Source organism: Pseudonaja textilis, chromosome 1 (assembly GCF_049901715.1).
Source record: "Pseudonaja textilis isolate UNSWEBS1 chromosome 1, rPseTex1.2, whole genome shotgun sequence".
Lineage (NCBI taxonomy): Eukaryota > Metazoa > Chordata > Lepidosauria > Squamata > Elapidae > Pseudonaja > Pseudonaja textilis.
Genome location: NC_141990.1, coordinates 173,721,065 through 173,945,125, shown reverse-complemented (window position 1 = coordinate 173,945,125; position 224,061 = coordinate 173,721,065). Strand labels below are relative to the sequence as shown.

Sequence of the window (224,061 nt, the reverse complement as noted above, 5' to 3'; positions counted from 1 at the left end):
ATGAAAATGTGCAAAAGACCTCCTGGCTGCAGCTGCTACCTCCAAAGGAAAGCCATGAGTCCAGGAGGTTCCCTAGATTTACACCAGTTCTGAGTAGTGCAACCCCATCCAAAACTAAAGGTGGAAAAATACTTATTTTAGTGGGCCCAAAAACTCACAGCCAATCTTTCTATGGTTGAGCTGAAGACTGTTCTTCTCCATCCAGAATGTCACAGCCTCCAAACATTGAGACAGAATCCCCCTGGCATCCTTTGATTGGCCTGGGATAGAGGTGTAGGTCTCAGTATAATCAGCATATTAATGATATCATCACTGGTGCCAATGGATGACCTTACCCAGCAGCTTCATGTACATGTTAAAAGTGGGAGAAAGATGGGAGCCCCCAAGGAATCCCAAGCAGAGGTCATGGAGTAGATTCCTCCTCTCATCACTGATTGCAACTGGCCCTGGACAAAGGAAGAGAACCAAAGCAGAAATGTGCCTCTTATTCTTAGTCCCCAGAGCTGATCTAGAAAGATAATATGATCAAAAAGGTCAAGGAGAGTCAGGATGAATGCACCACCCCTTTCCACTTTTGCTAAAAAAATAATAAAGTGTGATAGATGCCATTGCAGTCCTGCACCCAAGTCTAAAACCCAATTGAAAAGATTCAAATAATCTTCCTTAAGAAAGAATTGGAGATGTAGAACAAAAGTTATTGAAAAGGTCAGATCCAGTATGGCTTCTTGAGGAGGCGGGTAAACCATAGCTTCTTTAAGCAATGATAGGACTACCCCTTTCTTCAAAAACAAATTCATGACAAAGCTACATCGGCTAGATGGACTTAATTTTTTTAATTCAAGCCTCATTTTGGTGGCTTCTTCTGCCTCACAAAATATAGTCCTTTTCTGCTCTGGTTTTGGAAAGTTATTCTATTGCAGTGGTTGCCAACTGGTGGGCCATGGCCCACTGGTGATCCGTGAGAAAATTTTGGTGGGCTGCAGCACACCCATGTGTGCAACAGGGGTGATACTGGCAGCAAATGGACTGATGCACGCTGGGAGGAAGGGTAGTGTGTGGAAGATCGCGGCATCGGAGCCCTTCCCGGGTGTTCCCTGGCCTGTGAGGGGGTGGGGGCGAAAGGAACCTCTGAACTGGTGCTGGATGGTGGGAATCTGATGTCTGGAGGCTGACGAGCCACATGCTGAAGACAATGGCTGGCAGAGAGGTGGGGCAATGCTGCAAACCCTAGCAAACCCGTGTTATGGCTGCTGCCTCCTGCCTCAGCGCATTGAGGAGGCTGAGCAGCAGCGGGAAGTGCATGGACCTCCTGAGTTGCAGAAAACAGCTGTCAGCGACGCCCTCAGGTGAAGATGTTGCGAGGGGGAGGCTCAACCCCTCCCCTCAGAAGCTTCTCTTCTCCCTTGCCAGAAGTGCTCACACGTCCAGCGGGAAAGAGGCTTGGCAGGTGCCAGTGGGGCAGTGAGTGCTTTGTGTGTGAGCGCTTCTGGAGAGGAGGAAGAGAAGCTCCCGAGGGGAGGGGTTGAGCCTCTCTCTTACAACATCTTCACCTGAAGGCATCACTGGTAGCCACTCGACCTCCTTGATCTGTGGAGGCAGGAGGCAACACAGTTCAAAGGTTTCTTTCCCCCCAACCCCAACCCCCTTGCAGGCCAGAGAACACTTGGGAAGGGCTTCGATGCCATGATCTCCCGCGCATCAGTCCCATCTGCTGCCGGTATCACCCGTTGCCCCACCTCCCCACCCTCCATCTGGTCTTCGGCACGTGGCTCGTTAGCCTCTGGACATCAGGATTCTCACCACCAGCACCAGTTCAGAGGTTCCTTTCCCCTCACCCCCACCCCTGGGGACAGAGAGAGGAGGATAGGGAGACAGAGAAAAAGAGAAAGAAAAAGAGGGAGAGAAAGGAGAGATGGAGGGAAAGAGAAAGAGGGAGGGAAAGGGGGGAAAGGGAGAGGGGGAGAAGAGAAAGAGGGAGAGAGGGAGAGAAAGAAAGAGAAACAGAGAAAGGGAGAGTGGGGGAGTGAAAGAGAGAGAGAGAGATGAGAAATCCCAGTATTTTTTTGTGGGAAATGGGTCCAAATGACTCTTTTGAGTATTTAAGGTTGCAGAAATAGGCAGCCAAGCTAAGTGCCTGAAAGACCCCATCTCGTCAGTGGGGGTCCAGGTGCATCAGTGAGTGGTGCGCTGGATTCATATTAGTGGTCTGCAGGATTTAAAATTATTTGTTTGGTCGTCCCTGAGGTCCAAAAGATTGGCAACCCCTGTTCTATTGGGTTGAAAATAATTGACAATAAAAAACCATAAGACATTTCAAAAGCCAAAGAGTTGTAGCTTTGATGAAGGATTGCATTCAAAAAAATACTACATTCTTTCTCAAGCCTAGCGACCCCCACCCAAAAATATTGTCATTGGGATTGGAGGCCCCAAAACAATTCATTAGTGTTGGATTCAAATCTCTCCATTTGTTTCCCAGCAGAAATAATTTAAAACACATTTTTCCTTCCCAAATAAGGATGGAGAACAAACTGATATGATTTTCTGAACTAGGATAACTGGTGGAACCCAGAATTGGTGAGCTGCAAGTCTGAAGCTATCTTTGGACACAAGAACTGATTTCACCATACAAAAAGAAAATAAACGTAGAATAGTAATTGTATGATCACTTCTATAACAAAGCAGTGCCACAACTTTACTTGGAAACCAGCATATTTGGGAAGAAGCCATAAATAGGGTTTAAATCTCAATTTTCACGTTTGTCAGTCATCAAATAGAGGGGAGTTAGGATATAAACTATTAAAACATAAAAATACTATGATTACAAATATTCCACGCTATTCATTATAGAGCTGCTGCTGTTAGACTCCAGATTAGTCCCCACTTCCAGCTTTAATCCTCTTTTGATACTCGTATAAAAAAGAACATAGCTAAGTAGATAATTGGCTGCCTTGGGACATTGGTGAAGGTCCAACCTCATGTCTGAAAAAGCTTTTGAGCAGTAAGTAGAGATTGTATTAACTTGAACCTACTTTTGCTACTCTAAAGTAATTAGTTTGTCACTGTAAAGTGCAGTTTGGTATAGTGATTAAGTTATTAGACTAAAACTGGATAATTCAATAAAATCAGATTTTCAAAAAGTTAGTATTTTTTCAGAATTAATTACAGTAACTCTAACATTAGTAAAAAGTTTCAGGAAATCAACGTATTTCATATAAGTCCAAAAAGAGAATCTCAGAAACCATGGTAACATCTGTTGCAACATTAAGATGACCTGGATGACATCTGCAATAAATAACCTACAGTTATTTATAGTTGCTTTACAAACAGCTATAGTTGTTTGGAGATGTCAGAGCATAAACAAAAAGATACAATTCTCAATGTTAAAAAGTAAATTTCTGGAAGCACGAGAGAAATCACAGAATTTATTCCCACAGCTTAAAAAAGCGAGCAAAATGCCAACCTGATATTCTCTGCCAACTTTATGACCTGCCAGAAACTTTTCTTCAGAAGCTCTGCCAGATGCTATTGCTGGATTTCCAACTTCCCTTGGAGATAATATGTTGAGCCTATTTATGTATTCAGTGAACAAAGACTTTATCTTAGGCTGTACATAGGCTGGTCTTTTGATCAGAATTGAATTTCACTTTAAATGTTTTCCTAATCTAATCAGGAGTGATAGGATTGTACATATTACGCCCTGGATTTGTGTATAATAGGATCATTTTGTTCAAAATAATAAAAAAAAGGATAATATATCACATCTTACAACATCCAGATTTGTGTAGCGGTTAATGTATCGGGCTATAAACTGAGAGACCACGAGTTCTAGTTCCACCTAAGGTACAAAGCCAGCTGGGTAACCTTGGGCCAGTTCCTCTCTCTCAGCCCTAGGAAGTCAACATTGCATGTAACTCTGCAGTTAATAGTTACATATTTGATATGGAAGAAATTGTGTGTGCAGTTCTGGTATAATTAATATAACATTATTTTTAGTCTTAATAAAACCAGACCTTGAACATGCCATTTTTCCATGTCAAATAAGTAACTTGTTCCATTTTTTTCTGGAGTAATAAGTAAAAGAATATAGAATATAGATTATGAGTACACAAAGTGACTCTGTAAATAGAAGTAGGACACCAGCTTGGAAAAGGTTCCCCTGTATATAAGCAGAATTTTCCTGCTCACAGGACAACAGGATCCCTTCACATATAATCCACATATGGATTATAAATTCTGTTTTCAGTTTGTTAGCAAACATAATACAAAACCTATGGGCATTTTTATACTTTTTAAAATCTAAAATGATGTGACTAAATTCTTGAAACATGAATCATTCTGAGATTTGTTCAATTGTTTTTTTTTATCAATTTTAAAAAAGCAGAACCTGAGGTGACATACCAGCGTAGCTAAACTAGATTTCAGGTGAATGAAATCTAGCTTTTTTCATAGCAATGACTGATTTAAAATGCATTTATCCCAGTCTGTTTCTAAGAGACAGGAAATGCAATGGCCTGAACAATCATCCATGTTCATCAAGAGTAAAGAAGTAAATTATGTGCATTGTATTCATTCTTAGTGATCACAAGTACCAGGATAAAAGACTAGACACCCCTTTCTCCTCTGCCATATAGGAAACTGGTCTTTCAGCACAGGAGATCTTTATAAACAAGTTCAATCCCTTTTAATATTTCTAAAATTAAAAGCTTATTTGACATGGCGAATTCATGCTTTTGGATAAACCATAGAAAAGTACTTCATTTTAAGAAACATTTATAAGAAAACTAATCAGTGAAAATGTGGGTTTAGAAAGACACTACAAACAATTTACATCTTGGAGACAGTTTGCTGCTAAATGTGAGAGTGACACAAAGTGGTTCATCCATTTAGGTGCTAGTCCTCTTGTTTTTCCAGATCCATTATGCTTATAATAGTGCTGTACAAAAGTAAAAAAGCAGCAAATTCTGAAACATATGTACTCAGCTGTATCTGTATTCAGCTCTAATGAAATTAGTTAATGGAGGAAAAATAAGTGGAATTGAAATAAAATGCATATTACACATTACATGTAGCAAGCTTTAAACATTATTATTTAACTGCAGAATCCTGACATTAACTAGAATGTAACTGGGAAATAAAAATCATGTTCTTTAAAGTAGCTACCTCCGATAGATTTTGTATGAAGTGATACATATTTTTTGTTATTTAATTCACAATATCCCTTTGACTTTGGTACATTCGGTGAAAAAAATAGTTTCAGGAATACCTTACCTTTATAAAAAATAAAGGTGTGTGTGTGTGTGTGTGTGTGTGTACACACACACACACCTTAATTGTGTAAATAATTGAACACAAGAACTATTTAAGCATGGAAAAGTGAAAAGAACAAAAAAGGTCTATTTTCTTATTTACACCCTAAGAAAATCAATATTATGAACTTATAAAAATAAACAAAAGTCACCGTGTAAGAGGCTTTCTTTTTCCTGATATGCTGTGATAAACTCACATTATTTTTAAAAAAGCCTTCATGCAGTATAAAGAATAAAGTTAACCATTAATCTCTTACAATAGCTCTCCTTCTGCTAAACATGATTTGCATATACAATTGTACAGGTTCTCCTAATTAACAGTTTTTCTGTTCACACCATTTTTTGCTGCCAACTTTTCTTCATACCCTTGTTAAGCTGCAGAAAATAACTGTTCTTTGTGCTGTATCTTTGAAATGCAATAGATGTCATGCAGGCACACATAGATTTAGGTATAGCATATATAGCATATTCTTGTATTGTGTAAGACATATAGTAGTGTACCATTGGGAAATAACTCCTATTTGATTTTTTAAAAAGCATTTTTTACTTATCCTCTTACAATTTAGCAGCAAGCTAACAATCTTTGTATTTCACTGAACTCCATTCAAATATTTTGATGAAATCCATTTTTGAGATGTATTAGATTTTGCAGCGGTCTAATTGTTGCTAATCTCTTGTCATTTTTAAAAATCCAACTAAGTTTTAAACATTTGGTGCTCATGAGAACAAGGCCACAACCCTACTCATGCAGCTGTTAGGTTTTCTCATTCATCAAGTCCCATTCTTCCAATTGCATTGTACAATAGTTTTTATCTTTGCAACTTGCTGTAAGCATTTGTGTATTTTGGGGGAGTGATCCACCAAAGTCCCAGATACTGGGTTAGACAATTTGCGTCTTATTCAAGACCAAATGTGCTCGTCTCTTCAACAGCTGTCAACAGCTTCTCATAGAGCATGGAGAACGATGGGTAAGGAGGAAGGTCAAGACGATTGAAACAAGTGTGAGCTCTGGGGAAAAATGGAGAGAAAGTTTTTATGACACCAAAAATCAAGTGTGGAAAAACTAAGAACAAGAACTTGTTCCCAAACATACTCTAATTTAGAAGTTAATTTATTCCTAGATTAAAAGATGAATTGTAAACACATTTATTGTTATTTTTCTATACCTTGCTAACTAATTGTTTGCTTCAAAACAGTAGCCAGTATGTAGTATATTTTTAATTTATATTTTTAGTAACCTTCTATAATGTTTTTACTTTTCAAAATTACTGCAATGGGTGAGGGGGGAAATGATCTTTAAATCTTTAAAGAAATTAAAGTAAGATTTAAAAGTAAAGCAGTCCCGTGTGGATTTTATTCACTAGTTGTTGCCGACTTGGCGGGGGGGGTGCTTATCTCCAGTTGCCTTTGAGACAGGATTGCCATTGTGTCAGCACTGTCCACAGTCATGTGGCCAGCATGATGTCATGGAGGGCTGTTACCTTCCCACCAAAGTGTTCCTATTTATCTACTTGCATTTGCATGCTTTTGAACTGCTAGGTTATGTGGAGCTGGGATGAGGACAGGAGCTCACTCTGTCATATGGCACCTGGGTTTCAAATCTGGGCTGTCGGCTTTCAAGGCGACAAGCCAAGCATCTTAACCTCTGAGCCACTGCACAGCCCCAGTTAAAATATTTTGCAATATTTTCAAGGTTACAAATCATAGCTTTTCAGCAGCATTCCAAAAGTCACTTTCAAACAGTGGAAGTTAACAGAATGAAAATAAAATTAGACTTAATTTAATAGAGTTGCTATTACTTTATACATTGAAAATTATTCATTTGGTGGATTTTATAACAGAGGCAATATTGTTCTAGCCAGTTCATTACTCTCCTTTTTATTATATTTCAGAACACTAAATCTGCAAATAAATTATCATTATTACAACTTTGATAAAGTACTTGCCTTCAGGAAGGAAAACCATAGTAAGAATTTTCCTGGGTTACATTACATTTATTGATAATTCTCATTTTCCAATATGCTAACATACTTAGATAATAGAATTTTTATGACCATGTCCATTAACTTTCCTTTTAAAAGAATTCATTCTTAGTTTTACCATAAAATGAAATTACTGTGGATCCAAAACCCAATATAACTTGGCAACAAGTTTCATAAACGGAGGTTCAAACTAATTACCTACAAACAAAAAAGGGACTAATCTGGATGAGATAAAGCAGCCTCACTGCTTGGTCTCACACCTGTCCATCATCATCCTTATGAGTAATGCCCATTCACCTACATATGCCCTGCCCCATTTTATCACCCTACATATTTCAACATGGCTGCAACATTTACCATCATGGCTCCAGTGAACTCAAAGTGCAGGAAGATAAGGAGAAGGATCTATCTCAATTCTGTTTTCCTTTATATCTCAACTATAATAAGTTGAAAGTGGATAGTGCACATAAGAGCAAAACTGGTTTTCCACGACAATAAAGCTTGAGCTTTATTGACCTAAGAAATGTTCAAGGAAGACTATAATCTTAATGTGTCTCAGCAGATCATAAACTAAGAATATATTTGCAACTGAAAACTCAGACAGGTTAGACAGTATTTTAAATCAGTCTCCAGTAACACAGCAGCAAATTCTTCAAGGGAAAGCTCCATGCCTCCAAAAAATGGGAAGTCAGTCAGCGAGTACTAGGCAGCATCTGGAACTTTTACTATTGAGTGCTTAAATAATTCTGTATGCAAGTGCTGTAGAACTGAAGAAAACTTTTTTCATCCAAAGCTGAGATGGTGGATCAAAGTACGATTTCTTAAATATTTATGATTAATCTTATGTTTTATTTAAACATGTTTACATCCATACATATACTTAAATGTGCTTACATGCTTTTAAATGTTGTTTAATCATGCTAAAATTATGAGTCCAGGTCAACAGCAACGTAAGGACACGCCAGAATTAAAAATTAAGTCTATTTTCAGGCATTCAATGTGTTAACATTTATCGTCATCTTCATGGGGAAAAAACCAGGCTGTTTTATTTCACCTATTCTCAGAGGTATTATTATTTCTCAATCTGAGTGGTAATGGGTATAAGCACAAGAGATTTTCCAGCAGACTTTAAATTAACCACAGTTTATATGTCAGGATATGACAAGCTGCTGTTAAGGAAAAATAGAAGCAAAAGTTTAGAGGCATGCCACAGGAAAGGGAATGAGAGAAAGAATCAGCCAAAGACTTGCTGCTATTTGTTAAAAAGAAAAAAAAATCAAGTGCTGCCTCAGAAGCTCACTGTTGCCTTCTGCTCAACACATTACAGCATTTTGCAGAGCAGAACAATAGGATCTTTTTGGCTATACCCTGACAGATTTTCAAATTAGTAGCTTGGAGTTAGCAGAGATTTAAGGACACGACTCTTGATAAACTAGTTTTTACAGATATCAAAAAAGCAGTAACTAGAGCAGAAAAGCAGCAACTATAAATGTAAGACTGCAGCCATCTCTCTCTCTCTTCCAAATCTTCTGCCTCTTTCTCCTTGCTTATGCATCCTGAGAGACTGAGCGCCAGTTACTACTCTGAAGAAGGAGCAGCTGATACTATGCAGTCATATTGTAATTTAAGGCCATCATAATCGTGGATATGACTAGGCAATTGAAGCTCCACACCTTTTTAACATGTGCCGTCACTGTGGACACTCCTGATTAGAGACATTTCTGCTTCTGATTTTGGTTCTTCTAACTCACCAGATCTATCAACTAAAAGTAGCATCTTCTGTTAGTCTTATGGATATTTTCCCCATATCATTAGGTTTTCAATACTTGCTCAAAGAGTCTGCTTTCCACCTCTTTTAACAAACATTCATTCCTTGACACAGATATATAATGCTATATTCTACCCAGGACCATAATCAGGGCAATCAGCTGAGATTACAGTCAGATGTTATACATCAATGGGAAAAGAGAAAGATAGAAAAAGTGGGGCAGAAAGGAATAGTTTCAGAACAATGTTACTATGTATTTCATGTAGAAATTTGCTGAAAAGAAAGAGTGTTTTTTAGAGACAAAAATAAAGTAAGAGTGGTTTAAGCTTCACAGTAAGCAAATCTAAGGAACAGGAAACAAATTATGCTGAATCCCCCCAATTCTCTTTTATTTAAAGAAACCCAAAATCATCTGCTCCCAGTGGATTTATTTTCAATATTCTTAGAGTTACTTTACCTGGGCAGAGCAGTGATTTTGCCCCATTTTTCTACACAGAATCTTCTTGGTCCATTGCTTCCTCTCAAAGAAGCAAAACCTTCATAAGGTATACTGGATGTACCTGTAACAAACTGGAAAATAACATAAAACACTGTGACTATTATTGAAAAGGATGATCTAATGCATAGTTCTATTTTTATTTTCTATTTGTAAATACATAGATGACCTCTTATCTGGAAAACAATAAAATTTATTTTACGATTGTGTTAATTGTACAGAAAGAGCAATCAAGGCAATGTATACAGGAAAAAAATGGGGTTTCAGCTTTTGAAAGGATATATAATGTTCCAAATGCCTCGAACTACAATCTTTTCAAGACTTTATTGAACCTGGTATGGAAGTATGTTGGTAGAATATAGAGTACTTCTGAACAAGCATACTGAGTACTGTATGGATCTGGCTACGAGAGCTTTTGGGATTGTCCCTACACCTGCCTTGTCCTGCGGCAAAGACAGTCCACTTACTGCTTTCTGAAGATATATCAATGAGGTAAGATGAAGGCAAACCAAAGTGATGCAGTAGGAAACTAGTCTTTTCAATTAGAGCATGTAGTTAGTTTCTTTGCTATGCAAACATTTGATGTCAAATGGAGCAGGACCCCAGGATACAGGTGAAACTCAAAAAATTAGAATATTGTGCAAAAGTTCATTTATTTCAGTAATGCAACTTAAAAGGTGAACCTAATATGTGAGACAGACTAATTACATGCAAAGCAAGATAGTTCAAGCTGTGATGTGTCACAATTGAGATGATTATGGCTTATAGCTCATGAAAACCCCAAATCCACAATCTCAGAAAATTAGAATATTGTGAAAAGGTTCAATATTCTAGGCTCAAAGTATCCCACTCTAATCAGCTAATGAAACCATAACAACTGCAAAGGGTTCCTGAGCCTTTAAATGGTCTCTCAGTCTGGTTCAGTAGGAATCACAATCATGGGAAAGACTGCTGACTTGACAGTTGTGCAGAAAACCATCACTGACACCCTCCATAAGGAGGGAAAGCCTCAAAAGATAATTGCAAAAGAAGTTGGATGTTCCCAAAGTGCTTTATCTAAGCACATTAATAGAAAGTTATGTGGAAGGGAAAAGTGTGGAAGAAAAAGGTGCACAAGCAGCAGGGATGACCGCAGCCTGGAGAGGATTGTCAGGAAAAGACCATTCAAAAGTGTTGGGGACTTTCACGAGGAGTGGACTGAGGCTGGAGTCAGTGCATCAAGAGCCACCACACACAGACGGATCCTGGACATGGGCTTCAAATGTCGTATTCCTCTTGTCAAGCCGCTCCTGAACAGCAACGTCAGAAGCGTCTTACCTGGGCAAAAGAAAAACAGAACTGGTCTATTGCTCAGTGGTCCAAAGTCCTCTTTTCTGATGAGAGCAACTTTTGCTCTCCAAGGACCCAGAGTCTGGAGGAAGAATGGAGAGACACACACTGCAAGATACGTGAAGTCCAGTGTGAAGTTTCCACAGTCTGTGTTGATTTGGGGAGCCATGTCATCTGCTGGTGTTGGTCCACTGTGCTTCATTAAGTCCAGGGTCAACGCAGCCGTCTACCAGGAGATTTTGGAGCACTTCATGCTTCCTTCTGCAGATGAGCTTTATGGAGATGCTGACTTCATTTTCCAGCAGGACTTGGCACCTGCCCACACTGCCAAAAGCACCAAAACCTGGTTCAATGACTGTGGGATTACTGTGCTTGATTGGCCAGCAAACTCATCTAACCTGAACCCCATAGAGAATCTATGGGGCATTGCCAAGAGAAAGATGAGAGACACGAGACCAAACAATGCAGAAGAGCTGAAGGCCACTATTGAAGCATCCTGGTCTTCTATAACACCTCAGCAGTGCCACAGGCTGATAGCTTCCATGTCAAGTCGCATTGAGGCAGTAATTGTTGAAAAAGGGGCCCAAACCAAGTACTGAGTACATATGCATGCTTATGCTTTTCAGAGGTCCGATATTGTTCTATGTACAATGCTTGTTTTATTGATTGCATGTAATATTCTAATTTTCTGAGATTGTGGATTTGGGGTTTTCATGAGCTGTAAGCCATAATCATCAAAATTACGACCAATCACGGCTTGAACTATCTTGCTTTGCATGTAATGAGTCTATCTCATATATTAGTTTCACCTTTTAAGTTGCATTACTGAAATAAATGAACTTTTGCATGATATTCTAATTTTTCGAGTTTCACCTGTAGATTTGTGATCAATAGAGCCTCAACTGGCCTCCTGGAGGGCTGCCTTTTCCCATTTGGCTGCCAGAAAACTCAGTGTATTCTTGGTAATTCAAGTATTTCTTTTTTTAAAAGAGGAATGAACTAACTTTTATGAGGTCACTATTTCCATTGGTAATCCTATACAGTCAACTTTCTCCATACATGGTGATTTCCCCACTGGTAACTTCCCTTAAAATCTTTGTCTCATTCCTTTTCTTCCTGACTACCCTGTCTCTCCTATCCTACCAAGCACAGATTCTTTGACCTCCCTGTAAACAGGCCGGAACAGGGAAAATGGAGTATCTGCACTTGGCTGGTGAGATGGGCTAGGGTCAAGTGGTAGGAGACAGGCAGGTATTCCTGTCTGCGTAGGCATCACCAGTATTCCCAATCACCTTCTTTGTGCCTACTATATAGGTTTCTTGCAATTGACTGTAGTAATACATAAGACTTTGAGGTCACAATATTAGCAAATAATCTGTATTTAATACAAAGCTGTTTTTTAAAAAATATCTTAATGTATATTTCCTATTTTTTTCAGTCCAGAAAAATAGAATTGGAAGAGGAAGGAAAAAAATTAAAATAAAATCAGGTTTGATCCTCCCTTTCTGACCCCATTTGGTATAAATCAATCAGTAATTTTCTTTGTGAATTAAAGAGATTGCAAAGATAGATTTTTAGTCACAGCATAAAATACAGAAAACAGAAGAATATTTCTCTTTCATTCCATTTTGTTCTGACAGGGTGGGGGTTCTGTTTGGAACTCTGTTTGCAGACATTTTTCCTTTTTTTTTCCTTACTAGTTTAAAGAATCTATAATCAAGCAGAAAACGTTATGCAAATCTAAATATTTTGAGCAGGTCCTGAAATAGTGAAAGAATTTTTCTTAATGTTTATGAGATAGGGCAGCAAGATAAAGCATGTAGACTTGTTTCATCCAGGAATTATAAATGGAAAAAAGGCAACAATGAATTTACACTGACTTACTCCCACTACTGCAACCTATTAAATATTTAAGACAGAAATCCCTGCTCCCCCAAAACCTATAATTGCTGCTTTCATATGGATGAATCAGGAAAGGAGTGAAAAGTATTTATCAAGCCATTTAACAGTTTTGAAATTCCAACTCTTCATAGTTTTTAACAGTGTTTTATTATGCTGATATCAACTACAGTGATGCTAACTGCAACCTTACTTGTAAAAGCCGTAACCGTTGCTCATTGTTGAATCTTTCCACAGCAGCCCAAAACCATCGAATTACAATGTGATTATCATGGTATCCTGTTTAATAACAATTAATAATATATTATTCAGGGCAATCTTGCTTTTAAAAAATCATGAGAAAGTGCTAAAAACTGAGCAATATTGCAGATGTAGGCCCTAACATTTGCTAAATTAATCTATCCAATTTTATATCATATATATGGGATTAATTCTTGTTCCCTTGGTAGACTTTCAGGGTGTAATGTCATGTTTGGACATGAAACTTCACAAAAATGTACACGGGTTAAAACATGAGTTAAAAATTACTGATGATAGAAAAGTTGGAGGAATGATGGATATACTATCTAAGGAGAATAAGATAAAGATGCAGAAAAACAGCCTCAGGAAATAATGGGGAATTGAATTCAAGGATTTAAACAACCTAAGATAAAAGTAAGGTAAAGTAGTTTGGATAATTCCTATTATAGATAGTATCACATCTATTTTTTATTAACCAAAATGTTTGAGAGCCTATTTTAATATAAATTAGTAAAGAGTTGAACAGAACATGGGAGATTACTGAAGGAACCCTCACTTCAGAAGGAATCTCTTGAGTATATGAGTTCTCAGCTAGAACTGTAGAACAGAGTAACCACATGAAATGATGAGTTCTTTGCTGGAAGACCTCAAATATAGGCTGGGTGGTTATCTATCAGAGATACTGTGATAGATAACCACTGGGTTAGGAGTATTTATTGTTGATGACTTTAATTTTTTTATGCTGTAAGATGTCCTGAGTCACTTCATAGTGAGATGGATAGAAAATAAATTTAATAATAAATCTATTTTAAGAATAGTCTAGGGCCGGGGTTCCCAACTCCGAGGCATGGCCTGTTTTAATTATTTTATTTCCATTTATTTTCTTTAAATTAATGTCTATCTGCACAAACAACAGACTTTTTACAAAAGACCTCAGTACTTTGTATAAGTATGTTTCAATTCGCTTCCAGAAATAAAGTCCAAGTACCAATTAAGTCAATTCTTAACTGTCACAGAAACATCTGTGAAGGTAAGAGTCTCATTTCATTGAAAAGCCTCTTTTTCCCCAACTTTTGCCATTTTTACTATTTGTTACAAATTAAATACCAGTGTAACTTCTTAGATTAACTCATTTGATCTCACATATTGCTAGTCATGCTGTTTTGGATTTTACCTCTTTTATCAAATTAAAGGATTGCTTATTCCAAAATGGGAAAATCCAAAGACATGTGAAAACTTAAAAGAAGACCATATGTTTGTGAAATTACACTGCAAATTAAAATAGTTTTTGGGATAAAATAAAAACACACTAAACAATCACACTTTTATTTAATTCAATTTATGATCATTCAGGTTAACTACAACCAACAACATATGTATATATGTATGTGTATTTTAGAAGTTGTCACCTCCTCTATATTCAGTGTTATTTCTCCAGTCACTTAAGTCAATTTCTGCAGTGCCAGCAATAACCAATTCTAGTTCTCTTGCATCAAATACAGACACCAGTCTAGCATCAACCACCTAGGAGAGAATATATATTCAATATGTATCTTTTGCTTTTATTTCCACCAACTATTATATAGGGTCCACAGTTCATAATACTGTAATTTTTGGTGCAACATTTAGATATAACCATTAAATTTGAAAGAAAAGCACTTCCCTCATTTTCTAGTATATATTTAAAATATAAGCAGAGAATTAGAAGGTATATTCATACCACAAATAATATGTGGAAATATCTCCAAGCTGTGCATTCTCAACATCAAATTTTAGATGCTCCAGCAGAATTTGTTCCACTGAAGTTAGACAGAGACCCAGAAATCACTATCAATATACTGTATACTAGAAGGGATTGTGATTCTTGAGCCTAAGGCTGATTTACTACCAGGAATATTCAATAGCTTTTTCTTGTAGTAATATCCCCTGTGATGACAACCATCTAGAACAGGGGTCACCAATCTTTTGGACCTCAGAGACCACTAAATTCATAATTTTAAACCCCACAGACCACTAATATGATCTGCCTAATGACCAGCTGGGTGGGCGTGGCCAATTCAATTTCACTCATGTCAAAGGGCGCCTCGCCAGACTCTACTCACCCCTCCCAGCCACTCCTTGCCTGCCCGCCCAGGCTTCTTAGGGCCCCAACAGGAAGCAGTTGTTGGAGCTAAGCAGCCACCATGAGAAACAGTTGGCAAAACAGCTGGCTCAGTTCAAATTGGATCTGACTGAGAAGGAGGCGCAGCAGAAGCACCTCACCGAGGACTATGAGCATTGGCTTTCCAAGCAGAGGGAACACCTGAGGGAGTGCAAGGCCAGGTACCGGCACCTGGAGGCTCAGCAGGCTGAGAAGGTCAGCCAGTTCCAGGCCCTGATGCATTCCCACTAGAACAAAGCCCTTGAGCTCTTCCGTCCAGCCTTCGCCCAAAGCCCCACACCAGGAGGCTGAAGCAGACTGCAAGTTGGAATTTCTACTCCCCTCCGACTTGCACAAAAAGACTCTGAGGAAAGAGACTCTTTGCAGCAAAACAAATGTTCATTGCACGTGTCTGGCCCAGGGGCCATAGTTTGAGGATCCCTGATTTGTGCAATATAAAAAATGCAAATAATTTTTCTGCAGACCACCAAAATTTTCTCGTGGACCACCAGTGATCTAGAAAGTCACACCAATGGTATAATTAGTTCACTACTTTTAACATTGATTGGTGATAATTCTTTAGGCTTAAGCCAGACATTTTTCAAGACCTATTTGAAATGCAAGAATGAATGATGGGAACCCACTGTATGAAAAGCATTTGCTCTGCACTTAAGAAGTAGGTTCTCCCATCATGCAACTTATGCCCCATCTGAATGACTTTGGGGGCAGGAGTTGAACTTGAGAACAACTGAAAATCTAGGTAAAATTATGCAATTTCAAAATGCAACATAATTGTGCTCTGTCAATCCCTAACTGGTTACCATCTTCATATGTAGGGTTTATTAAATTATTACAAGCAAGTCTAGTTTGCCTGACGTTAGTGACATTAATGACAAAGCCTGAGTGGAACAACTTCAGAGGCAATACAGTAGTTCCCAACACGATTTAAACAGTTGCAGGATAGGAAATAATTATGAATCATAGATAATCCTAACATGTGACAAATGCTCTAGGCACTTAATGCATGCAGTATATGAAAACATATTTATATTTTACCTCGTAAAAACCACGTACTAAACTTTCTGTCTGCTGCACCACACCTCTCTCAATTCTCCATTTCACCATTCTTTCTATATATTCCTTCTTGTTCTTTTCTGTGACAGGAATGTTGGCACCTCCAGGTTTTAATTCCCTTTCAGTAATCTTAAAAGCAAATTACCACCAATACGTTATAAAGCAGGATCTATTGCAAAGAGAAATGTTAATTTATCAAAGTGATGCTAATTCCCCAAATGGCTGATAAAACCTGGCTGATTTGATCTTCTGAAGTGGTCAAATTTGGTCAATATATAAAGAGCTAAAAATTTAACTTTGGAGTTAATGGTATCAAGTACAAAACTTGAACGCATCAAAAATGTACATATTAGAACAAGAATTCATGTACAATGAAGAATTCTTATCCAGGAGTATAACATCTGGATGCTTGCCAGCTCTGCTATCTACGGGAAACAACTGCCACCCACCACGCACCCCATACTCCAAATTGTCTCTGTTTTGGAATGACCTCATTACAACACTGAAGTCTCCTTATCCTGGAGGACTTCTGGATCTACACTGAACTGGCCCAGTCAGGAGCACTTCAGGATTATTTATCCCAATTACTGTTTGATTTCATACATGGAGGAGGACACATTTGGATTTGGGATTTGATTAGGTAATAATTATGGTCATAAATTTACCTTTATTCTAGTTTCAAATATTGGCTTTTAGGCAAAATAAGCAATGTACCAAATGTACCATGTCCAAAATATGTAAATGACAACTTATCTGGAAGTTTTGGTGTTCTCTGAGCTTAGTTGTATCCTTGTAGATGTTTTCAAACAGTCAAGCTCAAAGAACACCAGGAACAATGCAGTTCAACCCTAAGCTACATATATTCTCTTCTACCGAAATATTATCTTATATTGGAAGCAAGATGATCCATGGAAGAGAATTAGAAGCATTGTAAAAATAAGTACCAAAAGACTGCCCTTGAAAGAAAAAAAAGATTGCCCACACCTGTCCAAAAACTTCTTCATTTACAGTGAATGTGAGATCGAGGATATCATGTATATCATTGTCTTTCATCCATTGTAGACTTTGGTGAAATTCTTCATCAAGATATTCCAGATCACTTAGGTCACACAATCTATAATAAACAAGAAGTAATTAGAGGATTAAAAATGACCTAGATTATGTTGATGTGAACAAATGAAGAGTAGATGATTATGTGCTACCAAGTCAACTCTTAATAACCACATATGGATTTCTTCAAGATGGTCTATCCACCGCGGGTTTTTTGATAAAATATAGGAGTTGTTTATCACTGCTTTCTTCTGTGTAGTATGAAATGAAACCTTTGCACTTCAACAACTTCCTATGTTACTGCTGCCTAATATTGGAGCCTTCTTGCTTTGGCTAGACAGTGAAGATGATTCATACCTTGAATGACTATGCTGGGACTGCATACTGTTTGCATACTCCCAGCATTGTTTATTCATCCCTCTTAGGAAGAATCACCTTAGAGGCAGCATAGCAAGACTATAGCAGGGTAGATATGTTATTCATTCAATAATAAGGAGAACAAAGAAGGAAATCTGTACGATTATTACTGCTAGAGTTCTTTATGCTAAGTCTTCTTTCATACATATAGATACACGTTCATTCATTCATTGGCACATCTTAAAATCTGAAATAAAAACTTACTAATAAAAAACTTCATTGCCATTTTACTAGGAAAATGTTATTTCATTTTTTTTTCACTTTTGAGCATCAATTAAATTCAATTAAATGATTAGATTCAAACCAATAATTAATCAGCAACTGGAATACCCTAGAACTACAGTTATATGATGCTAAATGTGGATACCTTGCAAACTTTCTGTTCAATATTCATACTGTATCAGAACAACATGTATCTTTGAATTTAGTTCATCCCCTAATAAATGATTCCTGAAGCAAAAAGGACAAAGTATTCTATCAAAAATAGGAAAATAGAAAGATATTTATTTCTGCCTCCAAAATAGTTTCCTTGATCACTACATTAAGTGTAAAGGCAGTCTGTGATTTAAAAAAACTTATAATATGATTTAATAGATATAAAGCAGTTTATTACAGATATGACTTGCATCCAGATATGTCTTCTGTAAATAAAGAATAACCTGGTCAAATTTCTCTACTTACATTCTGAGAAGGGCTTTATAAAATGGTCGGGTAAAAAAGGCATCTAACAAATATTGATGAATCAGAGCAAGACCAAGGATTCGACCACTAAATCTGAACCTACAAAGAAATTAGAGTACAGTTTAGATTTATTATTTATCTATTTAAATTTGGTATATATGCTAATTCAATAAGTAAATCTGACACTGTTATCCATGTCCAAAATGTAATTTTGCATTACATTTCCATAAAATCATCATTTAAACAAGATATTGTCATTATTTCATATTTAAAGGATTTATCATTAAATATTTAATATCAAAAATATTTGCCCTTTGAAATATAAATACCATGAAGGTGGTTATTATTTCACGTGGAAGACAAATACTATATTTTTTTTGGTAAATGTTTTTCTTGTTTCCTTAATTACTGTGAGTCAATAAAAAGTATAGGCAACATAAAATTGACACAGTAACGAATTGGGAATCAATGCAATTCCTTGAGAACATTAACAACCTATGTGTTGGAACTGTAACGCCCAAAATGCCTAGGTTGCAAGGCAGCTGCAATCCTAACTTATCCAGAGAACACTTGATTGAGGAAAACTGATGTATAATTTATTTGTAGGTAAGCTGCCCCCCTCAACAAGCTACCAGCAGCATTTTGCCCAAATAGAAACTTGAGAGTGAATCTCAAGGACAGTCCCATGTAAATACGTTGCAATAATGGAACCTGATTTTAGCAGGATATATACCATTATGAAGGCCCAATAAAGAATAGTTTTACTGGAGAACCAGGCAAAGCTAAGAAAGATATGGAAATCCTTGTTATGGAGGCCACCTATGTTCCATTCATAATATAACAGGAAGAACATACCCAAATTAACCAGCTGTTCCTTCAGAGGGTATGCAAGACTATTCTTCAGAACAGGCAACCTGCCTAATTCCCAGACAAGAAAATTGTCCTAATCACAGACCCTCCATATTATTAGAATTCAGCTACTGTTTACTGGCTCTCATCCAGCTCATTGTAGCATCCAGACATGAGATTCATCATCTCTCCTGATTCGGAGAGCTAGAGCTGAGTGTGTTTGTGAACTGATGAAAACCAATCAAAAACTTCATTCCCTCCAATGGCTCTATAAAGACAACAACCTACAGACATGAAGTACATGGTGAAAAATACATCAATGATAAATTTTCTTGACATATATTATGTTGTGCGGTCCTTGAAAACAGCAATGTTTTGTCACATAAGAAATTGGGCCACTGTTTTGTGCCCCCTTTCATTCACTTTTTTTTGTATTCACATAAAGAACTCAGACTAATGAGATGCAGTAAACACTGTTTTCAATCTCTTTCTGGCTGACTTGACTCTGCCTTTAATGCTATTTTGCATTTTATCCTCCAAGAGTTGACAGATTAGGTAACTGTTTTCCTTTCTTATAGAAACATGGATACTCCAAGAGATGGTACAAAACACAGAGCCACAAAGTAGCTTTACTATGTGAGAAAACTTAACATGAGAGAAGTGGAAGAAAGATTATTGCACATCTTACTGATTCAGACAGATTTTTTTTAAAAAAAGCAGACTCCAAAACAAAAAGACTAGAATAGTAATTGATTTTATGCCTTGGCAACTTGAACTCTTGATACTTAGGAGGCAGCAGAGCTCTGTAGGAGTTCACTCACGCCTAGCTTAAGTGTTAGTCGCTTAAGTTGGCAGATCATTGGGTATACCATGAAAGAGTCAAGGATTCTATTCCAACACCTTGCAGTCTATTATTTGAAAAAAGAGATGTACCTGATTTACCTTATTTGGATTTTTCATAGTAAATGAGCAAGCAGAGCACAACCTATGCTCTTTAAAAATAACAGTATTTCTATGATCCAGCGTTCTTACCATTCATGGTGATTGTCGACAAAAGCAGACATTGGACTAATTTGGACAGTGTATGTGTCGTTGGCTGAATATTCAAATAAACCATAGTATGGGTTGAAGAGTTCTCTTGATACCAGGAAAAAAAACTCCCTTGAAGGTCCACTGTAGTCCAGTCTTAAAAAACAACAAAACATAAAGGGATACTATACAAATGTACTTTTTAAAAAGAAAATTAAAAACAAAGAAATATTTGCCTCAGATAATTAATGATTCATTCCCTCCCACACACACACTCAATATTTTTGGATCCTTTCAATCATCTCTGTGTAGCTTCTGAACATTTCATTTAATGACCGTTTATACTGCTTTGAATGTCACTAAGCTAGTTAGTGGTACACTACCTTAGCAACATTCAAAGCACTGATTTCTATTTCAGAACATATGAAAATGTAGATTTATTATTTTGCATTCAACCAGACATAATTGTATCTCTGATTTAAAGGCACAGATTATGCAAAATTTCCTATTAAATAGGTTGCAATGCATAGGTTTGGGTTGGTACTTCATTCAAATCCTGAAATGAGTGAATCTGTATTCTTTATTCTACATTTATTCTACATAGAAGCTTACTGTTCTTTAGTTCAGGTGCTGTTTAGAATACAAGCTAGTATCTTCAGTTTATTAAATATAGGAATAACAGATGATAGGAAAACTGAGCAAATTAAAGCTCACTTGTTTTTTCTAAATAAAATATTTCTCTGTTTTGCTTTAACTTTCTCACACACACCCAACCCTGTTTAAATCATTATGTAATATAAGAGATCTTTTATAAAAGTCAAATTTACCCATCAGATAGGAAATGTGTTGTAATAAAAGACAGAATTTTCTCCATCTATCGGCTAAGATATTCAGCTATTCAGTCTCTTTGTAGATTTATTCTTGTGCAATGATATGCAAGCAATTATAAGCAAGCCATTACCTTAGAGAGCAAGTGATGGACAAGCATGTATGATAACATATTTAATGTGTCCTGCTCTTACAGTAGGGACATCTTTAGGTGAGATAATACTCTGGATATAATGTTTTAAGTAGAGATTTTACCAAAATTTTAAAACACTTTTTAATTCGAAAAATAAAAAGTTTGATTGTCTCTTACGAAGAAAGAGTGATATCCCCTGCCTAAAAGTGGCGAGGGGAAGCACAACTTATCTAAATGCCATGTATTTTTGGTATTTCAAAACCAATATCTTATCATTACGTCTTTTTTCATTGGGAATAAACCAAATTTACTTTGAGCTCTTACTTTTCTGTTTTATATTTTTCTTTCTTTGGAGTGTTGTATTTTATTAAAAGAATTATAGTTCATTTAATATGTTTGCTTATAATGGCCAATCACTGTGAATGGTTAGAAATTAAATGAAATTCGTTTTTCAGATGAGAATTAAGTAGATATATATTGAAGAAATTATCTATCATTGTTTGAGCAGCAGGGAATGAAGCCATTCTTTATAGACTTGCATTTAAACAAGATTCAATGAATACTTTCAAATAAGCCATATTCTGCATATAGTTTGGTCCTTGCTTAATTTTTTTTTACTGCAATCATCAAGGAGAGTCCCAATTCATGTAAATATGATGCAATTTTTCCCTCCTGTCAAAAGAGAATTACTGGCCTTCAGAAGTTGAAAAATAGAAATTCCACATAGCAATTCTATTAGCAACAAGAAGTCTATGACACCATGAATTACGGCATCCACAAAAACTCAATAGTTCATAATATCCGTGATTTATACTCATTGCATTTCCAGTTAGAAAAACATACAATAATATTTAAAGTCCAAATTTTACTAAGGTATTTTCTACACTACACAAAATGATACATCGCCAAAATAATTAACACATTTAACAAAATATGTTAAAATTTGTATTTATTAATATTCTTCTATTATTATATTCTTCTATATATGTAGCTATGTAACTGCTTTACTATTGCAACAATTATCTTAAAATAGCTATGTACTTTCAGACTTTTCTTTCATATTTTATATGTTCAAAGTCAAAACAATCCTATTTATTGTTAAAACTATTCAGGAAAGAAGACACAATTTTGGCAACAGAATTATTTCTTTATTTTCTAATTTTCCCCCTGCACTAGTTCTTTTTTAAACCATGTGCAATTAGATTGACCCAGACTTAAGAGACACAAAAAAACATTGGAACCTAGACCAGACAGTTCTTTTATATTAGGGTTCCCCAATGTGGACAGTACTGACTCTCCCCTCAAGGATCTTTTTTGATGTTGTTGTTATTATTATTTGTAGTACTGTTATTTAAAGAAATAATTATTAAATTATTTTCATATAATAAATGTTTGGGAAATTGTCAGGCACAAGAAATCAGGAACCCAGGTGATTCAAATGAGTACAAATTTAATCCATGCTAACTCACTGAAGAATATAAACTACTAATAGTCAACCCAAATTGATGTGGACAAGAGTCAATAGAATTCAAGGAGGGCTGTGCTCTTATGTGCACAAAGGGGCTCCAAACTAATGATTTGCTTGACCCCTCCCTCAGGCTCAAACTGGTTATCTCCTACAGTTGATGAACAATTTGAAATTTTATGAAGAGGTCAATGAGCTGAAGAGTTTGGGGTCCCCTGCTTTATGTTATACACAGCTATTTATGTGGAAATAGCTGCATATTTTCTAGATCGCAGCTATAAATTCTGTAAAAATATTGAAGGGAGAGGGAAATCCTATTCTTACAAGAGTTTCTTGACAATGTTTTCAAAAGGTTTGTTGCAATTCAGCCTGTTCTAACATTTTGCTTACATTGTTTATGGATATATATATCTTGTAATCAACCACCTCAAGCACAAAAGTATTAGAGCAGAAACACTACATAAAAACAATTATATTTTCATGGGGGAAATATTGGTTGCTTTGTACAAATTTTTAGTGTCACGGCACAGAAATATAATATTACCTCCCTTCCTGAACTACACTATGCTCGTGTTACCTATCATGAAACAGAGCAATGAAGAAATATGAACATCAGATAACCATAATTAGAGTTAAATTGACCATTACTTTGATTGGTGACAACTTACACCAACATGCTAAGCATCAAACCCAATTATTATGAAGGTCACCTGATGCCCAGCATCCTCTTTGATTATACATTGAGGACATGGCACCAATCTTGAACCTTTCAATTTGAGATGGTGCACAGATTATCCTGTCTCTCAGGCTATGAAGATGGACTGACCTTTAAGACCCACCAAGACCCCCTTTCTTTTTTTAGTAAAGTGGGATGCCTACCTACACCTGAAATGGATCCTGCCCATTAGTTGGTTGGGATGCAGACTCTGCCCCTCCCCCCAAAAGGACCAAACAGTATAGAGAAAGTAAAATCTCTCCAACCTGTTTAATCTAAGATTCCTTTTAGGTTTGACCCTAATTGAAAGTGCTGATAGGGACAGTGTTAAATTCCTGCACTCTCTCACCCAAAGACCACACAAAATAACATCCTGGATAAGCAGGACCCCAAGTTGATAAATGAAATCACCTGCACCAAGGGGGGAAAATCCAGACAAAGCTATCATTATTAGAGGTTCTATGTATTCCTCATTACCATGTTCCTCAACGTATACATTTTAATTCTAGCATCTAGCAACTTTCATACAACTGTTTAATTAGTTGCCTGGTGAATCGTTTATGTGTTACAAGAGATTCTGACACCTAAGTATATCCAAAGGCTTTGCATTGAGAATGATTACAAGCAACGTTTGCAACAACAGCTGCAAGGGCATATGTTTACTATTCAAGAACACTAATACCACACCTCACAAATTACTTCTTAGTAATACACAGTTTGATTACTAAAACATACACATGTCACCTAAACATAATCTCACTCCAGCAAAGAGATGTTCTGCATGTTTTGAATCCACATTGTTTCTAAACATTTGGTGATGAAGAAATTAGTGATCGCTTGGATATTTCAAGCTTGGATATTCAAACAGTTCAACAAACCAAACCAACAAACTAAAGTTGAAATGTGGTGGAAACCCTTTAAGAGTTCTGTGATTTGTTTACTAGTTTTTTAAACAAATTGAACTACTTTATGTTCAGAGGCTTTATCATTAACACCTCTTTTGAAAAATAGTAAATATAGGGATAGTTAATGTATAAAAATGCTAATAGCAAAATTAAGGTTTGTTGTCTGTAACTGCTTGAGTACATTTACTGAAATCAAGACAAGAATGGTAGTACTTTTCCCAAGTAACAAACTTAGGATGAGATGGGGGTGGAAGGGAGGAGTTAGACCAACCTGTCCTATATTCTATATCAGGTTAGCCACTCCACACCCATATGAATTTAGGATTTTTAATAAAATGTATTAGCTGGGAGAGATGTTCCCAGATTAATTCATATGGTTCCCCTCCTATAGTCATCACATTCATGGGAATTGTTAATACGCTATTTCAGAGTTTAGCCATTTTACACATAGTGTTGTCATTTCTGGATGTTTCCTAACATTTTCATATTTTTTAATTATCTTGGGATTCATCTTGCCTTTCTTGTACATAAAACACTGCAGGCACGAGTCACAGTAACCTCTACTTTATGTTTCCAAGAACACTTTCTTTTAAGTATTATTTTCTACATAAATACCTGGACTAATTGGTACATTCTAAAATAAGATTCAGTTCTAAAAGCTTTTTATTAAATAATATCAAAATGGCGCAATTCTTATTTCCTATAAAGGACAAGATTTTGGACAGAACTAGTAGAATCTGTTTAAAATAAGTTGGCGCCAACATAATAAAGTAATGTAAAAATGGTTTTATTTATTTGTCCTTATCTCTATGCTACCACTTTGTAAGACTCCAAGCAACTCACAAAATAGAAGAGTTATCAAAACATCACATCTACAGAGTCATAAAACATCATTAAAAAAAAAATAATAAAAGCAAATTTATTGCCTCTAAACATGGAAGGTTGATATTTCTAAGTATAGAAGGATGATGAAGTATGAACAGACCTTCACTTAAAACTTTTACACTGCATGATGGGAGGGTGGTAAAAAAAGGAGGTAAAACCTGTGAAGAGATGGTGCCCATATAATTTAGAAGTTTCATGATTATTAAACACAAATGCATGAAAGTTAGCAGTGCCAATAAATATAGTTGTGTGATGGAGGGATCTTCATCCCTCCCTTAGATGTTTGCAATTATGTGAGACTGTATGCTGAAAAACTTCAATTTTACCCAAATTATCTAAGGAGTTAATATCATCTATCATATATCTAAAACAGCTAGTAAATCCAGTCCAGTCCTTCAAAGCAATCACCTTTTTTTAAAAAAATGCAGAGAGTTGGCAGTACAACATGCAGGACTAAAATCTTATCAGAGCAGATTTAATAGAAACTCAATATGTGCCAATGTGATGCTTTCTAAAGAACTCACATGTCAGGAAATCAGCACTATCTGAACAGCTGTAGGTTCTAGGCTTATAACAGGCATTTCCTGGCAGTAATTCTTCCTCATTTCTGCTCTAGACCACAAAGAGCGCACTAAAATATCTGCACACAGCTGCAAAACAAATCATGTATTAAGTATACTTTATATTGGTAGTCATTTACTTCTACTCACCCTTCCTCTCCAACAAATGTGACATACAATTTATTCCTCTGTAGATCCTTTCTTGAATAACCCATAATTTGATTGAAGGCATCTTCCAGCAAGTGGTCTCTTCTGATAATTAATCTTTACCATGAAACAAATCAGATTACATAAATCCATGACGATATTTATCTTTTCTGCTTGGTTATATATTTATATTCAGTTTATAATGACTCTCCCTTCAGCTACTGTATATGCATCAGCAAGATACAGTAGAGGCAGAACTACTAGACTACTTATAAAGATTCATGAAATTTCAATGTCTTGAAATATTCCTAATATGCATATTCTATTGCATCAATAAAATATTACCGAATGGACAAGGCAAAATTAAATTCAAATATTAAAGAGAGATGCAATAAAGAGGACTAAATATTTGGTAAGCCACATGAGCAAAAATAATCATCAGATTTACCCATTAATGCAATTATCATATTCATGTTTCTTAGAAATTCTCTTTTGACATATTTATACATAATTGGACAATCTATAATCAAAATGAGTATATAATGTGGACTAAGCTGAGAAGTGAAAATATAAATTGTTCCAAGTTTTTATAAATTTATATTTCATAAATTTATATTTTAACTTCTGAGCTTAATCCACATTATATACGCATTTTGATTATAGATTGTCCAATTATGTATAAATATGTCAGAAGAGAATTTCTAAGAAACATGAATATGATAATTTCATTAATGGGTAAATCTGATGATTATTTTTGCTCAAGACATGGCTTACCAAATATTTAGTCCTCTTTATTGCATCTCTCTTTAATATTTGAATTTAATTTTGCCTTGTCCATTCGGTAATATTTTATTGATGCAATAAAATATGCATATTAGGAATATTTCAAGACATTGAAATTTCATGAATCTTTGTCTGTAGTCTAGTTCCAAGTTTTTATAAATTTCTGGCATTTGACTCTGTGGTAATATATTCATCATATTCTGCAAGTCCTTGTACAGCTTTGTAAGATCTGGGGGTATCACAAACGCTCCTCATGGGGGCAGTAGTGCTTTTATGATGGGTGATTTGATCCTGTTGGGGTCTGCAAAGCTCAGAGACCAGGAATGTGCGTGGGGGTTCACAGTACCTAGCCGAGCCATTCCCATGAGACCTTTGGTGCCTGGATATTCTCACGGGAACTTTATCATCTTTGCTGAGGCCTGGCTGAGATAATGCTGCTGAGGTAATTGTTTTGATTTTGTACTTGCATTTTCTTAATAAATACTGCTACCCGAGTGCTCTCGGGGCTGGCAATTGCTCAGACGTTTCCCTGCGTCTCCCATTTTTCAATTGTCAGACCACCACAAGTGGTGACCCCGACGTGATAGTTTGGAAGGCTATACGTTTCGGCGTGATAGCTTGAAAGCTATACGTTTCCCGCATCCTATACTCATCGTCGCGGACGTCGACTGGGCCCTCATCTTCTTCGCTGGACGGAGATAGATTCTTTTCGTGAGTATGGGGGGAGGTCTCTCGAAAGCTCAGACAAAGCATCTCAGGGAAATGAGAGAGATCACTGGGAATAGTTTTAAGTTTGGAGTTCATAGTAGAGGACATGAAGTAGGAAAGAAAGAAATTGAGGACTTATTACAGTATGTTTGGAAACATATTCCGTGTTATCCAGAGGGAGGTAGTATTAAAGTAGAGTGCTGGAGAAAGATAGGGAAATTTTTGCACGAGGAGCCTCGTGCCCCTTCTTCAATTTTGTTAACCTGGAGGGTGGTTATGGATGCATTAGCTACGCATGAACAACCGCTCCTAGCACCCCCCGAAGAAGGTTTGCCGCCTTACCATGCGGTACGTATATTGCCACCGACAGCACCTCCAGATAAATCCAGAGGACTGTCAGGCACTGAAAATACTTTGTCAGAAGAGAAGAGTTTGCCTTTAAGAGTTCAAGTAGATGCAGTTACTGCAGCTATTCAAGAAGCAACAGATAGAGGGGAATTATCAGGAGATGATTTGGTAGATTTTGGAGTGGAGATTCAACTTAATCCAGTAGAAATTGGTGTGGATGTTGCTTTAAATCCGCAGAGAGTGTGGAAGCCTTTACCTCTCAAGATTTTAAAGGAAGTTAAGCAAGCAGCAAAAGAGTATGGTGTTAGATCGCCATACACTCAGGCATTGTTAGAAGCAGTTGGCTATGGAAATAAAATGATTCCGGCTGACTGGAGAGCTTTATTTAATATGATTCTAACTCCAGCTCAATATTTGGTGTTAGATCAGAAATGGAGACAGCTGGCAGTTCAAAGGGGAACAGCAAATGTTACTCCAGATCAGCTTTATGGAGCTGGTAATTTTACAACAGTGGAACTACAGCGAGATGGAATGCCGGAGGAGGGATTCATTCTTCTCCCACAGTTAATTTTCCAAGCCGTACGGGCTCTCCCTGACGGCGAAGGTGGTGAGAAGACCTTTACTAACATCAAACAAGGAAACAATGAACCCTATGAAAATTTCATTAGCAGATTGAAAGTGGCTATTGAAAGGCAAATTGACAATCAATTCGCCCGGAATGAATTGCTTTTGAAGTTAGCAGTAGATCAGGCTAACGCAGATTGCAAAAAGGTGGGGAGTCAGACTTTTAACATGGAGACTTTAGCTCTGGCTCTCCAGGCAGGAAATGCTAATAAAGGCACTTGTTTCAATTGTGGGAAGCCTGGACATTTTAAAGCGCAATGTCGGGCTCCTGGGGGGGGTCAAAGTCAGCAAAATGAGAGATCAATGGGACAGGGTGTGACCTAAATCAGTAAATCAGTATATCAGATGCTCCTACAGTTTTTACTGATGGAGAAAAAATTTTTTTTTGGTGCTTGTGTTTGGAAAGATAAATCTGGAATTTGGCATACAAAAGTGACATCAGAGCAGAAGTCTGCCCAGCAGGCAGAACTTGCTGCTGTAGTTTTGGCTTTTCAAAATTTTCAAAATCAGGATTTTAATCTAATAGTGGATTCTTTGTATGTATATAATTTGTTACCCTTTGTAGCAGGTTCTTATTTGTCTCCTGGAATATCACCTAATATTCTACGTTTGCTTTTGTTGTTGCAAGGATGTTTGGAGCAGCGTGTGAATGTGTGTTTTGTTGCCCATATCCGTAGCCATAGTAATTTACCTGGAATTTTATCACAAGGCAATGCCAAAGCTGACAGTGCTGTAACTTCAGTTCTCACTGTCCAGCCATGGGACAGCCACAGTTATTTTCATCAAAATGCTAAAGCGTTGGCACATCAATTTAAGCTTACTGCTGCAGAAGCTGCTGCCATAATTCAACAATGTCCAACTTGTTCAAAGCAAGGCACGGTTATCCCTATGGGAGTCAACCCCAGGGGGTTGAAACCCTCAATGATTTGGCAAATGGATGTTACTCAATATCCATCATTTGCACCTTGGAAGTATATACATGTGACTGTGGATACTTATTCAGGATTTCTAATGGCTACTCCTCAAAGAAGTGAAGCGGTTAAACATGTCATCAATCATTGCATTAAGACATTTTCAGTTGCTGGTACGCCTCAAACTTTAAAAACAGACAATGGTGCGGCTTATCGGAGCACAGTCTTTGATCAGTTTTGCAAACAGTGGTCCGTGGAACATAAATTTGGAATTCCATACAATTCCACAGGACAAGCTATTGTGGAGTGTTATAATGGCACGCTCAAGAACATGTTAGCTAAATTAAATAAAAAAGGAGGGAAGCTCCTGGGGCTTCCGGCAATTCAAGATCATTTAAATCTTGCTTTGTATACTTTAAATTTTTTAAATTTGTCTGGTAACCCCCTGCGGCGCGGCCAGCAGGCATTTTTCTTCCCTTCTACAGATGCAGTGAGGCCTCGAGTGTTGGTGCGATTCCTTCCGGATCCGGCATGGGTTCCCGCTGAGCTGATTACGTGGGGACGTGGTTATGCAGCAGTAGAACATCTTGGTCAAATTCGTTGGGTTCCTGGTCGTTGCATTCGGCCTGATCATTCACAAGCGCCTTCGCAGGTGCCAGTGAGGGAGGTTCCTGATTCTCAGGATGGCGTTTCCGTGGTTCCTGATTCTCTTGATGCCGGCAATCCAGGTGTGGCGCTGTGAAGGCTGGGAAAAGATGACTGCTTATCTGAGGTTATCAACTTGTATGCAGCAGGTTCCTTTGGGGAATCGGACTAAATTAATCTGCAAACAGCGGCATCTTTTGATTTTTCCAGCATATTGGTCCTGGCATAAGGGTCAAGACATTCTTTACTCGGGACCTGATAAGGATATTATATCTTCAGCCTGTGCTACAACTCTGATCCTGTTTAATGTTTCTGTTTCAGACTATGGACAATATTGGTGTCAATTGGAGTTGCCTAAGTTACTTTACACAACTTCTCTTTCCATTCGTCTTATGCCTCCACGGACTCTAATACGGAGGCGGAGAGCTGCTATTATCTCAGAAACTAGAGACCTTGGTGATAATTTAAGGAAGGAAAATTCCTACATCAAGGACGTTCGGATTGCAGCAAAGAGTTTAAATGTAACTAATTGTTGGCTTTGTATGCATGTACCCACCTTTTGGAATAGCTATGAACTATAGAGATATTCATATTTTAAATAATTTTACTGTTGCTATGTTTAATGATACTGTTAAGAATATTAAGATGTTAAATGAAGAAGTGTCTGAAATTCACCAAGTTACTTTACAAAATCGTTATGCTTTAGATATAATGTTAGCTGCTAAAGGAGGAGTTTGTGCTTTAATTCATTCATATTGTTGTGTTTTTATACATAATTATGAGTCTAACATTACAAGAACTGTTCATGATATGGAAGACCGCATAGCTGAACACGAAGCAGGAAAAGATGGCTTCAATAAGTCACTTTGGGCTTTGCTATGGGATTGGCTTCCTGACAGCTCATGGTTACGTTTATTGTTTCAATTAGTTGTAATAATTGTTATTATACTTATTATGTTATGTTGCTGTATTCAATGTATTCCTAATCTATTTCAAATGTGTGCCTCAGCTTTAAGTGTACAAAACCAAGTTGCGAGGGAACTGTGTATTATGCCACTAAAACACCCCCTATCTTTGAATAAATAAAAAAGGAGGGAATGTGGTAATATATTCATCATATTCTGCAAGTCCTCGTACAGCTTTGTAAGATCTGGGGGTATCACAAACGCTCCTCATGGGGGCAGTAGTGCTTTTATGATGGGTGATTTGATCCTGTTGGGGTCTGCAAAGCTCAGAGACCAGGAATGTGCGTGGGGGTTCACAGTACCTAGCCGAGCCATTCCCATGAGACCTTTGGTGCCTGGATATTCTCACGGGAACTTTATCATCTTTGCTGAGGCCTGGCTGAGATAATGCTGCTGAGGTAATTGTTTTGATTTTGTACTTGCATTTTCTTAATAAATACTGCTACCCGAGTGCTCTCGGGGCTGGCAATTGCTCAGACGTTTCCCTGCGTCTCCCATTTTTCAATTGTCAGACCACCACAGACTCACTTTTTTACTTTAGCCTTTTAGCTAAAGCACATACTTGTGAGGAGAGCCAAGAGACAAACAAATATGAGTTAATGGAGAGCAGCTTGGAATGGAACATTATTTTGGTTATAAAACAGTGGAAGGAAGTAAAGTTAAGCAATCCTAAGTTATTGCAATTTATTTTATCCAAGTTCAGTTTTCCATAGTGGATCTTTGTTTTAAAGAAGATATATCAAAAGTCCTCCAGTATGCATGGGAGTTAATAGCTAAATTAATCCCAAACATGAAGCACATATAGTTTTCCTGCATTCTGTCCCAAATGTTAACCATTACAATATACTGGTTTCATTTATGTTCTTCTTTTCAAATGTTTTATTTATAATAGATATATATGGGAATCCTTTCATTCTAGATGGCAATAAGTACCACATGCTTCTATTAGACACTAAGGCTACATAGGGATCTGGACTCAAAAGCAAATTGTGATAGGCAGCAGACATAGCACATTCAGCACTTGTCAGGAACAACTTAAACCAGCCATGCAAGTTCAGGAAAATACCAGCTGCCTTAAAATCTTTCCAACAGGTGCTGTATAAGCTCTTTTACTTTTAAATAGCAAAACAAATTATCCAGTATCTACGTACTTCAATTTCCCTGGGCCTTGTCCATATCCTTTAGTCTCCAACTTCCTGTAGAAATTCCTCAGCTTGGCTTCAAAGTCTCTTTTATAAGGAGCAGGAGCACGGGCATTAGCACGCTGGGTACCTGCACCACATAGAGAAAAAAAAAAGAATTTTATTAAAATATTACCCCAAAAAGTAAATAAATGTTCCATAATGATGTAAACCTGCATAATGATATCACATTGCATCATACACAAGGAGAAAAGATAAATCATGACATAGAGGTAAGCTACATAGTGACTTATTTTTTACAAATGTATTTTATTCGGGGGTGGGGGCTATAAGATGATTAGGTAGAACTTTTAAATATTGTTCATTAACTATCAATTAGTTCTTGAAAACAAACCCCACAAAAATTAATTCAACTCACTGCAATTCTAATGTGTGGGTGATTTTAAATATTTATAAGTTACTAAAAGAACCAGAATGACAAAGAACATAAAGGAACTGTTTTTGTTTTGAGTAGATCTATCATGTCATTAAATTTAATTTAGCTGAAAAACAGATGAAAATAACTTATTCCTTAACCATCATGTGGAAAAATGAAAGTCACGTGTCTTGAATTCAACCAGTTACTAACAAGAAAAATCTTGATTTAAGCTAAAAGCACAGAAATCTCTGAATTAAAGAAAAAAAGCATATGAACATCAGAAACTTTCACACTTGCTGTGCAATCTGAAAGTGGTTTATTGAGAAGCCCCAGATTACCAAACAAGTAGGAATAGGATTTGTACCCTTTACATGCAAAAAAATTGCTATAAAATGACTATGCTGCAATATGCTTCCTAACTTGAAATTACAGGAATGTACTTTTGAATTCATTGCTTGAAAAACAGTATGGCTGCTTCTTTAAAAATTCAAACCTAGATTTATTTCTAGTCAACTATTGAAATGATTAACTCAAATGAAACACAGTAATGGCTTAATTGTTTCTGCTCTCAGAAATCTGCTGTTCGCTTCTGATATAAGTGGTACATAGCAAAACTTACGTTTAACTTTGAAAGCTAACTTTCAAATCTGGCGTTTATAAATTGAGATGTCAGTAGAAAAAAATTCCCCTACATTTATCGTATACAACCACATTTGCAGTTCCCGAAACTTGTAAGCAAAGCAGGTAAATAAATTCACAACTGGTATTTTTAGATGAAACTTTAGTAAACCCACTTCCTATTTCAGTCTTTTGTCAACTTAAAGATTTAAAGCATTGAAATGACTGACATGATGAACAAGCTGATCTGAAAAAATCAAATATATTTTACTTTCAAAAAGTCTCCTGGATGTCTTCATTTCAGCTTCTTTGTATAATTCCTTTGCCTCTTGGCTTTCTAAGATTTTGAAGCATGCTATCACACCTCAGAAATTGAAATAGTTCTATAGCCAAAGTGAAATATCACAGCTAACAAACTCCTTTGTTTATAACCCAAAATGGAAAAGTCAAATTTTGGGCAGAAACACGTATTCTGTATAAGGTCATAATAGGAAAGCACTTCAAAATGACATTGATAATGCTTCATCCACTGACATTTATTGGGAAAGAATATTCAGACAATGCTGTCATCCATTTATAATCCACCTGTGTTTTCCCACTATTTCTCCTTCACCACCACACAGAGAAAGAGAGAATTGCCGTACAATTATTTTTCACAGGTCACACTAGGGAGGGAGGGAAAGATGTTATAACATGAAATCTGACTTTTCAGTAGTGCCTCCAAAGTTTAACTCTGTAACTCTATTGGTATTAAATAAGCCTAGCTACCAGTACTTCTAATTTGTTAAAAAGAAAAGACACATCACTGCCAAAAGGGCATAGGATAGCTGTAAGGGAAAGAGCATTAGTGATTTCAGACTTGTAATAATGTTGGGTGCGGAGGAGTGAAGAAACAGGAATATTAACAAGAGGTAGAAGCAGATCTTAGGATACACATTTATCCACGCTTCCTAAAACAGCTTTTTCCAGTCTGATGCGCTCCATGTAAGTAGAACTACAACTCCCAATTGCCTAAGTTGATAGTTGGAAAAACTGTTTTAAGGGATAATTTGCAATGAAATCAATGAGACTTACTTCTCAGCAGATATCCATATGATAGCACTGTAAAAATTTAGACAATGGTTCTTCAGAGAGCTTAAAGTGGTTTTGAAGAGACACCACTTTTCTCAAGAGATATAGATTTCTTTAACCTTGGTATCATTTCTAATTTATACTACCAAGGGCTCTTGAACAGCAGTCACAGGATTAGAAGAGAGGTGATTTCCTGGAATGGAAACTGGCTAAGGGACAGAAATCAGATACAATTTTCAGATTGGTGGTATGTTCAAAGCCAGGTTCAAAGGCATCAGTACTGAGAAAGGTAGTCCATAATTAGTTAGGAATAACTAGTAATGTGGCTAATTTTATTTATGACACTGTTCATTTATTAAAATCAAATCAGAATTGTGAACAGTTCTCAAAATAGCCAAAGCTGTCCAATTTAAGCCAATGCAAAATGATGTACATTGGCAAAAATATACATACTTAATGAATTATATGACTTGAGATCATTTGCTACTACAAAAATTGAATTCTGAAGTGATAAAATAAGTTCTTTGTACTGTGAAACTTATATCTAATGATGTTATATCTGATGATGGCCATCTATCCAAAAAAGAATTGATTCGTAGAGGCTTGGATTAACAAGGACTACATATCCTAAAATCCCACGCAGCATGCCCAAACACCAGCTGCTATTATGGAGCAATAATGAAGGGTTGCTATGGTCCATATTTGTGAACTTCTTTAAAGCATCTGCTTGGGAAGTATGAAACAGAATTAGGCCTGTTGACCTAATTAGCAGGATCTTATATTCAAGGCTGAAAAGGTTTGTAAACTATAGGAACAAAATGTACTGCATAGATAGTTATGAGAAAATTTGCACACTACAAGCAACGATATTTTTAAAATAGTGATCTTATCTTGCCTCAAGAAAAGAAAGCTGTTATATTACATTCATTAAATGCTAAAGTAAGATGCAAAATTGCAGGCAACACACTCAAATTTGCAATAATTTATGATGAAAGATATACATAAAGAGATTAATTCCATGTGCACTTTTGAATGCGTTAACTAAAATGCATGCATGATGCCCCACGACAGACAATTCTATGGGTAGCATACAGTAAATATAAAAACAAAGGGACAATCATATTTTCCCAAATATAATGGGTATTGTCTAAGCATCTCTTAAGGGTATAAACATTCCTAAAGATCTTTAAAAGACTTTTCTAGGTAGATTGGGACTGTAACTAAGAACAATTCTCCATGGCTGGCTGAGGAATTTGGGTAGTTTCAGTCCCAATATACCTGGAAATACCAGGTAAAGAACACTATTCTAGGTGTATCAGTCCCTAGGTTGTAGACAGCTTGCTTAAACATATAGGGATACCCCAAGCAGACACAACCTGCACTTTTATTTGAAGAGAATGACAAGGGTCATTGTAGAGTTGTAATTGCAGGAATGTCTTTATCTTGGATGGCAAACCTCAGAGAAAAGAATGTTTCCAAGCAAATACAACTCAGGCAAACAAAGTCATTAATGTAAAGGAGGATTAGAGAGAGGAAGTAAACATATGTTGGACTTTGACTAGAGATCATTAATTGTGTTAGTTACTATGCTGAACAATAATGAAAATCAAGCAGAAACCAAAGTTAACCAATGTTGGAGGATAACTAAAAATGTGTATAAATGCAAGACTAGATTCCAATAAAGTTCATCATGAATCAGTTGATCATGATCAAACACCTCGACTGCCTTGTCATTACAACAGGTAATTTAGTTGATATAATAACAATAGCAGTAAGCACTTAGACTTATATACCACTTCACAGTGCTTTACAGCCCTCTCTAAATGGTTTTACAGAGTCAGCATATTGCCCCCAAAAATCTGGGTCCTCATTTTACCAACCTCAGAAGGATGGAAGTCTGAGTCAATCTTGAGCCTGATGAGATTCGAACTGCCAAATTACAGGCAGCCGGCATTCAACAGAAGTACCCTGCAGTACTGCGTTCTAACCACTGCGGCATTGTGGCTCTGTTGATATATGATATATAATTGTGGCAGTAAGATATTCCATATGACATCTGGTTTGCTTACCTTACTTAATGACACATAATAGTACACGTGCAGTCTCCTGTGAAAAACTGCATTTCTAGCCAGTTACATCTCGTGATTATTGCACAATTATAATTGTGTTTCAAAGGATGCTACTGTATGTGCATAATTACCTGATTTTCCACCATCCTCCCTAAACTGTACCCCTAACTGGGCTCAACATTTGGTAACCTCAATACTTTGGGAAAGCCAGAAGAATCAAGATGCTGGTGGCAGCAGGCAGCTTATTCTTATAGTGAAGCTGGTACCCTTATGCACTAAAAGGTAAGCAGATAGGTCTGGTTGGCTGGCAAGGGACCCCAGTTTGGCCGAAAAATGGGTTGCCTTCAGATTCCTTTTGGAAGTAGTTGGGAATAAACAACATTTAGGTGACCCAAGACTGACATTTCCAAACAAGCTGCATAGCTATCAAAAGTGTGCATACATCCTTTCCACACCTACTCATTTGTGCTGTTAATTGCTGCATCTTGGTAACAATAGCAGAGTTAGCAGTATGATATCAACATCAGTGATGTCATTTTGACAATCAGGGAAGTAAGCAAATATAATTTCATTATCAATCTTTGTTCCTGCCAGAAGAAAGGTCATTAACCAGTCAGCTACGGAATTCTACAATGTATATCCTCAAGGATTTAATTGATGCTTCTTTCTCATTTTCCCCCATAGCAAAAGCTACTTAGAAGAGAAGAATTCAGAACTGCAGCAGTATTAGGAGTTGACCAGGCTGATCAAGTAATGAATCCATCACAAAAACAGCTATTGATTCATTTCAGAATGTATTACTTGGTTGGAGTTGATATTGCCCACAGACTTTCTTTTGTACTTGATATCGTTCACCACCACCCTCCAAAGTCAGATTAGTTCCAAAAATATCATTTTGAAAGTCTCTCAGAACCCAAGTATGTCACCAAACCTGGGGGGAGGGTGTCCCAGGAAACTGGAGGCATTCTTAAATAGCTTCATTGTGATTGATATTTTTACTCTCTATGTGTGGTTTATATATTTTAAACATTTGATAGTTCTTCATTTTTATATTTTGTTGTATTTTTATATACTGCTGTAATTAATAAATGTGATTAATAAATGAATAAAGAAACAAATGATATCCGATTGTACATCTATACATAAACATACAGGGACTCAAAATTCTTACATTTGTCTTATATTGAAGAAAGTATCACCTTCAGAGGTTGAATGTGAAAGAAAGAAACTAATTTGGGGACATTGTTTGTTTGACCAGGAATTTGACATAAAAAGTTATGTCAAACTAACCTAATTTCTTTCTTCTTCTTTATGGCTTAACAGAGTGCACTGAGCAAGGTGTTGGACTAAATGAGTTACCTTGTACACTATATCAGAATATCCATTATACAAGATTATCAGATCCTGCGGATGTTGCCAAATCCGGTCACTTAAAATAAAGCCTTTTGGTTATGCTAATAATTGAGAGATTCTGTCTTGATTATTATGCTAAAGAAATTTATTTTTTTGTCTTTTCCTTATCCAGAAAGGAAAAGAGAAAGCAGATTTCCCCTTTCATTCTTTCTATTTTACATTTTATTGATGATTTCCCAAACCCTGAGGTGAATGCTTGATTTTGTTTTCTTTTAATTTGCTAATCTCCCCAAGTATATGGCCTTCCTCAAAATAAGGACTCCTGCTTGACTAAGCAACTCATCCCTCTTTTTCTCTTCGTTTTTATTCCAAAGGTACTCAGCTCTCTCATCTCCTTCAAACCAGTAGACAAGGAGAGGTAACTCCTTTTTCTCATGAACTCAACCTCCATAAAACTGAAATTCTTTTGAGAAATGCATTTATAACATACATTTGCTACTTTGTAGAATGACTGCAACTATCTTTTTTTAATTGTTTACTTTTATTGGCATTATTCAGGACCTATTTAAATTCTTAGTTTGAGAACTGACTTGGGAACATTCATTTTACATTAGATGAAATACTCCTAAATTATCTTTTCAGCACATGATAAGTTCTTACGACAAATCAGCTGGCACTGTCAAGAATTTCCTGGGCAATTAAAGCAATTATTTCCATCGTAAGAATAACAAAAGAATGGAGCTGTTATTAAAATAAATTACCCATATTATATATGTCTCTCTTTCTCTCATTGTAAGTACTGCATGCACATGCTTTTGCATGCTGATAAGTTAGCATTTTATAAATAATCAAGTAATTTTATGGTTATTTGTGTAATCTAAATTGGAGCATTAAACTGTTTGACTGTGAAAAGAGCTCTGTGATGAACTTCTTTCCTTTATGAAGTGAATTAAGAGATTAATCATTCATATTAAAATATGTAATAAATCATAAGTAATTAACAGAAGGTGCTGAGTTTCCCCCACAGAAAAATAATACAAATTGTTTTAACCTGCATAAAAGCTACAATATAAATTATCAAATTTTTAATAAAATGATCCTTATCAGGTTAATATATATTCATTCAAGAAATTATGTTAGACTGAAAACTGTTTATTAAAATTAGTATTATTAATATTTCCAGCAAAAGCATGGGCACATAAATATTTAAAAATGAATGAATTCTATTCCATATTTTAGTGCTTTCTTACTGTATAAAGATTTGCTAATACAGCATCCTTAGGAAAAGATGCCTAAGAAACCATCCTTAAGAGTCGACATGTATATATACATATGCATCAGATAGAATGTCAAAATACATTTTACAAAGCCTAATAGTTTAATTAATTTATGCCTCAATGTGTTCTTTTGGATTGTCCTTATCCAGGATATCGTATTCAACTGATGGAAGATACCCCAGTCATTGTTTACATTCTTCTGTGTACAAGAGAGATCTAAAAATAATTAATATTAAGTTTTTCCCTTAATTTTTTTTAATATTAGTGGCAGAAAACTGCTACTTCCACAATATAGAATATGTTTTCTTCGTTCTTCAAAACCATTTTTCTGAGAAATGTTACGTAAATGTCTGAAGTAAACAGCAAAGAATTCATTTAATCTTAAGATCAAAACATTCATCTCCTACATTTCATAAGGAAGGCCGTGAAACCAGCGAGAACAAACCTTAACTGGTTCACCGTCTAAAAACACTGCAAGCAGTTGCGATAGAGCTCACCTGGAGAGTTCTGAGGAGAGGACACAGGGGACCCACGTGGTGACTGACAATAACTGGGATGAAGTAAGGCATGTGGTGGTACATATGACATAATTTCCTCTTCAAATAAACTAGGCAGAAAATAAGCAAAAATAAAGCAGGTATGCAAATTGATTTGACTATGCCACATGTGATATTTTGTAGGAATATTATATATTCCTATATACACCAAACAACACCATATTGAGTTCTTAGAAAGACTGCACATTTGCATCTGAAAATGTCAAAAGCTACAAGTGAAAAAAATAAAGATTTAAGGTAAATTCCCTGTTCTAGGTGTTCCACTAGAAATCTTTTTATTTGATTTAAAGTGCTACCAGGTCACCGCTGTCTATAGCTACATGCAATGTGAATGACTGACCTAAAGCATTCATGCTTTGCCACTCAGATCACACACACAAAGAATACTTCTGTATGTCCCACCAGAAATATGTAAAACCAACAGCTAATTCTGCTTTTTGTGCAGAATTGTAAAATAAGTTGCTCCTCATTATTTTTTAGGTAAAGGAGACTTCTTTAAATATACCTTTTTCTCTAGGCTTTTTAAGAATTCATTTCAAGATTTAATTTTAATGTTTTATAATTTTTAAGATTTGTAGAATGTTATGTTACATTTATACACTGATAACTCATTTGCAGCTGTTAAAATGAGCAGTATACACACTCATTAGGAAGTAAATAAAATTACATTACGCCATTTTTTTACATATGGAACCCACAAGCAATGTTTTATGTATCTTTCCTCTTCTGTGCTAAATGCATGTAGCTTTCAGCCCACTAAATGTCTTCCATATGTCTTCTTAAGGGAGGGTGAAGGTGAGGAAAAAATAATCCAGTCCTAAAAAACAAGGCTCTCTCTTACTTTGTATGTAGCACAAGTTTCCCCCACTCTTTTGCTAAGTTCCTTTGATCGCTTACTGCAAATGTTTTCCACTAGAACTGAACATTCCAATGGAACAGTTTCTATCTTGCAAGATTTTCCAAAAGCTTTACTTCAGTTGCATTTCTAATGTGAAATATGGCATTCAGACTTTGTTGCTTGGATGCTAAATTACCCTGCTTTGAATGGAAGGCCATTCTCATTCACAGAAAGTCTTTGATCCAGCTGAGGTATCTGTTGGGAGAAAACTATTTTGTCCACTTCTCCCCAAGAGTGCCCTGAACTGGAGCTATAATCTTACAGTAGAGATTTCAAAACATTTTGGAGCAGATGGGAGAGCATAAGGTTGCTGAAAAGAAAGGAAACAATGAAAACCACCACACTGCTTTTTTTGGCCAGTGGAAATGTGTCGTGTATAGAGTTCTCACAGGTTCCCAGATTGTCACTTTGTTTAATGTTAATAAAAACAATGGGCTATTATGATAGAATGTAAACAAAAAACTTTGAGAGGCATTGCCTTCTTTCTATGAGACAAATCGTTATACAATTTAACCTGAAGGAAAATAGTTAATGAAGTAGGGGAGAATATATTTTCTCCATTTGTGAATACACATAGAAATAACACTGCAAAAGTCCGGAAGGAATTGATATTTTAAAAAATGTTAATCATAATATTTTTTTAAAGATGTAAAACACTTTGAGCGATCTATCAAATCAGCCCTGGTTTATCTTGGTAATATATATTATTCATAAGCCTTCAAGATAGTATGTTAAAATAGTATAATTAATGCTTCTGACATAGTCGTCCTTCATAGCCATAAAAATGACAGGTCCATTGAGGAATGTGTTTCCTGACAGATGAATATTCCCAGAATTGCTATAAAAAGAATAACTTTCAAAACAAAGCAAATGTCTTGTTTGAAATGAACACAGAAAAAAAAAACCTAAAGAACAGTATTATGCAAGAGCTTGAATACAAGCAACACACTGTGTTATAGCATGAAGTTCTGCAAGGGCACCCCCACAATATATCAGAGGCAACATTACACAGTGGGTGTGTTTTCATGGCAGAGTAAGTCTAAGACCCTGAGAGTTATGAATGAGCAAGTGTGCTTGGATATGCTCCAGCTTGGCTCCAATTAATATTCAAGGGACAAAAGGTCCCTGTTGCTCAAAACAGCATCTACACATCACTCCTCTCCTTTTTTAAAAGCACAAATTATAAATAATAACAATATGCTACAAGTTAAAACACACACAGGAGAGCTGCAGGGCAGAAAAATATGTAGACCAGCAATGTAATACTCCAGTTGATAATACTGTATACTACACAGAGTGATGGAAGGGATGGGGGGAGGCTCCTCTAAAGCAGGAGTCGCCAAACTTTTGGACCTCAGGGACCACCAAACTCAGTTTTAAATCCCGCAGACCACTAATATGAATTTTGACTGATGGTGGCTTGCTGACGTTTTCCCAGGGTCTCTGCAGAAAGCAGCAGAGACCCTGGGAAAATCTCCAAAAAAGTCTGCAGGAAAATCCCCCACCCCATTTTACTACCAATCGATCATTCTTTATTTGGGATTGCAGGATACCGTCTCCAGCTCTGTTCTCAGGGGGAGAGAGACAAGGAGAGCGAGAGAGAGGGAGGGAGAGAGAGAGAGACTTTTGGCTTCATGCAAGGAAAGCAACAGAAGTCTTTCTTTCTCTCCCCCCAACTCTGCCAGAAATGAGTCTTTGTGAGACTTTCACACCAGTGCAGCCTCTTGGAGCAGGATGCCTTGCAGGGTCCCAAAGGCTCATTTCTGGCGGAGTTTGGGGGAGAGAAATAAAGACTTTTGCTGCTTTCCTTGCATGCAGCCAAAAGCAGAAAAAGAAAGAAGCAGAAAAAAGCAGCCCAGTGGGCCAGGCCAGACGCGTGGGTTGAGTGGAGCAAGCTCCCCCTCCCTCTATCCCCCCTCCCCTCACTACTTTGTGTTGTTTGCAATGCCAAGTTATGCAAGCCTTGTGTTGGCCTGCGGGCCATGTGGGCAGCGCAGCCTTATGTTCCTGCGCAACCTGGACTAATTGCTTTGTGGGGGGTACTTTGGAGGTGACATTTTTCTGCAAACTACCAAAATTTTCTCATGGAACACCAGTGGTCCCTGGCCCACTGGTTGGTGACCACTGCTCTAAAGCATTATTCTGGGAAAAATCCATGGACGACAGAAATGACAGTAACATCTTAGGGAATTGGGAATAAATTCTATTTGAGCCCTCTGATGATAAGAACTGTACAAGTATAGAAATGCTCTTTTTTAAAAAAACATACCACAAAATCCCATAATTATGCATGAAAGGAAAAACTAAGATTTGATCAAATGGACCCATGACAATTATCAAAGTGTAAAAATTTGCTAAAGTAAATGTATCACAGATACTCAGTCTGCAGTAAGAATCCATTACCTTAATAACATAACAAGATCTGCATCACTGGATAACCGCACTAGCCCTGGTGTTCCTTCAGTCCGAATGAACTGGATCTTCTCCCTGTTTGTATCAAGTACTAATGTATGTCAAGGCAGTAAGTAAAACCACTGCAACATATCAAACAGGCCTCTAAATTATTTTAGGCACATTATTTTTCATTATACCATGCCCCCAAAATAGAATTCTTCAGCAAGCTCCCCTCTATTAACACCAGTGGCCCTCATTAATAGCTATAGCAATAGCACTTAGACATATACTGCTTTACAGCCCTCTCTAAGCAGTTTACAGAATCAGCATATTGTCCCCAACAATCTGGGTCCTCATTTTACCTCAGAAGGATGGAAAGTTGAGTCAACCTTGAGCTGGTGAAAATTGAACTGCCAAACTGTTGGCAGCCAGCTAGCAACAGAAGTAGCCTATGCTACTGCATTCTAACTACTTCGCCACCACAGCTCATTAATACTTTCTAAATACTGTTATTTTCTCTTGGCCTAACTTTTCTATTCAAACTGTTTCAAGTACCTTACTGATGAAAATAATTAATTCATGGTCATGCTAAATATTCCCTGAATAAATTCCAAGGAGTAGCACAAGCTCTAGAGAAAGACATTGTTGTTCTAAAAGTGAACCATTGAAAATATATACATGGATTCTCCTCATCCTACCAACGAGAATCCTATTAGTTTCCTAAAAGAGTATGATCTAAAAGTCACAAAGATATATTCTGCAAAATTATATTAGTCATTCCGGTTTCTGTGTCTACCAAATAGCAGCAGTTTTCATCTATAAAAGTAACAACCTTCAGACATATCCTTTTGGATGTTTTACCTAGTCCAAGAGCTGTAGCAATTTTTAAAGTAAAGAAAATACAGATATAAACTCTATTAATCAATTATAACAAAAACCGGAAGAGTTTGTGGCACCTTAAAGAATAACCAATGTATGATTTTGAAGCATTTGTGGAGCAGAAAAGAATTCATGAAGTGGGCTCTAGTTAACAAATAAATATATACTATGCAAATTTGTTAATTGTGAGAGTCTCACAGGAGTCTCCATTACTTTTACGAATTCTTATAGGTTATTGAGTCCCGTCCCCTCACCCCATACTGCACTAATTTTTTTAAGGAGAAAGTGAACTTCTTATATTTTGCTTATGCTTTAAAATCAAAACATCTCTGGTAAGAAAAAAATGTCATTATTCTGCCCACCTGAGTGAATGATTCCTTATGAGATCTGGCTGTCGCTCTTGGAGAATTTCAAAGATATTGGGTTGCCGCAGAAATGCAACAATTTTGTCATTGTAAGCTGGAAATTCAATAAAGAATTCATGTTGAAAATCTCTGCTTAAAAACAATAATCATTTTTCTTCAGGAAACAGATACAAGTTTTAGCCTTTAGAAATTGATGTTTTTCCAGAAGAAAGGATCTTTATTTAAGGATGAAAAGAGGCATTCAAAATGTATATGGTTATTTATGTGGTGCCTATCAAAACATGTTCAGCTAATGTATTTTTTCTTGGGCTTGCTCACCTGTTATGCTGCAGTGGTACTGAAAACCTCTGGAGATCCCAGCCCTTAGATTCCCTCTAGGTCTTCATATTTTGGTCCTATCCCTGTTTGGGGGAGCCACCACCTTTTACAAGGTACCTTATATGCCACCTATTTTTTTAACTCAGTATGAAGGAAAGAATAGTCCTTTCACAGCCTGAGCTGCCTTTCTGGCAATTAAAAAGTCAAAATGAAAAAAAAATATGTTTATCTGGAATATATTTTAATATAACTTAAAAACCATTATTCGGTGTCCTACAAACTGGAATGACAGAGAACAAATTATGACTTTTTTGTGTGACAAAATTTAAAGTACTTATAGGGTGCCATTGCATTCTCTATAAAAATGTATCTTCTCAAAACTAAATATAACCAATTCCCTGAATTTGACTCACAGTAGAATTAGTTTCATTAGTTTCCAACTCTCATTATGTTCATTGCCTGCTAAATTAGAACAGCATTCTAATTTGTCAATCAGTGCAGAATCAATGGGGTCTACATATTTATTTGGTTTGCTTTCTTTTTCCAAAGTTTATATTTGAGTTTCTTAAATTTTAAATTTTATTATTTTTCAGCCATTTTGTTAATCCCATCAATATAATTCTGAAGTTATTTAAATCTTCTAGGATAGTAGCTTTTCAAGTACAGATAGTCCTTGCTTAATGTCACTAATTGGGACCAGTAATACTGTCATTGAGAAAAGCAGTCATTTAGTGAAACATCACATAACTACCCTGCTTAGTTACAGTGTTCCTGGCAATCCCAGTTGTGGCAAATCACCTATGGTTTTTAAGCAAGACATCACATGATCATGGTTTGTGACAAACCATTCTTTTCCCCTTAAAGCCAGTAATAAAAATATTAAAGCCAGGAATAAATATTGCAAATTAGATTACAAGTTCTAAACATTATTCTGATGAAAAGGCCTTGAATTTTAAACAGAGTAGCCTATTGCAAGCATTGCCATATGCAGCACTAAAAAAATAGGCAGCAACAGAAGTTTAAATCAGTAGTGATTGTCAAGAAACCAGTGCTGCTGAACAAACATCTAGCCATTCCATCAGAGTAATTAGCTGTGGGTGTCTTCCCACAATGTGACAGCTGCTGAACTCAATGAATTAACTTCTGTACTTGAAAGCCATGAATCACCAGTCCTGAAGCCAATAGATTTTGTCATGTGTAAGGAAGCATCAAATATACAAACAGTTGCCAAAGTAACTCAGCTCATTGAAAACAAATAGTTAAATAAATGGTATTGTACTGACTGTATGAAAAATAAGAAACCTTTTTTAAGTAGTTTTTCAAATAAAACATGTATAATAACGTATTTATAACATTTCAATTATTACTGCAAAATTCTCTAATTTAGCAATTAAAGTAATATTGAGAAATGAAATATATGCATCTGTTAATTAACACATCAAGCAAATACCAGTGACTATTTGTAATATATTTGCATGCTTATGTTTTGTTTTGTTTTGAATATTCATATTTTAAAGCAAGGTACGTCCTCTAAACTCATTGGAATGAAGAGGTAGATACAGAGCTTTGTTCAAACCCAGGTATCAATTCCAAAAATTCTGTTAGTGAAATCAGTTATCTACAGAGATGCTGAGTTCTCCCCCACCAGATGTCGTCGAGGAAATTGGATAGCCTTTATTGGAGATGCTTTAATTTGGATTACAGTACTGCTACACTGAGAAGAGAATTGTACCCATCTAGGATTCCTTTGGAGCAGCCCCAATACTCTACAACTGTGTGATTGATCACTTCAGTGGGATTTGGTTTGCTTTGCTTTGCTTTGTTGTCTCTTTAAGTCATTGCTGACTCCAGGCAACTGCCTGGATTAAATCCCTGCTGTCTTCTTAACAGAGTGTCCTGCCATTGCCTGCTTCCCAGGGTTGAGAGGGAATGACTGGCCCAAGGTAACCTAGCTGGCTTTGTGCCTCAAGCAGAACTAAAACTCAGAGTCTTCCAGTTTCTAACCTGTGGTGCTTTAACCACTACACCAACCTGGGTCTCCTTTAAAATGAGTATTGTGGCATACAAAGAATGATCAGTTGCTGCTAGGATGGGACAACTCTGAACAGAAATAAGAATCACTAGTCATAACCGCTTGCTAAATTATTGTCAAAAGCACTGACTTCTTTTCCTGTTCCCCTTTCTTCATAATATTGAAAAAAAGGGCACAATGACATAATCGCAGTATGAACTTCCCTATTAACACAAGCAAAAACTCATGAAGTGGTCTAGTGGCAGAGAAACTTATAGCTCAGATATGTAAAGCCAGTGTCCTGCCTTGCTAAATATTACGTGTAAGAGAAGAGTAGAAGATTTACTTCCTTTTAAGTTAGATACAATGTAGACTATCAGTCTCTGATAATTCAGGAGAAAAACATTTCAGGGAAATATTTTGCTAAAGTTTACTAAATCCATATTTGCATCCGCTTACCCCTTAGAGCAGGCCTGTCAAACTGGTGACCCATGAGCTGGATACGTCATGTGCAGGCCACACCCACTCCCCTCCACAAAGGCATAAACGTTGCAATACGTCACGATCCGGCCTCTGATGCGATCAAGTTGATATGCGTGCCTTAGAGGATGCATTCCCACAGATAGTCCTTGACTTACAACCACAATTGAGCCCAAAATATATGCTGCTAAGCGAGACACTTGTTAAGTGAGTTTTGTCTCATTTTATGACCTTTCTTGACACAGTTGTTGTCAATCATTGCAGTCATTAAGTTAGTCACACGGCTGTTAAGTGAATCTGGCTTGCCTATTGACTTTGCTTGTCAGAAAGTCGCAAAAGGTGAGCGTATGATCCTGGGGCACTGCAATCATCATAAATGTAAGTCATTTGCCAACTGTCCGAATTTTGATCACTTGACTATGGGGGTGCTACAACAGTCGTAAGTGTGAAAAATGGTCATGTCACTTTTTTCAGTGATGTTGCAACTTTGAACAGTTACTAAATGAACTGTTGTAAGTCGAGGACTACCTGTAAATGGGTCAAAGGGGTTCAAAATAAAAGCCTAAACTGCTTTTCATATTGACCCATCACTAATAATTCTATGTATTTGAAATAACCAGCTTTTCTTTTTCTTAAAAAAATGGTTTTATCAAACAACTGTATCCTGAGTTGCCTACTTACAGAATTGATCAAAATACCTGGTTTAAAAAATAGGCTACTCACAAGTTTTTTTATTGTGCAAAATAAGTGTGTTCATATTAGAGTCTTATTTCATTTTTTTATCCCATTAAAAATAATTATGAAGGTCTTTCACCTTTCAGGAATCTCTTCTCCATTGTATGGCTCCAAATTATCACCTTGATTAACCAAACCTCCATACCTTTGTCTAAGCCAAGGGCTTCTATATAGAGCTTAAGAAGTGGAAATGTTAGTTATCTCACTTTAAAATGCCCAACTAATGGCAAAAATTGGTTTGTGTTTGGATGTCCTGCAAAATTCTGGATATCTGGCAACTGGGAAGCATATGGCATAGGGTTTGTGTGGAAACTAAGAAGTAATAACGGGGAAAACAAGCCAATAAAATGCTTCAATTATGGTCACCAGCAAGAGACTCCTAAGTTTCAGTTTTATTACAAGAATACCCTTTTTTAGATTTATTATTCGCATTATGATATTTGATACCTAGTGTTTCCCCCCAGGCAAACATGAACCTGGAAATATTTCATCTGAAGTCTAAAAAAACCCTAGTGATGCATGTTGAACATGTATAGCCAGCCCCAGGTTAAAAACGAGTATCGCTCCTAAATCTGCTTTTAACACAAAATTAATAGGCACCCCATTTGTAAGTTCGAGTTGTCCATTAATAAAAGATTCTTAACCTGGGGACTGCCTGTATTTATATCTAGTTATTATTTTTATTGTTAGGAAGCATTTAAATGTTTTCTTTTTAGGCAATACAAGAGTCCTTGCAAAAACAATAGCCCTATGCTTTGACACAATAACATAAAAAGCAAAGACTGCATTTCAAGAGGCTCTAAAATGAAGACATACCTACTGGCACCATGTCCTGGTATTGAGCCCTGCTGACTGCACTGAATGTACTTGACGGCCTTGGCAAGACTGGAGGTCCTGAATGGCGTGAGTCTTCTCCCACCTGAAAAATAAAACCAAAGATATTTTAGTGTACAGAAGTCCTTCTTACCATCCTATATATTTTATATACTATTTATTTGAGAATTTTTTCCCTGTCCTTCCTTAAAATGTTATCGAGCATTGTTCTGTCCCCACTACATGTTAGTCTGTGTGCAGCTCGACATGCAGCTAAACCCACTGTCTTCCAATAAAACGGACCGTGTGTGTAAATCTGAATGCTTTGTTGGGAGAATGGTAAAACTAGGATATGGTGAAATTGAGGAAAATAGGGAGATATACAGTGAGAATTGTGACATGACAATTCTTTTATTTACTAAGCAAAGTGAATGTTTGACAAAAGAAAAGGTTTTAATAGATGGCAGAAAACAAAAATGAATCCCAATGATTTCTGTTAAGCAAGGGGTTTCTCAATCTGAGAAGACCTCCTCTCTTTTCTCAGCTGAATTTCCACCATATCTAGAAGAGAAACCCCAACCTTTTCCCCCCATTTTTCACATGTAAAAAGCTGATAATTTCATGTAAACTAGGAGGTACTGGTTAAAATTCAAATCATTTTCAGACAAACAACCAGAGAAAAATAGATGTACAAATCAAAGAAATTAGGTAAATCTGTAGTCTTAATATTTCTATTCTCAAGAACAATGTAGCTTTTCCACGTTATGATGCTACTAATTACCAATGTATTTTAATGTTTTTAACTGTATATGTAACTGTAAACTGCCCAGAGTTACCCTATAGTAAGATGGACAATCAATAAATTTAAAACATAAAAATAAAAAATAAAAATGTTACTGATGAGTTCATTCAATAAATACAAATCAGGAAGTATAGTTTAGAGTTCCACAAAATTTAGATTTTTTATGACATAATGATAGCAAGAAGAATAATTGTATTTTTAAATATATTTATGAAGTACTAGCAATCATAAGAACATGCACAGGAACTGAATAGGAAGATAAAGGTAAAGAAATTCCTGAGGATTTACTCTGCTAGTCATTACTGAATACAGGGTAGCGGTACAACTCCTTTTGCACAAATGGCAGGCACAAGTGGAGCTGTGCACAGGCACACATGCTTGTCCACCACTTCCACTGCACAGTTCTCAACAGGGAAGGTGCTAATCTCTATTTCCAGGTCGTTGAGCCAGCACTGTCCATTTCTATAGCCATGTAGCCTGCACTATGTCGCGGAGTGTTGTTACCTTCCTGCCAAAGTAATACCTATTTATCTACTTGCATTTGCATGCTTTTGAATTGCTAGATTGGCAGGAGCTGAAGCGAGAACAGAAGCTCTCATCTGCACAGCGCTTGGGTCTCGAGCCTGGGCTGTCAGCTTTCCAGCCAACAAGTCCAGCATCTTAACTAGTGAGCCATCATGCCACCACTGCCAGATAGGAAGAAGTCCTTTAAAATATTCCAGCATCTAAAAGCACCAGAGTGAGTTTACTTTGAGACGCAAATATAAACCAATAAAAGAGAGGAGGACTAAGGCATGGAGAGAAAGGTTTCAGCCCGTCCAAGAGTTCTAAGATTGTAAATTTCCTGTGGACAATACTGGATAAAATTGAGCTGAGGGTTACTGTATTATTTTATTTGCCAAATCTCAGTGTGGCTAGTATGAAATCTCATATTTCATTCCTGTGAAAATAACCTTAACCCTGTGAAAGGCTCTAAGATTAACCTGCCTTTAAGTAAGGACATAAAGTCATCACTGCTGTGTTTGAAGGTTTGGGGTGATTAAATGAAACATTGCAATCTTTCATTGTAGGTAACACAGCTTACGAAATGCATAAGGAATTGCCAATAATTCCTGAGTATAAATTTCACTAAATGTAGTGAATGTTAATGGTTAATGCAACAAAAGTATTTGGGATGCACATAGAAAGCCTAAGCGAATCATCTATGAACGTCACTTCTTTTTGTAGTAACAACCCAAAATTTCCCTTTGCTGAACACAAGCTTCACTTCTGCAATTTTCTGGCTCCAATTAGTCAGTCTCTTTGCTGGAGATTCCACAGTTGTTGGTTTTTTTTTTAACCACACTACTATTTGTTTTCTGTGCTGACAGCACTCACTTTTCTCACAGTGTGAGAATCGCACATGCCAGCAATGCTTTGCCAAACAGACAGTATAGCTATTAAATTTTGTTTCACCAAATTAGATTAAATTCAAATTAACCCTGTTTTATAATTGACTGAAGAACTATTCTAAGTTCCCTGTTTTTCAGTGGAGTTCTCTTTTTCCTGGAAATGGAAAAGAACAGCTCCTTCTGAAGTTGATGCCCAGAAGCTGAAATCCAAATCCTGTTAACTCCAATTCCTTGATTTCTATCACTTGCTGAAAAATAAGACCAACTGCAGGTTTTGTTTCAAAGAATTCTTATTAAGAAAGGAAAAACTTATGGTTGATTGTAATGGTTAATAGCAACACTGCATAAACAGTTTCCACTTGTGCAACAGTATTTTCCTTCCATATCTGTACATGAACTTCTCTTTATCTTTCATCTCCCTGCAGCTGCCTTTATTTCCATAAAATCTGTTTCAATGCAATGGATTTCAGTGCTATAAAGAAGCAGATGAACCAATTTCTTCAATAGCTGTTGATATATTGGCAAAATGGGGCATAAACATTAAAAGGAGGAAAAATATTATACTTTGTTTGAAAGGGAAACGCAATGCAAATATATTTATACTCATAGATTACTGTTGGCTTTTTGTTTAATTTGTGTTTCTACATACATTCCTCTTTAAGCACAGCTATTATTTTATGATTACTAGAAAGTCTTTGGCATTCTGATTTATAATACATTGGGGGGGGGGGGGCAACATTTGCATAACAATCTGAGTCCTGACAATTGGTAAGTCCAAACACATAAGTTTACCTAGTAAATTAAATTCATAAAATATGGTCATATAAATCACCAAACTTAATTTGATGGAGATTTTACCTTTTATTTAAGATTATTCTGTCTTTTGATATTGCAAGGGAAGAATTCAGGTCAAATTTCTATGTATGCCTCATTTCTACTATCACCTGTTTTACAGAAGTGGTCTAAATAGTCTATTGCTTATGTTGTTTTGAATAAATATGCAGGCAAAGGCCCCCTGGTGGTATAAAAGAAAAATGACAAAGAGGTTTTGTAAAAAAAAAAAAAATTACAAAGTTCAAACTCCTTTGCCAACCTGGCACAACCTGAATTCAGCTGACTCAGGTCACAACCTGATACAACCTGCTATATACCCAGGAGCAATGGGAGCTCTTGTCTTCTTTATCTTCCATCATATGCAATAGATAATAATTGCAATTCTGACATTTGTGTACTTTGTTCTAAGTACCCAGCTTAGAATAGTTCATCGCTACACAGCTGATGACTTGGGACTTAGTAGAAAATTGCTCAAGGAAAAACTAGGAGTGTTCAAAAGTCAAGATAATAAATAAAATATATTATCAGCATCTGGGGTGGGTTAAATACGCTTTGCCTCCAAAATTCTACATTCACTCGCAGCATCTCCCCAAAAAGCAAAGAGACAAGCAATCAAGTAGAGATCAGAACGTGATGTCTTCAAACCAAGGTGTAATCAGTATTGATGGAGTAAGGCATTCATATGCTATTCCTCAGGTGTAATCATTCAGCTGATACTCTTATGGCTGTTGCCTTGTCTGACCGGCTTGCCACCATTGAGGGGAGCTTAAATAGATAGGGTAGCAAGGGGATATGTGAATACCAATTTAAAAATTGATCCTATAAAAAAATAACATGTTTTCTTTGAGAACTAATGGTATGTAATGGTTCATGTTAAGTTAAATAGTGGAAAGCCCAGGTTCAAATCCCAGTTCATTCAAAAATCTGAACACTTTCTCATGTTCATAATCCATACTTTATCATGGCAAATTCCTTGTATATGTTTCCTATAATAAGAGGGCGTTCATTCTGTGAAAAGGGTGGGTGGGTGAATGTATGCTTTTAACACAATGGAAAATGCCAATAATGAAAGACAGAGATCAATGGTGAAACATCTATTAAAACCAAAACACTTGGGCCAATTCAAGCTTACCTCACCAGCACTGTGACTGCGCTGCCTTGTTAAATGCTGCCGGTGAACCAAAGCACTAGTTGGTCTGCTGCTCTGCAAAGGAAGCCGTGGGTCAATGAACGTGGTGGTACGTGAATTGTGGTCAACAAAAAAAGCCTAGCAAAGGAAAAAAATAGCATTATTCACTACACTTTGCTCACTGTGGTATTCCAGGCTGCATATCATTCAGCATAAGTTTCAGTTAGATCACTGAATGCAGACACAGGAAATCATTGATCTAATGAAAGCTAAGTTATGAACCAAACTATGACACAAAGATTTTTGTTATTTTTCTTAACATATAATAAATATTGTATAGCATGTTAGCGCTCTAGAAAACAGAGAATCTCCTCTTTATTATCATAGAAATTGAATAAATAAATAAATTCACTACACTCAAGAAACTGTAGAGTTAAGAGAAGGCCTAATATTTGAAGGCGGATGGGAAGGGAGAAAGAGGGATAATTAAAAAAAAAAAAAAACACTACATGATGTAATGACAGGCTTCATTATTAATAATGATAAATGGAGTAGCTATATCTCATGACTTACCGTGATGCCCTCCTAGGCTCCCTGCCCAACTTCTTTTAAAAGGATTCATTTGACAAATATAAACCAAAATGAAGCTGAAGTGATATAAGGCATCCTCTAGTATCATATGATTTTAGAGAAATTATATGAGCTTCCTGAGAAGGTAGTTTGCTTCCTAAAGCACAAGCATTTTGTGACCAACAAAGATCATCATGGCAGCCATTTTGTGAGCCACTTACTATACACTCCCCAAATTCCCAAAGTGTCCCTGCTCACAAACATGTTTCTTTCTCTTTTTTTCTTATTATTAAAAATAAAAAATAAACTATTAGAAAAATTATTTAGAATACAATCTTCTTATATTCTCATTTTAATTCTTATATATGTTAAGTTACAACCATGAACAGAAGAATACAAATACAAAGAAATAAATTAATTCCTATGGCATGTTTTATTATAGACTGAGGGATGTCTGGTATAACTTATTCCAACTTTACCAACCTCATTTATTAATGGATTCCAACGGCAGATCTTAAAAATACCATGTAAGGTCAATAACTTTAGAAGATGTAGAAATTTCTCAGTTACCTCATCCAGAAAGTTTCCCCCCCCAATCTGGCAGTAAGGAGTTTTCAAGATACTTAGCTCTTGAAAAACCTGTCCTTCAAGATTTATCCAGTTGTTTATTAAAACCACACAATTTAGCCATCCCTTCATTTTATATTGATTGCAAATTTGTAGGGTGACAAGTTTCCTCCCATATTGTAGCATGACTTTCTATATTACCTACAGTGGTATTTAGAGGAGACAATATTCCATTAATCTATCTAGTTTTCTAACTGATCAGCTCTCAGGGAACTACTGTTTTCTCCTCCAATCCTGAAAGACTGAAATACGTCTAGGGTCTACAAGCAATGTGTTATCTTCCTATACTGAAAGACCAATCTATCTGTGTTTTTCAAGAGCCTTAAAAAAAAAAGAATTTTCTTAACTTGTATTTACAGTTTTTTCTTGTCTATTTCCAAGATGCTAAATTCAACCATGATGACTAAGTCACAAAACAACAACCCTCATTAGAGAGATTTTTCCCACTATCCACTCTGCTCTGGAGACACTCTAAAGCAATTTGGAAAGGAGGAATGTGTGGATAGATTCAGGGGAACAGGAGAAAGATGCAATACATCAGTGGCAATTTGTTTTGGTATAAGTTTTATCTCATATGGATTTTTGTCAAATGTGTACTATTTTATAAAGCATTATTCTACCTGCTTTAGCAAATTATCTGTCTTGCATACACCCACAGATCTCCCTTGAAACTGTCAAAAAAAAAACCCATACAGGCTGATGGGGGGGGAGGGGGACTTTAAGATTTTTGCACATCAAAGGTAATACACATTTAAAGACAGCTGAATCAAATCCTTATCTCAACTCAAGTATGAAGCTGACTACAGAGATGCCATAATACAATTGCTTATTAAATAAGCTGCTTTGGTAAATAAGTAATTGTGAAATACCAGGTGCGCAGGACCAACAAATGTCTTCATATTACAACAATGTAAGTGAAACCAAAACAACCATAGAATACAATAAAATACCACAACTATTTATAATGCTGTTCTTAACTACACTGTAGTTGCTGGAAATACAACATGGTATGGTAGCATGACACAAGTTGAAGATCAAATAGGCATTACAAACTGGCATAGGAATCTGTTTGAAAGTCAAACTTAGAAAAACATTCTCTTTTACGGATGCCTTTGAGTGAGTGATGACTCCTGGTGACTACCTGGATGTAATGGAATGTATGGATGACTTTGGGAACCAGGGGAACGGATGCTGCTTACTAGGTAACAATCAGACAAGAGAGGTAGGAGGCTCCAGTGGCTTAATGTCAGAGAAAGAAACTTAGGAAGGATCCACCCTAATGGATCAAGCAGTTAAAATTGGCAGAAAGAACTTTGTATTTTGAAACTTGCAAGACTGATGTCATCTCTCCCAGTTAAACTAGATAGGAAATATGACTAGATGAACTAATTCTATTTTACCATCAGGCTACATTACCAGAAACTTGTAATTCTTAAAGTAGAAACTTCCTGCCACCATTTTTAACTACTGACAGCAAATTGGCTGCCAGAAGCACACTAGTTCTCTGTATTACTTTGATCCACCTGATTGACTATGTGTGATTTTATCTAGTGATAGAGTACCATATATTTTAATGAAGCTTTTGCTTAACAAATTGTAACTCTCAGAAAACTACACTAGAGACCTGCTGTGCATCCAGCCTTTTGTATAAAAGGTTTACAATTCAGATGCTAATTTTAATGAGCTGTGTGGATTATTTTAGCTCAAAGCTTGGGAGTTCTCTTCTTCTTGTCGTCAACCAAATTAAGCTTGATATTTTAAATCATTCCAATCCTGTTCAGTTTTGTATATTTCAAATACTCTGGCCTAACTGGTTTATGAACCTCTCCTTTATATCTTTTCTATCTAAAATAAGGTAGCATGACTGTAATCTCCCAAAGGCTAAAATCTTAATGAGATGAAGACCAAATCAGACACATAATTTGAAAGCATAATCATAATTGGAGAGCATATTGTCAGGTAGGGAAACAAACAGTTCCCAATAAATAGTGTTGCTTATGCATAACTCTGATTCTTTCACAGCAATTTAACAAACCACACAGCATTTATTTATATCATATATTTAAGCAAACACTAAAAATGCTTATGGATTACACTAAATGGATATAACCATATTATGAATACAATCATATTATGAACACAATCATATTATGCACACAGGCTTGAGACCAAGCAATAGCATTTTGTTATGTAATGAAATTCCTGTTTTGAAGGACCATTGTCAGAAATGCCATTAGCAAAAGAAAAAAAAAATCAATGGGGCTTCAAAGTTCTGTACTAATCTGAACCATGATACTGCAGCTGGGAATCAAGCTGAATACTAGGAGGGAGAACACAAGCGAGAGCATATGGGCCTAATTTTAAAATTCCCACTGGCCACCACAGAAAGGGTGTAGTTTGGATATTTATGGTAGCTGGGAAGAGAAACAGGATATTTTGGTTTGGTTTATCCAAGTTGGCTAACTGAAGCTCTGTTTCAAGTAAATTATAGGCACTATAGTAATCTGCAGTGAAATTAAACTGACAATGAAAAGTATGTATTGTCAAGATCATGCTTTGTCCAGTTACAACATACTGTTGCGGCCATCAGAAGAGTTGGAAAAGAAAAATGGAAATCCCTGAATGGTAATTAATGCTGGAGAAAACTGATAATAGCTCAAAACAAATAATTGCAATACTAAATGAAGTAAAAGCGAACTGATTTGAAGAAGCATTAGAAGTCATAGAAGTTATCCAATCCAACTATCAGTGTAGGATCCACTAGTGCATCAATGACAGATAACCATCCAGTCACTGTTTCAAGAACTTTAATGAAGGAGAACCATGTCATGTAACAGACTTTTCCACTGGTGACAGCCTGTACAGTCCAGAAGCTCCTCCCAATGTTTAGCTCAGTATGGCAAACCTTTTCGGCACCGAGTGCTGAAAGTGTGCACACACACATATACCCAAAATGCAATATGCACGCCCACTACATTCACCCCTTGCATATTCATCCTGCCCCCCCCCCCATGCATGCACGGCAGAGACCCAAAGACCAGATGGCCACTGGGAGGTGCACATGTATGCATGGCGGAGCCAAGCTGGGGTGATGGTGCACATGCCCACAGAGAGGGTCCTGCATGCCACCTGTGGCACGCATGCCATAGGTTTGCCACCATGGGCCTAGCTTGAACTTGCTTCCTTGCAGTTTTATCCCATTGCTTCTGGTTCTACTTCTAGGATAACAGACAGTAGGTCCGCTCTTTCTTTTTTTTTCTGGCTAAACATAGCCAGATCCTTCAGCTGTCAGTCATAGGATTTGATTTCCAGTACCTTTGTAGCCTTCCTCTGCACTTGCTCCAATAGTCACTATTGTTATTTTTCAACTGTAGTACACAGAACTGGACTTACTCCAAAAGGAGTCTGACTAGGACTGAGTAGAGCAATAATGATTTCTCATGACTTGGATTATATGCTCCTAACACTCTCCAAGATAACACTTGCTTTTTTAGCTGGCTCATGCTTAACTTGTAATTAGACAAAAACACCCTGATCCCTTTCCCATATGTTACTTACAAGTCAGATCACACACACACACACACACACACACACACACCATCCTATACCTGTGCCTTATAGTTCTCCTAACCACAGGCATAATTATGTATGACTCCCTATTAAATTCAACCCTATTCATCTCAGCCCACTTTCAGCCTTTTTATATCTTGTTGAATCTTCTCTTTCATCAAAATCATTAGTCAAACATCCCAGCTTTGTACTCTCTGCAGACTTGTTAAGCATCTATCTATATAATTGATAAAAAATATTCAACAGCAAAGGGGTAAGCTCAACTTTTACCAAGTTACAGTGGTACTTAAAAGTTTGTAAACCCCTTTGAATGTTCAATATTTCTGCATAAATATGATCTAAAATGCGACTTCTCTATACAAGTCCTAAAACTAGATAAAGAGAACTCAATTTTAAAAAGGAAATAAAAACATTATACTGGTTCATTTATTTATTGAGGAAAATGATTCAAAGCTACATATTTGTGTGTAGAATTAGAATTATCAATTCATTTAAAGGTAAAATTACAGAGGTTTCAATCAATGGGCTGATAATTAGGTATGAGTGTGAAAGGTTGTGTTTTATTGGAAAAAAACAGAATGCTGGATATTCACTATCAAAGTCTGATTTTGCAACACAAGTAGGTAGAAGTGTGCCATGTTTTGAACAAAGGAGATTTCTGAGAATTTCAGAAACACAATGGTTGATGCTCACTAGACTTAAACTAGAAAAGGTTACAAAACTATTTCCAAATAGTTTGGACTCTACCAGGTCCAATGTCAGACAAATTGTATATAAATGAAGGCAATTCAGCACCACTGATAACCTTCCCTAGTAGCAGCCAAGATCACACAAAGACCAAACTGTGCAATACTCTCATAGATTTCAAAGAACCTCAAGGTAACATTTAAAGAAGTAAAGGCACTCTTGTGATTGTCACCGTTCATGAGAGCACCCTCAGAGGAACAACAATGGTGTGCAGGGCAGAGTTACAAGGATCCACTACACTCTAGAAATAATATTTTGCTAAATATTTCACAGTTTGCAAGATTGTTTGTATGTGTCAGAAGATTATTGGAAGAAGGTTCAATGAATGGGTAAGACCAAAATAGAACTTTTGAGTTTGAATGATGAGCTTTATGTTTCGTGAAAGGCAAACATCGTATTCCAACATATCCTATCTGTGAAGCATTGTAGCAGCAGTATCATGATTTGGGTCTGTTTTGTGGCCTCTAGACTAGGATGACTTTGCCATCATTGATGGAACTATAAATTCTGAATCAGACTATTCATATTCTACCGGAAACTGTCAGGGTATCTGATCATGAACTGAAGCTCAAGGAAAGTGGGTTATGAAGCAAGACAATGATTCAAAACACACAGATCATATGAATAAAGTGGCTAAAGCATAAGAAAATTAAAGTTTTGGAATAGCTAAGTCAAAGTCCTAGAAAAATGTTATGGAAGGAGCTGAAGTAAGGTTCATACAAGGAAGCTCACCCATATCCTTCAGTTGAAGTTCTTATGTGGGAAAAATTGGGTTAATATTCCTCCAAGCTGATGTGCAGGACTGATCAAGAGTGATCATAAACATTTACTTCCAGTTATTGCTGCCAAAGGGGGGTACACCAGCAAAGGTTCACTTATCTTTGTCACACACCAATATGTAGTTTTGGATTGTTTTCTTCAGTGAATAAACGAAAGAGTATAATGTTTTTGAGTCATTTATTTATTTGTGTTTTCTTTTGTGTAGAGAACAAATCATGTTTTAGGTCATATCTATACAGAAATTCTGAAAATTCAAAAGGGTTCACAAACTTACAAGTATCACTACAGAAAGGAAAAAAATCATAAAGCATTGCTAAACTTTAACATACTTTTCTTACTTCCTGCCCTCCTTCTCTGAAATATTTTGTTCTTTTTTTGTTCTTTTTTAAATTTTGTTCTTTCAAAAAGGCTTCAGGACTAATAAGTTGTCTTGTCCCACAGAAGTGTTTTTACCTGTATTTGGATTGTTCCTTGAGGCTTGGCCTTTTTTTTTAATGGTAATATTTTGTTATTTATATTATAGTTGATTACAGTCAGGCCTAGCCCAAAAATGACATGAAACGATCAAGCCAACATTCAGTTGTTTATTTGCATATACTGTATAGACAGAATCTTGCCGACTAAATCTATACTAACCTAACATATATACCCTAAGAGACCCTAGGAAGTGAGAGTGAAGGTTCATTCTCTGAGCTTGTGGGTTGGTTTCTGAACATTTCATTACCAGGCTAGGTAACATCTTCAGCGGAGTTTAGGGGATGTCAGTGTCAGTGTTCTTCTGGCTTTGTGTGGTCAGTAAGTCTTGTGATAGTGAGGCTACGTCAGGTGAAGGACCCATCAAGTCAGGGAAGAACACTGACACTGACATCCCCTAAACTCCGCTGAAGATGCTACCTAGCCTGGAAATGAATTGTTTGGAAACCAACCCACAAACTTGGAGAACGAACCTTCACTCTCATTCTACACCCGAGCTACAGATATTTGCCATTATTGCAATTCTAGAGTGTGATTATCCTAAATATATTCCTCTTTCCATGATCCAGCCCTGGACTATGCTGTCTCTTGTCTCACCTCCCCCTTCCCTGGAATGTGCTCCCTCCCTCCTGGGAAACTGATGTTTCACTGTAGTCCATCATAGCAGACACATTCGTAGACACATTCCATCACAATTACTGCATTTAGGTTTATAAGTCACAAACTCTGAGTCACTAGGAGTGGAATGGGAAATAAGCTTAATTAATTAATTAATTAATTAATTATTAATATTACCATCTAGTGGAACTTTTTATAGCTCATCAAATTAAATTATAATCATTAAAATGTCTAACTGTTCTTAAGGCTAAATTTAAATTAGAATTAAAATAATCTATAAATTGAATCTGGTTGAATATGTAGACACAGCCCTGCCAGGAACCATTGTAACCTCTCTTGTAGAAATTAAGCACTCCATTTTGAATAAATTAACGATCTGAATTCATAATTTTACCATCAAGTATGAGTGTTTTTGTTGTTATTTAAAGTTATGTTTCCATTTTATTGCATTTGTTGTATGTTTCATTGACTATGTCACTGTTGCTTTTGTATAGCACTTAAGAGACCTTCAGAGTAATGCATTTTTTAAAATTTCATTTGTAGTGTAGAGTATATATCTATGCTTTGATTTCATCAATATTTGGATTAAGACAAACCAATATGTTTATTTTAAAAGTTGCCTCTTTACATGTTACCTTGCCCTGATGATCGTGCTTCATTTCCCAACCCCGTGGCAATTCTAGCTGTTTGTTGGCAAACATGTTCAAAAAGCCAACTAAATCGCGATTATGCTGGTAGCGCTCAAAATGATGGGTATCTCGTCGAACTTTGGTGATCATGTGCTTCAGACAAGTATTATTTGTAAACATTCTGTAGGCACTCTGGCAGAAGGAGAAGAAATCAAAAGTTATTTTCGGATTCTTGGACTAACATTTTAAAGGCTTCATAAGTTTTGAAAAATGTATAGTACAAGCCAAGGGAATTTGCCATCCCCTTAACATAAACTCCAATTCCTCAAGAATTATCTGCTCACTATACTTCTGGTGATGTGCAATGTTAACAGTAGGATGAGATAACCAGTTTTCAGAGCTGAATTAAATCTTTGCATTGGTTAAATGTTTAACCAATGCAAAGTTAAAAGCTTTAAACTCCTTGTTTAGTCTGGATGCAAAGAAAGTAATCACATGATAAGCATGTGGAGGAAATTTTTTTAACTTATGGTGAAAACAACTACTATGGATGCTTCTGAAGTTAAACATATCATCATGTTGTGCAAAATAATTTGATTCAAGCCAATATACTCCCCCCACCCACCCCCCAAAAAACAACTAATTCTCTGTTTCATTCCATTCCCCACTCCCAATCCTGGAACAGTCAGTAATTACAAATTTAATAAAGTAAAAAGGCAAGAAGAAACATGTATCGAATCCCTAGAGGCATACCAAAGCCCAGAGTGTCACACTGAGGATTTCAGTTCTCATAACAGAATTATTACTTGTATTTCTCATACTACACCTTCAGACCATCAACAAACCATTGATAATTCCTTCAGCTGCTTGCCAGAGCCACTCTGATCATTCTGTCAAGATAGTTCCTTAAGCAAAAGGCAGTCACAGAAAAAGCCCTAATCCATATTACTACAACTGACACCCTTCAGCAAACCATGGGATTTTATTTTGTAAACCCTCCTAGGTGGCCTTTTAGAGCCAATAGGTGCTATGTAATTTTTAAAAATTAAACATATTTATGTGTGCTTGTGCATTGACGCACACATTTTGTTGGAGGTTCAACTTGCCATTATTCTAATATGCAAAAAATGTGGTACTAAAAATGCAAATATATTCCACTCCTCCATGGCCCACAACCAAGCTTGATTTGTAGGAGCTACTCACAGGGTTTGAATGCAGCACGGTGAAAAATTCTGGGCTGATGAGGAATTTTACTGGGGGTGACTGGAGCAGCAGAGTAAGCCTGGATCTAGAGGTAGAATGAGGCAGCACATTGTCCCTTCGGTAATCTAATACAAAGACGTAGTCAGAGTTATTGAGTCGGACAAGGACTTCAGTGCCATCAAGGAGAATAAGTAAAAACTTAACTATTTTTATCTTTATATGTATCGGGGAATACTTAATTTTTCCTTAGTATTAAATACTACTATAAAATGGTGTCTTAAACACTTTTTGGAAGTAAACAGATTTAAGTGAATAAATGGATAAAGAATACGGTTAGATCATTACCCCAAGTGAATAAGAAAAAACAATTGACAGTCACAGTAGCACCATAATTCTTTTACTTTCCTTACACTTCAAATCTCTACTTTTAACATCTGAGTGAGTTATGTCTAAATTATTTCTCATTATTTTTTAAATAATATATCCATTGGTACCTTGCTGGAATGCTGCTGAGTTTAAATTTAAAATATCGGGAATTTAGAGATAGTGAGAGAAAAGGAGATTGAATCCTGACCGTGGAAGAAACAAAAATATTTTCTAAGTATTATGGGAAAATATAAAAGAGAAAATTATACAAAACAAGAGCTTTTGCCTCTATTAGGAAGCCAATATAGGTGATTGCAAAACTTATTTATTATTCAATCAGCAGCAGCTGACAACCAAAGCATAGATATTGGAAGTCTCAAGAAATCTAAATATGATAGTGCAGGGATCTAAGGAGGTATGATTTCTTTTGGTCTTTGACAATATATTCAACAAACCAAAATTGTGTGATTACAGACCTACAACAGCAAAAAGCAGAGGCTACATCAAAGCAACCTGTACTCATCTTTTCTCCCACATTGCTTAGACAGTGCCCCAAACAGAATAAATGGGCTCTACTTGGACAATAGAATCCACTTGGAAATACCATTCAGCATTTCACCTAGATTTCTCTAAGGGGTGGGGGGGGGAGTCCTCCAACTTATTTGTGTTAAATTCATTTTTCAATGGCAACATATTTTTGTCCTCAGATATCTCAAATGAAACAGTTTAACAAGCAGTTTAAACTGAAGTTGTGTTTCTTACCAGCAGGTGGGCGATGGAAGTCAGCATCCTCTCCAGCTCCATCAAGAACAGCTGAGTGCTCCTCTGGCCTGTCATTAATCATTGTTCGGCGAATACTTTGATACCTAAAGTTCCAATACTGACATTATATATACCACACAACACAAACAATGAAGAGTTCTCTTGAAATACATCTAAAAAGCTTGTTTGTTTAATCAAAAGTTAAACCATAGCCACTTCAAGGACTTCTCGCTCTTCCTCATCTTAAACTATTTTAAACCATTATAAGAAATGTATTACCGTATATACTCAAGTATAAGCCGACGCACCTAATTTTAACACAAAAAACTGGGAAAACTTTATTGACTCGAGTATAAGCCTAGGGTGGGAAATGCAGCAGCTACTGGTAAATTTCAAAAATAAAAATAGGTACCTCTATGAAAAATAGATACTTCTATGAAATATAACTAAAAAGGCATGTTGCTTTCATTAGTGTCAAGATGGCATGAGTTAACATGGCATACTCAATTGCAAGTTAACTTCATTCACTCTTGGCATTAAAAAATGCCACCGGGAGGGAATTATTATCTAATTAAAACTTTCACTTGGACAGTTGAGAATAAGTTTGATGTTCACAATTTCCTCTTTTAAAGAGACCAGTAAATAGGGAACAAGAAGATGAAGAAAAAGAAGTGTGTTTTTTCACACTTTTCACACAGCAGTGAACAAAAATGGCATCATAGGAACAGGCTTATTCTCAGTCCAAAGGTTTGTTTCTGATTTCTTCCCTGATTTAAGGGAAATTTGGGAAACGATCTCACTATCATGAAAGTCAGTGGACTCTGCCCATGGGGCGTTTGGAAGAAAATGCCCCGCGGCATATCCACGCGCATGTAAGGGGAATCAGAAATCCCCGCGTTCAACTCCTAGCATGGCAGAAGAGAAAACGCAGCTGTGAGCAAATACTGGGAAAACCTGACTGATCAGAAGGAAGGAGGCAAAAGACGGAGGTCCCACTGGTATTTGTGAAACACTCGGTCGGCAGCGCTTAAAGTCAACGTCCTCGCTCCCACCCACCCACCCACTCAAAGCCACGAAGTCCCCCAATCGCGCAGCTCAGAATTGCCCTCCCCTCAGGTGGCAGCAACGACGCCCAGCGTTTCCCGAGACAAGAAGCTCCGCTGTGCAATGAAAGCGCACTGGCTCTGGGTTCGCGGGCTCAGAAAACAACGCGAGCCGAGGTGGCTTCGGCTCCACTTGGCTTCGTTTCCTCAGCCCCAGCTGCTTTCAGTCCGCTCGGGGGGAGGAGGAGGTGGTGGTGGTGGCTCGCGTTGTTTTCTGAGCCTGCGAGCCTAGAGCTCAGAAAACAACGTGAGCCGCCACCACCACCACCTCCTCCTCCTCCTCCCGAGCGGACTGAAAGCAGCTGGGGCTGAGGAAACGAAGCCAAGCGGAGCCGAAGCCACCCCGGCTCGCGTTGTTTTCTGAGCCCGTGAGCCTAGAGTCAGGGCGCTTTCATTGCACAGCGGAGCTTGTCTCGGGAAACGCTGGGTGTCATTGCTGTCCCCTGAGGGGAGGATGATTCTGGGCTGTGCGATTGGGGGACTGTGGCTTTGGGTGGGTGGGTGGGTGGGAGCGAGGATGGATGGAGTCCGCGAAGTGGGGCTTGCCTGCCCTTGCTGGCTGCCTCTGCTTCCTTAGGGGCGGGGAAGGGGGCTCATCTGGACCAAGGGTGAGTCTCCCCCAGTTTCCCCTGAAGGATCTTCCGTTGCTTTTGCCTTCTCCCTACGTCTTCCCTCTGTTAAAATCCCCCCCCTCCCCACACACACACTTATTTTCGGGCAGATAGATTTCGTGTCTGAGCATTCTCACATGAAGGTGGGTCTTTCCCCCCCAAAAAAAACAGTTAAGAAAAATAAAAACAATATATCCTCATACAAGAACTTTTCTGCTTCCGATTACCCCCATGCTTACAAGTTGCAAAGGAAACACGGAAGCAGGGAAGTGGCTGCCCAGCTCTGGAGCTCCGCACCATTTTTTTTTCAGAGGGGAATCTCAGTCGAGTATAAGCCAAGGGGTTTTTTTCAGCACAAAAAATGTGCTGAAAAACTCAGCTTATACTCGAGTATATACGGTAACTATGAACTTGTGTCTGTGCTTGTTTTTTTTTCTTTCTTTCTCTTTCATAGTACATTTTGTTTGTTCTAAATCTTGGGGCAGACATTGCCTTGTTACTGTAAAATGCTGCAAAAACATTATGATTATACCTAAAAAATGAACCGGGAGTTTTGGTTTGTTTGTTTCCATACAATAATCCCTGTCATAATTTTAGGTATGCATTTTTCCAAACACTAGAATTTGGAAACAATAATATATATAGCCAATCCTATAAGGAATATGGCTAATATTTATTACTGTTGACAGTCATTGTGAAAGTTGCAATTCTGAACCATGAGCAATTATTTACTTTCCACACTTCCACTCTTATATGTGCCTTATGTATTGTTCCCCAACCTATACAGGTAGATTATATGACTGTTCATTCAGCAACTGCTTGAAATTCTGGGAACATTTCATCTTCACAGGTGCCAAATTATATTATAATAACTATTATAATAATTTTTCAATATTATGTTTATTAAATTCCCCATAAGTCCCCCACTTTTGCATTCAATTGTGTCTGCACCATGTCTTTAATGCTTTTTTGCACAGAATATGAAATTGTTTATTAGCTAATACTGATATTCAGTATGATGAAAGCTATGAAGAATAAGATAAATATTTTACATTTGTTTTAATTCAAGGAAATTGTGTAATTTGCAGTGATGAAGTTTTGCACTGGATTTCATTTGTATTGCTGATAAAACAAAAACTATTTGAAAATTTCTCACCGGCGATTCAATTGCTCCATCTGCTGTATGGAGTTGGAACGTTGAAGTATTTGCTGGGCTGGTGGAGCTGTGGGCCTCTGCCAAGTTGTGGTTCTGTTAACATGGTCCACATAGAATATTCTCCCATGACTGTCAATACGTGCTTCCCAATCTAAGATAAAAGGACATATCGCAAACAATAAAGATTTTAACAACTTAAAGCAATGTTTTCTATCAGACAGCGAAGGTCCCACTTTATTTGTGTATCTGTTCATTCAATTATTTTTAAGCATATATATTGATAGTTCTACATATCATGGCCATATGTGCCACATTACAGAATGGAGTCAGACGAACAAAATACAAAGTGAGAGGCTTCCTTTTCAGTATTTTGAGCTCATAGAAATCTTTAGTTATTTAATGTAGGTCTCTTGCACATTAACACACAAGTTAGGATTGTTAATTGCAGAGGAGTTGCAAAATACATATCTGATTCTGTCCATAGAATGTCCTGGATTTAATCCCTGGCATCTCAACTTGAAAAGAACTGCGTGAAAGTTTGAAGACTGCTTGTCTGCCAGAATAGATAACTATGAGTTAGGCAGGGACCTGGTTTATCCCAGGTATATTTCTCTATTCTGGTGATCCTCAGTTAAGAACAAAACTTACATCACAAAGCAATGCAGTCATAACGTCAGATTGGTGTATCTGTCATTTCTTCAGTGGCCCTATTGAAACAGGAAGAATGGGACGAGGAGCCACCGGCCGACGACCAAATGAGACGGTACATAAATTGCCTTGTGAGGGAAGCACTGGAGAACCTCGAGGTGAGGGATGCATCAGGACGCCAATGCAGGAGAGCCAGGGAACCAGAAAATGAGAGAACCCGAGCCGCTACCCCGGATCCAGTGGAGATTGAGCAGGCAGAGGGAAAAGCCAAAGAACCAGCAGCTATACCAGGTACCCGACCCCTAAACACCCTGGATCAGGGGATTAACCCTGGCCAACCCAGAGACATACAACTGCAGAGGAAGATCCCGCCCTTGGGGGTAAAATTTGATGGAGACCCCCAGAAACTGGGATTTTTCCTGGCGCAAATGCTCACCTACATGCAAGAATATGGGTGGGATTTCACAACCCAGGGTTCCTGAGTACGAACTGTCACCCTGGCCCTTGAAGGGGCAGCAGCCCGATGGATGGTGACGCTCCATAACGTCAACACCCCAGAATTAAGGAACCTCAATCACTTCATGATGGCCTTGCACCACCGCTTCGAGGACCCCCTCGCCGATAGAAAAGCCCGCGACCGCATTAGAGTCATAAAACAAGGCCGTCGCCCGGTAGCAGAACACAGCGAGGAATTTCGTGGCCTGGCCGGCTGGGTAGACTTGGCCAGAGGATATCCTAGTCTGTTAATTCAAAGATGGACTAAATGATGACCTATAAGCTGCCTGCCTGGCTCGTGGGACCCCAAACCTTTTTCACAAATGGCACATGATGGCAGAGGCGGAGATAGAAATCGGTACCGCAGTGGCAAGTCTTGGAAAAGATCCCCACCCCATGGGAAATCTTCAAACCCCAATCCACCATGACTCCAAGAACAGCTGGTTGCTTTAAGTATGGAAAGGAGGGACACCGCGCAGCAGAATGCCATTTGAAGACCCCTGCCAGAAAGCTAGACCACCCAGCAGGGGAGAAACCCGGAACATCCAGCCCTCGATGAAAGGAGACTGGCCTGAGGGGGCCGAGTAAATGTGGGATTCTGATCCCCCCACCAACCCAGAGGAAGAACCCCCAATGCTCCGAGGGGACCTGAGCCAGTCTGAAAGCGATCCGGAAGACGACCCGCTGGTAAGCAATCCAATTGAACCAATCACCCTACCCCTGAGACTGTTTATCCTCAGCCGAGGGAAGGGGAAGGAAGTTGCAGCGTTGCTGATTCAGGATGCACCCAATGCCTAATAAATCCCTCCCTTGCAGAGAAATTGGGGGTCCAACTGAAAGAAATGGAAAATCCCATCGCTTTCTGCCAATTAGATGGAACTATAGTGGGATGGGGGAGCCAGCCAGGTTTACCACAGAACCATTGAAAATAAGACTAGGGAACCATAGGGAGATGCTCACATTCATTGTAGCTCCAGGAATGGAAGAGCCGCTAGTCCTAGGTCTCACATGGCTGCGGAAATGGAATCCAAAAATAAATTGGAGGACAGGAACCGTACAATTCCAGAGAGATGTAATATTTGCAAATAGCTCAGAGGAAAGGATAAAGAAAGAGACAGAGAACAGAGAATCAGCCATGACCGGACAGTTGGCTGAACCCATTAACATCCCCAATGAGTTCTAGGATCTGGCCCAAGCATTAAATGAGAAAGCTTGTAATGAACTCCCACCCCATCGAGCCACAGACTGCGCTATTGAAATCCTACAAGGGGCTAAACTCCCCAACCACAAATGTACTGCATGTCTCCCAGAGAACTGAAAGAACTCAGAGCATTTATCGATAAAAAATTAAAAAGGGGTTTCATTGAACCTGCCCGACCAAAAATAGCTGCCCCAGTGTTATTCCATGAAAAGAAAGATGGCTCAGCACACTTATGCATTAATTACAAAAACTTGAACGCAATTTGCAAAGAGAATATGTATCCACTCCCTCCTCATGAAGGACATGTTAGCCCGCCTCTCGAAAGGAAAATTTTTTTGAAAGTTAGACCTATGAGAGGCATATTACCACATAAGAATAAAGGAAGGGGATGAGCGGAAGACAGCTTTTAACACACCATTGGGATGCTACCAAATTAAAGTGCTCCCCTTTGGACTGCAAGGAACGCCTGCTGTGTTTATGCAATTGATCAATGAAACCCTTCATGAATTTTTATATAAAGGGGTTCTAGTGTATCTTGATGATATTTTAATCTATATGGAAATGATGGAAGAACACATCAAGCTACTCCATGCAGTCCTCACAAAACTCTTAGAAGCTAAACTATATGCAAAACTCTCTAAATGTGAATTCCACCAAGAAAAAAATGACTATTTGGGGTATAGAATATCCCACGAGGGAATAGAGATGGACCCACAGAAAGTAAAAGCTGTACTGGACTGGGACCCACTGCACACCGGCAAACAACTGCAAAGCTTCCTGGGGTTTGCGAACTTTTATCGCCAATTCATTCCAGCTTTTGTAAACATCGCCCTCCCTATTACGAACTTGCTAAAAACGAACGGGGTGGGGAGAAACCCAACCCAAGGCAACCCCTTATCTGGACAATGGAATGCCAAGCAGCATTCGAGAAACTCAAATGTCTATTCTCAGCAGAACCAGTCCTTAAGCACCCAGATCCCAAACAACCTTTTGTCATCCAAGCAGGCGCCAGTGATGTTGCAGTTGGAGCAGTCCTCCTCCAAAAGGATGGAAGTGGACAATTACAACCATGCACTTATACATCCAAGAAACTGACAGAAATCGAGCAAAGATGGGCCATATGGGAGAAAGAGGCATATGCTGTGTGGTGGGCAATGCTCACATGGAGACATTTCCTGGAAGGAAACCAAATCCCCTTTGAAGTATGGACTGATCACAAAAATCTGGAAGCCCTGAAAAACCCATGGAAACTCTCCGAAAAACAAGCAAGGTGGGCTCAATACTTTAAACGTTTTAATTTCACTCTCAAATATTTTCCTGGGAGAAAGAACTTCTTAGCAGATGCACTGTCCAGAAAACCCCAATACAACAGCAAAAAGATTGAGGTTATAAAACCGATAATCCAACCAACCCAACTAGCAGCCAAAGTAATCACCCGGGCACAAGAGAAAAAAAAACCATCCCTGACTGAAGACACAACGACATCAATATTTAAGGAGGCACTACTTAAGGATGGCTGGCTCCAGGCTAACAAAAACACTTGTTTACTCAAAGATGGACTGGCTTGGGTAGAGAACAAACTTTATGTCTCTGCAAGCCAGAGAATGGACCTCATGAAACGCTGCCATGACTCCAAAATAGCAGGACACTTTGGGTTTGTAAAAAATCTGCACCTCATCGAAAGACAATTTTGGTGGCCATCCCTCAAAAAGGACATTGAAAGCTATGTTGCGAGCTGCCCTACCTGTGCTGCTGCAAAGAGAAGACAAGGAAAATATCCTGGACTTTTACAAACAGTAGCAGACCCTTCTGCTCCCTGGAAAGAGATCTCTATGGACTTTATAGAGAAGCTTCCCAAAAGTGCTGGGAATACTGTCATTTGGGTGGTAACTGATCTTTTTTCCAAACAGGTTCACTTTATTCCATGCCAAAAGATTCCAACTGCCAAGGCATTGGCAAAGATGTTTCTAATACACATTTATCGCCTTCATGGAGCTCCCCAACAGATTATCTCAGATAGGGGTGTTCAGTTCACATCCAAAATTTTGGTGGGCATTTTTAAACCTATTAGGCTCCATCCAGGGGTTGTCATCTGGAAATCACCCCCAGACTGACGGATCGACAGAGAGAATGAACAGCATATTTGAACAATATTTACCATGTTTTATTAATCACCAACAGGACAATTGGACTGACCTTCTTCCTTTTGCAGAGGTAGCACACAATAACTCAGTCCATAGTAGCAAGGGGTTCACCCCATTCCAGGTAGCCACGGACCAAGAATTCAACCCCATGCCGAAACTACCCTCCAAAGATCCTGAAATCCCCTCCCTTAAGGAGTGGATGGATAACTTACAAGCCATGTGGCCAGTGGTAAGATTGTCTTTACAGGAAGCTAGAGCAGTTTACAAAACTCAAGCAGACAAAAAACGTTGTGAACCTAAACCTTTCAAGATTGGGGACCGTGTATATTTATCCACAAAATTCTTAAAATCATTACAATCCTCTAAGAAATTAGCACCAAAATTAGGTGGCCCATTCCCCATCTCCAGAATTATTAACCCCATGATGGTAGAGCTTCTCCTTCCCAAAACACTTAGACAGGTTCATCCAGTATTTCACTGTAGTTTGCTCAAACCAGAGATCACTTCAAACCTCAGACCTCCCCTTCCCATACCTCCAACTCCCATCATGGTACATGGGGAACAACATTTTGAAATTAAAGATATCCTTGATTCACGCACTCACCATGCATTCACACAATATTTAGTAGCTTGGAAACACCTTCCTTCCTCAGAAAATGAGTGAGTAGCCAAACGACACCCACATTACTACGTAAGTTCCACCAAAAATACCCTGATAAACCATCCTGAATTGCAAATGTAATGCATGATTTTTGTTTTCTCCAGGTAGACCTATCTGTTTTTTAAGGAGGGCAGGATGTCAGATCCGTGTATCTGTTATTTCTTCAGTGGAAGAAGAAAAGGGTGGGGAGGCTGATAAAGAAATCCTTTCTTGATGTAACCTGAATATATTTAAACTTGTATCGAATTTGTATAACCCACACATGATACAATGGAGGGAGAAAAGCCAGATGGCCAGAACTATCACCTCCGAGAGGCACAGCCAGGAGATGAGAAGATCATAAAAATTCCTCAGTGAGATGTGGCCTGGGAATCTCTGAAAAAGTTTGTTCTAAAAAGGGGTGGGGGAAATTAGGTATGCCCTGGGAAGCTGTGAAGAAGATCGTTCCTTACAAAAGGGGTGGGGAGGAATTAACATACTGGCTTTTGTTTCACTAAATACACATCGAGATAACGGGAGGGGTTCTAAACTCCCTTATGTATTCCTGTATGCCTGAGGGACCTCAGACGCTGCTTTGAACTCCTACATGAATTGTCTCATCTCAATAAAGGATTCCTTTTGATACGTTCTGATACATTTTCAGAAGTTCATTCTAGTTAATTGAATGGGAAAAGTTCTGTAGCCTGACACATAAAATGTGTTGTCATGTAACTATGCCGCTTAGAAATGGCAGCTCTGGTAGTCCCCAGTTACAGCTGTTAAACAAGAGCCTCATATGGCTGTGACTTCCAATTTCCTACTGACTTTTCCATTGACTTTGCTTATGGAAGCCAGCAGAGAAGGGGCATTGGTTCTTACCTGATACGCTTCTTCTCGTAGAGCTGCGTAGAGCGTCCAGGATGGGAGGTGCTCCAGTCTCGGCTCTCACAGGCTGAGCTTGAAATTGAGGAACGCCTCTCCCCATCACGTGGTCCTCTTGGCGTTCCCCAGTTTTGCGAAGACGAGAAGGAAGACCCTATTCTCATCCTAACTAAGAATTATTTGTTGGCCGAAACGAGATTCCCCACCAGACGGGTTAATGGGTGGGGCTGGACGCTCTACGCAGCTCTACGAGAAGAAGCGTATCAGGTAAGAACCAACGCCCCTTCTCCATAGAGCTGCTACGAGCGTCCAGGATGGGACATACCAAAGCATGGCGAGTCCCGCGGGCGGGTTCCCGTCTGGTGTGGAATCTCCCCTGGAACCTCAAGGACCCACTGAAGGACCCGCCTGCCAAAGGAAGCCTCAGCAGAGGCGAATACATCGATCTTGTAATGTTTGATAAAAGGGGATGGGGATGCCCAGGTGGCAGCCCTGCAGATATCGGTTATTGAGGCTTGGGTGGCCCATGCGGCAGAAGTAGCCGCACTTCTAGTAGAGTGAGCGGTCACGCCAGATGGAACAGGTAGGGCCTGTGCCTGGTAGGCCTTAGCGATGGCGGCCCTAATCCAACGGCCCACGGTTGTGGGAGTCACTTTGTGGCCGAGGGACGTGGGCTGAAAAGACACAAATAAGGCCTCTGACTTGCAAAATGGTTGGGTGCGCTTGATGTATATTCTTAAGGCGCGCCTTACGTCGAGGGTGTGCCACTGTCTCTCCCTCTCTCGAGAGGGTCTGGGGCAGAAGTTCGGGAGGATGAGCTCCTGAGCCCTGTGAAATGCAGAGTTGATTTTTGGGAGAAAGGTGGGATCAGGTCGGAGAACGACTCTATCTGAATGGAAGATACATAGGTCCTGTCTGATGGAAAGGGCTGCCATCTCCGAAATCCGGCGAGCGGATGTGATAGCCACAAGAAAAACAGTTTTGAGGGTGAGGAACTGGAGGGAAGCCTCCCTGATGGGTTCGAAGGGGGGCTTGGTAAGAGAGACCAGGACCTTATTGAGGTCCCAGGTGGGAAAACGGTGTATAGTCGGAGGGTGGAGATTGGAAGCTCCCCTGAGAAAGGCCCGGATGAGGGGATGATGGGAGAGGGGACCCCCATTATCTGAGGAAACAATGGTTGCCAGGGCCGCGACCTGACGTCTTAGGGTGTTGGTGGACAGACCCTTGTTGAGACCCTCCTGAAGAAATTCCAGAACCTGAGCGATGGAGGGAGAGAGGGGATTGATCTGGAGTTTATGAGCCCAGTTACGAAAGGCGACCCACGTAGCATTGTAGATTCGCGTGGTCGAGGGCCGTCTGGCTGCCAGGATGGTGTCTATGACCTGGCTGGAAAAATTCTTTTTCTTTAGGCGGTCCCGCTCAACCTCCAGACGGCTAATTGGAGCCATTGGGGGTTCGGGTGTGACAGAGGGCCCTGGGACAGGGAGATCTTGTCGGGTGGGATTCTCCAGGGAGGGGCCACCGAGAGGTTGCGAAGGTCCGCAAACCAGGGGCGTCTGGGCCAATAAGGGGCTACCAAAAGAATCTCTGCTTGTTCTAGGATCAATTTGTGTATCACCCTGGGGATGAGGGTCAGGGGGGGAAGGCATAAAGGAGCCCTGGGGGCCAAGGGCAACGGAGGGCATTGTGGTTCTCTGCCCCGTGAGAGGGGTACCTGGAGAAGAACCTTGGTAGTTGGGCGTTGAGGGGGGATGCAAAAAGGTCCACCATGGGGAGACCGAAGATTGAGACTGCCTCCCTGAATAGGGATGGATGGAGGTGCCATTCTGTTTGGTCTAGGGTGGCTCTGCTGAGCCAATCTGCCTGGATGTTTAAGGCCCCCGATATATGGTCTGCTTTGATGGAAGACAGGTTCGATTCCGCCCATCGGCACAGACGTTCGGCCTCTCTCATGAGCCGTATTGACTGGGTGCCCCCCTGCCTGTTGATATGGGCCTTCGCCGTGATGTTGTCTGTAAGGACCAAGACGTGACGCCCGCGTACCTGGGGTAGGAAGCTGCGAAGCGCCAGGTAGACAGCGTGGAGCTCCAGCCAATTTATGGTGCAGAGTTGTTCTGTTGCCGACCATTTGCCCTGGGACGAGATGGAGAGGACGTGAGCGCCCCATCCTAGGAGGCTCGCGTCTGTGGTGATAGTTAACCAGTCGGGTTCCTTGAAGTAGTGGCCCTTGTTGATGGCCGGCCTGGTCCACCAAAGGAGGGACGTGAGAACTCTTGGAGGGACTCTGACCAGGAGTCTTGAGTTGCTCCTTCCTGAACGCTGATGCAGGAGCAGGAACCATTGAAGGGACCTGGTATGGAAACGGGCCCAAGGGATAACAGAGATACATGAAACTAGCTTCCCCAACAGTTTTGACAAATCTAAGAGAGACACTTTCCTTGCCCGCCTGACGTGCTTGATGGATTGTTGGATACTGAGCCACCTGTCCGGGGACAGGAAAACCAGTTCCTGAGTAGTGTCGATCACCGCCCCCAAGTGAGTAAGCCAGGTAGAGGGGGAAAGGTGACTTTTCCTCCAATTTATCAGGAACCCATGGTCCTGAAGGGTGGTAAGGGTTAACCTAGTGTCTCGTTGGGCCTGAACCTTTGAGGAGGAGAGGATGAGGATGTCATCCAAGTAACAGTGGAGACGGACAGGGAAGGATCTCAGGTGGGCAGCGAGGGCTGCCAAAACCATGGTGAAAACCCTGGGGGCGGAGGACAGACCAAAGGGGAGTGCAACATACTGGAAATGCTGTTTATTGTAGGAAAAGCGCAGAAATTTGTAGTGGGAGGGTCGAATTGCAATGTGTAAGTATGCCTCGGAGAGGTCAATTGAGGTGAGCCAGTCCCCTCGCCGGGTTCCCAGGAGTATAGACTGCAAGGTATGCATTTTAAATTTACGAGGGGCTAGGTAGCGATTCAGTCTTTTTAAATCTAGGATAGCCCTCCAACCCCCCGAGTGCTTGGGCACTACAAACAAATGGGAATAGAAGCCTCGTCCCCGCTCAGCTGCGGGAACGGGCTGGATAGCCTTTATGTCAAGGAGATGGTTAATGGTGGCGTCCACGAGGCCCTCTTGGTAGGGTTCCTGGAAAGGGGGAGGACATGAAAAATTCGGGAGGGGGACTGGAATTCAAGTGCAAGGCCAAAGCGAACCGTGTCCCTGACCCATGCATCGGTAGTGGTGGCCTCCCATTGACTAGCGAAATGCTTCGAGGCGGCCGCCTAAGGAGGGAGGGGGTTGAATTATCTTGAGCGACGGAAGGGCCTGTTCCCAGATCCCCGGAAGGGCCTTTTGAAGGGACCACCTCTTCTGGGCCTGTCAGATGGGTCCGACCGGTCGTGCGGAGGAGGGGGTCTGTAGGAGGGGGATTGGAAGTATCTAGGGGGGAAAGAGGCCTGGGAGGAGGGTCGAAAGGAACCTTGACGAAAGGAAGAGGGGGCTCTGGGGTCAGACCTCCGAAAAAGCGAGGGAAGGTATTTACGTTTGTTGCGGGTCTCGGCCAGGAAGGGGTCGAGAACCGATCCAAACAGTTTCCCCCCCGAAATGGGAGCGGATGCCAGTTTCATTTTGTTTTTGACGTCCGCTTGCCAGTGGCGGAGCCAAAGCAAGTGGCGAGCAGTGACCTGGGAGGATATGGCTCTGGTGGAAAATGTCACGGCTTGAAAGGTAGCGTCGGCCGAGAACTCGGCCGCGGCCGTGAGCTTTGCGATGTCCTGCTGCGCCCTGAGGTTGGCTGCGGGGACGTGCTGTTTAAGCTGCCGGAGCCACTTAATTGAGGATCTGGTGAAGAAGGACGCAGCAGTAGACGCTCTAATAGCCCAGGCGTTGGATTGGTGAGCACGGCGCAGGGCTAGCTCAGCTCGCTTGTCCTCTGGTTTGAGTGCCTCTAAGGCATCGCTAGGGGTTGAGGGGGAAGCTAGACCCACGATAGGATCGTCAACAGATGGGGGATCGAGCAGAAGGGAGAATTCCGGGTCAAGGTTAAAGAAGCGCTTGTCCTGACTGGAAGGGGGAGGAGGGGGCCCCGTGGAGGCTAGTTGTCTGGAGACCAGGTCGGAGAAGATAGGTGGGACCGGAATGACATCAGTCTCCACCACGGGCTGAGAGAAGATGGAGTTGTGAGGCACCCCCGAGGCTACAGGCTCAGAAGGTGTGTGAGGGGTCAGGCCAGAGGTATTTTTTGCCTTGAAAAGAATCGACCTGAACAGGTGCGGTTTAAACAGCCCCACAAAGGCGGGCTGGTCCGGGGTGAGGCCTTCATCCTCTGACATTTCCCCTTCCATTGGGTCTGCTCCTGAGAGGGGTTCGCTGCAAATGATGGACAAGTCAAGATCTTCCTCTTCCCCAAACTGGGTGGGACCCCCGAACTCCTGTGCCTCCACCTTCTCTATCCCCAGAGAGAGAGGCAATTCCCTCTGGGATACTACCTGACCATGCGAAGCATCTGATCTGGAGAGCGATCTGACAGATGGTACGTGAGTTTTGGGGGCCGCAGGCCGTGGGGCCGGATCGGCCATCTGCTGGAGCCCTTGCGCAATTCCCTGCCGGATGGCAATCTCCATCCATAGTCTCATGTTCTCAGGAATTTCAGCCATAGGAGGTTGGGGTGGCTCTTCCGGGCGCAGGCCAGCAGCAGTGGGAGTGAAAGTAGCTTCAGGAGCTTGCCTAGGCAGCGAGGCTGAGGATTGAGCAGGAGAGGGGGGGGAGGAGGATGGGTGGAGGTTGAGGGGGCGGCGGAAGAAGGAGCCAGAGGCACGGAGCTTGACTCTCTAGACCGCCTATCTATTTCCCTCTCAATTGCCCTGTGACGTCTGAGGGCATCCTTCTGGGAGGCTTTGGAAGTCTCCTGTGCCTGGTTGCGCAGGTAATGAGATTTTGACTTGGCCTTCAGAGAAGTGCCACGTGAAACTCTGTCATCTGCCATCTAGAAAAGCTGGAAAGAAAAAAATTTATTTGAGTTAATATGAGACGGTTGGCTCGTCTGGATGCGGCCTACACCAAGGCCAGGTATCACCACGATTGTTTCACACACCCCTTTTGGTCAAAATTTTTTTGCAAACTATTAAAAGCTGGGACTAGCCCAAGTGTCCAATCAGCCGAAAGAACACCTGTGCAGCTGCCCCCCAGACGAAGACTGGGGGGGGGAATGTGAATGCTGCTACTTCGCCAGCTGAGGAGGCTGCGGAGCCAACGGACCCTGTAATGCTCGGAACCTTCGAATAAGGCCTTGAAGACACGAGCTAGAATATAGGCAGTCCTAGGGAACTGTCTAGTGATAACTCAGTCGCGCAGCCTACCAGACAAGGCCCAGAAAAAATGGCGGTCGGCCATGCGGCCGCGTCCAAAATGGCGGGCGACACCTGGGCACACCCAAAATGGCGGCCGCGAGCTATGCGAAAGGACTCTCAGCGGCGGCACTCTCCCTTAGAGAAGAGGCCTGAAGGCCACGAATAACGGGAGGAGCAGGGGAAGAATATCTCCCCTAGGCTATTGACGGCGTTCACGGAGGGGAAACAATGAGACGGAAGGCAGGAAAGCGGCGCTCAGCGTTGAGCGAAGGAGTGGCAGACGATGGGGGGGCGCTGGCACTCGAAGCGCTGGATGCTGCCCCTAGAAAACAGCGATTAAGTTGCTCCCCGTATGGTTAGGAGGGAAGAAAAAGCTCCCTAGGGAGCCCAAGCCCCAAATCCACTGCGCAAATTGAAAATAAGGGTCCAACCTGATCGAAGATCTGCAAGAAAAACCTGGATCGGCCAAGAGCTAGAGAAAAACAGCCTGACTGTCACGAGGCTGAGCTAAAAACTGGGGAACGCCAAGAGGACCACGTGATGGGGAGAGGCGTTCCTCAATTTCAAGCTCAGCCTGTGAGAGCCGAGACTGGAGCACCTCCCATCCTGGATGCTCGTAGCAGCTCTATGGAGAAAGTTGCAAATTGCAATCATGTCATTGCAGGACACTGTAATGTTGGAAACCCAGGCTGGTTGATAAGTGCCTGAATTGCAATCACGTGTTTGCAGGCAGTACTGCACTGTCTGGAAATTCTAGGACTGGTCATAGTAACCAGTCCCATTCATTCAGCAGTATCACAGATTCAAACAGTTGTTGAATGAATGGTCTTTAAATGAGGACCACCTGTAATATAATTCCATTCCCAGTTAGAAGGACCTCATAGTGGCACCATCTCTAGGGAGAAAAAAAGAAAAATGGTGAAGCACACAATCTGTTTTTTTAAACAGGAATCCAATTACTGACACTTTAAATTCTTCTGGGTGTGCTTTACTATGAAAAAACAAAAGAATTCCTTCATGTAGTCTGTATTTTTTATACTTTTAATTAAAACAGAAAAAAATTCCTCACTTGGTGGCAAAGCTTCATCCACTCTCTGGTAACGACTAACATCCTGACGAACCGAGGGAAGAGATCTCAGAGGCTGAGGACCATCAGGCTGAGAACCTAAAATCCAAAAGAAATACTGTGTAAACCTTCCACCCAAACATGTACAATATTTACGAATTATGTACAGGATTCTGAGCAGTTTACAAAGGTGAAAATAACAGAGTAATAATTTTAAACAACACAAAAGTAGGCATATGGGAAGGAGGCAAAGAAAAATTAGTAAAGTGATTCAAATTGGTGTCCTACAATGTCCTAGCTCAGCCCCCAAGGAAACAGCTTCATTTTTACAGCTCTTTTAATGGACAGGAGAGCGTGGACAAAGAAGATGATAAAAAAGCAGTGATCAGTAGAAAGGAGAAGTCAAAAGAAGTTAGAGAATGCACTGGTAACTCTTGTGATGATCTTTCTGTAATTAAGCACCCAAGAAGTGTTTTACTAATGCATCTCTGAACAGAAACAACTCACACCCTGTATCTTATTGTTTTTATTTGTGGATAATTAAATGGTCCTTTGAGTACACACACACAGTATTACATTGTCAAAAAAAGAATGCATAATCTCAGAACAAGAATTCCAGGTCATCATTTGGGAAGAGGGGTGACAAGATTTTAATTTTTATTTACTTCAGAATAAGCTATGAAGAAATTATGGAACTTCTGACCAATGAAACTTGGTTCTGTCATAGTCTTTATTCAAGAATGTGACTGGTCACAGAGAGGAAGTGGAAGTTCCTCCTAAGCCTGAGGTCTGGTGACTTCAACATTGGTTGGCAATATAATTCTTGGCATTCCCAGCCACCTTGTTTGAAAAATCTGGAAATTGTAATACCAACACTTCCTGAGGGACCAAGCAGGGGAAGGATGTCTAGCCCTATCCCTTGACCAACTTAGCTTGCCTGCCTGTCTGCCTTCTTCAATGGAGAATGCCATTCAGCGTCTGAATGACTAGACAACACTAAACAGTGTAAACAAAAATCCTTCATGATTTTTTGTCTAAATGATCTTCAGCAAAACACTAAATCCTGCCTGGATCGTTAGACTCATGCACTTTCGTAATGATAGTTACAATTCTTACAGATTCTTACAGTGCTTGCACAGAGATTAAAGATAAACATAGATTGGGAAAATATTGGTGTTGCTATGCAAACCAGTGTTTTATATTTGGACTGTATTTGTCAAAATTAAACTAGCTTGCCGAGGTAAATTGAATCAATCATGGAATGAAGATAGGTAAGTTATCAATTATCTTACTGACATTCTTTTGTGCTGATTACCTCCACTAGCTCCAGCCTCCTGTGAAGCAACTCCTTCACATGATGCTGATGCACCTCTCATATCTTCCTCTTGAGACTGGTTATGTATAGCTGCAGCCTGCAGATTCTGTCTCCTCTGCCATATCTCTTCGGAATCATCACCATCTGGGAGTCCATCAATTTCAAACAACTGACCTTCCTCTTGAGCGCTTGGTAAATGCACCGCAGGTAAATAGGCCTGAGTGCACACAGCGTCCTGAGTTTCTGGAAGAGGCTCACTGCTGGAAGCCTCTGCTGCACAAGCACCCTCTTCTTCCTCCTGAGAAGAAAAGGCTGGTGTCTCAGGAAAGCGATTGCTTTCAAGGGAAGAGCAGCAAGTGTCAACAGAGGAGAGTTGGGTAGCTGTGCCTTCATTGCAAGAGCCATCAGCCCCTTCTATGTCACTTTCTCCCTCTGGCCTGGTGCTTGATTCACTAACACTCTCGGTATGACCAGCATCACTTTGTTCGGTCTCTGATGAAATCTGAGAAGGTTCTGATCCTTGATCAATAGATTCAGCTTCCCTGATTTCCCGCCTGCTCCCAGAAACTGACTCAGAAGTTCCAGCATCCACACCAGAGATGGGTTGCTCTGCTTCCTGAGGTACAGAAATGGAATTGCTTGCTAAATCTTCTAGACAATTATCCTGAGAATTCTGAGGAGTTTCAGTTTCTTGTCTTGCTATCTCCAATTCAGCAGGCCCATTGGACATCTCCTCCTGACAACAGGAGGATTGCAAAGGTATTTCTACATTGGGTGCTCTCACAATTTCTTCAGATACTTGGCTTTGTGTTTCTTGGTTTGAGGAGCCATTTAAGAAACCTGCTTCATCATTTCTAGTAGTACCATTTATCATAATCAAACCACCACCATCATCATCCACTGATGACTGAAAACCCAAACTTTGATGGAATTCATGTTCCTCTTCATCAGAATCAATATGAAGCATAGCATTAAGTCGTGTATCAGTAGGGAAGCTACTCCTCAATTTTGGGGATGCCCCAATAGTACGTTCATTACAAGCAGATGCCCCAGATCTAAGAAGATTATTTTGTTCTATTGCATCTAGGTAGTCATTCAAGGAGTCCTGGCGGCCCCTGGGAACTGAGGACCTTGACGTTGTAGACGCTGAATCCTCTTGATCTGTTTCTGAAGTTGTACTAGTCCTAAAAGAATGCTGCAAGATGGCATCTCCAGATGATTCTTCAAGAATTGGGCCATTTGAACAAAGTGGATGTGTATCATGATGTCCTGCAGGTACATCCTCATCATCAGAAGGGCTTCCTAAGTCCCCATTGACAGAGTTTACTCCAAGAAGGGTTCCTACAGTTTCTGGTGAAGCATCTACAATGAAAAGATAAAGACTGATTAGTGAAACGGATCCATATGTCTTAATTGTGAACCTTAACTCTCTAACTGACAACCTCAGTACAGCACTGTACAGAGGATTTCTAAGCTATGTCTTAAATGAAAAATGTAAAGAGGAAATAGCACAGAAATTATACACGAAGAACGTTGGGTGAAATATATCATGTGAATAAATTTGTACTCCTATCTATGCTGATACTTATTCCTTTTCTTGCTTCTACCACAAATCTTCGGACCATACTCCAAAACCTAACACTAGTTTTAACAGATTTTGAGGGTCCAAGTGGGTTGTATGAAACATAAGCAGCACTGGAGACAGTTCTGTGTACAGAACTGTACTGATGAATTTCATTTAAAATGTCCCTAAATCTCCTTTTAGGAAATACTCTACAGTTATGCATCTAACACAAGATTTCAAGTGGAGCTCTATTCAATACATTCTGCTTCATCTGAGACTCCAATCCAAAATGAGACATGCCTCCCATCAATTAATGTTGGAGAAACACATAACAATAATTATGGAGATTCTCAGTCATCCAGCTCATGGTTGTCCCAAAGGTGCTTTTTCAAGAGGCAACTGGAGTTTTGGGTTTTTCTTTGAAGACTTTTCATTTCTCATCCAAGAAGCTTCTTCTTCAGAAGAACAAGCTTCTTGGATGAGAAGTGAAACGTCTTCAAAGAAAACCCAGAAACTCCAGTTGCCTCTTGAAAAAGCACATTTAAAGACATATAATAGTAACTTCTCTTTTTTCAACAGAATTGGACTTACTTCTAGAAAAATTGTAGTTTCAGAGTAATAGACAACAAAGCACAGTGATTAGATAGCCCCTAAGAACTGCATTATATCTGCTACAGTGGGGAGGCAGCAGTAGACATGGGAGAATGGCAAAAAGTATAAGAAGGATCATCACAGCTCTAGGTAATCTGTTAGCTATAATTAAATATGGAGAAAGTGCTTATATTGGGCTACCACATTAGTTGTATTCTCATATGTAACAATTATATAATTAGCTGCATGCAGTACCAGCATATCCATATAAATATGGTTCCCCAAAAGACAACAGAGGCCACAGATAGCAAATTATTTTAGTGTGATTAGGAAGCAAACTTGACCTACTTCCTTTTTTCAATTCTAACATTTTAAGGAGGAGCAATCCAATTGTTTAAGATTCCTGGTTTGGTTTTGATCACTTTATAGGGACTCAACTTTCTAAGCTACAAAACCAGTTTGCACATCCTTAACCAAATATACTTTTGAATGCAGACGGCAATTTCTACTAGGTAAATAATAATTGAGGAAGAAAGGAGAAATTAAAACACAAGGTCTTGAATGTGCAACTTAGGATCATATAAAGAATAATCCTTTGCAAAATAAAACCATAAATTTATTGGGAGAAAATTGAATCCTCAAATTCTGAGCACTTCTATAGCAGCACCTACTAAATAGCTTGACTATTACATATTTTGTTCATTAAAAAAGAGGTTTTGTACCATGATATAAAAACTAGTTGAACATCCTTTGGATGCACATAGATTAACTAACAAAGACTAAAATCTTACCATGTATTTCATACAAAACCATAAAAGGCATGATATTTAACAGAATAATTTAAGGAAGAGAAAGAGGGAGGGAGGGCGGGGAAGGGTGGGAGGATAGCAAGCTTATATCTATGAGTTGTTATAATCTTAATTTTTTTAATTAATTCATTGTAAATATCAGAAAATTTGGGAGCATTAATTCTAATGAAAAGCAAGGAATGTACAGAACTTATACTTAGTTAATAGTAATTGCTAAGAAAATTAAGAATGATTAGACAACAAAATGATTTTAATTAGATAGACCTATAAGCAAGTACACAAAGTACAAAAGTCTGTTAAAATATCAACAAGTGAAATACTATAAATAAGTTTTCAAAACAGGAAATTTTAATGAAAGAATATGAAACTAATTAAAAGAACTGAGATAACATGACATCTCAAATAAGGATATACAGGCACTATAGAAGGAAGAATGACATAACATACAGGTAGCAGCATTAACACCACAGAGGACTTGTCCATTTTCTTAAGCCTCACAGGTTCAAACTTCTCCCAGATAACATGGCAAGATCCTGCTCTTAGCCAAATACAAAAATCTCCCCAGCTAAGATGTAACTCTGAGTGCATCTCGGCAACTTTATCTAAAATGCTTAGACTCTTCACAGCAGCCATTCATCAGACTCAAGGTCCAAGTTACCATAAAAAGAATTGCTAGCTGGCATTCTACAGACTTCACAGCAGAAAAAATATATGTTTTTTTCACCCATATCTCTATAATGGAAGTGTCAGATCCGTGTAAATGCCATTCTTCAGCGGAAGAAGAGGGGGAGGGGTTTGAAAGAAATAATCCTTTTTGATGTAACCTGAGTATCTTAGTTCTTATATTGAATCTGTATAACTTGCACATGATATACAACTGGGGACTGGAGCCCAGATGCCTGGAAACTTGTCACCTCTTGGAGAGATAGCAAGAGGAGAAAGGGCCATAAAAATTGAAGTTTTGAAAGAAACTTCCTGGGAAGCTTTTCTCAACTAGAAAAAAGTGAGTTTTGGGGAATTAACATGTTACTTCTTTGTATTGACAAAATCCACATCGGACTAAGGGGAGGGGTTCTAACTCCCTTTATCTAAGCCACATGCCTGGAGGCATATTACACTCTGCTTTGAATATCACCTGGATATCTTCCTTTTGAATAAAGAATTCCTTTTGAAATACCCAGTTTTCAAAAGTTCATTCTTATCATTTGAAGGGGAGAGAGTCTGGGCCTTACAGTAGGCTCTTGTCTTTCTCCAGCAATGCTTTAGCATCTTCATCCCTAAAAGCTTTTTAGAACACACCATTGCCATTTTCATTAAATTCCAAGGTTAAAGATCCAAATTAATCAAAAGTTTATCCTAACACTCCATGCACACTGTTCAGTCATAAAACTCTTATCAACAAACATGCTTGTAGTTACTTCAAAATCTTACCTTCATGAAGAGAAGATGTAATCTCTACCTTGAACTGAAGACATCCACTCACATGGTCTGCCGGTAGCCTTCTACCAAGGTTATAGTTGAGAACCTGATCTCTGAAAAAGGGAATTGTGTATGAATATTTCTATTCTGCTTTCTGTAACTTTCAATATGTTTAACTAGCTGAGAAAAATGGGGGATATTTCCCATACATGTCACATACCCCCATTACCCCATTTGCTAGATTTGGGAGAAAAGGAGCATACAAGAACATAAAGTTTATAGTGAAGAAAATACTATCTGACTGAGCCAATAATTTTATTTTTTAGTGTTAAAATTCCTGGTGTAATTCAAACAAAAAAGATACACTGATCCAACTGAGGATAATGTCACTAAAATAGACTAATATGCACAATACTTGCAGTATTCTCAGAACTTGCAACTCAGTAACAAAGCATCAGGATTTGATACAGTAATGGCTCCTCAGGAAAACAAACACGATTTTCATCAAGTTCTTCTCAGATTCAAATAAAACGTCAGCTGAAGAATTCCTAGCCTCCCTTATTCTTTCTAGCCTTCATTTTCATGTCATAGCAAACATACAAAATGCTTCTTATGGACGATTGGGATGATGATGATATTGGATCCAGATCCATTATAGTCTCAGAGAAATCTGTTTTCCCACTATAGAAAACCCAATTAGGGCTGTGTTGCTGTGCTGTACAGGAGGTTTTAGTCAGTGGTGGGATTCAAAATTTTTTACTACTGGTTCTGTGGGCATGGCTTGGTGGACATGGTGTCGCTTGGTAAGCGTGGAAGGGGAAGGAGACTGTAAAATCTCCATTCCCACCCCACTCCAGGGGAAGGATACTGTAAAATCTCCACTCCTTCCCCATTCTTGGGGGAAGGTTACTGCCGGTTCTCTAAACTACTCAAAATTTCTGCTACCAGTTCTCCAGATTCAATATATTCCTTCTTTTTCATTCAAAGTAAGAAACAGTTAAGGATCACTACAACCCCCTCTCTCACACACATTCTCCCTCATGTATGTACACTTGTACCTATATCTCTTCCTCTCTCCTTCCCTCAAGGAATTATTGACTCCTTGCAACTGCCTGGATTTGTCCCTGAGTTTTCCCACTGCCTCCTCTTCCTAGGGGCTGAGAGCGTGTGACTACCCAAAATCATCCAACTGGCTTTGTGAGTAAGGCAGACGTAGAACTCAGAGTCTGCCTATTTCTATCTTGTACTTTAACCACCACATCAAACTGGCTCTCTTAAACAGTATAATGCTATGCTAAAAAAGTATAACATGCCCTTGAGTATAACCAATAATTAGATGGGCACATCCATACAGTTCCCTTGATGTCACTTATGGAAGTATCTTGCCTTCCTCTAGTTCAGGGATGTCAAACTGGTGGCCAGCAGCCCAGATACATCACATGCAGGCCACGCCCACCCCAGTTCTCTGAAGGGGGGAAACGTTGCAATATGTTACGTGATGGCAATATAATGCCACACGTTTGGTGCCCATGCTGTAGTTGTTATCCTGATTTTTAGTTTCCTAATCTAGGTTGTGGTTACCAACGATGTCAAATTCTACTATTAACTAGGTCTGATCCTGCTTAGCTTTTGAGCAAAGACAGGCTTGACCTGAGGCTGATACCTGCTGATCATACTACACATATATTTTGTAATATTCAATTGGATTAGATACAAGATTGGCAAGAAAATTTTTGTTGAAAGATCAAGCACAAAATAAAGGAGAATAACAGATATAAAAAGATAATCAATCAAAATAATTTGATATTTGTATCTAGCACACCCAATACATTCTTGTGTGAAACAGGTTCAACCACTGAAAATTTTATGAAGCATTAATTCAAACACTGTAGGTTCTTATAACATAGAAAAAGAAAAATGCTTGCAACTACATGGAGTTCAAGGTGAATGAATGAATAAATGACCATACATTTTTTAAATAACTTTAAAAAATAGGTTGAATAATTAAATGTTGCACCATCTTATATAAACATCCACTTACCCATGTCTGTAATAAAGATATTTTATCATTTCCTCATCCAAACATATACATAATTTTATTTTAGATACAGAATTTAACATGCATATTTTTCTTGTGCATATGACCAACAGTGATACCAATATTTTATTTAATTCAATCTTACTGAAAAGCATAATATAAGAGATATCTAGCCATTTAACAATTCCTGATTCTGATTTTTTTCCACTTTCCCAACAAGGAATTCTCCCAAGGCATTTGAATTAGAGCTGCTTCTAAATGAATTAGAGCTGCTCTATGATCAAGTCTAAAAACTGTGGAAAACAGACTAAGCCATGGCCACATTTTACTGGATGACTTAGGCTCTCAAATTCAATTAATATACTTTGCCTTGTATAAACGTTGATATCAAGGTAAAGATTAGTTTATATATTACTAAATGTAAATAATATTTATGTTATCAGGAAGAATCAGGAATCTGATTCTTCCAGAAGATGGCTTGTATTGTACTGCAAAGAACTTTTCAATGTACAATTTGAACTGAATGTCATTTGGGCTGTTAGCGATATGTATACTCAATGTATGTATACACTATATTCAAAACGTTTGCAGTATATTCAAAGTGAAACACCCAGTACCTCATGGAGCAATTTTGTGTGACCACAAGATGGCAGTCAAAATCTATAAACCAGACCAAAGTCACTGATATCGAAGAAAGCATTTTATGGATATATAAGAAACTCTTCTCATTAATCTTTTTTTTAAACATGAACCTAATTAGAATCCAGTCAGTCCTTATTAATGAGTATTTCAATATTAAAAACACTGTGCTGGAAGAAGTCACCAGCATCAGCTTGCAGATCATTCTAGCAAACAGTAATAAATAAAAAGTCTTAAATGATTAAATAAAGTCTTGCAAATTATTAAATAACATCCCAAAATTTTACTAATTAATAATTATACTGTAGCATTCAGTAGTGTGCAAATTTATTAAAAACACATCTATTTGACAAGCACAGCACAATTTTGAATTTTAGTTTAAAATATAGATGCTGAAGCAAAAAATATAACATGAAAAAAGTTTGAAATTTTAGAAACTACTTTTTAGGACTTTAGCATAATATTTTTCTCCTACAGCTTTGACCCAAAGTTTAATGAAGAATCCTGAACGTTTTAGAAAATCACAGCATCTAACTGGCTCAGTGGGATAATCATTTCGCAGGGCAACATAGATTAAGGAACCTGTTCTTTCTTTTCAAATCTGCAATGTATTTTTCTTACCTGCATCAACATCACTTGGGAAAAGCTGATAACTGTTTTCAAACTGAATTTGTCTTTCTCCATATATGCAACGTATTATATTGCTGAGAAAATCTGTGGAAAAGGAGCCATTTGTTTACAAGCTGGTTTGATTCTTAATAGTCATGCAACAGCATGACAACACTGCGATGAAATAGAAATTTTGTAGAACTGAGGACAGGCAATATGTACACATGCCCAAAAGTCCCCAAAAGGATCTTGAAGGAATCTCGCCAAGCATTTGAGTGGTTGCAGCTGTTTCACAATTTCAGAGAGAAGATCCAAAATGGCATTTCACTTACTAAACCACAAAGTGCTTGTTAAATCATGGATGTACTTCCACATGTATGTGTACAAGGCAGCGTGTGCCTGATTAGATGCCTACTGACAGCCAAGTGAAGTGTTCCACAAACTTCAGAATGTTCTCAGTCAGGTTCTTAATTTCCTAGTAGAAAGATATAGATCTGAACTGTATGCTCATTGGACCTATTCCCTGGAAATTTTCTTGTGCCTATATAAAAGGTGGTACAATATTACATAAATAACTGGTTAACACTCTTGTGTTGTAAATCTACAGGATGCAATTCATCAATTAATTAAGGCACATTAAATGTGTGCCCAAGTAAAATTGTGTGTGCCAAACGTGGTGAAGCAGCCATTCCACAAGTCTTTTGGGAATTATATCAATCCCTCTAATGAATGCAGCTCATCCAAAAAGAGAAGCAAAAGCAGCACAAATGCAGAGCAAAAACAATTCTGAACTAATCACAGTAGGATCCTAACCTAGAAAGGATCTCAGTAAGGTCCTTCCTATTTCAGTAGAACACTTAATAGGCAATCTATGGAGGTACTGAGTAGCCTAGACTTGCTTTGTGATCCTTATGATCTCTGTTGTTACTACTAATTAAATTTCTCTTAAGTATCGCATTTTATGTTCTCTGTTACAAGCCTTCTTTCTAATTAGTATGTCCCTTTCCTAGAATTTTTATGTAGGTATTCTATCTGACACTTTAATTTTTAAGGTATGATCGTTCCCAATCTGACTTACAATGCAACTACATTGCATTAGTTTTTCATCCTATACAGCAACATATCTTGAAACATATTAAACTTTAACATCAGCTATGTTTGATTAATGCCTTGCTCTACACAGTTGTTTAAGAAACAAATTAACCCTAGAAATGTACTGAATTGCTGATTGAAAAAATAATTTAAAACTCACAAAATATCTGTAGAGAGGTTATATTAATATATTCTAATCTTACTGAATTTAATCTCATTTTTTCAACAATAATTTAAAATATTTGAAAATATTTGAAATCAGACAATAATGTTGTCAATAAATTTGCACACTACTGTACGAACCTGAGTCTTACAATTCAGCATATTTTAATTTTAAAAAAATAACTTGTCAAAATGGTATATGAGGGACTGCGTTGAAAGAGACAATATATAAGAATTTTTTTTAAGAATTGTAAATAAAGTTAAGTTGGCACCAAAACGTTTAAGTCTTTTATAAGAAAACAATCTTCCTTTTCCTTCTGATAGGCTTAAAGTGAACAAAGAAAACATATTCATTTACCCTATTGCATGTCTTTCCAATAGTCTCTGCACAGGTATAGTGAGTTTTCCAAGAAAACGCTTGATGATAGGACGACTTTTGGCAAATTTATCTTTGATTTCAATTTCCAAGACATCAGTCAAAAGTGCTACAAAAGAATATTTCTGCAAACAAAAAATACACGTGCATCTATATTTCATAAAACAAGCAATGACGACAAGTATATCTATTATTTGTTCAGCAATATTTTAAAAGAATTATTCTTATACAAACATTATCAATTACCATAATCCAGATTTCATAAGTATCTATTGGCAACTGTTTGACACTGTTTTGAAACAGAAAAGGTAGAAAACATCCAGCCACAAAGACTTCATATAAACATGAATTTAGTGATGTCTCACAAGAATACATCTCCAAAACGTTGTTTTGTCACCAATCTTTCCTTAGTGACTGAGAGCTGTCAGATTCTGAGATTAAAAAATGGTACCAATCTAAAATACTCCTACAACCATACTTCATGACTAGGATTAGGCACTCTTGTTGGAATGCAATGTTTCATTTTCTTCAAATATAACAGTTTTCATAAACAACAAACAGTTCCAGTTTTATCTCATCAGTGCACAAAACATTGTTCCAATCAATACGCTGCTGGATCATCCAGGCAGTTTCTAATAAATTCAAACAGGTGGCAATATGTTTTCTGGAAAACAGTGGTTTCTTGCTCAATATCCTCCTACAAACACCCCTCTTGTTCAATATTTTGCATATGTTAGATTCTTGAACACTGGCATCAGATAATTTAAGAATGGCCTATAAATCTTGTGCCATTACTCTAGAGTTCTTTGCAACCTCGCATATGATGCATCTTGCTTTTGCAATGATTTTTGTTTGATAAATTAGGGAAAAGTAACAATGATACTGCATTTTCTCTATTTGTAGATTATATCTCTATCTTCAATTGATGAAAGCCAAAGTCTTTGACAATGGATTTATAGCACATTTCAACCTAAGAAACCATGGCACTTTTTCTGAGGTCTACAATGTCACGAAGAGCCAATTCCATGAGGGGTCACTCAACAAGTATATATGTGGAGGGGAGATTAGTAGGGAATGGCCTCTCAAACTCTCACCTGATTGTTTTCTGACTGACTGGAACATTTCAATTTAACCCCTTAAGAGGTTCACATATTTTCACCCCCCAAAATGGGGAATTTGCTACCTCCATATATTCAATAAAAACATTACCACAATAAACTCTGATCATATTGTAAATGTACTGCAGGATTACAGACAGCTCTAAAGGATTCATAAACTTTCTCTTTTCACTTTATGTTCAAGTAAATATCATCTAAAATTGCACTCTGCTTCTGTACCTAACATGAACCAATAGCTATGAGCAAGAACAGGATCATCTGGTACCCATGTAATCTTTACCACAGCGTTAAGTTTTCTTCAAAACCATTTATTACCTCTCTATGCCAAATAGGATTAGTTGTATTACTGATGATATTGGACCGCCTTTCCTGCCCATGGTGTGCAAATGTAGGAAACGTTTTCTTTTTTCCAGGCTGAATAGACATCTTTAGGTAAGGATCAGGATTGAAGAACATTCCTTTTTTAAGTCCAATGGCCCGAATATCTTTAAAAGAAAGAAAAGGTGAAAAAAGAAGAACAGAGGATAACAATAACAATAATACAATAAATACAGGCAGTCCTTGACTTACAACCACAATTGAGCCCATAATTTTTGTTGTTAAGTGAGATACTTGTTAAATGAATTTTGCCCCATTTTACAACCTTTCTTGCCACAGTTGTTAAGTGAATCAATGCAGTTGTCAAGTTGGGGCACAGCTGTTAAATGAATCAGGTTTCCCCACTGACTTTGCTTGTCAGAAAGTCGCAAAAGGTGATCATATGACTCCAGGACACTGAAATTGTCATAAATATGAGTCAGCCATGAAGTGTTTAAATTTTGATCATGTGATCATGGGGATGCTGTAACCATAATAAATGTGAAATACCATCGCAAGTCACTTTTTTCAATACAGTTGTAACTTTGAACTGCCACAAAACAAACTACGGTAAGTCAAGGACCACTTGTCCATCAACCGTACTTGCTAAAAATTATTTTTCCAACCTATCATTAAGCGTTCCAACAACATAACACTTTGCTTTTATATAGATTTACTGGTCACACTAGCATGGAATTGTGAAAGCTGAACACATAACTGAAGGCTACCATTGAGCCTTCAGTTCAATTGAGTAATGCTACAGAAAATTCACTGCTCGCATTAAAATGGTTTATCCCAGTAAGGTGGTGAATACAAAATTGAACCTTCTCATGGACATACTATACTGTTTGAACATATATGTCAAAGTCATACAAAATGATGAACTAGCATTATGACCTCCTGCTTCGAAAAAAAGCTCCAAAATGGGCTGTACCCATTAGTAATTTGTGTTGATGCAGAAGAATAAGATAAGCTATCGGACAAAGAAATTTTGTGTTCAAAAAATGACTGGATCATTGTGCATGGAGAGGCAGGGAGTTGCCATAGACATCTAAATAATAACCATAGATTATTGAAGGTTCCATGAGTTATACTTAATGGAATGTAGAAGTTAATGAAAGAAAACTAGAGACAAGCATAACTAATCTATTGCTCAAGGATGAAAAATCTTGCTGCAGATTAAAGCAGAAATTGAAAGCTACTTTGGCCACCCAAAATTACAAGAGAGATTTTAGCACTAATAAATTGAATCCATACACCCAAAGTAGTCTGGGGAGGCAGAGAGGGTGAGAGAGCCTCAGGTCTACTCATAGAGGGCACCAGAAAGATGCATCAGGCTTTTCAAAGGCATCTCCTTTGCTTTCCTTCCCAACTGTTACTACTACTTTCATCTACAATTGTTACTTCAGCTAGAACAACTGGCTATGTTATTGGGCTATGTAATTCTCATTTTTTCAGCAATTGCTCTTATATATTTCTCTTTATCCACAGCCTTTTTCAATTCATCATTTTACCAAAGGTCTCTCTTCATAATCCTTATAAGCATATAACTCAGTCTTCTGTGGCAATTCCTTATTTATTTATTTAGTCAAAAGCTTACAATAGAAATAAGAATAAACATAAGTTTAAATATAAAAAATAGGAACTAATAATTGGGGACAATAGGACAGGGACAGTAGGCATGATTGTGCGCTTATGCACGCCCCTTACAGATCTCTTAGGAATGGGGTGAGGTCAATAGTGGATAGTTTAAGGTTAAAGGAGTGGGGGTTTGATCAGGTGACAACAGAATCAGGTGGTGAGTTCCAGACACTCTGTTGCTGAAATAGTACTTCCTGCAATCGAGTTTGGAGTGGTTTACATTTAGTTTATATCTGTTGTGTGCTCTTGTGTTGTTGTGGTTAAAGCTGAAATATTCATTAACTGGTAAGATGTTGTAACATATGATTTTAGGTACTATGCTTAAGTCCAATCTTAGCCGGTATAGTTCAAGGTTGTCTAAGCCTAGAATCTCAAGTCTGGTGTTGTAGGGTATTCTGTTGCAAACAGAGGAATGTAGTACTCTTCTAGTAAAATACTTCTGGACTTGCTCAATTGTATTTATGTCTGATATACAGTGCGGATTCCAGACAGCAGAGCTGTATTCAAGTATTCGTCTAGCAAAAGTTTTGAATGCCCTAGTTTGCAAATCAGTATTACCTGAGGAGAAGCTTCATAAAATTAGATTTACAACTCTTAAAGCCTTTTTGGCAATACTGTTGCAGTGAGCTTTGGCACTTGAGTCATTCGATATGAGAACTCCAAGGTCCTTGACAGAGTGAGGGTCATCAACAAGGTCATATCTGCCTAGCTTGTATTTGGTATAAAGGTTTTTTTTTACCAATATGTAGGACAGAGCATTTGTTGGTTGAGATTTGGACTTGCCAACTGTTAGACCATTCAGACACATAATCAAGGGTTTTTTGAAGGACGGTAGCATTGTCGGTGGTGTTGAATAGTTTTACATCATCAGCGAAGAGGACGCAGTTGCTAATAAGGTGATCACAAAGGTCATTTATATAGAGTGTAAAGAGAATGAGTCCTAGAATGCTCCCTTGAGGGACACTGCTGATAACTGGTGCAGGGCTTGATAGGGCGTTTCCTATTTGTTGCCTGTTTGACAGGAAGGCAGTAATCCACTTGAGAAGGGATCCGGATATGCCATAAGAATTTAATTTTAATAGTAAGTAATTTGTCATGTACCACTGAGTCAAAGGCTTTGCAGAAGTCAATGTAAATTACATCTATTGCTTTACCCTGGTCAAGTAGTATAGTCCATATGTTTTTGCAGTGTAGAAGTTGCAAATTGCAGGACAATTTTTTTCTGAAACCAAATTGTTTATTGGAGAATAAGTTGTTTGACTCTAGGTGGAAGGTAATGCATTAATTAATAATTGATTCCATAACTTTGCACATGACACAACACAATGTGTTTGATCTGTAGTTTTCAACCAGACAGGGGGTCACCTTTTTTGAAGATAAGGATGACCGTTGCTAAAAATCATAGGTTTGGTAGGGAGCTGGTTTTGAATGATGTCTCATATATTATGCTTAGGGGTTCTGCTATGGTAGTGGAGAGCTTTCTTAAGAATGCACATAAGCCATCAAGGCCAATAGATAAGGATGGCTTTAGATGGCATAGCACATTTTCTATGTAAAGTCAATTTGTAGATTGTTGCAGTTAGTTGTTGTACGATTAGGAAATGTGAGGCATGAGCCATTACTGTTTACAAAGACTGAACTGAAGAACGTGTTGAAGATGTTTGTCTTAATGGCTTCATTGCTATAATCTTTCCCATTAAGTCCTTTTAGGGGTGGGATGGTTTTTGAGTCTTTAAGTTTAGTGTTTACAAAGTGATAGAAGGCACAGGTGGATTTTGTGCGTAGAAGATTTTCCTCTTGCTTGCAGTGATAATTGGTGCATTCTGCCTTTATCTGTTGGCATAAGGTGTTGCATTGGTTTTCAAAGTTAGCTACGTATTTAATTTTGTTTTTATGTCATAAAGATTTTTTTTAGATTGAAGTTTTCTTATTATTTTGGGTTTTTTGTTTTTTGTTTTTGGGGGTTACTAATGGAACATATAGTTTAATGACTCTTTCAAATTCAAGCAAGAAGGCGTTATAATGTTCTTCTGTAGTGTTACAGCCAGAGAACCGAATGTGCCAATCAAGAGATGATAAGTCGGCAGCTATGAGTTCATAATTGGATTTTTAAAAATTGGGTTTTGGAGATCCATCATTACGATCCTCTTTGAGAAGATGTAAATTTAGAAAGAAGTCAATCATGCTATGGTCACTGTTTGAAAATGGTTCCTGTATTTGTAGGCCATAAACTGAGTTTGAGCTGTTGCAGAAGATGAGGTCAGGGCAGTTGTTTAGTCTGGTGTTGTTATATACTAATTGATCCAGTCCCAGTGTGGTAATGGCATTGTACAGGGTTGTATGAATGGGTTCAAATGTACATTCATTCATTCACTCTGTTGACCTTCTAATACTTTTTCAGACAAGACTTGGGTTTTCTTCCGGCAATTGTTTTATTTTCACTCCAGTTTCTTTTATTTCTTTCCTTTCTTCATCTATCTTTAATGTTCTAGTCTCCTGACTCGAACAATCTGGATCCAATCTATTATTTTCACCAGAAATTCCTCTAAAACTTCACTCAAATTTCCTCTTAAAATGGAACTCCACAGAACTCCCTATAAAAAGATTCATAATGTTCTGATTTAAAGGGACAAAAAAATAAGCAAAACTTACCGGAGAGTGTAAAACTAATCAATTTTCGGCAGTGCTGACCTGTAGAAGCACTGTCAGTGCCTTCTGTCCCCATCTAAAAGGCAGAGAATATTTTATGTTGTATTCTGCAGTTCAAAATATAAGAAAAATCTGAAAAAAACCCTTCTAAATATAAAATAGTGATTCATCCATTAAATGCTTAAAATACTTTCTATATAGGAATCAGTTAATGTAAGTGCATAATAAATAGAACAAAATAGCCTTTGTTATAACAGAATTACTAATGAGAAAACAGGTGACTTTTGTCGAATATCAATATATGTCTTTTTTTGTTTTGAAATACCATTTTGGTTTCTGTGGCACACATATTGATTTGTTATTATACATAACAAATTATAGTTTTAGTTATTGTTCTGGTCCAACAGGGGATGAACAATTTGAGAGAGAAAAATCAGTCTCTCTTACAGCAAATTTAGTTGAGCATAGAATCAAAATAAGATCACAGAAAAATATGATGGAATTATCACAGTGGTTGAATAAAATCCAAGATGTGCTAAATTTGAAATATAAAAAATAAAAACATATTAAAATTAAAAGGATCAGAGCAGCTAAGCAAACTCAACGGTTTCCACAGATTATGGAATATTGACCATCAAACTGAAAACAGAACAGAAAAAACTGACTTGGGAATTGTGATTTGCCTTCTTGCTGGTTCAGCTCTGAACAGCAATATATCTCATTTCCAAATTCCACCCATTGTTTATATTCTTGGTGTACTGATATACAGAGATTGACTATTATATAAATAAGCCTGTTTTATTTAACCTCAAGATCCGGGTTAGAAAGAGAAAACAATTGAGGAAGTGACAGCTAAAAAGACAATTGCAGGGATCTGTCTCATTGGATCTGAATGTCTAATAAGAATAGAAGAGACATAAATACACTTTATTCTGGTAAGTTTTATTTTCTCTAAATAGGTGTTTTATAGAAATAAATACATTGTTGTTCTTCCTGGTTACTGATAAATTTACAGAAATGATGATGAATCTTTTTATCTACTGAATTATGTATACTCATACAGGTTATATTAGTATTGCCATCAATTTTAAGAGTCATGTTTATATTAAATTAGAAATTGATATATCATTTTCTTTACTTATCAGATGTCTATCCCAGCTCAAGGAGCTGAACATGATTTAGGCAAGGATAGTTCTTATTTTATAACAACCCTATGAAGTTAACCTGAATAATAATGACTAGCCCATCTTAACTATTACATCACATCTATTATGCTATTGTTTATTGCAATGGTGCACAATGAGTTTCTGGCCAATAGCAGCACTTTTTAAATCAACTTTTTCAATGGTAGGGACAGCAGTGACATCATGAGAATAAAGAGGACTGGAATCAGATTTGGTGCAGGTGTGATTCATTTATTTTACATATTTTGTCAAGAATAGCAAATTGCACTGCTCTTATTTGTGTCTGCCACCAAATACTGGCTAAACAACTTTTGAGACCAATAGATTTTTTTTTTGTTATCAATCTTTTCAAAGAGAAAAAAGTCCATTTGAATATTTTCTTTGTCTAAACTGAATGTAGAAAATAGTTTCCTTAACTTGATGCCTCCAAATAGTAGGAGTAGCCCACTGCAAAGCGTAGACAAGCCAGTTACACTTCTAAAACTCATGGTGCAATTATCCAAAATTGAACACAATTGCAGCTGGGCTTCATTTGCATTTTGTCTTCTACAACAAACTGTAATTAAATATGCATAACACGTTTGTTTCAATGAATTGTGCAGAATAAGGAATAAATGCAATCATTAAAATATCTTACTTATTGAGTAAGGTACTTTGAAGAAATTTTTGATTCTTCATTACTAAGGTTGGCTACTGCCTGGACTAAACTCTGCAGTTTTCTTTGCAAGGTTTTTCAGAAGCACTTCCTGCTTCCAAGACTAAGATGTAGAATGACTGGTCCCAGGTGCCCCAGCTGGCTTTGTGCCTAAAGCAGGACTAGATTTTATAGCTTCTTAGCCCAGTACCTTTAATCACTGTGTTATACTGACTCTCACCCACTCATTTATAAGCCTTTTTTAAAAAAAGGAACTGGGTCAACAACACTTAATGTAATACTAATATCTCTTAGATATTCCAGATTCTGCTAGCCAGAATCTGAGATGAAGTTGCTAGCCCACTCTCACCTATGAATGAAATGTATACATTTCTAAGATATAAATGTATAAATCCAAGATGGCGCCAACAGCTGCCACAGTGAAATGCTCTCTAATGGTTTCTTTATTCTTTATTATTCTGTGCAATTCACTGTGGATTTCATACTCACAAGACCATCTGCTAAGAATTGGGCAATGTTTCCTTAAGGAGCAGCTTTCTAATTCCTCACACACACCCTGTCTTTGAAAATGTGGAGGAGATTCTAACTAATTTCCCGGTGCTATGGATTACAGCAAACAAAGGATAGAAGCTGTAGCGCTGAAAAAGGAGATGAGGTAAACGAGCGGGAATTTTAAATAGATAGGGAGGGAAAAAACCCCTCTCCCTTCAATCTTTCTGACTAATTTACGCTCACTTGCTAACAAGATGGCTAAAATACGTCATTTAAATAGATGCAATTCTGATTTCTACAATTCAGCAGTTCTCTGTTTTACTGAAACCTGGCTTAATGCAGAAATTCATCATGACAACAGCATATACATCCCAGTATTTCAGATATTTATTGGTCTCATTTGAGACAATGACGAATCTGGATACAGACAGGAGGTTGTACAACTTGCCTTGTGGTGTAATCGGAACAATCTGGACACTCAAAACCATAGAAATGGTGGTAGACTTTAGAAGAAACCCTCCCATACTACCACTTCTTACAATACTAGACAACACAGTATCAACAGTAGGGACCTTCAAATTTCTAGGTTCTATCATATCACAAGACCTAAAATGGACACCTAACATCAAAAACATCATCAAAAAAGCACAACAAAGAATGTTCTTTCTGCACCAACTCAGAAAGCTCAAACTGCCCAAGGAGCTGCTGATTCAGTTCTACAGAGCAATTACTGAGTCTATCATCTGCACCTCTGTAACTGTCTGATTTGGTTCTGCAACCCAACAGGACAGACACAGACTTCAGAAGATAATTAGGACTGCAGAAAAAGCAATTACTACCAACCTGCCTTCAGTCGAGGACCTGCATACTGCACGAGTCAAAAAGAGGGCTGTGAAAATATCTACAGACCCCTCACATTCCGGACATAAACTGTTTCAACTCCTACCCTCAAAACTGTGCTATAGAGCACTACACACCAGAACAACTAGACACAAGAACATTTTTTTCTGAACACCATCAATCTGCTAAGCAAATAATTCCCTCAACACTGTCCAACTATTTACAAAGTCTTCACTACTATTACTATTAATCTTGTCATCACTCCTCATCACCCAACCCCTCCCACTTGTGATTGTAGGACTGTAACTTTGTCGCTTGTATCCTTACGATCTATATTGACTGTTTCCTAGTATGATTTGATTGTTGATTGTACCCTATGACTATTATTAAGTGTTATACCTTATGATTCTTGATTCTTGATGAATGTAGCTTTTCTTTTATGTATACTGAGAGCATTTGCACTAAAACGAATTCCTTGTGTGTCCAATCACACTTGGCCAATAAAAGAATTCTAATTCTAATAAAAAGAATTCTAATTCTAATTCTAATGAATATACATTTAGCCAAACAAAGGTGTGGGAGCACTTTTTTTTTTTTTACTCAGGCCAGGTGCATGCATAAATACTAAAGATAGCTTTGCTAACACAGCCTTCTTCAAGCTGAGTATAATCAGATTTGTTTCACCAGAAAATATACAGCCCTGGTCAGCATCACTAATGTTCAAGGTATACATCAGATATAGCGAATACTTCAGGGTGACAGCAGGTTGGGAAAAGCTATCTGAGTGTACTGTTTCCACACCAAGGTGGTTTTTTTTTAAAGTGGCTTAATGTTTCCTGCTTCCAAGGATTGAGTGTGTGTGACTGGCACAAGGTCACCCAGCTGGCACTGTGCCCAAAGCAGAACTACAAATCAGAGACTTGCGATTTCTCACCTGCTGTCATAGCCACTACATCAAATTGGTTCTACAAAGTTGTTAAGCTACCACAATATTATTTCATAATAAAACTGAATCAGGCAAGGAGAGGGAATTAAGGAGAAGAATGTGTATTTTTGTGATCTGCTCAGCCTAAGGTGACCAACTTTGTTTTGGCTCCAAAATTAAGGGGATTTAGTTCCGGTTAGCGCTTAGATGGAGCAGCATACAAGGGTATTCAGGGCTCATTCCAGATTCTCTGTTGGAATCAAATTCTATTCAGAGGAACATTTACTTTTATTCAGCCTAAAAAAAGCAGCCTAGTGAAAGTTAAGGAGGCATAATTATAACATTCAATTGTCTTGTAGGACGATAGAGATAGCATCTGATAAACCATGTTCAGATTTTGGGAAGCCATTAAGCAAACCCAAACAACCTTACCTGACAAAACAAAATGTTAAATTCAAGATACATTAAAATCAAACAGTTTAAGAATAAATGAAATGTAACCTTTGGAGAAAAAATATCACTCATCACCTCTTTATGTTGATATCCTCATTAAATCAGATAATTCATTGGAAAATACTATTTGTCAACCTAAATTAACAGGTTTAATGTTACTGTTAAATAAATTGATCCACTGTAAGTTATATATATATATATGCTTACCATCACAGCAGGGTTTTTCACAGTGATACATGGAGTTGTTGCACGCTGGGCTCCACTTATACCATGATAGTATTTAAAGCAGATTTTTATTTCAGCTGAATAAAAAAGAAAAAAAATGAAGGGAAAGAAGTATAAGAATCCATGCACAATTCATAGTGAATGAAGAGAGTCAATGGAACAGCTGCTTTAATAGCAACAGAAGTCACAATTCATTGAGACCATATTACTTAAATTGTAGCAATTTGATTAAATAATGAGATCATTAGTCTAATAATTGTTTCTCCAAAAGAAATGCCCTTGAAACCTTTGACAGCAACATACGTATTATGAAGCTGTGGAAACTATACAGATGACAAAATTAAAATTAAGCAGGCCAATTAAGGAAAGGATTTCAGCTTTTTCCTCCTTTGCTTTCACATCTATTTTCCCCCCAGGTTTGTTTTTTTTAAGCAACTGCAATAACTTGCACTTGTTATTTTTCCTGGACCCCATAATCCATAACAACATCTGTTTTGAGCCAGTTAAGTCAGAAGTCGATCAGTCATAAGTCAGAAGGGCCATTCCTAACAAATAAAAATGGCAAGAAGCTGCAGCCCAGCCATTTTTAAATCTGATCATTGCCACTCAGAAAGACAAAGGAGAATTGGTAGGTTGATAATAAGGATCCTGAGGGGCTGCAGAGTGGCAAGAATATTCCCACCCATTCACTTCCTGCTAAATTGGACATTTGTAACAGGCATCTTTTGTGTGAGGAACATAATATGCTTTCAAAAGTCCAGATATGCTCACTAATCCAAGATTAAGTTCAAGACTAAGTAATTATCAGCTGCAATGTCTGCTCAGAGTTGTTGAGAGTTGTGTGGCAATTTGAATATATAATTAGTATTATTATTGTTGTAACGCTTGTTACTTAAGATATATATTTTAGTACCCAAAATTATAATGAGAATCAAGAATCTGTGCAGAATATACTTTTAGCACTTCACTTTTTCTTCCATACTTCCGACGTGAATTGCAAATTTCACCCCAACTGCTATAATGGATGGACAATTATGGTTCCAAACTATACTTGAATGGTACAAAGAGAACACAAGGCAGAGAAGGGTAGAATATCAAGCAGGCAGGAAGAATTTTATCAACAGTACACAAGCATCAAAATGTTCTCTTTTGACTCAACTCATACAAATTCTCCCTGTGGAAACAGCGATATGAATGATGAGATGCTGTAAATACGTATGTATGACTTAGTACCAGAGACAGAGGCATTCAGCTTCATGTCCAGTTCCCATAATCTTTACTACTATTTCTTTCATTACAAGAATTAATTCTGTCAACTGATTTTCCTCAGGGGAAAGACAAAATCTTGCCATTTTTATTAATTCAATTTTAATAAATCACAACAAAGGATATGCAGAAAATGAAAACTGTACTTAAGCATCTAGCCAAAATTCAGCCAATTGCAGCAATAAGATAAAATATTTGTTTTCCTTTCCAAGGCATGACTTGTTGTTATACCTCAACTTTTAAGATCATCTAATCAGAAGAATACAAAATTAAAGTCTAGTTTTATAACCAATTTTGTATACTTCCATAGTTGAATCCAATGGTGTTTTGAAAATTTTTAAACAGAAAAAGTTAACTACACCAACCTGAATGTAAAAATATGTCATTTTGGTCATCCCAATTGTTATCAGACTAAGATAAAACGTGAAAGAAGAAATAAATAATTATGTGCTGTCAGTTATTTATAACTAAGATTGTTCAATAATCATCTAGAAGCCCTACTCCATCAATAATATACACTCCTAAGGTGCAGTTCCTGCTATTTCCCTTCCATTTTTGATGACCAGCATAGAAGAATTAAGCCAAATTATAATTTATAGCGCTAACATGGAGGAGGAAGAATGGATTGTGTGAATACTCTGACAACTATTATAATGTGTATTTCTTTACTGGGCTCTATAGAAGAGGATTCTCCTCACATGAACGGAGATATTGTGATTAGCCCACTTTCTCATATTAGACTATACTTGAATGGTACATAAACTAGACTTACTTCTATTAAACCAAAAACACAGGAGAAAGTCTATAAATAGGTTCCATATCTGAAAACCAACTTATTTGTTGGAGTTCTGGTATTATCCTCCTTTAAATAATAAACTTTTTTTAACATAAGGTCAGAGGGAATTATTCCTTTGCTGTTCTTTTCTGGTCTTGATTGTTGCTCGGGACTTTTGATGGGCTTTATCTCAGATCAGATATCTGAATAACAGATGACTTCTTGGAAGCGTATGGAAGTATTTAAATAGTATTGTTCTGTCAGAAAGGACATCTTAGGAAGACTACAGGTCAAAGTTATGACAATTCAATGCAATAGCCATTTGAAATTCCAGTACATGCTGAACCCCTATGTCTATGAAAATGTTGTCAAAATGGTATGAAAGGTGCCGCCTAGTCCACTTAGAGTGGATTGAGTGATATGAAAGAGGTAGGCTGAGCAATGCAAAAAGGTAGAATCAAGAATTTCTCTCCCTGCCATTTCTCTCCTATTTCAGGGGAACAATTACTGATATATCCTAAAAAGGACGGTTAATTACAATACCAACTTTTTGATTTCCATGCCATGGAGACTATCTTAGGGAATTCCAATGGCTTTAAAAACAGTTTGAGAGGATACATGTAGCCTTGGGACTTCAGTTTACTCATTCTACCATAGACAATGCATCTAGAATAAAAGTTGAATGTTTTACTTATTTATTTCAGGTACTCTAGAAATCAGAGCACAAAGCTTTTAATCACACAGGGAAGCAAGTCATATTACTGAGCTTCAAGATACCATCTTATCCTCCGTGGAGACTAGGAAGAAAAGATGGACTCTGCCTGCTAAAATATAATAGGGAAAGCAATCGTTTTACACAATCACCATTAATTTTAATGTTTTTATATTCTTGTTTTTATTGTAAGATGATCAGAACTGTTTGGCTAGTGAGAGGGATAGCATCTAAATTTAATAAATACATAAATAAATAGTAGTCCAAAAAGAGCAATTTGCCACATTATCATTATGCAACAAATAACATTCCTCCAGCTTTTCTATGGGGGAAGAGAGCTCTTCTTTGCTGACTGCCAAAGCCACAAGAATTTCAATTGGATATTTCCCATTTTATTCTTTTCTCTATAGAGTACGGGGAGGCCCATACTTCTCAACTCCTCTAATAGCATTAATGCTGCAGTACAAATTCAGCCTGTCTTTTAAACCAATGATAGTTGGAGGGCAAAGAATTATTACAATGATCAAAGGATAGTATTTGACAGTTGTATCATTCCTTCTTCCTCTTAACTCCCCTTCGTGTTCTCTCCTGAATTATTTAATCTTAGCACCACATTCCTGTGTTTAGATTCTTCTTCCTCCACCAAGATAATCACACAAACTGATTATAAACAATGACATAACGAAGTCACCAAAATGATTCATCGGAACATCTGTAAAAATTATTATATACTAGTGATGAAAAATTGGTGGAAACAGATTTGAAAAAAAGTAGTTGAATGACCAGGTGGAAATATTATGGGATTTCTGAATACGTTCTTAGTATTCAGATTTCACTGTAGTTGAAAAGAAGAAAATGTGGGCAATTGATGTGGCAATACCAGAGGATGGTAGGAGATAAAGAATTGGAGGAGATCACAAAGAATCAAGATCTGAAAACTGAAGCAGAAAGACTATGGCACAAACTAGCTATGGTGGTCCTGGTGGTTCCTAGCACAGAGTGCGCCATACCAGAAAAATCATGGACAGCACTTAGAAAATATGCACACTGATAAAATTTTCTGTCAATTACAGAAGGACCTCGTATAGAGTAGAATTCTTTATTGGCCAAGTGTGATTGGACACACAAGGAATTTGTCTTGGTGCAAATGCTCTCAGTATATATAAAAGAAAAGATACATTCATCAAGAGTCAAGAATCATAAGGTACAACACTTAATAATATATAATATGCCAATACATTATGATATCCTAGAGAAGTATTTGATGCACGTAAAGGCCAATATCAGTTAAAGAACTGACAGCTGTAATTTCACATTGTTGTGAATAGATAACAGAGTGGTATTTCAGTGGTCATCGGTACATGGTTCCACAAGGTGTGATGAGTACCAAAAACAATGAGTTCTAAACAAATTTTTCCCATCACTCCAATGAGTCACAAGACAGCTGACACTGGCAAGTTCTAGTTTGTGTGTTGAGTACCAAACAAACAACGAGTACCTGAACAAAATGTTTGCATCAAAATGTGCTGAGTACTAAATTTGATGTATTTCAAAGTAGTTGAGTACCAAGGTATTGAATTTATCAGACTTGAACACTCTAATTTTGCAAAAAATAATGCTGCTTGGAACAGCTTATATTTTTAATGCTAGCTTAATAATTATTAGGTTATTGATTAATAAGGACATGAGTTAATAAGTTTCCACCCATCTTAGGTTAATCTAATTGTAAATCACCATTATATAGTAATAATAATTTGCTGTGACAGTTCACACTTGTTCGAGCTCTAGGATAGTAACAAGAACTGTAACAGATTTCTTGCTACTTTCACATTTCAGCTGAAACCTAAAACAAGAAATTTAAAGAAAAAAGTTAACATATTGGAGTTGTCAGGAGGAAGGATAGTTAGCAAGAATATCTAGGTTTATAGAATTGAAGTACAAGACATAAACTAGACTTACTTTGATTCCTTTCTCAGTTTTCTTATCTGCTTGATCCAGTTCCTTTTGCTTACTACTTCTTTCCCTTTTTCTGCAGTTTGAATAATACTATCTGCCTAAAAACTGATTAATGTAATATGCATATGTAGCAATTCACTGCTTACCTACCAATATTTCTCAATCAACAGATTTCTATTTCCATTTTCTCTTACCTGATAAGATTTTGAGAGGATATAAATTCTAGGGAATACTATTGCAACGTATTGCAAAGATGCTAAGCATTCCTCTAGAAATGTTATTCACACACACACACACACACACATATATATATTATATTATATATTATATATTATCAGAGGACTTACGTTCCATGAAATAGGGACCAGGTTCAATTCGCCATATGATCTGCCCTTTCTGTGTTCCAGTCACACCACGGTTTTTGGAATCCCAGAAATTTGCTGGCGAGTTCTCATCTGAAAGGGGGGAAAATCTATTATATTATATAATATGACATCTATATCTTAGTGCTAGGGAATTTAATCCATGTTACAACAATTGAAAGCCTGAAACTTGTTTTATTTTGGCCACAGATTGCAGTGAATGAATGAACATCTCCCATGGAAACTTCCCTAAAGAATTAAACTAGTAAAATCAATATCAAGATAAATGAATAAATAAATAACTATAATTTTCTGCATTTCAAGGATGATACTGAGTGCCTCTCTCTCTCTGTAACAACAAGTAAGATGACAACTAAGATTTAATTAATCTCATTCCTCTGAGAGCAAGTCGGTTCATTCCCAGTCATTTGGGCAAATGAAATTATCATGTTTTTCCCTGGAAAAAAAACATTGCACAAAGGATTTCTCTTTGACAATGCTCAAAATGAATAATGTACCAAGTAGAATTCCTTTGGTTTTTGGACAGAGGAAGAAAATATTTATATTTTTACCACTTGCCATGGAGACTCTGAGTGACTAACAAAACTTTAAAACAAACATCAATGAAACTAAAATAAAATAAAAAGCAAAATACATTCTGGTCAGCAACAACATTATCCATCCCCAAGAAAGGCCCATCTAACATTCAAATTCAAATGAAAAAGGGTTTTAATGCTTTCTGAAAGCCAACAAATTTTGGGACCAATAAAATCTTGGTGAGGGTCACTCCAGAGGATATATGCTACCTTTTCCAAGTTAGACTTCTTAGGTAAATCTAACTAAATGATAATGACACAACAAAGCCTGTAGCAGGGACTATATAATTGGAGATAGGCAATCCTGCAAATAACCCAGTCTTGTGTCATGTAAGGCTTTATAAATGATCATCAGCACCCTGAATTGCACATTGTAGCTTATTGGGAGATAGTAGGCTCACAAAGCAGTGATGTTTCATGGGAATGCCACAGTATGTCCATAACTACCCATGACACAGTTTTCTAGACCAATTATTGCTTCTGAGTGGTCTTTAAGGTCACCACATAAGGCACACATTGCTGTAATCCAGCTGGGAGGTGAATAAGGCATTAGTGATAACAAGTAGAGCTTTCTGATTTATGAACAGGCACAATTAGCAAACCCTTTGAAATTGCGCAAAGGCCTTCTGGCCACAGCTGCCACCTGCTCCTCAATAAGAGCCAAGAAGACCCTTAAATGACAAAAGGCAGGGTAGTAAAGCCTCCTTCTTAGATATGACAAAGCAGCAGCTTGTGAAATGTTTCACTAAAGGCATAATTGCACTTCAGTATTAGATGGTAAATCCTCTCCCCTGGCATACACAAGATCCAGCAACAGCAGCAGTTTTCTCAGTTGAAGCTCCAAAAAAAGGCATCAACAATAACAAAATGCATGCTGGTCATTAGCTCATGACTATATGTGCCTTTCAAGATGGAAGCTTCCTGCTGGTCCACAATCTTTTCTAAATCTTAATATAAATATGTTGATTAAACCATTGAATTCTTCCAATCGTTGAATAGTTTGGGAAAAATTATTTTCTACTGTTTTTCCCTAAGGAAGACTCAGGGAAGAGATTGTTTACCGAGTATGCTTGGAAACCATATCTATCTGTCCCAGATCTTCATTATATCTGTCATACTATTTTTATGAACTGTATAAAGGGGATTTCAATACATGTACTTTATCAGAGCAGGAATAATGTTACCATCATCTGCCAAAATGCCTGATAGTGGATTGAGTTCCAGAAAGTGAATGAGGTGAGCCTTTTAAATTTTTCTATTATTGTCGCAGATTGACATTCAGGAAGTCAGAGAATGGAGAAAGTAACACAGACTGCTTATGGTACCTTTTGGTTGTTGAGTATAAAAATGGACACTCTTTTATATGGTATTTATTTTAAAAACCAAATGTTCCATTTGAGTTCTGAAGGTGTTGTATTAATGTTTACTGAATTTTAAAATGTGTACTTATTGCAGGCATGTAACGTGTTTTTAGATAAGTAAGATTTATGATGCTATGCAGTATTGGATAGTAAATATTAAAAACATTCCATCAGCTGAAAGGCTCTGCCCTTGTGATTCCAGAGAAGTAGAAACCACAGAACATGTGGTTCTTCTCTCCCAGTTCCCTGCACCAACCTTTTGCTAGTTACACCCAGCTGCCATGGCCAAAGCAGAAGCACCTCATCACTTTTGATGTCTCCTTTTTGGATCCAGTTTCTCTAGCAAACATTTCCTACTTTTTTCTTTCTTTCTGAAGACAGTGCAGCTTTTTGAAGGCTGTGCTATCTATGCAAAAATGGAACCTCTTGTTCCAAAGACAGCACGGCTTTGCGAAGATAGCACTGTCTTCAGAAAGAAGGAATAAAATTAGAAAAGTATGAAACTTGCTGGAGTAGCTGGGTCCAAAAAGGAGGCAGCAAAAGACGAAAGGTCTGTATGGGGGAACTGGAAGAGAAGGCAGCTGTGCAAATGAATGTTTGCTGGGCTGGTTGCTGGGCTGGACTGAGCAGCAAATGAATGCTTGCTAACTGGTGCTGGGGAGCCATGTGGACTTGGGGAGAGAAGACAGCTGGGTAAATGAATGCTTGTTTGCACTTTCTGGAGCTGGCTGGGGCAGCTAAGACTTCTGGGTGCATCGCAAGCAACCACAGAATTTATTAATCTAGCAGGCTTAATTTGATTTATTTGTTTGTTCAATTTCTGTGGCTGCCCATCTCAGTCAATGACTCTGAGTGGCTTACAATTCATGGGAAAGAAATTCACATTTCCAATGACTACTAAAAATGAAAAAGAAACAAATCTATAACAAATCTGTAATAATTAAAAATAGAATGCAAAAAGGAAAAATCTCGTGTGAAACTGTTGCCTACTGGGTTAGATTAATCCATTCTTTGTTGTCTTCATTGTAAAAGATTATCTTGCTGAAGGAAATATTTGTCTTTTAAACTGGATTGACTATATTTGTTTTCTTTTATTGGTATGCATTAATCATGTTTTCAATGTCTTATCATAAGAGATCTATTTGATGAGTTTTTCTTATGGTTAAGAATGGTTTGTCTATCGACTAAAAGATATTTGAAATGTGAGATTATAACTGCAGAATGTGTAATCTCTGAATTATAGTCAATAGTTTTGTGGCATCTGTGAAATCATCCAATAAATTGAAAAAAACATGTTCAATATGCAATTATAATTGGGTAGGCCAATTCATCCAAGCATCCTCCAAGAATTAGGGTGATGATAGCATTTGCCTTGAAGAAGAAGTAAGAATCTATGTGGAGAATACTTTTCAAGAAGAGTGGAACATTTTTCTCTTAGGAATTTATTAATTTGCATTCATTCATTTTATAGACTATTATTTTTCACAGTGGTTAAAAACTTCCTTATAACATTTTGGCTCCAACATAAATAGCCTTTTGCAAATCATGTAATCCAAGTAGGATTAAACACTAATTAAATTGATTTCCTTTTTTCAATCATTACCTCCATTGCTATTAAGACTAATGCTGTGAATAAGATGGACAGCAAAGGACTATTTCTGTTCCCAATGGAATCAAATGAATCTGGGGGAGAGAACTTCATTTAATTTGCTATAGAAAAAAAATAATTAGGGACAAGACTTTTTAAACTTTAACACACATAAGCACCAAGAGACAGGAAAAGGAAACAACACCTCTTGTATAACAGTTCCCTGTGCTTTTTAGTTATACAACCGCTATATTATGGTTGTAAGATGAATGAATGCATAATTAATCAATTCCTAAGAGAAAAGTGTTCCACTCTTCTTGAAAAGTATTCTCCATACAGATTTTTACTTCTTCTTCAAGGCAAATGTTATCATCACCCTACCATATTAATTGAACCATAATTTCATTAAGTGAAACTTCATTGTTTTTACATTTGGACCCATTCTAACATATTTAAGTGAAAATTCAAAATAAATACTTTCATAACATCATCCCATATTCAGAAATAAGGAAGAAGTAAGAATCACAGAACCAAAGAAAGAGCTACAGAAATATAGCCTAACCTTATTAAATATATATCTGAACTTGTTAAAGCAGCATCAAGGCAAACAAATAAAAAATAATAATTACAAATAAATATAATTGGTCTTGGAATGGAACTGTGAAATTCTATAGTTCTGATTCCTATTTTCACTATGAGATATTTATTACTTTCTATTGGGAGAGTCCCAGGACTCCATCATCCAGTAGCTGCTATCCTGTATTTTTTGTAGATTTTTTTTCATCTTTTTTTCAGTTCACAAAAAAAGAATTTTAAGGAAACAGCAGAACACAAGTAGTACTATATGTTCTCTTTAAATGATTGTCAAAATCAATGTATTACAGTTCAGCATTTCTTGTAGCGTACATGTTATAGATACCACTACAATATTAATAATGCAATAGTAATGTGAAAAACAAATCTGTGGTAACTACTGCTAAACATGTTGCTAAAATGTTGATGTTACAAATGTGGTTGTAATCATTAAAAATTATTGGCATTATTGAATTATCAGGTTCTTATTGGAAATCCAGCTATTATGATATCACATCAGCCTTTCATTTAAAAAATTCCTCTACTCTTAAAAAATAAATCCATTTCTCTTATGCTTTCTAAGGAAAATCCATTTTAACTGAATAGTTTCATAACTCTTAAGATCAAAGGGTGAGTACAGAATACTTGGGGATATACACATAGCACTATCTACAATGCCTTAAAGCAGCTGAATTTTGTTTTCTGAATAGTTGTCTTCCACAGTTATTGGGTAGTTATAAGAAAAGACTATAAATACATATTCAGAACACTTTTTTTCCTTTCAAATCTTCATATCCCTATTTTATGTGTAAATAAGTTCCAGAAACTAAAAAAGACTTCTGAATAGGCATGCCTAAAACTATGCTGTTTAGTTTCTTTTAACAGCATTCTTCACTGTTCTTTTTCTGCCTTACCTGAGTTATCCTGTGTTGGAGATATCATGCGCCAACACCTTTATTCAATTAATGTCAGGTTAATTATTTGGAAATGACCTAGCAAGGAAGTCTCTTCTTTATGATTTCTGTTATCCATATGACAATTCTTTTCTCCATCTTAAATACAGCTGACTTCTTGAAAAAGGAAATTCAGTACTGTGCTGAACCATCACTGGCATCATGATGAGTTCACTGGAGAAGTACTTCTGCATTTGTCATCTTTCTTTGGCTGTTAGATTTGGAGTTCTTAAAGACTTTTTTGCAATATTAAAGAACTGCTGTTGCTTTTGTTAGCAACTGTAACCACAGAGCTAACTGCTTTTGGTGCTCTAAAACATAGATGAAGTAGTTTGTCCTTCAGATTAGTTTATTTGTAGCCACTCCCATTTGAAGGACACAGGATACAAAGTCTCCAGCCTCCCTTAACTTCCTTCCTTTACTGTTTTCCATGGAAGATTTCGGGAGAATTAATAAACAGGATTTTTTTAAAAAAACATAAACAATAACTGCATTAGTCAGAGAAAGCAACAAATGAACCATCAATCTTCTGTATTTATTGCACACTGCTTTGATATTAGAGAATTAATGTAATTCTGATTTTGCTGGCTGCCAAATTTCTCAACAGTTTTAGTGTGCAGACATAAACAGATTAGCAAATAGAATGTATCTATTTTAGCAAGACCTGGGCCTATACATGGTTTCTCACTGACACTGCCTAATTGAAGTAAAATTCTGTCAAGGCAAAAGACATCATGAGTCCCACACATTTTATGTTTCAAAGATATCCATTTTGGCTACAGTAGAAAAGAAATGAATCTGTAATATTAGAAACATCTGGTGATCATTAAGGTCCCTAAAATGCTCAAATGTTCCATCAAAGTAATTTCACTGGAAATATTTTAAAGCAGAAAGCAAAGAGCTTGAATCTTCTGCTTCCCCAACCCACTGGTGAGCAAAATTTCCCTGTGTACTAGTTGGCAAAAAAAACATCATTTTGACCAATTAAATCTACCAGGGAGTAACTGCCACAAATCCCAAACTTTGGGGGAGGTTTGTTCAGGCATGATATTCCCCTCTGAAAAAAAAAACTGAAAAGTAGCCACGGGTGCAGGGGTTGCCTAAGCACCCGCCGTGGTCCGCGCAGCGCCCCGGTGGGAATTAAACTGGCAACGCCCCCTTGAAGCTTTAGCAGAGTAAAGTAATCAAAAGTGATTTTTCAAGGTGAATCTGCATGATAGTTTTATTGTTTGACAAAAAATAATAAAAAGCACCATGAGAATGCTCTCGGGCAAAGGATTTCACATTTAAAAAATAAAACAAAAAACAAAAACAACAAACAAACCCTGCTTAACAGACAGAAAAACAGCCACAATGCTTCACCTCTAATTGGACTTTCTCTTTGTTCCCTTTCCTTTGATCAGCATTGCTTCTTTCTAGCTAGTTGAGCTGATAGCATAACTTTGAGTCTGGCCTGTCTTTTGGCTACAGTTGTCTTCCTCTTCAGTTCCAGATTGGCCCTCTTTGCTTTTAAATCCAAAACAGCTGGAGGGGACCATGTTGCAGAAATATGTGCAACCATCATTTTAATGAAGCATTCTTCTATGAAAGGTGCCATAACATTTTGCTGGTTTTTTAAAGTGCCACAAACTTAGGTGCCACACATGTTAAAGTGGGAAGCTCAGGCAGTGCAATATGCCTTATCTTTTATGATGGTGGGTTGGAGGCTGCAACTATTATTTGACCTTTAAAGTCACAGAAGAGGAAGTAATATCAATGTTAAGTCTTGTTGGCCGAATCTTCGCTACAGATATCCCACACAGCCACACAAGAGCAGTGAAATCCAACTTCCTAAAGAGAAACCGCCTTCCCTCTGCCTTAAGAAATCTGTCACTTGAGCGAAGTAGCATTTCTTCCAGTTGCTTAGTAATCTGTGTAGTTTGTCGCCAGCCGCCTCCTTCAGGACAATGGAGGGTTGGATAACAATAGCTGAACGAAGCTCTTTTCCTCCCGAGCCTTTGTCTCTGCGCTCTGTAACTCCTGTGAAAGTATAAGCTTTTCTTCTTCCACTCAGCCGAGCATTTTCGTTCCCGCGCTGCCTCCAATGATGCTTCCTTCGGGGCCAGGGGGTGGAGGAAATCACCTGAAGCCGGCTGCGTGCGTGGGAAGAGAAGATGGAAATTGGCAGGAACGGGAAGCGAGCATTGGTGCCTCTGTTGCTTTCGGCGACGAAGGGGGAAGAGTGGCTTCTCCGCCTGTTGTAGTTGGCCCCGACGAACGGAAAGATGCGTCATCCTTTGCCAGTGTCCCCGCACCCGGCACGCACCACACACACACAAGCACGCAAACCCACTCGCGCTCTAGTGAGTCACAAGGTCAGGAGGACCGCACGGGAAGGGAGGGGCGCAAAGCCTTCGGAGCCGCCGCAAAGAGCGGGAGAGAAGCTCGCTTGAGCCCTGTCACAGCCAGTGCGTAGAGACTCCCTCGCAGGCGGCTCCTGAGGCGTCTTGGCGCCTTTCCTCCAGGTGGTTCAAGCTGCAAGAAAGGAAAAGGGAAGCGTGTAGCTCCCGCAGTCCGGGCCATTTTGTGGGACAGTGAGCGAAGAAGCCAGATGCAAAAGGAGCCGGCCGCTGAACAGCTGTGCCCTCGCCTTCAGCAGGGAAGGTATGTAATCCTAATGATCCCCACGGGCTGCATGCATGGCGAGGAAAGGGATCCAGGCACAAAAACGCCGCTGCAATGCACCAGCCATTAGCTCTGGAGCTTTGCATGGCCCGACCCTATGCTGTGTTCTGCTAGAAGTATCTCTTGCATAGACGTGACGAGTTGGACCGTAGTCCTGAGCTCGTCTCCGTAACCCGGCTAGTTTTTGTAGTACTGATCAGATCGAGAGTTTATGGCAAAAACGGAAAAAAGTAGGAATCACTGTTCGGAAAAGAAAAAAATCGGAATTCCGATTTTAGTCGGAAGAATATCATGCCAGTTTGTTAGTGGGATAGGGCTAAGACAAGGAGGTGCTGTTCTCTGTAGCAGTGCCAATGTTTTGGAGCAGCCTCTCTTCTCTCTAAAGTTCAGGCTGCCTCTTTTGTTAATGATTCAGAAACTTTTAGCTGTCCCAGACATTCTTCCCCTGATTTAATGTTGCCATTTTTATCTTATCCTCACTTATTTTTATTTTGTATGGTTTCACTTTTGTATAGTTGTTTTTATCTCTGTTGTTGTGAATGTTTTAATTAGTTCACTTCCTATGTTAAGCAAAGAATCTTTTTGATTGTGTGGTGGCACAGAAATAGGCTTAATTAATGCTGTAAATAGTTCTCAACTTGCAAAGACTTGAGCTTTGCTCCTTAAGAAAAGTACCAGCTCGTAAGATGTTCAGGAATACTTTGGCAGATAGCATTCATAACACAATGTATAACTAACTGCAGAGGTCTGCCAAACTCAATGTGTGCACACAATGTGCACATCATCTTGTGCTTCTCCTATGCCTACATTTTATTACTGTATAAATTTTATTTTATATCATAATATGTTTGTCAGACTTGGCCTAGTATTCTATAAGTTCTTAATATATCAAGAAAAGAACAGTCTAGAGCAGTGTTTCTCAACTAAGCAACTCTAAGATGTGTGGACTTCAACTCCCAGAATTCCCCAGCCAACATGCTACAGATTGCCATCAAAACTCAAATCAAGTGCCTTTGAACACTCAGTCCAATAAAACACACCTGGCTAATATAGATGCCCAGCAACCAGGATTTATTTTTAATAATTTTGATAAAATCCGATCTTGTTTCTGATTTGGGCATGCCCCAGGTCCCTTCTATTGAATGTTGCCCTCTGGTGGGATTTGAGAAGTGTGGATTCTCTGTCATGGCTCCCACCTCTGGAACACATCCTCCCAAAGATACAGGGAGCACCCACTCTCCTGGGCTTCCAGAAAACTATTGAAAGGGAATAAGATCATAGCATTAAAATGTTGGCATTTCAACATTGATTTTGGGTATCTTGAAGTATGCATTGATCCTGCATCATCCAGAAAAAGCTATATGGATCAATACTCCCACCCACCCCCTTTTGTGACCCTTATGTCTTTTCCTATTGCTTCTTCCATCTTTTTTTTTAAACTCTATTGACAAAAAAAATCAAAGCTAATTATATAATGCATTTGTATTGGTAATGCTATAAGCTCTCTGCTGGAAGCACTCTGGAAATAATCTTATTTTTAATCATATTATTAAAAGATAACGCACTGTGCTGCTATCATTTTTGTTTACTATCTGAACTAAGAAATGTCTAATTGTAGCATATATCAAGCCTTAATTATTTAGCCTGCCTAATGGGGGTATTATTGTTATTTTTCCTCTGATGTCCTATGCAGCCAAAGAAATTTCTTCACAGAAAATCTGGGGACTCACCAGCAGAATAAAGAGGAACATCACTTCTTAGCAGGCATAGGGGATCTCATGTATTCAAGGTTTTCAAGGAGAAAATTAAGAATTGCTATTAAAGTGTAAGTTACATTATTTCACAAATTTACTTCAGAAACAATAAAACTTATTCTGCTGATTTATGTTTTTCTTAAGGCTGGGCACACACTGGATAAGCAAATTTTGGCATTTTGGAGGACAATTCTTTTCCTCCTTCGAACTAAATAGCTTCACTCCATGAAAAGTTATACCTGTCTTAATATTACATTTTAAAATATGCTGGTAGACAATATATATGCCATGCTTTACACCAATTCACTAAAATGCTGCAACTGGACACCACAAAGTAATTATACCTCCTACCTTCCTCAGCATTTCCATGGGTTTATATTTCACATCATTCTTAGCTACCTAAAAAGCTAGGGCAAATCTATATCCAGTTAATTCTATTTCCTGCCTCTATGCAATTTTCAATCTGTATTGTGACATAATATGTTGACTGCGTTATTCCTTCCTCCTTCATCTTTCTTTTCTTGCCTCCTTTCAGTGATTAGCTGAGAGATATAATTTAAAAAGAAAGACAGAGAAATAGTTTGATGTAGGAGTTAAAGGCAACTTAGTAGAAACTGGGAGAGCAAGAAAATTGCAGTGACTTGTCCCAAAAACAGCTAAGAATCAAGACTGACTCAAAAGCATACACACAAAAGTTCAAAATAATCAGCAAATATTAGCAGCAAAGGTGGTTTCAACAAAATTATGTTTCCTTATCCTTTAAATCGACTGCTGAAAACTGGCAACTGAAATAACTGAAAATAATTTGTTTAGGGATTATTCCCAGATACTTAATTTAAATAAGACATTACTACATCTCTCTTCTTTTAGAACACCATTTTTACTTAAAGGATAACGGCTATCTTTGAATTGGGTTTATTTTCAGATTAAAGAAAAACGTATTACACTAACAATAGTACATTGTTTAGTATTCCTTTAATGTAGGAACTCTAACCAAAAGTAGCATAAAATCTATTTGTGTAGTGGCCAAAAGTTAAAGAATATATATTTCATCAATATATTCAGTTATAAAATGCAGCAGAAAAATACCAAATGAAATCCAATTAGACCATATAGTAATTCTAAATTTGTCCCTAAAAGTTATACATGATCCCACATAAACTGTCCCGAGTTAAAAAAAAAAAAAAAGTTCAAAGGAATCACACAGATGTCTCTGAGAACCGAAATAACTATTATGAAGCTAAAAAGGACAACAGGCTTCCTGGAAGACTCAGACCTCCATGGTCATAAATTATTCTGGCATGAAAAACTTCCTACCAATATTACCAATATTCTTGAAGTGATTGTGTTGCAATGGCAATGATCCAAGCCAGAGATCAATGTAACTTCAATTTAATGTCCTGACTTTAGATTGGAGAAGTAGATACACACTAAGATTAGATCTCAACTATTGAATTGATACCTATTGTAGCTGTTATTTCTAAATTTATTTTGTATATTCAAAGTGCTGGAGCTATACCTCACCAAGAGAAATAAGCCCTTCTTACTATTATTTCTTAGGGACCCAGAGAAAGCATTCAATTCCTAAACTTAAGTCTGTGTTTTTAATAGATGGCAGCTGCATTTATTTTACCTTTCAAGGGAATCTTTAGTCTGAGGGGCTTTCAAATGTACCTGCAGGGCAATGGTTAGAGGGTACCATTTCTATCTATAAGAGTTAGTTAAGAGCAGTGGTGATGCAGTGATTAGAATACAATATTGCAGGCTGCAATTCTGCTGACTGCCAGCAGTTCAATCCTGACCAGCTCAAGGTTGACTAGCCTTCCATCCTTCCGTGGTGGGTAAAATGAGGATCCAGATTGTTGAGGGCAATATGCTGATGCTGTAAACCACTTAGAGAGGGCTGTAAATCACTGTGAAGCAGTATATAAGTCTAAGTGCTATTGCTATACATATCTGGATGAGCACTAGATTAGCAACAGAAGGTTAGAGTTCTGTATCTCTTTGTTAGCCTCAGGTGGTTGCCCAGAGTTTTAAAGCCCAGGCATAGCAGACAAGGCAAAGTTGAAAAGAGACCTTCTGCTCCTTTCTAGTATCCCTTATTGGGAAACTCCTTAAATCAGCGTTCATCTTCATCATCCTCTATTCACTCTCTTGAAATCACTATTTGAAGTATCTTTCAGGAGAACTCCGTTCTCTCGTAGGTAATAATTAGATCTAGTTATCCTAAAGACTAACAATATCAAATCCAAATCAAGTCACTATTACAGTCATATACAGCATACCTACAATACAAAAACTTAGTCTGAAAAATTGAGTAATAAACAAACACTTTAGCAGAAAGGGAGATTCTGTCACAGAAAAGCAGTACAAATTTTAAGAAGAGACTCATTATTGCATTAGAACAAAAATTAAATGCAATTGACTGATATGAATGTGGTCACAGCAACACAAAAATAGGATGAAATGTTGGAATGCCTACATGCTTTTATCTTTTTACTGGAATATTTCATTAATATACATCTATAAAATTAGAGTTAACATTTTAATTACCTATTTTCATCATACTGGAACAAATTACCATATTCTTCAGAGAAATATCACTTTGAATAGTGAGAATTTGATAAAATGCAACCATTTGATGGGATTCATTAACTGCACTAATCGAGACTCACCTGCTCAGTCATACTTTCTTATAGCTTAAACAAAAGGACAAACTGAGAGGGTTAGGTAACTCTTAATTTCTATGACCCTCAACTCTTTGCCTGTGTCCCATATCTCTGAACTTAGTAATATTCTTGGGGGATCATTACATTGTGAATTACAGATTGTATTTTTTGCCTAAAATTGCACATGTCTTTTAGCATCCATGTCCACTGCTGGCTCATATCCAGCTTGTGATATTTATAATTCTACATATTTGATAAGCTTCACAATTTGTCACAGTATTGCTCCAACTGACTATTGCTTTTAATTTTTTATAATATTGTTATTATATATAATGTTTATGCTTAAGCTTATAATTAGTTTACATTGCCAAGAGTTGAACAATTGTGGCAGTTGTGAAATCTATTAAATAAATCAATAAATAAGGTGTGCTATTTAGTCAGAGATCTCTCTTCCTATACTTGGCCACTTGATTTCTTTTTCAAAGTCATATTTTTCTCTTAGGAATTAATGGAAACTTAATCAAGAACTCCTAAACATTTCAATTATATTCAATAAATACAACATTCATTTTGTATTTGACTCTCCCAGCAGAAGGAGAACATTTTCCTGGGGCTAGAGTTGATAAAGATAAGCAGAATCCAATTCAGAAGCTAGTTTGGAGATTCAGGAAATATGCAGCAATCTAGAGACTACTGGAAACTATAGATCTGGATTAGTTTTTCTTTTTTTAATGAAAAAATACTTGAGCTACTTTTGTTTTTTCATGGATCTCTAAGTATTCTTTGGCCAGACACATTTTGCCTATTCAGAAATATGTTATTCAACTCAATTTCTTCTTTTTCTCCTTTCTGCTTCTATCAACTTGTCTCTTGTTTAACCTTGATATATGTAACTAAGATGCAAATGTATAAAATGTTTCTCATTCTGAAATAATTTAACCTTTAGGGTAATCTTCTGCCTTCCCCCAAAGCAGGGAAGAGGTTGCTATTTATCTCCTTCCAAGATGATGATGATGATAAAGCAAGTAAGATTTCTCTGAGAAAAAGTGCTCTCCTCAAGAGGAGATGCTGTAGTGATAGGATGCAGCCAGGCATTGTGAGGGAAGGATTTAAAATCAATTGGGCCAATCTATCCTAGATCCCTCATTGCACACTGCAGATATTTTCAGACCAAAAAAAATGTTGGGCTAGCTGTTAAATAGGACTTAATATCCCATTTGTCTACTGCGTATTCAATGATTTGGAATGGTGTATGTTACAGCTGCACTATTATGTAAAATAGATGAAATAAACATACCATGAAAATATTTTCATAAAATGACAGTCATCATCAACAAAAGCAAAAATGACTTGACAAACCAAAGTGTTCCAAGATTTAGGTGCATATCTAAAAAAGTCTAAAGTCACAAAGGAGAAGGTCCCATTTTCTAATCAACATATGACTATCTGAAGTGGATTGTCTTCAGGGAATAGTCATGTTGCTAAGGGAGGAGGTAACCCTATTGGCATCCTGGAATTAAAGCATTTTGATCTTGAAAATTATTTAGTAACATTCTGAACTGACTTAACTACAAATTAGCAAACAGTATATGTATTGCAGGAAATATTGTATATAATATGATTCTAGGAGTGGATATATATTAAGGTTGATTAAGCATTTTGCACCCACTAAAGATTCTGAAGACTATTCTTATTGTTGTAGGATCCCAGGTAGAATACATTGATCCAAAATTATATATATGGACTTCTTAGTTACAAAAGAATTCTACTTTATTAAATATAGCAATATTGCTCACTGGCAATTCTATTATTTTCCTACAGTGCCAAGAATCCTTTTTTTACTGACAAGCTTGTTGTCTAGAGATATAATGCATAGCATTATATTTATATTTATATTTCCACATTAATTTGATTGATGAAAAACACTCATAGATCTGCTATGGATTTTCAGTGCTCTGAAGACTGAAGTATATTGTCAAATATACATTCAGTTCACAGGCTACACATTACTCTTATCAACTGGCAAAACATGGGAATGCTACATCTCTAAGTACAATCAAATTCTAATTTCCATTACATCTGTCTACCAAGCATGATGTATGAGCCCTTTAGATATGCTGAATGAAAGCCTGACCACATCCAGGGTGACAAGGATTCCCCACTCCAACTTTACATTAGAATATATCAATATTCCACATTGCAGCTATCCTGAGAAACATCTTCTACGGAAAATAATTTGGGGGAAAAACTCTGGAAAAAATACAATTGTTAACTTTATCCCCAAAGTCCACTGCTTTCCCTACAATTCTACACTTAAACTTTTCACTACTTCCTAATTAGGAAGTTGCCCACATAACTCTTTACTGGCCTTTATAGTCAACACAGCATTTACAATGATGTAACTGAACAGAAATGTATTAAGCTTCTTTTTTACAAATCTACTACTCATTTAAAAACATCATTTCATACAATACTCAATTATTTTAAACATATTATTTAAGGATAAAAACAAACAAAATGGTATTCGTACTTATAGGGGTTTTTTATATACTATAATTTCTAATTTTAAATATTCAAAATTCCATTTGACAGATTGCATAATTTTTTTTCTAAACTTCCAGCAAGGCACAAACATATTACCTGCAAAAATAATGATATGTATGAATAAACTCTGGTATTCTTCTGTGAATTTTGTTTAAGAGTTGAGTTTATTTAGGAAAATATTTTAAATTCAACAAAGTGAGAAAAACATGAATAATTTATGCTAAAAGCTAATAAGAGAAAAAGTAATTTTTTCATAAAATAAAAATAAATTGATTTAACCATGTTCTATGCAGCAAGAATCCAGGTAGCTTTACTAAGAGCTAATACCAGTATGTTAACTTGCAGGTTCTAAGAATTACCAAAATATTAAAATTCTATTCTTTCTGGCCTTAGAGTAAAAAAGTGGATATTACCTTTTTTAATAAACCTGAATTGGTATTTTTCTTCTAATTCTGCGAAGTTATTAAGAAGCTTTAATATTTTGTATTATATACTGAATGTATTGTAAGAACAAAAATGCCAGAGATCAGGAGAAATAATTATATTAATCTATATTATAAAAAAATCTAATTTCCTAAATTCAATGCAACAACACTCAATTCATTCTTAACGTTCTGGATTCTTCTTTAGCTATTATTTTCCATTTGATTCACTATCTCAGGATAGGTATGTAATTATTTAGAGTTTAATGTATAAGACTGTATAGGATTTTTTTAAAAACAGAAGTGATTTGATTTTCTGAAATACAGTAATTGTCTAAGTAAATCTAAAGGTTTCAAGAGATCAGTTCAAATTTATGTTGCGTTTTAACCTAACCTAATTTCTAGTCTGCCACCAAATGATTTATTTCAAGACTTACTGTTATCGTGTGTGTGTGTGTGTGTGTGTGTGTGTGTGTGTGTGTGTGTGTGTATCAAAACATATTCAAGGAAATAACTCCACACATCCTGACGGAAAATCAGGCAGGGGCCATGAAAGATAACTTGGTTCTAATTCTTCTGGGAGGGGAAAAAAACAGAAGCACAAAACTATTCATGTGAGCCTATCATATCAGCATGATTGCTCTCACTTGCTGATGTCCACCAAACTCATACTGGTACGAAAACTGAAATCCCCAAGCAGAAAACCCTTCTTGCTCATTCTCTCCATTTGTCCTCCTTTCCCATGTTTAACATAACAGCACCTTTTCCCCTTTCCCCCAAATTTATTACAGATACATTAATAGAAGAGGGACTAAATAAAGAAACATATAATAAAGTATGTATCTTCTGTTTCATGAGTTAATTTCATTCTGAAGGTCACACTTAACTCTTTTAGATAATTAGAATTTGGGTTAGTTCTAATCAGAGTTTTATTTTGTTTTTCCAATAACATTACAGGAGTATGTTTATCCATTATATATTTATACATTACTTAAAGTACTTCAGTAAGTACTTATACATAGTTTAAGTGTCTTAAGTCAGCAAAATGGTCCTCTGTGGCTAGCCTTCTCCAGCATGGTCATGGACCCCCATGGATAATTGGAATAATAGTCTACCCATCTACCCACTGTATTGGAAAGATGTCTTTTCCAGCCCTATTAATGCAGTACCAGAAAGAGGAGCTGCCACTAAGTTGTATCTTTCTCAACCACATTACATTATTACCACTGTATAAAGTATTTCTGTGAATTACTGAGGTATTATCATCGGTATGTAAGCACTGTCACTTTGCTTTAAGAGCTATTTCCATAACGAAATTGTTTTTCTCTAAAATGACATTCTAAAAAAGCATTAACAATATAGATAGTCTGTTGATATTCACTAAATCAGATACAGATAATAATTTTATTCTAAATATAAAAAATGTATCTATTGCTTTATTCATGGGAGAAACAGAAATATAGTTCCATATTATAAAACCAATAAAAATTTAAAATGTATATAATTAGACTATTATTTTAAGTATATATACATTACGTATTTTATATACAAGTCTTATTAATTTTATCTTACCTAACCAATGTTTGATTACAGATCAGAATAATCCCAAAGAACATCTATACTCCAGTTCTGATATATGCAGAATTCCTAGGCCAAGCCTTGGAATGTTACCTGCATGTTGATTCCTATGCAAATTAAGCATTAAAACTATCCTACGAGTAATATAAAAACAACAAGGCTCCTTCTTGTACTTTCTTAGAAATAAAAATGACTATTAGGTAGTAAGATAACTGCTATCTATAAACAATAGTGAGATTATTTTTACTATATCCAACAGCACATCAAACATTAACAAGAAACAGAGGGCTCAGTGGGTGATCAAGACTTTCTAGGATTTAGTCCAGACACTGCCAATAAACAGAAGCTCATGTTTATCAGACATTTTGTGAAGAGACAATAGAATGGTGGGAAAACTAATTCTAAAGGTATTTGGGAAAGCCTGTGTATTTCAATGATTCAAAAAGAATTCTCTGGAATACAGAAATACTCAGACAAATCAATCCAGACAGAATATAAACAATGCAGCATTACCTTAGCGTATTAGTTATCTGCATATAGAAATACAACAATACAAACGAAATGAAAATAAAATAAAATAAAATAAATGAGGTGGTCCTCATTGATTAATTAGAAATGGGCTTATAACAACAGTTCCAAACAGCTGTTGAAGGTTCTGAAATTATGTGGGGATTATATAAGAATCCATAATGGGGGGGGGAAACCTGGTATTGGAAAATAAACATGACCTCACTACACACCCAACACACACCAATTAATTTTCCATTGGTGTGTGGGAAATAGTATAAGGCTTTTTTTAAGCATCCAACTAAACTTGCATACTTAGTAACGGTACTATTCCTTAGAAAGGAAATGGAACTTGCCTGTCTTGCTGGATTTTGTGTAAAGGATGGAAATAAATATCCTGGAAGATACTGGAAAAGATAATAAAAAAACAGATCTGCCAACATCTAGAAACAAGTAAAGTAATAACTAAAAGTCAGCATGGGTTTGTTAAGAACAGATCATGCCAAACAAATCTTATTTCATTCTTCAACATAATGACTAAATTAGTAAACCAGCAAAATACTGTGGACATAATATATTTAGATTTCAGAAAGGCATTCGACAAAGTAGACCACAACCTACTTCTTAGTAAGCTAGAAAAAAGTGGAATAGATAGCACCGCCACTAGATGGACTCGCAACTGGCTGACCAACCGTACTCAACAAGTAGTCCTTAATGGGTCTAAGTCTCCATGGAGGGAAGTAAGCAGTGAGGTGCCACAAGGTTCTGTCTTAGGCCCAGTACTCTTCAATATCTTCATTAACGCTTAGATGAGGGAACAGAAGGGGAACTTACCAAATTTGCAGATGATACTAAGTTGGCAGGAATAGCTAATACCCAAGAAGATAGGCTCAATGTTAGGATTTGTGCAGAGTAACCCTTGTATAAAAAGGATATGCACACAGAAAATGGTTTATGAGAACAGTTATGAAGAAATATACAGCCACACAGAGTTGAATAAGTTGTATTAATGTTACTTGAAGAAATAGCACAGTCCAATAATCAGTCCACGTTATACACATTTTTAACAGTCCAGAAATATCCAGTTATCAAGTCTTCTTACATCTAGTTATAAAGTCTTCTTACCAGTTCCATGTCTTTTACAGCAGACAAATATCAAGCCATAATACACCAAATAACCTTTGATATCAACAGAATATCAAAATAAACAGGGTTAGTCAGTATCGGTCCATAGTCAGCCAGTATCAGTATCAAGAGAGATCATCAGTGAAAAAGAGAAAGAAAATTAAACCATGATCTATAGCTCTCTCTTATGGCAACTTGTAGCATAATTAATTAACCAACGAGAACATAGCATAATACATTACAGTATTTTTCCTTAAAGCTACAAACATATATATTTGTAGTTTATATATTGTCAACACAACTACGTTATTTACATATACATAACACTCAAGGTCCAGATGGATTTTGACAGACTAGAACACTGGGCCATATCTAACAAAATGAAATTCAATGTAGAGAAAAGTAAAGTCCTACACTTAGGCAAGAAAAACCAAAAGTACTCACACAGACTGGGCGAAACCAGGCTCCATAGCAGTAATTGTGAGAGGGATCTTGGAGTCTTAGTGGACAACCAGCTAAATATGAGCCAGCAATGTGCAGCAGCAGCCAAAAAAGCTAATGCAATCCTAAACTGCATTAACAGAGGGATATAATCGAGATCAAGTGAGGTACTAATACCACTCTATAAAGCCTTAGTAAGACCACACCTAGAGTACTGAGACTCTAGAAAAATTGCAGAGAAGAGCAACCAGAATGATTAGGGGACTGGAGACTAAGGCATATGGTTGCAGGAACTGGGCTTGGCTAGTCTGGTGAAGAGAAGGACCAGGGGAGTCATGATAGCAGTCTTCCGATATTTAAGGGGCTGCCACAGAGAGGAAGGATTCAAGTTATTTTCTAAAGCACCCGAAGGCCAGACAAGGAACAATGGATGGAAACTGAACAAGGAGAGATTTAACCTGGAAATAAGGAGAAACTTTCTGACAGTGAGAACAATCAACCAATGGAACAGCTTGTCCCGGAAGTTGTGGGAGCACCATCACTTGAGATCTTCAAGAAGAGATTGGACTGCCATTTGTCAGAAATGGTGTAGAGTCTCCCGCTTGTGCAGGGGGTTGGACTAGATGACCTATAAGGTCCCTTCCAACTCTGATTATCTGTTATCTGTTAAATATAGGTGGTCCTGCAAACACTCAACCTAGTGCTACACAATTTTTAAAAAAAACCTTGAATTATGCTTGGAAGTCTTCTGGAAACTTCTGCAGCTTTCATAGTAATAATGTTACATTACTGTATCATGGGACACTGGTAACTACCCATATCACTGTATTCTGGACCAATTGCAGCTTTCACATGGTCTTTAAGGACAGCCCCATGTAGACCACATTTCAAAAATCCAGATAGAAGGAGGCCAAGACATAAGTGACCATGACTACTCCTGTTGTAGTAAAGGGCACAATTGGCACTTGGATGTTTCAGCCAAACTTCCTCCAGGCCACAACTATGAATCCAAGATAACCCCCAAACTGTGACTGGTTCTGTTTGGGTAATTGCTACCCTATCCAGAATTTTTAAAATTACAAGATCTGGGAGACCTAAAGACCATAGTCACTTTGCTAGAGTGAAGCCAAAGCCAATTCTTCCCCATCCCAGATCCTACAGCTTCCAGAAATCAGCCAGGGACAAAGATATAAACGATGCAATATCAGCATATTGCTAATACATAAACCCATGCCAATAGACAACCCCACATAGATAATTCATGTAATGTTAAACAGGAGTAGGGAGAAAACACAGTCCTGACAAAATCTACAAAGTAGGGAGTTGAAACTAAATCTCTCCCCCGCACCCACCCACCCATTACCAACTGGAGTCAGCCCTGAAGAAAAGTGGAGAATCTTTATAACACAAAGCTCCCAATTCCCAGTCCCCTACACTGATCCAGAAGGTTAATATGATTGATGGTATTGAAGACTGCAGAGAGTGCATGGGCTAGGGTGAATGTACTACACCATCTCAGTGCTGCCAAAAATGATCAACAAGTTGATCAATACCAATTCAGTACTATATCCCAGCCTGAAACCTGACCGAAAAGGATTCAGATAATCCATTTCTTCTAGGATCCTCTGAAGCAGCAATCTCACTCAACAACTTTGCTACCTAAAGGGAAGGTTGAAAACAGGACAAAAACAAGTTTCTTGAGGAGAAATATCACCAGCTCTTTAAAAGCCAGCAGAAGTCTCTCATCAACCTCTTACTCCAGCCCTGCATTTAAATTTACCAAAAACAAAAAATGGAATAAAGAAATTCAGCTATATACTAATGGCCCTCCAGATTGTTCAGAGGTTAATTGTCTCTAAACCCTCAGAAGTTCAGTATAGCACGTAATTCTGAAATTATGAACAATCTGAAAACTTACACAATGCATGCGTCATCAATGAAGAACCAATAAACATCAAATTTGAAAATATGCCCACACTAGTGCTTCATCAACACATGGTGGCTGAAATAATAGCTGTGATTTCTCATTACACTCCTCCATGTCATTCTCTTCTAGATGACTGATCAATGATTCTGACTCTCATGTTAGAATATTTTATTGTAGGAATATTTTCAAATATCATAGGCATGTCGTCTCATAAGAACCCAATATAGCATTCGCTGTTTATATTCAAACACCTCTTAAATATTTAAGTGCAAGCTTTAATCTCTTTTGATCTGAACAGGTTAAATGTGTTTACTCTATCTAGACTGCATCCCATACACTGAGCTCTTTTATTTTTAGTAAAAAAAGCAACAACAACAAGGCACTCAAACTGCATCACTGGTTTTCCCTTTGCATTTTTTTGTAAGGCACTTTAGTCTTAAATATTTTATACTTTAATAATATCTTATGCATTAATGATTAAGCTGGTCAGTTGCACATGGGTTCAATACACACAGTTCACTTTCATTACACATTCACATCACAATCCAGACATATAAAGAGATTCATTCTTCACCATTACTTCAAACAGCACAAAGTATCATAAATATATTAAAATATAAAGAGCAAAGATAATGTTGTATGGACTTCAAAATGATTTGTTCTATTAAAATGGAAAAATCATACATATATAATTAAGCCACAATATTTGCAATTCAATTAGAACTTATACTTTCATCTTAAACACTGAACTGTAACCTACTTATTGCAATTTATTTCTGGATTAGCTCCTGTGTAAAAAAAACCCTCTGAAATGAACATTTTACAAATGTTACATTTTTATGTTGCTTATTGTATTAAAAAGGTAAGGAGAAATATTTCCTTAGACAATGGTTGGTCAGGTACATGGGAAAAATGATTTTTATTATTTACCTAAGAGGGGAACATGCAAAATTCTGACTAATTGTGATTTGTATCTTTCTATGTCCCTATAGAAGCCACCTTGTGCAAACACACCCCATCAGCAGTCATTTTGCAAAACAGCAGTAAAATATTCCCAAAATTCCTTATTAGTAGGGATCAACTTGGTTTTTAAATTTAAAAGCTGAACACTTAATCAGTCTGAGCCTCCACTAAAATAATTACCCAAGGACAACACACCTGGAGATGCACAGGTACAGGTTGAATCACTGATTCAGAACTTATGAACTAGGTAAAGCCATAAGTCCAACAAGGTATCATAAGTTACAAAGCGAAGAGCAAAGAAAGCCAAGAAACCTACTGGAAGGAAAGAAATGTGATTCAGACAATTACTCCAACTGATAATCAGGGTTATACAAACAATGGCTTTTGTGACTGGTTTTCTGTGGCAACCAATATTCATTTGTTGTTGTTGGATCACTTGAAATCTTGAACTTGGATCTTCCTGAACATGGTATTTTGTTTCCCCTTTCTGGGTTCCTTTTCCTAAAATAGCATTTGTGCCCAATTTATGTACAGAAAGCTTTGAATCTGCACCATGCTTTGTGTTACTTTGGTGAAAGGCTTGACTGCAATAAATATCTTGAATTTATTATCACAAGCTGGCTGTTTGGATCTAACTTAACCAGTAGCATAGAACATTTATGTATCACAGGCCCTTCTACTCAACACAGCAGCACTTGAAATCTTTTACTATGCAATCTAAGTCTTTCCCACCAGTAGACAATCTCATAAAACTGTCATTACTCTAAATATAAAATTATTCAAAATTTATCTGCAATTTCATTTTATCTTTTTGTTATCCATTAAGCGGGCACCACTTCACACAAACTGCTGTTGTAGGATTCTTATGGGATTCTCTTTAAAATGAGCAAAGCAGAGTATTTAGTGATTTTAATCAAATGAGCTTTCAACTGGTTTTTCTAGAGAGGCCATAAATAGAAAAATATAATAACCCTAAACATCACTGGACAGCAGCCAAGCACTGTGTAGTATTATGGAATTCAGAAGGAAATAGTTAAAGTTACAAAACACTGATATAAACGTTAAACTCTACGAAGAAAATTCCAATGGGATTGCACTTTGTTAAGAGGGAACAATGTCAAAGCCTAGCCTCTTCCTATATAAGTACTAGATGCTTCCTGTTTCAATATGTTATCCAATCCAATTAGAGATGACAATACAATTAAATAAGTTAGTAAACTCCCTCGGGTGTAGAGAAGTTTTGGCCTGAAACTGCAGAGTATGTGTTCTGCTCAGATGACTCTGGCAAGATCTGAACAACAGATAGGTGCCTAGTTACAGAAAAAGGAGTTTCCATAAATATCCTCAAACATGGTTGACGATTTACTGTAGTTTTCCTCCTACTAATGGCACTGCATTCTCAGGCCCTCCCCCTCTCTCTCCCCTCTCGTTTTTGGAGTTTTTTTAGGGGAAGGGAGGTGTTTCCTGGTCTTAGTAAAATGCACTTTAGTGTAAAATTATATTAGAAATATAATGACACAATACATAGCAGAAAGCAAGCAATTATATAATATCTCTCATTGTCAAGGTAACATATGTCAGTTTCAGGGGAGAATGCATATAGAAACATTCAAAACAACAGATATTAAGGAAGCCAAAAAAAGAACTACTACATTCTCATATTTAACCTTCCAATCCCAACCATAAAAAATACCTACAACACAGAAAGATACAAAATGAAATATGCTAACGTGGATGTATTTTTTCATTACATAAAGAAATAGAGTGTATATCTACTTTTCTGAAGTTTAATTGGCCTCATTTAAATTAAAAAAATAAACCACCACATCACAGATAAAATTCTGACTAATTGCAAAGCACTTTATTTTAGCCAGAATTGAAATGTTTACCTTGTGCGTGTCTTTTTTTTTTTACTTTGCCATACTGACTAGGCAATCTGGGAATAACAGTTCCCATACATTTAGAGACCACCTGAATTTTCCTATAGGTACTTGCCCTTTCCCCATGGAAAGAAAACGGCAGCCAGAAAGAAGTTTTGGGACACTCAATAAAAATAGTTTTCTCCAAACTCAACTTCAAATTATTTTTGTTATGTTACAGAAAAAAAATGCTGAAAATGTCACAAGATGTAGCCAATCTCTACAGCAGGCAAATCTTTAATTCATAGCATATACAGATAATCCTCGATTTACGACCACAATTGAGCCAAAAGTTTCTGTTGTTAAGTGAAACATTTGTTAAATGAGTTTTGCCCATTTAACAATCTTTCCTGCCACAGTTATTAAGTGAATCGCTGCAGTTGTTAAGTGAATCTGATTTCCCCATTGACTTTGCTTGCCAGAAGGTCGCAAAAGGGGATCACATGACCCCAGGACAATGCAACCATCATAAATATGAGTTAGTTGCTAAGCATCTGAATTTTGATCACATGACCATGGGGATGCTGCACGGTCGTAAGTCTGAAAAACAGTCGTAAGTAACTTTTTTCAGTGCCGTTGTAATTTCAAATGGTCACTAAATGATCTGTTGTAACTCAAGGACTACCTGTACTGGGAGTAACTGCCAGAATATAATGGGGCTACAGTTCAGGGTTGTTGTTGTTTGCTAAGAATGCTTGCTTAATGAAAAATGAAATATATGAAGGATGGTTGCAGGAATTGGGTATGTCTAGTTTAATGAAAAGGATGACATGATAGAAGTCTTCCAATGTTTGAGGTGCTGCCGCCACAAAGAAGGGTTAAGCTATTCTCCAAAGCACCTGAAGGCAAGAAAAAAAGCAATGTGTCAAGTGTCAACCCTAACATCATGCCCCCATCGGAGCCTGAATCTGCAGGGGAAGTTGAGCTGGAGCAAGAATCCACAGAGATTGGAGGAAGCTGGGGAAGGGCAGAGCCAGTCAGGCCAAGGCATTTCAGGATTAGAACAGCTTGTAGACAGGGAGGAACAGGGGCAAGATGAACATGAGCAGAGGCGATGAGCAAGGACCACCCCCTTCTGATCCTAGACTATAAAGAGGAGAGAGAACAATGCAGACTGAGCTGGTTAGGAGGGAGGAGAATGCTCCACACACACACACACACCCTGGCACACCTGGGGACTGAGGTGTAAGGGTATGCTGGTGGGAGGGGCATTTGTCGGGACCAAGTGTTGGAGCCTTGTGTGCGCTTGCTGACTGGAGGTTACTGTGCTCTGTCTTGTGGGACTTGCCCAGTTTGCCTGCTCTACTGAAGGTCTTGCTCTGGTTATTATTTTGCTAACCTTGCTAACTGGACTGCTGGCCCTGGTTACTGTTTTGCTCACCTTGCTTACTTGAGTACTCACACCCAGAGGCTGTTGAAGGTGCATGTGAGAGCTTTGCTCCAGGACTTGTAGTAAATGTGGGGATACTTGGGGGCAAAGATGGAGTAATAAAGGGAAATTAGGCTTTCTTGCCCTGCCCGGGGTCATCACACAATGTTTGGAAATTAATCAAGGAGAGAGGCAATTTAGAACTAAGGAGAAATTTCCTGACAGAACAATTAATCAGTGGAACAGCTTGTCTCCAGAAGTTGTTGGTGCTCTAGCCAGAAGGAGGAGGCTTGTCAGGGGCCAGAGGGGTGGTGAGCGCTTTGCGTGTGAGCGCTTCTGGCGAGGAGGAAGAGAAGCTCCTGGAGGGGGGACGACCCTCCCCTTGCAACATCTTCCCCTGAGGGCATTGCTGGCAGCCGCTCAACCTCCTCCATGCGCGGCGGTAAGAGGCAGGAGATAACACCAGTTCAGAGGTTCCTTTCCCCCCACGCCCTCACAGGCCAGGCCTATGCTCTGATCTCCTGCGCATATGAGTCCATCTTCCGCCAGTATCACCCATTACCCCACCTTCCTGACAGCCATCTGGTCTTCAGCACGTGGCTCATCAGCCCTGAGTGGAGGTTGCCTGCTGTGCTGAACCGTGCATGCCCGCCATTCTTCCCGGCAGAAGGAAGCAACCCCTCTCGGCTTGGACTCTGGGTTTGTGATTGGTATGTCTTAACTGAGACCGGGATGACTTCGTCTTACCCGCAGGACCGCCAAGTAGCAGCTGCCAGCTCCTTTCTATACACGCCAAGTCTTACCATGGGAAAGAGAGCAGCTGGGGTATCAGTGTAGCTGCTTGGTTAGTTCATAATTGCCCTACCCAGAGAAGGAGGTGCTGGAGGAGGAGGAGGCAGTAGTGGAGAAGCAAGCCAGGTGTTAAAGACCCAGAGTGGGGGGGAGGCTTCCAGTGGGGGGAGGCTTCCAGGCCGGCCTTCCTTCCCTCCCCCAACTCCAGGCAGACACAACTGACAAAGGAGGGAGAGGTTTCCTTTGATTTGGGGAGATATGAAATGAGACCAGGAGACCAGATTGGGGGGGGAGGCTCTGCTTTTCTTGTTATATTTTTTGTTATAATTAAGTAAGCATTTTTATATTTAAATATATATATATTTATATATACCATGTTTCTCATAAAATAAGGCCAGGTCTTTTTTTTTTTGAGCCCTGAAAAAACGGCTAGGCCGTCTTTTCGAGGATGTCTTAATTTTCCTCCCATGCGCAACCTGGTGGTAGTGTGTGTGCGTGTGTATTTACACCCTTATCAATGAATGGCCATGTTCCCACCACACCCACGCAGCCAACCACTTTCTACCCTGTGCATCGTGCCAGCTCAGCCTGTGCAGGTAGTTCTTGGTCCAGTGCATTGGCAAACCTGCAGAGCTCCATTAAGCGCCAAATTTGGCATACCACGTGGACATGCTCGAGCTCGGATCAAGCTGCAGCACTCGGAACCGTTACTCAGGAGGCTGCTTTCTTAACCTGCCCTGCTGACTTCTGGGTCACTTACAGCCCCCGGCACCAGCAATGCCCGGCTTCCTGCCACTGCACAAGAGACAAAGGCAAGCGGGCTGCCTTTCTGGCACTCCCACCATGGCTGGCACTCCGCCAGCTCCTCTTGCCCCAGTGTGAACACCAGCCGACCGGTCTCGCACACCAATTTTGTTCTACCCTCCCTAACCTCCTGGGATTTCCTCAAGTCTCTCAGCCAGACCTTTCCAAAAGAATGTAGTTGCGCCATTCAGGTGCGGTGGCCACGACCAACCTGCCCCGACTTCTTCCCTCGACAAGTTCTCTTCAGAAGTCCGGGGCTTGTTTTCCAACCCATGACTCCAAGCTTGCAACAGGGCATGGGACCACCAAGGGACATGTGGGCTGGGCTGGGTTGGCGCTGCACCCGCTTATGCCCAGAGCGAAGCGTTGGTCAAAGGTTGGTACGCCAGTAGCAAGCTGGGCAGCTCACTCTTCTGCGGTCCTGCCAGAGGCATCTCTGCCAAGCCCTGCTCTGGCTGCCTGAGGAAACGTGGATGGAGTCCATTTTAAAGTCAGCTCCCACGCCCTTGCCGAGTATTGAGCAGGGGAGGGAGGAGCTGGTACCCTTGCGCAGATGGGAAAACGGAAGCATCCACCTCTTGGTGCAGCCCCGTCTTTCCTGCACAAGAGCCCCTGGCAGCAAAGGTACTTGGCGGGAGTAGGGAGTTCTCCGAGCTCCGCCACGATCGGCCATTAAGAGTGGCTGGTGGCGAGGCATGGCTGCCTGCAGGGCACTCCTAACAGCAAGATCCCCCCCCCCCGACCTTCCCCCCCATTTCGCATGTTTTAAACTAGGCCTAAATTTGGGGGGAGGGGCTTAATTTAACCTTATGCCTAGAAAACATGCTGGGTCTTCCTATTGGGGGAGGCTGTATTGTTTGAGAAACACGGTATTTATATATTAAAAATTATTTTTTTAAATAGTACATTTATATTTAATATAAAAAAATAAAAAAATATTAAATACATTGTCTTTTTTAAAAAATTCATATTAGTGGTCCTCAGGATTTAAAAGTATGAGTTTGGTGGTCCCTGAGGTCCAAAAGGATGGTGACCCCTGGACTAGAAAACCTTCAAAGACTCTTCAAACTCTGTTATTCTGTTATTAAATGGCATACAGGTTGTTTAAAGAAACACACAAAATATATAATTTTAAAAAGCACAAGGGAACAAATAAAGTCAAAACCCCACATTGGGAAATGCAAAAACATAGAAAACATTAAAATATAATATTGCTAAGCAGTTTCACAAAATGGCCAGATGTGCCACATTTGTAATACCTAAAATTTCTACTGGTATTGAACATTTTGTCAGCATGTCCAGAACGTCCTCAAAATGCATCCAGTATAATGAAAAAAATGAGAATGCAAAATGCATTCAATGTGTAAGGATTGCTTCCCATTCCCAATGAGATACCAAAAAATGTGCATTATGCTATGAAGGGGCAATAGTCATCAACTTCCGGCTTCCCTTACCCTCCGAATCCTCTATAGTCCTCTATATATAATTCTCTATATATAACATGAAAGAAGGGGCAGGGAAGAAGAAGAAAAATGAACTTTGCCTCATCTCTTCCTATTTCAGAGAGTTCTCAGCAAACCCAATTAAAGAAATGTTCCCACTGGAAGAAAAGAAGCTCGAAGCATCATTTCATAAAAGTGTCTCATGCCTGCGAACATCAAATTATACCAGATTAGAAATAACTCAGGTTAATCATAAAGATTTTATGGAAGAGCATCAGATGTACCATATAACATTGAAGAAGATCTAATTGCTTTCCAGACTTTTTGCAAATTTTCGGTATGCCATCATGTCTAGTTTTGAAAAAAAATAGAGCTGACTGCTGATAAGATATGCTGCTGAACCTACAGTTCTTTCCAATTTTAACCCACAATGATATAATAGGACTGAGTAATCCATAAATAAACCTGAGAAGAACATAAAATGTAGAAATAACCTTGATCTGACCAAGGTCCATGTTAGTCCAGTGGTTTGTTGATCACAGATGCCTTAGATGTCCTCTGAAGCAGGAGACAAAGAGATACCTCTCTCTCACTGTTATTCTCCTACAGTGCTACTCCCAACCTGAAAATAACGCTGAATCTCAAAACAAATGGTCCTCAATTGACCTATCCTCCCTAAATTTACCCATTCTCTTTTTAAAGCCTTCCTAATTTACTGGCCATCACAATATTAAAAAAAGAGTCATTTCTCTAAGCAAGACTGTAGACACCTTATTTCTTTTTGTTTCTTTTTCCCATAAGAAAGAAGTTTGATGCTCCTAGTCATTTTAATTTTTCTCCTATGCACTCTTTTCATCTGTTTTATCCTTTGTCAAATATAATGACCAGAACTGTACAATGTACCAGATATACAACACTTTGTGAAAGGGCATTATTTTCATATTTTCAGTCTTTTTCTTAGTGGTTCCCTAGCACAGAGTGGTTTTTGCTTTGAGAGGGAGGGAGAGAGAGAGAGCTGCTGCATTGCTTACTAATCTTTGCCACTAAGCTGCCCAATAAAAATCCACAACATTTTCCTTGTTATAAAACCCATCTGTGCAGAAATGTGTGCTCCAAATGCATCACACTTTCGACTTATTTAACCTGAATTGCATTTGCTACTTGACATAATGTTTATTCTGTTGAAAGAGATCCTTTTCAAACATTACTATCCTGAATATCACCTGCAAATTATCTCAGTCCCTGCTTGCCCTACAGATTATGTATCTAGATTTATGTACCGTTTAAGCAACTTACATTTAAGATGCTCCTGTCCCGTGCACATGCCAACATGACTCTAAGATGGTTTAAGAAAATCGTGCCCAGACCAAGACATTTTTTACAGAAGTTTGAAAGTATTCTATCTGTCTACATACTACATTCTTCCGTTGAACAATTATCCACCTACTATATAGCTCCCATCTTTCTGTTTCAGGAAAGCAATTGTTTTTCTTCTTGTGGGCTTCCTGGACAGATATACTTTTATAAGTGTAGGAGTGTGTATGCATAATCTGTACACACATAAAAAGTTGCTACATTACAAAAAATAGCTATATATACAAAAAGTTGTTAAATATAGGTACACAAAGTTATCAAAATACAGATATATCCAAGCACAACAAGCACCTTTTTAAAAAATGCAGCAAGCACTCAAATGTTTCCAATCCCTTTACCAGAACTGCTGAAATAGCATGGTGGTTAAGATTCTTGCTGTTGGGAAGGAAGGGAGGGAGGGAAGGAGGGAGGGAATCTTTCCCTAAATAGGTAGTTTTCCAGATTTTGGTTAAAAATATAAATCTAGAGTTTATAAAAGAATTGTGAATAGGCTCAAATTATCATACTTTGGACACATTCTGAAAAGATCTAACTCTCTGCAGAAGGCTCTAGCGCTGAGAGAAAATATATCTATATCAGGGGTGTCAAACTCACATCATCACAGTGGTGTCATGTGACATATTGGGACTTTTCCCCCCATTTGCTAAACTGGGCTACAGATGACGCATCCAACCCATGGGCCAGCGGTTTAACAGCCCTGATCTAGATGATTGCTAACTGCTGACACTCAATGAATGTCACATAACCAAACTTTCAATCATTCAATTATTTCCATAGTGATTGGATATACTAGTGAAAAATAAGTTGAATTACATTAACAATGTAACAAAGCAATAAACATTTTTAATGAATGAATCAAATATACTGTATTTAACTGGGGACACATACTAATGCTCATACATTAATTAGAAATTTTAAATTCTTCACTTTCCTACAGAGAAGCAACTTTTAAAAAAATTCCAGTCACTTCAAATAAATCTCTTTCACAAAATGATAAAAATATATATTTAATATCAATGCCTATCCAGTCAGGAAGACAGAAAAAAATGGGAGGTGGGGAACAGACTTTATTTTAATCTTCTACATGGTCACTATTTTCCTTTGTCTAATGATTCTCCTTCAAACAGCTCTCCAGTATTTGAAGGGAAAAAGTGTAACTGAAGTGCTGCATTCCTCTGGCAGCAGACCAGAGATCCTTCTTATGCATAAGCCAAACTGCATAAAACCTAAAGTGCATGTAATCTATTCCACTTTCAAAAAGAAAAGAAAGGAATGACTTAATTTGATAGCAGGTCAAATTCTTTAAAGAATTTCCATCTGTTGTGCAATGTGGTTTCTTACTGTACTTTTATACCACCTTAATAAAGCTGTTGACTATGATAACAATGTATCAGTTCATTTCAAACTAGAGACATCTCAATTCGCATGCATTATCTATTACATTAAACTAGAAATAACCTAGAGTATAACACACATTAGTTATATCAAAGGATCACTCAGCTGTGGGATTTATTTCCTAAGCCCTGAGAATAATACTTCCAATTTTAAGCAAGCTTGAAAAAAGTAGCAAATAAACATTTCAAGGAAAAACATCACAATGATGCAAAGTTATACAATTAAATATAGTAAAAAATAGTTCATATAGAAAAATTATTATCCAAGTTCTTTGTGCTACTGTATCAACAAATGGAGAACCATTTTGGTGCAGTGGTTAAGGTTTCAAGCTAGAACCTGGGAAAAGGGGAATTCTAATCTCGTCTTAAGCACAAAGTCAGCTAGGAGACCTTAGACCAGGGGTCTCAAACTCAATTTACCTGGGGGCCGCTGGAGGCAGGGTCTGGGTGAGACAGGGCCGCATAAGGGATTCCACAAAAAACATTGTTAAAAAAATATCCTCAAATGTCATCAACAGTTAATGGTTTCTCCAATACATGAACTGTCCTGAACACATGAATGGAACATTGAATGAAGATCATGAACAGTTCCTCAGAACATGGCTTCTCCAGCTTACTCCTTGCTGCCAGAGACTTGACAACACTTCCTCTCACATATCTGAGCCACATTTGGCTCAGAGGAGGCACTTGAGACCCTCAGTACGGCTTGAAGATGATCATCAGTAAGTCTGGACCTGTACTTGGACTTGTTAAAGTTCAGGGTGGAGAAGAACTTTTCGCACAAATATGTGCTCCCAAAAAGGCACATGGTCTGCTTGAACATTCAGGAAAGCTCAGGGAAGCTGGGGGGCAATTCTCTCAAAAATTGCCCATGCTTGTCTGCTTTTCCATTCACCTCCCTAAATTTGGCCTTGAGGTCAGAGTTGCATTGCAGGTCCATTTGAAGCACAGGAGGGGCAATAAGCTCCATTTGAAGCACAGGAGGGGCATCTTGCATATCAAAGGTGAAAGGAGTCTGCAAAAATTTGAAAAGTGGCTCTGTGCGTCTTGAAGTTGCAAATCTGTGATCAAATTCCTTCTGTAGCTTCAAAATAGCATCAACATGCTTCTCACCACTGAGTGGTGTGCCTGCATCCACAAGTGCCTTGCATGCTGGGAAATGGCAAAGGTTTGTCTGAGAGAGCTGGGCTTTCCATAACACAAGTTTTGTGGAGAATGCTCTCACGTTGTCATAGGCAGCACTGACAAGCTGCCCCTGGCCTTGTAACTTCTTGTTCAGTACCTTCAGCTCATGTGTGATGTCGACAAGAAAAGCTAAGTCCACGAGCCATTTCCGATCATTCAACTCGGCAACAGCCATCCCATCCTTCTCCATGAAGGCTTTCACTTCTTCTCTCAGTTCAAAAAATCTTTTCAAGACATTTCCCCTGCTGAGCCAACGTACCTCGGTAAAATAGAGCACATCTTCATATTCTGACTCCATTTCCTCTAAAATAGCACGGAACCTCCTGTGCTTTATGCCCCTGGATCTGATGTGGTTGATGCATTTCACAACAACAGACATCATGTTGTCACACTTCAGGCATTTGCTGCAAAGGGCCTGCTGATGGATAATGCAGTGCAGAGCAATAGCCTCTTCTACATCCTCCTCCTCAAGTTTTCTCTGAACAAGTGCCACCAGTCCATTTTTCCTCCCAGTCATTGATGGCGCTCTGTCGGTTGTTATTCCAACAAACCTATTCCATGGCAAACCGGCATCACACAGCTGGCGAAATATCTCATGAGTGGTGGTCTGGCCATGCATTGGAATTACTCTGAGCAACTCCTCTGTCACTTCAAAATTGCGATCAACACCACGGACATAAATTGTGAGCTGAGCAGTGTCAGTTATGTCTGTGCTCTCATCAAGAGCAACTGAATATGCATCAAAACATCTGGCTTTCTCACACAGTTGATGATAAATGTCACTTGACAGGTCAGAAATGCGCTCTGCCACTGTATTGGCAGAAAGGCTGATGTTGCTGAACTGACTTTTCTTTTTTGGACAAACTATACTTGCAGCCTGTAATATGCGTTTTTTTTACAAACTCTCCCTCTGTGAATGGTTTTCCCGCCTTAGCAATCATCTCACTAACCATATAGCCAGCTTCAACTGCTGCAGCATTCTCTTTGGTTGCTTTCTTGAAGAAATCTTGTTGCCTCACTAGACATGTTTTAAGGCTGGCAACCCGGTTGGCTCTCTCATCCCCCTGATATTTTGCACATTCTTCAGCATGCTTAGTTGAATAATGACGTTTCAGGTTGTATTCCTTGTGCACCGCAACTTTTTCAGCGCAAATAAGGCATGTCGGGATGCCCCTGTGCTCAACAAAGAAATACTGCATCTCCCACCTTTGCTGAAATTGTCCTATCTTTCTGTTCACTGCAGGCTTTGGCTTTGACAAAGACATGATAAGGGTGTGACAAAATTTAGTTTATTCCACTTGGCATTGCTCTTGTTCCACATTTCATAGAAGTGTTTAGCCAGCTAGTGACGCAAAACGTCTCGACACGTGACATCATTTCCGCTTCTACTTGTCACAACAGCGCGGCGGATGACGAACAGCCCGGTAGCAGTCGCCTTTCTCTGCGTTTGATCGTGGCATTTGTTGATGGTAGAAAGTACCGGAATGGCAACCGCAAAAAAAGGCAACTGCTACCAGACTGTTCGTCATCTGCCACACTGTTGTTACAAGCGTAGTGTGCATGAAGTCGGTGTAGCTTAGCCTAGCACCGAATGTCAGCCACGACGAGGAACAGCGGGCGGGACTTCTTTCAGAGGTCCATTCCCCCTGTGGGCCGCACTAATATACTTTCATATCACAGTGGGGGCCACAGGATATCGTCCTGCGGGCTGCAATTGGCCCGTGGGCCGTGAGAATGAGACCTCTGCCTTAGACCAAGGCTGTCAAACTCCGGGCCCACAGGCCGGATGTGTCACACACTAGCCACGCCCACGCTGGGTTTAGCAGAAGAAAAAAAGTCGGGATACATCATGTGACAACACTGACAATGTGAGTTTGACACACCTGCTTTAGACCAATGACTTTTCATCAGTCCTAGAAGGGAAGTAATTGGCCAACCACTGCTAGAAAACCTTACCAAGAAAACTGAAGGGACTTATCCAGGCAGAAAATTGGACACAATTGAATGGAAGCAAAAAAAATCATCAAAAAAGTAAATTATCTGATGAACAAACTTTTTGCAGAGAATTTGTGTTTAGCTAATGCTAGCTATTCTTACCTTAATAGAAGAAGTTCCACTGATCTTTGAATTCAGAAATATACCTTCATTTTAGTACACATCAGAAGAAAAAGTGTATGTATAGTATATCACAGAAATAAGTGAGAAAAAAGGATATAAGCACATGGCCCGACTTTCATACGTAATATAATAGTACGAACAACCATGATTAAAAAAGCATTCCTGTGGTTTTGAAATTCCTGTGGTTAATTCAAAATGCTATCAAATTAAAGATTGTGCAAGATAGTTAAAACAGGACGTCTTGTTTTATATAAAATGAAAAGAGACGATCAAAACAAACACATTCATTGTTAATAAAAATTACTGAGAACAGACCAAGAAAATCTTACACTCCCTCATTGTAGATCAGCTGACTTCCTGCCCATTTACTGATTTTACAGCTAAGATGCTAAGTTTTACTTGATGAATAGGATCTGCAGGTTTCTGACAAGGGAGATTGCAGCATATGGTCTCTGGTTGTTTCTCATCTAGAATGTTGTAATTGTCTCCTCACAAGCGATCCCAATTCTGTTCTGCATCCTCAGATCTTAATCCAGAATATTGCCATTTTTGTTGTTCACATCCTTCCATACTACAGGTAGTCCTTGATTTACAACAGATCACTTAGTGACTGTTCAAAGTTACAATGGCACTGAAAAATGTGACTCATGACTGTTTTCCAGTTATGACCTTTGCAAGCATACCCATGATCATGTGATCAAAATTCAGACAGTTGGCAACTAGTTCATATTTATGTGTCCCAAGGTCACATGATCCTCTTTTGTGACCTCCTTAAAAGTGAATGAGGAAGCCAGATTCCCTTAACAACCGGGTTACTAACTTATCAACTGCAGGGGTTCATTTGACAACTCTGACAAGAAAAGTTGTAAAATGGAGCAAAACTCTCTTAACAAATGTGTCACTTAACATCAGAAATTTTGGGCTCAATTTGTCGTAAGTCGAGGACTACCTGTATTTTCATGTCTCAGTACCAGCTTCTTATTTAAGTAAGAATCCAGATTAAACCAGATACTGATAGATATGTTTAAAGCCATCCGTTCAGAAACGTCCCAGTATCAGTCTGCCTTTATTTCTTCCTCTGATCCAGTTCGTTCTTAATATCCCTCTGAACAGGGATTTAGTTGGATCTCTAAATTCCAGTTGGGCCTTCAAGGACTTTGCACTTGACTCTGCATTCAGCTCCCTTCCTCCTTTCAACTTTGGGTTAATAGGATGGTCTTTGGGAGGCAGAATAAATAAGTGTGGGATCTGGTTATTCTATCCTGCCCTTATTTAACTGATAGTTCCAGTTTTAACACCTGTTTTAAATTACTACAGATGTACAGTATATGCATTCAATTCTGTGCAAGTCTCTTTTATATTACATAATTGTTCCTTTAGTGTTAATATTTGTTTCCTGAGTGGTGAACTCATTTTACCAAACTGCCTTATAATTCTCTGATGCTGATTTTTCTACTTATAAGGAAAGTAAATATTGGCTACATGGAAAGGAGAAAAACCCATTACTTACCGATATGGTACAGCCCAATCCAGTCTGTGGGACCCACTTCTTCTTTAATATCCCAGAAAATAATGAGGTTCTGAGATTGTCCTAGAGTGTATTCATACATGCTTGCAGTCAAACTAGAACGGCTCTCAGACGTCACCAGATCCGTGTCACTGTTGGCACGCTGCAAGTTCACATTCTCAGCCACACTGCTCTGAGATGCAAGGCTCTGGAGGTTCTCTGGACTCAAAGTGTAACGCAATTGTGGATTACGCCGTCGGGCAAAAAGCAGATGATCTCGGGCAGAGCTGGTCATCCTGATCTTTTTTTATAGAGAAACTGTTTCACTTACAAATCTGTAAAGAACAAAATGTAAACATTAGGAACAAATTCTCACATCAGACTAAATTTTGAAACTTGGTTAAGAATGCTAAAAGAGAAATAATTTTTTAAAAATTGAAAATCTGTTTTCATCTTAAAATATCTAAAATCTCCCTTTCATAAAGAAATCATGTTCACAATACAGACTTGGCTAATTTATAAAACTCTCACTGGGAAGCTTTTGTTTCTTTAACTAGTTAATTATCTAAACAGTGCAATGAAATTCTATTGTTATGGACAGCAGCAAGTCCACTGGCTTGAATTAAAGTCATTTAACAGTCAGATAAAACAAGTTATCTTAAGATGACAAAAAGGCATGTAATTGCTAGGTATTTAATTCATTATTATTTTATATTTAATGCCAGATAATATCTTTTTGTTTTCTAGGATAAAATATTTTGGCATATATTTTTTATTTTAAACTTGGTTCACCCTTGGCCTGCCACTACTACACTGGAATTGTGTGTTCATCTTAAGAAAGATACTTGCAATGACTAAATGCATAATGCTGGAGACTGTGTGTAAGTATATTTTTAAGGATTAAAATGAAAAGATATGCTTCAAGATGAAAAAAGGACATTCCATAAATGTGGTGTGCCTATAAAATGCATCCATAAAAATCTTTCTTTTATCCTCCAGGATATCTCTCCCACTGGATATTATACATTTTAATGCATTGTTTCATTTTTTTAGAAACTTGAATCTGGCATGCTCTTTATTTTTTTTTAAATAAGAGAGCAGCAATCACAATATAGAAGACTGTATGTTTATATGTGATTGTGTGTATTCATTCAAAGACAGAGGTTGAACACATTCATTCAAAGACAAGAGGTTGAATGCAGGGACTTTATGTCTGGAATAGCAGTATTTTTCCAGCAAATAATTCTGACCTACTTTCCATGCTCAGTAAGTCCAAATTTCTTCATAAAAACAAATCACAAGTTTTTGATATATAATTAAATATAGCAGTAACATATTTAAACCGTATTTCTCTATCCAAGATCATATTCATAATAATGTGAATTCCTGTGTTCAATCTAAAAGGGATAACTATGGAACAGTCATATGACCAAATTGCATAGGAACAACTTTCTTCAAATATATTATAGTTGCAGCATAAAAAATTGACATTCAAATTTTCTTAAAAATTCATAAACTTGAAAATAATCTTTCGATGAATTAGTCTTATTTCACATTCATAAAAAACTACCAAAATTAACATTATTTAGAAATAAGACCATTAATTTGTTAAATAGCATATTCTAACTTTTTATTCCAAATTGCGAGGGCAATTATCATATCTTCAGTTATCTGTAAAAATGGGTTAACAAATTTTTAAAACAATTTCCAATAATATAGTTTAAGATTTGAGAATTTGTATCATCAGGTCCTAACTGGGAAGTCAAAAGTTATTTTAATAGGAAACAAGGAGTAAATTTCCCTCATCCAAATTTCAGGAAATTGTGTTAGGGCTACAAAAACTTTCTTGGAAAATAAGTGTATTAGGAGGCTACAGCAAGGTGTTTGGTTTGGAAGTCTTCCCAGTTCTTGATGTCTTACATGTCATTGAAACTATTTGCACCTTACCCCTTTATGACAGCTATTTGTGTTACTTGATTATATTTCTATCTAGCCATGCTAGGAAAGTGGAAACTGCAATCCAGCAGGGGCAGGTACGCACTTCTGGCATAAATTATACAAAGCACAGAAAACAGTGACCAGTAATGATCAAAACATATAAAAGGCAGGAGACAAAAGGAAATATTCTCTGTATTAGCAATATTCATGATACTTCTCCATATTTTTCTATCCTTGCAACATCTGCACTACTACCATATTCATACAGTACTCTTAGTTCTTTCAATGAGTTATCGATTTCATACAACCATGACTTTTTCAGTCTTACCATTTTTCCCAAATTCACTATTTCTTCATGTATTTTTGTTGTGATTTAATTCTTACCCATTTTCTGTATATGGCCAAGCGGTCTGAAATACTTTCATCATCACACATTTAATTCTGTCCCTATTCAAACATCATCCATTCATTCTTGACTCTATTACTTCTTCATATATATTTCTTAAGAAACTCATCTCTAGTGAATTCAATTTATCGGTACATTTTGCAAGTAGTATACTACTCCATTACTACCATTCATTCAGCAACCATTCAAAAGGGAGTCGGCACTTGACCAGGGCTAGCGGCAGCGGCAGGAGGAGGTAGGCAACTGGCGGGGCTTGCTGCTTGCCTCCTCACTCACCAATCAGTGGTGGAAGGCCAGAAAGCAACAGTGCGTTGGGCTACAGGGGGAAGGTGGAGGCCGGGCAAGGCAAGTAGCATCGGCAAGGGCAGCTTGGCAGTCTGGAAGTCATCATGACTCAACCGGAGCTGGTGGCGGCAGCAGGTAGGCGACCGGGGCTTGCTTGGAGGTCTCACCAATCTGCATCTTCAGCAATGGTGGCTGGGGGAGGCAGGCAGTCCGAGGGAGGCAGGCAGGCCAGGCGAGGGCGGCTGGCGGTGGTGGCGATCGGGGCTTGCAAAGCCTTCACTCACCCAGATCAGGAAGGGTGGAGAAAAGCAGGTAGCGATGGCTGGCTGGCTGGCACTGCTGCTGCTGCAAGCCAGTGATGGCGGTGGGCGGGAAAAGACGGGAAGTGATGTAGTGCATGCACTATAAGGAGTGACTGGGCGGGGCAGAGCAGGGCAGGCAGGGGGAGAATGCCATCAGAGATAGTTGTGCATGCATGTGATGTCATGCATGCGTGATAAGGACTGACTGGGCAGGAAACAAAGGAGCAGGTGGAGAGGGGCGGGGTCAGCCAGGGGCTCATTTTATCGGTTCTCCGAACTACTGGGCATCATAACAACCAGTTCTACCAAACCGGTGTGAACCAGTAGAATCCCACCCCTGTCCCTAACCATTCTGATTAAAACACATCAAGCCAGAATGATGCTTGACAATTTAGGAGTCCTGGTTAGAAAATGTTTATTTTTTAATACATTTTTGATATTAAAAATTAAATCTTAGAATTTTATAAGAAAAAAACCCATAGTAATAAACATAACCTCATTGCCTAAGGTTGCATAACATGCTAATCCATGTAGTATTCCCATATCCCATATCTTATTTTTCAGCCCCCGTTTTGTAATCCGACAAGTGAAAATAAAATAATGTAGAATGGCTACAAGTAAGAAAAATAGGATTGTGTTTCTCCACTTGAGGAGAGATAGAGAGAATCTGATGGGAAACAGCTGCGGAGAGGAGAGAACACAGATGCCATGTTTATATCTCTAAGACAGAACAGTGAGTGGGATACATGGTGATGCGGGCCAGAAGGATGTACAGACTAGGCTTACTTAATCTTGCAAGCACCACTGTTTATGCCTGTCAAATTAACTCAGACTCTAGAGAATAGAGGAGACCAAGAGGAAAGGCACCCATCTCCATTCCGCAATAGTTCTTGCTTATTACTTTATTTCTTGTTTCAAGAAAGGAATTAGGTCAAACTTAAAAAAAAAAACACTCTGAGTTTATAAAATCAGGAATAAATATGTAATGTTCATATTCAGAAACATCACTGTTGCTGTAAAATATTCCAAAATAAAATTATGCAAGGGATTGAAACTATAAAATATTAACAGCAATAGGAATTAATTTAGCACAAAAATGTAAATATATTATTTTATCCCCCAAAAGCAAAGACACCTAGCAAGTAATATAAATGAAAAGCAAATATTTTTTGCAAAAACCTAAGTTGCCAACTCTACCCTTGCTCCACCCTAATTTTGTTTGATATCTACTCTACCTCAAATATAGTTGCTCTCAATTATACATTATCCCCCATTTGTTTTCCCCAGACAATTACAAGTCCTGCAAATTAACAGTCACACCAGTAAAAAGTCAGATTCCATTATTTAGCATTTTTTAAATGCTTTTAAAATGCTGCATGAATAAAAAAGTACCAAATGTAGCAATTGAAAACCACTCATTTATATAGCTTAACAATATCGTATCAAAAAAATTCAGAATATTTTATAATTCCCATTGCTCTTATAAAACATTAAAAGATACGCATTGCTGTTGCTGTAACATAACAATTGGTCAAAGTACATATTTTATGCCCATTACAGAATGGGTAGGATCTGCTTCCACCTCCACGTATTAATAATTATATGATACTATAAATCACTGTACAAACTTCTTATTCTTAAGATAACCCAAAATAAATGCCAACAGCACTGCCCAACAAACCGAACTTAGTCCACTTAAAATTATCATTATTACCTAATTCTATAATGCAATTCAATTTGGTGGGGATGAATCAGACTACTTTCAACCTACTACTTTTGAATATTTTTTCATAATGTTTTCTGCTCTGTTTCCACACAGACATCTGCATGAATATACATACATATTCAAATGTCCCTAAAACATATTTTATCCTTAATAATGCTTTCTAATTTTTTTCTTGTAATATGCGTACATTTTTAAATGCACTTTTATTTCTTTACCCCAATTTTTACAATTTAGAAATCAAGTAAAACCCTGATAATCAAATCCTAATTAGCACATCTGACTGATGAAAATTCCTTGCCAGATCTTAGCAACCACATAAATACACCTTCTCTGGGAGGGAATATCCCAACTTGACCCTTCCGGTTTCCTGTCAACATGCGTGGATTGCAGTCATAATCCAGTCCACCCAGTAATGGTCTTTTTCTTCTCTTTCCTTCCACTTTGCCCAGCAACAAGCATCACAGGCTTCTCCAGTGAATTAGAGGTTTGCCTAATGTGTCCAAAATACAATGATTTGAGCCAGGTGATTTATGCCTCCAGTGAGCATTCTAGGTTGAGCTGATGATCCATTTGTTTGTACTTTTAGTTATTAATGTCATTCTCAGGAGTCTTTGTTGAGGTAATTCCCTATTAGGAGAATGAGCACACACAGGGAAATGTAGTGAGAGTGATGTTGAATAACACACAACCAGCACACAGATACACTGAATAGTAAAATGTAGGTTTTACTTCCAGTAAACGGTTAAGCAAAGTCCAACAAGCAGTCCAAGTCATACAAGGTTAAAGCAGTCAGTTTTCAGTCCAGGGATAATCCAAATAACAAAGTCCAGTATCATACACAGTTCAGTAAACAGACTCATAGCAATCTAAGAAGAACGACGATCAGCAACAGTCAATAGGGAAAAATGCAGGAACCAGGAACATCAAACATCAGAACAACTAGCAACTAACAACACAACTAACAACCCAGGTTTCTGGCTCCATCTTATGGCCATTTCAGGAACCACGCCCAATTACAATTTTAGCATTCCCTTAAAGAGACAGTATTAAATATCTATCCTGGTTTATATATTTCCAACCCAACTGTTAGGCGACTATCAATTCCTAACATTCTTCATCAATAACAAAGTTTAAAAGTGTCAATACTCTTCCTATCCTTTTTCAAAATCCAATTTTCACTTTGAAAGAGTGCCACACAGAAAATCACTACATGCACAGTTCTGATCTTTGTATGCCTGGACACATCTCAGTTATTGAATTATTTTCCAAAGACTTCATTGCTATTTTACTAAGTGACGGTCTGCAGTGTATTTTTTACTGCTTGTTTCTTTGCTGTTAATCATTAATCTTAAAAGGTGGAAGCTATCTATCACTTCAGAATTTGTTAGTTCTAAGGCTGGTTACTATACAGCATTTGTTGATTGGAGTTTTATCCTGCTTTTTTGCTTTATAAGTAACTCAAGGCAGAAAACCTATCTAGTACACCCTCCACCTCCTGTTTTCTCCACAACAACCCTATAAGATAGATTGGGTTAAGAGAGAATGGCTGGCCTAAAGTCACCCAGCCAGCTTTCATACTTAAATTAGGACTGGTAGTCACAGCCTTTTAGTTTCTATGCCAGCACTATAACCAGTACACCAAACGCACTCTCATTAATTATCAGTCTGATCTTCTTTATATTTAGTTGTAATCTGTATTTTCATGTGCTCCTTGTTTTTCATTGCTAATCATTTATCAGAGTAGCGCCATAAGCATAGCACACAGGTCATTGGTTTAAAAATCATTTTCATCATCTTCCAATATAGCTTCCCTCAATACATATTCAGTATATTAGTTGATTAAGCTGGATGCTTGTGAAGGAAGCAGAGGGTGAGTAGAAAAAAGAGAGGTAGTTTGAATTGCTTTCATTGCATTTCAAATTCCCAGAGGTTGTGGGAGGAGCTGCTGGCTGCTTGTGAAGGAAGCAGAGGGTGAGTAGAAAAAAGAGAGGCAGTTTGAATTGCTTCCATTGCATTTCAAATTCCCAGAGGTTGTGGGAGGAGCTGCTGGCTGCTTGCGAAGGAAGCAGAGGGTGAGTAGAAAGGAGAAAGATAGCGGCCTGCACGCCAGAATCATATAACTATAAACCAAGAATACCAATAAGACATTTAGGGTAAGTGTGCTTGAGATTGTGATTTTATTTTATTTCAAAATGACTGGCTTAGTTCAGTGTAATACTTGTTTTACAGCTGTCTTTCGCAGTACTCTTTTCAAACTTGGACACTGTCCTCTTTGTAAAAAAAATACCAGTCCACATGGACAGATTACCTATCTAGAATCTCTAATCTGTGCTCTCCAAACAGAAATTAGGTGCCAAATCCAGCCATCTATTGAGCTGCCATGCTACCAGCCCCCACTACCACAAAGATCCTACAGGAAAAGGGCAGTATGACAACCGTGGGATCTGGCATGGTGAGAGCTGTGGATCATAAACACAAAACTTTTGCTGTGTCCCAGCATAACAGCTACAATGCCCTTGCTGACCTTAATAGGGACACTAAAGTGACAGGTCAAGGTAGTTGTGATAATGATAACTCAAGTAAGCTGGGGATCACGGTCCTAGAAGAAGAACTTACTTTGGAAAGGAGAAAGTGTGAATCAGGTATTAAGCACTAGTCACACAAGAAGAGTAAGGCATCCAAAAAGAGAAGCCACCTTCTGGTTGGGGACTCAATTGTAAGGGATGTAAATTTAGGAAAGAAGGGGCGTTGGTACTGTCCCAGAAGGATGTACTTTCTGTTCAGAAAGACTTCCAGAGCTTGGGGTATGAACTTAGTAATATGGGCTGTAGGCTTATCTTTTCAGAGGTTCTACCAGTATACAAGGAACAAAAAGGGAAAGGGCAGTGTGTAGCAGAGTTTAATGTGTGGCTAAAGGAGTGGTGTAAAAGGGAAGGCTTTGGTTTTATTAGTCATGTCTGAAGCTGGTCCAATGAAAACTGTACAAAAGAGATGGTTTGCATCCATCAAAAAAAGGGATTGAGTTACTTGGCATTAAATTCACAGATTTCCTGGATAAACATTTAAACTGAACAGCGGGGACAGAGTATTAATGGATTTAGAACATCTCTGTCCCCAGCAACCCAAAACTAATAAGGATACCAGTGCATGCAAAATAGATGTTTGTGCAGGTAAGATTATCAAGCTTGATGCCAACCAAAGCCAAGCATTTAATAGTGAATGCCATACCACGTGCACTAATCAAACAGGTGGCAAGAAAGTAGGGACAGGCAGGCACAACACAGGTTATGTAGACAGTAAACACAGTGTCAGACATAAAGATCTCAAGTGCCTATATACAAATGCACAAAGTCTGAGGAACAAACAGGGTGAACTCGAACTACAAATACATGAAGGTAAATATGATATAGTTGGAATAACAGAAACTTGGTGGGATGAAACCCATAACTGGAACAACTGGTAGAAGGATACAAACTATTCAAAAAAACCAGACCCCATAAAAGAGGAGGTGGAGTTGCACTGTATGTAAAGGACCACTATATTGCTATAGAAATGCATGAAACCAAAGATGAAAACCTCCTAGAATGCATATGGGTCAATATAAAATAAAAAAAGAATGACAGTGGTATATCAGTGGTTCCCAACCTTTTTTGTACCAGGGACCAGTTTTACGCAGAAACACTTTTTCAAGGACCAGGGGGGGAAAGGGAGGGAGACACTTTTTCAAGGAGGAGGGGAGGGGGAGGAGTCCGAGTTTGGTGGTTTGCTTGCAGACGTTTCATTACCTGACTAGATAACATCTGATGTTGTTACCTAGTCGGGTAATAAAATGTCTGCCAGCAAACCACCAAGTTCAGGGAGGCTCAGGACAAGTCCCTGCAGGATGGCTGAGAAGCCCCGCCTCTCAGCCCTGCCTCCCTCAGCCTCATCCCTCAGGTGTCTACCTCGTTCCTCTCTCAGTCGCTCTCTCGCTCCTCCACCAGCCCAGGAAGAAACTGCTTCGAAGAAGCCGGCAGGGTGGCTTTTCCTGTCAGCGCAGCTCCTCCAAAGCGCCCATTCACCCCCACCCCGCCGCCCGCGGTTCAATCCAGTGCTCCGTTCTGCCTGTCTGCCTTCGTTTCTGGTTGTTTCGGAGCAGCTTTGGCTGAGTAAAAGAGGCGAATAGTTATTATTCTCAGCCAAAGCTACTCCGAAACAACCAGAAACGAAGGCAGGCAGGCAGGCAGGCAGAACGGAGCACTGGATTGAACCGCGGGCGGCGGGGTGGGGGTGAACGGGCGCTTCAGAGAAGCTGCACCAACAGGAAAAGCCACCCTGCCGGCTTCTTTGAAGCAATTTCTTCCTGGGCTGGTGGAGGAGCGAGAGAGTGACTGAGAGAGGAACGAGGCGGGAGGAAACTGAAGCCGCTGAGCCAGAGAGCAGGACAGGCTTTGGTTGCTTCCTCCCTCCCCTTCTTTCATTTGTGTCCTTGATCCCTGATCCCAGCAGCATTCACCGAAGGCGAAGAAAGCCGCCATTTTTATTTTATTTTTATTTTCTTTGTGGCCCGGTACCAAATGATCCACGGACTGGTACTGGTCCACGGCCCGGTGGTTTGGGGACCCCTGGTGTATATTATAGGCAACCCAATCAAGCAGAAAAAATAGATGTCCTTTTTGCCAGCCAACTAACAAACATATGAAGGAAACACACAACAATAGTAATGGGAGACTTCAATTATCCTGATATCAATTGGAAAACTAATTCTGTACCAAGTGAGAAATCAAATAAGTTCCTAACCAACCTAGCTGACAACTTGGTTGTCCAAAAGGTAGAGTGTGAAACTAGAGGGACAGCCATACTGGACTTAATTCTTACAAACAGAGAAGTGATAGAGGGAGTTGAAACTGCAGGAACCTTGGGTGAGAGTGACCATGTCATACTAGAATTCAACATAACACAAACACAAGCAACAGCACATAACGAGTCTTGGATTTTAAAAGAGCTGATTTTAATAAACTCAGAGAGAACTTGAGAAAGGTTCCATGGATGAAAATCCTAAAGGGGAAAACAACTCAAGAATCTTGGGAAATTCTAAAAAGTATGATCATAGAAGTCCAGACCAGCTCAATACCACTGAGAAAGAAAAACAAGAAATCCAAGAAGGAACCAGCATGGCTGCACAAAGATCTCTCTGGAAAATTGAAAGAAAAAAAGGACAAGTACAAAAAATGGAAAGAAGGACATACAATTAAGGCAGAATAGCAGCAGATAGACAGAATCTGCAAAGATGAAGTCAGGATAGCAAAGGCTCAGAACGAACGAAGACTTGGAACAAAAGTCAAAGATAATAAAAAAAAAGTTTCTTCCAACATATAAATAACAAGAAAAAAATCAACAAAATAGTCGGTCCACTAAAGAGAGAAGATGGCAAGGAAGTAACAGGCAACAGAGAGAAAGCAGAACTGCTTAACTCATTCTTTGCATCCGTCTTCATGCAAAAAGAAACTATAGCTCAACCCACCAAAAACATAACTGTAAAAGACAGACCAGAAATAAAAGTTAAAATAAGCAAAAAAATAGTAAGAGAACACCTGTCTGATCTTGATGAAAACAAATCATCAGGGCCTGATGGATTACATCCCAGAGTTTTAAAGGAGCTGGCAGAGGTCATCTCAGAACCACTGCACCATATCTTTCAAAAATCCTGACACACCAGGAACTACCAGAGGACTGGAAAAGAGCTGATGTGGTTCCCATTTTCAAAAAAGGAAAAAAAAACAGACCCAGGAAACTATAGACCAATCAGCCTAACATCAGTACCCGGGAAGATATTGGAAAAGATAATAAAAAAAACAGATCTGCCAATATCTAGAAACAAGTAAAGTAATAACTAGCAGTCAGCACGGGTTTGTTAAAAACAGATCATGCTAAACCAATCTTATTTCATTCTTCAACACAGTGACTAAATTAGTAGACCAGCAAAATACTGTGGACATAATATATTTAGATTTCAGAAAGGCATTCGACAAAGTAGACCACAACCTACTTCTTAGTAAGCTAGAAAAAAGTGGAATAGATAGCACCGCCACTAGATGGATTCACAACTGGCTGGCAAACCATACTCAACAAGTAGTCCTTAATGGGTCTAAGTCTCCATGGAGGGAAGTAAGCAGTGGGGTGCCACAAGGTTCTGTCTTAGGCCCAGTACTCTTCAATATCTTCATTAACGACTTAGATGAGGGAATAGAAGGGGAACTTACCAAATTTGCAGATGATACTAAGCTGGCAGGAATAGCTAACACCCAAGAAGATAGGCTCAAGATCCAGATGGATCTTGACAGACTAGAACACTGGGCCATATCTAATAAAATGAAATTCAGTATAGAGAAAAGTAAAGTCCTATACTTAGGCAAGAAAAACCAAAAGTACGCATATAGACTGGATGAAACCAGGCTCAATAGCAGTAACTGTGAGACGGATCTTGGAGTCCTAGTGGACAACCAGCTAAATATGAGCCAGCAGTGTGCAGCAGCAGCCAAAAAAGCTAATGCAATCCTAAGTTGTATTAACAGAGGGATACAGTCAAGATCAAGGGAAGTACTAATACCACTCTATAAAGCCTTAGTAAGACCACACCTAGAGTATTGCATCCAGTTTTGTTCACCACATTATAAAAAAGATGTTGAAACTCTAGAAAAAGTACAGTAAAGAGCAACCAGGATGATTAGGGGACTGGAGGCTAAAACATACAATGAACGGTTGCAGGAACTGGGCTTGGCTAGTCTGGTGAAGAGAAGGACCAGGGGAGACATGATAGCGGTCTTCCAATATTTGAGGGGCTGCCACAGGGAGGAAGGGGTCAAGCTATTTTCTAAAGTTCCTATAGGCCAGACAAGGAATAATGGATGGAAACTGAACAAGGAGAGATTTAACCTGGAAATAAGGAAAAACTTTCTGACAGTGAGAACAATCAACCAATGAAACAGCTTGCCCTTGGTAGTTGTGGGGGCACCATCACTTGAGACTTTCAAGAAGAGATTGGACTGCCATTTGTCAGAAATGGTGTACAGTCTCCCACTTGGGTAGGGGGTTGGACTAGATGACCTACAAGGTCCCTTCCAACTCTGATTATCTGTTATCTGTTAAATAAGTGTTATTTGGTGATATTGAACACCTCAATTTTTCCCAAGCAATATTCACATCTTTTACTCAGAAATGAGCTTCAACTGTATTCAACTGTATTAAAAAGGATTGCTTTTAAATGCTGGTAAATACTTAGAAAATTCACCATGGCGCCTTATAGCTCAAAGCCAAACTATTATATTCTTCCACTCCATTTACTAGATCAGATGGTTAAACTTGGATAAGATTCAGTAATTCTAGTATGTGGAAAAGCTGTACACTGAGGATACAGTTCTGAATATGTGTCTCAAATTTAGCAACTCAGAGAAAACCCTTAATGATCCCACAACCTGAGAGCTGAACATAATGGTTCTATTTATGAGGCAACTAACCTTTCTTACGATGTAATAAATGTTGCCATAAACAGGTTTTTAAAAGTTAGAAATGCCAACCTTTTTCCGCACATCATTTCCCCACAACGCACTAGGCATATTCAGATAACTGCATCCTTAGTTTTATTAGGCAAATGATGAACACAATCATCTTGATTACCTTTCATACAACAAAGCAAGGTATCTCAGCTGTGAAGCACCTGACAAACCTTCTTTGGGCTCAGAAGCTAAGCTTCAATGGGAGACCACTTGGCAATGTCAAGGCTGTAAGCTAGACTGGGAGAATGGGAGGGAAAAGCATCATAGAAGAAGGAAGTGGCAGACTATTTCCACACTGATGCCAAAACACTACATGGAGTATCTAAGATGTAGCTCGGCCCAAAGGACACTTTTATCTTACAAGAATTTTGCCAAGTGTTATTGCTCTGTTTTTAAATGTAGATGTGGGTAGAGTTTTGTTCAGTTTGTATTTGTATACCACCCAGAGTCTATTAATTGAGATACACAGAGTGAAAAATAAACAAAAGAACAAAATAATAAATGGAATTTCTCTGGTTTTTCATTCAGGTAGTCCTCAACTTATGATCCTAATGGAGCCTTCATATTAGTTGTAAGTTATGACAGTTGTAAAGTGGGCCACCTATGTGGTTGGCCTGATTTTATGAATTTTTTTGAGGCAGTTAAGTGAATCTTAACTGGTCATTTAGTGAATATTATGGCCATTGATTGCTATGAGGCATTTTTGCCAAAAACCTGAAATAAATTTCAGTTTTCAGCAAAAACATTGTAAATCATAGTCATGTGACTCCAGGGGGGGCAGCCATCAGAATTTGGAACTAGATCATAAATACCTTTTGGGCAGGATCTGTTTTAACTTTGAACAGTTGTTGTGGGACTACTTGTAAGTCAAGGACTACCTGTATTGGGTAGTTATGTGTAACAACTTCAGAACAACCCAGAATATGAAGCTGGACTGACTTATTATTTGGAGATACACACACACACACACACACACACACAATCTGTGGTCCCATAAAACACATACAAACCAAACTGAAGAAAGCTAAAGCAAATAAGAGAAACAATTTGAATCCTTTGTAAATGTCATCAATCCATCGTCACATTGTGGAAATAAACACTTATTCTAGACAAGATTCATTTGCAATAACAGCATAAACTCTGAATCAAGCACAAACTCTTCTGAGACTACATGGACAAACTTTTTTAAATCATATGTTGGATATAATCAATGTCTTAACATCCCAGAAGTTCTGACTCACCCAATATATGCAATTAGTTGCTGGGAATGAAAAGCATTTCCCATCTCAAATTTCTTTCAAATGTCATGGCATGATATTGGCCTAGCCTTAAAAAAAAAGGATTTAAACAACTGATAATGGGGTTGTTTAAAAGCAAGGGGGAAAGTGCTTTCAGCTCAAGCCAAACAAATGAAAGCAAATGAAAAGTTGAAGTTGGATTGGTCACCAATTTTTTTAACTTGAAAGTACATTCTCCTTACATCAATAAAATATACTTCTGAAGAATGATTTGAATCTTTATCTGGTTTCAGTAGGTAATTGCATTTGTAAAAAACAAAGGAGAAAAAAAGAGCCTCCGATCAGATGATCTATCCATGTGGAACTGGGTTTGAGTACCTGTGATTAACACTGCCCCGTCTTTGCTCCCTCAAAGTTAAGAAATAGAGACAGATATGCACAATACACGTTGTTCAGATCGAACAGTTGCTGTTTTCCAGTGTGCTTTATATTAACATTTTGCATATTTTGTTTTTCCTGCAAATTAAACTTGTTTTTCTCCAAGGGTACTATAGTACAATGGCAAAAATCCAGAGAACCAGTTGATGGAAGCAAAGATTTTATTTTCATGTTTTGCTATCTCTGCCAATTATCTGAATTTTTGCAGCCCAGATACAGTACTCCTATTTTTCACTTAATACATTCCAGACCTGCTTCTTAGAATCTTTGCATTAGCTTGCTATGCATGGCAACCTAATTTAAATTCAGGAACAACACCGTAGATAATGAGAAGATGCATGCAAAAATTGTCTGGGCTGATGTCTTTTTTCTTCAAGATGATTAGGTACAATGTTTTAAAGCCTTTATATGGAGAAGTGTGACACAATAAAAACAGGCTGGGTAAAATGTGATTTACAAGTATTATGACAGATTTTAAAGTCTAAATTATATATGTAATATCTGATAACTCAAATCATTTACGTTTCCAGCACAGCCTAATTAAGAGTCTCCTAATAAGATTTACTGGCTGTCTTCTAATCTATCTAGCAATCTATTAAAGATTGCAAAGGTTGCTTTAATATTACCTTTCATACTGTAAGCATTGGAAAGAAACCTTTGTCAATTTTATCTTTGAATGAATATCACATTTGCCAGTAAGACATCTAATAGCTCATGCATTTGCTTACTTTATCTTACTCTGCCTGATTAACCTTCTTGAACAATCCAGTGAATTTTGTAATGTCTCATTTAAGTAGTGAGTGCAATACTATTTGCACAACTGGTTTGTCCATTTATCTATCAATCCACAGATCTGCTACTGCCTGCACAGACATTCCTACTGAAGGATATTTTTTTCTTTTTTGCCAAATTGCTCTTGATATAGTGTGAGACTCAATAACCAACTATTCAAGCATACTAAGTTTGCCTTTGAGAACTGCAGATACCGGTGGGCTTCCCAATAGACTTCAGATATACCCAAAATTACATATGGGTTTTGAATCCTGAAAACTTCAAATTACAGATCATGAGGAAAAAACACAGGTGGAGAAAATGGATAGGGTTTGTTCAGAAGACACCCATACCTAGAGAGTAAGGAGGATAACCTTGATAGAAATTTACAAGAACCATTGCCTAGGGTAAAAGGGCTGAAACATTTTTAAGCTCTGAGAAAAAAGTTAATATTCTGAAGCAGCTCGGGCAGACACCTCCCTGATTCACTAGAATTACCTAAGTAGTGGAGTCAAACTCTTAGGAAATAATTTTGAAACCATTTTCAGCCTGGTGAGCATCAATAACTGTTTTTGGGATGTCCTCAGAAACCTCCTTTATTTGAGCCATAACACACTTCTACATATCTGTTTCAGAGTTTGATAGTGAATATACCAGAATTCTATCTTTTAAATAAGGCAAGACTACTCATGCTTGATAATAATCCTATTGATTGAAACACCTGACTTTAATTTTCCTTCAAATGAACTAATAATCCTAGAAGTTCACAAACATTTGTCACACACAAATATGTAGTTTTGGATCATTTTCTTTAAAAACATCAATGAACAAGTATAGTGGTATTGACTCATTTGCTTAATAGGTTCTCTTATTCTAGTTAGATGTGTGGAAAACCATATTTTAGGTCAATATTTAAAATTCAAAAGATTTGCAAACTTTTAAACATTGCTGTATCTTTTGTCCAAAGAAAATAGTAAAATAGGTCAAAGTCTCCAAAGAAAAATTCAGGTTTCAAAATTACCTTTCTTAGCAGGGTCCCACATAATAATAAAATGACAGATAACATTCTTTGTGTCATCTTTATCAATTTAAGCTATAGAAATGAGTTAAATTAGTGCCATATTATTTCACTTTGCAATAATGAACTTGTGCTTTTCCTTCAGCCAAGGTTTATGTCACTCACAGATAACAGTCTCTCCAACCTGCCAAATTTACAGTCATTACATTGTTCTTTAGAACAGGGGTCACCAACCTTTTGGACCTCAGGGACAACCAAACTCATAATTTTAAATCCCAAGGACCACTAATATGAATTTTGACTGACGGTGGCTTGCTGACGTTGGTGGGAGAGAGAGAGAGAGATCTAACCTAACCTTTCTATCTCTCTCCCTCCCTCTCTCTCAAACAGACACAAGCACATAGAAGCAGGGGTGGGATGTGGGCAGCGCAGTCTTGTGTTCCTCTGCAGCCTCGATTAATTGCTTTGTGGGGGTGCTCTGGGAGTGACATTTCTCCGCAGACCACCAAAATTTTCCCGCGGTCCACCAGTGGGCCGCAGCCCACTGGTTGGCGATCGCTGCTTTAGAAGACAGTTTCTCCTTGCTCTGTGCATCTTGATAGTTAGGTCTTCTCATGAAGGTAGTTATGGCACTTAGCTGTTGTAACTATAGATACCTTGAAGCACGTAACACTGTTCTACAGTCAAACTAGTGAGCATTAAAGCCAGAATAGTTCATCAAAGCATGGCGCTTGTTATTGAGCAATGACTGTTATTTAGAGATTTCATAAGGCTAAAAGGCCCATTTTGAAGAAGGAAGGAAACTCAATCTAGACTTAAAAACAAATGCAGATATATATTTTGGCAACAAGACTGTCAATATGAGGATTCTCCCTGGACAGATGAAGAATATGATCCTTAACAGAGTTGAAGACAGAGTCATGGAAATCAGATTAAAAATGTAATACCAACACTTCAGCAATGTTGCACTAATTTTGCATCCTCTTCTTAGGCAATAACCTCCAGTGTGGTTTCTATGGGCATGGATCTCTCCAGAGAAAGTCCTTTTGGTATCCATCAAACATTTTCCTCACCAATGCCTGCCTGCCTGCCTGCCTGCCTACCTATCTATCTGCAATAATGTCATGCAGCATCAGCTTGCAATACTACACAATATCCCGCAGCTTTGTTACAAGAATAGTTGGTGGTTATAACTCAGTTTCAAGATGCATCCCATTGGCATGGCATATAATGTATAGATTCTGTACACATAATCTATACATTATACACCAAAAATCCCAACAGCAATAGAAACATATATTACAGCAAATAAAAATGTCCAGAAAATATGAAGTATCCCCACACCAGACCTTTATTAGTCAGCTACAAAAGTATTAACTTCCTGAAGGTTTTGATCCACATTTGTCTATAGATTACCCAATCCAATTAAAAGAATATTATTTATTAGATAGCCCTTGTAATAATATCTAATTCCTTTAAACCCTCACATTTCAGGTTCCTCTAATTTAGGAAGCTGAAAACATAAAAGGTCTATGTCTATGGTTACACATTTATATAAGGCTTCCAATCCTCTAGAGGCAAGCTCACTGCAGGGGTCAAGAAAACCACTGCATTTGGGCATCTAGTGTCATTTGTCTTTTGCTAATTGGACTGCCACTGTTAAATTATCAAGGACAAAAGAAGAGAGCATCTTTTTCACATTGGTATCTTACCAGAAATGTAACATCAATTAAAGAGAGGAAATGAAATGCTTATTCTAGCTTAGGTCACCATCTTCTGCTACTATTTTTAATTATAATTCAAAGGAAATGGGATTTTTTTTGCTAAATTCAGCACACTTATGAAGGCGGCCAACTTCATAAAATTTAAAACTGAGGATGTTGATAAGTTTAGATTGCACAAAGAAGCTATCATAGCAGGAAATTATGCACACATCTCACACCCTCTTCCCATGGCCTCCTTGTGATTGCATGTAGCCCATGCCCTCCCTCTATGGCTTCCCTGCTTTCTCTCTTCCTCTCTCTCTCTTTCTCACACACACACACACACACACACACACAGACAGTACTCTGTGCTCTCTTTCCATGGTCTCCCTGGAATCATATGCACCCTGCACCTTTCCTTGGCCTCCCTGATCTTGCATACAGACATTCATGCACTGTAACTCTTTCACCAGCATTTCTGAGTTCACACTACCTTCCCTAACTTGCACGCGGTCCTGGGCTAGGCCAACCAAGACCTCCCCACCCACACCTTGCAGCAACCCCCACACTCTTTAACCTACTGACTCCCTGTACTTCCCGCTTAACAACCCATATATCTTGGTTACAACAACTGAGACTACCTGGATTGTCATTGCTAAGCAATGCTGTCATGTGATGTTGTGCTTTACAATTGCATCACTTAGCAACAGCAGTCCCAATCCCAGTTGCATTGGTAACTCAGGGACTACCTGTAGAAATGTACAAAGGCTGAAAAGCAATAATTGCTGCAAGTTTTACATTCAAATCGTTACAATCTTCTTCTTCAGCAGGCTTTGAAAATGGTTAATCTGGTGTGAGATTTTAGGAAGCTATGAACTCTACATGAATGTTTTCTGAAATGCTTCCATTCAGTATGTTGTGAACTCTGAATATCTTAACCAAATTGTGCTACGTTCTTTAAAACACTTCTGCATTTTACCTTCTTTGCTTCTTCTTTACTTCCTCTTTTACCACTTTTACCACAGGTGTCGAAGTTTTTGCTCTAGCTCTCCTGATGGCCTCAACTATTGTTAAATGATGTTGTTGTAGTGTGTCTTTGATGCTGTCCTCCAGCCCCTTACATTTAATATTGTTAGTCATCATTGCCCTATTTAATTTTAAGGTAATAAATCATAGTTTCAAGGATTTTTTTTCAAAATCACTATGAATAAATCTAGTACAGGTTGTCCTCAAGTTATTACTGACCATAATGGAGACTGCCCATCATGATCATAACTTGTGATGATTATAAAATGGGTCACTAGTGACCTCTGTGGTACCTATGGCAACTGCCACAATCATTAAGTGACTCCTGTGATCATTAAGTAAAACAATGATTCCCTATGGGTATGGTTTTGCCAAAAACCAGAAGTAAATGCTGATAAAATAGTAAATGCAGCCCAGTTACCAAGTCCCCAAAGTTCAGTTGTGTGGCCGTGGGGAACACGACCATTATAACTTCGAATCCAAGTTGTTAGTATTCCCCCCATGTAAGTCCACCAGAATTTTGAACCATTGCTAAGCTAAGGACTACCTGTACACATTTTCTGTGATGGTTCCAGAAGCTGACTAATGTTAATCAATGATCATAAAACCTGACTTACTTCTTTAATAGACCAGAATGCATCCACTATCTGGGATCAGTTTACATCCCTCTATCTATTGATGCTGATTAAAAGAAATTTCAGCAAGAGGAATGGTGGACAAGAGATGTCTCTGCAAAAGTGTCAAAGACTACAGAAGTAGTGGATATACTGGTTCTTTTTTAAACCTCTCTGAATAAGGAAAGGATGGAAGATCACCCACATGTACTCCAGGCAGCTATTCCCTATGAAGGCACTGAACAGTAGTCTACTGAAGGTGTGAATGGAAGGAGATGATGGGAATAGCCATCTTGCTTGAAACCGTGTTTAGTATATTTTAAAGAACATTATGTTCTGTCACTTTCTAATCACTTTCAGATATCGCATATTACTTTTTAAGCTATTAGAGATCTTCAAAACGACAAGTTTGAAAATGCCAGAAAACTTTGCCTTCAATCCTGAAAGAAAATTTTAAGAAGTTTAAGAATTTAAAGAATTTAAAATAAATAATAAGCAAAATAAGATTTTGATTTTAAAAGTTATAAATGGATTAAGAGTCCAGATAAATTTGGAATATACAAATCTTTACAATAAGATTTTGGAATTAAGAACAAAAAATTTATTGCAGGATATAAAACTGTTTTGGTTTTTGCAAGACATAACATGATAAACAATTTTATTTTAAAAACTGGACACTAGAAGGGACTAAACATTCTAGGTAGAAGAAAAAAAACCAGGACTATACTTTTTGTATAATTAAATGGAACTTACAGACAAAATGTTTTTTGAATATGCATGTAGGCAAGGGATACAATATGGAAGAAAGAGATTATTTGTAACCTTAGAGGGAATGAAAAGTCACTAAATTTGTTTATACTTGGAAGGAACTTACTTGTATATTTTTCTTTTATATTTTTTCTTTTCTTTTTCCTTGTACTTTTTAAAACTGTTTCATTTTAGAAACAAGAAATAATTTATCCAAATATATAATTTTCTAGATTTAAAAGCTAGTCCAATAGGTTACTGAACTCAGCAAAACTTATTTTCAGTATAATGTATTTTGTCTTTAGATCTAGATTTGACCCACAAAAAACAACCATTAATAATAATAGATTCATAGGTGCGAGTTATGCTACCAGATTTCCCAGTTTACAGTACAACTAAATTTACTAGTGACATTTCCTTCCCATTTTAACAAAAAGTATTATGTTAGTTAGTTTCTTCCCTAAACATTTTCATTCAGTTCTGCATTTAGCATCTTTGCAAGAGTTTAGAAAATTCTTCCCCGCCTGAACTATGAAATACCTGTTCTAGCGGTCTTCTTTGCTGCTCCATTACTTTATTAATTCAGGTGATTTACAGCATTTCACATTTTTCTACTGCAAAAGCATCATTTTTCCTGGATATAAGTTTTGATCACGAAATGTGCTTATATACCCATTATGGTGACATATGAAAAAGTCTATGTTCCATAAATGTGCATTCTTAGAACACCTCAGAATTAATTTACTAAAAGAAAGCACACTGTATAAATTTAAACAAGCATTAAGGAAGGAGTATATTTGATAGTATTTTCAAAAACATCTTCTAAATAAGACAACATTAAAATAGCCTTAATTGCCTTGAATGTACCCTGTTCACGGCTCCCTCCCCCACTTCTAAGTCTCAATTATTATGGCAGAGCGAACAAAAGGCATCATTCCTACAAATTTAAAAGATACATATTGATGAGTATTAAACTACTATTTCCCTCCTGGAAAAAAGAAGAGGGAGAGAAAATCATTTCCACAGTTAATTGAAATAATGGAATCATAGAGCGTTGCTCCCCCAGGCAGGAGAGCTGGAATAAAATGCCTTAAAGCATAGTCTTGGAAAAGGGATGTCATCATAACTTTAAATCAATGTCAGACTTGCATTCACTTAGTTTTTTTTCCTTCCAGCAGCTGCACTTCAAGACTGGATTTGCTAGAGCTACACTTCCAGTGTGAACCCCAAAAGCAATAGGTAGTTATGGAATGACATGTATGGGAACTCTTTTAAAAGTTGAATAAGGTGCTGAATGGAGAAGGAACTTCAACTTTTAATTAGCCTATGCACGCCGAGCATTAGTCTATGCTTTTTTATTTTCTTCATTATGTTTCATTTCATTTCATATTATTTTCTTCATTATATCTTTCATTTCATTTCTATACAGGTAGGCCCCGACTTATGAACACAACTGAGCCCAAAATTAAGTGTTGTTAAGTGAGAATTTGTTAAGTGAGTTTTGGTCCATTCTCCTTGAGCTGCTCGGATCATCCAGAGAGTGGGAGGTGCTCCAGTCTGCGACTGTGTAGGCTGAGCTTAATTACTGAGGAACGCTCCGCCCTCTATCACGTGGTCCCTTGCAGTGTTTCCCAGTTTATGCTCAGCCTTCGCAGAGTTAGGCTGTGTGTTTTTGTACTTCTCTCACTCTTTGGCCAATTCAAGTCTCAAAGAAAAAAATTCAGGTTTGACTCCTCAGTTCTTGCCTTTCCTTAGCCTCTGCGCATTTGAGGGTGCCTTGGGTTCCAGGGGTGCGCGTATTTTCGCCCCCAAGGGGGTTGAGCGAGCGGCTTAGCAGCGCTTTGGCGCTAACCCCCCCATTCGTTTTCCTTTCGTTTTTTCTTCGTTCCTGCCTTGCTTTTCCCTCGTGCCATCCCACAGCGGCCTGGATTAATTGCGCTTTGCGCAGCTGGTTTTCCCCCCATCCAACGCCGATCGCTCCGGTAGAGGCGATTTACTGCCGCCCTCGCCGATTGTGGCTAGTAGGACTTTAATCCGCCCTGAGCAGCCCGTTTTCGACATACTCCCAGGCAGCCGCCATTTTGGGCGTCGCTTCGTGCTCGGGTGCCATTTTGAGGCCTCTACATAGCTGCGACGTGTTTCTTAGCCCTTGCCTCAGGCCTCCAAGCCTACCAGGGCCTCTTCTCCAAGCGGAGTAAATATTTTAACAAATAATTGTTTGTGATTAAAGTGTTGGCTTCCGCAGCAGTGCTCAGGGCGAGGAAGCAAGTGCAGCCACTCCCTCCCGGGGGCGGGCAAGCTGCCTGAGGCCGTTTGTATTCCTGGCGTTAATCTGGATAATTGGGCTTCTTTATCTACCACCACTGCTAGTTTGTCTCTAAATCACCAGATTAATAAAGAATATCTTCATATTTGTACATTGGTGAACCAATTCTATTCAATTGGTGATTAATCACTTACAACATTTGCTTAGAAATATATACCTACTCATTACTGCTGAAGCAGTTTTCCCAGATACATATTCTGGCAGTATATATTCAATAATAATAATAATAATAATAATAATAATAATAATAATAATAATAATAATAATAATAACTATTGTAATAATATAATTATTAATTATATTTTTCAGATTATTCTTTCCAAATTCTAAAAGGGGGCGCGGGCCAGCTTCTGGATACCCGGCCTTTCCCCATAGGTCGTATCCTTGGCGTGCCAACCGCCTATATATTGCTCCACCTAATTTTGTTTCACAATGGCAGACGACAATTCCACTAACCGCCTTTCCTTGAAGGCAAAATCTAAGTCCCACCATGTGCGCAGACAGGCTACGGAAACCTCCCAGGAGGCATCCAAGGCCTCTCAAAGGGATGCCTTAAGGCGCCATAAGGCATTAGAGAAAGAGTTCGACAGGCATTCTAGGGTGCCTCAACCAGCACCCCCAGCCATTCCTTCTACCTCTAGGCACCCCCCCTCCTCCAGTTTGCTCCCCTCTCTCCAGGCACAGCTCACCCCAGGAGTCTCAGGCCCCTGGACCAGCAACCAGGCGGATGCCCGAAGCCACATTCACTCCCACGGCCACTGGTCTACGACAGGAGGATCCTCCCACAATCGAGATGCCTGATTATATGAGGGCTTGGATGGAGCAGGCAATCCGGCAAGGAATAGCTCAAGGCCTGCAGCAGATGGCCGGGCCAGGCCTTCCTCAGATGGCTCCTGCACAAGAGTCTTTACCAGCCAGGTCCACGCCCACTCCGGACCCTACTCACGGTCAGGTACCCTCACAGGGGGCCAGCCCTCTTCCAGAAGGGGAACTGGAGGAGGACATGGAGGTTCTGGACCAATACAGGGAGGAGGAGCAATTTGAATGGGGATCCACTTTCCATGGGGAACCATTTTCGGAGTTAGACCCAATGGAGGCAGAACTGTCGGAGGACTAAGGTCTCACCCCCGACCAACCTTCCTTTGTGGGACTGTTCAAACCCCACATGTTCAAATCTATCCTCTTCAAGGCCAAGAACACCTCTGGCCTAGCCGCTCAACTCCCCTCTGCCCCCCCCTCCTCTGCTGAAGATCCAGAGGACGCCATGTTTAGGCAGCCCGTGGTAGCTGAGGATGTTATCCCAGCCCCACCTATTTTCCATGACCTGGTCTCAAACCAGCTGGGTTTTACGGGGGGGCCCCCTGCTCCATCCACCCAGGACAAGAGGTTCTTTAACCTCGAGCCAAGTTTTTGCTCCCTCCTCAACACCCCGGAGGTGGATGAGCCCATCGTTGGTCTCGCTTCCTCCTCCTCCCCCAGAGACCCTCTGGAGGCCCTCAAGCCCGAGGACAGGAGGTCCAAGTTAGCCTTGCGTCGGGCTCATCTAGCCGACGCCTGGGCCATTAGATCGGCCGCCTCCTTCTTCACCAGGTCCTCGATCCGGTGGCTCCGCCAACTAAAATCGCATGTCCCTCCCTCGAACACAAGGGCGCATCAGGACATTGCGAAGATCACGGCAGCGGCAGAATTTTCGGCCGACGCCACGTACCACGCGGTCAAATTCTCCTCCCGGGCACTAGTTTCTCAGGTCACAGCTCGCCGTTTGCTCTGGCTCAAACCATGGCAGGCAGACGTTAAAAATAAGGTCAAGCTGGCTACCGCTCCCATTAAGGGGGAGAAGCTCTTTGGTGTGGCCCTGGACCCTCTATTAGCCGAAACCAGGAGCAAGAAAAAGTTCCTTCCCTCCCTTTTTCAGAGGCCAGACTCAAGAACCCCTCAGCCCTTTCGAAGAGGGTCCTCCCGATCCTTCTACCAGTCTCCCTTCCCACCCAGATACCCGAGGCCTCCCTCTTCTAGACCATCCTCTCCCCAGGATCGCTCCGATCCGGGCGATCGAAATAGGAGGGGTGGAAGTCATTACTTCAAAGAACCTCATCGTCTCACCATCACCACAGACGCCAGCCTGAATGGCTGGGGCACTCACATCCAATCCCTTACAATGCAGGGCAAATGGTCCCAGGCAGAGCGGACATGCAGTATAAACTGGCTGGAGCTCCACGCCATCCACCTGGCCCTGCGCCACCTCCTCCCTCAGGTACGCGGGCAGCACGTCCTTATACTCACGGACGTCACCGCCAAGGCCCACGTCAACAGGCAAGGGGGCACTCAGTCCATCCAGTTGATGAGGGAGGCCAAATGACTCTGTCGTTGGGCAGAGCGTTACCTCCTCTCGATCAAAGCAGAGCACATCTCAGGGGCCTCAAACACCCGAGCAGACTGGCTGAGCAGGGCGACGGTGGACCAGTCTGAGTGGCGCATCCACCCGTCCCTGTTCAGGGAGGCGACCATGATCTTCGGGCTCCCCTCAGTGGACCTCTTTGCATCCCCCCTCAACACCCAACTTCCATGGTTCTTCTCCAGATTCCCTTCCCCCGGGGCCAAGAACCACAACACCCTCCGTTGCCCTTGGCCCCCGGGACTCCTGTACGCCTTTCCCCCGTTAGCTCTACTCCCCAGAGTCATTCAGAAACTGATCCAGGAAGAAGCAGAATTAATACTAGTGGCCCCCTACTGGCCCAGACGGCCATGGTTTGCGGACCTCCGCAACCTATCGGTGTCTCCTCCCTGGAGAATTCCCCCGGACAGGATCTCCCTCTCCCAGGGACCCATTCAACATCCGGAACCCCAATGGCTCCAATTAGCCATTTGGAGGTTGAGCGGGAAAGGCTAAGAAAGGAGAACCTATCTGACCAGGTTATTGATACCATCTTGGCCGCCAGACGGCTACTTGGGTCAGCTTCTGCAGGTGGTGCCATGCTTCCCAGGTCAACCCGCTTTCGCCCTCGGTTGCCCAAGTTTTGAATTACCTCCAAGACGGGCTGAAGAAAGGACTGTCTCCTAACACCCTGAGGCGCCAGGTAGCGGCCCTCTCGACCATTGTCTCCGGTGACAATCTGGGGCCCCTTTCTCACCACCCCCGTATCAGGGCCTTCCTCAGGGGAGCCACTAACCTCTGTCCCCCTGTCATGCATCGATACCCCACTTGGGATCTTAACAAGGTCTTTGTGGCCCTAACTAAGCCTCCCTTCGAGCCTATCAGAGAGTCCACCCTCCAATTCTTAACCTTCAAGGTTGTGTTCCTGGTGGCGATTACCTCAGCTCGCTGAATATCGGAGATAGCAGCCCTTTCGGTGAGAAAAGACCTTTGTGTCTTCCATTCTGATCGGGTAGTCCTATGACCTGACCCGACCTTCTTACCCAAGGTCAATTCAGCCTTTCATAGGGCACAGGAGCTCACTCTCCCCAACTTCTGCCCCAATCCCTCACGGGAGAGGGAGAAGCGGTGGCATACCCTGGATGTGAGGCGGGCTCTCCGCATTTACATTAAACGCACACAACCCTTTAGAAGGTCCGAGTCCTTATTCCTTTCCTTCCAACCCAAGTCATTAGGCCACAAGGTGTCACCTTCTACCATTGGCCGATGGATCAGAGCCACCATTGCCAAGGCTTATTTGTCTCAGGCCTTACCAGTTCCCAGCGGGGTCACTGCACATTCCACCAGAAGTGCGGCCACCTCGGCAGCCTGGGCTACCCAGGCTCCAATTTCGGACATTTGTCGGGCCACCACCTGGGCTTCCCCCTCCCCTTTCATTAGGCATTATAAGATTGACATTTTTGCCTCAGCGGAGGCCTCGTTTGGCAGACGAGTCCTTCAGCGGGTCATCGAGGACCCGGGGGAGCTTCCACCCCAGACGGACTCCCTCCCCTAGGACAGCCAAGCTTTGGTATGTCCCACTCTCTGGATGATCCGAGCAGCTCAAAGGAGAATGGGCATTGATCTTACCTGACACGCCATTTCTCTTCAAGCTGCGAGGATCATCCAGCCCCACCCTTTTTCCTTCTCCATCTGGGGGAGTCTTGTTTCGGCCAATGATCCATTAAGTCTAGTTAGATGAGAGTACGACCTTTCCTCCTCTCTCGACTTCGCATAAACTGGGGAACGCTGCAAGGGACCACGTGATAGAGGGCGGAGCGTTCCTCAGTAATTAAGCTCAGCCTACATAGACGCAGACTGGAGCACCTCCCACTCTCTGGATGATCCTCGCAGCTCGAAGAGAAGTGGCATGTCAGGTAAGACCAAGGCCCATTTTACAACCTTTCTTGCCACAATTGTTAAGTGAATCACTGCAGTTGATAAATTAGGAATCTGGTTGTTAAATGAATTTGTCTTCCCCGTTGACCTTGATTGTCAGAAGATTGCAAAAAGTGATCACACGACCCTGGAAAATGCTGCAACGGTCATAAGTATGAACAGTTGCCAAGTATCTAAATTTTGATCACATGATCATGGGAATGCTGCAAAGGCTGTAACTATGAAAAACAGTCATAAGTCACTTTTTTCAGTGCTATTGTAACCTTGAACGGTCACTAAATGAACTGTTGTAAGTCGAGGACTACCTGTACTGCCCCACCTAGCCCCACCAGGCTGTTTGTTTGAATCTTAGTATTATGTCTGAACTAAAATCCCAAGGTCAAGGTCAGCAAGATAAACTATTTAACTTACAAAATTATGCACATTTTAAAATATAAACATTACAAAATTAATATCTTTTTGCATTAAAACTTTCGAGAACAGATTTAGTGTGTATATTTATTTTATGTTTAGGAAAAAATGTCAGTTTGGTCTAGCTATCAAGGTACCAAGCTAAAAACCAGGAGATGGTGAATTGTTGATTGTAAGCATGAAAACTGACTGGGTAACTTGGGTTAATTTCTCCCTTTCTCAGTCTACCACATCAGGCTCAGGTAACAAGCCAGTAAGCCAATTCCTGTTGCAACGAATTGATCAACACACAGTTAATCTGAAAAAAAGTAGATCCTGAACTTCTGGAAAAACAGTAGGAAGAAAAAGGGGGAAAAACCCCACTATGTTTAATTCAGAAGTCATGAATTATGTCTGTCTGCTGTCTCCAAATGCAAATTCCTTCTTCAGGATAATTTTGTTTCCTACCATTCCTTATGTATATAGTATTAAATCTGAAAAAAATATATGACTTTAACCACCGTTCTTCAAAATGTTTCATATCCACTGCACTGAGCTTTTGTTACTAATAATGTATTTCTTATTCACTAATGCAGACTTATGAATGATTTATTACAGCAGGTGAAAGCTGCATAATTTAAGAACAAAGCAGAAAAAGATGCTGCAACCACCCACGCATACACACACACATACAAACACACACATAACTGGCAGTCAGATTCAGCAAACAAAATAATATTTGGAGCAGCCCATTTGTCGGTTTAAGAAATATATTTCTATATGGATTAATTTATATAAACAACTTGGAGAAAATTAAGGAGAAGGCAAGTAATTTTTAATGCACTTTTGTCTTGAAAACAGACCAATATTTTAATCAACATAATGTTAATCAGGTTTTTCTTAAGTTTAAAAATATTGCCTAGATTTCTTACCATTTACTGCTCAGTACTGTAAATATAGATTACATTTAACTGAGAGGTCAGTTTAATTATTCTCCCAGGATGACAACATGGAACAAAGCAAAGAGACCTCATAGTGTGGTATGAGGAGATTATATTAAAATGTCAAGTTCCTTTTGCTAAGAAACAAATCCTTTAAAAATGACCAAAAAGTAACTATGAGTTGTCTGACCTTTACAAATTTCTCTGGAGAGTTTCAGGATGTGACAAATTCTTAATGATACCTATAGACATGTTAACATCCTCCCTATGGTGTGAGATGCAAGCTTTTAGGCAACATTCAGTATGATCAATTTAACCTTTATGCTTACTTTCCAGATTTACCCTATGGAAAATATTTGATCCCTGGTATAAGAATAGAACAAAATGATCACCAAGTATAGATTTATAATTATAGTGTGCATTGAAAGAAATCCTCGGGCAGTAATCATTAGTGTGAAGATAGCAAGCCTTATATACAACTGTGCAATGGTTGAATATGGATAAAGCCATTGCTTGATGAGATTCTTTGGATATGGAAAGTGGAAGCACTGTTATTTTATTTGTTTATTTATAATATTTATTGGCCACCCCCATTACTATAAAGTAACAGCCATAAAAATATGTCTATACATATACAATTAAAACATAAGTAAAAATCAACATAAAAATCTAAGGATCAAACATGGTCAGTGGTGGATTTTAACATATTGTACATAAGGTCTGATTGATTACATTTAAAAGCTAGTTAGTAGGCCTGTTCTCTCTTTATTTTAGAAACATAAAGCTAGAGTACTCTGACAGGTGATAGTGCCCTCTCATTTTCTATAATACTGTAGATATCATAGCAAAATTCAGAAATAGCCTATAAAAGTATGCTTCACTTTATAGTAATTACCAATTAAAGTATCCTCCAAGTTCTAACTGTTTGATGTATCAAAAAGTTTCAGATTAAGCAGCCCTAATTTAAAATATTTTAGGAACAGTGGTGGGATTCAAAAAAATTTACTACCGGTTCTGTAGACATGGCGTGGCGTGGTGGGCATGTCAGAAGAAGGATACTGCAAAATCCCATTCCCTCCCCACCCCACTAACCTGCTTTCCAGCTCTGTTTTCCTCTGCAGGGCAACAAAAGAAGACCCAGACGATCAGCTGGGTATCGGGAGGCAGAGAATAGATGGGGGCAGGGCCAGTCAAAGGTGGTATTCCAAACTCAAATTTTCCGCTACTAGTTCTCTGAACTACTCAAAATTTCTGCTACTAGTTCTCCAGAACTGGCCAGAACCTACTGAATATCACCTCTGTTTAGGAACAATAGCATACTAAACTCAGGGTACAGTTCTTCCTCCTTATTTAATGTTTCACAGGGAAAGATCAGCTATGAAATCCAAATGTGTTAACATCAATGCACCAAGATACCGTACTGAGATTGGCTAAAACTGAACCCAAGCAAGATGCATCTGCTGTTGGCATGTTCTGGCTTTCTGTTGCCTCCAGATGAGTAAACACTAACTCTGTAAGAAGAGGTTTGTGAATTGGGGATCCTCCTGGATTCACTCATGGCTCTTACTCATTGGATGGGTAAAGGCTGTTATGAATGAAGATGAATATTACATATCCCAGGATAATGTTCAGGATTCAATTTGGGTCAGTCACTAGGACCAGAGTGACCAACTCAGATTGGATCTGGTAAATCAAAGGAACTTAAGCCCATCTTCAGTTAGTACACCAGATGAATCCTTATAGTGTCTGGAATTAGAAATAACTCATGACCTCATCATCTGGATTACTACAATGTGTTTATGTGGTGATGTCTTGAAAGAATGCTTAAAAAGTGCAGTTTTCAAAATGCAGTAGCCTGATAATATTACATGTTGCCAAGGACACGTTACCCCTGTGCTGAGAGTGCGCATTGGCTTTCAGCAAGCTTTCAGGTGCAATTAAAAGTGTTGGTTTTATCCTATAGTACCATTAATTGCTTGGCACCTAGGTATCCTTAGGACTGCATTCTCCAGGATTAACTCAACTGTCTCAGATGTCCCCTTGAGAAGCTGTTGAAGGTGGCTCATTTCTACAAAGTAGGGCAGTTTGAGGCACTGCTTTTGTGCAGCAGGCTGGCTCTTTGGAATAGTCTCCCAGTACAGATCAGGCTGCCTCCCTCAGTCTGCACATTTTGGAAGCCGTTATGACATAAGCAGCAGCCATCTGGGTTTTTGTTCTCTTGTTGGTTTTATTTAGCTTTGGATATTATTTATTTATGTACCTTATTTGAATTACTGTGGACATTTTATGCTACATATATTTATTTGGCAACTGCCAGCAATCCTGGCAGATTATCTGGAGTAACAGAACAAATAAATAATATATAAATGAAAAAATGCTGGTTTTCTTAAAATGATAACTGGAAGAAAAAGCAAAGATATTTTGACCACAGCTCAATAACACATAATGCACAAGTAAGGATAGGCAGAAGAACAATATAAATGATAGAATATTCTTTTGTTAAATTCAGTATTTAGTACAGATTCCAGTGGAAAAATTCTGATTCTATTAACCATTAGGAGTGGGCAATTATTTCTGATATTGGGCACAATTTTATGCAATAAAACGTGTTCCCCTCCTCCTCCTCCAAAAAAAACCCCTGTTCAAAATCCCACATTAGAGTATAGATATTATACAAAGAGTGTAATTCAAGTAGCAAATATCTATGAATAGTGTTCCCACAGTATCAGGCTTTAATATTCAGTCATGACCAGTCTGTTGCAATAAGACTATAACGTACTGTATTATCTTTTGTTATCTCACCCTTCAAACTGGCAGCAAGACAAGAAGATAAGTGCCCTACAGTATTACTCTTAACTTATACTAACCAACAGATGCAAAGACTTGGGCATAAATTATTAATACCAGTGGTGGGATTCAATTTTTTTTACTACTGGTTCTGTGGCCGTGGCTTGGTGGCCGTGGCAGGGGAAGGATACTGTAAAATCTCCAATCAGGTTTTCCAAACTACTCAAAATTTCCATTACCAGTTCTCCAGAATGGTCAGAACCTGCTGAATACCACCTCTGATTGATACATTCGTGGACTGCTAAAAATTCAGTGCATTTTCTTTTAGCAAATGTTACACAGCTATTTAACCAAGGTTCACTTTCTAAACAATAGTGAATTCTCAGCCTGTTGTACAGTTATTACTATAAAGTGTGGGTTTTGTACAACATGGTGGCATCTTGTATTCATCTTGTGTTTGTACATGTGTAGAATAACAAATAAACCAATAAAGTTTAGGGTGTGAAACAAGAGAAGCGTAACAGCATGCAACTGGAAATATCAAATTCACAGAATCATGAGTGCTGCAAAAGGCTACATGCCCGCAATCGACCTTTCCTATGCTACTATTGATCCCTATGTCTTCAAACACTTGCACATTTTTTAATTGGGCTCTCCAGGTTCAAATGTAGTGATGTGCAAATCACATTTCTTACATTTGTTTTACTCAGCATCTTGTTAGGGATTTCCCAGCATGATAGTCCAGAAATAGGGATTGCCTTATGGTATTTATAGTCTATGTGCAATTTGGATTCTCTGGGGTTGATTAGTGATTGGATGCTTCTTGGGAAGTATCCATTGATTGGTAGCTGGGAATGGTGCTAGCTCCAGTCTGACAGGTCTACCTTCTTTGAATCTGGATAGTATTGGATGAATAGTTAATTATATTCAAGTTGAGCTTCTTTATTTCAGCCCCAGGTTTCAGATCTTCTCTAGCTCTTCTGCTCGTTGCTGTTCATACCTGTCTATCACTAACAACATTCTCGTTTCAGAGGACTAAAATGTAACAATTACCTCTTATGCCAAAGTATTCTTAACCAGAGAACTGATTATGTAAGAGAATGAAATTTAAAAGATAAAATTTTAAAAATGAAAAAGGACTCTGAAATAACTATATTATTTTCTATTAAAAAGTTCACATCGCTTACATTTATCTGTTATTGGTGTGGATATTAAAATATTTTCTAATATCTAAAATTTTAACTTTCTTCTTTATATCTTCTTCTATTAAAGAAATACGGAGGAAGCTAATCTTCATATGAATAATGGCACTGCATTTAAAGGAGAAAAGAATAATCACATATGTAAAAGTGCTATTATATCACTGCCTAGTTCCATAATCACTACAAGATGAACAGAATATAATATCTAAAAGCCATGTGGAAAGATTAATACAGAATTTTATTTTGGGTTACAGCCCTTCGTTAAACGTATTTTTAATTGTGGCCTTGGAAGATTTTATTTAATATGTACTGTACAAAAAAGAAATTACAATCACTTATAATGTGTGCATGTGCATAAAAGCTGGTGTGGTGCAGTGGTTAAGATGCTGGACTAGAAGAGGGAAGAGCCAGGATTCCAGTCTTCCCATATGCAGAGAAAGAAATGCAATGATTTTGAACCAGTCATGTATTCCCAGTCCTACACTGGGAAGTCAAAAAACATATCTCTGGGACATCACAGTAGACATAAGGCATGGTAGAAGGTACATAACTTTCCACAAAGATGTTGTCTGTGGAATGGTTTGCAATAATATGCCGGGAGGGGGGGCTGCTGGGAGTTTGCAGGGGTTCAGGAGAGCCCCCAGCTAAGATTCTGTGCAGTTTGAGGAACCCCTGAATCCCGCTCCTGCCTGGCCTTGCCCACCCTGCCCTGCCCCTCCCAGGAGTCCCCACACAGTCCATTTTGGGTGCAGGTAAGTGCAGGGTGTGCGCAGAAGCTCAGGAAGGGGGAAAAATGAGCCTGCCAGAAGTTCGGGAAGGCCAGAAATGGGCCCATTTCTGGCTTCCAGAGAGCCTCCGGAGCCCAGGGAGGCCGTTTTCACCCTCCCAGAAGCTCGAGAACAGCCTCCAGAGCCCGGGGAAGGCAAAAATGCCCCACTGCCATGGCGCAGGAGACCAACTAGGACACACCCACCCAGCAACCGGGCAAAGAATTCTTTGCTAAAATTTTTGATGTCCACCCCTGATGATATGTCAATGAAATGTCTGTGGAACGATTTGGGATGACATGTAACATTACATACATATATAGGATGAATGACTATTGCACAATACTTCTAAGTTTCTTGAAAGATACTGCTCCCCCCTTTCAAAATTTGCTTCAAAGATTTGCTAATGTAGTATTTTGATTCAGAATAAATACTAAGGATAGAATGTCTATAGCAATTCAGACAACATATTCTAGATTAGCTAAACTAGACAATGTTTTTTTTTACTGTTTAAGCTAATTAAGCATTATTTTCCTCAAAATTGTGAGAGGTTACTCTTCTATGCAGTATATGATCATTTATTTATGTCTTCCAGTCAGTGTTTGACTCCTCATGACCAGGGGTGGGATTCAATTTTTTTAACAACCGGTTCTGTGGGCGTGGCTTAGGTGGTCATGTTACTGGGTGGACATGGCTTGGTGGTCATGTTACTGGCTGGGCGTGGCCAACTCAACATCACTCACATCGAGACATCCATCTCCTTGCCTGGCTTCTCGTGACTGTGGGGATGCTGCAATAGTCATAAGTGTGAAAAACAGTCATAAGTCACTTTTTTCAATGGTCACTCCACACAAGCAAAGTACCAGCAAAGGAGGGGGGAAAAAAACTCCAGAGAAGTGCCAGAGACAGGAAGTCTAGTCCTGCCAAGAATGTAATAAGGGTTAACGGAGAGGCAGTTTCTGTAAGCAACACCAGAATGTTTCTTTCCTGCCTTCCTTACAGGATTAGGTCAGTAATTTCTTCTAACAACCGTTGGTTCTCCGAACTGCTTAAAATATTAACAAATGGTTCTAGCGAATAGGTGCAAACTGGTAGAATCCCACCCCTGCTCATGACTCCCTGGACTAATCCTGCAGTTTTCTTGGCAAATTTTTTAAAATTGCTTGACATTGGCTATTTCCTGGGGCTGACAAAGAAATGACTGGCTTAAAGTCATCCAGCTGGTTTCATGCCTAAGGCAGAACTAGAACTCATTGTTTCGTAATAATAATTACTTAATCATTTATTGCATAGTGCAAAAATATTTAACTCTCCTAATAAAACTAGTTTTTCACTGTTGAAACTTTTATTGTTTAAAAAAATTAGAAAGAAAGCTATATAAAATTAAATGTTTGTACAATCATGTTCAAGAATGCATTAAGCAGTCTAAAATTATAATATATCATATTTTTAAAAACAATATGAAGGAGAGAGAAAATGACTGCGAGGTTACATAGCACTTTTCCCAAGAAAAATATAACTGGGGAAAAATGGGTATTGGACATTCATGTTTACTGAGCTGCATAAACAAAACCAGAACAAACGAAATATTTTAAGGAAGTGTTTTTGGATAAAATCCAATAATTAATATTCTACTTCCTAAGATAATTAAGCATTTAATACCTCAATCAGAAAATGGGTGCCAATTATTTTTATCTTAGTCACCATCATCAGCATGAATTCTACCACAAACAGCATGATTTAAACTTGGTTCTTATAGCACTTTAAAAGTTTTGCAATGGAAACAGCCTCCCAAGCTTTATTTAGGATAGGGCAGCAACTTAAGTGTTGCCTATGTATTCAATAAAAATAGATATGCATATTTTAAGGTTAGCAATGAAATTATATTTTTATTTTTAGCTTCAGGGGGGAAAACTGGAGATGATTGGGTATTCTTTTATGCATTCTCAAACCCAAATATTTCCTGGTTCATGAGACGGTTTAAGTGTCTGTACTTCATTCACAGAGCTTGACAGCTAAAATTAGCCTCTGAAATGAGCACTCTTTAAAAACCATCTTCCAATTCTGCTAAGCCTGTTACTCTACACAAATAAAATACCATTATGTTACCATTGCATTTCTTCAACCATAATATTGTGGCACCTATAAAATAGAATGGGCCATGTGAAGAGAGCAATAGTTATTGAAATGTTATGTGGATAGCACACTATCCACAAACCATTTATTGTCGTTATTAGTTAACTCATGAAAATATGCAAATATACTGTCATCCCATTAGAAACAACCAGAATTATCCATTTGATTATCTTTGTATTTCGGACAAAATAGAGGGTTTTACCGCAAACTTATAAATGCTTATGCAAGTGGAACACAACGAATTGCAGTATAGTGAAATTTCAATTTAATGGAACAATGAGGGGGATGAGATGTAGATTATTTCCTTAAATCACAAATCATTTGCAGAAATTTCCTTAAATGATATAAATTTTCATAAATGATGTAAATTTCCACATATTAGATAAAATTAATATAAAATAAGCTTCCTTGACCAGACTATTGCAGATGTAAATGGCCTTGCCCATGATTTCGCTAGCAAAAAATGTGATCTATTGAATCTGGAAATCCAATAAATGGGAGGGTCTATTAAATTAAGGTCCCACTGTATTTAATGTTAGAATTAAGAAAGTATTATTCAAATTTACTATTCATGGAAAAGTGTTAGAATTATTCTAATAAAAATTAAGCCAACAAATTAGCCAACTAGTATGGCGGAAAGCATGGCGGAAAGCTGCAGATCCCATTTTGTCATCCCATCTATCTGCTCTTGGGTAATGTGTAAGGTTGGAATCCAAGACCAAGCAGCAGTAAGCAAGTGAAAGCACTATGACAGTTTTCAGATACATTAGGCAATCATACACTGCAGCAGAAGTCACAAAAAGCTGACCCTAAACATCAAACTAGCGGGGAAGTCCAGAAACACAATCAAACAACAGACCATGAATCTACAGGAATACCATAACTGTGGCAAAGCAAACAGTCAGAGTAGTCTGGTACATGTAAAGAAGGTTTAAATATTCTACAAGGAACCTATTCAGCAAAAAATCCTTAGACTACCTGCATATACTTTCATCTGCCTCTCCTGCCAGAATCAATAACTTTCTTAGCTAGCCTAGGACTCTGTATTGTGCAGGCTTCTGACCTTGTAACCCAGGTCTTTCATGAGGGCTGGAGGGAAGGGATGTCTAACTTCTAATCAGTATTTGGATCATTTGGTCCAGGCCTAAGGTGGAAGCCTCTGGCAAGGAAGCATTTGGTTCCATAATGTAAAGGCTATTGCAGTTTAGACTTCTGGGAAATCTGTCTCCTGCCCAGTGTATGGTCCGAAAAGTGGATGACCAACAATGCAGGCTTACAGTGCTCAGATTACTTCTGCAATAAACCTTCAGGCTGTATTAAGTTCTTCATGGATATGCATATTTGCCTTTCCTACTCAACTGATAAATTCCCGCTGACATTTTATACTGTTCCACAATTTCTGAATATGCAGCTCATTTTGCATCTCCATTTGCAGTCATTACTGATCTTTTCATGTTTATTTAGTTTCTCCTTTACATTTTGCTATAGAGTTGGAGACAGATTACTATATACAACCCACATATTCACTGAGGCTGCAAACATATAACATCTGACTCTTAAGGCACGCATCTACAGGAAAAGCATGATTTTAAAAAAAGTAATAATAGATACTGTAAATACTTGCAGATAGGAGCATCCACACATAAGCCAGCCCTCGAATTTTTGACCAAAACAGCACAAAAACTGCCCCATATGAATTAAGTATGGAAACAAATTAATAGTCAGTAGCACTATTTCAGGATAATACGATATAGTTCTTGGTGCCTAAATTATATGTTTGATTTCCTGATCATTAATGGGGTAGTAGTTTTATTTTCTAGAACTATACACTTGCAATTTTATGCATACATGGTTTATTTAAAACCATGCACCTTTAGGTTATGCAGGGGTGTCAAATTCAAGGCCCACGGGCCAGATTCGGCCCATGGGATCCTTAAAACTGGTGGCCTGGAAATATTGGTGCCTCTGCCGGCCAAAATGGGCCATATGGATGCCTCACGAGGCTCCCACAAGCCCGTTTTCGGCCTCTCTGGCCTCCAGCAGCACTCAGCCAGCCAAAAATGGGTTGTGTGGTGCCTCCGCACGGCCCGTTTTTGGCTGGCCAAATGCTGCTGGAAGCCAGGGCAGCCAAAAATGGGCTGTGCAGGATCTCTGTGTGCCCCGTTTTGGCCGGCAAAGTGCTGCAGGAGGCGTCCATCCTGTCTCTCGCCCAGCTGGCCCACGGAGAACTACAATGCTGATCCAGCCCTCGAAGGAATCCAGTTTGACACCCCTGTTCAAGATATTCTTAAAATATCCAATAGCCATGGTAAAAAGGGCGCTGGTACTTACCTGATACTTTTTCTTGCTTCTGGTTTCTATCAGAAGTAGACTGAGACAATTTGTCTCCCAAAATTGGGGAAGAAGCAAGCTTCTATTTGTGTTTAGTATCAGGTTGTCAATTTCTGAGTCATAGCAATCGGCGAGCTGTAAGCTGTGATGGCATGGCTCGAGCTGAGAATTTTACTGCACTGAATATTGCGTCCGCAAAGAATTCTGAAGCCGCTATGAGTTTGGCAATGTCTTGATAGGCCCTGATGTTAGAATTTGGTATAGTTTCCCAGAGATGACAGAGCCATCTGAGAGAAGACCTAGTGAAAAAAGATGCGGCCGTTGCCATCCTTATGGCCCATGCATCTGACTGATGCGCCTTACACAGAGCTAACTCAGTCCTTTTTTCTTCTGGCTTGAGTGCTTCCTCTCCTTCAGTGGGAATCACAGAAGAGGATGCTAAGGCCACCACTGGTTCATCTACTTCTGAGGTATTAAGGGAATTTGAAAATTCTGAAGCCAAATTGAATTTTTTTCTGTCGTATCATGTGTGGGGGGGTACGCTGCTGCAGAAGCCCATTGTTTCTGGACGAGGTCCAAGAACATCTGCAAGACAGGTATAACGTCCGCTTCAGTTATTGGTTGGGAGAAAATCAAATCTTCTGACTCCCCTTGTACTACTGATTGTTGGGCGGGGGGGAGGGATTATCAAGGTGAGCAGTAGTTTTTGCCTTGAATAACAGAGATTTGAATAGTTGAGGACAATACAGACCCATAAAGGTCAGTTGGTCTGGCTTGATGCCTTCATCGTCTGACATGCCTCTTTCCAGAGGATCTAGTTCTGACAGGCCCGGGCCACTGTGGTGGACTGACCCTTCCACAACCTGTTCCATCTAGTCCTCCTGTTCTCCCTCATCCTGTAAATTGTGTGAATGTGTATATGGTATCATATAACACTTCCCTTGGGGAGGTACCTGTTGGTAATGAAGATCCATTCTGCATAGCAACTGGATTGATTGTGAGTCGCAGTCAGAACATGGAGGCTGCCTGGCCATCACGGTCTATTGTACCCCCGTGGTTATACCCCATCTAACTGCCATCTCCATCCAGGCTTTCATTTTTTCAGGAACATCCTCTGGAAGAAAGTCATCTTGACGTAGTCTCACTGCTGCAGAGGTAAAAGTTGCCTCTGGAGCCCACCTGTCAGGCATCATTAATGAAGGCCTCAGTTGAACCAGTCCAGCTGTGGCCCTCCTGGATGGCATGGAAAGATCTAGAGGTGGTGGAAGGGTGTCTCGAGCTAGAGCCAGCCTAGCCGGAGAAGAGGGCTGGGAATTTCTTTCAGCCTCCTTCATGCATTTTTTCAAATGCTTTTCTAACGCCTTTTGGCATCTGATGGCATCTTTTTATGTGGCCCTTGAAGGGCCCTTAGGCTGCTTTGACTTATTTTGGATTCATGTAGCTTTAGAAGATGGAGCTTTAGCTCTATTTCTGCTCACCATTGCGATCTTTTAAATTATAGAAGGACTGCGAGGCCGTGTGTGTGTGTGTGTGTGTACATACATACAATGTATGTATATACATATACATATATGTATATCTTGGACGGTTGGCACGCCCAGGGGCCTGCTCCAAAGAAAGGTGCCTGGAACCCTAGTAATAATTGCTCCCCTTGTTTCAGGTTAATTCTTACATTGGATGTATGTACGTACATCATTATTACTATTATTATCATTATTATTATTATTATTATTATTGTATATATTATATATATTGTATATATTAATTACATACACGCACCCAACTGTGCTTATATATATATAAATCATGCTATTCCTATTAATTATCAATTTAGTTATATGAATATCCAATTAGAGAAAATGCTTCTGGGCCAATATCAATCAGTGATGAAGAACCCTATGGTTCAATGGGCCTTAAACAGCTTCCTGCACAGGAGGACATAGGCCTTGGTGCTCACTGTTGTTGCTGCTGAAGTAATCTGTGAAGGCTGCCAACTTAATTACTGAAATTGCCCCAAGGACAAAAAAACCGCAGTAGTGTTTCCCTGGGCTTCAACGCAGAGAGCCTTGAAGGGGAATAAGCCTCTTCACAGCCAAGATGGTGGTATTGCCACACAGTTTTGAGAGCTCAAAATGGCGCCTGCTGTTTAGTTTGCGTGCTAAGAGCTCAGCAGCAAACCGTCACCTGCTCCAATTGCCTGAAACAGCTCTAAACTAATGATGGGAGGTGAGGACAGGGAGAATTAGAGTATCGATGTCCCCCCTTATGGGTGTTCTATTTTGGGAGAGAATGCCTCGGGCCGTAAATTAAAGCTGCACAGTGTTTTCAGAGATGCAGCAATAGCGGAATTGCAATGGCACGGTAACCAAAAGTCGCTGGCTTGAAAGCGCTGCAAGGTCAGGCGAAACGCTCCTAACCAATGCGATCTTCACTCCGACAGCCAGACGAGCCATCGGATGCTTCTATCTGGTCTTCACTCCGACGGCCAGATGACTAAAGGTGCTGTCGGATGCATTTGGCTAGGTGACAATATTTTTATAAATGATATTTCTTCTCAATTTCTCCAAATAAACCAAACCTGATCTGCGCGAAGGATACAGCTGCCTACCCTACAAAGGCTGAGCAAAAACTGGGGGATGCTGAGGAGCCCATGGAGGAGGAGGAGCGTCCTATCAATTAACCCCAGCCTATCCCAGCAGAGTCTAAGCACCTCCCACTACTGGATGCTCGGAGCACCTCATTGGAGAAAAGACAAATCTTATTCTTCCATTACATATCAGACTGGAGAGGCTATTGTTTACTTGAGACTCTGGTTTTTAGCAAATAATCACACCTGAAACCTCTGCAGGATCCAGAAATGGCAAACGCAGTTTTGCGCCAGAAGCTTTGTCTCTTTTATACATGAAGAGGATGGCACAATTTCCTCCCTTGACCTCCACTTCATTGATGTATCTGAAGCACAAAATTTCATTAAATCCTTTCTAAAAGCAAATCCTATTGACACAGGAATGTAGCCAACTGCATGCCTAGGGCAACCCCAACATTGACAGAAATTTCCCCACTGTTTTAAACAAAAAACTAAAGAAACAAACATTGACTAATGGACTCAGCATATTCAACAGTTGGAAAAGAAAATGAAGTAAGGAAAACCTGCAGAGAATGGCTTCTGGAATAGTTTCATATTTTGTTTACGAGCACTGACCACAGGAGTCATCTATATTGACTTCTGTATGTGCACATATAATCCTCAACTTATGTCACAACTGGGGCCAGCATTTCAACCATTAAGTGATGCAGTCATTAAGCAAGTCATCACATGACCCAATTTTACAACAATTTTTATTGAGATTGTTAAGCAAATCATGTGACTGTTAAGAGAATATGGCTTCCCAATTGACTTTTCTTATTGGAGGTCAGTTGAGAAGATCACAAAGAGCAATCACATGACCATAAGACTGCAGTCATCATAAATGCAAGCCAGTGGCCAAATGTTCAAACTCTGGTCACATGATCACATCTGTGACATGTGATGGCATGGGTGGTATGGTGGCCATAACTTTGAGAATAGGTCGTAAACCACTTTTTCTGAGGCTCTCATAACTTTGAACCACTGTTAAAAGAATGATCATAAGTCAAGGAATACTCTGTGTGTGTGTGTGTGTGTACACATGCAGGCACACATACGAGGATATATTCAAGGCATGGGTCTAGCCATAGCGATCTCTTTTTATAAAAAGGAAGTAAAGATCCACCAATTACCATCTCATCAGCCTTCTTAGTACATAATAAACTTTATGCCAGATATTTGTATAATGAACTTTTGGATTGGGTCATAATTGAAAACATCATGACTGAGAAGTAGGTGACCTTCAGTGAAAGTTAATCTTTTCCTGATCATTTTCTAACTCCTCAATGTTTAGTTGAAAAAAATACTCTGTTAAGAGCTTGTCCAGCACTTTATGCAGCTTTTATTGATCTTAGACATCCCTTCAACCTTGTCTCCAGACCCAAATATAGAAGAAATTGAGGTATTCTTCAAAGGACAGAAGGACAATTTTTCTTATCCATAAATTTTATGAGCCATTCCCATATGAAAATGCAGTGTAATGTGCATGGACATTACATCACAAAAACTATTGCCAAAAGAGATATTAAACAAGTTTATATTTTGTCCCACTTACCTTCTTTACAATTTATCAATCTTTTGTTGACAGATTGAACAAGCCAGTTCTCCACCAAATTAGTAAACAGCCCTTTCTATCCTCCTGTGTGCAAATGAAGTTTATTGCTTTCACAGATGCAGATTAATTTGAGATGGATGTTTTACATCAAGGGTGTCAAACTCACGGCTCGTGGGCCAAATGTGTCACATGCTGGCCCTGCCTCCACCTGGTTTAGCGAAGGGGGGGGGAATCCTGATATGTCACGCGCTGATGCCGTGATGATGTGAGTTTGACACCCGTTTTACATACTTGACTATTATAAGGAAAAAATGCCTCTAATCAACTACTCTAAAACAATGGCTATGGTGCTTGCTATGGATCCTAAATTAAATAAACTAAATATTCTCCTCCATGCTGCATCGAGAGCCCAAGATGGGTTGACTCCTTCCTATGACATCATTTAGCTGAGTCTGTACTAAGATATAAAAGCCAGCCCCTGGAAGAGACCCCAGCTTTTGACTCAGCTCCTTTCAGTCAGTAGCTGTGTCTCTAAAAGCTTCTGTTAGATAACACTCACCAGTGATCTTCAGTACCATTTTTCCTCATTTCAAGCAGCTCCCAGGATCTGGGCAGCTGCTCTTCCAGGAGAGCAGGGCTCTCTCTCCTGCAATGTTGAGAGCACCGTTACCAGAGCGCTGTTCAGGCAAGTTGGGCAGCGTCTGTAGACCTCCCCCATGCCTGCAGTTTGAGCAGTCGTAAAAAGCAATCAGCAAACCGATACCAGCGTCAGCCAGCTGATCGTGTGGCCAGAGGCTGCCCTTTCCTTTGCTGACTTCACTCGGGGCTCTTTATAGCCTAAGGAGAGATTCTTCAAACTCGGAGCCTGTTTCGGAGCCCCAGCCAAGCCCTCCCAGGGAAGGAGAAGTTATCTATGAGCCTTTCCATCCTCCATCCTGGTCTCCTGAGGCCTTTGCAGTACAATATGTTCCTCAGGATCTAAGCAGATCTGGGCCTTATTTCCAACAGGCTTTGGGCCCTATGCTCCTCCCCCTCCCTCCAGGCCTCGAACCTCTTCTCAATCTAGGCCTGAAGCCACCTTCACTCCCACAGCAACGGGCCTTCAGCATAGACCAGGGAATATCCAAGATGTTGTCTCTTTGGCCATTAGGCAGGGATTGGCTGAAGGCTTCAAGCAAATCCTTCAACCTCTGGAAAGGGTTCAGGCCCTTCTCCCTTCTCAATCTATAAGTTCCTTGCCTCATCACCCTGATTTACACAGGCCTCAGGACCTCAGGGTCCATTCTTCTCTACCAGAACGGGAGGAGGTTGATGAGGAGAGAAGGGCTTCACCATCTGAACAGTTACTCCTCTCGTTCAGAACGTGAAGAGGGTGAGACCTTTGACCAAAATCTTTCAGAGGAAGAGGACTCTCGCCCAGAGTAGACATCCTCTGCATTGGTCTTCGATCCTTCTCTCTTCAGGCCATTACTCAGCAAGGCCTTGGTCACTGCCAAGCTGTCGCTAGAGGAAGTGGCTCCTGAGCCACAAGGAATTCCCTCTTGCCAGGGAGACTCACTTTTCTCCAAGCCTGTAGTGCATGCAGCGGTTTTGCCTTCTCCCACTTTGTTCCTGGACATGGTCAAGGAACAGTGCGCTTTCCCTTTGGCAGGTCCTTGCCCATCTTCTCTGGATAAGTGTTTCTACAACGTCAGCGCAGCCCTGGACAATACCCTGGCAGTGCCTTCTGTTGACATTCCGGTTCTGGCCTCATTCTCTGGCCTCATTCTCATTTCCTGGCATTCTCACATGGGCATCCATACGGTGGCTGCACCAATTCCAGATTACATTGCCTACATCTGACCTTCAGTATCACCAAGGCCTTAGTAAGATTATCGCAGCGGCAGAATTCATTGCAGATGCCACTCTCAATTCCGCCAAATTTGCATCTAAGGCCATGGCATCTTCAGTAGCAGCAAGAAGACTGTTATGGCTCAGAAATTGGCAGGTGGAGTCACACTGTAAATGGAAGCTGGCTTCAGTTCCATTTGCGGGCGATAAGCTTTTTGGTGATGCTCTGGAACATTATCTCATCGAAACCAGAGATAAACGTAAAATTCTCTCTTCCTCTGGGAAGAGAGCCGACTATCGCCCAGCTCCTTATACTGGTAAACAGCCCTTTCAGTAGGGTAGGGGTCATTCCTTCCATCGCTCTAAGTAATCCCTCGTTCTCCCCACCCATCGGAGGTCACCTAGCCTTCTTTGCCTCCAAATGGGAGGAGTCAATGGCGGATGCCTGCGTGCTCAGCACTATTAGGTCAGGATTACAATTAGACTTCCTAATGCCACTCCCCCAAATTTTTGGATCTGTCCTGTCTCTCGGGACATTTCAAGGCAAGACCTCATGAATCAGGCCATTCAACTCCTTGAAATCCAAGCTATTCAAACCTGTTCCCCCCTCTCAACGGGGATGTGGGCTCTCGCCTTTTCAGCGTTCCCAAAGCCTCGGGGGGGGCGGGGGGGTAGCGAACCATCCTGGATCTAAAATTTCTCAACCAATTTGTAAAATACAGGCAATTTAAAATGCAGACTCTGCATTCTATTTTAGAGAGCGTTCGGGAGGGCGATCTCCTCTCTTCCTTTGATCTCATGGAGGCTTCCTCCACATCCCCATTTGGCCTCATCATCGCCAGTTTCTCCGTTTCTGTTATCAGAATACCCATTACTAGTATCGAGCACTTCCCTCCGGCCTCTCATCAGCTTCAAGGGTCTTCACGAAGATTCTGGCAGCACTGATAGCATCTCTGCTTTATGTTCTAGTGAGGATCCAATACTACTTGGACAACATTTTGATTCTGTCCTCCTCCATCCCTGCAGCCCATTGGGATCTGCAAATTATCCTGTCATATCTCCAGAGCCATGGATTTTTCCACTCCCGTCCACTCCAATGGTTCCTGCTTCCCTACCAATGGGCAGGAACCAGCCAGTCATCCATCAAGGTCCCGCTCCCGCCACAAATCCGGAGATCTCTCAATTGGTGGTGTTCCCCGTTAATCTGGAAGGGACTCCTTTTCAGGGTCCCAGACAGGGTAGTGATAACCGACATCAGCCTCCTGGGTTGGGGTTCCCATATGCAGGGCTAGATAGCTCAGGACCTTGGTCCAGGTCAGAGCAGGCCCTTCCCATAAATTGGCTAGAGTTCAGAGCCATTTTTCTAGCTCTCAAGCATTTCAGGCACTCAGTGATCGGCTCTCATGTTCTAGTCCTTATGGGTAACATGGTCACCATGGCTCATGTCAACTGGCAAGGGGTGACGAGGTCCAGAGCCCTCATGGGAGAGGCTCTACAGTTGGGGTTATGAGCAGAGAAACACCTGTTGTCGATCTCGGCGGACTACTTCTCCGAGATCAACAACTCCCAGGCCAATTGGCTCAGCAGGAGCCTAGTTGTTCAGGCAGAATGGTCCATTCCTCCGTCTCTATTCAGGGACCTTTCCCTCAGATTCGGAACACCGGAGGTGGATCTCTTCTCCACTCCTCAAATCGCCCAGGTCACCAGATTTCCTTGCCAGGGAGCGGAGGGGACCAATGCCCTTCAGTGCAGATGGCCCAAAAGTCTCCTCTATGCCTTTCCCCTGCTCCCCATCATTCCGGCAGTAATTCGGAAGATGTTGGAGGAACGAGCGGAGCTCCTCCTCCTGGCACCTTATTGGCCAAGGACACCCTGGTTTGCGGACCTGGTCAACCTATCGGTGGCTTCTCCTTGGAGGATCCCAGCCCATCTAATCTCCCTTCATCAGGGGATTCTGCTCCACCCAGAGCCCCAGTGGCTCAAGCTGACCATGTGGCACTTGAGCGGCAGCGGCTAGAGGTGGCTGATCTTCCTGAAAGGGTCATCATCACTATCCTGGCATCTCGCAAACCTTCCACAAGGCGCATCTATGATGCCACCTGGAAGGCCCATTCCCGATGGTGCCTTAGGGAGGGTCTCTCTCTCTCCTGTTTTAGCCCAGTTGGCAGAGGTTCTTAGATTCCTTCAGCATGATCTGGAGAAAGGTTTGGCCCCCAACACCTTACGCAGGCAGGTTGAGGCCCTCTCCTCGGTTCTTTCATGGGGTTCACTTCCTTCCTTATCCTATCACCCTTCAGTCAGGAGGTTTTTGAAAGGGGCTTCCAACCTGCACCCACCGGTGATTCACAGGTATTCTTCCTGGGATCTTCATGTGGTCCTTCATGCCCTTACAAAGCCCCTCTTTGAACCCCTTAGAACACTGTCTCCCCGTTTCCTGACTCTGAAGGTAGTGTTCCCCGTTTCCATCACTTCAGCCAGGTGGATATCCGAGCTCGCTGCTCTTTCCATCAGACAGGACCTTTGTTCCTTTCATGATGATAGGGCTGTCCTCAATCTGGACCCCTCATTTATTCCAAGGGTTAACACTTGTTTGTTTCACAGGTCCCAGGACATTATGTTGCCTGGCTTCTGCCCCCTCCCGCACCATGACTTAGAGCAGCAGTGGCACATGCTAGACGTAGGTAGGGCTCTTAGAATATACATTAAGCGCACTTCCTCCTTCAGGAAGTCGGAAGCCATTTTGTTTTGTTTTCTCTTCTCACTTGGGGCACAAGGCCTCTTCTCCTACTATTAGCAGGTGGGTCAGATCTTGCATTGAACAGGCCTACAAAGCTGCAGCCCTTCTGGTTCCTCAAGGTCTGATGGCGCACTCTACCAGAAACGTGGCCACTTCGGCTGCCTGGGCTACCCAAGCACCCTTGGAGGAGATCTGTCGTGCGGCCACGTGGACATCTCCATCTCCTTTCATCAGATACTACTGTCTGGATGTCTTTGCCTTGGCAACTGCAAACTTCGGCAGACGGGTGCTTCAACAAGTGGTTCAACAGTCGGTGTGATGAGCTGGACGAGGACCCGCCCATGGACATGCAAGCTTTGGTTTGTCCCATCCTGGGCTCTTGATGCAGCATGGAGGAGAATGGGCGTTGGTAGAAGTTACCCTGAACACCCTTTCTATCTATGCTGCGAGAGAGCCCAACCTCTCCCTTGAATCGTCCAGAGAGGGTAAGTCATATTTCTGTATTCATTTGTGCTTTCAGAGACACCTTTCAGTCTGTCAAGTATCTTTCCTAAAGCTGGGGTCTCTTCCGGGGGCTGGCTTTTATATCTTAGTACAGACTCAGCTAAATGACATCATAGGAAGGAGTCAACCCATCCTGGGCTCTTTCACAGCATAGAGAAAGGGCATTCAGGGTAACTTCTACCAACACCCAATCCCCTGACAGAACAAATCAAGTACTTGAGTATTTTTTCACATCACTGTTGTGATGCACTGCATATAAAGCCCATGCAGATTACGCTATCCTAAACACTTTGAAAATTAATCCCAGTGCTACAATTTTTCCATTTCTCTAAAAGAGCACAGTTTGTACCTGAAGCACTTAGTCTTTGGAATTGAATTTGGACTTTATGGGAGAATTCCTTCTCTTTGTAAAAGGACAATTCCAATTTCTGAGATCCATCTTCCAAGCACCCCACCAATTTTCTAATGCACTATTGTGCCATGAAGTCCACTTATTTAAAATCAAAGAATCTGACTGGATTCACATATTCTCCTACTGATTTAAACTATTTTTGCCCCGAATGATTTGGCTCTTCTGATCTTGGTTAACAATTTTAATTCTTCTTGGATCCAAGTACTTCATGAGATATTAAAATCTCTTTGGCTTTTCATGGGCCACAATCATCCAAACGGACTATGAACATGTTTTAGCCACTCTTAAGCAATGGGCTATGGAACGGAGATACAAGTGGATCTCTCAATTTTACCAGGAACATGTTTTTGAGTTGTACTATTCATCTATTCCATTCTGCTAAGTACTCTAGCTGTACAGAAATCCCCAAATTCAGAAGGGCGTTATTTCTGGCTAGATTTAATGCCTTCCCAACAGCTGTTACTAAGGGGAGACATGGGAACATCTCATTTGAGTGGACACTGTGCTCTGGTGGTGTAGGAGGAACTGAAATGCTGGATCACGTTGTATCATATTGCTCATTTTATCCTAACACTTGGCAGGAGTTGTTATCTCCATTTTAAGTCAAGCATCCTAGTCATTCTGATTCTTCTTACCTCCAATTGTTAGTATCAAATCAGTCTGACTCTTCTTTGATAAATTTTGCTAAATGCTACAGTCTTTGCCTAAATAGCTCTTAGATATTTCTTATTTGTTTTTGCTGACTACCGAACTTAATTATAGTTGTTGATCCAGTTGACTATGTTTATGCATTATGCATAAATGCATTGTATTTATTTTTACTAACCTGTTTGGATTCAAGAATTGTGTTTTTATTTAGAATTTGCTTATGCTGGCCTATAGTAAACCATTTCTTCATTCAGGACAGATGTGAATGTGTTGAGTTCATGTGTATGTGTGCGTCTCCCTGCCTTGTATCTGTATGCATTTATGTGTATGTGTGCCCTGGAACTATAAAGTGGACTGCCCACTTTCCAGTCTGGTTTATGTGACCAGGAAGGAAATGGCTTAGAATGGAATAGTTGTGATCAATTCAAGTTACTGCCACTTGCCTCTCCCATAGTGCTGCGCCTTAGACATTTTTCATTCTCTTTTTTAACTCCACAGCCTTCAATTGGATGAGCCCAGTGGTGTGCTGCAACCAGCTTATAGTGGCTCATAAGACCCTATTGTTAAATTTTGTGGAATTTTGTGAGCCAATGGAAAGCATAGTTGAGCCATGACAGCATGGTGGTGGCTATGCAGACAGCAAAAGCTGTGGTTAAGCATTTATTAGTAAACCACTTTTTGAACAATCTTGTTTTTCATTTATTTATTTGTATTCCACCATTACTCTTTTTACAAATAACTCAAAACGGTGAACACAGCCAACAAATCTTCCTGCTCCTATTTTCCCCACAACAACAATCCTGTGAGGTGAATTGCGCTGAGAGAGAATAACCAGCTCAAAGTCACTCATCTGACTTTCATGGCTAAAATGGGACTAGAGCTCACAGTCTCTCTGCTTCTGCCCCCACATTCATTCTGTTCTGCTTTTGAAGAGTTATACTCTTAATATAGAAGCAGACCAATGGATAAAAAGACAAAAAGAACCCTGATCCTCTTCAAATAATTTCTTTCCAACATTCCAGTTGGTTGGGGAAAAAAATCAAAAGAAAAGGGTAAATGTTCTGTTAACAGGACATGCAATGTAATAATACTGTGCATGTTACTTATCTCTTTGTAAAGTTCAGAGTATGCACTGTAGTTTGAATTTTCACATAGATAAATGAAGGGAAAGCAGTATAGGAATGATTATCTACAAGTGATTAAAATGAGATCATCTACTCTTGCCATGAACATATACTGGAAGAAATTGAATTGGGTGGGAGTTGAACATGTACTTTCTTGCCACCAAGGAATATCGTATAATCCTCAACTGCCACAAAGAATGCAAATAAGCCAGCTCTGGATCTGCAGAAGCCACTGGGCTCAGAAGGAATCAAATATCTTTGGGGACTAATTCTTTCAGCCAACATGGATAAGATCCTCCGTCACACTGAATGTTATCCTCATTTCCTTCAAGAGTTTCTTCTTAATTCTTCACAGCTTAGTTCATCCAAACCTGTTTTTAAGTGACTTAAAATCATCTTCCACAATGTTAAACACAATTAAGATGGCTTATCTTTGTGAAGATAAAAATATATTGGAGTTCCAAAGATCACATTAGTCTACACAAACTTAAATACAAAGTAGGCAAAAGTCCAGACCTACTTCTGCTTCTTTTATTTGCTTTTGGAAAAAAAAAGTAGAGAAATATCAAGCAACCCTTTTAAAAACCCAACTCCAGGGGACTGTGTCATGGATATTCTGATAGAATCATTCTAGTATGCTCCTTGCTCTCTTTCTCCCTTCTGCTTCTAATTTGTGAAAAGGACCTTGTAACCTTATGCTTTATTTTTCATTAACCACAGTTTGCCATGTCATCACAACTGACAATCTACTGTTCATTTTAACTACATTTTCTTTGAAATGATCTCCAAGCACACACCAATTAAGATTTATGTCATTTCTCAGCTTTGAATAATGTAAGATACCGTTACTAAAACCCAGGAGCAGACGACTATCTTGCAACTTCCAATTGAGAGTGTCTGAAATTAGGGAAGGATATAGAGGATTTTCTTGCAATAATAAAGCTTACTGGCTACTGCATTCCTTGCAACTTGTTGTTTTATTTTTATTGTTTTATATTTTACCTACTTATTATTGTTCAAAAAGAAATGGCTGATAATTTAACAGCCTTTTCCACCTTGCTTGCAAAAAAAAAATTGTGGCAGGTAGCAAAGGCACTTTGCCATTTTAATTAAGTACAGTAGCTTCAATTATTCAGGGAACCATAAAGCAATGGAAATACTTTTAATTGTGCAAAAGGTTAAAAAAGTTGGTATCTAAAACTGAATGAAAATAGTCGTTCTTATAATAAAAAATGTACAGATCAAATTATTTCATATGCAGAAGCTCATATACTTCTTGTTAAGATCCACAGTGATAAACAGAATTAGGAATATGCATTTACTCTATTTTGTTACCAGTGGTTGCTATTGTTATTTTATTATAGTATCAAAGCTAGTCTCCCAGTAATAGTTATCAATCCCCATTACTTCTATGAATGAGTCCTAAACTTTTTGAAGTCAGCCAAACGGGTAGTCAGCACCACATTTTGTGGTAGCAAATTCCAAATTGTAATTACATGTAATGTAAAAAATGTGCTGCCCGAGAAAATATAAGAAGTCTTACCTCCTACTAACCAAACCAATGTACACAAAACTCAACGTCAGTAAAATTATTTTGTGGCAGCGGGGAGGAGAGACGGTGTGTGTATGTGGAGGAAAGGACCATAACAATCATTCCTTCAACCTGGTTGAAAAAATCAACAATTAAGTAAACCATTAACAATCTACTGATATCCAAAATTGCTGCCTCTATCTAATGGCAGGGCTGGCTGTGAAACCCACCCTAATTCCTACATTCAGGAACCTATAACTGTTATTTGCTTTTTTTAATGCATTCACAAATTGCCAAACCTAAGAATATCACCTCATTTTGAATGGTCCCAATGAACTACTTATCCATACCTTTCTTTCATACACTTTTTTCTTCTTTTTTCACAGAGATCATTCCATTTTCAGAACCCTAAATAAAACACATTAATTTATAAAAGCCTTCCTGTGCTGATAACAGCCAAAGGGCAAACTCCTAATTCTTGATTGTGTACACCAAGAAAGAAAGTAAACAAATGTGTGGGAAAGAAGGAGCAATAAATATGACAGTGTCAAGCTGCCATAGCAAAAGAACTCAGCCGTAAGTATATGTCACTTTAATATTAAGGCAAAAATGCTGCAAATTCTGGAGCTTAGAATTGTCTTTTAGAAATGAATTGCTTAAAATCTGCCTGCATTTCCTGATTTTGTGACATTAGCACTTATGTTCTTTTCCTTTTCTTTCTTTATGTGCCATCAAGTCATTTTTAATTAATAGTGAGTATGTAGATTGATTAACTTAATGATGATTTAGGTCCAACTTAGTCTTTCAGGTCTTCAACTAATCACCACTGTAACTGAGTTCATTCTCAGGAAGCTTCTATCCTGGTTCTTCATCAATACTCTTCTATCCCGGTTCTTTGAAGGCCAACATCTGCTTCAGCAGAGTGCTCAATCAAATATCTAAGATTCTTAGTGGATTCTTTCTGCTCAAATCCTTGACTCGAATTATTTTGTACATTCCCAGCAGCAGTTAAATTGTTCACAGTGAAAACAGTTGCCAAGCCATTATATGGCATATAACTCGGGCCTCACAAAAAAAAAATCTGAAGGCTTATGCAATCATTCAATCAAATTCTCTTATGATCTTGTTTGGCACTTCAAAATGCATCCCCTACTGAGACTTGAAGCCAATGTGCTTTAATAGGATCATGATAGGATCCTAATCTTAAGCCTTAAGAATTGTGTCTGCATCTACAGGCCTGATGCTTCTGCTGCTGTCAGACAATTATCAATTCCATTGGCACTGCACCTGCATAGCAAAACTCTGCAGTTCTCCTGAATATTTAGGCCAATTAATCATGGAAAAGGTCAACACAGTATCAAAAGTAGAGTCCTTCAAGTTTTAGGATTCTAGAATCTCACAAGATTTGAAATGGACACCTAACATTAAAACCATCATTAAAAAGGCACAACGAAGAATGTTCTTCCTATGTCAACTCAGAAAGTTCAGACTGCCCCAGGAGTTTTTGATACAGTTCTACATGGAATTATTGAATCTGTCATTTGTACTTCTATAACTGTTTGGTTTGGCCCAGCAATTAAACAAGACAGGTACAGACTTCAATAGATAGTTAGGACCGCAGGAAAAAAAACCTGAAACCAGCCTGCCTTCCATTGAGGACCTGTTTACTACACAGGCCAGAAAGAGGGCTGAGAAAATATTTAGACTCCTCACATATTGGACAAAAATCCACTCAGGACACCCTGTAGGGCATTGAATGCCAAAACAACTAGACACAAAGACAGGGTTTTTTCCTTGTGCCATCACTCTGATGAACGTAATTACCACAGTAATGTCTTATATCTAAAGGATATTTACTCATGTAGTATGGCTCTATTACTATTATCCTTGTCATCTTTTTTAATCACCTTCTCCTATTATTTATGATTGTATTACTTTGTTATTTGTATTACACTGAGAGCTTATGCATCAGAGGAAAATTCCTTGGGCGTTCAGTCACACTTGGCCAGTAAGGTATTCTGTTCTGTTCTGTAGAATTAAAGTTGTATACAAGCAACTGAATAGCCAATAAAATAAGCAAAATTACAGGTACAGGTAAATAAACCTGATAAATAAATATTGCCTTTTCAAAGTCAAGTTTTCCTAAGGCAGCTTATAATTTCTAGTTGTGAATTTAAATAATAACCAAAGCCTTGCAGAGTTTACTACTCTCACCTTTGAAGGTAATCCAGTTGCTTCATTAAAAAAAGTGTTGGGTCTCAATCTGAAGGGATATAAATAATCTAATAAAAACTATATAAAATATTCAAGTGCACTGTATGCACACTTATAGAGTCTTAATATTCTGCAAATTTTGCCACATCTTCCAACCACCTCAGCCAAAATTAAAACATAAAATTAATGCCATGTTAAGGCTAGTCACAAGGTGTTATATTAGATGATTTCCAAAATGCTATCCAATTCTTATGTTCTGTGATTCTATTACAAGTAAGTCACAAAAATACTGAGATTCAAGAAAACTAAAAGAGTTTCTACAACATCAAATGTATTATCAAGCATCAGGGGAAAGAGCCACAATGCAACAATACTATTGAATGTTATAGAATAGATACATCTCAAATAGCTAAATCACAGTATTTAAAAGATGCTGAAATCAAGCAAAGGATACCTCAAATAAGAGTCACAGAGTTTGCAATTCACTATGGATTATTGCTCAGAGCTACACAATTGCCATTTTATAATACTGCTTGATCATTTATGAAGGTACATTACATCACAAAAAGAGTGTGGCCACCTAAAGATACAGTGATAGTGATGGGGGGGGAGGGAGAGAGAGAGAGATGCATAATCCAGAGGGTATGAATATAGCTGCTTCTACAATATCACATACATGTTACATATATACATGTTTCAGTATTATGCTATTATAGCTGTTCATCTGAATTCATCAGCATGAGTAAGGACACACACTCTGTGCTCAAACAAATGTTTTAACACATACCTTTTCTTTCACATATTCCTATTGAAAATTTCATGTATTTATTTATTCACTTTGTATAGTCAGTCATTTGTGATTCTGGGTAGCATAGTTAAAAAAAAATACAAACAATAAACTGCAGAAAAATAATAAAAATGCAATAACCCTTAAAACCAAATGAAAAAAAACAAACAAATTAAAATCAAAATTAAAAACAGAAAACATAAAAAGCAAGCAAGGGCAGGTCATCAGTATAACCAGATAAAAAATATAACTTACAGAACACAGAAAAATAGAGTAGGAAGCGACCTTGGAGGTCTGCTAGTCCTACCCTACATCGTTCCAGAAAAATGGCTGTCCAATCTCTTCTTTAAAAACCTCTAGTGATGGAGCACCCACAACTTCTGAAAGGAAGCAGTTCCTCTAATTAATTGTCCTCTCTGTCAGGAAATTTCTCATTAATTCTAGATCTTTCCTTGGTAAGTTTTCATCCATTACTTCTTGTCCTGCCCACAGATGCTTAGATTCTATACATTATTTTGTTTATACCAGTGCTTCCTGAAGGCTTTCCTGAAGGCCTCTGCAGCCGATAACAGAGCTCTGGATTGATCCAAAGCTTTGTTATCAGCTAGAGAGGCATTCAGGAAAGTCTTGCCAGCCTTGCTGGCTGCAGAAGAAATGGGCCAGCAAGGGCAGCTGTCAGGGTGTGCAAGACCTGGCTCTAACTGTCCAAAGGTAAGTAGTAAGGCAGCTCCACCACCACCCCGATCCCCACCCTAGCTTAATTTTTACCTATCCACTCTAGAGTGGGCGGGATCTTAATTAGGGCTTATTTTGGGGGGTAGGGCTTATATTGGGCACAGATGTAAAAATCAAGCTAGGACTTACTTTCAGTGTAGGCTGTATTTTCAGGAAAACAGGGTATTAGTTATTATACCCCTATCAATTTAATTCATGTATTGCATTAAGCCACTGTTTGTTTAAATATAGTTCATTAAATAAACCACTATTTATCATTCAAGCTAGGTAACAATTTGTTTCCAATTCCCAGTAGCTAGATTAATACATTTTACTGATATATTATGACAAAACAAACTAAATTATGGCTTAGCATCAAATATGGATCCAGAGATTTCCTCTTAGGAAAATGGTCAGCTGCAACCTATATGCTATGCAGCATCTAGAAAGACAGTTTGGTGTACTGGTTAAGGGACCAGGTTAAAAACCAGAAGTCTGTGAATGCTAGTCCCATTTTAGGCATGAAGCCAGTTGGGTGACCTTGGACTAGTCACACTCTCTAACCCTAACCCTGGAAGCAAGCAAAAACAAATCATTTCCAATATCTTGTCAAGAAAACTGCAGACATTTATCCAGGTAGTCACCAGGAGTCAACACATACTTGAAGGCACCAAAAAAAAAAAAAAAAAGGAAGAAACCTATACAAAAAGCAAGTGATAAATCCAAACTATAAGGATAAATCAAATGCAAATTAAGGCTCATCAAAGCAATTGAGAAAATATATATAAGTATTTTAGATTTCCTGACTTTTGCCAATTGACCACTGATCCAAAGCAGCCTATTTTTCTGGATAAGAGATCAACAATGCCAGAGAAAACCTTGTACTGATGGTGGCAGAGATTCCGTACAGGAATATTACAAAAGTTCCAAGTAAACAAATGGGATTAAATTCAAACTGGATGTGTTCAGAAATTAAAACCACCATATAAGAATAGGGAAGTATTCTACAACATCCATGGTTTGGACCCTTTACTGTACTTTTTCCAAGGGGTCTTAGTTTTATCTTAGAAAGTAAGATAAATCATAGGACCTGCACAAATAAGTGCTTTGCAAAGGGAACTTGCAGGAGTAACACATATTTTATTTAAACACTGAAGTAGCTCTGTCTTCTGGAAGGCTTGTCACAGCTGCCATGGCAGGTTTCTAGATTATCTCCATGTGTACGCACAGGCAATGCTTCCACTGGGGTTACCAGTGAAGAGAAGTATCAATATGTCCAAGTGACCTGGGAATTATCTCAAACCAATTAGGCCGGGCTTTCCAGAATCAAGTGCGTCTCAGAGTTTCCAAGAGGATGCTTCACTCTTGTCAACATACTTTACAAAGTAGCTCTTGAAATATTTTGCAGAGTTCTAGAAATTGGGCCAATTATCATACATGGCCATTTGTATCATATCAGCATTATTTTTTAATGATACAGTGGTAACAGATTCTGGAATAGTCTCCTTTGAATCTTAATTTTTTGTTATCCAAGATAAGACAGCATATTTTTAACATAACCTTCCTTAAAAGATGCATTTTAGCTGTTTTAATTGTTTTATTTCTCTGGTGGGGACATCAGCCCATTACGGTCTCTCCTTTTGCCAATCTGAAATGCTGACAAGATTTGAAAGTCATCGACCCCCTGTGGGTGCTACAAAGACAAAAATCATCATCTTCCACTCCAAGAAAAGGAAGGCAAACAAAAAGGGCATTGGTACTTACCTGACACGCCCGTACTCTTTGAGCTGTGAAGAGCATCCAGGAGTGGGAGGTGCTTCAGTCTCCGCATGTCTAGGCTGGGCTTAATTTGTGGAACGCTCCTCCTCCTCCACGGGACTCCTCCCCAGCATTCCCCAATTTTGGCAAAGATGAGATTCTTAACCGCCCTCGTCCTCAATGCCCTAACAACTCGTTGGCCGAAACAGGGTCCCACCAGACAGAAAAAAGGGGGTGGGGTTGGATCCTCTTCACAGCTCAAGGAGAACGGGCGTGTGAGGTAAGTACCAATGCCCTTTCTCCCATGAGCTGTTCAGAGCATCCAGGAGTGGGACATACCAAAGCTTGGCCTGTCCTACGGGAGGGACTGTGTCTGTCCTGGAATCTCCTTCTGGTCCCTGTGGACCCGTTGCAGAACTCTTCTGCCAAACGAAGCCTCAGCGGATGCAAACACATCTATTTTATAATGTCTAATGAATGGCGATGGGGAGGCTCAAGTTGCGGCTCGACAAATTTCAGTTATTGGTGCCTGTGTGGCCCACGCTGCCAATGTTGCAGCACTCCTTGTTGAATGAGCTGTTATGCCCCTGGGCACCTGCAGGGATTGAGTCTGATACGTTTTCGCTATTGCGGCCCGTAGCCAATGTCCTATCGTAGAAGGTGAGACCTTGCATCCCTGAGTGTTGGGCTGAAAGGACACGAATAAGGCCTCCGTTTTTCTGAAAGCCGCTGTGCGGTTTATATATATTTGCAATGCACACCTCACACCAAGCCTATGCCATTACAGTTCCATCCCTTGGGATGGTCTGGGGCAAAAATTAGGAAGTATCAGCTCTTGTGCCCTATGAAAAGCCGAGTTAATATTGGGTATAAATGTAGGATTAGGATGAAGGACCACCCGGTCAGCATGGAAAACACAAAGATCTTGTCTGATAGACAAGACTGCAATCTCCGAAATACGATGAGCAGAAGTGATCGCTACAAGGAAAACTACTTTATACATCAGAAATTGTAGACTTGACGATTTCAAGGGTTTGAAAGGGCCCTTAGTGAGTGCGACAAGGACCTTGTTAAGGTCCCAGGTGGGATAACGGTGTACCACTGGAGGGCGTAAATTTGTGGCTCCTCGAGGGAAAGTCCGTATGCATGGATGAAGGGCAAGAGAAAATAGGCCTTCACAAGTGAGAACTGACGCCAAGGCTGCCACCTGTCTTTTCAACGTATCAGGTGATAATCCCTTGTCAAGTCCCTCTTGCAAGAACTCAAGAATGTGAGCCACAGGAGAGATGGGCTCAATTCAAGACTCGGTACACCATTTGCAGAAACTGGACCATGTGGCATTGTAAATGCGAGTTGTTGAGGGACGTCTGGCGGCTAGGATAGTGGCGATAACTCTGTTGGAAAACTTTTCGCTCTTCAGACATCTCTGCTCAACCTCCAGACGGTCAGGTGCAACCACTGAGGGTCCGGATGTTGAAGGGGCCCCTGAGTTAATGAAACCTTGGCTGGCGGGATTCTCCATGGAGCTGATATGGAGAGACTGCGGAGGTCTGCAAACCATGGCCGTCTGGGCCAGTAAGGATCTACTAGAAATAGTTCCGCCCTCTCATCTAACAATTTCTGGATGACCTTGGAAATCAGTGGAAGTGGCAGGAATGCATACAGAAGTCCCGGGGGCCAATGACAGCGGAGCGAATTGAAGTTCTCCATTCCTTGCGAGGGATACCTGGAAAAAAATCTCAGGAGCTGAGCGTTGAGGGGGAAAGTGAACAGGTCCACCACCAGCTGTCCAAATGTCCTGACCGCCTCTTGAAACAGAGTCGGATGGAGGCACCACTCCAATTGATCAATGGTGGCCCTGCTCAGCCAGTCTGCCTGTGTATTCGACAGACCCGAAATGTGCTCTGCTCTGATGGAAAGTAGGTTGGTCTCCGCCCAACGACACAAGCGCTCCGCTTCTCGTGTGAGATGTTTCGACTGTGTGCCCTCCTGTTTGTTTATGTGAGCTTTGGCTGTTACGTTGTTGGTCAGTATTAGTATGTGCTGATCACGTACCTGAGAAAGGAAGCTGCGGAGAGCCAGGTGTACTGCTCGAAGCTCCAGACAGTTTATGGTGCACGACTGTTCTATGGCGGACCAGCGGCCTTGGGTTGTAAGCGATTGAATGTGAGCTCCCCATCTAAACAGGCTGGCATCGGTGGTGATGGTAAGTCTGTGTGGCTCCTTGAAGAGGCAACTTCTGTTGATGGCTGGTCTGGTCCACCAGAGGAGAGATATGAGGACCTTTGGTGGTACCCTGACCTTGTGTTTGGAGTTGCCTCGGCTGGAGCGCTGGTACGGAAGCAGGAACCACTGGAGAGATCTAGTGTGGAGCTGGGCCCAAGGGATGATAGAGATACATGAAATCATCTTGCCTAACAACTTTGATAGATCAGCTAGGGACACCCTCTTAAAATCCCTGATCTCTTTAACTAATTGCTGAATGCTGTCTAGTCTATCTGGTGACAGGTAAACCTTGCCTTCCACCGTATCTATGATAGCCCCCAGGTGGGTTAACCGAGTCGATGGTGTTGACTCTTTTTCCAATTTATTGAGAAGCCATGTTTTTGTAGGGATTGTAATGTGTTCTGAGTGTCTTTCACTGCTTGATGGGCAGAAGATGACAAAATCAAGATGTCATCAAGATAACACTGGAGTTGCACGGGGATGTCCCGGAGATGACAACTAGCGCTGCAAGAATCTTTGTGAAGGTCCTAGGGGCAGAAGCTAGTCCGAAAGGAAGGGCCACATATTCAAAATGGTGATTATTATAACAGAATCTCAGAAATTTATAGTGGGAAGGCCAAATAGCAATATGCAGGTACGCATCTGTCAAGTCTATGGACGTGAGGACATCCCCTTTTCTGATGCCAAGTAAGATAGATTGCAGGGTATGCATTTTAAACTTGCGATACACTAAGAAACGGTTGAGACGTTTCAGGTCTAATATCGCTCTCCACCCCCTGAACTTTTGGGAACTACAAAAAGATGTGAATAGAAACCTCGCCCTCGTTGAGTGGTAGCTACTGGTTGGATGGCTCGTATATCCAGTAGGCGTTGGATAGCCGATTCCATGAGATTACATTTAACCAGGTCTCTGGAGAGGGCATGACATGAAAAAATCTGGGGGAGTGGATTGAAACTCCAGCGCAAGGCCAAATCTGATCATGTCTCTGACCCAGGAATCAGAGGTTGAGGAGTCCCATTGGTCGGCAAATAATTTAAGGCATCCGCCAATGGGGGTCAGGTCCCGGGAATTATCTTGGACACCGAAAAGGCCTGTTTCCTGCTCCCTGAAAGGATCTTTTGGATTGACCACCCCTTCTTGCTCCTATCCCCGAAGTCAGACCTATCTGGCTGCTACCCTGGTCTGAATGATGGGGGTCTCTGGTATCTGGGTGAAAAGGATCCCTGGTAAAAGGGTCAAAAGGATCCCCTCCGAAAGGACTGGGGGTTTCTAGGATCTGACTTCCGAAAAAGGGAAGGAAGAATTTTCTTTTTGTTACAGGTTTCGATTAGTAGCAGATCAAGGGAAGGGTCAAATAGTCTGTCTCCACAATTGGGGATGAAGCCAGCTTGCATTTGTACTTAAAGTCGGCTTGCCAATGTTTTAACCATAGCAAGCGTCAGGCTGTGACATGTGAAGTAATGGCCCTGGCTGAAAACTTGACTGCATGATAAGTTGCATCAGCTGAAAATTCAGCCGCTGCAATAAGTTTAGCAATATCTTGGTGCGCTCTAAGGTTAGAATTAGGGACATGTTCCTGTAAGAGGCGGAGCCATCTGAGAGACGAACGGGTGAAGAAGGAGGCGGCCATGGCTGCTCTGATGGCCCATGCGTCAGACTGATGGGCTCTGCGTAGGGCTAGCTCAGCCTGTTTTTCCTCCAGCTTTAATGCCTCCAGTGCATCACTTGGAATGGGGGAGGACGCTAATCCCACTATAGGTTTATCTATCTCGGGAGTATTCAATAATTTGGAGAAATCAGGGGCCAAATTGAAATATTTCCTGTCATATCCAGTGGGGGATGAGTACACCGCTGCAGAGGCCCACTGCTTTTGTACCAGGTCCGAAAACATGGGAGGAACTGGGAACACCTCTGCTTCATCTACTGGTTGGTTGAAAATCAGATCCTCTGGTCCCTCTTCCAAAGGAGTTGGGGTGGTGGAAGGGGTTAACTTGTTTAGGCGTGCAATATTTTTTGCCTTAAACAAGAGAGATCTGAAAAGATGTGGGCAGAATAAGCCTGTAAAAACAGGTTGGTCAGGAAAAGACCCTCATCCTCAGACATTCCCCTAAGGGGTCTGCTTCTGACAGGGGCTCGCTGTCATGTATTGATCCTGATTCAATCTCTTCCATTCGATCAATTTGATCCACTTCTTCCTCCTCATCCTCCTCCGTCGGCCCTTGGAGGGGGACCTCCCCCTGTAAATGTACCTGGGTATAGTGCTGCTCCAACCTGGTTAATGACCTCAGTGATTGGGAATCATGATCGGTGATCACAGGTTATTCCCTGGTCATAACTGTGTGCTGAAGCCCTGCTGCGATTCCCTGGCGGATTGCCAGCTCCATCCAGGCTTTCATCCTCTCTGGAACCTCCTCAGTAAGACTAATCGCCCTGACGAAGACCAGCAGCCGTCGGAGTGAATGTGGCTTCGGGAGCCCTTCGCGTGGTCGGTGTCCCAGGCACTTGGGCCTGTTGGCCTTGGGGAGCCAAGCTGTGCCTGGATGAGAGGGAGAGCTCTAGGGGAGGAGGAGAGTGGGAAGAGGTAGACGGACCTGGACTGGAGGAGGGGAAGTCCTGTGAGACTTTGTGCACCTCCCAAGTGCGCTTATCTATCTGTTTTTGTAAGGCTTTATGGCGCCTGGTAGCGTCCCTTTCTGAGGCTTTAGAATTCCCCTTAGCCTGCTTAGGTTTGTGTTGAGATTTGGCTTTTGCCTTCAAGGATGAGGTCTGAGAGCTGCTACCGTCTGCCATTTTGATTCAAATTGGAATTGCAGTATGCTTGTTATACAATGCAATACTGTGAAGGCAGTTGGCACGCCCAGAGCCTGACCTGAGGATAGACCAGTTGCCCTGATGATGATTTTATTGCCTTTTTGTTTTGTTTTGTTTTGAATAATACTTATCTAAAATGAGTCCTATCTCATTAATAATATTTTATTGAAATTAAAATATTATACTGAAGAGAAAATTATCATTATTATTATTATTATTACATAATATATATATATATATATATATATATATATATATATATATATATATATATATGTATATGTATATATGTATATGTATATATGTATGTGTATATATGTGTGTGTGTATATATATATATATATATATATATATATATATATATATATATATATGTTAATAAGTATAAGAATGTTAATTAAGTGGCACGATGTTGCGTGCAGAGCAAAACCAAACAGCCAAATTGCGAACGCCTAAAGGCCCAGATTGATAAGGGTAGAGGCCTTCAACAGCTTCCCTGCACAGGCGGACACAGGCCTGGGTGCTCGCTGTTGTGCCGCTGGGTTGATTGGGCTGTGAGGGTTAAGCCAACAATTTAAATGTAAGAATAGCCTCGAATGAAGAACAAACCAAGACGAGGGTATAATGGTTCCCAGAATATCTGAAGGCAACCTCTGCTCCGAGCAGAGCTACCTCACACAGCACGAGAAGGAATACGAGCGCACGGCCACGAGGTCTTGAAAGAAAAGATGGCCTCCGGCCATTAATCTTTTGGCACGCTCCTCAGCAGCAAACTCCCGCATTGTAAATGAATAGCCTCCGATGGCTTTTTTCTATGAGGCTAAGCGGCGGGGAAGGGTGAAAGGTACCAAGTGTTTGAATCCCCCACTCCAATGGCCTTCAGAGGGGGGGAAGAGCGATACGACTCAGTTTGGAGCGAAAACTCACCGCTGATTGATTAAAAGAAAACGCTGCGGCAATCAGTTGAAATGGCAGGGGTAGAAATATCGGACTGTGGGGAGGGGCGCAAAGCAGCGCTGAAGCCTCTCGCCGCTTTGGGGCGCGAATTGGCACTTCCCTAAGTTGGACCTGTCTGGCTGCGATCTCTACAATGCGAGCCAACTTGAGAAATCGGAATGGAATAGGCTAAAGACAAGCTGATTAACTGTCAAACCTGCTGGCAACGAAAGAATTTTTCCTGTTTCGGCCAAGGAAGAATCACAAGCACTGCCTATCTCTCATGAGGCTGAGCAAAAACTGGGGAACGCTGGGGAGGAGTACTGTGGAGGGGGAGGAGCGTTCCACAAATTAAGCCCAGCCTAGACATGCGGAGACTGAAGCACCTCCCACTCCTGGATGCTCTGAACAGCTCATGGGAGAATAAAAGATTCAGTGCTGACAGAAAGAAGAAAGAGAAAATATTTGTCAGATTCATGCTTCTTAGCTTTCTGTAGACTCTGCCAAAACCTAAGTACAAAGCCATCACTGGGACTTCTCTTAAAGGGTCTGAAGCTGTGGGAAGGTTTGAGGAAGGTTTATTCCAAAAATGAAATAAAGTCACAACATCTCAAAAAGACCCCAAAATTGCTTCAGAGCACTTTCATCTGAGACAGAATTTAGGTCTTCAATACAGTTGATGTTGAATACTGCTGCTTTCAGAGTGGCATCAAAACCAAGAATGACAAGCCCTTTCACAAAGACTATTTCCACACTAGCAATTTATAATACCTTCTAGAATCCTCCCAACCATTGTTGTGCCAAAATAAAAGTGGCACAAACAAATTTTATATCACTACAATGATACCCAGGCAATGCAATGGAGATGCCATAAATCTTTACTACAGAAATTTCCTAAATTCTCTACAATTTCCACCTTAGCCTTATTACACATTTTCCCATTTGGAACAGATGTGGTATTTAAAGTAGGGGTGAAGGACATATATGGCACCCAAAATATTTTATTTCAACCTCCAAAAACTTTTCAATTTTAGCTGCCAAATTATAAGTTTTAATATGACCAACGGAAAAATAGGGAATCCATAGAGAAAAGCCATATTAATTGTATCTATTTGACTGATGAAATGTCAATTAAGTTTAAATATAAAATAAATTTAGTACGCTATTTATTTCTTTAGAATAGTGATTTTTTTGAAGTAAAGCCTCTCAAAGGCTAAATGCACCATTCAGCTCCAAAAATGTTTACAGGTCAATCCAAAAAGACTTTCTAAGTACCAGTACATATAGGTCGTAATATATTGTATTAAGAAATTTTATCTGTAATACTTAGCCTCCTGACTAATTTCCATAAAAATAAGTTAACAAATGTTTATTTCTAAAGTCATCACTCACTCAGGCACATTATTTGATTACTGTACTATCTTGATTACTGTAATATCTAAATACTTTTATTATACTTGCAGAATGTAATTCAAGCTAGTAATTCTAATGTTTTTCGGAGTATCTGTTTTGAGTGTAAAAAAAACTTTTGCCTTTTATACACATACCTGGCTAAAAATCTGACTAAATTTAGTGGAGTTTGTTTCCAAATGTATATATATGAATTATTGTTGGTGAGTTGCAATAACAATTAGTAGTTCAGTACCTTAACAAATCTTTTTCATGGGCCATAACTATTCCATGTCTTTGAACAAATGTCTAGAAATTCATGTTTTACAAGGTGAAATGTCATCAAACATAGCAATTTTGAAACTCAGTTTTGGCATATTTGAATTTCACTATATTGAAAGTGAATATATTTAACCTTTTTGAGGAAATTTTGCTTACAATGCAAGGATGCATTTTTTTATCCTACTTAAAAAGTTTTCTGAGCAAAGTTCACACACAAATTGATAGCACTGAAATTAGTTAACAAACTATTGGTTGAACATGAATATCTTATCAGAAGATTTTAGCTCTTGATTTCTGATAAAGCTACCTATACTAAATAGTCTGTGTTACAAAAGATACAATTTTTGTCCTGTCTAATAAGCTCATGCCTATACCATTTTGGGAAAAAATGTACTGTTGTTTTGTTATGTGTGAAACTTATCCTTAATAGTAATGGTAGTTTCTTGAATAAAGCTGCTTCTTTACTCATTGCTTCCATCCCTTCAATTTTCTTTTGTTGATTACATCTAAGGATTATTCTTCCGGTTTAAGGTAGATGCATGTATTTCATACTTATCCTCACCAATGACGCTATTATGATACAATTCAATTGTATATCTGACAACTTCCTTTCTAACTGTAAATCCCTGTATGGTAGTGACCTTGGACTATATTTGACTCAACAGCAATAGTGAAACTGACAAGTTACATAAACTATTTCATCATTTTTAACTACACTTTTGGGGGGGGGGGGTTGGTTTTGTTTTTTTTAAAGAAAACATTGGATAAACAAAGCGGATCTGAAAGTTTTCAGTTAAAATTTTCTTTCCCTCAAATTAACTAGTTATTATAATCATTAAAAACAAGTAGTAAAAGCATTTACAGTATTACAGATTTTTATAAGCATTTGAAGCCAACAGCCAACTATATAACACTCAAAATCCCCTGAAATTAGATAAGAAGTTGATAAATGTAAAAAAGGGTTTTTTTAAAAAAAAATCAACCAAAGCAATAAGTATGGTATACTGTGTGTGTGTGTGTGTGTGTGTGTGTGTGTGTGTGTGTGTGCATCTGCATGTAATATATTCAAAGATAAGCAGCAGCAGCAGCCCTATTTTTTCAAGCATAGGAAAAATTATTTGTCTATGTATTTTAATAATAGCCTCCTATAATTCCTGACTTTAGTGCAATTTCTTAAAAAGAATTAAACAGTTGCAGTTTCTTAAAGAGGTTGGGGGAAAAAACTCATACAAAGCAGGAAAAATATCAAAAATATGAATAACAAAGATCCACAATATCAAAGTAACCCATCAAATATTGCTAGCATTGGCATTTTAAATTAACCAAAAAGGAATCCTTCCCTGTTTACAATACAAGCTCCTATCTAAAAATCTAGGCCTTGTAATGAATAATCAATATAATCAATAAGGAAGGTTGAAGTCAGGTAAACCACCACTGAACTAAATTGCTATAAACTAATGATTATATATGACAATTGATATCCAATATAACATTCAAATAATTTCTGAGAATTGTTGGCATTACATTCACTTAAACACTTTCTGGCTTTTCTTACAATCCCCCCCCCCCATCTAATTCTTTGCCAAAGGAAACCTTTCAAGCCAATGTTTCCACTGACTCAGTCTGATTCCCGAAACTTCATGTCCAAAGAATAATTGTATTAGTTTGTTGCCGTTTTCACATAGTAATTATAAATCCCGAGGGAATTTGGGGAAAATGACCGGTCTTTCATACGGAAATCCTTTCGCAATGCCCTCTGTGCGTACATTGACACATCATCAGCAACCCAAATGAATTTGTGAGGAGAGCCGAGATATCTGATACATCTGCCATTACACCTCGCAGGGGGAAATGTGAACAGATAAGGCTGCAGTCCCAGCCGACTTCGGATCACAAACGACCTCGGCCACCAAAAGGTTTTCCCCTCTTGACACGAAAAGGATGCTAAGCCTAGGAAATGACATAATAATGTTCCCACAGCCATGAGAGCCGCACGCACGCATAATGACTGACTCATTCGCTTCTGGTTCTTAGCCTCCCAAAGATGCTATGATGTAGAGGAAGAAAGGACGGGGGAGACTGCCAGCGCCACCCCAACCCCCCAGCAGCCCACGCAAACAAAGCAACTTCTCCCTCCTTCCTTCCACCCACCTACCCACCCGCGGCCAGTGCAGCAGCAGAGGTGAGCCAAAACGCCAACATAACAAGACCCTCTCCCGCCCCCCCGCCCCAAAAGGCGGTGACTCCCCCTCAGACTTACGAGAAGCCACGCAGTCCGCGGCCAGCCCCTGGAGGCTTGAAAGCAGCAGGCAAAAAAGCCCAGGTGCAGGAGGGGGTTTTTCCTCCAGGGTCCGCGCTCCGGGAGGCGAGGCTTTCTGGCCTCGGCGCGCTTCTCCCATGCACCACGCTGCCTCTGCAGCACCTCCCTCCCTCCAGCGGCGCCCCTGGAGAATGCTGGAGGAGGACCGGAGTTGGCGAGAGAAAGAGAGAGAGGGGCGGAGCCGCTGCCCCGAGTCCTTGCGGAATCCGGCTCCTCCTGGCGGCGGGGGGCTGCTTCATCCGCCCGCGACCCCCTTCAGCTTCGACCCGGAGGACGCGTCCCTTTCTCCTCCCGCCCGCTCCTCACAAGCGCCCACTTCGCCTCCGCTGGGCGCGAGCCCCTTTTCTTCCCACAGAGGGAGAGAGAGGGTGGGGGCAGCCGGGAAAGGGCACAACCCTGCTCAAGAGGCGGAGGGACGGCATCCCTTCAATCCTCCTCTGCGCCTTCTGCTCCCATTTCTCCCGCGGGCTTGAGTCAGCAGGGAAAGGCAAACGCGGGGAGTTGCCACCGCGTAGTCAAAAGCCAGCGCCCGGGAAAAGGAGGCGGCGGCGCTTTCTCTCGGGGGGCAACGGGGAAAGGAAGAGTAAGGGCGGGCTTTGCAGCTCTGAGAACAGAGGGTGGTTTGACTGTCAAACGACGAGCAACGTTGCAAGGAGCATGGGGTTCAGATGAAAAGGGGACGGGTTCCCCTTTCGCCGGCGATAAAGAGCGCATGCGTTTACCATCCGCGCCTTTTTCCCTCCTTTTCTCATCTTTCCGTCGCCAACACACCCCCCCATCCCCGCTTGCAGAGGTTTGTATGTATGTGTGTGTGTGTGCGCGCGCGCGCGCGCAAAACTAAACCCTAACCTCCACCTCTTTGCAGGGGCTGGAGAAAGAATTGTGGGTAATTTCAGCTGCGCCTCCCTGACTCTACTTCACCCGCGCCCGAATCGCGCGCCCCTTCAGCCGTCAGAAAAGTCTTCCCGGGCGTGGAAGAACTCGTTGCTTCTCTGCTCTTTCGCCCTTCCCTCTTCAGTGCGTGTTTTGCTGCTGAGCCGCCTCAATAGAAAACGGTGATAGCTGGACTCGTCGATTCCACGTTCAACCGGAAAGGGGGATTTGTAATTTAGCACCAGGTTGCGACTTGTAAAATGAAGGTTATGGCTGGGATCCTGAATGTGGTGCGGCAAAAGCGCCAGTTGTACCTCCGGGCATTTCCACTGGTGTCCACTGAACTGCCCCCACCAGGTTTTCTAGCTAGCACTTTGCCAAGCAAAGCATGAACTTCCAACATTGTCTTGATTTCTCACCTAAATGAGCCCCAGGTAGGAGCACATGCTGGAGGGCAAGGAGTGTGATTAGAGCCTCTACTCACCCTCTTGCCCTCCAGCATTTGCTCCTAGATACCTCTGCAAACCTCCCCAGTGAGCTGCAGCTGCCTTATCTTTTAGAGAGGATGTCAAGCAGGTTCTGCTAAACTCATTGCACTATAGTAGCTTCTATCCCCCACAGCAGTCATTTTGTTAATGGCCAAGCAATTCCAGCAGCCAATGTTCTCAACATTTCCAAATGTGCCCACCAGCCTAGAAAGATTGAGGATCTTTTTCCACAGTGTGGAACTGTGGAAGCACTGACTGAACTTAATTAAACAGTGGCATGTTTCATAAACCAAGATTAAATGCACTATATAGTATATATGAATCCAGTCAATGTGTAGACCTCCAGAATACTTTATTCCACTTGTAGGATAAAAACATTCAGAAGCATAGAGCAAGCCATATCACTCTTTCTTTTCAAACTCTCTGCCATATTACTACATTGTTTAATTCCAGAAAATGAGGGTACTTTTGGGGGGAGAAGGATGAGGCAAAAGGTGCAAGAGCCAAAATGTAGGATGATATTACACAAAAGCCACCGCTTTCTTCCCCCAAAGGGATCAATAATCACAGCTTTTATGTGATGACGTGCTTGTTATTTTGACATCTTGGTTTGCTGTGGACACTCACTTGAGTCTATGAGCTATATAGCCACTGTTCATTTGCATAAGAATTGTTATAAGGGCAAGTAGGAATATTGTGTAGAAAAGGAGCAGTTTCTCCAGTGCCTTTTAATGCACTTCTGAGCATATCTAAAAGACATAAATGTAGTTTTAAATATAAGACTAAAAACCACATAGAAATATATTAATCAGATATCAATGTTTCTGTGTCTTTATAAACATCACTTCTATCTGGATTTCATTTATCAATCCATGTTCTGAATAAAAACTTTAGAATACAAACACACATATATTATCCTTGAAAAGATCCATGTGTACAATTTTGTCTGTTAAAATATTTATGTAAATGACTGTACATCTTAAGAAATTGTGGGTGACTTACAACAAACATAATATGGTTAAATTAAAGGACTCAAAGCAAGATGGGACAGGTTTATGCCTGGACATTCAGTGTGGAACTTCAGTACAAAAAGAAGCTAATGCACAACAGGTGAAAAAAAACACAGTTCTTCAATATTTTCTCCTAATGGGGTGAAAGTGCAAAAGAATAACCTATCTTTGTTGCAAAGCAGATTCCCCTCCCCTCTAGGTTGGAATCCATATGAAAATGGTATTGCCAGAAATTTAAGCTTTTTGGATTAAATCTCTAAGCTGTTTTTAATTGATGTGTGTGCTTGTGTGTGAATTCTTTCAGTGAACCAAATACGGATTACACAAATACATTCAAATAAGATTCTGCCATCTGTTCTGTAAGAGAACCGATGTAGTGTGATAGATAATTCAATGGTAAAGAACATACTGATTCAGACATTATTTCCAAGTCTGCAATGTGGATCCTATGTCTCATAAACGCATCTGGTATTCAATTAATCAACAGTATTACATGAACAGTTTCAACTATTCTGGAGTGTTGCTTGTCTGTAAGTAATAATAAAAAAATATCTGCACTAGGATATGTTCTGCAACCAGCCAATTCCATCCACCCTTCATATAAAGAATTCTATGTATGAAAGCAGAATTTCTGTTAAATTGAAGATAATAAAGTCACCTAAAGCTTGAGAGCCAGTTTGGTGCAGTGATCAAGGTATTAGGGTAGAAACTGAAAGACATGAATTCTAGTCCTGCCTTATGCACAAACGCAGTCGGGTGACTTTAGGCCAGTCACTCTCAGCCATAGGAAGCAGACAAGAGCAAACATTGCTAAGAAAACTGCAAGTTTTCCAGGTAGTCCCCAGGTATCAACACTGACTCAAAGGCACAAAAGAAAAAAAAAAGCTTAAGTCACGGATATGTCTTGTCATGGCGCAAAATGGCACTGCTACAAATTGGCCACTTTTCTGCAAGATTTTGCTGATGTGAAATTATAATGACCTTTCTCCCTACTGCGAAGACAGTTGGTTAAATATGCTGCAGTTTTAGTATTTTAGTATTTATCTGATTTGTCAATCGCTTACAAGATACAGGTATAAGAATAAACATAGTTTTGAATACATGAGATAGATACCCATAAGAAAAAATAAAAGAAACAATAGGACAGGGATGCTAGGCACGATTAGCGCGCTTATGCACACCCCCTAGAGGCCTCTTAGGAAGGGGGTGAGGTCAATAGTAGACAGTCTATGGTTAAAGTTTTTGGGGTTTGGGGAGGAAACCACAGAGTCAGGTAGAGTGTTCCAAACATTGACCACTCTTTTCCTGAGGTCGTATTTTCTTCAGTCAAGGTTGGTGCAGTTAACCTTGAGTTTGTATCTATTGTGTGCTTTTGTTATGATTGAAGCTGAAGTATTTATTTGCAGGTAGGACATTGCAATGTATGATTTTATATACTATATTTAGATCAGACACGAGGCGGTGTAGTTCTAGGTTTTCTAGGTCTAGAGTTTCAAGTCTGGTGGCATAAGATATTCTGCAATGAGTAGAGGAGTGGAGAACTCTTCTTGTGAAATATTTCTGGACTTTTTCAATTGTGTTAATATCAGATACATGATATGGGTTCCAGACTGATGAGCTGTATTCAAGTATAGGTCTAACATAGTGTGATATTACCAGAGAAGAAGCTACGTAGGATTAGATTAACAACTCTTAATGCCTTTTTGGCTATGTAGTTACAGTGGGCTTTAGCACTTCGATCATTTGAGATGAGTACTCCAAGGTCCTTGACAAAGTTTGGATCCTCAACAAGGTCTTGACTATTTAGCTTGTATTTTATTTTCTGTTTTTTTCTGCCAATATGTAAGACAGCATTTATTTGTTGAGATTTGAAGTTGCCATTTGATTGACCATTCTGATACATAGTAAAGGTCTTTTTGGAGGGTAGTAATATTGTCTGTGGTGTTGAATAGCTTTACATCATCAGCAAAGAGAACGCAGTTGCTCTTAATATGATCACAGAGGTCATTTATGTAGAGTATGAAGAGAGTTGGTCCTAGAACACTGCCTTGGGGGACACCACTGTTGACAGGTACAGAATTTGATAGGACACTTCCAATTTTGACCATTTGTTATCTGTTTGACAGAAATGCATCTATCCAGTTATGTAGGTGTCCAGAGATACCATAAGATTTTAGTTTTACCGTGTTTCTCCAACAATACGGCCTCCCCCAATAGAAAGTCCCAGCATGGCATAAAATGAAATTAAGCCCCTCCCTCCAAATTAAGGCCTATATTAAACATATGAAATGGGGGAGAAATAGCATGGGGAGGGCTTGCCGTTAGGAAGTACTTTTGTTGCATACCCGGATATGGTGCTACCTTCGTTGACCTCGGCGTTGGTGGGGCACTTCATATCGGGAGACCTTCCGCCACCATTGCTTTCCCTTCTCCTTCTGCTGCCGCGGTGTTTAGAGCAACGCCGTGCCAGGCCTTTGTTCTCGCCAAGGCAGTGAGCACCTCCCCGCCGGGCCATCCGCTCATCCTGCCAGGGCCGCTCCGGAGCCAGGCGGGCTGGGCAGAATCGGGAAAGTGAGCCACAGATGCGCGTCCGCCTGCCAAGTGAAAGAGCTGGGCTGACCCGAGCTTGGCTTCCCAAGTCCCTCCAGCCCGAACCCAAAGGGGCTACTGGGAGAGGCAGCCCGAGGCAGTGATAGCGCCCACCCATCCGCGAACAGGAAGTTCAGGCAACGGCAGCCCTGCTTCCCTGGCCAGCGGGTCCAGCAGAGAAAGCCTGAAGCCGCCCATCCTTTCCACCCCTCGCCCAGCCCATCCCGGCCCCACGCATCTCCAAATGCGCTGGCTGCTCTAAATGCTGCAGCGGCACGGGCATCGGGCAGAGGTGCTCACTGAGGGCTCAGCTCGGAGGAGGATGCGGTGTGGGCTGTCACCTTGCCTCCCTGTCCACGGATGGCTGGGCACTATTACTGCCTCAGGCGGCCTCCCCCGGTGGCCCCTTTGGGGTTGGGCTGGAGGGACTTGGGAAGGAAGCCAAGCTCGAGCCAGCCCGGCTCTTTCGCTTGGCAGGCAGGCGCGCACCCGCGGCTCGCTTTCCCGGCTCTGCCCAGCCTGCCCAGCTCTTGCGCGGCCCTGGTGGAATGAGAAGAGGGCCTGGCAGGGAGGCCCTCGCTGTCTTGGCAAAAGCTCTGCCACTAGGCAGGAGGGCCCAACTTTCAGCTGTGCTGGGCACCACAGGCAAAGCTCTTCATGCTCTGCCTGGCGCCAGGCAGGGATGTTGGCTGGGCAATTCTCCCAGGGTGGGTCGATCCTGTGCTGCAGCCCTGGGAGATTTGCCTCCCCACGTGGGGTTGGGCTGCCCTCTCGGGCAGGGGAGGCTTTGTTGTAGTAGGGTGTCGTTTTTAAAAGAATGGGCTTTGCCTTCGAACGATGCCCGGGAAGGCAGCGACAGGAGCACCTGAAGCCAAGTGTATCCGCCAGGTTCCAGTTGCAGGAAGGAGCCCTGGCCAGCCCCTCATGGCTATGCCAAATGCTGTGTGGCTGCTCCAAACGCTGCGGCGTTGCTCTAAACAACACAGCAGCACGGGGAGAAGGGAAAGCAACGGTGGCGGAAGGTCTCCCAATACGAAGTGCCCCACCAACGCCTAGGTCAACATCCAAGCCATCGCCGCCTGCCCACCTGAGGATGCAAGGGGGGGGGAATTAAGTCACCCCCGAAAAGACGGCCTAGCCATTTATTCAGGGGTCAAAAAAAAATAAGGCCCAGCCTTATTTTGTGAGAAACACGGTAGTAGTAGTTCATCGTATACCCCTGAATCAAAGGATTTACAGAAGTCTATGTAGATTGCATCTATTGCTTTTGCTTTGCCCTGATCGAGTTGTGTAGTCCATATGTTTTTGCAGTGTAAGAGTTGCAGATTACAGGATAGTTTTTTTTCTGAAACCAAATTGTTTTATTAGAGAGTAGGTTGTTTGTCTCTAAGTGGAGGATAATGGATTGGTTAATAATTGATTCCATGACTTTACAGGTGACGCAGCATAAAGAGATTGGTCTGTAATTTTCAACTAAGCTGGGGTCTCCCTTTTTGAAGATGGGGATAGCCATTGCTTGTGACCATTGTTTTGGCAAGGAGCTGGTCCTGAAAGATTTTTCAAAGATTATGCTTAGAGGTTCGCTATGGCAGTGGGTAGCTTTTTTAAGAAGTAGGCAAATATTCCGTCTGGTCCAATAGATAGGGATGGTTTTAGATTGTGCAGTGCTTTTTCAACAATGTCTTCTGTAAAATCAATATGTACTAGATCATTGTAGTTGTCTGTGGTTCGACTAGGAAGTACTGGGCTTGATCCATTGCTGTTTACAAATACTGAGCCAAAGAGTGTGTTAAAGAGGTTTGCTTTGATGGTGTCGTCATTGCAGTCTTTGCCATTAGGTCCTTTCAGGGGTGGGATGGACCTTGAGTCTTTTAGTTTGTTGTTTACAAAATTGTCGAAAGCACAGGTGGAATTTGTGCGTAGAAGGTTTTCCTCTTGTTTAATGTGATCATTAGTGCATTTGGTTTTTATCTGGTGGCATAGATTTTTGTATTGGCTTTTGAAGTTGGCAACGTGACCAGATTTATTTTTTTGACAATTGAACCTATTTATTTATTTATTTATCTATCTATTTATTTATTTAGCCAATTGAGCCTAGCCAGTTGGCTAGGTTCAAACAATATGCTAAGATAGGAATTCAGTTTTATATACCCCAGCGGTTAAGTTCACATATAAAGTCAAAAACCAAACATATTATTAACACAAAATGCAACCCTCATTGTTCTCTCTCTCCCTAAGTCTTACAAGTGCTATTAAGAGAGGAATGGGATTTTTAGAAGCTAAAGTTGAATATTTACAACCTTATCTGAATAAGCCATTTATATTCCATCTGCAATTTGCAAATTGCACACGTAAGCTGTTGAGTAAGTTTTGCTTTGCTCATTCCTGAAATCAGGCATTTGTTCCCCAGCTTAATGTAATGTTACTAAATATCCAGCAATGACTTTATTAAATCTTTCTAAGCAATCTTTCTAAGCAATCAAGTTGGGGCAGAACAAAATATTATGACTGCAGTTACAAGCAGAGTTGCTTCATTGATCTTCTCAATTTAACATTGGTTGCACAGCAATGGACATCCTTGATAGTTATCTGGATATGGAATATATTCTCTAAGGAGATGTGTTTGACTCCCAGATCCCTAATATTTAGGAAAAGGGAAAAAGTATTTCTCCTGCCAAGCTGTCAATTATTGACTTGAATTTTAGCTTTGATTTTAATTTCATTTTATGTTTTATACAGTAGTCTATATTTTTATTCTAAGCTGTCTTAACTGCAAAATAAGCAGAAAGATAGAATATAAATAATATGATACATAAATTAGAATATAATGAGGGTTCCATTGTAAAAATAAAGAGAACAGACCCTATTAAGTATCAGCAAAAGCATGGAATCATTTTTCAAAGATATTTATACTATATTTTTAAAAAGTTTGGTTAAGTAGTATTCAGCGTGTATATTTGGCAAAAAAAAAAGGAAGGGACATGAAATATACTGCAGAATAGTCAATGGAATACCGGTATCTACATTGTGATTGCCTTAACTGTAATAAAAAAGGCTTATATCTTTAGTGACAGTGCCAAGGCTATATATAGTACCCTGATCTTTCAGTGATATCTCCTTCCCACTATTTCTGCCTGAAGTCTGAGCTAAACTATAATGTCGTTTACTTAATTTTGACAGTGTGCTGTACTTAGTAAATCATTTGTGGTCAATTCATTAAGCCATGATTGATCAAGCCATGTTTTAGCACAATGATTGAACTCAAATATGTCACTGCTATGGATGCATTAGGGGTTTTTTTAACTTCCAAATTGCCATTACAACTTACTAAACCAGCTTCGTTTATCTACTTTTCTAACGTTCTGACATGTACAATTTATTTTTTGGCCTACATATAGGATACTTACTTTCTGTAATATAAAAAAAGTGGTACTGTAAACCACATGCCTAAACTTGTCAACTATTGACTAAATTGCATCTTTGATACAATGATATTTGATAGTATCCATAAATGACAGTACTTATCATTTTTATTCCAAATACAGTCTGAGTAGTGGTGTGGTCCATGTTTCAAGGCTTTTAAGATGTCAGTTGCATAAAGGTTGAATGTGCAAAATTAAAATTAATCTGGATGTTTATTTACTGATTGAAGAAAAATGCTTCAATAGATTCCTATTTAAATAATGGAGACAATAATAAATGGAAAATATTTACATATGCAAATTGGGAGTTAATTCAACTTAGATTGCTAATTTGAGATGGGAAAATTAATAAAGTAATGACATGTAAATCATGGAGCAGCCCAAGCCCTATAGCAAACCTTTCATCTGCATGAAGGAATAATCCTTCCAGTCTGAAACACTGTTTGGTTCAGTTGCTCTGCAAGCAGAAGTATCATAAAAGCCATTGATCTCATGACACAGATCTAAAGCTGTAAGGAGAAGTCATGGCCTTTTTGCAAATGTCAGCAAAACATTAGGTGCTGTGTTTAAATTTTCTTAGGATGCTTTTTATGTGAAAATATAGATACACCAAACAAAGGTAGATTACCATTGTACCTGATCTCAGATTATTTCTATGGCTGACAGCAGACCGTATTCAAAAATTTAAACACAATGAAGTTTTCCTTGGCATGTGTATAAATGATATGAAAACATAATTAACCTTAGGAAATAATGTCTACATGTATCTATTTGGAAAATGTATAGGTTTCTCTATGCTGTGTTACATTTAACTACAGTAGTGAGATCCTACCTTAGTCGCTACCGGTTCAGTGGGTGATCATGTGTGTGTGTGTGTGCGCATGCACCCCTAACACGTGCACCCCTAACAAGCCAATCAGCTGAGAGGATGGTGAAATTAAAAGCTAGGAGCGACCCTCCCACCCTCCCATGCACTTTTTGGTCTTTCATCCTCTCAGCTGATTGGAGGCTTTGTTTTTTACTACTGGTTCGGCCGAACCAGTAGCATACCACCACTGTTTAACTACCTTAAAATATATTACTTCCATAGCATAGGGATACAGCTCACCAATTGCATTCTATTTTATCTGGGTCTTTGAATGAACAAGAGGGGAAAATCAAATGAGAGTGACATTCAGTTCATAATCAGTTTTCAGAAATTATGCAACAGGAAACAAATTGATTCTTTTTTCCCCATTAAATATGTTGGATTCCAAGTACATGGTTTTAATGTACAAAGTTTGAAAGTTCTACCATTGTTTGATTGGAAGTATAGATAAAAATTATTAAAAGCATGTGGCACGTTTATTTTACCTCCCTTGACATAATTACTGTTGTTAATGGTAGTGCTAATATTGCAAAGATTGAGATTGGCTGGTCTAGTTCTCTCTGTTTTCCAGCGACAAGGGAAACAATATTCTTATCAATGTCTGGAAAGAGGTGTGAGTATAAGAACTAGATATTATATATCTAAAAATAAGGAATCCAGCTTTATTTGTTTCCTTCCCCACCCCCCACAGCAAAACTAGGATGATCCTTGAGTTGAGCTGACCTAAATTTCAATGTGGGTGTATAAAATTAGTAACTTCCAGGCAATAAGTGGATCACTGAAAGGCTGCAAAGAGCAGTGGAACTATAGCATCAGTTGCTAGCAATACAAAATTCCTAGCTTCTAGGAACTATCTTTCTCATGAGCACTAAGTTTTCAATTCCTTTCATCAATGCCTAGAGTCTTTCATGACAGCTGAACAAATGATAAGAGACAAAGCAGGCTGATAGAGAAAGGCAGATTCTAGTGAAGAAAGGCAACATCAACTAGACATTTCCAGCACTTTGGAAAAAGTTCATTCAAGATCAATAAATCAAATATTTTCCTGAATGGGATGCATTCAACCTTCAAATGTTTGAAGGTTAAGCAGGCAACGTTAAATCTTAGGACAATTTGTGTTGAGTTTCTTTGCTTACAATGTTTACTTTTCTGCATAGTATTTTCCTGATCAAAATCAAGAACACATGAAAAACTGGATAACAGCAATACATGGAAAGGAAGAAAAGGGTGGTTTTCCAGACGCAAGCTAAATGTGAGACAGATAACAAGCACTATGTCAACCAATACTTGTTATGTATTAAAACTCCATTGTATTGTCAAGACCTGAGATAGCCTGAAGTCTTTTGATATATATGAGTTCATCAATATCTTGCTCAATCCTGTTAAAAAGTGTTTTTTTTCCCAAAGTAATCACTTTGAAATCTGTAATGGATTATTTTGAGAGATTAAAATCCTTTGATACGCCTTGTTCCTTTTTTGAGTCCTGAGGTCAAGCGTGTCCATTAATTCTTTTGTACAAAGTTTGGATTGTTTATTCTGTGTTGAAACCAGAAGGACATTGCTAGCAAAGAATAGCATATTTCACATCAGAGGAAGAGTATGTGATCAACACAATAAATTTCTAACACATTACAATTGTTAAGCAATAAGATTGCCTTACATATAACTTGTACTTTGATAACGACCTTGTCTTTCCCCATTCTATCAGTATTGTATGCACATTGAGAACTTATGCACCGGAAACAAATCCCTCGTGTCTAATCACACATGGCCAATAAAGAATTCTAGAATTTAATACATGACTTGTGTTTTTAAATCAAGCAGCAAAAAAAGCAAGAAAGTGAAGACATATTGCAGATATTAACAAAGTAAAAACCTAGTTTCTAGTCTGTTATGAGATTTCCAAACATTCTTAATTTCAGAAAATTCTTTTTACTTTCCAATCAACAATCCAAGGAACGCTAAATGTCATAGAACTATTTTGAATATATATGATAGATTTGATAGGGGAAATTTTGGATTCAACCCATCAAATGTCAAAGCTGTATCTTATCATCTTTCTGAATAAAAAACAGAAAGCAATGTTGGGGGCTATCCAAACAATCCCTTTGGAAGGGATCTTGGAACTCATCTAGTTCAGTCTCAGCTCTGTTCCAGAATCCACAACAACAAGCATCTCTGAGAGATGGCCATCCTCCTGTTTAATCCCCTCTAATGAAGGAGAGCCTACTATCTCCCATACCTGTTTTCTTTTGAACACCTTTTAGATGTTTTTAGTGATGACTAATCAGAATGTATCTCCTTGTTATTAAAATTCAGCATTTTTTGTCCTGTCTTCTTGAGCAACTCTAAACAACTCTTCCCTGTCTTCTACACACAACGGCCCTTCAGATACTTTGAGACAGCAATAATATTTCATGCAACCTTAAAACAGTAAGAAACTTTACTGAGGAACCTGGGGAAACTTGCCACCTTGGAAGCAGCCTTCCCCAACCCAATATCTTCCCAAAAATAGACAACAGCTATTATCAATCCAAACTACATAAATTGGTTCCATATATAGGTGAATATTGTTGCAAATGAATCTAAGACACAAAACTATCACCCATTTGCATGCTAGTATCAGCCCTCTACATCTATTTATGTAGAACAATTTAAAGACTGCCTAGCATTAGCAGAAGATATCAATAATTCCTTTAAATTTCCTGTACATTTAATACATGGGTTAGATAAGCAAAATGCAGCCTTTAGTATCCAGATATCCTGAATATAAATATCAGTAAACCATATGTTCATCCTTGTTTGTGGAATGAGGATAACAGCATCTTGGGTAGTGTACACATAGAAGATTGTGACTTAGAATGTAAAAGGATAAAATAGTAGAGAGTCTAAAGTAATGAGTTTAAATGAAACTAAATACACAGAGATCTTGTGTGCCCATTATACTAATAGAAAGGAGAAGGATATATTACATTTGCCTAAAGGTGATTTAATCAAATCAAATCAAATCCAACCACTATTATAGCCATAAAACAGATTTTTTTACTGTTACAAGCTAAACAAAAGTGAGATCAATACAGTTTTTCAGATACAGGGAGAAATGGTTGGTGTAGGGGAGTATTTTTTTTCAATGCACCAACAAAAGGTAGTGCATTCAGCCTAGTTAGAATGAAGATCTGGCAAACTTAGTCTCATTTTTTTCATTGTGCACCTTAACTTTAATTACCAAGCTTGCAGATAATTTTCATCTCTGAGAGTAGTGTCATCAGCATAGCATGGTTATTAACATTGCCTCCTTAAATTTTAAAACTACACTTATCATCTTCTAATCCAACTTCACTCAATAAATATTTAACATATAGATTCCCTAAAACACATGTTCCAGAATTATCTTACTTTGCTGTTATTTTTAATTCCATCCATACAATGCCTAACTTGCTTCTCTGTTTTTATTTTTGTTTTTGATATACTTTTGTCATATAATAAAATGGACATTAGCAGGTTCTCACAACACATTTTCACTGCTTTCAACAAACATTAATTCCTCTCAGCAGGCTACTCCTTCTCCTCACTGTGTTTGTACAATCAACAAAGGTACAGACCTTAAAATACTTTTTAAGGTACAGATCTTAAAATATCTTGGTGCAGTTAAGTAAAAAGACTAGCTACTAAAAATTAGTAAATTATTAGTAAACTTTCCGTCAAGGACACAAATTCACATTTCTTCTCTAGTTTTCCCACCATTTTTTTTTAAGTTTTAAAAACAATTTTATTTACAAATTTAAAAACGTACAATTTCAAAAATACAGAAACAGTAATAACACATAATTTTTTACATTTGTTGTTGAATTTGGTAAGCCTTAAAAATCATTATTGGCTAGTCCTAGTCACATCTTCACTCATTTTCACATCCTAAGCGCTAAATAATTCACAATATACTCCATTTATTTTCACGTTGGGTTATAACTCACCATTTATTTTTATAACTACCTGTTAGTAACTCAATTCTTCATCCCAAATATAACTCACTTAGTCCAAAATAGATTGTTTTTCTGTTCTGTGCTGCTCATGGTATCAGATGTTTGCTGCAAATCTCTTCATACAAAAGTATATGCACATTCACATCAACCAACAATACTTCTAACATCTCTATGAATATTTCTTATATAGTTATCTATAAATATATGGAACAACCAAGGAGGTCCTCATATATTGTTATTTTAGGTTTTTTTTTCTGTTGAATAATTGGCTAAGCATTCTTTTCTTGTGCTTGCTCATTTTACTTCAGTGACTGCTCTTTTGTGTTCAGCAACTAAACTATAGCAAGATATAGCAGATACAATTAAAGTCTCATTGCTTAATTATAATCTTTCTCTGAAGCAACAAACCTGCAATATTTCTTCTTTCTGATATTCATACATTTCTCAGAGATTGCATAAGAGCAGAAGAGATCTGTTCTGCCTAGAAGAAAGTTACACTGCACTTACAGATTTCATTTGTGTTGCTTCTTATCTCCTTTAAATCAGAATCACTTATGCTGCCGTTTTTGCAGGCACTCATGCAGTCACCTTCTGTTTATATAGGGGAGCAACAACATCATTCTTTCAATACTCAGATAGATATTAATGTCAAACTGCACAGCCATTCTACCACGTGACCACAGTCCTATTTTAACATTTCTCTACCCCATCTAGTCCAGAAAGTTTACTGTTATCCAACATTATTGCAGCATTTATGACTTCCTTTTCATGTATTCCCCACCACCCCTTGAGCACTAGCATATATAGTGTTTGTTTGAATTCCACTTGATACCGTATCAGTATATGCCATAAAATTGGTATCAACCCTTAGAGCTGGCCTTAAGTCTTAATGACTACACAAAATTCGATTTGTTCAATGACACATTTGTTTTTTGTCTTATCTTGAACACCAAAGTTCAAAAGTATCAATATTCTTCCTATCTTGCTTCTTCCAAGTCCAACTTTTGAATACTCTTCAAATTGTGAGTTGGATTCTAAGCACAAATATATGGAAAGGCTGAAATAACAGTATATTTGATGTACACAACACATCTCACCTAATTTCCTAGAGACTAGCACCATCACATCCAGCTGCCAAAGAATACATTTACAGCTGGAAAGAAATTAATTAGCACTTTTGTTTCATGCAATCAGTTTTCAGCCACTCCAAGAACATTTCAAATATTTTTAATGGTTTTATTATATTGTTATGAGCCAAAGGTATTGTTTTTATTTTGATACATTATATTATTTTCATAAATTGGTATGTATACAGTGTTAACCAGAGATAATTAATGCTATGTTTAGATAATGTCACCTTTAAAGATAGAAAAGAAAATATATCAGTATTAGCTATGATTTAAAATATTAATATTAATAAGGGGGAAATATTATGAAAGGTATATTTTATTCTTGTTACTATTTTTTTAAATATAAAGATATCAGTAAACAAGTATCTACATTCAGGGGCATTTCAGAGTTACAAGAAAAAGATCATTATCTAGTTCAGCATCATATCAGAAGTGTCAGCCTCACCAGATAGAACAGACCATGAAAGGAAGGCTAAAATTACCTTTACCAAGATTGACTACAATAACATAATCTTGTAAGTCTGATTGTCAATGACTTATCCCATTCTTATATCCATTAAATTAGGCTGGTGTCTGTTTGAAACACTTTTTCTTCTTTTAGACTTAAGCTATGTTTTTCTCCTTGTTGCTTTGGTAAAAGATAGATGGCTTATCTCACTTTAAACCTTCAGTGGAACAGGATAATGGAGAGCTATTTGACAGCTGCAGACAAGGCTACCACACATGTGTAGGAGAAAAGTATATTAGGATATTCCTGCCATGAGTGGACCCCAAAATGTTTTTTTGAAAAAAAGGGTGGATAAGAAAATCTAACAACAGGATAAGAAAATCTAACAACAACAGAAGTAGATTCCCTTTCATGGCTATACATGGACTAAAGAGTAACCCTGTTGGTTGCATTCAGTCATGATAAAACCTCTGTCTCCATTTCAACACTTCCTAAATGTTCTAGTAACAGAACCAGTAGTAACATGCTTCTATTCAGTAGTTCCAAGATGACATGTGATATAGTGGGCACATTACTTGGATCCTCTACTCCCCTCAATAATATAGTTTCAATTATTTAGTTCATTTTTATTGAAGATATTAATAGGGCAAAGGATGTGAACTCAAATGTGTAATACATTTTAATAAATGGAACTACCCTAGAGTAAACTAAAAAATACCTTAAGAGATAATAAAATGCTAATTAGGGAAAATACATTAGTCTGATAGTACGTTTTTATTAAAAGACAGAAACTTTTGTGAGCTGCAACTCACTTCATCAGATGCATAGCCTGGCTGGGCTAATGTAGGATTTAAATCAGGTTAGGAGAGAGAAAGGGAGGGAAAGGGAGGGCTAGGTTATGTAGATACAGATCACATACAAAACAGCAGATACAGATTAAAATGTCTTATCAATTAACAATTGTAGTTAGTTAAAAACCCATTGTGTTTGTTGAGACCTTTTGAGGTGTCTTGAAACCTTTTGATGCTTATGAATGCAGCAATCTGTTGCCCAATGTTGCTGTTAAAGTTTCAGCTTTCAAAAATTGTCACTTTGGGATCTGCAATAAAGTATCCTGGGAGGCTGGAATGTTCTGCTATAAGTTTGTCCTTGCTTTTAGTCCTGATGTAAAAGTGTCCACTTTTGCCTTTGTAAAATAAAGGAATTCCAAGTAAAATTTGTTCCATTTTTCCAGAAGTAAGTTATTGCATTTTCAATTAAATCTACTGCATATGAAGGTACCTTTAAATTTGGCTGAAAAATACTTTCCCATTTTTCAACCTTTGATAACTTTACATCAACCTTGAATTTCATTCCCAAAAACAGATTGTGGGAAAAATTAAGGTGATCCAGAATCAAGAAAAGGCTGCTTCTACTTATCCAGTCTTTCTACTCTAACACCTCTTGGAGAGTTAAGACACTCCCCTGCGGTCACCTTTCTGAAGCAGTTTCAATTTAGAGAAGAGTAAGGCAAGATTGTACTGGCTTCCTTAATTTTTAATTTCTATATAAATTCAATAATTTTGGTGCTTATAGTCTCTGCCCACCATCTTTCAGTCCCAACATAAGACTCTTGACATGCAGTCAGTATAGTTATTATATCCATTTCCCAGCTAGAAATGAGAAGGGCTTTGACCTTTTTGGTTTAGAAGAAAGATTATTAATGAAATGCCATAAAAACCAAAGTTCTAGTATTTATTCAATACTATTGTAATTTTCAGAAATGATCAATTAATTGCACTTCAGCTGTGCAGATGTGTACACCCTGGTGTGCTATTCCACACCTCTTTATCTTGTAGTGCACTTCTTTCCTACTAGGCTGGTGTTGATCAGTGCAACTCCACAGCTACTATGAGATTTTTTTTTCCATTTAAAAAGGGATTCATTGTATCCCTGTAGCCTGTAAGATTCTCTTAGCCAAGGCTGTCCCTCAACTTCTTTATGGTACTCAAATTTGTCCTCTTAACAAGTTCAATATTCTTGAAATTGTTCAAAATAAGTTTATTAGAGTCATTCTTGCACTCCCAAAATATATTAAGAATGCTATCTTATATTTAGAAATGGATTTCGCTCCTGTAGTTGACAGAACTTGGTTCCCATCCATCAATATTTAGTTAAAATTAATTTTCTTCCCTATAGGTTTGGTCCTTAAAAGCCACATTAAATCAACATGTGTTAAGAAAGCTTTTGACAAAATCCATTTACTGCATTTCTCAGTGGAGAGCCTCTGCTGATGTAAAGAGTAAGGGAGATGGCCTTGATGGAGATATGCAAGTTCTATCGCTAAGATGACTAGAGGTAAAACATTTTCTAAGTCCACAATATCCAGATAACACTTAGAAGTGATTCAGAGAGACATGTCCCTAATTCCCTGGAGTATAAGATGGGGTGCCACACAATCAGTCATGCAAACATTTTATTATTATAGCTAATCTCAATATGAGTAATTTTAACCTTCCTGTGGAGTTGATATCTTGATCTGATCTATCTAGTAGGGCTGACGTGACATCTCACTAATTTCTAAAAAGATGGAAAAGTTGTCAAGCAACACATCTAGCATATTAACCTTCAAATCAATCTAACTCTAAAGTCTAATTCTATAATTTTGGGGATTCTTTCAAAAGGTTTTGTACCAGCTTCAGACCTATAATGAACATAACAATAATGAACATTTGCCGAGCCTCTGTGAGATGCGGGCTCAATGCACTTTCCTCGGTATTCCTCTTTGGATACCATACTGAAAGCACATCCTTTCCACCAGTACCCATGCCCATGTGGGAACAATGAATAAAGTCTCTGAGCCATATGCTCCTTCGTTGTTCCCGTTACAGGGGCTCTTGGATCCACTCTGAAACTTCTGAAGAAGTTTCTGGACAAAGAGCATGACTTCTATTTGTTTTCCTCCTATCTGATAAAAACTAATTTTCCCAGTTGCCCTGTTTTGTGCCTTTGTTCAGTTCACTTTACTTGTAAGGTTTTTTCTTCAATTTTTATTTTATTTTTATATTTTAAAAGAACATCTCTTTTGGTGAACAATGTGGTTCCAGGTTTTGATATTTGAATACAAACATGACCATAGTTACATATTCATCTTTTGTATTCAATTTCATATCATATTATTACTTATTCCATTTTTCTTTAAATATTCTCAAATATTCTTATATTCATTACACTTATTTTATCCAATTCCAATCCATAATTTATTTCATTTTTTTCTTTAAATATTCTCATATCTTGTTTTACAATATTATTATCTAAAATTCTTACTTCATTTCTATATTCATTACATATATTTATTTTTATCTGTCACATTTGCAATTTTTCCATCCTAATTCTAATAATCCAAAAGTTGTCCCCTTTAATTGTCAATTCCAGTTTGCCACCCCTTTGCCTTATAAACTTCCCCAATTTATTCTCTTTAGTTCCTTGTAAAGATTTACCATAATATAGTCATTTTTTAATTATCACATCCTACATTAATAACAATAATCTCCTAACTACTAAATATCACATATGCATATATATACTTAAGTCAGATTCTGCATGATATTTTTTCTTAATTACATTCTAAATCATCTATTTATTTCAAAAATATTACTCTGTTCAATTGATTTTAGAAAATTCAATTGCAATTCTCATGGCTCATTTTAACTTTATTCATCACTTTATTAAATATCAACTAATATAACAAATTCCCATTTCCATATCTATTTCAATTAAATCTATATCTGATTTAACAATAATCCTTAGAAAAAAAGAACAAATATCAGTTCCATTTTTTTCTATTTTTAAATCTATATTCTTATATATCACCACACGTTACCTTGCAGAATCCCCTTTCCTGTTCTTCTTCTACCCATTGTCTCTCATCCTCCTAACCATATAATTTCTTTTCATTTTTGATTACTTTCTGCTTCCCATCATTTTCTGGTCCTTTCTCTGAATTCCCCTTTTTTCCTTTGTTACTTCCGTCCATTTTTTATTCCAATTATTTATTTTATCCCTCTCCCTCTCTT

General features: G+C 39.0%; 2 protein-coding genes across 5 annotated transcripts; both read right to left on the bottom strand.

The window, feature by feature from the left end:
* Positions 1 to 4,753: 4,753 nt before the first annotated feature.
* On the bottom strand, positions 4,754 to 205,295 carry HECW2 (HECT, C2 and WW domain containing E3 ubiquitin protein ligase 2). 4 transcript variants are annotated; one of them, XM_026696872.2, is made up of 29 exons: positions 205,139 to 205,295; positions 139,858 to 140,189; positions 104,271 to 104,378; positions 99,197 to 99,291; positions 94,444 to 94,516; positions 90,109 to 90,278; positions 88,658 to 88,800; positions 83,772 to 83,872; positions 79,377 to 80,738; positions 78,065 to 78,160; positions 65,653 to 65,803; positions 62,783 to 62,886; positions 61,655 to 61,779; positions 60,458 to 60,643; positions 52,440 to 52,574; positions 48,284 to 48,386; positions 43,921 to 44,017; positions 42,689 to 42,772; positions 39,328 to 39,437; positions 32,034 to 32,154; positions 25,902 to 26,015; positions 20,264 to 20,416; positions 18,383 to 18,481; positions 17,219 to 17,348; positions 16,217 to 16,363; positions 14,430 to 14,544; positions 12,974 to 13,059; positions 9,514 to 9,626; positions 4,754 to 6,314 (listed from the first exon to the last, which is right to left on the bottom strand). In XM_026696872.2, the coding sequence occupies exons 2-29, from the start codon at positions 140,147 to 140,149 to the stop codon at positions 6,203 to 6,205; spliced, it is 4,725 nt and encodes a 1,574-aa protein (XP_026552657.2). In that variant the 5' UTR covers positions 140,150 to 140,189; positions 205,139 to 205,295; the 3' UTR covers positions 4,754 to 6,202. The 4 variants fall into 4 exon arrangements, with proteins under 4 accessions (XP_026552657.2, XP_087775896.1, XP_087775895.1 ...); XM_087919770.1 differs by having other exon boundaries at positions 52,440 to 52,511; positions 205,139 to 205,271; XM_087919769.1 differs by having other exon boundaries at positions 78,065 to 78,179; positions 79,408 to 80,738; positions 205,139 to 205,271.
* Positions 74,950 to 76,302, bottom strand: LOC148127938 (uncharacterized). The gene has a single exon (XM_087924840.1). It carries the CDS (start codon positions 76,300 to 76,302, stop codon positions 74,950 to 74,952), a length of 1,353 nt encoding a protein of 450 aa, XP_087780966.1.
* Positions 205,296 to 224,061: the final 18,766 nt, after the last annotated feature.

Excerpts from the sequence above, each read along its gene's own strand:
- HECW2 (XM_026696872.2), bottom strand. The coding sequence starts at position 140,149 with ATGACCAGCTCTGCCCGAGATCATCTGCTTTTTGCCCGACGGCGTAAT. Across the intron at positions 83,873-88,657 it reads TTGGAAAGACATGCAATAGG|AGATCAGGTTCTCAACTATA; the intron begins GTAAATGAATAT and ends TCCCTTTTTCAG. Across the intron at positions 32,155-39,327 it reads CTCTCCTCAGAACTCTCCAG|GTACCCAGCGTGCTAATGCC; the intron begins GTGAGCTCTATC and ends TATGTGGTGCAG.
- LOC148127938 (XM_087924840.1), bottom strand. The coding sequence starts at position 76,302 with ATGGCTGAAATTCCTGAGAACATGAGACTATGGATGGAGATTGCCATC.